General features: G+C 47.0%; 2 protein-coding genes and 1 pseudogene across 9 annotated transcripts; 1 reads left to right on the top strand and 2 right to left on the bottom strand.

The window, feature by feature from the left end:
- The first annotated feature begins 75,920 nt into the window (after positions 1–75,920).
- Positions 75,921–118,787, top strand: ARHGAP22 (Rho GTPase activating protein 22). Of its 3 annotated transcripts, none has more exons than XM_079792913.1 (8): positions 75,921–76,034; positions 91,794–91,922; positions 109,398–109,605; positions 112,210–112,342; positions 113,114–113,187; positions 113,735–113,856; positions 114,296–115,136; positions 118,279–118,787. In XM_079792913.1, the coding sequence occupies exons 1-8, from the start codon at positions 75,983–75,985 to the stop codon at positions 118,499–118,501; spliced, it is 1,782 nt and encodes a 593-aa protein (XP_079649039.1). In that variant the 5' UTR covers positions 75,921–75,982; the 3' UTR covers positions 118,502–118,787. The 3 variants fall into 3 exon arrangements, with proteins under 3 accessions (XP_079649039.1, XP_079649038.1, XP_079649040.1); XM_079792912.1 differs by having other exon boundaries at positions 91,794–91,970; XM_079792914.1 differs by lacking the exons at positions 75,921–76,034; positions 91,794–91,922 and adding an exon at positions 104,219–104,320.
- A 4,675-nt stretch (positions 118,788–123,462) lies between these two features.
- On the bottom strand, positions 123,463–263,461 carry MAPK8 (mitogen-activated protein kinase 8). Of its 5 annotated transcripts, none has more exons than XM_079793825.1 (12): positions 263,323–263,461; positions 185,399–185,572; positions 180,020–180,149; positions 174,645–174,703; positions 174,417–174,555; positions 154,878–155,043; positions 151,318–151,389; positions 148,679–148,861; positions 148,274–148,398; positions 147,346–147,409; positions 140,750–140,827; positions 123,464–127,742 (listed from the first exon to the last, which is right to left on the bottom strand). In XM_079793825.1, the coding sequence occupies exons 2-12, from the start codon at positions 185,518–185,520 to the stop codon at positions 127,597–127,599; spliced, it is 1,284 nt and encodes a 427-aa protein (XP_079649951.1). In that variant the 5' UTR covers positions 185,521–185,572; positions 263,323–263,461; the 3' UTR covers positions 123,464–127,596. The 5 variants fall into 5 exon arrangements, with proteins under 5 accessions (XP_079649952.1, XP_079649951.1, XP_079649953.1 ...); XM_079793827.1 differs by having other exon boundaries at positions 127,590–127,747; XM_079793828.1 differs by lacking the exon at positions 123,464–127,742 and adding an exon at positions 135,247–136,727.
- Positions 140,870–147,339, bottom strand: LOC307112812 (glyceraldehyde-3-phosphate dehydrogenase-like; annotated as a pseudogene). The gene has a single exon. The product of its transcript is annotated as a glyceraldehyde-3-phosphate dehydrogenase-like (transcript).
- Positions 263,462–288,358: the final 24,897 nt, after the last annotated feature.

Genomic DNA, 288,358 nt, shown 5'->3' with positions numbered 1-288,358 from the left:
AGTACGTGTCCCTGGCAGTTTCCACAGACAGACTCAGTGTCGTTCACAGAGATTCCAGACTTTTTCATCTCAGTGGTTTTAGCTTCTGCTTGGAATGTCTCCCGGGCCATGAAAACCCCGGCCACATTCTGGTTAATTGGCCAGGTCCACTTCCCCGGACGCGGACTCACAAGTGCGTGCAGTTACCCTAGTTCTCTGTGAGTGGCTTTCTCAGCTTTGAGTAGAAACGGAAAGTTTAACTTCTAAAACATAACATGGAAAAAAGTAACAAATTAAATGTGACCAGTTCAACAATGGGCAGAAATAGAGGAAAGAAACATAAAAAGAGGGAACAGTAAATAGAAAATGAAAAATAAATAAATTAGATAGCACGGACTAGGTATAAACATTTCAGTTTTCATAATAAATGTGATTAGGTCAGATTCATCTATTTCTTAAAAGATTGAAAGTGGAAAAAGAGCAATCCCTGGCTGGTAGGTAGCTCAGTTAGTTACAGCGTTGTCCCGATACACCAAGGTGGCAGGTTTAATCCCCAGTCAGGGCACATGCAAGAATCAACCAATCCTATAAAATAAAAGGCTAATATGCAAATTGACCGAACGGCGGAATGACCGGTCACTATGATGTGCACTGACCACCAGGGGGCAGACGCTCAATGCAGGAGCTGCCCACTGGTGGTCAATGCAGAGCGCCGCTCAGCCAGAAGGCCTGAGCCAGGCTCATGGCTGGCAAGCATAGCAGCCTTGGTGGGAGCCTCTCCCACCTCCGCAACAGTGCTAAGGATGCCCGACTGACAGTTTAGGCCTGATCTACACAGAGAGTGGGCCTAATCCGCCAGTCAGACATTCCCTGAGGGCTCCCAGACTGCAAGAGGGTGCAGGCCGGGCTGAGTGCCTCCCCCCCAGTGCACAAATTTTGTGCACCAGGCCTCTAGCGGATACATAAATAAGTTGAACAGGTGGAGCTCTCTCTCTCTCTCTCTCTCTCTCTCTCTCTCTCTCTCTCACCTTCCTTCTCTCCCTTCCTTTCTCTCTAAAAATCAATAAATTTTTTTTAAAAAGAGAGACCAATAAACAAAAAGGTTTAAAAACAAAACAATGGGAAAAAGATAAGCCAGAAATTTAAGCAAAAAGAAAGTAGATTTAGCAACATCGAAATCAAATAAAAATAGAGTTCAAAGTGGTAAGAACAAAAGGGAACCATGAGAAATATTTCAAAATTAGATAAGTAACAAGCTACCAAGGAAATAGAGCAGCTGTGAACTTGTACACTCTTAATATATCGCTTTAAAGGATTTACAAACAAAGCAAAACAATAGCCAAAGTTCTCCATCTTTTTCAAAATACTTTTTTTCGAAAAATGAAATCATGGAGACACATTCACTGACAATAGTGCAAAAGAAAGAAAGGCTTTGAAATCAAAAACAAAATGGTAGTGAACGAGGGTGTGTGTGCCAGAGAGAGGGAGAAATCTATTCAAGTGAATAGAACACACACCGTCAGTGCTTCCTTCATTTATAAGAAAATCAAAACTTAAATTCAAACTTCTGGTGGAGAATGACAGGTTTAAAACCCCGACCCTCCAGTGAAGAGACATGCTTGACGGGCAGCACCCCTGGTGGGAGGGACGGGAGGGCAACGCTGAGCAGCGGGGAGCTGAAAACAGGTGCACAGAGGACACTGATCATCAGACCCCACAGAAGTTCCCAGCCAGCACCGGAGAGCACCCCTCTGACTGCTCTGCGAACAGCACCCCCAGCAAAGACTCGGCCATGGCAGGACCAGGCATCTCTGGAAATGAGGGCAAAAGAGGACCTACACACAGGAGAACTGGTTGGAAGTCCGTTTAAAAAGCAATTCGAGGAAACCCACTGTTTTCCATAGTGGAGCAGCCATTATGGAAACTGTGGAGTCTCCTCAAGAAATTAAAGATGGAACTGCCACTTGACCCAGCGATCCCATTTCTAGGAAGATATCCTCCTAAGAAACCCGAAACACCAACCAGAAAGAATGTGTGCACCCTTATGTTCATAGCAGTACAGTTTACAATAGCTAAGATCTGGAAGCAGCCCAAGTGCCCATCAGTAGATGAGTGGATAAAAAGCTGTGGTACATTCACACCATGGAAAACTACGCAGCAGTAAAGAAGAAGGATCTCTTACCCTTTGAGACAGCATGGAGGACCTGGAGAGTATTATGCTAGGTGAAATAAGTCAGTCAGAGAAAGACAAGTATCACATGATCTCACTCACAGGTGGAATCTAATGAACAAAATAAACTGAGGAACAAAATAGAACCAGAGACATAGAAGAGGGAACAGACTGTGGAATCTCAGGGAAGGCGGGGATGGAGGACAGGTGGAGAGGGATTAACCAGGGAATTACGTATGCATATATGCATCGCCCTTGGACACAGACAATAGTGTGGTGAAGGCTTGGGAGGGGTGGGTGCGGGGTGGAGAGGGTCAGTGGGGGAAAAAGGCTGGGACATCTGTAATACTTTCTACAATAAAGATAATTTTTTTTAAAAAAAGCAATTCAATCCCAGATGTTCTGAACAACCTAATACAAAGCTGTGACCGCCACCCCCCTCCCCGGGCGTGACACGGGGGTTGTTCCCTGGGAGACAGGAGAGGCACTCCAGCGAGGGCGCTGGCCCAGCTGCTGGGCCTGGGACTGCCCTGCCAGCAGCAGGTGAGGCAGTCGACTTCCTTCCCAGCCTCCATCCCACGTTCGCTCCAGGCCCCAGCGTCTGAACCACCCTCAGGAAGGAAACGAAGGATTTTCACTGGAGAATCTAACAGGCCAAGAAGAAAAAACAAACTATACGGGCAGCAGGGTCCCCAGTGAAACAGCCAGGCCTGCGTGTGCCGCCTCTGTGCACGCAGCGTGCGCTCCGCGGCTGGAGAGCCGTTCCCTGGAGCAGCTCCAGGTCACCAGACATTTAAGAAATGAATCTCAGAGAAAGACGACAAACGCAGGGGAGAGAAAAAGCAAGTTGGAGGCAACGGAAACTATGCAGGGCGAGAAAGCGAACTTGAACATCTCCAGGGCGAGACCATGAAAGTGGACACTCAGAACACAAGCAGCTCGGGGCCCTCAGAAGTTAGACGCTGTCAGGGTCGCCGAAGGAGGAGCGCGTGAAAGGGTGAAGAATTAGGAACGTATCAGGTCGTCTGGATCCCAGATGGCTGAGCCCCACAGTGGCAGTCGGAGGTTTGGAAGGACTAGGCGGGCTTTTTCTGGGCAGAGAACTCTCTGTGCAGAGGTGGATTCTGGGAAACTCCGGAGGGGAGAGGAAATGGTCTTAGCGGGTGGAATGTGGTCTGAGTGCCTGAAGGTCAGTGCCCAGGAGAGGGGTGTCGATTAAATTCTTTGATCGGACCTAACAGATACCCACTCAGAAACAAAAACTCCAGGGCGTGGGTGAGAAGCGTGACAGGACCCCCCGGACAGAGGAGAGCTCAGAGGGAAGGAGGACCAGGGTGTGACCAGAGGGAGTCCCAGGAAGAGAAGAGAGGAGCTGAGTGATCGGCTCCCGTAGGTTAAGCCCCCCGGACGGGATGGCAGAGCAGGGGCCACGGTCACCAACTCCAGGAGGTTCAGGAAGTCGGGAAGGGGTTGGGGCGGCGGCAGGGCAGGGGTAAACAAAACAGATTCCAGCCTTCCCTTCTGGGAGTTCCATAGAAATGCCTGGAATTTTAAATCAAGACACAGTAATGCAAGTACGTTATTTAGAAATAAGCATAAGAAAAGGAGGAAAAGAGCACCTGAAGAGCTGAAAGTGGTGGGGGAGGAGCCGCTGCCTAGAGCAGGCCTCCGGCAGCCGCCTCAGTCCTCAGCCTGCGTTTAGGATATAACTTAAACTACAAATGTGTAATAAAACGAAACCATTTATTTTTTGAATTTCCAGAGTACTCCTACGACAAACCAAAGTCTTAGGTAGGGCTGAGGGGAGGCCATGGAGAGGGAGGGGGTCAAAACCTGAGCTGTGTCTGTATTATTTTATTCTCACACCAAGACTATATTCATTGAAGTCCATATTTTAAAATAGTTTTAATTTAAATAAGAAAACCTAAATCCAAATAAAGGAATGCAACAGGTACACAGCCCTAGAGAGTTCTTCAGGTACCAGCCAGGGGGTGGGGCCGGAGACTGGAGCGCGGCCACCTTCGCCAGGCAGGGCGCCAGGTGCTGGGAACTGGGGCCTTGAGAGTGCCAAGATGGGAGTCCTGCCCCAGCAGCCTGGGGCGGTGGAGAGGGCCAGGCTGGAGGAAGAAAGACCGTTCAGGCGGGACTGTTGTCCTGACCACCAGCGCCTGCTGGAGGCAGGGAGGGAACCTTGGGAGCCACAGGAGAGAAAAGCCTGGGAGGTGACAGCTGCAACCTGCAGGCCGAGTCTCCCCTCTGTGCCCGCCAAGGCGAGGGCAGCAGGGGTGGTTAGCAGCCACCAGGAAGGCAGGCTCTGTTCTGATTTTCTGATTTTTCCGGGAGAACAGGGATGGTAAGCGCAGCCGTGGGAAGGAAGATTGATTTAAAGTTTGATTTAATTTAGACTAAAAGCTTGGAATTGGGAGGAGGAAAGACAAGATGGATGGGGAAGCAGATGCACTTCCAGGAGGGGACATTAATACTGGACAATCACAAACAGGAGAGGCCGTCTGACCCTGGAGCCGGAGGTCACGCAGAATGTGCCGAGCGGCCAGGCCCTTTCCTGGGGCTGCCGTTCACCAGATGTGCTGTCCTGAGTGCTCCGTGGGCCCTGGCCCCGGGGGACTGCCCGGATGGTCTCCACTGTTCCGGGGAGGGAACTGGGGCTGGAATCAGGCCTAGGGTAACGGGCGGCTGCCAGAGCGCTGGAGTGTGACGTAAGTGGTGGGACTGCCGGCAAGCAGCCCTGGCTCTGCTGCGGAAGGCCCACCGCAGGGCACACGTGGCGGTGTGAGACTGCCCGCCATGGCCCCGGGCAGCACTACCTGGGGCAGAGTTGAATGCTGCCAGGGGTCAGGATCCACCCCGCACCTCAGATGCCCTTTGACATCTAGACCTCATACATGCCACTCAGCTGGAACTGACTTAGCAAATATCAAATTGTAAACTGTCACTCAAACCAGCCAGAAAGTCATCATTAATTATTATTGTTGTTGTTGCTTCTGTAGATAATGCCACTAGTATTTTCTAACACTTAGTTTAATGTCTGCTCTCCGTTCCAAACAGTAAACTTCATTCAGGTGGGCCCTCATCTACCTTCCCCCACTTCCTGGCAGGGCCTGACACATATTTGATGCTTACATGAATGAATGAATGAATGAATGAATGAATGAATGAATGAAAAAATTAAGTGAATTAAAAGTGAACACTGACTCAGCCTGTGTTAGATCCTCGGGGGGAAAGTATTTCATTGTTCGTGTGAAGTGCCTGATGGTTGGCAAGGAGCTCACTAGACCGCCTTCCTCTGTGAACGTGAGTTCATCGGGCCAGGATTTCATCGGTTTTGTGTGCCTCTGTCCTCAGGCCTGACATGTAGGAGAAGCTCAGTAGATACCTGTTGAATACTCACACGTGCACGGTTTCCTTTGAGCCTGGCGGAAGCTTCCGAGGGCAGATGCAACAAACTCCCGTTGTGCAGATGGGAAAGCGACACCCAGGAAGGTGGAGTGGAAGCTTGCAACTCTAAGGAAAGAAAGCACTTGGAACCAGAGAACCTGGGTTCAAATCCCGTGCGTCCTGCCCGTTAGCTGTGGGTTTGGGCAGGTGGCTGAAGCCTGCCTGCTCCCACTCAGGCCAGCGTTCTGGGCTCCGCGGTGCTGAGGGCTGGGCATGGAATGTGGTGGTGGTGTCAGTGCTGCTGGGCTCTCAGAGACAAGATCCCTGTGGTCCTAGAGTGGGGTCCACGCAGAGGCCTCTGAGCAGCAGAAGAAGGCTTCTAAAGGAAAGCGAGAGAAGCGGGTGACACTCCCAGGCCGGGGTCACCCACACCGCGGGGCCTGTGGGAGCAGCCTGCAGATGGCCCGCACCAACCTTTCAGGGGGAGTCCAGGCCCGTGGTCGGAACGTCCTGGACAGCCCGAGTCTGATCAGCAAGCCACCTCACAGACTCGCACACAATAGAGAAAAATGCCAGCTTTCTGGATATTGGCTTCCCCGCTCACTAGCTAGTAACAGAAGGTGTTTCCCTCTCGGAGCCTCAGTTTCCTGTCTGTGAGCCGAGAACAACCACACCCACTGTGTAGGACTGCCTCGAGGGTAAGACTAACCCACGGGAAATACCTCCCAAGTGGAACTGTACCCAGCAGAGGTTCAGCAGAGCAGTCGCCCAGTCCAGCAAGAGGAGCCCGGCGGCATGCAGCGTGGCCCTGACCTTGGCTCTGCCTCCCTTCAAGCCTTTGAACCGAAAGACTAACACATATGCATTATGAACCAGGCAGGCATGGTTTTAAGTGCTTTGCATGCATTAACTTGCTTTAATTCTCACAGCAACACTACAGGGTGTGTATTATCTCCCAGGATGGCCATCACCCAACTCTCCCCTCCCTACACACACACACACACACACACACACACACACACACCTCTTTTCAACAATGGCAGTGCACTTCCCCTCCTCTGCTCCTGAGCTGCCCTCGTTTCTAATGAGACAGGTCCAGGCCGGCCCTGAGATGCCCACAAGTTTCTGCGTCTGCCCTGGGAATCCACAGTTATGCAGTGGGGACGCTTGAGTGGATCACAGAAGGATGAGGCAACGTGGGAGAGGGACCGCCTGGCCCAGACAGACGGGGGAGGCCCTCTTTCACCGGCTAGCCTGTTCCGGCCACCAGCCAGGCACGTGTTGCTGGACCTGACGGGCAGAGAAGAACTGCCTGGTTGTTAAGCCACTAAATCTTGGGGTGGTTTGTTACACAGCAATAGGTGACTGGAACAACTTGGAAATGATTGTTATCCCCACTTTCTAGATGAGGACATTGAGGCACAGAGAGGTTAAGTGACTTGTCTGAGGTCACATAAAGCTGGTAAGCACTGCGGCCAAGATCCAAAACTAAGCACCTGACTGCAGTCTCCTCTCCTAATCCTACCGCCGCTGGGTGCTGTTCTGATGACGACACATGTAATACCTTAATCAATAAAATAAATAAATAAATAAATAAATAAATAAATAAATAAATATAAATAAATAAATAAAATGAAAAAAGAAAGAAAGAAAGAAAGACAAAGCATGCTGAGTGGATTTACAGACCTGGAGGTGCCAAAGGAGGAGAACAGCATTGACATTCAAAGCAGTCTTGGCAGGCTGGTTTCCTGGGAAAGAAGATAAAACATAAAGTTGTACCTTTGGTTTCACAGAATGGCGAGGCCTAGATTTAAGAGTAGGTGGAGGAGGGAGAGGTAAGTGTTTTAATTAGTTGGAAGCTCAGTGGGGCTAGCCGTGAGCTGTGGGTGCCAGACAGCCACTGAGGGCCACGTGATGCACAGGAATGAGAACAAGCGAGGGGACCACTGAGCTCCGCCTTTGTATGTCCCTCATTCTGATAGGAATGTACGAGAAATGTTAACCACGCCCTTATTGAAGGACAAGTTGGTTGCTTCCCATGTTTTCCTGGTGGAGGAAAATGCTGCAGTGAACATCGTTAGACATACATCATGCATTTGTCTTTCCTTGGAACAAACTTTCAAAATTCAACCCTAGGTTAAATGGTTATTTCATTTTCAAATTTTAAACATTGCAAAACTGCTTACAAAAGGTTTTATCAAACTACCATCCCATCAAAAGTTTCTGAGAATGCTCATCTGCTTTCTCTGCCAATATTAGATATTGGCAGCCCTTTTAAATTAAGAATCCTATGACAGGCTTATTGACCATTTGTATTTCTTCTATTTATTTTTTTATTAATACTTTTTATCCATTTTTTTCTATTGGGTTATCTGTCTTTTATTTTAATAATACATTTTACTTAACCCAACATATCCAAAAATTATCATTTCAATATGTAAGCAATATAAAATTACTAGAGGCCCAGTGCATGATTTAATCATGCACCTGGTGCACCAGCAGGCTGGCTGTCCGCCGGTGCACCAGGCCTTCCGAAAGCCTCCGGCGCGGCGGAGGCTTTTGAAAGGCCTTGTGCCGGAGCAGACAGCCGGCCAGCTCCCCCGCTTTCGCTTTTGATCGCGGGGGAGCTGGCCGGCTGTCCGCCGGTGCACCAGGCCTTCCGAAAGCCTCCAGCGCAGCCATGACACAGACGCTGAGCTCGCGGCGCCAGTGGTGCCGTGAGCTCAGCGTCCTGCTGGCCCAATCAGCTACCCCGGCCACCCTGAGTCCCGCCCCCTGCGCCTCCTGCTGGCCCAATCGTGGGCGTAGTGGAGTGATGGTAATTTACATATTACCATTTTATTATGTAGGATTGAGATACTTCTTTAAAAATATTGAGTCTTTGGAATCCACTACAGCATATCTCAATTTGGACATTAAATTTTCATCAAAAATACTTGGTTTGTATTTGTATCTCATAAAATATACATTGGAAGAAGTAGATTCACATATCCAAATTGTTCAGTTATACTGTGATAGGCAGAATAATGGTCCCCAAAGATGCCCATGTTCTGGGAACCTGGGAATGCTGCTATTCAAGAAGGAATTAAGGTTGCAGATAGGATCAAGTCGCCTAATCAGCTGACCTTATCTAAATAAATATCCTGGATTACCCAGGTGGGCCCAGTGTGATCACAAGGGTACTTAATAGTGGAAAAGAGAGACAGGAGAGGAAGTCAGAGTCAGAGAGCAATTTCAAATGCAATGCTGCTGGCGTTGAAGATGGAGGATGGGGCCAGGAGCCAAAGAATGTGGGAAGCCTGCAGAAGTTGGGACAGGCAGGGAACCATATCTCCCCTGAGCCTCTAGGAGGAACACAGCCCTGCCAGCTCTTGATTGCAGCCCAGTAAGGCTCATTTCAGATTTACATACCCTGTATCGGAAGCTATGCTTTAAAAATATTTATATATCCTGTACTTATGTATCCTGTATATCCTATATAATAAAGAGGTAATATGCAATTGACCCTCATGCCATCACACAAGATGGCCACCCCAATGTGGTCAAAGATGGCTGCCACAAGATGGCTGGCAGGGGAGGGTAGTTGGGGGCAACCAGTCCAGCAGGGGAGGGCAGTTGGGGGTGACTGGGCTGGCAGGGGAGGGCAGTTGAGGGTGACTGGGCCTGCAGGGGAGGAAGGGCAATTAGGGGCAACCAGGCCGGCAGGGGAGGGCAATTAGGGGTGACTAGGCCTGCAAGGGAGGTTTTCTACAAAAGTGTTACAGTCTTTGATTTTATATTTAGGTATCTGATTCATCTTGAGTATATTTTTGTATATGATGTGAGGCATGTATCAAAATTTGTTTTTTGCACATGAATGTGGAATGGTTCCACCAGAATTTGGTGAAAACACTATTCTTCCTCCCCTGAATTGCCTTCTGCACTTTCTGTCAAAAACCTCAAACATTTGTACATCTATGAGATTTAAAATTTTTTTTTTATTTTTTCCATCACCATTTATCCCCCTTTATGCCCTCTCCCACCTCCACTGATCATACATGGGATTTTTGACATGTATATGTCTATTATGAACTATACTCTGTTTCTGTAATCTATCTTGATTACTGTGGCTTTACCATAAGTCTTGACATCTAGCAGCATTAGATCTCCAACTCTGTTACTCTGTTTCAAAGTTGTCTTGCTATTGTAGGTCCTTTACATTTATTTCTACATGAATTTTAGAACTGCTGGTCAAGTTCTTCAAAACCTACTGGGATTTTGATTGGGATTGCATTTAATCTATAGACCAATTTGGAAAGAATGGACATCTTACAAGTAGTAAGTCTTCTGACCAATGAACATAGTACATCTCTCCATAACACCTTTCATTTCTCCCAGCAATTATTTATAACTAGAGGCCTGGTGCACAAATTCGTGCACAGGTGGGGTCCCTCAGCCTGGCTGGGGATCAGAGCCGATTTGGGCCGGCCATTTGGGGTGGGGGGGGAGGGGAGCGGGGACGGACCATGGGAGGTGGGCCGGCTGGGGGAGGTTGGCTGTGGGAGTGCACTAGCCACCAGGGGGCATCTCCTGCATTGAGCATCTGCCCCCTGGTGGTCAGTGTGCGTCATAGCTATCTGCCAGTCATCAGGTAGTAACGGTCACTTAGGCTTTTATATATATAGATTTTCAGAACATCTTTTGTCATATTTATCCCGAAGTATTTTATATTTTGCTGCAATTAAAAATGGTTTTGATTTTCTAGTTCCAATTGTTCATTGCTAGTATATAAAGATATGTTTTAGTTTTGTGCATTTATCTTATAGCCTGCAAACTCATTTTTTACTTCTAGTAGCTTTTTTTCATTTGGTAGGATTTCACCAAGTTTTTTTATGTAGACAACATAATTATGTTGTCTATAACAACAGTTTTACTTAATCTTTTCCAATCTGGACAAATTATTGTTCTTTTTCTTGCCTTATTACAGCAGCTAGGACTCTAGGACAATGTCTAATAGAAGTGGTGCTAATAAACATTATTGTCTTGATCCTAGTCTTAGGAAAAAAGCTTTTAGCAAGATGTTAGCTTTGTAAAATATATATACACTGAGTGGCCAGATTATTATGATCTCTGAACGCATAATAATCTGGCCACTCAGTATATCTATAACATATCTATCTATATATCTATCTATATATCTATCTATATATCTATATCTCTATATATACATATATATAGATATATATATTTTAGAGGCCCGGTGCATGAATTCATGCATGGGTGGGTTCCAGCCAGCCTGGCCAGGGGGAGGGGACATGGGCAGTTGGCTGGCCTGCCTGCTGGTCAAAATCCTGGTCAAGGGGACAATTTGCATATTAGCCTTTTATTATATAGGATATACACTGAGTGGCCAGATTATTATGCATTCAGAGATCATAATAATCTGGCCACTCAGTGTATATACCCTTTATCAGGTTGAAGTCCTCTTCTATCCCTAGTTTGTTAAGAATTTTTATCAGGAATTGATGTTGAAGCTTTGTCAAATGCTTTTTCTACATATTTTGAGATGATCTTAACTTTTATCTTTTTCAGTTTATTAACATGATGAATTACATTGATTGATTTTGGAATGTTAAACTAACGTTGTATAATTGAGATAAACCCTAGTTGGTAATTAAGTATTTTCCTTTTTATATTTTGTTGAATTTTATTTGCTAAAATTTCACCAAGAATTGTTGCATCTATGTTCCTGAAGGATATTGGTCTGTAGAGTCCTTTACTTGTAAGATCTTTTGCTGTTTTTATATCTGCGTAATACCAGCCTCATAACATGCATTGCAAAGGATACCCTCTTTTTCAATTTTTAAGAAGCGTTTGTGTAGTGTTGGTATTATTTCTTCCTTAAATGTTTGGTGGAATTCACCAGTGGAGCCATTTGAGCCTGGAGTTTCTTTGTGGAAAGTTTTTTGTCTACTAAATCTATCTCTTTACCAGATACAGGGCTATTTAGCTATTTCTTCTTGAGTGAGCTTCAATAGTTTGTGTCTTTTTTGGTCCATTTCATCTAAGTTTTCAAATTTACTAGCATATTGTTCTTCTTAACATTACTTTATTAACTTTGTATGATCTGGAGAATCTGTAGTGATGTCACCTCTCTCATTCCTGGTGTTGGTGATTTATCTTCTCTCTTTTTTTCCAATTAGTCTTGCTGAACCCTTATCAATTGCATTGATCTCTTCAAAGAACCAGCTTTTGGTTTCATTGGTTTTCTCTATTATTTTTATACTAGAGGCCTGGGGCACAGATATACACTTCAAAGGCCAGGGTTTCGTACAGAAGCCATTGTCAGATTGGGGAATAGCCTACAGCTGTTCGGGTGTTTGGCCAGTAGGAGGCAATAACATGTAGATTAAGATGCCCTGAGCTGTCTGGCAGTAAACAGTCACCCTATTCAGGTTTGGGGGAAATGCCTTTAGCCATTCCAACAGGCAATAACGTATGTGACTCAGCCCTCAAGTTCCATCAACCTTTTGATGAAACTCTTGCAATTATGACACGCTGGAACTGGCTTCCAGCACTCTGGTTGCTTTACTTCGTTTACCTGTGCTCTGGAGGTTACCGTACCTGTGTGGTAGAAGCACTGGTGTGCAGCTCGTCACAGCACCGTATTCAGTTGTGTCATGGAACCTGTCTCGTGGGGGTGGGCACTTAGAGCACAGGAGTTGGCCAGCACTACACATCAGGAAGCTTCTTTTTCTCGGAGGGCCTGTTTCTCCTTTACCACCAACCACCAGGCTCGGTGCTCCGTGTTTCAGCAAGCCCTGGGGGATCCTGATGCCCATTCAAGGTGGAGACCTGCCCCGAGTGTTTCAGTTGGGTGCTTCAGACTGACTCCTTACACGTCTTTTCATCACAGTCTTAACAGATGTCAGCCTACCCATTCCGACGCCCTGCCCTTCCCGGGCACCTTTCAGCCTGGCTACCAGATTTCAGGGTTAGAGGGTGGGTGGGCCTCCTTCTCCCCCTCCTGTTAGTGACTGATCTGTGAGGTCTTGCTCCTTTTCATTCATGCTCAGATGTGCCCAACTCAGACTGCGTGTGGCTTTGACTACACATTCTTGGTTCTCTTCATGGCAAACCCATTTTCAACTCCATCCCTATAGCCTAACTGGGTTCAAGTCCTGGCTCAGCTACTTACTGACCCCAGTAATGTACACCCACAGGTATACCGGGCACTTGGCACCAGGTGTGCTGGGTCCCTGTGTGTCAGCCGACTGCCGTTACACAGTGAAATGGTCACCCTGGCCAGGAGGGCAGGCTAGAGTTGCACAGATCTGCTGCTCCTTTACCCGCGTCGCCCAGTTCAGTGCGCCAACCTTTCCCTCCCTGACCCTCTTCAACCAGAAAGGGGACATTGGAACAGGGAGCCCTCCGCTTGAGGGGAGCCTGCCCCACCCCCACTCCACCACCAGACATGGGTTTCCCTCCCTCACCAGGGGACTAACAGCTCTGGGCAGTGCAGGCGGTGCCTGTGGGCGGAGCCCCTGTGTGCTGCCCACCCCACTGGGGACCGTGCAGGGCCTCTGCGGAGCCTGACACCTGCTTGGAGGAGCCCTGCACTCCGCCTGGCACCCAGGCCTACCAGCACCCCGCACCCCGCCCCCCAGACCTGGCCACACAAGCCCTTCCCAGTCCTCTCATGCCGCTGTGTCTGTGTTTGTCTCTCTACTTCAGGGACATATTTCTCTGCAAGGGACGCAGGTGGCCCAGCGTCTTCCTGGCCCTGAGGATGTGGGGAAGCACCTCTTTGAGATCAGCCCAGGTAGGTGGGCCGGGGGCCCCCGTGGGGGTGTTGCCATGCCTTGAGCCTGGGAAGGCGGAGCTCCTTCATGAAACTCCAGCACCATCTCTTTTCACGACTCGGAAATTTGGGTCAAATCTAGAGGATATGGTGAATTTGGGGGAAATTAGAAAATCCGATCAATCGTGTGGGTGATTAGCTTTTGATGGGTTTTTAAATTCACAGTAAACCAAGGGAAGAAACCCATCACTGGGGCGTCCTAGGGTGAAGGTCCAAACCCCAAGTGCGGGTGACCTGCACACAGGCCGCGGCAGCAGTCAGAGCATCAGCAAAGCTGCAGCATGAGTTCCATATGGAACCGCGGTTCGGCTGTTACGGAATTCACCGGGCGACCGGAAAACACACACAGGAGTGCTCAGAGATACAGGGAAACCCTTTATTTCCAGATGCGCTAGGACCGTGACTCCGGGGAGCCTGTTTCCAAATCCTGAGCAAGCCAATAAGGAGGAGGCTTTCTCTTTATCCCCTTTGGTTTCTTTGTCCCCCAAATATGGATCAGACTTCCGGACCTTTCGCGGGCTTTGCAAGAAGCCCCGTGTGTTGGGATGGGGACCGTGAGACCACACCTAAAGGCCTGGCCTGGCGCCAGCGCTGACAACCCCTCCGGCGGTTGTGTATGGTTCATGGTTTAAGGCCTCTGCAAAATGGGAGCATTTAGGTAAACAGGTCTTGCAAGACCAGATAATGAAGGAAGGGGCAGTGACCAGACTATAGGCCAACAGGAATGTGCGTTAGGGACACTGATTAACTAGGTACAGAGTCAGGCTGCTAGTCGCCTACATTCTTTCACAAATGGAGTTAATTATCAGCTAGCAAGAGTGTGCGGTGGAAGGCAGGTTAGTGGTGCAGATTCAAATTGCTAGCCCCCCAAAAATGTCTTATGTTCCCCATCATTGTGAAAGAATAATTAACCAGAGAATTGCTATCACAATAGAGTCACAAAACCATTCTTTGAAGCTCCCTGTTCTGAAATGTTACTGTTACTGAGCCCGTAGGTGCCTGAGCCCATCTGCTCAGAGGGACGGGCGGTGCAGGCGGGCGTGTGGCGTTCCGCCCGACACCCCTTCTGGCATGGGGAGCAGAGCCTGAGCCGCATCTGAGTCCTTTATAGGAGGCACTGAAGCCGGACAACCAAAGGGTCCGGACTGCTGTCATACTTGAGCCAATTCAGCAGAGACAGGGTTGAATCACATATGGGCATTAATTTCAATCCTGCCGGCAGCATGGGAGAGCAGCAGGTCACCCACAAACATCTGCTCTCCGTCCCTCTATAAGCCAGATGCTCATGTGGGGTCCATGACAAAGATCACATGAGGAAGTAGGCAAAGAATCAGAATGGGCATGAAAAATGGGTGTGATGGTTGCAGTTTACAGGCGATGCGGCTGGGGGTTTGCAAGGGGCTGAGGGTTTGCAAAGGGCTGGCCCCTCTGGTTTCTGCCACAAGGTTGTTAGTCTTCCCATGACAATAGGCAGCTCCTGGATGTGGGGGATGAGCATCTCCAGGTCCCACATGCGACTCCCAGCAGGTTAGCAAGTGCCTTCTCTAATCAGAACAAAACAATCCCGGCTAACAGCATGGTCAGTATTTCTTACAATGATAGCTGGTCCCATACTCTATTTCTGCCCCTAACGCACCGCCCGCAGCGCATGGAGAAGGGAGCAGTCAGGGTTGCTGTGAGCGGGCTGCTGCTGGGCACCGGGACTCAGTTCCAGCGACACTGATGGTGGGGAGCAGGCCTCAGAGATGTCTCGCTCGCCCGAGGAGTGAGGAGGCAGGGTATACAGCAGCCATGCCTGCAAGCTGCTCCCTGGGGAGCTGATGTGGCGCATCTGGCCTGCTCTGCAGGGACCGGCTCCCTAGGGCCAGGGAAGGCCTTCGGGGAGGGCGGCAGGCTTGAGGAGGCCGCCCACGTGCATGGGAATGTGTGCCTGAGGTCTGGAGTCCCATCAGTGTGTCCATGGGAGACGTTCCTCTGGGGAGTGGTGGCTGTGAACTGGCTGTGCCAGGCCTCCCTGGGGTCTCAGAGCAGACTGGGCACCCAACCATCGGACAAGGTGACCCGCATGGCGTGGATCATCCCAGGTTCAGGCCGGCCAGCAGCAAGCCGCCCGCTGGGAGCCCAGGAGCGAATGCAAGCCGGGCAGGCAGCGTTCGCCTCTGCTCTGTCCATCCTGGGACCCCAGGAGGCACCGGCTGGAGCTGAAGGGCAGGGAGGTCCAGCGGCCGGTTCCATTAGGCATCTCACCCACTGCCAGTGCCCGAGAAGGTGGCAGCAGAGCCATCCCAGCGGGGGGCGGGGGTACTGAGGCTCGGTTGACTGCAGACCCTTAGTGAAGGCTTCTGCAGAGAAGACAGAGGAGAAGGAGGGCAGTGCGGTGGGCAGGGCCCTGCTGCGAGGGTCGCCGAAGGAGGACGCACGAGGCCAATGTGGGGAGGGATTATAAATTGATCAGGTCATCTGGATCCCAGATGGGCTGAGCCCCAAATGGCGCCAGCACCCAAAGACAGGCAGTCAGAGGTTTGAAAGGACTAGGCGGGCTTTTTCTGGGCGGAGAATTCTCTGTGCGGGTCTGGATTCTGGGAAACTCCGGAGGGGAGAGGGAATGGTCTTAGCGGGTGGAAAGTGGTCTGAGTGCCTGAAGGTCAGTGCCCAGGGGAGGGGTATCGATTCAATTATTTGATCAAAGCTAACACCTCCCAGGGGGAGCTGGGCACAGGGAAGGAGGGGCTGGGCGAGGGGCCCTGAGCCTGGAGAAGGAAAAGGTGGAAGTCAACACACCCCCGCCATAAATTCAGAAAGGCACTGAGCATGTGCCCAAGGACCAGACACGGAAAGTCACCACGGTGCCTGCTCTTCAGCTGGGTCAGAGCCATTTGCAAGGATTTCCAACTGGCGGGGGGTGGGGGGACAGACCATAAGGTAACAGTCCCAGGTCCCAGGAATTAGGATGGGACCTCTCTGTGGGCCTTTACTTTGCCTCCCACAGTACTTCCATCCAAGGCAGTGGCACTGTAGGAAGAAAGGCGCTGGAGGTTAGAAAGGGCACAGAGCCAGGTAGTGGTAGGTTCAGGGCTTGTACCCAGGCCGTCTGGCTTCCAAAGCTGCCCTCCAACACAGGCACCTGGCACGGTGTCAGCGTCTTAACCACCTGGGCCGGGAGGCCAGGGTGCGGCTGTAGGAAGGAGAGCAGCCCCAGGCTCTGACAGGCTCTCCACCGGCTTCCCCTTTGCAAGGCCTAAAGGCCTGGGCGGGCGGGGGCGGGGGGGGGGGGGGGGTCGAAGCCGCAGCAGCTGGGAGGCTGCCCAGGGAAAGTGCCCGGTGTGGGCAGTGAGGGGGGGCGGGGGTACAGTCAGCGTCGGGGAGCCCTAAGGGAGGAAGACTCCATCACCTCCCTGGACTCATCCTGGCTGGGAAGGTCAGATGGGGCACGTTTGCCACACCCGATACCCGGGGCGGGGAAGCTTGGAAATGAGACAGAAACCCAAGTATGACAACGCGTAAATCAGCTAGGCGAATTTTAAGTCAGAGTCCTATTTGTGCTTTTCAACGTATAAAAATATTGCAATTTTTCATCAGGAGAGAATAAAAATGTGAGGGAAAGTTAGGTTGTGAGTGCCATCTAGTGGAGAGACCTGCCAATTCCAGGCCAGGCCTGCCTCACCATTCCCGCCAAGCCTCACCTCTGACTGGCCGCCCACAGTCCTTAAGCCAGCTCCCGCTCCTGCCCAGAACCCCGCCACCCACACTCTGCGGCGGGCTCTGGGGCGGCCCGGCCGCGGCTGGGATTCCAGCCCCGAGTCAGTTCCCACCTGGGCCTCCTCTGGCGGGCCGTCAGCTGCCTGCGGAGCGTTTGCGATTTATAAGAAGAAATGTGTACTGGGTCTTCGTCCGGTTCCTGACGGAGCTCCTAAAAGCCTGGGCATTCCCACCTGAGGAGAGTGATCAGGTCCTTTGTCTTGTTAATGAGGTGACCTTTGGAAGCACCTAGGGATGGGCTGCTGGCCCGGGGAGCCACCCTTGTGATGAGAGGTGGGAGCTCTGTCCCTGGCCTAACAAAGCCCCGTGAACACCCAGCGGAGAAGCTTGTGGGGGCTCCCGGGTTGGGAACGTCGTGGAGACTGGGGAGAGTGGCAGGCTCAGGGTCAGACAGTTCTGTGGCCCCTCCCACACCCCTTACCCTACGCACTCCCCCCTGGGGCTGTTCCTGAGGTATGTCCTTGCATAGTAAACCCACAGCCTAGAGCAGTGATGGCGAACCTCTGACACGCGTGTCGGTGCCATTTCTGATGACACACGGCCGCTGAGGCGGCCGCATGCCGAGGATGAAACATTTATGTTATTTAAACTATAAATATCGCGAAATAATGTTTTTTCCTCAAAGTGACACACTACCCGAGTTATGCTCGGTTTTTTGGCGAAGTTTGACACACCAAGCTCAAAAGGTTGCCCAGAGAGTGAAGTGTTCCCTGAGCTCCGTGAGCCACTCTAGCAAATGCATCCATCCCAGGGGCTCCCTGGAGGCTTCGGTCCACAGCAAGTTGGTCAGAAGCTCAGGTGACAACCTGGACTTGTGATTGGCATGCGGGGGGGGGGGGGGGGGGGGGGGTAGGACAGTCTTCTAGGACTGAACCCTTAACCTGGGGATCTGACGCTATCTTCATGTACAGTGACTCTTTAAAATGTCTCTTTATTAATTTACATGCATGTCTGCCCAGCCCATGGACACAGACAGGGAGTGGTGAAGGCCCGGGGGTGGGGGGGGGGGGCAGGTGCCAGGTGGAGCGAGTCAGTGGGAAAAAACAAGCAAACAAACCAAGGGGACGTCTGTAATGCTTCCAACAGCAAAGATACATTTTAGGAAAGAATGTGAAAAAAATAAAGTGCACAATTTTTAAAACTTTTTCTTTATTATTGAAAGTATTACAGATGTCCCCTTTCCCTCCATTAGCCTCCTCCTCCCCGCTCCCACCCCCTCCCCAGGCCTTCACCCACTATTGTCTGTCCGTGGACCACGCATATATGCATATAAATTGTTTGGTTAATCTCTTCCCGCTTTTCCCCCCCACCCCATCCGCCCCACTTCCCTCTGAGATTCCACAGTCTGTTCCATGCTTCTATGCCTCTGGTTCTATTTTGTTTGTCAGTTTGTTTTGTTCATTAGATTCCACTTGTGAGTGAGATCATGTGATACTTGTCTTCCTCACATTGACTTATTTCACTCAGCATAATACTCTCCAGGTCCCTCCATGCTGTTTCAAAGGGTAAGAGATCCTTCTTTACTGCTGCATAGTGTTCCATGGTGTAAACGTACCACAGCTTTTTATCCACTCATCTACTGGTGGGCACTTGGGCTGTGTCCAGATCTTAGCTATTGTAAACAATGCTGCTATGAACATGAGGGTGCATATATTCTTTCTGATTGATGTTTCAGGCTTCGTAGGATATATTCCTAGAAGCGGGATCACTGGGTCATAAGGCAGTTCCATTTTTCATTTTTTGAGGAAACTCCATACTGTTCTCCACAGTGGCTGCACCAGTCTGCATTCCCACCAGCAGTGCACTAGGGTTCCCTTCTCTACAGTGATTTTCTGCTGCAAGACTTTTTAAAACACGCAGTACCTGACCTCTCTTCCCTTAGACCGGGGTGGGAACCTTTTCTCTAACACGGGCCATTTGAATGTCCATAACATCATTCCCGGGCCACAAAAAATATCAACTTAAAAACGAGCCTGCTCTGTTTGGTCACACATTTCATTACTCACCCCAGTGCCCTGGCAGGGCCAGACCCAATGACTCCACCGGCCCTCGGGGCAGACGTTCCCCACCCCGACCGAGAATGTCAAATTAAAAAATGGCAACAGCCAACACAATAGCCGCCCAGTGTGAATGGATCAAAATTATACCTATCATGTTTGTCAGATCGGCAAAAAAATGTACTTTTGGTGTCTGCAGAATTTTAGCAATTAGCTTATGTGCCGTGAGATGAAAAAGGGTGGAAATCGCGGTTCATGCAGATAGAACTGAGTTAAACTGCCGGGAGCCGGTGTCTGAGAGCTGCTTGGTGGTGTGGGAGAAATCAGCCAGCCTGGCGCTTGGTGAGCAGTTTCACCTGGCAGACACCGCCCACTCCCCGCCCTCGAAAGCTCTTTTCCTTGCAGACTTGATCCTCCCGGCCTCCCAGGCACTCACTTCTTGGCAGTGCCAGCATTTGGCCACAGGCCCGGCTCAGGCCTCCCTCTGAACCCCGGGACGGGCAGGGCGTGGACAGGCCTGCGCTGCACTCTGGACAGAAAGCGCTGCTAACCCCGGAGGTGCTTGCGTCTGAAGGGAAGAAGCAGGAATCACACAGCAGAGTTAAGTCTCTGCTGGCATCCCGTGTGCAGTGTCCGGCCCGTGCCCCCACGGGAAGCAGGCAGCTCACCACCGGGAGTCGGGGCCGCAGTCTTTCTGGGGAGCAGCCTCCTCCGTTGCTGGGCATCTTTCAAGGTCCCCGCGCAGGTAGCAGAAGCCCCTCTGGCTAACTCGGGGGGAGGGGCACGGCCAGCGGCTGGGCCCCCGCGGAATCCTGGAAGCTGGAGAGCTGAGTGCGGCAGGGGCAGGTGCCAGGGTTGAGTCCTGCCTGACCGGCGTCCCCAGTCTCATGGCGTGTTCAGGCCACGTGTTCGCCCCTGACAACAGCGGGCCACTGAGGGCAGGCCCTGCCACCAAGGCGTGTGACAGGGGAAGCAAGGAGCCCAGAGAGCTGGGTGCCTTCGGGGAGGGAGGGAGGCCACAGGCGGGGTCTCATCCCTGTGCACGCACCGGACGCAGTCTGTGGTCCTGTTTCTGCCGGGCCCAGTGCCAGGTTGCTGGCCTTCCCACGGCCACAGCCGCCCCGGCTGGCACCTTCCCGGGAGCCTCCTCCAGGGAAGCGCCCAGCTCGGAGGCCCCTGCTGTCCACCCAGCTCCGGGCTGACTCCCTCCCTGAGCTGCTGGGCCCCCACCTGCTCCCCAGCACCTGGTGGGCACCCGCCACAGTGGGCGGTGAGGATGGCTTTGAGGCCTCGAGGGAGTTGGGGGCGAGGCACAGCAACGCGAGCAGTGGCACCCCAGGGAGACAGGGAGACGGGCGACTGTACCCCAGGGAGCGGGGATGCGGATGCTCCCGGGGCAGGACGGGTCTGCATGCCGAAGGGAGGCTCCAGGGAGGAAGTCAGAGCAAGCGCAGGCACGGCTCCCTGTTCGCCCTGTTTTCTGTCAGAGTCCGAGGAACCGGACAGAAGCTGGGCGCTGCCCGGGACAGGTCACTGACCGCCGAGCCGCCTCAGCGTGTGTAAACTGGGGTGAGGACAGAGCCAGCTGCCTGGAGTGGCGAGGGTGCGGGAGACCCATGGCCTGGCTCATGCTGTGTACCCCCTCTCTGCAGTCTGTTTATCGTTATTCTGGGTAATAACAGTGACTGCTTAGCGGTTAGCTGTAAGCAAACAATCCCAATACCCCGTGGTAAGTGCTCACACAGAGCTGTCGCTAGGGCGAGGGCCTGGGGGGACGGGGCGGGGAGGGGGGAAGCTTGCCTGGGTGGTCAGGGAGGGTTTCACTAATCCTTAACAGGAAATTAAAAATTACCCAGATGGGCCAGCAGGAGAGGGCACGCCCAGGTGCTCCAGAGAGGGGACAGAGTCCATGGGGCAGAGCCCTCGGGAGGCAGGGGGCAGGAGATGCGGGAGATGGGAGCAGAGGGCGGGGGCTGGATGTGGGCAGAGGCTTGGGCTTCTGCTGCTAGAAACCTTCAGCTGGCAGGAGGGATGGTTGAAACCAAAACCGATTGTTGGGAGCCCCGGGCAGTGATGCGATTGCACGGACGGACGGGCAGGAGGCAGGAGGCGTGCTCAGCTCTGCCACCCTCGGCTGTGCCCCACCCTCGCCCCAGGGAGTGTCCACCCAAGAAACTTGTCTGCCCCTTAGACAGAGTTTGTTCTGCATTTGGCCAGAATCCCCTGCTCTCCCGATTGTCCCATTCCACCCAACTCTCTGTCCCAGGTTATCTCACTCAGCTGATCCCCTGTAGGGGTTTGAGTCTGTGAGCCCTAATGTTGTAGACAATAAAAACTCAAATCAAAGACGGCTGGAAAATGATAGGTATTGTGTTTGGGCCGAACCGGTGATGCCCCAGTTAGCTGTCACCTGGGGTTGGGCTTGAGGGCGAGGTGTCACACTGTCTTCCCTGGCTGGGTCCCCAGCTTTCACCTAAAACGGCCGCAACCTGAGCAATGAGCAGGCACGTGCTTGGCACATGGTTCGCATTAGTAACTGCAGTTGCCACAGCAAACCAGCCCACAGGAATGCAGGTATTGATTCCCTGGATTTTTAAAATATCGACGTTATCAATACTTTCCTTTAAAAGATATGCAGAAAAACAAAAATGTTAAACTCCGTGAGCTAAGTATTTATACATTTAAAATAAAACTGTATACATATTAAAAGCATGAAGTGAAAACATAGCCTATGTCATAGAAACATTAAAAATATTACCTTCTGTGCCCGCACACGCACTAACATCAGAACGACACAGAGGCTGGCGCGGCCCTGCGCGAGGACGCCGTGGCGCGGTGGCGCGTTCCGTGTGGTGCGGGGACCTCACGCCCTCACCAGCTCGGGAGGACAGTGAGCCAGAGCCCAGGTGTGGCACCCAGGAGCAAAATGGTGACTACTTCACCACGAAGTTGTGTAATTCCCCTTCACGTGGGATTACTAGCGGTGATAGTAATAAAATAGTACTTAAAATAAAAGCCAACCCCTATAAAATAAAGAAAAAATTAATAATAATGAGCACTTGAAATAATAGTTTTTTAATACTGAGTGTATTTTTGTGCTCATATTTTCTAGATGCTATAAAAATTTACCTACACTGGTGAAAAGATTCTTCTAAGCTGAATTTCAAGCTACATCCAAATATTACCCTAAGCCAGTGATGGCAAACCTATGACACGCGTGTCAGCACTGACACGCGTAGCCATTTCTGATGACACGCGGCCGTATGCCGAGGATGAAACATTTGCGACTAGAGTCTTGGAGTTAGTTTTTTCCTCAAAGTGACACACTACCCGAGTTATGCTCAGTTTTTTGGCGAAGTTTGACACACCAAGCTCAAAAGGTTGCCCATCACTGGCCTAAGCTCTTCATCTTCAGAAAGCCCCAGTTCTTGTTTGGGCTTTGGGTGTTTCCTATACTCCTCTTCTGCTGTTGGCGGGGACTCCCTCTTGGGGGCAGGAAGACACATCTTCTAATTAGTCCTGAGCTCTGGGTTGATTTGAAGGAGTTTCCAGCTCCTCCCCCTCCGCTCCCCGGCAGGGGGCGTCCAGGCAGGTCCCCTGGAACACTTCCCTGGCCATTGGGTTTGATTCCCTGGTTTGAAAAGTCTCTGAACCACAGAAAGGATTCAGGTTAAGACAGAGGCCCCTGGGCTCACTGCCCTGGGCTCCGAGGAGTAGAAACCACTTTCCAACCAGTCCTCCTCCACGGGATCCTCCCATCTACTCTAGCGGATCCTTGAGTGTAAATAATTCACATTTAAAAATATATATCACCAAAATACCTGAAATTCCGCATTTTTAAAAAACACATTATTCTGCCCTGGCTGGTGTGGCTCAGTTGGTTGAGCGCCATTCCGTGCACCAGAAAGTCTCTGGTTCGATTCCTGGTCAGGGCACATACCCAGGTTGTGGGCTCGATTCCTGGTGTTGGTGGTGGTGGTGTGTGTGGGGCAGGGGGTGGGGAGGGGCAGGAGGCAACCGATCTCACATTGATATTTTTGTCTCTCTCTCACTCTGCTTTCCTCTGTCTCTAAAAATCAATAAAACGATTCTTTACAAGTAAATAAATAAGTAAAAGCACATTATTCTGGGACAGAGAATGTCAAAAACTGGCGTTCCCATTGGTCAAGTGCACCAGATGTGGACATTCTCCTGAAGGTCAGAGACACCTCTGGGTCAGGCCACAGGTCTCCCTGCGGCGGGCGCGTCCGCTGAGCTGCTGGGAGGAAACAGCTGAGGAGCTGGCTGGGAAGGAGGGAGGTCTGGTCTGCGCTGAAGAATGTTCCCCCACCATCGATGCGCACTGGGAGCCTCAGGTGCGACCTCATTTGGAAGCGAGGCCTTTGCCTGTGCGGCTGTTAAGGCGAGGTCTGGGGTGGGGTGGACCTGCCTTCAGTGACGGGTGTCATTGTGAGAGGAGGGAAACGTGGACACAGAGGAGAGACCATGTGGAGTGGAGACAGAGATTGGAGTGAGGTGGGTACCAGGGAGAGAATGCCCGGGTTTCCCGCTCCACGCGAGCCTGCGGAGAGGCCTGGAGGGGTGCCCGGAGGCTCCGCGGGAGCAGCCTGCGACAGCCTGCGCTCGGGCTCCTGGCCGCCACAACTCCGGAGGACAAGCCGCTGCTGTTCCCAGCCCCAGTCTGTGGCGGTTCGGTATGGCGGCCGAGGAAGGATGCGTCTGGGAAGTGGGACGCAAGCTCAGGCCTCTGGCCCTTCACAGCAGGGTGCCACTTGCGTTGACCTCGGAGTCCAGCCCACAGGGGCTGAAACCAGAAGACCTGGCTCATCTCCCTCCCCTTCTCCCCTGGAGGGCCCCCTCTTCCTGCACCCTTCTCTGCCCAGCCCCTCCGTGCACGCGGGCAGGCGGTGCTGCTCCTGTGGCCCGGCATCCCCGGCCGCCATCGCCGGGCGACGCCCAGGTGCCGCCTGTGGTGCCGTGGGAGGAACAGAGTGCCGGCGGCTGAGAGACGCAGGAGTCCTGGCTTTTCCTGGCTGAGAACTCGGCCTTGGAGGTCACCTCATCTCCCTGAGCCTCAGTGGGGGTGACAAGAATGGCCTTGATGGGCCTTGGAGGGACGGCGAGATACAGCAGTGCCTGGTACGTAGCAGGTGCCCCGTACATGTGAGAACGAACAGATGGAGAACAGAGGCATGATGGAGAACACCCGCATTCTGGAGGGCCCGCCTTTTCTGACCCGCCTGGGGCCAGGCAGGAGTGGGGGGACCAGGTTGGAGCGGGGGGGCTCGGCTGGAGTGGGGGGGCCAGGCTGGCACCCGCCCACAGTGGGCAGCGCCTTCCCCTGGGAGGAAGAGGCCCCCAGTCCGCACCACTCCTCACCGGCCGGGCTGAGAGGGGTGTCCGGCAGGGGGCTCCTCTCTGTGGCACCGAGTGGCACCCCAAAAATAACTGTTGAAGGAATCGTGTTGGAGCAGGGAAGAACTGTCTGCCAGGTGTGGACCTGCTGCCCGCCCAGCCCCGGAGAGCGCACAGAGGCACGTGCAGAGCCGCTGCTCCTCCCTGTTCTTCTCGAATTGAGAGACGCTGACCTCTGCTCTGAGAAGGGTCCTCGTGGCCATGCAAATGCCAGCCCATCCGCAGCGCACCCTGGGATCCGTGCCGCAGGACCTGTGGCGGCAGGTGGCGGTGGGCTCTGTTTTGCGCATCTGAGTGGCTTGGCAGACTGTGCCCTTCGTTGGCAGCCACAGACGGGGGGATGTCAGGTGAGTTGAGGAAGGAGGAGACGTCGGTGGGCTGACTGTCACATGGAGCCCGAGTGCCCTGGAAGCTGCGAGGTGGGCACACCAGCACGTGTCCTCACACCTTTGGACAAGAGATCAGCATCACGCCGCACCCCGGACACAGCACGCACTGAAGCAGGGGTTACACTGAAGCAGGGGTTCTGACGTGCTCCTGCTTCTACAAGAGGACCCTCTTTTTTCAGTCTGTGATCCTACCTCATGTTTAAGAACACTGGTGAAGACCCCTAGTGGGTTGGAGTCACGTCTGAACAATGCACCTTGGCATCTGGTGTTCGGATGCCCGTTGGGCGGCTGCAGGGAGTGCGAGGGCGGCCCTGGAAGCAGAGTTTCGGGGGTTAATGAGCCGCCTGGTCCTGAGGAACGAGGGGTGAGGAGCGGTGGTCCTAGGGAGTTATCAGACATGAGACCGGGGTCTGGCCAGGCCAACTGAAGCCAACTCACCCCTGCAATCGTGTATGTCTGTGTATGTGTGTGCGCAAACCTGTGTGTGATCTGACGGGTGGGGCACCCAGAGCGTGTGGGCCCTCTCCCCAAGCAGGAAGCCATGCGCTGTGGGTGCTGTCCCTGGGAGACTTGGGGCCCTCTCCGTTCCCATGGGGCTATTGCCATGGTACCCAGCAGCCCCTTCCCACGGAGCTGCAATCTCGTTGCCACTACCAAGGCCAGCGCCCAGCATCCAGGGCAGCCAGCACCCTGTGGGAGCGGCCGGTGAGGGAATCCACAGCCCTACCCAGCCCTGCAGGGTGCCCTCCCCACAGCAGAGGGCTGAGGCCTGGGCACAACTCCCTGGAGCGGCTGCTGCTTCCACAGCAAAGCCCTGGGAGCAGGACGTCGCCCACCCTGGCTTCTGCGCTTTGTCACGGCCAAGGCCAGCCTCTGTTCAGCAGGCTGCTGGCCTGAGGATGGGAGAGAAGGCGCCTGGGCACTTGCCCACGAGAAGCGGAAGCGGGGGCGGGTGTTCTGCAGTTTCTCCCTCCACCACTAGGTGGCAGCACGCGCTCCTGCCCTCCTCCGCAGGCTGGAATCTCGGCCCACACTGCCAGAGGGGAGGAGGGCACCACGCTTCCATGTGAAGGTCGGTGGTGGGCACGGCTGGCCCTCCCCAGCGGGCCTGGGGAGTGGCGATGAGATCACAGCTCTGTGGGAATGGGCCCGCCGCCCATCACCGCACCCCTGGCCCCAGCTCCACCAGGGAAGGGAAGGCTGTGGGAACTGTGTCGAGCTCTTTCTAGCTGTTTGTCCCACCTACCCTCACAGCGCTCAGGACCCCCAGCCCGTCATGGCCCCATGAGGACAGGATCTGTCAAGATGGAGGAAACTGGGATTCAGTTCAAACAGCTTTGGCGCTGGTTTCAGTCAAGGCAGTATGGTGGCACACCACGCGCTTGGGCATCAAAGCCCCGCCACCCCTCATGGCAGCTCATTCCTCTGAGCCCAGGGTGGCAGCCAAACTGGTTCCTTTCCCTGTGGCTGGACAGACTGACTCCATTCCCCAGCCTCCCCGCAGTCGGACAGGCCATGGGGACAAGCTGTGGGCCGTGGAGTGTGGTGGTGTGGAGTTGGCACGGAAGGAGGAACAGCTGAACACTCTGAGGTATCAGGAAAGAAAACCTTTATTCAAAGCAGCGCTGCTGGCTCAGGGGGTTCAAACATCCAAAGCCTGAACAACCTATACAATGAGATTGCTCCTTATATATATTCCTGAGTTTCTTTGTTTCCTAACCACCGGGCTTCTGTGGTGGTCGTTCACAGCCCCTCCCGCGTCAGTCAGAAGGGGATTTAGATTGTATCTAAAAGCCTGACTGGCGCCAGGGACCTCCCTCTAGCTAGGCTGTTCCATTCTTGTTTTAAGGCTCTTGTAAACGGGGAGCATTTAGGTACAGAGGTCTTGCAAGACCAGATAATGAAGGAAGGGGCAGTGACTTGATTATAGGCCAACAAGAATGTGCACTAGGATACTGATTAACTAGGGACAGAGTCAGGCTGCTAGCCCCTACATTCTTTCACAGTGGGAGAGCTGATGGAGGCAGTCAGAGCCCCTAAAACTCACAGAGGTCCCCTGAGCCCTCTCCCCTCTGACAAAGCAGATGGTGAGGACTCAGAGGAAGACACGGAGGTCCTCGGAGCAGCCTGAGTCCTTGCGTGACCTTGTGGAGCAGAGCCCTCTCCCTCCTCCTCCTCGTTCAGACTGACCTACGTGAGACGGTGACAAGAGCAAGAAAGAGTCTTTATAGGGTTAAGCCCTGAGCTTTTGCAGTTTGCTACAGCAGCAAGCATTCACTGCTGATTGATGTGCCTGTTTCCTTACCTGTGACATGGGGGTATCAGCACTCAGTCTGTGAGATACATGTATGGAAGTGTATGTACGTAAACACCAAACCTGGGTGCTGGCACATTGCAAATCACACACTCACTGAGTAACTGGTCCCTGGTGCTGTCAGCAGCTGCAGCAACAATGGCGACAATAGGAAGGACTGGGTAACCCCCTGTTCACAGTGCTGAGTCCCCAGCCGAGTGGGTCTTGTCTTCTGTGGCACACGGGGATGCTGGGCGCCTTCAAAGGGGTGCAGGTCCGAGCTATGCACATGCTTTGCCCCCTGGATTTTTGCTGTGACTGCTGGGACATGCCACTGGGGCAGTATTTGTAGGTGGACTGCTGAGCTGTGGGGATCACATGCTGATATGAGAGGTCAGAGTTCCACTGCGGCCACACACCTCAGCTCAAACCCCGTCTCTCCCGCTTCCTAGCTGTGGGACCCAGGCGAGTCCCTTAGCAGCTCTGTGCCTCACTTTCCCCATCAGGCTCCCCTCCTCCCCGCTGACGGATCTCTCTTGTGGGGGTTGGTGAGTTAATGCATGTAGAATTCTCAGAATAGTGCTTGGCACGCAGTAGGTGCTCTTATTACTGGAGCAAGTTTCCCGCTTGGTCAAGCAGCCGAGACCTCTCCTGCCCCTGTGGTGCCTGGAAGGCCTGATGCCACCACAGCCGCTGGGAAGTGCCCGCCACCCTTCAGAAGCCACTGCTGCAGCCACCCAGTCCCTGCTGGGCAGGGAGCAAAAGTCCTCAGGGCCAGGGCCGTGGCGCCTGCTCTTTCCCAGGCCGCAGGTCTCCTGGGGCGAGTCGGGAAAGGAGGGCCAGCGGAAAGGGCAGGTGGGGGCCAGCGAGGGGAGCCTTTGGGGAAGGACAATGGATGTGTAAAATCCCTCTCTGGGCAGGCTAGCCAAGTTCAATGGCTTCAGGCCACATGAACAGCAAGAAAAATGTGGCCCAGGAATTTCTCCCCAACGATGCCCCTTGTCTTTCTCTGTGGGAATTTGGAGCTGCAGACACATTCCTTCCATGAATAACGTCCACAGCAGCCGGAGGCCGTTGGCCCGCACTGGGGAACCGGCTGGCCCTGCCCGCAAGGGCTCAGCCCCGGTGCCTCCTCCCTGAGGAGTGGGCAGGCAGAGGTGGGGAGAAGGGCTCTCGGCAGACCTCAGGGCCTGTGCTGCCGGCCTGTCCCCTGCACTGCAGGCCTCACTCCAGAGCCAACGGTGCAGACTGTGGGGGGCTGCTTCTCCCCGTCTGTCACCAGAAGTGGAAACCAGGCGTCTCAGAGATGGGAACTCACTCTTTCCTGAGCCAAGTACTTCCAAACGCTCTACAATTCCTCCCAGTCAGAGGGCTGCCAACCACGTAAAGCCCACAGGCCAAATCTGGCTAACTACCTGCTTTGGGAACTAAAGTTTCGTGAAATGCAGCCCAACCCATTGTACTGTTTGAGGCTAATTTCACGGTACAGGGGCCGAGTGGGGTAGCTGACTGTACGGCTATCTGCCCCTTAGGAAAAGGTAACCAGCTCCTGTTTTAGAATAGAATTTATTACATCCACTTATTTATTTAGACCTCATACTCCTATGTTACTCCACCAAATATTTGAAATGGCGTCTAGTGAGAACACTTAGAATGAAATAAAGATAATACAATGGTAGTTAAAAATTTAAGGAATTGGCCCTAGCCCTTTTGGCTCAGTGGATAGAGCAGGCGTCCTCAAACTACAGCCCACGGACCACATGCGGGTGTTTTTGCCATTTTGTTTTTTTACTTCAAAATAAGATATGTGCAGTGTGCATAGGAATTTGTTCATAGTTTCTTTTAAACTATAGTCCGGCCCTCCAACGGTCTGAGGGACAGTGAACTGGCCTCCTGTTTAAAAAGTTTGAGGATCCCTGGGATAGAGCATCGGCCTGCAGACGGAAAGGTCCTGAGTTTGATTCCGGTCAAGGGCATGTACCTTGGTTGCAGGCTCCTCCCCGGCACAGGCTCTGGTGGGGCTTGTGCAGAAGGCAACCAATTGATGTGTCTCTCTCACGTCAATGTTTCTCTCTGTCTTTCTCTCTCCCTTCCACTTTCTCTAAAAATCAATGGAAAAATATCCTCCAGTGAGGATTAAAAAATAAAATAAAGTAAAATAAAAGAAAGTAAAATAATAATAAAAATTGAGGACCTGAGACAAATGCAAATAAAAGTAGAAAAGCAAAATCAGGAAGCAAAGCACAAATATGAAGGCATACTTTAGGACCTTCACACTTGCCAGAGTCAAACTTTAAATTTGCCTTGAGCTTCCTGGTAGCCAATGGAAAAAGGAAAATGTGCCTTAATCTCATTAAGAGAAGGGGAAAGTCTTTATGGGATTCATAGCCTTTTCCAGAGCAAGCAGTGTGGGCTTATTTCAGACTACCTTTCCCAGTGTCATATACTTCATTAAAAAAAAATCAAACAATGAGTGTGTAAAGTGAATAACAACTACAATGCTGTTGATGAGGCAGAGGGGTGCTGATTAACCAGAAATCAATCGGTTTTCAACGTGGTAAAAGTGCACAAAACATTTGGAGAGATGGCTGAGAGGCCTCTTTTTTGTTTATCGTTTCTGTAGGCCTACTTGTTTCAGAGTGAAAACTGAAGTTGACTGGACGTAGCCCCAACTTGTCACTAACTACCTTTCAGTGCCTATCACATAGCAGGCCCTCAAGAAATACTCGATATGGAGTTGATCTAGCCCCTCTGGACCCCAGATTTGCCATGAACAAGGAAGAGGTGTGTTAAAATGTAGAGTCTATGGTGCTGTTCATTGGTGTGTGTCCTTGGGACTTTGGTCAAACTCCTAACACAGAGCAGAACTATGAGGGGAGGAGTGGATGAGGGAGGGGCAGGCCCAGGTGGAGAGCCGCTTCCAGGAGGCAGGGGCTGGTCAGTAGGAAGGAGACCTGTGTAGGTCGTACTGCCCAGATTCAGGTGCAGGCTCTTACCGGCCAGCTGTGTGCCTTTGAGAGCGCACATAACCAGGGTGGGTGTGCACATTCTTAACTGAAAAGTGAGTGTGATGACAGCACCACACGGGCTGTGGGGCGGCCTCTCAGCCGTCATTAGATGAGAGGATGCCGTGAGGTACTGGTGCTCATATGAGGCAGGCTGGCAATTAGGGGTCGACCGACTTCCTTTATCACTCCCATCTGCAAGAAGCTCCCTCCGCCAGGTGCCAGGGCCAACAGGAAGCAGACATCAGTCTGAAAAGCTAACAAAGCAATGAACCTCATGTGTCCTTAGACCCATGGGGCATTGAATTCATCATCAGGTGCTCTCCCTTCTGCCTCCAACATCATGTTGTTAAGAGCACCGCTCTGAAGCAAAATGGGCTGGCTCCACTCTGATCTCAGCCGTTAATGCTGTGTCACCTTGTGAAAATTACCTCACCTCTCTGTGCCTCAGTGTCTTCCTCTTTAAAGTGGAAATAATATGACGCCGAATGCATAGGGTTGCTCTCAACTCTAATGGGTGCCCAGCTCTGAGCCTGGCTCGCCATCAGGGCCAGGTAGTGTTAGCTGTTAGTGTATGCATGACTCCCGCATTGCTGCACACAATCCGCCCCAAAGCTTTGGGACTGAAACATTGCATTTGCTCACTGTTCTGCCGTGGGCGGGTTCGGCACGGGGGGGGGGGGGGGGGGTTGGGGGGGGGGCTCAGCAGGGACGGCTGGCTCTGCTCCGCAGGTATCAGCTGGAGGATCCGCTGCTGCGGTGGCCTCAGTCACACGGCTGGAGAAGCAGCTGCCAGCCTGGCCCTCCGTTCTCCGTGTGGCCTCTCCACACTGCCAGGCCGGCTTCCGGGCGCAGTGGTCTCAGGATGGTTCCGCTGCTCGCAAGGCAGTGGCTTTCCTTGGAAGGCAGCCACAGGGCTGCCACGCTTCTTAGGATATGGCCCGACGGGCCAGCACCCCTTCTTTCACCTTCGTTGGCTGCAGCCTGTCATAGGGCAGCCCAGATTCCAGGACTCAGAGCCTCATGGGAGTGAGAAGTGGGGAGTGTGGGTCACCAGGGCCGCCCCGCTAGCACACAACTCCGCCTGGTCTCCGTCGCCTCTGACCTCTCACCTGGCTCAGGCCTTTGCTTCTTAGCTTTCTGCCCTGAGGTCTGGAGGATGCAGCCCCTCCCAGTCCCCACTCCACTTGGGGCCAGGCCAACCAGTCAGGATCACAGGCAGCAGCGTGTCCCTTACCCTAAGAGCACTGGGCTCGGCCGACCCCAAACCAAGTTCCTAGACATAATACTGCCCATTGGAGGACCATTCCTCCGCCATCCTCCGAGGTGCTAGACTCTCGCGACTCCGTCTCAACTCTCATCTCAGTGACCTCTCCTCTGTCACGGGGTCACGGTCCCTGGAGCTCCCAGGGTGACCTCCAGGCCTCCCCAGTGCAGGCCCTGGGCTTTCTCAGGTGTTCAGTGTGTTGAGTCATTATGTGGTACCTGGATGAATACACAAATGAAAGAATGAATGAATGATCATCATATCCTCCAAAGCTACACACCTGTGACTAAGAGGCCATGTCCCCATCTCTACCCGCCCTCTGAGCTTCCCGGGGCTGAGCGCACACCGTGAGATGATGCCATGAAGGGACCTTAGCTCTGTGTGAGGAGGAGCAGCCAGGCTCCTGCAGGCAGGTGGCAAGGCCAGGTCCCGAGGCTCCTAAGCAAATCCCTAAATGGCCTGGGACGGATCTGGAAGGGCAGGGGTCCCAGCAGCAGCAGTGGCCGCCCTAGAAACAACCCCCTAAACTTGGGGTCTCCCAGAGAAATAGGATAAAGCAGCAGGAGGTAGAGCTCTGTGTGGCTGTGGGTAGCCCCTGCCCCACACAGCCTTTGTCCTCCAAAGCTGGCACTCAGCCCTCCTCCTGAGCCCATTCCACTCCAGGATGCCCACGCCCCTGGCCCTGCTCCGCTCCCCTGTGGTCTGGAGGATGCCAGCCTTCCAGCTCAGGAAGATGCCCAGAGGCCCTCCCTGGTCACTCTTCTGGAGTCGAGTGGCTGGAGCTCGGCGAGAGCCTTGCAGCACCAACTGATCCTGACATTGTGGCTCAATTCAAGATGGTTTGGGATCGTGATCCATTCCGGGAGTTTGATTTTTAGGCAAATCCCATGCTCAATAGGTCCTTTTCCAATTGCAGCTCATGACTCCACCTAACTGTGGAAATGCCACCCATCCATTCATCCATCTACACATTCACCCACCATCCACACATCCACCATCCATCCATTCATCCACCATCCATCCACTACCCATTCATCCACCCACAATTCATCTACTACCCTTCATCCAAATATCCACCATCCATCCTTCCATCCATCCATCCACCATCCATCTGTCCACCATCCATCCATCCATTCATCCTTCCATCCATCCATCCATCCACCATCCATCTGTCCACCATCCATCCATCCATCCATCCTTCCATCCATCCATCCATCTGGCCATCATCCATCCATCCATCCATCCTTCCACCCATCCATCCATCATCCATCTGTCCACCATCCATCCATCCATTCATCCTTCCATCCATCCATCCATCCATCCATCCATCCATCCATCCACCATCCATCTTGGCTCTGACACTTATCACTTAATTCATCTTCAACAAGTCTCTTTATCCCCGTGAACTTGAGTTTCTTCCTCTATAAATCAAATCTAATGGCATCTACCTCATGGGGTCATCCTGTGGTAACTGAGATAAACAGCATTTGTGAATTGCCTGGTGGGAAGCATATAGCAAATGTTATTTTCCTTCCCTCTTGAGAAACAGACACACAACTGGAAAACTATGAAAAGACAATGTACAAGCAGGAAGTAAACTGTGTGAAACCAAAAGCAACAATAACAGAAGCTCTTGCCTTGCTTTCTAACTCCTAAACTGCCCTGGGAGTTGGTATTTAAAGCCACTTTGAAAAGTTAAGTATCCCAAAATACGTTTGAACAGTTCAGTGAAGGTGCTGACCCTCTGCAATAGGCTCGTTTGAAATGATCCCGCTTTTCTGCTTCCTTCTGGAAGATAAACAAGAGCCCACAGTGGCCGCTGTGATGTTTTATTTTAAATCTTCCTTTCCAAATGTGGGACTTGGCCGTTGGACAGTCACTGGGGGCTGGCTCCCACACATGCTCTCCCTGAATGCAAACTCTAGCTTGGAATTCGTGGGGCCTCATTAAGCCGCTGTGACTAAGCCGTCTTGCCGGTGCTGACACTGTTTAAAATGACTTGGCAGCGATCAGAAGTCAGGTCTCTCTTTTGTCTGTTACTCCCTCTCTGTAAGCCCCGCCTACATGTCCTGAAGTGAAAACATCTTTCTTTCCGGATCCCGGGCAGAACCATCTCCTGTCTCCCCAAAGAAGCCCCGGCCTGGTGTTTCTGGAGAGTTAAAGGGAAGGGAGGCAGACATCTGCCTGCCTGCTGTTAATCTCTTCTTTGAATAAGATTTAACTCCTGGGAAAACCTCTCTCCTGCTCCTAGTCATTCTTCCCTCCGTCCCTCCACACAGGCCATTGAGTTCTTCTGCTCCAGGCCTTGGCAGCCTGGCCCTGACACCCTGTCCCCCTGGCCCACCCGGTTTTCCCAACATGGGTTGGGGGTGGGGTAGAAGGGAGAAAACCCCAGCCTAGCCAAAAAGCCATCAGAGGTTGACCACAGCCCTGCTTCAGGGGCAGGAAGAGATGCCAGGAACTGGAGGAGTGGGAAGGAACCTGGTATTAAGAACCCTACTCAGAGCCATACACTGGTAGTAATCTCTCTCATCTGATTGTTTAATTACAATAATACATAAACATACCTCCTTTTAAGAAACAGAGCACTGTAAGAACAGCGAAGTCCCTTGACACTCTCGTACCATCCATCCTCGCCACTCGCCTCTCCCCAGACTCTGCAGCCCAGAGGGAACCACCCTGGGTTCTCTGGTTTCCTCCTGAGTGTTTTCCGAGGCCTGGCGCCTAGAGCGGTGCCCGGCATGGAGGACACTAGAGGGAGAGTTCGTGGAGGTGCTTCCCACAGTGCTGAGACCCACAGACCTCAGACACCGGCTCCAGTGCCCTCCTTCGAGACGGTATTGAATTTTCTGAAAGTGCCAGTGTACTCGATCTTACCTTCACTTGGGAATACCTGTCCAGGTTTCCCGGGGCACGTGGGCAAGCGTTTTGGGGAGTACACACTGATAAATGGAAGTGTTGGTCCGAGCGGATTGGTATTGTCAGTTTCAATAAGTAGCTCCCATGTTACCTTCCAGAGTGATTGCACCCAAAACACACCTTCATGACAAAAGCACCCGAATCCTCACCAACTCTTGATCATGATAGCGCACACCTTACAAAGCACTCAGCAAGTGCCACTTGTGTTCTAGTTTTACATATCTATTCAATTAAACATATATATGACCTGAATAGGTGGGGCTTAGGGATACCCACCCCCCGTCCAAAATCCACCTTTAACGTGTGACTCCCCAAAAATTTAACTACTAAAGGTCTGTTGACGGAAGCCTCACTGATAACATAAACTGTGATGAACACATGTTTGTATTTATATATGTACTAGAGGCCCAGTGCACAAAATTTGTGCACGGGGGTGAGGGGGGGTCCCCTCAGCCCAGCCTGCACCCTCTCCAATCTGGGACCCCTTGAGGGATGTCCGACTGCCGGGATCGGGCCTAAACCGGCAGTCGGACATCCCTCTCACAATCCTGGACCGCTGGCTCCTAACCGCTCACCTGCCTGGTTTTCCCTAACTGCCCCCCACCACCACCACCAGCCTGATCACCCCTCACTGCCTCTGTGTGCCGGCCTGATCTGCCCCCTAACTTCTCCCTTCCACCCCACCCTCAACCCATCTTGGGAAAACCGGGTGGGCCAGGGGGAAAGGGTGTCAGGGCAAGGCCTGAGGCCAGGCTGCCAAGGCCTGGATCCCCAACTGCCCCCGCCAGTCTGGTCGCCCTTCACAGCCCACCCGCCGGCCTGGTCGCCCCACGCAGCGCAAGCAGTCGTTTGGTTGTCCCTCACTAACCCCCCTGCCAGCCTGGTCGTAGGCAGCCATCTTGTGAGGGTGTGAGGGTTGCATATTACCTCTTTATTATATAGGATTCTATACTGTATTCTCACATAAAAGGAACCTAGAGAAAATAAAATGTTGCTAAAAAATCATAGGGAAGAGAACATACATTCACTACACTGCATGTATTTATTAAAAGAACTCCAGCTATAAGTGGATGCACGCAGTTCAAGGGTCAGCTGTCTATCCCAGCTCCTGTCATAGAAGGTCCTGCGAAGCCGTCCCACCATTCTCTCCGTCCTATAGATGGGGAGACTAAGCACAAGGCGGTTAAATAACTTGGTACCCTCAGACCTTTAATTTGTGCTAAATGACATCCGAAAGGGTGTTGATTCCCTCACTTTTCAGGTGAAGCAACAGCCTCAGAGGGGAAGTCACACAGCCAGGGTGGGGTTGCCTGGGAAACCCTTTCTTTTTCCTCTACTACGTGGTTGTAGAGTGCAGGTGAGCCACAGCCAGTCACTCTGGAGGTCAGAGGATGGGGCGGGAGGCGCCGCTCGAGCAGAGCGCGGACACCTTTCTTTTCAGTCTGCGCGCTTGGGCGAGGTCAGCTTCGCCCCCGGCTCTTTGCTGGCTCCCCGGACCCGGGTGTGTGTGTAGGGGCGGGGGTGGGAGGGGGGGGGGGGTGACCGCGGCGCTCCCACAGCGCCCCCTGGCCTTCCCTCGGGAGCGCGCAGCTCGGCGTCCCCGGAGAGTAACGGGTCGCGGGGCGGGCGCTCGGCGCGGAGAGGCCGGAGGCTGGCGGCGGGACTGGCGCGTTCTCCTGCTGTTCAGCCGAGTCCGCCCGGAGCGGGATGCCCGCGGCTCGGGGCCTGGACGGAGCGTGAGGGCCAGGGAGGCCGGGCTGGCGGTTCCGCGCGCAGCGCCGCTCGCGGCTGGGCACGGTCCGCGCCGCCCTGGCCGCCCGCCCGGGGCCATGGGGCTGTGCTGCTGCAAGGCCTGGAGCGGACACCTGCGGGCGCCCAAAGGTAACTCCCGGCGCGCACGTGCGCCGCGGGCTCGGGGCTTCTGCGCTCCGGGCGCCGCCTCCTCTGGCTGCGGCCGGGGCTGCGAGCCCCTCCTCGGGGACTTGCCTGCCGTTTCCCGGGGCCTCCCGACACCTGCCTCAGCTTGGGACGGGCTCAGGTGCGGCTGCAAGTCCCGAGACTGCGAACTTGGCTTGTGCGTCCAGGAGCTCCCCTGGCTCCGCCGCGCCGGCTGGGGCCGGGGGCTGGAGACGGGAGGGAGCGGGCCGTCGTGGGCTGCGGGTCCGCCAAGTTCACTGCTGGGGCGGCGTTGCCCCGGCTGGTCCTCTGCAGGGGGAGCCCGGCCAGCGCCTGCGTCTGCGCCGCCGCTGCGCTTAACCGCCGGGAGCGGGCCCATTCATTCCCCTCGCCCGCCTCTGTTCAGACTTGAACCCAGGGCCTCTGACTCAATTTCGAAAAGCCACGGCGGAACCTGCGAGGGGAGCGGCTTTCGGAACGCGGGGCTCCTCTCGGAGAGCTCGCCAAGGACCCGGTTGCTGGCGCCGCCTGAGGTCTGGCAGCCTCTCGCAGGGGCCCTTCTCACGTCACCGTGGACTGACAGACATGATGCCCGTGATTTTCGGAAAATTAATTGAGGCGTCCCTATACAGCAGGCTTTCCAAACTCTCCTGACCTCGAAACTCACCTGCCTGCTTATTAAACACTAGAGGCCTGGTGCACAAAATTCCGCAAGGTAGAGTCCCTAGGCCTGGCCTCCCTGCCTCCTCCTTCCCTCGCTCCCTCAGCGCCCCACCACAGCCGCTGGTCACCTGCCCTGCCCCCTGCTGGTCAGCGTATGTCATAGCGAGCAATTGAACTCCCAAGCGGGTAATTTGCATATTAGCCTTGCATATCCTATATAATAAAAGGTTAATATGCAAATAGACCAAACAGCACAACTAAACAACTGGACAATCGGTCGCTATGACATGCGCTGGCCACCAGGGGGCGTGTGCAGAATATGGCAGGCTTTGGCTGTGGCGGGATGGTGGAGCAGGTGAGCAGGGGACACCAGACCAAGGCGGGGTGTGGGTTGCTGCCATTGGGGCGAGCCTCTGATGGGTACTGAAAATTCTTTGCTCCCGCACATCGCGGTCTTGCCCAGCACTCGCACCTGCTGCCGGTGCCAGCCCTGCTTGCACCTGCTGCTGGTTCTGGAGCCGCTGCTTGCACCCACTGCCAGCGCCGGCCCCGCTCTCACCCGCTGCCAGTGCCCGGCGCCGGTCCCGATCACTGGCGCCATCAGCGGGTGTGAGCGGCGGCTGCCAGCCCTGATCGCCCCTGAGGGCTTCTCCATCTCCCCCTGCTCCTGAGGGGTAATCGGGGCAGCAGCTGCCGCTCGCACCCACTGACGGCACAGCCCCAATCGCTCTGCGCCTTCAGCAGGTGTGAGTGGGGCTGGCTCTGTCAGTGCATGGGAGTGGCAGCAGCAGGAGCGGGGCTGCTGGCAGACAGGGGACAGGGGGTGGAGGGGGCTCTGGTGGGAGGGGCCAGGCGGGGGTGTGGAGGATGGGCTGAGACCCCCCCCCCCCCCCCCCGTCCCTACCTCAGCCTCACAGCCACAGTTCCTTTCAAGGTGCACAAATTCATGCACTGGGCCCCTAGTGTAGATAGATAGATAGATAGATAGATAGATAGATAGATAGATAGATTGGTTGATTGATTGATTCAGCTCTCTGGGCGCCCCTGGACTGGGGAGGGCCCCAAAGCTGAGTGTTTCAGGGCTTTCCCACGTGACTGCTGGGACCGGTGAGTTGGAAGCCTTGCGGGTAAGCTATAGGGTCAGTGAGGGCTTTATCAGATGGGCGCCAGGTCCCTGCTCCCTGAAAAGCGTAGTTTGAATCCAGGTAAAGAAAAGGCATGTGAAAGTGTCCAGTGGCTTGAAGGACTCCGTCCATGGGATAGCAATGATGCCATGTGTGCAGGCTTGCTTCCCAAAGGGTTTGGGGTAGCTCATCACGTGTGTAATACATAGATATGAAAAGCTAGGCAGGACCCTGAAAGTAAACTGAACATGTGAGCAAAGAGAAGTTCATCCTGCCTTCAGGAAGGTACTGTCTGTGGTTTTGAGCCACTTTGCAGCCAAAACCAAATAGGAAATGTGAATAGTCACGTGGTTCTCATTGCCCCAGAGCAACAATTATCTTAACATTTGATTTTAAAAAGAAAAAAAAATGTGTGGGACTTCTTGTTTGGAGGGTCTGAGAGCAGGCCTGCCTGGCTGTCCCTGTGGGGCTGAGAGCAAGGCCTCTCTACGTGCGGGCTGCAGGCTGGCGGGCGGCCGGGCTGTGGGCTGCGGGCAGGCAGGGACCAGAGCCCTGGCAGGATTTCCCTGGGGCCTGGCTGGGCTGGAGCAGCCCAGGTCTGTCCTGACTCTCCCTCAGTAAACAAACAAGCAGGGGGTGGAGCCTGAGTCCCAGAAGCGAGGGCGGATTTGCCAGGCTTGGCTTAGGAAGGGTACTTACTCTGCTGGCAGCCCCAGAGGGGAGCCAGGGCAACCCCTGCTAGGTTTGTCATCTGGGCTGTGCCCAGGCCTGGTGCGGGAGCGTTTCCCAGCTTGCCCCCACCCTCCCACCGGCCTCAAGGCACTGCTGGCCCCAGCAGCCTGGGGACAGGGACCAGTCTGAAGGGCCCACATGGTTCCAGGGCCCCTGTAAATTAGCGAGACTGGCCCTAACCGGTTTGGCTCAGTGGATAGAGCGTCGGCCTGCGGACTCAAGGGTCCCAGGTTTGGTTCCAGACAAGGGCATGTACTTTGGTTGCGGGCACATACCCAGTAGGGAGTGTGCAGGAGGCAGCTGATCGATGTTTCTCTCTCATGGATGTGTCTAACTCCCTATCCCTCTCCCTTCCTCTCTGTAAAAAATCAATAAAATATATATATATTTTTAAATTAGCGAGGCTGCCAACAGGGGGCTGGGGCACCGGGGTGAGAGGGCACCTGCCCAGTCCAGGCGCAGCCAGCCACTGCCAGGCAGGAAGGAAGGCAGCCATTTGGTTTTTTAACATAAAATCTCTAAGTGTTTTAGGTGTTGCCTCATTTAACCAAGCTGGCCGATCTGGCCAGGTAAGTGGACAGTTTGGACCATTGTTCAAAATGAGTTCTGCCATAAACAGGGGAAGGGACTCCTTGGTCAAATAGCCCTGGAAACCATGAGTTATCCAAGTTGGGAAGGTTTTTCACGGCATGCCTTCTCAGAGTGTTTAACTCACGTCTGTGATTGTGTGTCTCCAGGTCTGGTGGGTTGTAGGTACGATCTCCCAACCTTTGTCCCCTGGGAACTGGCTTTTCGTAGAGCAGCTTGGGGCACCTGCATCCGGGACACCTTTGAGAAATGCCACTTTAGACGCTAACCGATTCAGTTGCCATAGCAGTGATGCAGTCCGACTGTTCCCAAGGGGTGGCGCATGTTTGTGTGTGTCACGCGTTTGGCTTTCTGACTTTTCAGACTAGAAATGTGTGTATATGTTTTACTTAAGAAAAGGTCAAAAGAGAGTGCATTAGTCGTTGATAGAATTTACATTTTCCCAAGACAACAGCAGCTGTTGTATTGACTTCATCCTGGGATATTTCAGAATCAGAACTTTTACAACAGAATATTTGACTGTGTTGCCCCCATGTAAAAATGTACTCGTTAAAGTACAAAAACTCAAATAATAACTCATAAATTCCATGAAGACAGCAGCAAAAATACATCACATGCCAGAGTCACCATAGTGGATCTAGTCATCATGCTCTTATTTTATTTATTTATTTATTTATTTATTATTTTAAATATATATTTGCATTGATTTCAGAGAGGAAGGGAGAGGGAGAGAGAGAGAAACATCAGTGATGAGAGAGAATCATCGATCGACTGCCTCCTGCACACGCCCTGCTGGGGATCTAGCTCGCAATCCTGGCATGTGCCCGTCACCAGAATCGAACCCTGGGACCCTTCAGTCCGCAGGCTGAAGCTCTATCCACTAAGCCAAACCAGCTGGGCGCTCTTATTTTACTTATTTTATTTTTTAAATCCTCACTCGAGGATATGTTTTTATTGAATTGAGAGAGAGAGGGAGGGAGAGAGATAGAGAGCGAGCCACATCTATGTGAGAGAGAAACATCCATTGCTTGCCTCCCACACACGCCCTGACCGGGATGGAACCCATGACCCAGGCATGTGCCTTGACTGGGAGTCAAACCTGCACCCTTTCTGGTGTGCGGATGATGCTCCAATCAGCTGAGCCGCCCAGCCAGGGGTGGGCATCATCCTTCAAAATCCACAGCGTGGCCCGGCCAGTGTGGCTCAGTGCTTGAGCGCGGACCCGTGAACCAGGTCTCAGTTCAATTCCCAGTCAGGGCACAGGCCCGGGCTGTGGGCTCCATCCCCAGTAGGGGGCGTGCAGGAGGCAGCCGATCAATGGTTTTCTCTCATCACTGATGTTTCTATCTCTCTTCCCTCTCCCTTCCTCTCTGAAATCAATAAAAATATCTATTAAAAAAGTAAAATCCAACGTCTAGCACGGTGCCTAGGAGACACCGGCTCTCCCGGGAGTTGCAGAGCTGCACCTGGGCAGCATGTACCTGGGAGGGCCACAGGCACTTTTCAGGCTGTGAGGTGCTGTGATACTAGTCACACCATCACATGCAAGACATGGTTGCAAAGGGAGCAGGCCTGGGTGCGGGGCTTCTGAGGCAGGTCAGTGAGCAGGACCTGCTGTGTGAAGTGTGAGGCCCTCCTCAAAGCAGAGGGCAGGCGTGCTTGCTCTGAACTCTGCGGACACTGCCCGAGTCCAGTGTCTCTGGGCGGTGATTCTGGATGCTCCTGCGGTGGGTCTAGAGCTCTGTGGTGGTCTGTTCAGTGGCAAATCTCATTTTCTCCAGCTTTTTACTGTGGCCCAAGGCTGAGACTTGGAGGAAGTAGTTCAGAGTGTAGCACCGAGGCAGCTTTTGTTCAAGGCAGGGAGGCTGCCTGGCAGACTGGTGGGCCCCTAAGACCTTTGGGGAGCACTGGCCTCCTGCTGCCACTTCATCCCCAAATTCACCCATAACACCTCCTGCTGGTTTCAGCACTGAGAGCCTTCTCTGGCTTCTGGGATCTTGTTCCCTGCCATGTCCTGTCTCCCCAAAGCCTCATCCTCCCTTCCACTGGCTCCGCATTAGCCCACAAGCCTGCCTGAGTCATTCATCAGAACCTTTTTTATTTGTATTTATTTATTTATTTTCTTTGGAGAGCCAATTTTTATTTTATTTTATTTTTTTATTTAATAAGTCTTTATTGTTCAGATTATTACAATTGTTTCTCCTTTCCCCCCCCCATATCTCCCCACCACCCAGTTCCCACCCTCCCTTCTGCCCTTACCTCCCCACCCCCGCTGTCCTTATCCATAGGTGTATGATTTTGTCCAGTCTCTTCCCGTACCCCTGACATAGACACCCCTTTCCTCCTGAGAATTATCAATCCTCTCTGATTCTTGGCCCCTGATTCTATTATGTTCACCAGTTTATTCTGTTCCTCAGATTTTTAATTCACTTGTTGATAGGTATATATTTGTTGTTCATAATTTTTATCTTTACTTTTTTCTTCTTTTTCCTCTTTAAATAATACCTTTCAGCATTTCATATAATACTGGTTTGGTGGTGATGAATTCCTTTAGCGTTTTCTTATCTGTGAAGCTCTTTATCTGCCCTTCAATTCTGAATGATAACTTTGCTGGGTAGAGTAGTCTTGGTTGTAGGTTCTTGCTATTCATCACTTTGAATATTTCTTGCCACTCCCGTCTGGCCTGCATAGTTTCTGTTGAGAAATCAGCTGATAATCGTATGGGTGCTTCCTTGTAAGTAACTAACTGTTTTTCTCTTGCTGCTTGTAAGATTCTCTCTTTGTCTTTTGCCCTTGGCATTTTAATTATGATGTGTCTTGGTGTGGTCCTCTTTGGATTCCTTTTGTTTGGGGTTCTGTGCGCTTCCTGGACTTGTAAGTCTATTTCTTTCACCAGGTGGGGGAAGTTTTCGGTCATTATTTCTTCAAATAGGTTTTCAGCGTCTTGCTCTCTCTCTTCTTCTGGCACCCCAAAAATTCGGATGCTGGTATGCTTGAAGTTGTCCCAGAGGCTTCTTACACTATCTTCAACTTTCTGAATTCTCTTCTCTTCTTGCTTCTTTGGAGGAGTGTCCTTTGCCTCTTTGTATTCCAAATCTTTAACTTGATTCTTGCGTTCCTCTAGTCTGCTGTTGGGTCTCTGTATAATATTTTTTTGTTTCAGTCAGTGTATGTTTAATTTCTAGTTGGTCCTTTTTCATATCCTCGAGGGTCTCATTAAATTTATCGGCCTTTTCCATGAAATTTTTGAAAAACCTTATAACCGTGGTTTTGAACTTTATGTCCATTCGTTTGTTCTCCTCCATTTCTTTTGTTTGTGATCTGTTTCGTTGCCTCCTCATTTTTGCTGCTTCCCTGAGTTGGTAGGGTAGCTTTGTGTACTAGTTGTCCTATTGGTTCAACGGGTCAGCCTCCCAGTTACCTGAGGTGGACACTCTTGGTGCACCCCTTTGTGGACTGTGTGTACAGCCTTGTTGTAGTTAAGTCTTGATTGTTGTTGGTGTCCCTGGGAGGTATTGACCTCCAGGCCAATTGGCTGTGAGGACCCGCTGTGTCTTTAAAGGAAGAATTGCTGTGCTGGAGACACGTTTATGGGGCGGGACTTGTTCCAGTAGGGCTTTGGCACTCACTGAGTCTGCCTCTTGAATGTGTCCCTTATGAGAGTGGTTGAAATCTGGTGTCGTTTCACACAGACCACTAGATACCCTAGTTTCTGGATCTCCAATGGGGTGCAGGTCAGCTACTGTCTGAAGCCACCCAGCAGGAGCTACAGCAAGAACTACAGTTTTCTCCTTTTTGCTTGGGCTTTGGCGGTTTTGGAGCAGTCTGACTGGAGTTGCGTTTATTTGGTTAAGCTTCCACAGAACAGACCATTTATATGCAAAAGCCGCTGTGTGGAGCCTGGGCGGGTTTGTAGAATGTACAGGGCGGGGTCTCAGGGCATCACTAGGCTGGCAAACAGCGATGGCTGCCATCAGCCGTCTCTGCCTTTCCATGTTTCCAAGTCCCTGTGTCCCAGCGCAGTAAACAATGATGGCTGGGCGCACCTCTGCAAGAAAGTCACTCTCACTTTCCGACCCGATGGCCGAGAGTCCAGCTTCTCCCTATAGGTGTCTGGGTCCCCCGCGTGTCCCCAGAAACTGGAGTTCAGAGTGATCGGGAGCTTGTCTCCCTTCAGGTTGAAAAAAGCCGCGCGCCCAGTCGCCCACCACCAGCCCAATTCGCGCGCCTCTGTACCTCAGCTTTTCCGTGTTTGTGCTCCTTTCTTTTTCCTTCTTAGTTGTAAATCTACCACTCAGCCAGCTTTCCCGTGGTTCTGGGTGGTAGACGTTTTGTCTTTTAGTTGTATTTTTGAAATTGTTGTGCGCGGTGGCAGTTTAGTTGTTTAACTTTGCCGCCATCTTGGTTCCTCCTCATCAGAACCTTTTTTAAAAAGCCAGTCTTTTTCCCTGTGTGCACACAGGCCTGCACATCCCTGCGGCTCTCCATCCTCAGCTCCCCAGGAAGCTGCCTGCCCTGCTTTCCCCTTGTCTTCCTTCTGCACTTAGCCCTGTCCCCATGCTGGACCTGGTGATCAGTCCTGGCTCGCTGAACACCTGAGAGACCCCCACCTTCTCCTACCTCTCCTTGGCCTGCCCCTCTCCGCCCCCGCCCCCTTTAATACACTGCAGTCAGCTGTGAATTCTCTTTGTTTCACCTTCTGAGCTCTGTCTGTAAGTCCTCCCAGGCCCCTGATGACTGTGGTTACCTCTAAGGCACAGCCTCCCAAATCCTCTGCAATGCCCATCTCCAGCTTGCCCATCATCTCCAGCTTTCCCATCATCTCCAGCTTGCCCATCATCTCCATCCATCATCTCCATCTCGCCCATCATCTCCATCTCGCCCATCATCTCCATCTCGCCCATCATCTCCGTCTCACCCATCATCTCCATCTCGCCCATCATCTCCATCTCGCCCATCATCTCCGTCTCGCCCATCATCTCCGTCTCGCCCATCATCTCCATCTCACCCATCATCTCCATCTCACCCATCATCTCCATCTCGCCCATCATCTCCATCTCACCCATCATCTCCATCTCGCCCATCATTTCCATCTCACCTATCATCTCCATCTCGCCCATCATCTCCATCTCACCCATCATCTCCATCTCACCCATCATCTCCATCTCACCCATCATTTCCATCTCGCCCATCATCTCCATCTCACCCATCATCTCCATCTCGCCCATCATTTCCATCTCGCCCATCATCTCCATCTCTCCCATCATCTCCATCTCGCCCATCATCTCCATCTCGCCCATCATTTCCATCTCACCCATCATCTCCATCTCTGGCTCGCCCATCATCTCCATCTCACCCATCATCTCCATCTCTGCCTCGCCCATCATCTCCATCTCACCCATCATCTCCATCTCGCCCATCATCTCCGTCTCGCCCATCATTTCCATCTCACCCATCATCTCCATCTCACCCATCATCTCCGTCTCGCCCATCATTTCCATCTCACCCATCATCTCCATCTCGCCCATCATCTCCATCTCACCCATCATCTCCATCTCTGCCTCGCCCATCATCTCCGTCTCGCCCATCATCTCCATCTCGCCCATCATCTCCATCTCACCCATCATCTCCATCTCACCCATCATCTCCATCTCACCCATCATCTCCATCTCGCCCATCATTTCCATCTCACCCATCATCTCCATCTCTGGCTCGCCCATCATCTCCATCTCACCCATCATCTCCATCTCGCCCATCATCTCCATCTCTGCCTCGCCCATCATCTCCATCTCACCCATCATCTCCATCTCGCCCATCATCTCCATCTCACCCATCATCTCCGTCTCGCCCATCATTTCCATCTCACCCATCATCTCCATCTCGCCCATCATCTCCATCTCACCCATCATCTCCATCTCTGCCTCGCCCATCATCTCCGTCTCGCCCATCATCTCCATCTCGCCCATCATCTCCGTCTCGCCCATCGTCTCCGTCTCGCCCATCGTCTCCGTCTCGCCCATCATCTCCGTCTCACCCATCATCTCCGTCTCGCCCATCATCTCCATCTCACCCATCATCTCCATCTCACCCATCATCTCCATCTCGCCCATCATTTCCATCTCACCCATCATCTCCATCTCTGCCTCGCCCATCATCTCCGTCTCGCCCATCATCTCCATCTCGCCCATCATCTCCGTCTCGCCCATCGTCTCCGTCTCGCCCATCGTCTCCGTCTCGCCCATCATCTCCGTCTCACCCATCATCTCCGTCTCGCCCATCATCTCCATCTCACCCATCATCTCCATCTCACCCATCATCTCCATCTCGCCCATCATCTCCATCTCCGTCTCGCCCATCATCTCCGTCTCACCCATCATCTCCGTCTCGCCCATCATCTCCATCTCACCCATCATCTCCATCTCACCCATCATCTCCGTCTCGCCCATCGTCTCCGTCTCGCCCATCATCTCCGTCTCACCCATCATCTCCGTCTCGCCCATCATCTCCATCTCACCCATCATCTCCATCTCACCCATCATCTCCATCTCGCCCATCATCTCCATCTCCGTCTCGCCCATCATCTCCATCTCCGTCTCGCCCATCATCTCCGTCTCGCCCATCATCTCCATCTCACCCATCATCTCCATCTCGCCCATCATCTCCATCTCGCCCATCATCTCCATCTCGCCCATCATCTCCATCTCGCCCATCATCTCCATCTCGCCCATCATCTCCATCTCACCCATCATCTCCGTCTCGCCCATCATCTCCATCTCCGTCTCGCCCATCATCTCCGTCTCACCCATCATCTCCGTCTCACCCATCATCTCCATCTCGCCCATCATCTCCATCTCGCCCATCATCTCCATCTCCGTCTCGCCCATCATCTCCATCTCCGTCTCGCCCATCATCTCCGTCTCGCCCATCATCTCCATCTCACCCATCATCTCCATCTCGCCCATCATCTCCATCTCGCCCATCATCTCCATCTCGCCCATCATCTCCATCTCGCCCATCATCTCCATCTCGCCCATCATCTCCATCTCACCCATCATCTCCGTCTCGCCCATCATCTCCATCTCCGTCTCGCCCATCATCTCCGTCTCACCCATCATCTCCGTCTCACCCATCATCTCCATCTCGCCCATCATCTCCATCTCGCCCATCATCTCCATCTCACCCATCATCTCCGTCTCGCCCATCATCTCCATCTCCGTCTCGCCCATCATCTCCGTCTCACCCATCATCTCCGTCTCGCCCATCATCTCCATCTCACCCATCATCTCCATCTCACCCATCATCTCCATCTCGCCCATCATCTCCATCTCGCCCATCATCTCCATCTCACCCATCATCTCCATCTCGCCCATCATCTCCATCTCGCCCATCATCTCCATCTCGCCCATCATCTCCATCTCCGTCTCGCCCATCATCTCCGTCTCACCCATCATCTCCGTCTCGCCCATCATCTCCATCTCACCCATCATCTCCATCTCACCCATCATCTCCATCTCGCCCATCATCTCCATCTCACCCATCATCTCCATCTCGCCCATCATCTCCATCTCGCCCATCATCTCCATCTCGCCCATCATCTCCATCTCCGTCTCGCCCATCATCTCCGTCTCACCCATCATCTCCGTCTCGCCCATCATCTCCATCTCACCCATCATCTCCATCTCTGGCTCGCCCATCATCTCCATCTCACCCATCATCTCCATCTCTGCCTCGCCCATCATCTCCATCTCACCCATCATCTCCATCTCGCCCATCATCTCCGTCTCGCCCATCATTTCCATCTCACCCATCATCTCCATCTCACCCATCATCTCCGTCTCGCCCATCATCTCCATCTCGCCCATCATCTCCATCTCGCCCATCATCTCCATCTCGCCCATCATCTCCATCTCCGTCTCGCCCATCATCTCCGTCTCACCCATCATCTCCGTCTCGCCCATCATCTCCATCTCACCCATCATCTCCATCTCGCCCATCATCTCCATCTCGCCCATCATCTCCATCTCGCCCATCATCTCCATCTCCGTCTCGCCCATCATCTCCGTCTCACCCATCATCTCCGTCTCGCCCATCATCTCCATCTCACCCATCATCTCCATCTCGCCCATCATCTCCATCTCGCCCATCATCTCCATCTCGCCCATCATCTCCATCTCCGTCTCGCCCATCATCTCCGTCTCACCCATCATCTCCATCTCACCCATCATCTCCATCTCACCCATCATCTCCGTCTCGCCCATCATCTCCATCTCACCCATCATCTCCATCTCACCCATCATCTCCATCTCGCCCATCATTTCCATCTCACCCATCATCTCCATCTCGCCCATCATTTCCATCTCACCCATCATCTCCATCTCTGCCTCGCCCATCATCTCCGTCTCGCCCATCATCTCCATCTCGCCCATCATCTCCGTCTCGCCCATCGTCTCCGTCTCGCCCATCGTCTCCGTCTCGCCCATCATCTCCGTCTCACCCATCATCTCCGTCTCGCCCATCATCTCCATCTCACCCATCATCTCCGTCTCACCCATCATCTCCGTCTCACCCATCATCTCCATCTCACCCATCATCTCCATCTCACCCATCATCTCCATCTCGCCCATCATCTCCATCTCTGCCTCGCCCATCATCTCCGTCTCGCCCATCATCTCCATCTCGCCCATCATCTCCGTCTCGCCCATCGTCTCCGTCTCGCCCATCGTCTCCGTCTCGCCCATCATCTCCGTCTCACCCATCATCTCCGTCTCGCCCATCATCTCCGTCTCGCCCATCATCTCCGTCTTGTCCATCATCTCTGGCTCGCCCATCATCTCCATCTCGCCCATCATCTCCATCTCGCCCATCATCTCCATCTCGCCCATCATCTCCGTCTTGTCCATCATCTCTGGCTCGCCCAGCTCCAGCTTGCAAACCCAGGACCCAGGCTGAAGTCCTGCAGTCCTGCTTGTCCTTCCCCAGGTTCCTGGTTCTCAGCACTGCCCTCTGCTTCATTTCCCACAACCAAAGGCTGACGGCTCCTGTGCTCCTGCCCAGGGCCATGCCCCATTCCTGCCCCCAAGGCTGCTGTGGCACCTGTGGACACTCAGCATCTTGACTGTGCTGGCTTCCTGACCGGTCATCCTGATTCACCCTTGCCTCTTCTAGTCCACTGCCCAGCAGCGTCCCATGCTGAGCTCCTGTCACATCTGGTCCTTCCTCAAACTACCCCCTTGGTCCCACAGTGCCTCTAGGAAAAAGCCCAGCCTCTAGCCCTCCTGGTGGTGGGTGTCGGCCTCCCATTCCCCTCTCCACATCTCCCACCACAGACTGGACCTCTCTGGTCCCTGTACACACCAGACCCTCTCAGGGCACCTTCAATTTGACCTGAGGAGGTCAAGTCCCGGGAAAGGTGGCCCGCACCTGGAACCTTCTGATACCCTGGCCCAGTTCATTTCACTCTCCAGTACCTGGTTGGTCTGGGACTGTCATCCTAGCTGACAGTCATCCTGTCACCCTTCTGATCAGGCACCATGCTCCGCAGAGAATCCGCTCAGTGAACATTGGCAACAGAGCGGAGATGGGAGACAATCCTGCTCACATCCATCTGTCCATGTCACCTGGCACCCAACGCATCCCATAGGGAGCCCAGCTGGGAGAGTGGCCCCACTTGGTGTAGCTCTCTGCTGTGATTCCATAAGGTGCTGGGCAAGGACTCCATGCCACTTTCTGATGGACACAGGCTTGTCGGGCACCTGGCAGCCAGTTGCAGGGCCCGTGGCCGGGCAGGAACACTGCTGCTGCTGCTGCTGCTGCTGTGCCGCTTGCTGCCCAGAGCGGTGGAGAGGGGGTGGCCGTCCCTGAGGAGGGATGATAGAAAGGGCTCTCCTCGTAAACCCCTGGACAGCCTCTGGGCCCACCTGCTTGCGAAAGTTCCATTTCCATGGAGTCCTCCAGGATTACTAGTGGGAAGCTGCCATCCCGGCTTCTGTCGTGCATTTAACAATCATTCCTTGGGCACCTGCTCCCAGGCAGGCCTCACTTCTGGTATGAGGATAAAGAGTTGGGGAGGGCCCTAGCCAGTTTGGCTCAGTGGATAGAGCGTCGGCCTGCAGACTGAAGGGTCCCGGTTCGATTCCGGTCAAGGGCACATGCCTGGGTTGTGGGCTCAATCCCCAGTAGGGGGCGTGCAGGAGGCAGCTGATCAATGATTCTCTCACATCATTGATGTTTCTATCTCTCTCTCCCTCTTTCTTCCTCTCTGAAATCAATTAAAATATATATGTATTTTTAAAAAACAACAGTTGTGGAGGTGTGGCCTCTGCCCCACCAGGCTCATAGCCTGGCCAAGAGGAGACCCAGAAAACGGTCAGTGACACTGCAGGCCAAGAGAAAGGCATGAGACAGCAAGCCTGGGTGCTCCGCGCACAGCGCAGCCAGGTCTTCAGGGAGGAACAGCCAGGCCAGCAGAGACACTGAGCCGCAGGGGCACCGGGCCCACTCGGCTCCTCCGTTCGGTGTCTCCTGGGCTAGCGATGGCCAAGCTAATCAGACTAACTCTGAACGCTTGGTTTTGTCCTTTTGCTCCAATTTGCCATCACAAGTCCTGCCATTTCTAATTCCAGAATGCATCTGAATCCCACTGCTTGTCTGTCTCCCATGCCAAGCAGCTTTGCCCAGCCATCAGCATGCTGCCCCACAGTGCCAATGGCCTCCTGGTGGGTCTTCAACTTGGACCCTGCTCCAGCCCATTCTCCAGCAGCAGCCAGTGACCGTTCGGGTTGCCTACAGGATCTCGTTGCTTCTTGCGCACAAGTGCTCAGACTGGGCCGCATTCACAGCGGGCTCCGCCTCGGGCTGCAGGGACTGTCCCCGTGGGCTGAGTGCTAAGGCCTCCCCTTCGTAGCTCAGGGTTTGCAAGTGTCCCGAGCAGCCAGCAGCCCTGTGGGTGTTTCAACAAAGGAACCAGCCTCAGGCAGAGGATTTGGTCCCAGGCCCAGAGGCACCCCCGTTACCTCTGCGAGCCTGTGTCCCCACGTGTAACCCAGACAGGCATGCCGACCTCAGGAGCTGTCCGAAGGCCCAGCCATGGTCCTGGCTCTGCCCCTTCCTAGCTGTTTCCAAGGTTCATCCATGTCGTAGCATGTATTGCTGCTTCATTCCCTTTTATGGCTGAATATAGTCAGCATGAGCACACGGCCTTCTGTCCATTCATCAGTTGACGAGGCGTGGATTGCATTTGCCAGTGTTTTGTTGAGGATATTTGTGTGTTCATAGGGATGCTTCTTGCAATGTCTTTGCTTTGTTATCAGAGGAACCCTGGCTGCACAGGAGTTGGGAGCTGTTGCCTCCTCTTCTGTTTTTTGGAGGGTGTTGTGAACAGTTGATATTCACTCTTCTAATTCTTGGTAGAATTCACCAGTGAAACTGTCTGCTATTAGTTCTTCTTAAATGATTGGTAGAATTCTTCAGTGAAACATTTTTGGGCATGTTGAAATTATTCAGTCTCTTGTTAAAGATTTATTTAGATTTTTCTATTCTTGAGTTGGTTTTGGTAATTTATGTCTTTCTAGGAATCTGTCTGCTTCATTTAAGTTGTCTAATTTGTTGGCATACATTTTAAAAAATATTTTATTTCATTAGAGCCATGGCTAGTGTGGCTCAGTTGGTTGGGCGTCGCCCATGCATTGAAGGGTTGCCAGTTTAATCCCAGTCAGGGTACAGGGCTCGATCCCTGGTGAGGGCGTGCAGGAGGCAACTGATCCATATTTCACTCTCGAATCAATGTTTCTCTCTCTCTTTCCCTCTCCCTTCCTCTGTCGCTAAAATCAATAAAAATCTTTAAAATGTGTATTATTCCATTACAATCCTTTTTATTTTTGTAAGGTTGGCAGTGATGTCTGCTCTTGCATTCCTGATTTTAGTAAGTCTTCTTTTTTTCCTTGGTCAGTCTAGCTAAAGTTAGTCAAATGTGATCATTTTAAAGAATGAACTTCTGTTTTTACTGACTTTTCTCTATTCCTTTTTAGTGTTCATAGGATTTATTTTCACTTTAATCTTAACTATTTCCTTCCATGTGTTTGGTTTGGCCTGTCCTTTTTCTAGTTTTTTAAAGTGTAACATTAGATTATTGACTTATTTTTTTTTATAATGTAGTCATTTATAGCTATAAGTTTCCCTTTAAGCACACGATATCCCATAAGTTTTGGTATACTGTGTTTTCATTTTCATTCACCTCAAAGTGTTTTTTAAATTTCTCTTGTGACTTCTTCTTTGCTTATTTAGGACTGAGTTGCTTAGTTTTCACATATTTATGAATTCTCCAAATTTTTATTTTCTTTTTGATTTCTAATTCCATTCCTCTGTAGTTGGTGAATATACTTTCATATTTTGTTTTAGTCAATCCTTTTAAGTGTTAAATGCTTGCTTTATGATCTAGCCTATGGTCTATCCTGGAGAATGTTCCATGTGCACTTGAGAAGAATGTGTATTCTGCTGTTATTGGGTGGAGTGTCCTACAGATGTGTGTTAGGCCTAATTGGTTTCTTGTGTTGTTCAAGTCTTCCATTTCCCTATTAATTTTCTGCCTAGTTGTACTATCTATTATCGAAAGTGGAATACTGAAGTCTCCAGTTATTATTAGAGAATCTGAATTCAATTCTATTTTTTACTTCATGATTTATTATACTCTGTTGCCAGGGGCATATCCTATCTAATAAAACAGTAATATGCAAATTGACCGCACCTTCGCTACACCCATAAGCCATGCCCACCGGCCACGCCCACCGGCCACGCCCACCGGCCAACCAGGAGCAAATATACACGTTAAACCAGCAAAGATGGCGGGGGGAAAGGGCAGCACCCATGTCAGTGAGATCCAAGCCATGATGGTGGACCAGGGCAGGCGGCGTGGGTTCACGCCCGCTGCCGCCTGCCCAGGTCCGCCATCCCCGATCGCGGACCTGGGCAGGCGGCGTGGGTTAAGGCCGGCAGCCGCCTGCCCAGGTCCGCCATCCCCGATCGCGGACCTGGGCAGGCGGCGTGGGTTAAGGCCGGCAGGCGGCTGCCCAGGTCCACGATCACAGATCACGGACCAGGACAGCTGCCTGCCCAGGTCCATCACTGATCTCAGAGCTGGGCAGGCAGCGTGGGTTAAGGCCTGCAGCCGCCTGCCCAGGTCCATGATGAGGGATCACGGACCAGGGAAGGCGGCGAGGGTTAGCGCCCGTAGCTGCCTGCCCAGGTCCGCCATCACCGATCTCGGACGAGGGCAGGCAGCTTGGGTTAGCGCCCACAGCCGCCTGACCAGGTCCTGGATAAGGGCTTCGAGTCAGCCATTGCCAGTGGCAGCTGACTTAAAGCCCCTATCAGGGATCATGGACCAGGTCAGGCAGCGTGGGTTAAAGCCCACAGCCGGCTGCCCAGGTCCGTGATCACCGATCTCAGAGCAGGGCAGGCAGCGTGGGTTAAAGCCTGCAGCAGGCTGCCCAGGTCCACGATCATGGATCACAGACCATGGCAGGCGTCATGGGTTAGCACCCGCAGAGGCCTGCCCAGGTACCGGATCACGGATCCAGGTGGCGTGGGTTAGCACCCACAGCCGCCTGACCAAGTCCCTGATAGGGACTTGGAGTCTAGCATAAGGAAAAGAATAGTCAGCAAAAGCAGGAGACAAGGTTTCATAAGTTCTCCCCCAGGTCACCACTGTTCTCTTATACATTTTAAGTATCCCAGACTTTGCATGATGGGATTTGATTTGAATTATGCCTGATAGAGATTTCATGACATGAATTGTAGGCTCATTCTTTCTTTTTGTGGTTGCCTGACTGAGAAAGGCCTTGGAATGAGAGAAGGCACTTTTATTTTCCTTTTTCATTCTTTAGAGGCTGAGGAATTACAGTTATATGAAGAAGTTAGTGAGAGAATGAAAGTCTCATGCTGTATTATTCTGTAAGTTTTATCATGTGGACTATCAAAAACTTGGTGGGATCCTTTTCAAGAGGTGTTACAAAAATTATGTTGAAATTAACATTCAAGAGTAAAAGGAGAGAAGTGAGTGGTGGGTAAAGGAAAGAACTTTGTCCTAGAAACCAAATAGAAGCCACATAAACCTTCAGATTCTTACTCATTGTGCTTTGGAGGTATCCTATCTAATGAAAGAGTAATATACAGATTGATCATCACTGCAACACACAATATAGCTGCCCCCATGTGGTCAAAGATCCTGCCCCCATGTGGACACAAGATGGCCACCACAAGATGGCCAGCAGGAGAGGGCAGTTGGGAGGCACCCAGCCTGCAAGGGAGGGCAGTTGAGAAGGACTAGGCCTGCAAGGGAGGGCAGTTGGAGGTGATCAACCCTGCAGGAGAGGGCAGTTAGGGGTGACCAGGCCGGCAGAGGAGGGAAGTTGGGGGCAAACAGGCTGGCAGCAGAGTGGTTAGGGGCAATCAGGAAGGCAGGCAGGCAAGCAGTTGGGAGCCAGCAGTCCTGGATTGTGAGAGGGATGTTCGACTGCCCGTTTAGGCCCGATCCCATCGGGCCTAAACGGGCAGTCGGACATCCCTTGAGGGGTCCCATATTGGAGAGGGTACAGGCTGGGCTGAGGGACAACCCCCCTCCGTGCACGAGTTTCGTGCACCGGGCCTCTAGTCCTATATAATAAAAGGCTAATATGCAAATAGACCAAACAGCAAACAACAGAACAACTAAAAACCAAACAACCAGTTGCTATGACGTGTGCTGACCACCAGGGGGCACACGTGGAACATAGTGGACGTTGGCTGCAGCGAGATGGTGGAGCAGGTGAGTAGGGGTGCCAGACCAAGGCGGGGCGCCGGTTGCTGTCATCGGGGCGAGCCTCTGGTGGTTACTAAAAATTCTTTGCTCCTGCGCCACAGTTCCGCCCGGTGCTTGCACCTGCTGCCGGCGCCGGCCCTGCTCACACCCATTGTCAGTGCTAGAGCCGCTTCTCGCACCCGCTGCTGGTGCCTGGCACCGGCCCTGATATCTCAGTGCCATCAGTGGGTGCGAGCGGCGACTGCTAGCCCTGATCACCCCTCAGGACTTCTCCACCTTCCCCTGCTCCTGAGGGGCGATCGGGTCAGCAGCCGCCACTTGCACTTGCTGATGGCACCGGCCCTGCTCACACCTGCTGCTGACACCAGCCCCAATCGCTCTGCGCCATCGGGTGCGAGGGGGGCCGGCACCATCAGTGCTTGGGAACAGCGGTAGTGGGAGCGGGGCTGCCGGCAGACAGGGTACCAGGGTTCGCGGCAGGAGGGGCTGGGTGGGGGCACGGAGGATGGCCAAGACCCGTCCCTGTGCCCACCGCAGCCTCATGGCCCACAGTTCCTTTCAAGGTGCACAAATTTGTGCACTGGGTCCCTAGTATGTTTATAATTGTTATATCTTCCTGCTAGATCAAACCTTTTATCATTACAAGATTTTCCTCTTTGTCTCCAACAACATTTCTGTCTTAAAGTCTAATTTGTTTGATATTTGTGTAGCTACTCTAGCTCTTTTTTGGGTATGGTTTGCATGGTATATCTTTTTCTATCATTTTACTTTGAACCTATTTGAGTTTTTAAATTTAAATGTGTCTCTTATAACAAGGATTTACCGTAGTTTGTTTTTCAAATATATTATGTCAATTCTGGCCTTTTTATTGGAGTGTTCAGTGCATTTACACTTCATGTAATTACTGTAAGGTGGTGCTATGTCAGACACTTTGCTATTTGTTTTCTGTAAGCCTGTCTTTTCTTCTTTCTGTGTTAAATAGATATTTTCTATTGTAACATTTTAATTTCCTTACTGTTTCTTAACAGTATTTTCTTGTTTAGTTATTTTTTTAGTGGTCATTCTTAGGATTACAGTTAACTTCTTAATTGAACACAATCTAGTCAAATTAATACTACATTAACTTCAATAGTATACCTTTTATCTCCACAATTGCTCTGTCCCCTCACCCTCCTTTGTGTCATTATTTATATACTAATTATTTCTTTATGCATGATAAGTCCATCAACACAATTTTATAAGTATTGCTTTATGCAATGTCTTTTAAATCAGATAGAAGAGTTAAAAAATACATTTATGCTGTCTTTTATATTTAATTATATAGTTACCTTTAGTATGTCCTTTATTTTTTCACGTAGATTTGAGTGACTATCTAATGTCCTTTCATTTCACCTGAAGGACTTTCTTTAGAACTTTAAAAAATATATTTTTTATTTATTGATTTTTTTTTTTTGAGAGAGGAACATTGATTTGTTGTTCCACTTATTTATTCACTCATTGATAGATTCTTGTATGTGTCCTGACCTGGGATCGAACCCACAACCTAGTTTACTGGGATGATGCTCTAACCAACTAGCTACCTGGCCAGGGCTCCCTTTAGGATTCTTTGTAGTATAGGTATAATAGGATAGAGAACTGAGTGCTCTCCTTTTGTTTATCTGGGAATGTATACATTACTCCCTTGTTTTTAAAGGATGGTTTTTCAGGATATAGAATTTTTGGTTGATAGTTTTTTTGCCCCAGCATTTGGAAAATGTTATCCCACTGTCTTTTAACTTCCATTGTTTCTGATGAAAGTCAACTATTAATTTTATTGAGAATGCCTTGTATGTGATGAATCCTTTTTTTCTTTTTCTTCTTTTACAATGTTTTGTCTTTGGACAATTTACAATAGTATGTCTAGGTGTGAATTTCTTTGAGTTCATTATATTTGGAGTTCATTAAAATTCTTGGATGTATACTGTTTTCAACAAATTTGAGAAGTTTTCACCAATTATTTCTTCAGATATTCTTTCCATTCCTTTTTCTCTCTCTCCTTCTTCCGAAACTTCCATGATGTGTTGGTACACTTGGTGGTGTCTCACTGGGCTCTGAGACTCTATTCATTTTTCTTCATTCTTTTTTTATTTTTGTTCCTCTTTTGTTCTTTTTGTTCCTTAGTTGATGTATCTTAAGTTTTCCGGTTCTTTCTTATGCCAGTTCAAATCTGCTATTGAGTCTCTATGGTGAATTTTTCATTTCAGTTATTGTACTTTTAAATTCTATAATTTTTTGTTTCTTATAATTTCTACCCCTTTCTTCATATTCTTTATTTGTTGAGATATTTTTGTCATATTTACCTTTCATTTTTTAGACATGGTTTTCTTTAGTTCTTTGAACATCTTTATAATACCTGATTTGAAGTCTTTGTCCAGTAAGTCTAACATCTGGATCAATAGTTTCTATTGACTGCTTTTTTTCTTGTATATGAACCATACTTTCTTTTTTTCTTTGTGTGTCTTGTAATCTTTTGTCAAAAAGTGGACATTGTAGATAATACAATGTGGCAACTCTGAAAATTGTCTTCCCTTTTCTCCCTAGGTGTTGTTGTAGTTGTTTAGTGACTTTCCTGGCCTAAATCTACAAAATCTGTAGTATGCATCTGAAGTCTCTCCTTAATTGGTTTAGCAGTCAGCTAATGATTTGTTAGAGATATAATTAAATGCCTTGAACCAATGTTTTCTACCCTTTGCTGAGTGTGTGTGTGTGTGTGTGTGTGTGTGTGTGTGTGTGTGTTAGGAGACATCTTTAGTGCTTAGGTAGTTGATGACTCTGCCTTAGTCTTCACTTCCTGCTTGTACAGGGACTCAAAATCAGCCAGAGGTGAGAAAATGGGCTCAGCTCAGGTCTTTTCTGCTCGTGGACATAGCTATGCATATGTACATGACCATGTAGAGCTCTAGAAATATGTCAGAGCTTTTCAAATCCCCCAATAGGCTTCTCATTCCCCAGATTTTTCTTTTGGCCAGCTCATGTTCCCTCCAATTAGTCACGTAGCTTTAGCTATCTGTAATATTAAAGAATGACCCTGATGGTTTTTGACCAATGCCCTGGAGCTAGGCTTTTCCACAGAATGAGTCAGGTGAATTAATGACAATGCTCTATAAATGGGGCTTTTTCAGTGAGTGGCAAGACAGGTCAAACTGTGACAGTGCTCTGGGGATGGGACTTTCTGAGATGCTAATTCATATAAGGTCTGTGGTCAGGTCTTCTCACCCAGGCAGTGTGAAATGTTGGAAGCTCATGAAGCTGGGAGTTCACATCTTGTTCTGAATTCTGGTTCTGTCACAAGCTGTCAGTGCAGCCTCGGGGGCAAGTTACTTCTGAGCCAAAGAGGGATGCCTTCGTCTGGACATTGGGCTACCTCACCAGGTATGTCCATGGAAGAATTAAATTGGCCTCTCTCTATGGCACACACAAAAGTGTCCATTAATGGGGATAATTATTATTTGGCTTGAGACTTAGGGTGAGAGTCTAAAAGATGATGAGGCCAGCGTTGTTTGGTTGCAGTAAAAGCACTCACAACACATACACACTCACTGTGTGCCAAGCCCCGTTCCAAGCACTTTACACACAGGAATTCACTTACTCTTCACAGTAACCCTCCAGTGGGTTTTGTTATTAGTTTCATTTTAGAGATGAGGACTCGCTAAATGGAGTTTCCTGCCCAGGCCCCTGAGAGCTGGGATTTCAATTCAGGCTGCCTGGTGCCAGAACATGCACTTATAAACTGCTCTCCATGCTTAGTTTATTTTAATGCCACACAACGCAAAGCCAGGTTTTCACTTTTACAACGGGCAGTAGAGGGCACTAAAGTGAGAGTAGAACGGAAATCAGTTCTGCCCTTTAATAATGAAACTTGGAACAAAAGGACTGGACACTCCCTAGTCAACATCCAATTTGGAAAGAGTCAGAGGTCAGTCGCAAGCCAGCAGCTTCTCCTTTGTGGCTGTGGCCAGGCTCAGTTCCTCTCTGAGGATCAGTCACACACGGGACCTGCCACCCATCCAGTCAGAGTTCCTCTTGGGGCAGGGGTGCAGCCTGTCCCTGGAGCTGGGAGCTCCCTGAACCCCAGCTTTTCCTGAGTCTGCTCAGACGCACACAGACTACAGGCAAGTAGGAGCCCCTCCCAGCAGCTCCTGGTGCAGAGCCCAGCGCCAGGCGCCGCAGCGGAGAGTGGATGTGTGATCACTTGGTGCTCACCGTGACTCACCAGGGCTGTGCGGGAACAGGCACTCCTATGAGTTCAGCGCAGTCTTTTATGACTCGCCCACGTCCTGCTTCCCAGTGGCCACTGCCCACCACGAGACTGTCCCTGCGAGTGCACAGCATACAGTGTGGATCAGAGCAGGCGTGAGGTCCCTGCGCCTGCCCTCCAGCCTCCTTCCACAGCCACCCAGGGAGAAGCCCACCTGGCAGACCTGCCCAGAAGGTCTGAGGCTATGGCGGATGTTCAGATGGCACCCACCTGGATGACTAGGATGTTTGTAAAAGCCACTGCCCCAGCCTTCCTGGAGCCCCTCAGCATCCTCACTGTCAGGCACCAGAAGCTTGTTGCCTGGCCCAGCAGGGCCACCCGGGCCTGGTCCGGGCCTCGGTCCTTTCTGCTCTGATTGGTGTTCGTCTCTGCAGAGCCATTCTTAGGCTTTCGGACACCGCCCAGGCTGCTGCAGCGGCTCCTGGAGGCTGAGAGCCCGCACTCGGGAGCAGAGGGATCTTGGGTAGGTAGTTTCCACTCCCTCAGTTTACTGACGGGAAGAGTGGGATGGAGAGAGCCTGTGTCACTCTCCAGGAGCACAGAGCTCATTTGGACAGTGTGAGCCTCTTGTAAGTTGGGGGTCAGAGAGTGGGGACAGCATGAGTGACGTTAGAGTCAGGTCACCCGAGTGTTAAATTCTGACCATCCCACTTTGACCTGCTGTGCCTCTGTGGGCGCAGGCCAGGAGAGCCCGCCCCACGCCCCACCAGCTGCCTTGATGCCGGAGGGCCTGGAGGGAGAGGATGTCGGATCTGTGCCACCAACAGTCTCCCCGAGAGAGCCAGGGCCGCTGAGGTCCTCTGGGAGGCCCAGCACCTGCTCGCTCAGTGAGGCTCGGCAGCCATGTCCAAGGTCTCCTGCTGCGAACAGGCCACTCTCCAGTTTGGGAAACGGCTCTTCTCCAGCGAAGGTCTCTCAGGAGCGGGTGAAGGAGAGCAGCCACCACTCAAACTCTGAATCCCATCTTGCTAATGAGCAAACTCGGCGTCTATCCATATAACAGGCAGGCTCCGAGGGGGTGAGCTGAGAGTCCTCAGAGATCCCTTGGCCCTCCTTCTCATTTCCTGATGAGTTTTCAAAGAGGAAGTGACTTGCCTTAGGCCTAGCAGCATGCCAGGGGCCCAGCTGGGAGGGCTCACCCATGGTCCCTCCAGTCTGGGGGCCTGTGCTTTTGACTTTGAACAAGAGTGCCAGACTTTGTTCTGGTTCATCCATGTGCCCTGCGGGCAAGTTCTGTGCACGGTGCTGGGAGGCCTGCAGAGCGGGTATCACACCTTCCTTTCTCCAGGGCAGCCAATGGGGGAAGGAGCAGGACACACAGGAGTTATTCAAGGCGAGGGTGCGGACTGGGGGGCAGGGTGGGGGGGAGCTGATGGATGTGAGGGAAGCACTCTTTCATGCCCCTCTAGCAGCTGGGTGGGCACGGCCAGCCTCTTGGACATGGCCCTGCTCTGAACGTGCTCCATCACAAGTGACCCTTCTCTGTTGTCTCCACATTGTCCAAGTACCAGGAGAGACCAATGGGCTTAGACTTAAGCCTCTCTACAGGCCGTGGCCCTCTCCATTGCCCTGCCTTGCTCATTTGCTTTGATCCACGGTCCTGCTGTCTTTGTATACTCACAGGGTCAATAGGGGTTCCCCTTATGTCTGCCTGGCTCCTCAGCCTTCATTCAGAAGCACTTTATGCGCGGAATGCACTCACCCATTGAATAGCTGGTCGTGGTTTGGGGAGGGAGAGAGGCTAATGTTGCCGAGTGCTGACTGTGCCAAGCCCAGCACTGCTGTGTTTCAGGTTCTCAGCTGCCTGCCGGGGAGTGCAATCGTGTTGGTCTGAGACGTCAGACATTGAGGCTGTGAGGGGTAAGTCACTTGCCCCAGGCCACCCAGATGTGCTGGTGAAGCTGTTTGAACCGGCTCTGAATGACCCGGGATGTGGGATCTTTCTCTTCCTCAGTTGTCTTTCCAGTCTCAAGAACGAATTCTTTCGGAAAGATTCCAGTTCATAGTCCTTGGCCGCTGGGACTGTGGGTCTTTGAGGTTTCTCTGGCTACCTAATGAGGAGACTTCTGATGACACCCTAATAAGAACACCCCTCCTCCAGTGCCTCTCTCCCCACAACCCCCAGGACTGGGCAGAGCCTGGGAATCCCTGGAGGCCCGGGCAGCAGAGCCCAAAGAAGGTCTGGGCCCCTCCCTTTATTCAGCGCTGGGAGCTGCTCCTTCCCAGGAAACTCTGGGGGAGGGGGAGAGAGAGCCTGGAGCCCCGGAAAAGGCGCGGGTCACCCGACTTCCTGCCCTGTGAGGCCCCATTGTCCTGGACTCGGCTCCCAGGCTGGCCGCCCTCGCCTCTGCGCATTCATGAGCAGGCTTCAGGCCCCTTCTGAGAAGTGCTATTTGTAGACTCTTCCTAAAATACCACAAGGGCGCCATTCACGGAGCCTGCACGGAGCGCGGCGGAAGTGGGAACTAGCCGCTGTGCTCAGCATCTGCTTGGCCGCTGCAGGACGCGTCCCCACCCCGTGTCCCAGGCTCTGCGCTCCAGCAAGGACAGGGTCCCCACGCTGGCCCGAAGGCACTCAGCCCTCTGTGGGCAAGTTGGGGCCCTCCTGTGGTCCAGCCCATCAGGCCCTGGTCTCCACCCTCCACCCTCCGTCACCAGGCCGCTGCAGGCTGTCAATTCCAGTTGGATGGAGGGTCCAGAGCAAAGAACCAGAAAGGTGTCGCTTAGGGGGGGTCCCAAGAATAAAGCTTTCTCCTCCGGAACCAAACACTCATTTCAGGTGCCCAGTGGCACCAGGGCCCTCGCCCACCCCAGCAGTGCACACAGAGCCTTTCCAAAGCCCTTGCTCGTGGGGTGTTAATGGTGTCACACCACCCGCGAGTCTGGGGTGCCTGCGGGGAGCAGAGCAGAGCGGCGTGCCAGGCCTGCGCAGCGGCTCATCCAGCCAATGCGTTTGATGGTTTCCCAGTTTTTGTCTTCTAACCGCGTGTTGCGTAGAAGAACCATGCCCTGGCTGTGGGGGCTCAGGTGGTCGGAGTGTCATCCCATACACCGAAAGGTGGCGGCTCCATTCCTGGTCAGGGCACGTGCCCAGGCTGTGGTTCGATTCCAGGTCAGGGTTCAAGCAGGAGGCGGCCAATTGATGTTTCGCTCTTCTCTCTCTCTCTCTCTCTCTCTCTCTCTCTCTCTCTCTCTCTCTCTCTCCGCCCCCTTTCTTCTTTCTAAAAATCAATAAAATTAGCTCTAACTGGTTTGGCTCAGTGGACAGAGCATCGGCCTGTGGACTGAAGAGTCCCAGGTTCGATTCTAGTCAAGGGCATATGACTGGGTTGTGGGCCCGATCCCCAGTAGGGGGCATGCAGGAGGCAGTGATCAATGATTCTCTGTCATCATTGATGTTTCTATCTCTCTCTCTCTCCCTCACCCTTCCTCTCTGAATTCAATAAAAATATATTAAAAAAATAAAAATCAATAAAATTAAAAAATATATATTAAAGAAAAATCAGACGTCCCTCCAAAAGGAGGCAGCTTCGCCGTCCTGGCCTTGCCGGGGCTGAGAACCCGCAGTGGGCCTTGCTTTGTGTCTGGCAGTGCCTGGCAGACACCCCTCACTGCCTGCAAAGCTTGGCAGTCAAGATCCGACGCTCCCTGGTGGAGCCAGTGCACCCGCGGGGACTGATGTCCAGGCCTCCGGGGTTTTTAAACTGCAGATCTCCGGCAGACCAGTCCCTGGTCACGGCTGGGCATGGAGGATGCTGGGCCATCCCTGGACCAGTAGGGGGTCATTGCGTACAACCAGCACAAAGTGCACCCCTCGCCAGGGCCTGGCCAGGTGGCCGCCCCAAAGATGGCCTGGGGTCCTAGAAGCGCCACCGTGGTAAGAACAATGCTGCCTCCGTCTGAGCCCCGGCGATGGAGCTGGACTCTGCCATCCTGGTGGCCGCAGCCCCCGAGACAGCAGGCCCAGGTCACTCACCAGCTGTAGAACTTCAGGTGGCTCTTGGCATTTCTGTGCCTCGGTTTCCCCCTCAGTAAGGTGGGATTTATAGGCCTAGTTTACAAGTTGCCATGGGGATAAGGAATGATGTAAAAGCCACTCCTGGCACGGTGCAATAAACAGATCTTGTAACATAGAAACCCACACGTTGGTTCATGTTGACCAATGTCACCCAATCAACTTAATATATAAACATTTTTAAAAATAGCCACGCCTGCCCGAGCAGACCTCCGTTAGGGGCGGCAGCCTATCCCTAAGTCAGTGATGGCGAACCTATGACATGCGTGTCAGCACTGACATGCGTAGCCATTTCTGATGACATGTGGCCGCTGAGGCGGCCACATGCCGAGGATGAAACATTTGCTGCTCCTGAGGATGAAACATTTGCGAAATAATGTTTTTTCCTCAAAGTGACACACTACCCGAGTTATGCTCAGTTTTTTGGTGATGTTTGACACACCAAGCTCCAAAGGTTGCCCATCACTGCCCTAAGTGAATCAGCACAGAATGGGGGGTGTGGCAGAGTCTGTGCCTGTCTCACCTCCCCTTGGGGCGGTGTGCTCCCTGCAGACAGGAATGTTGCCGGGGTCCTGGCGTCCTCAGCCCCCCACATGCATGGAAGGCCCTCCTGAGGAGGTGTAAGCAGATGGTCAGAGCGGCTGCTCCGAGGAGGGTCTGGCCCCAGAGCACTGGGAAGGGGCTGACTTGGGTCTGTTTGAGCAGTTGATTCGGTTGATATTGTTCACCCTTTGCCCCCAAAGGCTAATCTCTCTGAATTTCAGAATTTTCATGTCTTCTGTTTCTTCTCTTGCCACCCCCTGTCGCTTCCTGCCTGTAGTAGCTCTCTCAGTCTCGCCTTACTATCTGTTCTAATCCCCTGGGTTCCATGGAGCCAGGGAGACGTGTGGGTTGGAAATGTGTGTAAAGAAGGAAGGCCCTGAGGCTCAGTTATTTGGCTCCTAGTGTTTTGAAGCCTGTTTCGGCGTCTGTCCCTGGACCTAGGTGGACGGGCTGTCGGATAAGGGATTTCTGGGTAAACAAGGTGCTTCTGTGAGGCCCCGTGTGCGGGAGGAACAGGGTCCGGCGGTTTCCTGGCTGTGCAAGTACTCTTCAAACGAGTGAGGCTAAGCTGCTGAAGACCGCAGCAAACCAGGTATTTTCCGAGATCCCTCTTGCAGGTGGGACTGGGGGCAGCGGTCCCGAGAGGCTGGAGGAGTGGGGGTTTGCTCCCCAGCCCTGCTAAGGGGGACGGCAGGGAGTGTCAGAATGACAAGGTGTGAAATCTCAGCTCTGGCCCTCTGGCTGAGAGTCCTTGGATGGTTTTGTTCTGTAGAAAGTGGGGAGATAGGACCTTTGTTGTGGTTGTCTGGAGGCTTAACTATGAGAACAGATAGGCACCTCGTCACCTAACTCCAGGAAGAGGGGTTCACATAGGCTATAAGGTGAAGCGGTGCCTGAGAGGGTGCCATTTTTTTAAAAATATATTTTATTGAATTTCTACAGAGAGAAAGAGAGAGGGATAGAGAGTTAGAAACATCGATGAGAGAGAAACATCGATCAGCTGCCTCTTGCACACCCCCTACTGGGGATGTGCCCGCAACCAAGGTACATGCCCTTGACCGGAATCGAACCCGGGACCTTTGAGTCCGCAGGCCGATGCTCTATCCACTGAGCCAAACCGGTTTCGGCGAGGGTGCCATTTTTAAGACTACAGTGAGCCCTCGCTGGTGTGGCTCGGTGGATAGAGCATTGGCCTGCGGACCGAAGGGTCCCGGGTTTGATTCCAGTCAAGGGCATGTATCTCAGTTGCGGGCTTCTCCCCAGTTCATGCAGGAGGCAGCCTATGGATGTGTTTCTCTCACATTGATATTTCTTCCTCTTTCCCTCTCTCTCCCACCTCTCTAAAAATTAATGGAAAAATATCCTTGGGTGGGAATTTAAAAAAAAAAAAAGACTACAATGAGCATGGCTGCCTTGGTGGGAAGGAGTGCCAGTCACTTAGACTACAGTGTGAATGGCTGCCTCCTGGAGTTGTGCTAGGAAGTGGTGCTGGTTAACAGTGAAGTCTGCTTCCCTCCTGACCCTAGCAAGACTTCCAACTTCTCTGCTTGTTTATACCTGGCCTCCAGGACAGAGGCAGCTTATAAAAATAGAGCTTTTTTTAGGACCTGAAGAATTAAGAGTTTGGGTGAAAAAGAGTGTAGTGAGGGCATTTGCTAGAGCCCTGAGGTCCCACACACCTGCTGGAGGTGGGCCCACTTTGGGCTTGCCCTTGCCGCGACCCGTGCTAAGAGAAAGTATCGATTAGAGCTCCATGGTGCCCATATCAAGTTAAGGGGATTTCTTAGGTGCCGGCATAGATTCTGTGGCTCAACAGATGTCCACACGAGGAGGCAGAACCTGGCGAGATGGGGTGAGTGTGCAGCTAGAGCATGGGCGTGGCTCCCACCGCCCGTCTCCACACTCTGCCCTTCTCTCCCGTCAGCCGAACTCCTTACAGGCCTCTGGCTGCATCTGCTGCCTGCACCTCCCTGCAGTCCTCCCCACCACCCCTCTGTCCACCCAGGCCTGGGGGAGGGGGCTGAACTTGCCTCTTGGGGAGGCAGACATCGAAATTGGTTATTTTAGGCATGTGTCCCACCCCCCCAGCCCCCAGGAGTTCCTGTGAGGCAGAGGTTTTGTGATGCAGAACTGGGCCAGGGTGATAGATCCTCCCTTCCCCCAACTGATGGATGGAGTATGATGTAAACTCCACCTGCAGCCGGACATTCCTGAACACCTTATAGACTGTACATTGAACCACCAATCAGCACCTGCCAAATACCCTAAACCCCCGATTCCTAAGTCCCTAGGCCCCTAATCATGTGCCTGACATGAAACCACCAATCAGCGTGTGCTGAGTGCCCTAAGCCCCGTCCCCTCCTTACCTCCCCTTAATAGGCACTCTCACCCCGGCACGCTCTCTCTCTCTAACTCTCTCACTCTCAAGCCCTCTCTCTCTCTCTCTCTCTCTCTCTCTCTCTCTCTCTCTCTCTCTCTCTCTCCCTCTCTCCCCCTCTCCTCTCTCTCTCTCTTTCCCCTCTGGAAGGCGGCCGGCAGGGTGATCGCCAATAAAGCCTGTGTCCTGGTATCCCATGGTCTCCGGCCCTCTGTTTCATCTTTCACAGGGGTTCACCTTCATCTCCACAGTAAAGAGCAGGCGGGAAGGAGCCCACTGGCTTCCTCCCAGGCGCTGCCCTGACGGCCAGGCCTTGGTTGTGGCCAATGTGGCTTCTTGGAGGCTTTCCGTCTGCAGTGACCCCACTCACCCTCGGCTCCCTGAGCCTAGGGCACAGCGGCTTCATTTTCGTGCCCCCAGCTCCTAGCCTGGTGCCTGGCAGAGGTCTCTGGATAGAATCAGGATATCCTTCCGGGCACCTGCCCTGGGGGCTGTGGCCAACCACCAGGGCGGGGGGAGGAGGGTGGGGGGGGGCGAAAAGAACTCCCCCTGATAAAGGGGGATGGAGATGTGGGGCCTAGGCTGGCTGTCCTTACTGGTGTCAGGGAGAGTCTAGTGGAGTCCTTGGGTGATGGCCAACCCGCCCCCCATAATGCCAGGCTGGGGTGGTGCCGGCCTCGGAGTCAGGGCAGGCATCCTGGCATCTGTGCTTCCTAAGCAGCTGGCCTGGATGGAGCCCAGGATGGGGGTCACGTGGGAGGGGCGTGAGGAACCGCCACCAGCATTTTAAATTGACACGATTACAAAGTGATTTTTATTTATTAGACTTAGTCTAAAATATGCAGTTTTTGGAGTCAGAGTGAGCAGGGTGTGGTGGAACGTGGGACACCCCTCCTTTCGCCAGTGGGCCCCGCGACTGCCCAGGCTCTGCTCCTGTGGGGGGGGGGGGGGGAGGCCTGGAGGCTCTTGCACTTCCTCTGGACCGCACCCAGGCCCTTCCTACACACCCCCAACCTCACCCCATCCCCACCCCACCCCCACCCCCACCCCCACCCCCACCACAGAATTTAGGAGCAAGCTCTGTTGGGTCCCAGATCAAGACCCATCCTGAACCCAGATGCTTGTCCCTCCCACAGCCCCTCCCTATGGCTACGCGCTGCTCCCCCCACGCACCTGCAGAACCTGCCTGCTCCTGCCCCCCCCCATGCCCTTTCAGGTCACTGAGCCCCACCTCCGGCCCCTGCAATCAATCGCTGCCCTTCCTCCCCGCCAGCCCTCTGTGCCAGCCCCTCTGGTCACTTAGTCCGCAGACCAAGGGTCCAGCCGGACTTCTCCGACCCCTGCCGCCGTCACCCTGTCTGAGCTCACCTCCCGCTTCGTCCATTGCTCCCCAGGAGGAGCCCTAGGAGGGTGGGGCCTTGCCTGTCCTGTTCACGCATGCACTCCACCCCACCCCACCCCTTTGCCAAGCATGGTGCTGGCACACAGTAGGTCTTGAGGCCTATCAGCTGCCTCATTGAGAGGGCTCCCTACACAGGCAGAGAGGCCAGGCCCAGTCTGCGCCAGCCAGGCCCCCGGAGCAGGTGGGGAAGCGGGCGTTAAGAGCTCCTGGGACCACCCTTGCCAGGGGGCCTGAGCTGATGGACACCTGCTCCGGCTCAGCCCTGGGCGGCGGTTCTGGTGCGCATTTCTTGAGGCTGCACCCACCAGCCAGCAGGACGGAGCCCCCAGGCTCCCGAAGCAGCCACGGGCTCCGTCCCCTCACCCCCCAGTTCATTCCTGTCCTGCACACCTCCCGGCATAGCCTCCCCAATCCACAGCCTGCACCGAGCCTTGGTTTGGGGGGGCCCAGGCTCAGACACCCCTGGGGGGGAGCCCTCAGGAGCAGCCTGGAGCTGGGAGAGGACGGCTTCCTGCGTTCCCACACTCCAGGTGAGCCCCGGGCTTTGTCATTCATTTCACAGGTGGTGAGGAGACACCCCCGGATTCTTCCCCCCCCAGAAGCCTAGGAGGGGAGAGGGGAGGCGGGGTTTGGGAGGGACGGTGTGGGGGCTGGACTGGGATGTGCATGGAGCTCCAAGCTAGGTCACCTACCCCCTGGCCCCGCTTCTCCTGTGCACAGTGGGGACAGTCACGCGTCACAGCACCCCCTTCTGGGATTGGCCAGGGAGAGTGCAGCTCGTGGCAGGGCCCTAGGGGTTCGCGCGGGGACCGTACAGGCCCGGCTGTGGAGCCTGCGACCTCTCCGCGGAAACCCAGGCCCCTGCTCAGCCCCGGGAGGTCGGATCTGACCGCTTGTGGGGAAGCCGGCGCTGAGTAGGCGCTTCATAGCTGGGAGGCTCCTTGCCGCCCTTAGAAAGATGAAGTAAGCCATTATTCCTTCCAGGTCGGTCAGCATACATCGCATTTTTTCCATTCCAAGTGCCAGGCCCACCCCTCCTCCTCCTCAACCCCCACCCGGGAACATGGCAGGCGCAGGTCTTCATCTGACAGTTGGCATATTCCCTTTCCTGTGTTGCTACGTTTACTTTTTTTTAAAAAAACACAAAGGTTATATTTAAGTGGGGGGTTCAGGGGGACGCTGGCCTTCAGCCTGGTGTGGCCTCGGTCCTGGCTTCCTGGCCCCCCTGGGAGGCCAGGAGACAGCCTGGCTGTGGCCAGACCCCAGCTGGGCGCTGTGGGTGGGAGGCGGCCTTGCAGGCAGTTCTCATTGTGGCCCGAGCCCCGCCTCCCGGTCGCAGGCTCCTGCGGAGCCCCTGCCCTTTTGCATTTGTTTGTGATAATGTTAGGCCTGTCTTCCCAAGCTGGCCAGTTCTCCCAGAGGCCTGGACTCCTGGTTTTCTCACTTTTGAGAGCCCTGGCACCGTGTCTGGGGTGTCGACCTTCAATGAGTATTTGTGGAAGGGAGAATGGGATAAGGGGAACGGGGTGCGTGAGGGGGAACAGGTAAGGAAGGTGAAAGAGAGGGGGCTATTTGAGCTGGGTCTTGATGAGTGGGTAGGAGTTCACTATGTGTACCAAGTGGAAAGGCATGTCAGGAAGAGGGAACAGCATGTGCAAAGACGGGGTGTGAAGGGCCCCGTGAATCCCAGGAAGAGAGTCGGGCAGAGTGCCTGGAGTGTGCAGTGAGATGGGCAGGAGCTGGCTGGCTCCGAAGGTGCTCGCAGCCATCCCAGGGCAGCCCCAGCGGGAGTGGTGAACTGGGGTGTCTCCTGAAGGCAGAGGGTGGGATCCTCACGGGGGTGGGGAAGGTAGGTGGGGGGACCTCTGGCAGCGCCCAGACCCCCTCCAGCTTGCCGCACTCTCCCTTCACCTCTGCCATCGTCCCTGTAAGGAAAACCACAGCCCAGTGCTCCCAGGGGCTGCCCGGGGCAAGGTCAGCGTGGATTCCCAGAAAACCCAGAACCACGAAGGATTTCCCACGGAGATGCTGGTTTCAAGAACTGAAACTGCTGTGGGGATGGGCAGGCAGAGGGGAATTCGGAGGCTATGGGGACGCTTTCCTGAATCAAAAGCAACCAAAGGTCAGGGCAGCCTGACTTCTCCAGGGCACACTCAGGAGCTGCCCCCTCTTAACAGCGAAAGGAAAGTCTGTTTTCAAGAAAGTAATTGTGCTGTGGTAACACACACGCAGACATGCCGGGGTCTGTGGGGAGGAGGAGGCCTCTGGTGTCCTGAGCCCCGCCGGCCCTCCTGCAGCAGGCAGACACCCCGACCCCGGCCCCCCGCCCCCACACAGCCACACCCCTGGGCCTGGATGTCACTCAGACACAAATGGCAGCATATTCTTCACGCTGTATCTTGCTTTTCCCACATAATAGTGTACTGTCCTGTATCACATGGTCCCATCACCTTCTGGGGCATGTACATAATTTGTATAACTAGTACATTATTCCTCATTTAACCTGATGGATGCTTAAGTTGTTCTCCATTTGTTCTTCCTGCTCCTTAAGCATGAGTAAATTGATCGGAAGAGTGAATTCCTTAGGAGTGGATAGTCATTTACAATTTAACACTTTGATAGATATTGTCAACTATCTACCACATGAAGAGGTTGTGCGAAATCTACTCCTACTGCCCCCTGCCCCGCTTCCCCACCCAGTGCAGCCCACCCTCACGCCCCCCCCCCCCCGCCCCCCGAGATGCGAGGTTTCTCTCACTTGTTACTGTAGATTAAATTCTGTGTTTATTTAGTTCTTCAAATAGGTAGCATGGTTCAACTACCAAAAGGCAAAGACTCAGTCCCCGGCACCTCTTCTCCTCGGCCACCACTTCTCTCTGAGATCGCTGCTCCACCGCCATCGCTCTCCTTCCACAGGTGTTTGCACATTTTCAAACAAATACGCACATCCCTCCCTCCCACGCCCTCTGCAAAACGTGACCGCACGGCAATGCTTTCCACTTCCCCAGCAGAGACCATTCCAAATCTGAGTATAATTCCCTCCTCTTTTCTCTTTCGTGCAGATGTTTTTCACTTTTCTGCACTGGAGTTCCTTTTGTGGCCGGTGGCTTTGTGTCATATTTAGACAGGCCTTTCCTACGTTAAGATGATACGAAATCCTCCCACAGTTGATCCTGGTTCTCGCCATTTCATTTTTCATCTTTAAGTCCTTGATCCATCATTATGTGTTACGGTGTGATGTAAGGATTCAACTTGGTAATTTTTCATGCAGTTCCCCGGATCCCATTTGATCCACAGTCTGTGCTTGCCCATTTGAAATCACCTCTTAACTTGATCGCGACCTCCCGTGTGGGAGCCCGCCTGTCCGTGGGGTGCGGGGCCAGCTGCGTTTGTTATTGCCGCTGAGTCCTCTGCGTGGACTGTCATAGGGCTGCTCTGCCCTCCTTACTCTTTTCTACAAAAATGCATTTGCTATTTTTGCATATGAATGTTGGAATCAATTTGTCTATTTTTTAAAGATGCTATTAGTATTTTATGTGTTAAATTTACAGACTCAATGCGGGGGAACTGGCACCTGTTTGCTGTTTTCCTGTTTATATGATGGTATGCACTTCGGTTTCTTCTACTCTATGAATCGGCTGTACCTTCTGTGGATTAATTTTGTATCTGGCTCTTATTGCGTGTAGTTTTCGGTTCCTTGACTTAGGTTTGCGCCTGTGTAAGCAGGGAGCCGGAAAGTGCAGCAGCAGCAGTGACCCGCGCCCTGCCCCGCAGCTTTGAGGCTTGTCTGCTCTTCCTCTGGCCGGCTGCGCTGGCGGCACGTCCAGGAGGATGTTGGGTACAGAGGAGAGGGGCGTGCGGCCTGGACCTGGCCCTGCGGGCAAGGCTGCGTCCCCGCTGAGCACAGCGCTGGCTTTGGGCTGTCCATGCTGAGGAAGGGTCCTGGGCTCCTATCAACAGAGACGTCTCATCACAGTGAGTGTCAGTGTTGTCCATGCCTTTCAAGGCGTCCCTTCCTCCGGGCTGCAGGGCGCCAGTGTGCCCTCGCCCCTTGGGACCGCCCCTCCCTGGCGACTCCTGGGACCCAGGCGGGAGCTCAGCCAATCAGGGAGGTCTCAGGCCTGCCAGACCCCCTCGGCGCTGCTCAGCCTGCGGCTTCACTCCATGGCTGCTCAGTGTGGTCACCGCCGGACCCCAGGCCTCGGGCCAGCAGGCAGGACACGCCCGGTGACGAGAGTCAGGCAGCCTTTCTCAGAAGCCCCTTGGGGCCTCCCCTGCCTCTCAGGGCTCTGCCTCCGCCTTAGGCTGGCCTGTAGTGTCACTGTGTTTCATGTCTTCAAAAATGGGATCAGTGCTCATTTTTGACGGCTCCGTATGACTGCACCACATTGCATCCCCACTCCCGTGGCCCCTGCGGCCACCCGGGGCTTTGCGGCTGTTGGTTTGGGTGGCTGGTTGTTCTGGAACCCTCTGCGCCCCTGCCTGTCTCAAGCCAACAAGTATTTCGCTTTTGGTTCCAGCTCATCAAGAGGTGCAATGGAGCCCAGCTGGCGTGGCCGGTGTGGCTCAGTGGTTGAGTGTCGGCCTATGGACCAGGAGGTCAAGGTTAGATTCCCAGTCAGGGCACAAGCCTGGGTTGCAGATACGATCCCCAGTAGGAGGCGTGCAGGAGGCAGTCAATCAATGATTCTCTTTTATCATTGATGTTTCTCTCTCTGTCCCCCTCTCCTTCCTCTCTGAAATCAAGAAAAAAGTACCTATACTAATAAAAGGGTAATATGCTAATTAGGGCAGACGTCTTCTGGACGTCCATCCGGACAAAGCCACAGCAGCTGCGAGGCCTGGGGTTCAGGCAGCTGCGAGGCCCGGGGCTCAGGCAGCCTTGAGCCCCAGGGGCTGTGCGGCCCAGCCCTCGCAGCTGCCTGAGCCCACGGCTGCCAGTAGCAGCAGCAGCGGGGTGATGGGGATGGTGCCTTCCCCTGATGAGCCCGGTCTAAGCCATCAGTAGGACATCCTCTGAGGGCTCCTGGACTGTGAGAGGGGGCAGGCCGGGCTGAGGGACCTCCCCTCCCAGTGCACGGATTTTCGTGCACCGGGCCTCTAGTAGAATATAAAGAGGTGCAATAGAAAGCCCAGAGTAGGTGTGCAAACCCCACAGAGGACAGGTGCTGGGCAGTGACGGCCGCAGTGGGGGCACTGGGTACTGAGGGCTTGAGCCGGGGCTCTAACTCTGCCCGGGACTGGGGACGCTTTGTCAGTGTGTCTGATTTCCGTTGCTGTCTTGGCCCTAAAGGAAAGGTGGCCAGTGAGGGCCTGTGGGTGAACTCCCTCCGGGCCCCGAAGACACGTGGGGCCGGGCACTCTACTCTGCTCAGGCCTGGAGAGAGTCTTCCCGTCAGCACGTGCAGGAGGAGAGGGCAGCAGGGCACGCGTGCCCAGGCAGGATGCTGGCAGGCGCCGTCCGTGCTGGCGGGCGGCTCTCTGGTGGTCCCCATCCTGCTCAGGCCAGCGTTCTCCTTCCTTCACAGGATTCCTCTCCCTTCTCAGCAGAGAGCGTGCGCCCAGGTAGATGTTGCCCGTGTGAGGGTTTGTGAAAGCTGTGGACCTGCCCGGATTGCGTCCTCTTTCCTCTGGGGCCCAGGCCTTTGCAGCAACATAGGGACAGATTCAAGAGGGCCCTAAAGGAGCCAGGGGACCCACCACCTCTGCTCCTCTCAGCCCAGCCCCCCCCACACACACACACACCCCTTTTCTCCCCTGCTCCCAGCACCCTGGGGCAGCGTCTCCTCCCAGCGTCTCCACCCAGATGCTGGCAGACCAGGCTGATGTGGCCCACGGCAGTGCTGGGCCGGAGCAGGGTGGGAGGAGCAGGGTGCATGGCGGCCCTGGGCCTGCAGGTGAGCGGCAGGGACGGCACCTGTGGCTTAATTCCTTTGCTGGAGGATCTGACGGGCGGGCAGGTGGACCGCGGTGCCTTTCATTCCTGTGCCTCCGGCAGGCCTCTGCCTCTTCCTCCCGTGGCCGGTCCCCTGGGGTTCTTAATCCCCCCACCCCCCACCCCCGTTCAGACGTATTTTGTGCACAGACTGAGGCCACAAGGCAGCGCTCCCTGCTTCCTTAGAGTCCCCGGCCAGGCGCCCGCCCAGCACGCTCCGCTTGCAGTAGCCCCTTCGCTGCTCGCTTCCCGCCTCCTCTCTCCCCGCACTGGGCAGCACAAGGCTTTCTGGAAACGCAGCGGCCGGTGTCCTCCCCACGCCCGGCTGAGCTGCTGCGGTGCCGGGGACGCCAGGCGTAGCCACCGTCTCGGCGGCCTGGCCTCAGGATTGACAGCCGGTCAGGGTTTGCTGTGTCGTCTATTCATTGAAGCAAGTGACCAGGCCCCGCCGTCTTTAGGGGTAACTGACCGGGTGGGAATGTGGGAAGCAGGGTTCAGTGGGGGCCGTCTCAGCGGTCGCCCTCCACAGGGAGCAGCCAGGAGGTCAGACGCCTCCGGACGGCCTGGCTCAGAGCCTCAGCCCTCCACGTGGGTTTGTGAGTGGCTGGCACTTGGGAGGCCAGTTGACAAGTAATTTTCCTCACTCTGCTTAGTCATGTGGCCTCGGGCAGGGTCCTCCCCAGCCTCTGTTTGCTGGTCTGCAGAATGGGTGCCGCCGCTGTACCACCTTAGAGGCTTGCTGTCAGGATATGGAGCAAAGCTCTGAGGGTGCTGCCCAGCGTGTGTGAACACCCAGCGACGCTGTGTGTTTTATAAGAGGTTGCCTGTCGCCTCTGCAGAGCCCTCCAAGTGTCCCACAGTGACCACCGCTACTCGGTGAGCCCCTCCCTTGTCCAGGCACTGGACTAGTTCCCGGGGACCAGGAGACCACGGAAGGCAAGGTCTGCTGCCCCGAAACTTGCATTCCTCTCGCAGACATGGTAAACAAGGACACAAATTAGTGAGCCCATTTCTGACAGGGCTGCCTTCTGTAGACAAAGGATGGCGGTCACTGGGCGGGAGGGACCGTGGCTTGAAGAGGGTCTCGCCTGGGAAGCGTTCTGTAATGGCTGTGTGAGTGAGGTCAAGGCTGAAGGGACCGCCCGCAGGGGCTGGGGGAGGAGCACGCAGAGCCCCTGAAAGTGCAGAGGTTCGCGTGAAAGAGGGAGTTTGAGGAAGAGGAAGGGGCAAGAAAGGCTGATGGCAGGAAGGGTGGGCAAGTGGGAGATGGGTCACGGACCGAGGGCACGTTAGAGGTGGATTTTATTCTGAGAACAATAGGCCCTCTGAAGAGTGTTAAGCAGATTTGGTTTGCTCTTAGTTGGATGATTTCCTCTGATGAAGGGACAGATGGATGAATGGAGGGACAGACAGATGGGTGAATGGACGGACGGACAGATGGGAGATGGGCAACTGAATGGATAGCATCAACACAACACAGTTTGGTTCCTGTTGCCTGCCCCTTTAAGAAGCATCTTCAGAGCAGCCTGTGGCCCAGGGTCCTGACACTGTGTCCCAGGAGGAGCGGATGATGCCAGAGGAGCGGCTGCCAGGCTGGGCAGGGGCTGGCTCAGGCTCAGTCTCAGGGGGGGTGGAAGAGTTGGTGGCAGGAATGCCACCAGGTGTCAGACCGGTGGGGCAGACTGTACCTTCATTCAGCAACCTGGGAACTTGAGTTCTGACTAGGAAAGAATTCAGAGCCAAGACTCAAACTATGTATACACCATTTAGCCAGTCCCAGAGGTAGAAGAGGTGAGCTTAGAAGAAATGGGCTCAGGGAACCAGTTTCAGAGGCAGAAGGGCCTTGGGGCTGAGGGAAAAGAGAGGCCAGGAAAACGGCCCCTGGAGGCGTGCTCCCTAGACAGAGCCCCACTGGGTCCTTGTCTTAAGGGTATTTACCTTGGGGTCTCAGGGAGGATCCCAATAGAATATTCTTCAGCCTTCCAGGTGTGGTCTTTCTGGTCACGGTCTCTACTGATTGGTCGAGGCAGGGTCACTGGTCACTGCGGCTGGTCCCGAGGCAGCCGTGGCTTCGTCTGTCTGGTTTTGCTGCTTTTCTGGGCCTGGGGCTGACGCACAACTGAGGCCTGGATGTATCTGATGCGGGTCAGGACCTCGTTGTCCCGGGGCTTCATGCTGAAGGGCTGCTCTCCGGCCCCTAGTTCGTCCCCCTCTAAGGGGATCTAACCCGCAGGACTAGCAACACGCCAAGGGAGGGAAGGTCAGGGGAGGTCCGAAGCGCAGGACCAGCGATGTGCTGGGAGGAGAGGTCACCCTGGGGACGAGTCCTTGTTTTCCCAGTTTGCCCATTGCTAGGCTGGGCTTTCCGCCCTGGGGACTGTCCCTGGCCCATGGGCCCTGCTCTGCTTCTGTCTGTCTAACTGCCTCCTGCGGAAGCACCAGGGTGGCGGCTGATTTCATGGACAGAATCTAGAACTGCGAAGTTCAAATGCCGGCTGTGCCGTTTCTCAGCTGGTGGTCCCGGGCCCCTGGAAGCTCTGGGGGCCCTGGCTGCCCTGTCAGTAACACAGGGTGACAGTGACCTTGGAGGGTGTGACTGCGTGAGAAAGCATTGGCATGCCACAGGCCAGGCTTCCTGGTCTCATTCAGTCCTCACCAGAACCGCGCGAGGCAGGTCCCATTATGGCTTCTTGTTGATGAAGAAATGGAAACAGAGAAATAGAAACATGTTTCCAGTTAGCACTTGCATTTGCCAGGCTTCCTGCATGGGAGGAGGACCGGGAGGCGCAGAGCTGGTGGGCTGGGTCCGCCTGTGCTCTCAGCCCCTGGCCTGCTGGGGGACGGGATGGACCGGCCAGGCCTCCTGCCCGTGCTCTGGCCCAAGAGTGCAGGGGAGGGAGCGCGCCAGGCGGACGGGCCTGGGACCTGCAGGGGATTTCCACGGCAGGAAGCCCGGCAGCCCCGCACTAGCAGGGGATTGCTTCCCCCTTGCTCCACCCCGGACAGTCCCAGCCCCGGGGCACTGAGAAGTGCACAAGTTCCAGGAGAGACAAAAAGGGCCTCAGGGCCCAGCAGAGCAGAGCGCTCGCCCTGCACTGCTCCTGCCTCGAGTTCCCGGAGCCTCATCCTGGGCCTGGCAGTGCCCGGCGACTGCTCCTCCTACCACAGCCTCACCACTTCCCGCACCATGCCCTTCTGCCCTGCCAGGCACCTGAAGAGGAGCAACCGTCTGCCCCGGGGTAAGTGGTGGCCAGGGTCAAGCAGGCTTCGGGAGCACCAGCCGAGGATGATTAAGCCTCGAAGGGCCAGTGGCTTTTGGTGGCTCCAAGCAGCTTAAGAGAAATGAGTGGACGGGAGGACACAGGGGCAGCTTGGAGTCCTGCTTAGGTGCAGCCTGTGCAGCCAGGGACGACCAGAAAAGCCCAGCTGGCGCATAGGCATTGCCGGAGCTGGCACCACTCACACACACACACACACACACACACACTCACTCACACACTCACACACTCACACACACACACTCACACACACACACACACTCACACACACACACACACACACACACACGCACGGCAGTCTTGGGATATCTGAAGATGGTCTTCTCTCCTTTCACTGCAGCCAGTCTAGGCCGGCTTACAGCTGCCCACAATGTGGCCCCCAGCCAAGAGTGGCCGCTGAGCACCTGAAAGGTGTGTGGGCCCAATTCTGATGTGCTGTTGGCACAAAACGCACACCCGGTTTTGAAGACTTAGTTATAAGTACTTATATGTAACTAAGATACATTTATCAATATATTTATATCAGTAATTGAGTTTTGTTTATCCATAATTTTTTAAATTTTATTTTATTGCTTAAAGTATTACATATGTCTCCTTTTTTTCCCCATTGACCTTCCCCCGGCCACCCCTATCCCCCAGTATCTTGTGTCCATTCGTTAAGCTTATATGCATGCATACAAGGCCTTCGGTTGATCTCTTACTTCCCCCGCTCCCCAACTTTCCCCATCTGTCCCACTGTAGTTTGACAGTCTGTTCTATGCTGCTCTGCCTCTGTATCTATTTTTGTTCATCAGTTTATAATGTTCTTTATTATCCATAAATGAGTGAGATCATGTGGTATTTTTCTTTCATTGACTGGCTTATTTCACTTACCATAATGCTCTCCAGTTCCATCCATGCTATTGCAAATGGTAAGAATTCCTTCTTTTTTACAGCAGCATAGTATTCCATTGTGTAGATGTACCACTGTTTTCTAATCCACTCATCTGCTGATGGGCACTTAGGCTGTTTCCAAATCTTAGCTATGGTGAATTGTGCTGCTATGAACATAGGGGTGCATATATCCTTTCTGATTCCTGTTTCTAGTTTCTTGGGATATATTCCTAGAAGTGGGATCACTGGGTCAAATGGCAGTTCCATTTTTAATTTTTTGAGGAAACGCCATACTGTTCTCCACAGTGGCTGCACCAGTCTGCATTCCCACCAGCAGTGCAGGAGGGTTCCTTTTTCTCTGCATCCTCTCCAGCACTTGTCGTTGATTGATCTGTTGATGATAGTCATTCTGACAGGTGTGAGATGGTACCTCATTGTTTTGATTTGCATCTCTCAGATGATTAGTGACTTTGAGCATGTTTTCATATGTCTCTTGGCTTTCTGAATGTCCTCTTTCGAAAAGTGTCTATTTAGGTCCTTTGCCCATTTTTGGATTGGATTGTTTATTTTCCTTTTGTTAAATTGTATGAGTTCCCTGTAAATGTTGGAGATTAAACCCTTATCAGAGATAACATTGACAAATATGTTCTCCCATGCAGTGGGCTTTCTTGTTGTTTTGTGGATGGTTTCTTTTGCTGTGCAGAAGCTTTTTATTTTGATGTAGTCCCATTTGTTTATTTTCTCGTTAGTTTCCATTGCCCTAGGAGCTGTATCAGTAAAGATATTGCTACAACAAATGTCTGCTATTTTGCTGCCTATGGCTTCTTCTAAGATTTTTATGGTTTCTCATCTTACATTTAAGTCCTTTATCCATTTTGAGTTTATTTTTGTGTATGGTGTAAGTTGGTGGTCTAATTGTATTTTTTTACAAGTATCTGTCCAGTTTTTCCAACACCATTTATTGAAAAGACTGTCTTGTCTTCATTGTATGCTCTTGCCTGCTTTGTCAAATATTCATTGCACATACTGGCTTGTGTCGATTTCTGGGTTCTCTGTTCTGTCCCATTGGTCTATATATCTGTTCTGGTGCCAGTACCAGGCAGTTTTGAGAACAGTGGCTTTGTAGTATAGCTTGATATCTGGTATTGTGATCCCTCCTACATTGTTCTTCTTTCTCAAGATTGCTGCAGCTATTCGGGGTCTTTTTTTAATTCCAGATGAATTCTTGGAGAATTTGTTCTAGGTCTTTGAAGTATGCCATTGGTATTTTAATGGGGATTGGGTTGAATTTATAGATTGCTTTGGGTAGTATGGACATTTTAATGATGTTGATTCTACCAATCCATGAACATGGTATATTCTTCCATTTGTTCATGTCTTCCTCTATCTCTTTTTTCAATGTCCTGTCGTTTTTTGAATATAGGTCTTTTACGTCCTTGGTTAAGTTTATTCCTAGGTATCTTAATTTTTTTGGTGCAGTGGTAAATGGGATTGTTTTTTTTCAACTTCTCTTTCTGTGAGTTCATTATTAGTGTATAAAAAGGCCATAGATTTCTGGGTGTTAATTTTGTATCTTGCTACATTGCCAAATTCACTTATTAGGTCCAGTAGTTTTTTGATGGAGTCTTTGGGGGCTTTCCATGTATAGTATTATGTTACCTTCGAATAAGGACAGTTTTACTTCTTCTTTTCCAATTTGGATGCCTTTTATTTCTTCTTGTCTGATTGCTATGGCTAGCACTTCCAGTACTATACTGAATAGGAGTGATGAAAGTGGGCATCCCTGTCTTGTTCCTGTTCTTAGGGGAAATGAGTTTAGTTTTTGCCCATTGAGTATGATGTTGGCTGTAGGTTTGTCGTATAAGGCTTTTATTATGTTGAGGTATGATCCCTCTATTCCCACTTTGCTGAGAGTTTTTATCAAGAAAGGGTGTTGGATTTTGTCAAATGCTTTTCCTGCATCGATTGATATGATTATGTGATTTTTGTTCTCAGTTTGTTTATGAGATGTATCACATTTATTGATTTGCGGATATTGTACCATCCTTGCATCCCTGGAATAAACCCCACTTGGTCATGGTGTATGATCTTTCTAATGTATTGCTGAATCTGATTTGCTAGAATTTTGTTGAGGATTTTAGCATCTATGTTCATCAAGGATATTGGCCTGTAGTTCTCTTTTTTTGCGTTGTCTTTATCTTGTTTTGGAATTAGGGTAATGCTGGCTTCATAGAAAGAGCTTGGCCGTGTGCCTTCCTCTTTAATTTTTTTGAATAGTCTGAGGAGGATAGGTTTTAGTTCTTCTTTGAATGCTTGGTACAACTCCCCTGTAAAGCTGTCCAGACCAGGGCTTTTGTTTGCTGGAAGATTTTTGATCGCTGCTTCAATTTCTTCGGTAGTTATAGGCCTATTCAGGTATTTGATTCTTTTTGATTGAGTTTTGGGAGCTTGTATTTTTCTAAGAATATGTCCATTTCATCTAGGTTGTCCATTTTGTTGGGATAGAGTTTTTCATAGTATTTTTTCATAATTCTTTGTATTTCTGTGGGATTGGTTGTTACTTTGCCTCTTTCATTTCTGATTTTGTTTATTTGGGTCCTCTCTCTTTGCTTCTTGGTGAGCCTGGCTAGAGGTTCATCAATATTGTTTATCCTTTCAAAGAACCAGCTCTTGGTGTTGTTGATCTTTTGTATTGTTTTTTTGGTCTCTATGTCATTTATCTCTGCTCTGATCTTTATTACTTCCTTACTTCTGCTTACTCTGGGCTTTTCTTGTTGCTCTCTTTCTATTTCTTTGAGTTGTAGGGTTAGATAATTTATTACCATCTTTTCTTGTTTTTTGAGATAGTCCTGCAGAGCTATGAACTTCCCTCTCAAGACTGCTTTCGCTGTGTCCCATAGATTTTGGATTGTTGTGTTTTCATTGTCATTTGTTTCCATGATGCTTTTTATTTCTTCTTTGATCTCTTTGGTAACCCAATCATTATTTAAAAGCATGCTATTTAACCTCCAAGTGTTTGATTTTTTTATTGTTTTTATTGTAGTTGATTTCTAGTTTTATGCCATTGAGATCTGAGAAGATGCTTGATATGATTTCTATCTTCTTGAATTTGAAGAGACTTTGCCTGTGCCACAATATGTGGTCTATCTTTGAAAATGACCCATGTGCACTTGAGAAGAATGTATATTCTGTGGCTTTGGGGTGGAATGTTCTGAGGATGTCAATTAATTCCATCTGATCTAGTGAGTCATTTAGGATTGATGTTTGTTTGCTGACTTTTTTGTTTAGAGGATTTGTCCAGTGGTGTTAGGAGTATTAAAGTCCTCTACTATGACTGTATTGCTGTCAAGCTCTCCCTTGATATCCTCCAGAAGTTTTTTTATGTATTTGGGTGCTCCTGTATTGGGTGCATATATGTTTACCAGAGTTATATCTTTTTGTTAAATTGCTCCCTTTAGTATTATGAAGTGGCCTTCCTTATCTCTTATTATCTCTTCCTTATCTTCTTCACTTTGAGGTCTAATTTGTCGGATATAAGTATTGCTACCCCAGCTTTTTTATTATTATTATTATTATTTCCATTTGCCTGAAAAACCTTTTTCCATCCCTTCACCATCAGTTTGTGTGAGTCCTTTGTTCTAAGGTGGGTTTCCTGTAGACAGCAGATATATGGGTCATGTTTTCTTATCCACTCAGCTACCCTATGTCTTTTGATTGGGGCATTTAATCCATTTACATTTAAAGTTATTATTGATAGGTACTTGTTTGTCACCATTTTTATTCTTTATGCCTGTGTTCCTTTATCCCTTCCTATTTCTTCTTTTAATAGCAGACCCTTTAGCATTTCTTGTATTGCTAGTTTGGTGGTAATAAACTTCCTTAGTCCTTTTTTGTCTGTGAAGCTCCTGATTTCACCCTCAATTTTTATTGATAGCCTTGCTGGGTACCTTATTCTTGGATTCAAACACTTGCTTTGCATGACTTTGTATATTTCATTCCATTCCCTTCTTGCCTGATGTGTTTCTGTTGAGAAATCAGTCGATAATCTGATGGGAGATCCTTTGTAGGTAACTTTCTGTCTCTCTCTGGCAGCCGTTAAGATTCTTGCTTTGTCGTTGGTGTTTGCCAATTTAATTATAATGTGTCTTGGCATCGATCTTTTGGGGGTTCATCTTGTTTGGGACTCTGTGAGCTTCTTGGACTTGTATGAGTTTTTTTCCTTCCCTGTATCAGGGAAGTTTTCTGTCATTATTTCTTCATACAGGTTTTCTGTTCCTTGCTCAGTTTCCTCTCCTTCTGGCACCCCTATTATGTGGATGTTGTTTTGTTTTGTGTTGTCCCAAAGTTCCCTTAGGCTCTCCTCCTGTTTTTTAAGTTTTCTTTCTAGATGCTGCTCTGCTTGGATATTTTTTCCTACCTTGTCTTCTAGCTCACTGATGCTGTCCTCCATTTCTTCTAGTCTACTGTTGATGCTTTCTATTGAGTTCTTTATTGCAGCGATGTCATTTTTCATTTCTTCTTGCTTCTTCTTCATTTCCTCTTGGTTCTTACACATATTGTTGAATTAGCTTCCATCCTTTTCAGTGACCATATGACCATTGCTCTGAATTCTTTATCTGTCATATTGCTTGCCTCCATTTCATTTACTTCCTTTTCTGGTTATGCCTCCTTTTCTTTCGAATGTGGGCTGTTTCTTTGTCTCCCCGTGATCGCTCCTCTCAGGGTTTCTGGTTATGGAGTTCTCTCTCTCCTGTGTTGACTTAAAGGCACAAAATACAACACAACAAGACACAATGCACAGGGCACCAAACACAAATGTCTTCACAATACTAATACCCCTAAATAAAGGTGACCACCTGAGAAAAGAGAATTAGGAAATAGAGAAGAGTGCAAAAATGATATTGAGAAAAGGAAAAAATGTAAGAGGGAAAAGAAAGAAAAGAAACAAAGAAGGGGAAAAATATGTATATGGGGAGAAAACTCCAATAAAACAACAATTAACTCAAAAACCGCAAACAACAAACACCCAGAGATGAATGCAAACTACATAGAACAACTAATCCAAAAAAATGCAAACAACAAACATCCAAACAACAAACACCCAGATGAATCTGAGGAGGCAGAGCTTATTTTCAGGAGGTAAGGTCAAGGAATTGAATGAATGGGGAAATAGCCACAATTCAGTATGGAGGAAGTAGAAAGAGAATGGGTGTATAAGAAGAAAAGTAAAAAACTAAATACAAAAAAAGAAAAAATATATATAGAGAAATATATATAAAAAAATTTATATATCTATATATCTATATAGATATGTAGATATATATATATATATATATATATATATATATATATATATATATATATATATAAATTTTCTTCCTTCTTTAATCTATCTATGTATTTGTTTACTATTGGAAAAGGAGGATAAAGAGTAGATAGGCCTGAGTTGGTGATTGGAATTAGTTAAGCTATTAGTAGAAGAAGAGAACAAGTGAGGAGAGGAAAAACAGAAGCAAAAAACAAACAAACAAACAAAACTAACCAACAATCAAACAAACAACAACAAGACAGAAAGAAAGAAAAGGCAAAAAAAAAAGAGAAAAAGAAAAAGAATTTGGATAGTGAAGAAAGAGAAGAGAGAAATGTGCATGGGTTTGGAGCAGGGGACAGGAAATTAGATATATGAGTAAGATCAATTTTTAACAGGGAGTAAAAAGAAAGGGTAGAGAAAAACTAAAGCAGGAACAGGGTAAGAGAAACAGGACAAAAGGGGGGAAAAGTGATGAAGAGAGTGTTGGCATAAAGGAAAAATTTAGATAGAGTAAAATAATGCTAAAGGGAAAATCAAAATAGAATGCATAACACTAATCCCAAAATAAAATAAAATAAAGAAAAAATAACATAAAATAAAACTTTTTTTAAAAGGGTAAAATAATAGTATTAATACTAATAGTTAAAAATAAAAATATAATAAAAAACAAGGTAAAATATAGTGAGAGGAAAAAAATTAGTTTCTTAAGTAAAAGATAAAAAATAAAAATGTGAAGCAGTGAAGGTCGTTCACTTCCTCCACTGTTATGCTTGGCACATCTGTTTCCTTGCAGGTAGTCAGCACAGTATTGAAGTTCCCTGCATTCCACTGTTTCTCTGTGTCATAAGCCACAATCCTATTTTCAAGCAGACGGGCTCTCTCTGCTCTCTGGTTCTCAGTCTGTGTTTAGTTGTATTTACACACAAGAGTCAATTTCTGCTACAGCCCCTGGGTGATAGTGTTTCTGTCTTAATATCCGGGGCTAAAAGTCCTCTCTACTCTGGGTCTGTGCGCGTCTCTGTGCGGCCGGTACAGTACTTCAGGCTGCCTTTCTGGGTCCAGTCCAGCTGTGGGTTGATATCTAGAATCCCCTTCTGCCAGCAGCCCTGTGGACCCCCTTCCACATTCGAGGACTACACTGACCCCAACAGCTGTGAATTTTGTGGGGGGCAGTCTTTCTCTGAGGTTCTAGTTCCCTCTGCGTGCGTTTCCCCCTCCAGCCAGGATCCCAAATCTCACCTTTCGTCAGGCAATGCCAGCTGTGTCTAATTCACCAGTTCTGGGTGGTGCTCTTTGATTCAGCTGTTCCTCTGCTCTGTGAGAAGGCGCAGGGCCCGTCTGTGAGTTTGTCTCCCCCTGAGCGGGCCTCCCAGGCGCCCGTGGTTGGGGAGGTTGGAATTCCGGCATTCCTGGATTCGCAGCTGAGGTAACTGGTCCCGGGCGTTGTAGTTGTAAGGTCCCAGGAGGTATCCGAGATCTCCCTGGTTGAAGGTAAGGCTGGGGTTTCAATCACAGTCAGTCTCAGATCACAAGGAGATCCCCTTGAAGATGGCGCAGCCTCTGCGGCAGAGCCGGCCGCTCCGGGAGAGATTTCAGCCGCAGTAGAAGCTGTCCCATCACGGGGGTCGGTCCGCCAGTCCCCAACACCCCCTTGGAGTATAGCTGTCACTCACTCACAAATACTGGCACTCACCGCACGTCCACGCACTCTCTTTTCATTCCCTCACTCTCACGCTGTCTAGCAGCCTGCAGTCCCCTCGGCAGCCATCTTGGATCCTATCCATAATTTTTAAGTGTTGAAATGAACACTATTTTAGATGTATTGGGATAAATATAAGGTATTCAAAATGATTTCATCTATTTTTTCTTTTTAATGTAGCTACTTAAACATTTAAAATCAAATAGGGGCTCGAATTCAATTTTCATTGGGCTATACTACTCCAGAGAGCCCTGGCCCCACCCTTGGCCTTCATCTCTGGGGTCCTTTCTGGGGCTCCCTCCGAAGCCCCTCCCCTGGGCAGCAAGCAAAGTGACTCCTTTGCTGTTTGAGCATCTCTGTCCGCCCAGGCGGAGGAGCTAACTCAGACATCATTCAGTTAGTACCGGAGGCTGAGAGCTGGCTCGCTTGCCCGTCATTGAAAGCCCGCGGCTGCCGTGGTTTACAGATGCTTCCCCAGGTGTCATTGGCCCTTTTTTCGTTTACTGTGAAAACTTTTACATAGAGGAGCTGAAAGATAGGAGTTCTTGTCCCTCACCCCTGCTGGGACTGCTCTGTTTTGGAGTTCCCACCTCGCCCCCAGAGTCACTTGCGTGGGTGGAGGGAGACTCGCAAAAGGAAGTTCTTAAGTGCAGGAGCTCGGAGGGAACCAGGATGCTGGGCTGGCATGACCAGCCGACGCAGCCCAGTGGGGCTGGGCTGGGAGCCACTGCCTGGGTTGGAGTTCACTGGGTGGCTGCGTGGGTGTGTTTCTAACATCTTTGGGCCTCGGTTTTTTCCCCTTTATTTTTTATTGAGGTTTTATTGACACAAACATTATGTTAGTTTCACATGTCCAACATAACGATTTGATATTTGTATATATTGTGTAATGAGCACATCAAGTCTGCTAACATCTGTCGCCACACGTAATTACAGAACGTTTTTCCTTGTGACGAGGACTTCTAATGTCTACTTCCTTGGCTCCTTTCAAACACGCAGTGTGTTGTTAATAAGCAGAGTCCCATGCTGTTCATCACACCTCCATGGCTTACTTACTTTATAACTGGAAGTTTGTTCCTTTTGACCCCCACCCTTACCTGTGTCCACCACCGCTCTGTTCTCTGAGCTTCGTTGTTTTGTTTTGTTTTTAGATCCTACATGTAAGTGAGAACATAGAGTACTTGTCTTTCTCTGTCTGGCTGATTTCACTTGGCATAAGCCCTCAGGGTCCACCCATGTTGTTGCAGATGGCAAGATTTTATTCTTTCTTTACGGCTGTTATATAATACATATCACATTTTCTTTATCCATTAATCCATCAGTGGGCACTTAGTTTGTTTCCATATCTTGCCTATGGTGAATAGTTCTGCAATAAACATGGGGGTGCATATATATTTACACATATGTATATTTAAATTGATTTGAGGAAGAGGGGAGAGAGAAAGAAACATCTATCGGTTGCCTCACGCACACACTCTGGCCATGAATCAAACCCTGGGCACGCACCCTGACCCAGAATCCAACCCACCACGTTTTGATGCACAGGTCGATGCTCCAACCAACCGAGCCACCCAGTCAGGGTGCATGTATATTTTTGAGTTAGTGCTTTTACTTCGTTCAGATAAGTACCCGGAGTTTGAATTGATGGGTCATGTGGTAGTTCTATTTTTAATTTTTTGAGAAACCACATTTTTGTTCCATAATGGCTGCACCAACTTATACTCCCACTAATGGCGAACAAGGGTCCCTTCTTGCCACATGCTCACCAACCTGTTACCTCTGGCCTTTTGGATGGCAGCATCCTAACGGGTGAGGTGGCAGCTCGTGTTTTGATTTGCATTTCCTGATATTTAATGATATTGAACATCTTTTCATGTACCTGTTGTCTATCTGTATATCATCTTTGGAAAAATATCTCTTCAGATCCACTGCCATTTTTAAAAGTCATTGTTTGTTTCTTTTGCTATTGAGTTGTATAAGTTCTTTATATATTTTGGATATTAACCCCCCTCACTGGATATGATTTGCAAATATTTTCTCCATCTTTTTCTCAAAAATGAGGATAATGACACCACGTTCTGCTAAGGCTCATCAGTGGGTTCCCTTCGCCGGTGTTCGCGTGGGTGCGTGTGGGCGCCGGCCGGGCTCCGCCGCTGCTTCTCTCCTCCCACAGATCCCGTGCCCTCCCGTGCCGGGCCCGGTGCCCGGCGCTGCGGTTACTTATAAAATATATGCGACTGGATTGTGATAAGTGCTGAGGAAATATAAGGTCAGGAAGGGGCCTGGGCTGTGGTGGGTGCTGTGGAGTGAGGTTTAAATAGAGCGGCCCAGGTTCCCAGGAAGGCGGCCTGTGAGGACAGACCCGCGGAGGTAAGGGAGCAAGTCGTGCCAGTGTCGGGATAACAGCCTTTTCGGCAACAGCAGGGCAGGGGGACTCCGGTGCAAAGGCCCCAACTGGTGAGCCTGGTTGTTCAGAAATGGCGAAGAGCAGGAGGCGAGCAGCTAGAGGCCAGAGGAGCCGCAGGGAGAGGAGAGAGGAGGGCTGAGGGATTTGTGAGAGGCCTTTGCAGGGTTTGGAGCAGATGGTATGAGCTGGTTTGGATCTTAACTGATTTAGTCTCCTATCTACAACAACCCAGAAAAAGACAAAATGTGAGCAACATGTTTCTCAAAATACTGGACATGGGCAGTGACGGACTGTGACCTCCCTGCCCCCAGAGACAAGTGACGGAGCCCTGCACATGCTCAGCTACTGCCCCTAGGGTGCTTCCGGCTGTGACGGGGAGAGGAACCCCAGGGGTGGGGAGGGCACAGGACTCCACGAGTCAAGGAGACAGAGCTGGGAGACCAATGTATCCGGATTTTCAGGAGAGAGTACGGAGGAGGAAAGAGCTGCTCAGGAGAAAAACTCCTGTGAGAACTCATCACGTGCATGTCAGGAGATTTCCGATTTTATTAATCTCAAAAAAGCAGCTTTTTGTTTTAGTGACTTTGTTGTCTATGTCTTTGTCTTCGTTTTTCTGCTTAATAAACTTTTTAATAAAAGGGCTAGATAGAAATATTTTAGATTTTAAGTTCATATGGTCTGTGCCACAACTATCCACCCTGCTGTTGTAAAATTAACACTCTAGCAAGACTGATAGAGGAAAAAGAGAGAACACACATTACCGATACCAGAAATGAGAGGGTTGACGTCACTAGAGTCTTCAAATATTAAAATATAATAAGGGAATATTATGAACAACTTTACACCAATAAACTCACCAATTTAGATGAAACAAATTCCTTGAAAGATACAAAGTACCAACGCTCACCAAGAAGAAATAGATGCATATGTTAAATTAAACTTATTATTAACACACCTTCCCCAAAAGAAGAGTCCAGGTCTAGGTGGCCTCACTGGTGAATTCTACCAACATTAACAAATACGTAATAGTAACAAATAAGTAACACAGACTCTTCCAAAAATATTGAAAAGGAAGGATACTCACCAGCTTGTTCTGTGAGGCATGCATTATCCTGATACCAAAACTGACAAAGACTTTATAAGAAAAGAAAACGTCAGGCCAATATCCATTATGAATATAAATGAAAAATTCTCAACAAAATTTTAGCAAATTGAATTCAACAATATATAAAAAGGATAATACATCATGACCAATTGGGATTCCAGGAATGCAAGGTTGGTTTAAGATTTGAAAATTCATCAATCTAATTTATCATATTAAAAAACTAAAAAATAAAATCATGTGATGTCTCAATAGATACATAAAAACATCTGACAAAATCCAAACATCCATTTCTGATTTAAAAAAACAAAACAAACTCTCAGCAAGCTGGAAATAGAAGAGAACTTCCTCAACCTGAGAAAGGACATTGACAAAAAACCTACAGCAGATATACTTATTGGAATGCTTTTTGCCATAAGATGAACAAGACAAGGACGTCTATTCTCACCACTTCTATTTAACATTGTGTAATTGAGGCTATAGTAAGTGCAATGAATGACAAGCGAAAGAAATAAAGGCACCCAGATTGGAAGGTAAGAACTAAAACTCTATTTATTTGCAGATGGTACAATTGCCTCTATAGGTGCTCTCCCAAGTCAATAGAGAAATTCAACAAATGGTGCCAGAACAGCTGGACAATCAGGTACAAAAGGATGAACTCATACTTTGTACGATATACTAAAACTAACTCATAGACCTAGATGTAAGCCCTAAAACTATGAAACTTTTACAAAAAAACTTTTATGACCTTGGCTTACGGAAATATTTCTTAGGTACAAAACCAGAAGCACACTCCATAAAAGAAAAAGGTTAATAAATTGGGCTTGATCAAAATTAAAAACTTCTCTTCTTAAAAATCTACTGTGAATAGAATGAAAAGAAAAGGCACCGACTGGGAGAAGTATTTGCAAAGCACATACCTGATAAAGGACGTGTACCCAGAATATGTGAAGAACTCAAATCTCAATAATAATGAAAATGAACAACGTATCTAAAAAATGGACAAAGGATATTTCACCAAAGCAGATACATGGATGGCACCTAAGTACATAACAGGATGTCCGACATCTTTAGTCATTGGGAAATGCAGACGCAGACACACGGGGTACAGCTGCGCATCTGTTAGAATGGCAGGAAGTCCAAAGGCCGGCCAGACCAGGTGTCGGCGAGGAAGGAGGGCCGGGAGCTCCGCCCTTCTGGGGGGTGTACTGGGAAAGGTGCAGTCACTTCGGAAAACAGTTTGTGGCGATTTCTTAGAAAGCCAAACATATGTATATAACATATGTACATACATAAACATACATACATACATGGAAATACATTGACAACTTAAATACACAGGCTTAGAGCACCATGCGAGCGAGACCATGGATAGGGGCACAGCTGGGCATGGGAACAGCTGTCAACATCTGGGCAGGGCAGGGCCAAGTCCTATAGGTGATGTTCATATAAAGCCTACATGACGTGGGTGGCCCTCTTTGGGAAAAAGAATTGAAAAATGAGACATTCCAATTTAGCATAAACTTGAGTATTCATTTAGGACAAACAAGTACCCCCAACAAGTTCTTGGAGCCGCTTTCTTCTGAGCCATGTTGAGACTCTTCCAGAGAAGCCCCTCGTGGCAACCAGCTGCCCCTCCCCACTTGGAACCCTCAGCCATCTCAGTCCTCAAGGCCACGGGCGTGGGGTCCCACCGGTGTCGAGCCTATACCCCCATGGGTGCCGCCCGCAGCCGGCTGAGCTGTGGGTGTCCTCTGTGCCTTCAGCAGGTCCACTGCTTCTGGCGTCAGGCTCCGTGTCTCTGCCTGAGCCGTCCCCTCGCCACCCCTGCTTGCTGCTGTTCAGTAGCTGTGTGAACCCAGGGAGCAGGCTGTGTGTGTAGTGAGGGCCCCAGAGGCACCGTGGGGCCTGGGCTGTCTTGTCTCCTTGCTCACCAGCCTCCTCAGCTTTGGGCCCCACTGGCCTCTCCTGCTTCCCACCTGGCCTCAGGCCTTGCTCCCAGCGCCCCGCCCCCTGCTCCAGCTTCCCCAGCCGTCTGGTGGCATTGCTGTGACCACGACACCAGACCCCAGCAGGTCCATGAGCTGGGTCCAGAGCTGAGGACTTGGAATCCCTGACTCTGCTGTGCATTGGCGGTGTGAGTTCAGGCAGGTTCCTTAATCCCGTGTGCTTCAGTGTCCTCACGTGTAAAAAGCAGGTGGTAAACGTCTTCCCTCAGAGGCGCTGTGAAGCCTAAAGGGTCTAGGAGGGCACATGTGTCTGTCGCTTTGCTCATTTGAGTGTCTGCAGCTCCCGGAAGAGTCCCAGGCACGTGCTAGGTGCTCAGTGAGCACTTGCTTCTGCCTGGTCTGCCCCTGGGGCTGCGGCCTCCAGCGAGGACCGAGTGTCCCAATTCTCCCAACCCCATCCCATCCCCTTGGGAACACAGGTCTGCGGCCTCACCCCACGGTCCTGGTTAGGGTCTGAGGCTCTGGGACCAGGGGCAAGTATATAGGCAAGTTACATATTATGTGATGTTGGCGGGGGGAGGGGAGAGGGCTGCATAAAGACAAGATTATTCTTGAAAATCCCTTAAATTGCCTATGAAGTTTAGTATAAATGGTTTATATACATCCCAAATACTAGTTCATTTACATATGAAAGAGTAATTCATGAACACATGAGACCCTCTGGATTTACTGCAGGGAAAAACTCAGATTACCAATAGCTGTCTGAGCTTTTCCTCCTTGTGCCTTTATTTTATTTTATTTTATTTTATTTTAAAAATATTTATTGTTGAAAGTATGACAGATGTTTTCTTTTTTCGCCCATTGACCCCTTCTAGCCCACTGCCACCCCTCTCCCCCTCCCCGTTCCCACCATGCCTTCACCACACTATTGTCTATGTCCATGGGTCATGCATAAATGAATACAAATTCCTTGGTTGATCACTTCCCTCCAACCCACCCTCCCCCGCCTTCCCTCTGAGATTCAACAGTCTGTTCCTTGCTTCCCTGTCTCTGGACCCGCTCCGTTCATCAGTTTATTTTGTTCATTAGATTCCACATATGAGTGCAATCACATGATACTTGTCTTTCTCTGACTGACTTATTTCACTTAGCATAATACTCTCCAGGTCCCTCCATGCTGTCTCAAAGGGTAAGAGATCCGTCTTTTTTACAGCTGCATAGTATTCCATGGTACAAATGTACCACAGTTTTTTATCCACTCATCTACTAATGGGCACTAAGGCTGTTTACAGATCTTAGCTATTATAAATTGTGCTGCTATGAACATAGGGGTGCATATATCCTTTCTGATTGGTGTTTCTGATTTCTTAGGATATATTCCTAGAAGTGGGATCACTGGGTCAAATGGGAGTTCCATTTTTAGTTTTTTGAGGAAACTCCATACTGTTCTCCACAGTGGCTGCACCTGTCTGCATTCCCACCAGCAGTGCACAAGGGTTCCTTTTCTCCGCATCCTCACCAGCACTTGTCATTAGTTGATTTGTTGATGGAAGCCATTCTCACAGGTGTGAGGTGGTACCTTATTGTCATTTTAATTTGCATCTTTCTGATGATGCGCAATTAATATTTGACAAAGGAGGCAAGAGCATACAATGAAGTAAAGACAGTCTCTTCAGTAAATGGTGCTGGGAAAATTGGACAGATACATGCAAAAAAATGAAACTAGACCACCAACTTACACCATACACTAGAACAAACTCAAAATGGATAAAAGACTTAAAAGTAAGCTGTGAAACCATAAAAATCCTAGAGGAAACCACAGGCAGCCAAATCTCAGACATCTCCTGTAGTAATACGTTTAGGGATTCAGCTCCGAGGGCAAAGGAAACCAAGGAGAAAGTGAACAAATGGGACGACATCAAAATAAAAGGTTCCGCACAGAGAAAGAAACCATCCACAAAACAACAACAAAGCCCCCGTCTGCCTTAGGTTGGAGTCCGTGTGTGGCTGGGAGCGGGGACAGTGCAGAAATTTGGAATTTCACCCTGGGCTCTGACCTCCAGGCGGGCCTCCAACCTGTATGCTTTGTGAAATAGTGCCCCAGGAGGTTTGATGATCCCGATTCGATACAGGAAAATAACCAGACTAAAGGAGAAATCCCCCGAAAGTGCCCCACGGCAGGTATGAGGATTGAAAGGTTGGGCTGCGGAAGTAGAACCCAGAGCAGGGCTGTTGCTGAAGTTTGCGGAGAGACGCCCTTCACGGCCCACGGCCGGCAATGACACGATGACGGTGTGAGGCTGGAGAGGGCCAGGGGAGGGCGCCGTGTCGGCACAGGGTCCCGTCCCGGGGGTAAGCCTGTGTCTCCCTGTCTTGCAGGTGGTGCCGGGGAGCGGGAGAAGGTGCCGGCCAGCCCGGAGGGGCTCCTGCTCATGGCCAGTTCTCAGCGTGACATGGAGGACTGGGTGCAGGCCATCCGCCGGGTCATCTGGGCCCCGTTTGGTGGAGGTACTGCCCGTAGCCTGCATGCTCGCCCTCTAGAACCCTTGCGTCCAGGTAATCGCGCCCCTCCCCCCGCTCGGGCCGGCAGAGCCCTCTTGCCCAGGACCCCTGGCTGGGTCCAGGCTTCTCAGGCAGGCAGTGCCGTCCTCTGCGGCCGGCCCTCGAGAGCTGGCCCCAGGTGCACAGGCAGCCCCGGCAGGAGAGCCAGGGCCACTTTCCAGACGTGCCCTCCTCCGGCACACCGCACACCGCACACCGTGGGCTTTGCCTGCTGGCCTCTGCACCAGACCCTGCTGTGCTTCGGTGCGTGAGGTCTGTGCCTGGCCGCGGTGAGCGCTCGGAGTCAGAGCAGGTGCCTAGCACAGTGTCCCCCCCTCTGCGGTGCCTGTGCAGACACCGAGGCCCTGTCCCTCCCGGACAGGACAGCGGCAGCTCCACTCACTCACGTCCTCCTGTGTTCACGCCTGTGTTGGCGCCTAGAAGGTGGTGAGTTTTGCTCTAGGTACTGCAGTTCGGGGGTGGTGAACAAAGCTGGTGGTGACCCCGCCCCCTCCCTGCGCTTTCCTGGGGGGCAGGGAGACAAGCCCGCAGTTCCACAGTTCCTGTGAGAGGCAGTGAGGGCCACAGCCGGTGGGAGGACAGTGGGACCTGGAGGCCAGCTCAGAGCAGTCGCCAGGAGAGCGCAGGGAAGCGCACGCAGCAGGGGGACTAGTGAGTGCGTGGGCCCTGCGGTGGGATCGGGTGGGCGGTGGGAACACAGGGAATCTCAGGAAGCAGGTGCCTCTGAGGAGCGAGGGCGCTGGAGGGGAGCCCTGAGGCAAGAGAGGGCACCAGGGCCTGGGAACATGGGATTTCAGATTTTGTTCTAAATCGATGGGGCGTCAGGGAGGCTCTGAGCAGGAGACAGACATGACCTGGTTGAGATGTATGAAAGGAGCCGGGGCTGCCCTGCGGGGGTGGGCCGCGGACAGGAGCGGACACGGCAGTCTGGGGCAGTGGCTGGGTGGGCGTGAAGACCGAAGAGTGGTCGCCGCAGCTGCTCTGCAGGCGGGTTTGCGATGGTCTGGACGTGGGCACAGGAGAGAGCAAAGGTGACGCCAGCGGGGCAGTGGCTGTGTCCAGGGGTCCGTGTCCCCAGGAATCATCACGAAAAGAACTTTCGGGGGGATCTCCCCGCCGGCTGGACTGGGCCAGCGGCTTCCTGCTGAGCGTGTAGACCAGGGGCCTTCGGCCGCCAGGCTCTGGCACAGGAGGCACGGGAGTCCCTGCTCTCCCACTCGGTGTTTAATTGGTGCCCAGTCCAGGCAGAGGCCAAAGGTCACCTTTGGGGGCTGGCAGCACATCTCCAGGTCCTGCACCCCTCGTGGCGGGGCGCCTTCCCGCCTCCCCTCCCCGCCCTCCTCTCCGTTCCTGGCTACAGAACGCCTGACCACCTTTCAGAGAGCACAGAGCTCTTATGCAGTGGAGTCTCTATAACTTTGAAAGTTACAGTTTTCCTCCTGGGCTTCATACGTGGCCTCACACTGTTAGCCATAGCCTTCTGGCCCTGATGGTCGCAGCGGGCATGACCCACAGCCCCAATTTAATGGCTGGGAGAACTCACGCCTGCCGAGGTTTTGGCAGCCTCCACCGGCGTCCTTTGGTGCAAGGTGATTGATAGTGAGCCGACAGAACATACTAGGCTTCCATGTGGCTGGAGTTTGCTTTATGATAAGTGGCACCTTTGAACACCGGAAATAGGAGAACATAGCCATGATCTTGGGGTAGAGAAAGATTTGTAAAATGAATGACAGAAAGCGTTACTCTTGTAGGAAAAGATTGACAAATTGTACTATATAAAATGAAGAGCATCAATTCTTTAAAGGCAGATTGAAAAAGTGAAAAGCAGCTATAGATTAAAGAAGGTATTTGCTACCTCTACAACCACCAAATGACTCACTCTTCAGACTCCTACAAACCAGGGAGGCCAAGACAGACAAGCGGTGAAACTTAGGCAGGACACTGGAACCGCTTCGCAGGAGAAGAAACCCCCTGAGCAGTGAGCATAGTCAGGTGCCCAGCCTCAGCAGTACCCAGGGAAGTGCCCATTAAACCACAGCGCGATCCTTCTCACCCACCGCGTGGCTGAAAGGACCGTCGGTCCCACGCGGTGCTGAGGGCAGCGTGCCACTGACACCTGCCGATGTCGCTAGGGAAGTCGTCGGTGGTCCCTGCAGAAGTCGGTGCTGGGCACACCTATGTTTTAGTGCAGTGGTCGGCAAACTCATTAGTCAACAGAGCCAAATACCAACAGTACAACGATTGAAATTTCTTTTGAGAGCCAAATTTTTTAAACTTAAACTTCTTCTAACGCCACTTCTTCAAAATAGACTTGCCCAGGCCGTGGTATTTTGTGGAAGAGCCACACTCAAGGGGCCAAAGAGCCGCATGTGGCTCGCGAGCCGCAGTTTGCCGACCACGGTTTTAGTGGATCTACTGCTAGGCATGTTCCAAACAGAAATATGTGCCCAGGTGTGCCAGGAGACTGTACACGCCAGATGTTCACAGCAGCCTTATCGATGATGACCTGACACCAACCAAGTGTGTAACAGCAATACAGTGGGTAAATAAATAGGATTCGTTCTGAGAACAGAAAACACAACAGTGAGAAGGATTAACTATAGCTCTACCCAACATACCTGAGTCCTAAAAACCCGGTGGGACTAGGGAAGCCTAATAATGTGCTTTAGGATTCCGTTTATGTAAGGTTGAAAAACGGCAGCAGTAAACTGTTATTCATGGATAGATAGTTAGGCAGCAAAAACATAAAGAAGAGCGAAGAAATGACGCCATGGAAGGATGGTGGTCACAGTTACACAGGACTTCATCTTGCAATGTCTTTTCTGGACGTGTGCATATATCATTATATAAAAAATAAACAACAAATAAAACGAAGATGGAAACGGCAAGTCAAAGAATCTGTCTGAGCTCATGACACAGCTAGTCAGGGATCAGAGCTGAGAATGAAGGCTGATGTTCTGAGCCCAAAGCTGTGCTTCGTCCCCCGACACAGGCTGTCACACAGTGTGCGCGCCTGCTCAAGCCTTTCCTCACTTCTCTTTCCTCCCTGTCTGTCTGTCCTCTCCCTCCCCGCCTCCCAGCCGCTTGCTCGCAATGAGGGCCCTGTACAGAATCCACATAGAAGCCCGATCTGCCCCTCCTTCAAACCCCCTCCCCACCCCGCAGTGTTTATCAGACTTCTCAGGCTGCATGCTGAAGAACTTGCGAGAATTAAAACAGGAACCGTCATCAAAGGTGCTTTATCTCTTTTCTACCAGAAATCTAGAGGAAACACAGAAACCCCAGGGGTTGGTGATGGCAGACATGTCTGGGCAAGCATGGGCGCTCCCAGGTGGGCTGTCAGCCTCGGGAGGTTTCCTGGCAAAGCTGTTATTAGCCTGGGTTCCACTGGAAAGGAGGCTTAGAGGATCAGTCCTTCTTTCACTGTTTAATAACGGAGCCCAAGAGCCCTTTCAAGCGTGTTTGTTCTGGCAGAGGGCGGCCACCTCTGACAGAGCTGAGTGGGCAGCGTGCCCGCTGCGGTTAGAGCCTGGGCGTCCCCACAGAGAAAACAGGCAGGCCAGTGGGTCGGGGCGCCTGGTACTGCTGGTGGCCTGCCCAGGGCGAATTCATTGATTCATTCCTTCACTCAGCCAGTCAGTCATTCGCTCAAGAATGTGTGCTAGGGGCTGGAGATACAGGAGTGAGCAGGAAAGACAAGGTTCCTAGCCTCCTGGAGACAGATAAACAAGGTAAGGAAGCCCATTGTAGGTTGGATGTGATGAGGGAGGGCAAGCAGGAGGGATGGGCGGGGTGGGGGGGCAGAGGTTAGTGACAGTTGAATAAAGGAGAGGAAAGGGTGAATTAAACCTACTCCTGGGCAGAGAGTTTTGGTGGCAGAGGATGGAGTTTCCATGATGGAAGAGCAGCAGGAGGCCAGTGTGGCAGGAACAGAGTCTGTGAGGGGGGAGAGGAGGAGACAGGTCAGGGAAGTAATGGGTGGTAAATTGGTGGGGCCTTGTGATCATGGTGATGACTGTGGCTTTTCCTTGGAGTGAGGCAGTGCTAGTGACAGGTTTTGGACAAGAGAGGTCAGAGTCTGACTCAGGTTCCAACAGGATCCCTCTGACTGCCGTGTTGAGAATGGATAAAAGAATGCAAGGACGAAACAGGGAGACCAGTTAGATGCTAATTATACAATTATACAGGTGAGAGATGGTGGCATGGCCCAGGATGGTATTGGTGATGAGAAGTAATTGAATTTTTGGTGCATGTTGAAGGTAGAGCCTATAGTATTTCCCTGTTAGAATGGAAGAAAGGTGTAGGAGAATGAGTCATTAAGGTAATTCCAAGGTGTTTTGATCCGAGCAGCTGGAAGGATGGATTAGCTATTAACTGAGGTGAGAAAGACCACAGGAAGTATATTTGTTTGGCAGGAAAATTGAGAGTTTACTTTGGGGCTTAGTCTGAGATACCTGTGGGAGACTCAAGTTTAGAAGTCAAGCAGGCAGTTAGACATTTAAGTCTAGAGATTAGGAGAGAGGACTGGGTTGGAGAGAGAAACACAAACACATAGATGGGGTTTGAAGCCATGAGACACCACCAAGCAAGTATAAGAACAACAGAGAGTCAGAGCTGAGTTTTGAGCTGCTCCCCAGTAAGAAGTCAGGAGCAGAGGAGGAGCCAGCAGAAGCAGCTGGGAAAGAGAGCCAATGAAGGAGGGGAGCCAGGAGCCAGGGGGGGTCCCTGAGTTGAGTGAAGAGAGTATCTAAGGAAGAGGAGCAGTGATCAGCTAGCTGTGTGATGCACTGAAAATACATCAATCAGTAGAGAACGGACATTGAGCACCACTCATCAGTAACTTGAACATGGGTGGGTTTGGTGGAGAGCTAGAGATAAGCCTGAAAATAGTAGGTAGGAGAAAGAATAAGAGGTGGGGAATTGGAGTGTGAGCATAGTCAACTCTCTCAAGAAGTTTTCTGGAAAGGGAAGAGAAATGGGACAGTACCTGGAGCGGGGAGTCAGGTAGAGGGTTTTGTTTATTACTTTTCTTTAGTTGGGAGACAAACAGCAATGCAAAAGATTGATGGTGCAGGAGAGAGAGAAATTGCTGCAGCACCAATATTTCTTGTGGCTATAAATGCAAAAGTGTTCAACAAAATATTAACAAATGGAATCCAGCAATATACAAAAGCATTATGCACCATGACCAAATGAGATTTACCCCAGGAATGCAAGGATGGTTTAACGTCTGAAAACCAATTACTGTAATACATCAATAGAATAAAGAACAATTTTGACACATGATTGTCTCAATAGACTCATAAAAAGCATTAATAAAGTGCTTTTTTCATGGATAAAAACACTCAGTCTTTCAGGGGTAGAAAGGAATGTCCTCAGCCTGCTAAGAAGAACCCTGCAGATAACATACTTAATGGAGAAAGATTGGATGTTTTTCCTGTTCCTGGGAACAGTGGGAGTCTTGCTTTTACCATTTCTGTTCAGCATTGTACATAGTCAGAGCAACTAGTCAAGAAATTGAAATAATGTGCATCCAGATTGGAAAGAAAGAATTTCTGTTTGTAGATAACATGCTCTTGTATATAGAAAATCTTAAGAAATCTACTAGAAAGCTATAAAAATTTCAGCAAGATTGCAGGATATAAGGTCAATATACATAAATCAGTTGTATTCCTATATAGTAGCAATGAGCAACTAAAAATAAGGTCAAGAAAACTTCATTTACTAAAGCATCCAAAAGAATAAAATACTTAGGATTAAAGCTAACAGATACAAAACTTCATGCTCTTAAAATGACAAAACATTGTTGAAAGAAATTAAAGAAGACCTAACTAAATAGAAGGACATCCATGTTCATGGACCAGAAGATGATGTGTGAGAAGGGCAATATTCCCCACTGGGTCTCTGGGCGTCTGTGCCCAGTTCCGGAGCTCCATCAGGCAGCTCTCCTAGCCAGCTCTCTGGGAGAGGGGAAAGAAGGGAGTCACAGGGCACCCCGGCGTGCCTCCTTATCTGGAGAGAGGCTGCAAGCCTTCGAACGTGTCTATGTACACAGGACGGTGCTTAGCCCTCCGCATTGCGGTGTGAGAGGAGGCGAGTGCGCACAGTTCCAGCATCAGGCTGTGGTCTGGGTGCATAACCTGGCTCTTCCCTTGCTTGCTGTGTGACCCGGCCATGCCACGTATCCCCTCTGTGTCCTTGTTTGCAAGGTGGGAATGAAAATATTGTCTTTGCAGGATTGTCATGAGACTTAAAAAGAAAGTGGGTGCAAAATACTCAGCACTCTGTTAATACCAAATAATCCTCATTTATTCAGTAAACACAGAGCATCACCTTGTGCAGGCAGGGGGCGTGGCAGGGGAAAGAGATCAGACAGCTTCCATCCTGCTCCCCGAGGCGTACATCATGGCATAGAGCAGTGGTTCTCAAACCCAGCTCAGAAGAAAGTGGTAAAAATAGACTGCTAACCCCACCCACAGCTTCCAACTCACTTGGGTGTGGCCCTCGAATTTGTATTTCCAGGTACTGCTGGTCCGGGGCCCAGATTTTGACAACTGAAGGTAGTGAGTGCTATTGAAAGAAAAAAAGGAGAGTAGTTTTAAACACAGTGGTGAGGGCAGGCTGGGAGAGTGGCACTGAAACAGTGTGCCAGACCGGGCAACAGCTCCAGCAAAAGCAGACAACATCGGCTGTGGTCTGAGCCAGCGCCCAGCCGGTGGGCGGGCGGGCGGGAGGCAGAGGGCTAGCGTTTACTCGTAAGTGAAATGGGGAAGGGGTGCTGGGGGCTTGGAGCGGAGGAATGGCGTGATCCGCTGTATAGTTTAGAAGGACCATCTGCTGACCAGAGAGGGACAAGGGGAACCCGGAGACATGTGTCCAGTAATCCAAGGAAGAGACAGCTGCCTTCACCTCGGTGGTGGCGGTGACAATGGTCAGATTCCAAATCTCTTTGGAAAGCAGGACCGCAAAGCTCGGCATGTGGTGTGAGGGAGAGGGAGCGTGAGGTGGACTCCAAGGGGTCTGGCGGAGCGCCGAGGGACAGAGTTGTCATCAACCGAGAGGGCACGGCTCAGCACAGAGCAGATTTGGGAGGTCGGAGATGCCCATTAGTCCCTGCCCCGGCGGAGATGCTGAGTGGGCGTCGTGTGCAGGAGTCGAGGCCAACATTAGTGTCAGTAACTAGGAGCATGGTGACTTCCCGCCTGAGGGCTCGTGGGCACTGCCAAGCAAAGCCCAGCCTTGTAGGCAGCAGCATGAGTGCCAGTCTGTGCTGAGGAGGGGCCGAGGGGCCGGGCAGCGGGCCTGCAGCGGCCAGCAGAGCCTCGTGGCCCAAGCCCGGCTGTGTGGCTCCTCCAGGCCTCTGGGGACTTTCCTCTGACCTGCCAGGAGCCGATCCTCCTGCCCTCAAGTTCCTCAGAAATGACGGGCAGGGGGAGGCTGGAGAGGGATAAAGGCAGCTCCCAGAGGCACGGCAGGATGCTTGGCCTGGAGAAAGTCCCACCTCAGGACAGCACAAAGCCACCTCCTCGGTGTAGCGGGCACTGGTCATCTGTGCTGGAGTGACAGCTCCACATGGAAGCCCTCAGGCACGGTCAGGGTCAGAGCGCTAGGTCCCTGGCTCCAGCCCAGGCCGGCAGTGGCAGAGCCTGAGGTCCTAGGGGACCACCTCCCCCATCGCTGCTTGTACCACATCCCAGCTCCTTCGGGGGGTTCCAGAAGAGCGTCTTGTTTCCAGGTCCCCTGAATGTGCACCCGCAGGCCGGGCCTGGCCGCTCCTGCAGCCCTTCTGAAGGGGAGAGAGGACTGCTCTGACCTGGGCGGGGCTTTGGGTCACAGAGGCCACAGAGGGGCACTGAGCCTGTCCTGTACCCTCAGCCCATCCCCGTCCGCCTGAGGGCCCACCATTGGTGCAGGAGGAGATATCTGTCCAACTCCCAGGCTCAGAAAGGCAAACCGCCTCTTCTGGGCACTGCCCCAGGGCCGTGAGCTTGGTCTGCCTCAGAGCCACCGCCAGGGGCTGCTCACCAGGCCACCCGAGGCGGAGGCGGAGAGCCTGGCGGCAGTGCGTGGTTTGCGGGCCGCCACAGGGCTTCCTGGCAGCTCAGGAGGTGACTGCTCAGCTCCTTTTACCCTCCTTGCTGGGCCCCTGGGTCCTCTTCCCGCCCAGCAGCCGAGGGGCGTGCCAGGAGCTCGGCCGGCCTGGCTTCCGTGTGAGCCCAGGAAAGAGCCCACACGGTCACTGCTAAGATGAGGGCAGTGCAGGGGGCACCCACGACGACGCTGCGCAGCCCCTGGTGACCCAGCCGCAGGGAAGCCGGGCAGGGGTGGCCGCTCCCGGGACGGGTACTCGGTAAGCTAAAGGTTGCTCAGCTCGCCCCCTTGCCAGGCGCTGGCTCTAGAAGCAGTCCTGGTGCCGCCCCGCCCCGGCGAGGAGGCTGAGCAGCAGGAGGCTCAGGTGAGCTGTCTAGGTCACTAGGAAGCAGCCGGGAAGCTGGCTTTCTAACCCGGCCCGGTGGCGCTCGGAGCCGGGGGGCTGGATGCCCTCTGAGGAGTAGGATGCCAGGAGCCCTCCCGGCCCTGTCTCCGCCCTCAGCTTCTTTCAGGCAGCCTCGGATGGCACATCGGTCTGAGGGAAGAATCTCATCCTGCCATGGATACTGTTGCCCAGGGCTGTTGTATCAAAACCATATCGCAGAGGAGGCAGCGAGGCCCCGAGAGGCTCAGCAACCTGCCGCCCGCACACTGCAGGGCCAGCCTCTCCGGGGATTCTCTGTGGCCAGGCAAGCTTCAGAGCGCCTGGCCCTCGGGATCTGAGCTGTCTTGATGGGGAGCAATCAGGATTGACTGGGGACAGGGGCGGTCCCCGAGGCCTCGGACCCAGGGCCTGTAGTACACACAGCTCAGAAACAAGGGCCACCCAGCTGGAGAGGTCACCTGTCACAGGTGCTGTGTGAGAGGGCAGATCCCCTGCCCCAAGGGGACAATTTCATTGCTACCTCCGCACCCCCACCCCAACAGGCCGCATGGCTAAAGATGAGCCCCAAGATGGGGTGGGTGCCGTAGAGCTCCGTACGGCAATGTCTGTCTATCCAGAGCCTTCTAGATGGGAGGCAGCTGCAGACTTTCCTCATCGGGGATTGAGGCAGAGGGATTCCCTAGAGACCAGCAGCAGGTCTACCTCAGTGAGGCTGGGGTGGAGAAAGCAACTCAGCACCAGTGCCCCTGAGAGAGCCCCGCCTACCCCCGGAGCAGGTGCCACTACGAGCCCGAGGAGCCTTCTCTTTAATGTAGACAAGTGCTCAGACCCAGCAGCCGTGGGTCCCTGCCATGGGACCCCAGTCTTTCCTGGCAGGTTTAGGGCAGGGCAATCCTGGGCTTGTGCTCCTGGCACTATGAACCGTCCTTCCAATCTTTGTGTTTACCTGAACTCTGGGAAGGGAGGACCCAGAGTTCCACCCCCCCCCACCCCACCCCCCCCTACACACCCACACACCCAGGGCCTGGGAACACTGCAGCCCCACCTACACCAGTATCAGGGCCAGGACAAGAGAGCCTCATTGGCCGGGGCAACAAAAAACTCTGCAATTGTTTTTAAAATGCAAATGAATGCCCCCAAACTCCATTGTGTTAGTTTCTTATTGCTGCTCCAGCAAACGGCCACCAATGCAGCTTAAAGCAGCACAACTGACTCTCACGGTCTGGAGGTCAGTTCTCGGGAGCCCGAGGTCAGGTGGCCGCAGGCTGCTTCCTTCTCAGGCCGCGGGGAGCCTTGTCTCTTCCTCCTCCTAGAGCAGGGGTGGGGAACGTCCGCCCGCAGGTCGCATGAGGCCCGAGAAATCACTGGGTCTGGCCCTGCCAAGGCATTAGGAGTGAGTAATTAGATGTGTGACCAGATAGAGCAGGCTAATGTTTAAGTTGATAATTGTGTATGGTCCGCAAATGATGTTATAGATACCCAAGTGGCCCTGGGCAGAAAAAGGCTCCCACCCGGCTCTGGAGCAGGGTTTCCAGAGAGGACTGCTCTGACCTGGGCGGGGCGGGGCTTTGGGTCACAGAGGCCACAGAGGGGCACTGAGCCTGTCCTGTACCCTCAGCCCATCCCCGTCCACTGAGGGCCCACCATTGGTGCAGGAGGAGATGCAGTCCTCTCTCCCCTTCGGAAGGGCTGCAGGAAAGGCCAGGGGGCCAATATGATTTTTAAGGGGGCAATTCGAGAATGAGTTATTAACAGTGAATTTTTTGCATTTCTTATGTTCTAGAGGCCAAATATACAGTATGTAAATATATATGGTGACATATTTATGCATTTCAGTTCTCTATTATGTTCTGAAACTGTATTTGCTATTTTTCATATCGCTTCATATTATTATTTAACAATTTCTTAGTGATTTCTTCCTCAGTACAACTGTCCTTTTGTTCTTTTATTTTCCTCTTTCGTGGATGCCATGTTTTTGGAGGCTAATTTGGACCAAGTTAACGGCCTTTTAGGCTTCCTCCATGAGAATGGGAGTTCACTTTTTGAATAATAATAATTATATGTCACGGGGGGGGGGGGGCGTAGATCAGGATTTTAGAGATGCTGAGGTGGGGCGTGGCCACAAAAAGGTTGGGAACCACGGCTCTAGAGGCTGCTCACACTCCATGGCTTCCTCACTCCAGCCCTGCTTCCCTCCTTCCATTGTCTCGTCTTCTACAGTTGACCCTTGAACTCCATGGGGGTTAGGGAACTGACCCCCACGCAGTCAAACACCCACATATAACTTCTGACTTGCCCCAAACTTAACTACTAATAGCCTGCTGTTGACTAGAAGCCTTACTGATAACATACAGTTGATTAACACATATTTTGTATGTACATGGTTACATCTATTATATACTGTATTCTTACAATAAAGTAAGCTAGAGAAAGAACATGTTATTAAGAAAACCATAAGGAAGAGAACATACATGTATAGCATTTATTGAAAAAGTCCACGTATCAGTGGACTGTTGTAGTTCAGACCATGTTGTTGAAGGGTCAACTGCAGAGTCGAATTTCACTCTGCCTTCCCCTTAGAAAGTCCACCTGATAACCCAGTGCGCTCTCCACCTTTGATGTAACCACTTCTACAAAGCCCCTTCTACTAGGTAAGGTAACTTAGTTGCAAGTTCCAGGGATTAGGACCTGGCCATTTTGGGAAGCCTTCCCTCCGCCTAACATCCGTGATAAACAAACTGTGACAATGAAGACCAGGTCCGCGGTGGGCTAGGGCGAGGCGCCACAGAGAGCAGGGTCAGACCCGGTCTTTACTGAAAATGTTGATATTTTGTTCATCACTGTTTTTGCACTAATTTACATTTTAAAAAGTATTTACCTTGATTAATGCAGTATTTGGTACTCCCTTAAATGTTGCCCGTGTGCGAGTGCCTCACTTGCCCCACCCAGTCCAGGCCCTGCACACTCAGCTTTCAGATGGGCCCCCACCGTCCTCCCAGGACTCCCTTGAACTCCTCCCCTTGCAGAATTCTGCCCTCGGCCCCTGGGACCCCTCCTTCCTGCCCGGGGTGGCACCGCTGGCCCCCAGCTTTGCTTCTCTTTCCCACCCGCCCTTCCTGGTGCAGGCCTGGGGCTGTGTACCACCCGGGTCCTCACACTTTGGAAGTAGGGACTGTGGGCTCTTTTCCCCGGGACAAGATCCTGCCTGGGAGGATCAGAAACTTTGCAGAAAGATCACTTAGGCTTGATGACTTGCCGCTATCCGCCTGCGCCTAGGAAAGCGCATAACCTTTCCGAGCTTCAGCTGGTGATCTGCAAAACGGGGCCGTCAGTGCCTCCCAGGACTGCACAGGACCCTGTGCTAAGTCCCAAGCACCGGCCCTGGCTCCGAAGCTGCAGCCAGCTTTAGGTCTGGGCCAGCACTCTGGTGCAGGGTGACCAGACCCGGTTACCTGACCCTCCTGAGCCGCCATCGCTGCACCTGGAGCACCTGCTTCCCAGTCTGGGGGATCAGGAGCTCCTAACGCCAGCCCTTGGCAAGGAGTTGCTAGTATTCCTAGGGTGCGTCATGACCCGGGGTATTAGGAAAAGGGGGAGCAGATGTTCGGGATCGCAGATCTTGCACGGGTTTCAGCCTCAGGCTTGGGAGCTCAGGCATTCGCAAGTCCCGGGCCCTTCCTCCCTCCCTCCGGGGTCCGGGCCCGGGGCCGGCGGCGGGCAAGCCGCTACCTGCGCGCGTGCCGGGCATTCCTGCCGCCGCGCCCGGGCGCCATGGGCCTGATGCCGGCCGCGCGGGCCTTCTCCGGGTGCCGCGCCTGCCCGCGGCCGCCCTGCCGCCTGCCAGCCTGCTGCGCGCCCGCCGCCCCAGGTAGGGCGGCCCGGCCCGGGATGCGGGCGTCCGCGGGAGGAGGCGGGGAGGGAGCGCTCTGGGCCCCGGCGGCGCGGGGAGCCTACGCATGCGCGGCGGGCGCTGCGGGAGGGCCGGGTGCCCGCGGGACCCCGAGCCGAACCGAGCCGGGGGAGTCGCAGAGGCAGAGGCCGAGGCTGGGCGCCTCCTCCCCGGCGTGGTCCCGCGTGCAGAGTGGAGCAGGCAGAGCGCAGGGTTTGCAAAGGACGCCCCTGCCCCGCCGCCCGGACAAGGGACCCAGACCCAGCGGGACGGCGCCTGGGCTCCCGACCCCGCGCCCAGGGCTCGCCCACGTTTGCTCCAGGGCCTCGGACAGGCCGTTGGCCCGGGCATGGAGCTGGCCCCACCTCTGGGGCTAGCTCTGGGCAGGACCCCCCAAGATGATGTTTGCCTCTGGGATTCTCTCTCCTGCACTGACTTCAGCCTGTTGGTTGGCGAGGCCTGGATGGGCAGGAAGAGGCAGGGAAGGGTTTTCACGGGGAGGAAGGGTCAGCCCTGAGGGCCGCTCTGAGCGCGCCAGCACCTGGCACAGGCCTGGCACTGGCCCTGCTGTGAGGGATGGAAGGTGGGCTTCCGATGGTGGTGGATGCAGGGAGAAGGGCGCTGCCTGGGGGAAGGCAGGAGAGAGAGAGAAGGGATTGCCCAAACTTCGGGGATCTTTGGAGAGAATTTTAGCATTATTTTTCTCATTGTGTCTTCCGCGACTGAACTTCCACAACTGGAGTGAGCAGGGCTGAGGTCTCTGCTCAGGATCAGCTCCAAGAGGGACTCCAGCTGTCTCCCTCTCCTGGGGGGCCGGGGGTTGGCGTGGGGGCAGGCAGAGCCAGCCCCACTCAGAAGAACATGCTTATCAAGCACCTGCCTGGGGCTGCGAGGTGTGGAAGGCCCCACAAAGTGACAGTGATGAGGCTCAGAGAGCTGGAGGTCACTCGGGACAGATCTGAGCCAGGCGGCCTTGGCTTGCAGGCGCCCGCTCCTGATGGGGTGCCGGGGAGAGGGCAGTGGGGGCCAGGCTTTGTCAGAGAGCAGCGGGCATGCAAGGAGCCCAGCCCGCTCGGAGCCCTTCAGCAGGTTCACCCAGAGGAGAGCAGCCTCTGCCGGGTTCTCTCCAGGGGCTGAGCCAGCGCTCTGTGAAGAGCGTGGGCTGGGACCTCGAGGAACCTGCATGCTGGCTTGGTTTCCAGGGATCTGACAAACCTTCTGGAGCTGGTTCTTGGCAATACTACCCCTCCAAGCTGTGCCAAGAGGGCTGAGGGAATTCAGTGCAGCCGCTCCAGGCCCTACCAGGCTCTGCCAAAGAGACACTGACAGGGGGAAAGGCAGGCCAGGCCTCTGGGCGAGGGAGGCCGGGCCTGTAGCCTGAGCCCAGGGCCTCCCGGAGGAGCGTCGTTGGGAAGGACGCCCGGAAGGCTGAGCTGGAATGAGGCTTTCCCCTGGGGCTCCCCAAGGCAGCTCCCTCCAAGGGTGGCAGGCGGGGCAGCCACGTGGAAGCGTGCACAAGGTCTCGTGCGAGGCTCCTGTGGCTCTGCTGGGGATGTGGGCGCCATCCCAAGGACGGGCGGTGCCAGGGTCTGGTCCTGGGCAGCTCCCAAAGATGGGTATGATCATCCCCATTTTCTGGGTGGAAACACTGAGGCCCAGTGAAGGGGGGCACTCTGCTCCTCAACTGCTTAGCCAGGATCTGCACCTAGACCAATGCAGATGGAGGCTTGGAATCTTTGTCTTTATGGCTTTGGCCTTGACTATCATCTTAGCACTTGGAGGGTCTCTGGGCGAGGCACCTCATTCCCGAGAGCCCCTGAGCTACATGTGGGGTCAGTGCTCATCATGGCCATGGTCCTGGCAGGGCAGGGCTGCTGTTCTCCCCGCCCCTTCAAGCACCATCCCTCAGGCCCACTCGCCAACTCTGAGGTCCTCATCAGACCCTTCCATGTCTGCCTTTGGGCCTCTGCTCAAGTGCCATTTCCCTTCCCGCCAGGGCCTGTGGCGTCCCTTTCCTGGCTCAAAGCCTGTTCAGGGGGCACGAAGAGGGCTCAGGAGGCCTCCTGGGGCAGGTGTTGGCTGTGCTGAGGGGGGGAGGGCCTTCGGAAAGCGGGTACCATGCACAGGGGGGCTGGCTCAGAGGCAGTGCCTTCTGCCTGGCCCGGCTGTGCACCCAGAGGCTGGTGGAGGGGGTGAGGCAGGGCCTGGCCTGCCAGTCAAGTTTGAACTTTATCCTGGGGGGTGGTTGTAGGGGAGGCGGGAGGCAGCAAAGGGTTTCCAGCAGAGGCCTGGTAGGATTCCCATGTTCCGAGCCCCCTGGGCAGCTCTGAGGCTCTCTAACACCGAGCAGGGCTGGGGCCCACGTGTGAGGGTAACGGGAGTGTGGAGGGAGAGGGACAGGCAGAGGACACGTCTGGGGATAGGAGACAGAGCAGGATGGCTGGCTCAAGCAGAAGCTGGGTGTAATTACCCAAGGTTTGTGGAACTCCGGAGGGAACTGTAGAACTTTCTTTCTGTCTCCTTCCCCTGACGGTGGCCTCAGTCAGCTCAGGGCTGAGGGAGTGGAGCTGAGTACATGTCCATTCTTCCCTCGGCGCCCTTGACCTCTGCTCTGAGCCCAGCAGCTCCGACTAGGCAGAGGGAGGGCCCCTGTGAGGAACTAGGCAGAGGTGAGTGTCTTCGCGTCAGCTGTGATGGGCGGGGACAGGGAGAGACGGTTGTGTGAAGGAGCTTTGGGACAGCTCACCTGGGAGGGGCGTCTGAACTGTTCCCAAGGCTAATAAGAAATTCGCAGGGAGAGAGGAAAGAGCTGGACTGGAGAGGAGCCTGGGCTCTGCGTGGGCCCGGCAGCAGGAAAGCAGGCGGCAGGACAGGACACTCCAGTGGTGGGGAGAGCCCAGGTGAAGGGACCTGGGCTGAGCAGACAGCAGGCATGGAGGGTGCAATGCCAGGCTCGTGTCCTCTCCTCTCGGGACCCTGTGCTCATGGCAGTTCCCCCTGTATGTCCTCTGACTGTTCATTTAAGGTCCTGACCCCAGTGCCCTTGGGAGAGCAGAAGAGGTGAATACCCAGCAAAACCACACGAGGACGGTGTGGGCTGGGTGTGGCAGGGACCGTGGGGAGGGAGCAAGTGCCCAGCCTCTCAAAGGGCACAGGTGCCACTGAACTCCACCAGTGCAGCCGTTAGGGAATCGCACGCACACACAAATCCACATGCACATGCACACACACACACACACACAAATCCACATGCACATGCACACACACACACACACAAATCCACATGCACACACACACACACAAATCCACATGCACATGCACACACACACACACAAATCCACATGCACACACACACACAAATCCACATGCACATGCACACACGCACACACAAATCCACATGCACATGCACACACACACAAGTCCACATGCACATGCACACACGCACACAAGTCCACATGCACATACATGCACAAACAAGTCCATGTGCCCACACACACAAGTCCACATACACACACACACCACATGCACATGCATGCACACACAAGTCCACACATGTGTACACACAAGCCCACATATATGCCCACACAGTCCACACACACATGCACACACAGCCCACATGCACAGGCACAAGTCCGCATGCACGCACAAGTCCACGTGCACATGCACACACACACAAGTCCACATGCACAAACATGCATGCACAGTAGTCCATGTGCACATACATGTACATATACACACTTCTTCCCAAAACTTTGGTGGCATTGTCAGGCACACTCCATGTGAGCATGTTATCTCGAAGGGCATGTCGTCACCCCGCAGGTTCTGTGTGCTGTGTCTTAGGCTGGAGCGGGGTGAGAAGGAACATTTACTGGGCCCTGCTCGAACTGATGTATCTTATTTCAGAATACCCATGGTGTGGGGGAGACAAATAGGCTCACTGAGTCCGGCCACTGCTTAGTGCCAGGGGAGGCATTGAACCTCTTACCTGCTGGCTCGCCATCCAGGTCTGGGGAAGCGCCCGGCCTGGGCTGTATCTCTTGGTGACCAGAGAACTGCGTGGACAGAGCGGAGCTGTGACAGCGTGCCCGGGCACACCGCTAGACCTGCCCTCGGGGAAGGCTGGACAATATTCCATTATAAGCACAGACCACATTTTGTTTCTCCATCATCTGCTGGCAGACGCTTGGGTTGCTTCTACCCTTGGGCCATTGTGAACGATGCTTCTGTGAACATGGGTGTAATAATATTTGGTCAAGTTCACTTTCGGTTATGTTGTGTACATACCTAGAAGTGGTGTTGCTGGGTCATATGGTAATTCTGTTTTAAACTTTCTGAGGAACCTCCAAAATGTTCTGCAGAGTAGCTGCACCATTTTACATTCTCACCAACAGTGCTCAAGGGCTCGTTTCTCTGCGTCCTTGCCGACATTTGTAATTTTCTGTTTTTTAAACAGTGGCCATCGTGGTGGGTGTGGTGGCACCTCGTGTGGTTTTGATTGTGTTTCCTTGACGCCCGGGATGGTGCCATGGTTTTGTTTCCACATGAACGCGCTGTCTGTCTTGTCGCGTGAGCTCTGCCCACGTGTCCGCTTTGCTCCCTGGTGTCCGGGCAACGTGAGCGGACTGAGGTCTCTGCTCATTCTGTTGCCGATGTTGGGTGGCTTCCCATTTGGAGGGAGTGCAAGGTGTGCTGCTAAGAACGTTCTAGAGCAGGACTTTTGGTGACCATAGCCTCTTCCTTTTTAATGTAAGCCACTCCTCTTTGGACGTTAGTGTTGCATAAATAAAACAATCAATAAAATGCATAATGCATCTTCCCTGAGGGCCCTTCAGAGCTTCCTGAGGCTGGTCCGAGCCCCACAGGACAGGGCAGGCCACCTGTCCATGTGCCCCCCCGCTCCCTGTCCCGGTGGCCGGATGCGCCATCAGTTTCTAACCTGCTGCCTCAGAGCAGCCGCCTCCGGCCCAGACGGCGCCCTGCCTCCCGCTGTCCCGAGAGCCCGCTCTCACCACTACCTGGGCCGCTGGGCGTGTGACCGGGTCCTCCCTGTGCCCAGGGATCTTCGGGCAGCGCCTGGAGGACACGGTGCACCAGGAGCGCAAGTTTGGCCCGCGCCTGGCGCCCCTGCTGGTGGAGCAGTGCGTGGACTTCATCCGGGCGCGCGGGCTCGGCGAGGAGGGGCTCTTCCGCCTGCCGGGCCAGGCCACCCTGGTGCGGGACCTGCAGGACGCCTTTGACTGTGGGGAGAAGCCGCTGTTTGACAGGTGAGCTCCTGGGGAGGTACGGAGATGGGGCCCCTCCCCTTCCCCTGTGCAGGGTGGGCTGGTGGGCAGAATGGTTCCGCGTGTGGTTGCATGTGCGGTGGACCAGCCCCCCACCGGGCAGAGCACAGCCCCAACCCCCGCAGCAGCCCCTGGCCTCCTCTCAGGGGCCGTCCTGCCACAGACCAGGCCGCTCACACCTGGCAGAAGGGAGGGCCTCCTGCTGCCTCGGGACCGAGGCCCGTGGTGGTCTGTCCCTGGCTCCGCTTCCCCGGGACCCCGCAGAGCCCCGTCAGGGCCAAGACGCTGTGGCCCCTCCTCCTCTCAGGTTTCTGGATGGAGAGCGATCTGCCCCACCTGTCCAGGCCAACGCCCAGCCTACCCCCTCGCTGGGGCTCACCAGGGCCTGGGCTGCACCCTCTGGGCGGGGTCAGCCTCACTCAGCCAGGGGCTGAGAACAGGGCCGACGGGCTGTGTGGGCGTCTCCCATCGGGACAGTTGTTGGTGGGGTTCCTCCTGCCCTGGCCGCCAGGAGCCCCTGCCCTTTCTCCGTGGATCTGCCTTCACGATGCGGCCCCTCGGCCCCAGGGTGGGTCCAGGGGCTTCTGCCGGCAACCGGGGCCTCCCTGGCCTCCTTTTGGGCAGAACACCCCCGCCCTCCAGCTTCTGCCCAGACCCGTCGCCGAGCCAGGAGGGTCTGTCAGCTCCTTTCTTCAGATGTGGAGCCTGAGACTGGCCACCGTTCCCCAGAGGGGTCTGCCCAGGAGGCACAGGGGTCCTCCCACCAGGAGCCTCACCTTTATTTTGTTAATCCATTTTCCCATGATTTTTAGAGAGAGTGGAAGGGAGGGGGAGAGACAGAGAGAGACATCGATGTGAGAGAGACACATTGATTGGTTGCCGCCTGCACATGCCCCAACTGGGGCCGGGGATCAAGCCTGCAACCAGGGTAAGTGCCCTTGACTGGCATCGAACCCACGACCCTTCAGTCCATGGGCCAACGCTCTAATCATCGAGCCAAACCGGCTAGGGCTGGAGCTGCATCCTGATACTCTGAACTTGTGGTCCATTCTGAACCTCTGCCTGCCAGGCCTCTTCCATCCTGTGCCTGTGTGGTCCAGGGGATGGGTGGAGATGGCTTTAAATACTGCCCCTTCTGTGATTCCTGGAGACTCACCCTGGACCTGGGCTCTGGCTGCTTTCCCTTCTAGAAACTGCATCTGCACCCACTGCCACCATTCTCCCACTTCTCACCCCCCCGTGGGCACTCTGGCCCTGCATCTGTACCCACCCCCTGTCTAGGTCCCGAGGCTCCTCCCCTGGGCCTCGCTCCCTCGGCACAAACCACACTCATTGTCTGCATGACCGCGACTCAGCCCCAGGTCCTGGGCTCCCTGCTCTACAAAGAGCCCAGCAGCCTGGAGCCTCCGTCACCAGAGCTGGCTCATACCCAGCCCTCCCCCACCTGGGCCTGGGCGGGGCAGCTCTCCCAGACCTGCCCCCTGCTGCCCAGTCTGCTTTGAGCCACACCTGCCGGCTCCACTGACTCTTGCCTCAGCCCTTTCTGACTTCACTCCGTTTCTTTCCTCACCCGCTGAGTGAGCGCCTGCGGCATAGGGTGTGGCCAGAACTAGACAGACCAGGTCCTGCCCTCCAGGGGCCAGGACAGATGGCCAGCAAGTAAACGCAGCAAACGCTTTGCTTGCCGAGACTAGGACCAGGACGGGATCCCAGAGCCCAGGGCCGCTGCCCTCCACGGGGCCTCCTCAGCCTGGGCAGCTCTGAGCTGGAAGCCGGAGACTGAGGACTGGGAGCGGACACGTGGGGTGCTGGGGTGCTGGGGTGCTGGAGATAGGGTGAGGAGCACAGAAGCCCAGGCGTCCATTGTGTGAGCGGAGCTCAGAGGTCAGGGTCAAGGGTCTGACCTGTGACGTGCATGCCCTGGTGGCCAGTGCCCTGGGCCTTGGCTCTGTGACATGGCCCTCCTCCTCCATTGATGTTTCTCTCTGTCTCTCCCCCTCCCTTCCACGCTCTCTAATGGAGGGCAAGTGGGGGATGGGCACTCTCAGGCTTGGCCCCTGGAGGGCAGGACCTTGTGTGTCTAGTTCGTGGCCACACCCTATGCCTCCTCCCCTCCCCTCCCCACCCTGCCCTCCCGGGAGCAGGGCAGCTCCCAGGTCACCCTGCAGAGGACCCAAAGCAGGGGACTCTTCGTGCCCCCGGGTCCTGTGTGGCTCCTCCCACCCAGAGCAGCCACTGTGGGAGCAGCTGCTGCAGGGCCTGTGTCTTTGAGGGCTGGGAGTCCCACTGCCGTCCTGAGGACAGACCCAGACCTGTGCCAGGGGTTGGGAGCAGGGGCCCGGGCCTTGGGTGTCTGAGCTGGACCCCAGTCCCCAGCCCCCCAGGCCCCGGACACGGCTCCTGGCAGCAGCTGGGCCTTTCCTTGACCAGGGCCAGTGGTGCAGATGCAGTCCCCCGCACCCCCCTTCTCTGGTTGTGCACATGCGCACACGCAAGTGCCAGGGCGTGGAGCGGAGTTGCTCCGGGGGCGTGTGCTGGCCTCCTGCAGTGCCCCGCCCCATGCCTCTCGCGTGTCCCCTCTGGCAGCACCACAGATGTGCACACGGTGGCCTCCCTGCTGAAGCTCTACCTGCGGGAGCTGCCCGAGCCCGTGGTCCCTTTCGCCAGGTACGAGGACTTCCTCAGCTGCGCCCAGCTGCTCACCAAGGACGAGGGGGAGGTTAGTGGCTCCCGAGGACTCGCCCTGGGAGGTGGGCCTGCGCGGGGGGGGGGGGGGGGCGGGGGGTGGATCAGGGCACAGAACTCTGACCTTCATCATTTTCTGTGGCACAGAGATGCTGCCTGCAGTTCGCTCTGTGTGTGTGTGGGGGGGTGAGCAGGAGAACCCTCTGGGGGAGGCAGGCTCCTCTGTCCTGTGTGGGGCAGTCTGCAGGATCCTGCTGGGGCGGGGCTGGAGCATCCCCTCTGGGAGGCCTGGGTCCGGGGTGGGGCGTGGGGCCATCTCTGGTCATGCCCAGGACACCGCACAGTAGGTACAGATCCTGCACTACCCAGGCGGCCCCAGCGTTCAGAAACAAGCAGACCTCCCCTGTTCGCACCTGCCTCTTTCCTAAAGGATTCGCCAGGACAGAGGCTCCCACGCCCTCCGCAGGTGCCTGCCTGGGGAAGGGCCGTTTGCCCTCCCTGTGGCCGTGGGGGAGTGAGGGGTCTTTATCTGGCAAATATTTGTGTCCCGATAAGGACTGGCCCTGACATTCCTCCAGGAGGTCACAGGCCTGGCCGCCCCTCGCGCCTGCTCCTGGGAGGGCGGTGGAGGTGGTGGTGCCCTCCGGTCACCCAGGGGCCAAATGGCTGGCTGGGGGTCTGGCCTCTGGTGCCTGCCACCCCCTGCCCACCTCCCTCCTCTTTGCCCACCTCCCTGTCCCTGCCTCGGTGAGAGAAGGGCCAGTTGCTGGTCTCAGAAATGCTGTTTTTCTCTCCCAATACCAAGGGGACTCTGGAGTTGGCTAAACAAGTGAGCAGCCTTCCCCTGGCCAATTACAACCTGCTCAGTTATATCTGCAAGTAAGTGGCTGGGGCAGGCAGGGGCTGGGCATTCTCCCACCCGACACGCTCCCTGAATGTCAGCCAGCCAAATAGGGACATTGGAGCACTCAGGCCCGGGCACACCCAGCGGACAGTCTCCGCGGGGCAGGCAGCGTTCAAGTCCCCTGCGAGCCGCACGAGAGATCCATTGGAAAGAACGGGACGTGCCCGTTCTGTCTGCCTCCTCTCATGCCTCTCTCAGTCCCTGCCCCAGGAGTCTGCCTCCTGACCATGACCCCAGCTCAGGTGCTGGGAGAGGGTGTGCAGGGGGGCCCTCCCAGACCTCTGCCCCCACTGTAGGCGGGACAGTCGTGTGTCCCTTCCAGGCTGACAACCACTGGCTTTTGCTTCTGCTGCCCCACCCCGGGCCCCAGGGGACGCTCTGCCCTCTCTGCCGGGCAGGGGCAGCTGGCTGTGCCGGTGGCCCTGGGACGTGTGGGCGTGGCTGGGTGTGGGCGCCAGGCAGCTCCTGCAGAGCTGGTGGCAGGGTTTGCTTCTCCACCCACAGCTTCCTCCTCATTGGCAGGTTTCTGCATGAAGTTCAGTCCCACTCAGATGTCAACAAGATGAGCGTCCAGAACCTGGCAACCGTTTTCGGACCTAACATACTTCGGCCACAGATAGAAGACCCAGTGACCATCATGGAAGGTAACGGTGTGAGTGTGTGGGGAGGTGCCCACGTCACCGGAGACATCCCCGGCCCGTGCCCGAGCCTGTGCCCGAGAGCGCGGATGGTCAGGCCCTGCATCCTCGGCAGCACAGGTGACAGGGGCCGCTCTGATGCAGGTTCTGGCTGCCAGCCCCGCCCCCCCCCAACCCCCCCCCCCCCCCCGCCAGGAGCTCACCGCGCCGTCTTCCTGGGCACCGTGCCCGCTCTGCCTCCTCCCCACACCTGCCGATGGAGCGGGCTGGGCGGCTGTCCCAGGAGGGCATTCTGGGCAGGACCCTCTGTCTGGGCCTGCATTTGGAGGGTGGCCGATGGCAAGCTCTTGTTGGGCCCCCTGGGTCCCAGCCGCAGCGCCCTGACTGGCCCGGGAGCCCGGCCCGGAGACGCCCACAGCCCGCCTCTGTCCCGTCTTCCTGGCAGGCACGTCCCTTGTCCAGCACCTGATGACCGTCCTGATCCGCGGACACAGCCAGCTCTTCAGGGGGAGGGCCCCAGAGGGGCCGGCCGCGCCCCACGGGGGCCCCCCCTGCACAGTGGGCTGGGGCTCGGAGGAGATTCCGGGGGACAGCCAGGCAGAGCCCGGTGGCCCCCACCCACCCTCACTCAGGACCTCGTCCCTGGACGGGGCGGCTGTGGCCGCGCTCTCCAGAAACTCCCCCCGGGGCCGCGGGAAGAGGCTGCAGACTCTGCCCGGCTGGAAGGCCTCCTTTCGGCAGTCGGGGTCTCGGTCCAGCAGCTCGTCCCCGGAGGTGCCCACAGCCTCCTCCGGCGGGAACTGGCTGGTGAACGGGCTGTCCTCCCTGCGCGGCCACCGCCGGGCCTCCTCGGGGGACCGGCTCAAGGACAGCGCCTCCCAGAGACTCTCCACCTACGACAATGTGCCGGCGCCCAGCCCCGGCCCCAGCGCGCCCAGCGTGTCCAGCTTGGCCTGGTCGGGGGCCTCTTCCTGCGAGGCCTCCCCGGGGGGCTCCGTCAGCAGCTGCTCCGCCTGCCGGGCCAGCGACTCTGCCTGCAGCTCCCTGCACCCCGAGGGCACCCCTGAGCCCTCCCTGGTCCCCAGCAGCAGCGAGGAGCTCAGGTCCCCGGATCCGGGGCGCAGCCTGGAGGAGGCGGCCGTCTGCCTCAGCAGCAGTGAGCCCAGCGAGCCCGGCAGCCCGGCCCGGGACCCCGCGCCCCACTCCACAGCTCTCCAGGGCCTGGTGGCGGAGCTGCGGGCCGAGCTGTGCCGGCAGAGGACCGCGCACGAGCTGAGTGTGAGAAGGTGAGGGCTGCGCTGAGGGGGTGGGCCTGGGCCCCGGAGCCCCGGCCTCCGCCTCCTCGCCCCGCTCTGAAGGAAAGCCTCCGGGCCTGGAAATCACCTTTCTGGGGGAAGCCCGGGACAGGTCTGTCTCGGGGAGCTCCATGGATACTTGCTGAAGGAAGGAGCCCCCCAGGCGCCTTTGATGGAGGGGCTGGGCAGGAGGCGGCCCCAGGTGTGCTTGCTCACCGGGATGTCCCCACCTGTCATGCAGGCCCCAGGCCAGCCTGGCCGAGGGCTTGGGCCTGTAGCCGCTGATCAGATGGGATCGGAAGGGGATTCCCGGAGGGAGCTGGTGGTGCTGAGCCAAGCCCTGCCCCGCCTGGCCCCGGGGGAGTGCTTAGTGCCGGATTCTTAATCCCAGCCAGCCCCCCTCCGCCCTCCTGTCCCGGTGAGGAGGGTGTTGCCAGCTCTGAGCCAGGTGGTCCAGCCAGGGCAGCAGCAGAGCCCGTGCTGGGCAGCACGCGGCGGGTGCTCCCCACAGCGTCTCCAATCCCCAGTCCAGCTGTCGGGCCTGCAGGCCCTTCCCACCCACTGCCAAGTGGTTCTGGGCTTCCCTCCCCACCGGGGATGGGGGCGGGGCGGGGGGAGGGAGGGACGGGCGGGGTGGGGGGGGCGGTTTCCACCGGGAGCTGCAGTGGCAGCGTGGCCCTGTGCCTGGGGAAGCCAGGTCCGGACACCTGGGAGAGTCAGGCGTAAGGGGTGTGTCCTTGAGGGTAGATGACAGGAGAAGGGCTTCAGGACAGAGGCCCTGAGGACGGCCAGAGAGGTCACGTCTGAGCAGGACTGAGGCCGAGAGGGCGCAGTTGAGCGAGGAGAAGGCACACAGCAGGAGAAAGGCCGGGCACACGCTTGGTGGAAACCCTAGAGGGAAGCGGGTTTCCAGCGAGTGACAGTGGCAGCACGGAGGGCAGATGTGCGGCTGCGGGCGGCATGCCGGGAAGCCGGTACAGGCCGGTCGCCCCGCCGCCTCAGGGGTCTGATCAGCTCCTCTCGGGCCGGTTTCTCGGGAAACGGCATTGCGTCCTGGTGGGCTCTGCTCAGACCCTGGCCGTCCCTGCCGGCCGCAGACGGACGGCGTCCAGGGAGGCTCTCAGCGCTCCGGCGACCCCATGCATTGGTTATGAGACTGAGTGCCACACGGGACAGTGGTCAGTGCAGAGCTGCCACGTCCGGCGCTGAGACCCGCTCCTGCCACCCCTGCTTGGTGGGCTGGAGGTGAGAGCAGGCCCGCAGGCCCGGGCAGCAGCGCCGCCCCGCCACGCCCGGTTGCAGGTGGGTGAGTGAGCAGGGTCTCTGGGTGCCGGAAGGAGTGGGGCGCCATCAGTGGGCCTTTGCAGAGAGTCTGTAACTCCGGACCTGCGGAGTTAGAGCCAGGTCTGGGTTGGGGGACATGGATTCAGCTTTCTGCCCGCCCCCCCCCCCCCCCGCCCCCGTGCCCTGATCCCTGAACCCCCGGAAGCGTGTCTGATGTGCTACGGTGCTAGGTGCTTTTGCTTCTGCTGCCATCAGTGGGCCTCCTGGTGGCACAGAGCTGTGACCAACACAGATCTCCATCTCTGTCCTCATTCTTCTCGCGCAGCTGTGGGGGCACAGAGACTGTACACAGATAGATTGTAAAACTCGTGGACTGTTAGAACGGGGGAGGGAGGAGGCGTGGGGAGAGAGTTGGGGAGGAGCTCCCCGTGAGGGCAGCTGCAGAAGCCCGGGCGCGGGAAGGGTGGGAGCTGGGTGGGCAGCAGCGGCCAGAGTGGGCGGCTTGTTGGAGTGAGAAGGGGTGGGGCAGAGGGCAGGACCTTGTGGTCGGAGCATGCGCTGGACTTGACACAATTCGGTCCTGAGTGACCGGAGGGCCTGGAGCACTGGGATCACTCGGAGGGGTGCCCTGACTGCTCTCCTGAGGACTCACCCAGGTAGGAGGCGCTGGCGTCCACGGCCTAAGGGGCAAGCAGTGAGGGGGGGAGAAGAGCCAGATGCTGAACACACTGGGGAGGTTTTGCTAATCAATCCACTGTGGAGTGAGAAAAGCAACTGATTTCAGGACATATTGTTTGGCCAAGTAGTCGGAGGAGGTGCTCACTGAGGAGGAGCGGGTGCAGGAACAGCGGGAGCAGTCCGGCTCAGCTGCAGGCCTGGAAGTCGGGGATACTTATTTAGTTGGAGTGGAGTCGAGGGATAGAGAGGCTGAGAGCCTGGAGACTGGACAGGTCGCTGGTCAAGTGTCATGGGGGCGGGGGGAGGGGGGTAGGTCGAGCTTGAGGGCCCCGCTGGGTGGGAGGCATTGGTGATGAGGGGCCTGGGCCTGGAGGAGAAGTGGTGCGGGTCGTGGGCTGTGCCGCCTCCTGGGGGCCTTCTTCCCGACAGCATGTCCTGTGCTCCCCGTGGGGGGCTGGGCGGAGGAGGTTTCCTCCCTTCCCTGTGCGTCGAGTTTGCTGGCTGAGCTGGAGGCACGGGAGCTGCAGTGCTGGGAGGTGTCCCCTGCGTTTTCCAGAGAGGACACCAGGGCTCAGGGCACCGTGTGTCCTGCCCATAGTCATACGCCTGTGCACAGCCAGGCCAGGCCCCGGGTCCGGCTCAGAGCACCCCTCAGGCCTTGCAGGAGCTGCTGGCATGTGGCTGAGGAGACGGTGTGCCACCTTTGCACAGTGCGTGCCAGCCGTTAGGAGTGCAGGGCCGCTCTCTGGTGGCATAAAGGGGCCATGTGTGGCTGCTGGGAGGATGGAGGTGCGGTGTCGGCCTGGGGCCTGGGGTGGGGCAGCAGGAGGGAGCGGAGGGGACTGAGGGCCTGCTCTCCACCACGGACCGCCCATCCCACCGAGGACAGCTGGTCGGCCCAGAGGGTAAGTGGTCTTCACCTGAGTGAGGATTCAGGGGGACCCCTGGCCTCGGGTACCCAGGGCCAAGTGCTCCCACAGTGTTTCTGGATCGTGGCTGAGGGCGGTGCTTGGGGTGGGCCTCGTGAGCCGCCCAGCCGCCCGTGTGCCCGCAGGCCCTGCCTGAGCAGCCCTTCCCCACCGGGCAGGGCAGGGCAGGTCCGCGACAGCGCGCTCTGGGCAAAGCCAGCAGGGCGGAGTCTGAAAGAGGGTCTTTCTTCTTGATTTTTAAGACTCGAAGACGGTACCACCGACCTAAGGAAACGAATGTTGCGGCTGGAGGAGGAGCTGGACCAGGAGAAGAAGAAGTACACGATGCTGCAGATCAGGCTGCGGAACTCGGAGCGGGCGCGGGAGGACGCCGAGAGGAGGAACCAGCTGCTGCAGGAGGAAATGGAGGAGTTTTTCTCCACCCTGGGCAACCTGACTGTGGGGGCCAGAGGGGCCCCACAGTGAAGGAGCTCTCTGCTCGCCTCCCTCCGCAGCAGGGGGGGAGGCGGGGGGTGGGGGTGGCTGTGAGGAGGCCCGAGCCCCTGCCTCATTACCTCGGCAGTGCCTGGCGCTCCGCAGCCAGCGGAGAGGGAGTGTCGCCTCGCGGCCATGGCAGCCTGAGCCCCTCAGGCGATCTGGCTGCTGCTGCTGCTGTGACTGGCAGGTGCCAGAGGCGACAGGCCCATGGCCACCAAGACAGATGGCACCTGGGACCCAAGGAGCACACCAGGGACACTGCCTTCTTTATTAAACCCGCTCTGCAAGTGGGATGCCTGACTCCTTCTTTAAGGTCAAGCACAGTGGGGCTACCGAGTGATCTCTGCTTTATCGGGAGGGTTGGGGTCCTCACGGTGTCTGTGGGTGGAATGCCAGAGTGGGGTGTGAAGCTCCCCGGGGAGCCCAGAGTTGCCACAGCTCTGAAGCTGGAGTTCTGCAAATCTGTGTCCTCAGCTGCACCATCCCTGAGCTCAGGCAGGACCACTTCCTCCCTCCTCCGCTGAGGGCTGGAGCCTGCACAGCTGGTCCTGGGCCCAGGAGCCTGCTTTCGTCTGCCTGGCCAGCTCTGCCAGGGGCCCATGCCTCAGGCTGTGCCCATCCCCCATGCAGACTTCTGTCCAGCTGATGCTAATCCTCCCCAGTGCCTATTCACCCTCCTCCAGTTCCTCCTCCGTTCAAAGCTCCAATTAGGGCCCTGGCTCGTGTGTTTAGTGGTTAGAGCGCTGGTCCAGGCACCGAAAGATCAAGGGTTCGATTCCCGGTCAAGGGCACGTACGTGGGTTACAGGTTTGATCCCTGGCCCTGGTCAGGGCGTGTACGGGAGGCAACCAATTGATGTGTCTCTCTCACATCAATGTTTCTCTCTCCCTCTCTCCCTCCCTTCCACTTTCTCTAAAAACAAGCAATAGAAAAAAATATCCTCTATTGAGGATTAAAAAAAAAAAAGCTCCAATTAGGACAAATCTTCAAGGAAAGCCTTTCCTCGGTGCCACATGCAGCCTGAGCCTGGCCCGAGCTCCACGGCACGGGCCGCAGGCGGCACCAAAGAAGCCCCTCCGAGAGGAGAGCCCTGGCTGCTGGGCCCTGGCAAGGCCAGCACCAGTGTCCCTTCGGCTGCCAGTGTCCTCACACAGCACCTCTCATTACCTGGAGCAGTCACTGCAGTGGGTTTTTTGGGGGGTGGTGAGGAGTGGGGTCACCAAAGTGCCCCCGTTTCTGACCACTATCTCTGGAGAAGCTTGAGGCCCAGAGCCCACCCACCTCAAACCAGGTCCAAATGGTACCGTGTGGTGAACCAGCAGCCAGAGCTCTGCTGGAGAGCTCTGCCCAGGCCCCTGCCATCCCAATCAGATTCCCCGGAAGGTGGAACCACTGCCCTCCTCTCTATTTCAAGGAGAAAGGAAATGTGAGGTGACTGATTCCTCACCGCCGCCCAGGAAGGTAGGAATTGGCCCGCACGCCCCTTTCAGAGGAGGAAGCGGAGTTAAGTGGGGAACCCGTGCGTTCCCGAGTTCCACTGTCCTGGAATTCTGCCAACTTTGACCTGGAGAGAAAATGCCACCAGGCTCTTGAAGGAACAGAAAATACCAAAGAGGGTTCGTGAATGGAAAGAGAGGCCATGGGCCCTTAGCCGCTAACATTGGCAAGGGCAATGGGCTCAGCTGCCCTCCAAGTCCTTTGTCAAAACCAGCTCATAAGCCGCATCTGCCACCTGCTGGCAGAAGTAGGATCTGCAAATGAATCCCATTACTCCTTATTAAAAAAATCCCATTTACATTGCAACAAAAAAAATTACTTAGGAAAAACTTAACTAAGGAGGTAAAAGACCTTCACTCAGAAAATTATAGGACGTTGAAAAAAGAGATAGAGGAAGATATAAACAAGTGGAAGAATATGCTGTGTTCATGGATTGGTAGAATTACATCATTAAAATATCCATACTACCCAAGGCAATCTATAGATTCAATGCAATCCCTATTAAAACACCAATGGCATATTTCATAGACCTAGAACAAACTCTCCAAAAATTCACATGGAATAAAAAAAGACCCTGAATAGCCTCAGCTATCTTGAGAAAGAACCAAGTTGGAGGGACCATAATACCAGATATAAAGTTATACTACAAAGCCCCTGTAATTAAAATAACCTGGTACTGGCACAAGAACAGGAATATAGATCAATGGAACACAACAAAGACCCCAGAAATCAACACAAGCCATTATACTCAATATTTGACAAAGGAGGCAAGAGCATACCATAGAGTCAAGGCAATCTTTTCAATAAATGGTGTTGGGAAAATTGGACAGATACATGCAAAAAATGAAACTAGACCACCAGCTTACACCATACACAAGAATAAACTCAAAATGGACAAAAGACTCAAATGTAAGTCGTGAAACCATAAAAATCCTCGAAGAAAACATGGGCAACACAATATCAGATACCTCATGCAGCAGAGTTTTCACAGATATATCTCCTAAAGCAAGAGAAACAAAATAAAATAATGGGACTACATCAAACTAAAAAGCTTCCGCACAGCAAAAGAAACCAGCATCAAAATGAAAAAGAACCCACTGTATGGGAGAACATATTTGCCAATGATACATCTGATAAGTGGTTAATTTCCAAAATATATGAAGTACTCATATAACTCAACAAAAGGAAAATAATTCAATTAAAAAATGGGCAGAGGACCTGAATAAACACTTCTCCAAAGAGGACATACAGATGGCCAAGAGACATATGAAAAGATGCTCAATAGCACTAATTATCAGAGAGGTGCAAATTAAAATGATAGTGAGACATCACCTCACACCTGTCAGAATGGCTACCACCAATAAATCAACCAATGACAAGTGCTGGTGAGGATGTGGATAAAAGGGAACCCTAGTGCACGGCTGGTGGGAATGCAGACTGGTGCAGCCATTATGGAAAACAGTATGAAGTTTCCTCAAAATATTAAAAGTGGAACTGCCTTATGACCCAGGAATATATCCTAAGAAGCCTGATGCACCAATCAGAAAGAATGTATGCACCCCTATGTTCATAGCAGCACAATTTACAATAGTTAAGATCTGGAAACAGCCCAGGTGCCCATCAGCAGATGAGTGGATAAAAAGCTGTGGTACATTTACACCATGGAACACTATGCAGCAGTAAAAAATAAAAAAAAAAGAAAGAAAGAACATCTTACCCTTTGAGACAGCATGGAGGGACCTGGAGAGTATTAGTGTTAAGCGAAATAAACCAGTCAGAGAGAGACACGTATTACATGATCTCACTCACAGGTGGAATCTAATGAACAAAATAAACTGATGAACAAAATAGATCCAGAGACATAGAAGCACAGACCACACTGTGGGATCTCAGAGGGAAGGAGGGTGGGGTGAGCAGGAAGAGATTAACCAAAGAACTTGGGTGGAGGGGGTCAATGGGAGGGGGGGAAACAGGGGCTATGTGTAATGCTTTCAACAATAAAGATAAATTAAAAAAATAAAATTCACGAAGTCAGCCCTTTCAGTAGCCCTGGGAGAGACTATCGCCCACCCTCCTCACCCGACCGGAAGCAGCCCTGGCTCTGTGAGGCGGACTTGCCCCCGATTACCCAAACTCGCCTGAGCTCGGGCTGACCTGGGTCTGCAGGCCTCAGCAGATCCCACCCTCTAGGACCTGTCTGGCCAGGGCTTTTAGTTCTTTTACTCTGCTCTGACCCCTCAGCCTCCCCCAGCTTTCTCTCAGGACATGGTGATTCTTTATACTGCATTTCCTGCCAATGTGTCAAAGCACTTTCACCCTGCCTCACAGCCACCCAATCCTTAGCAATCCGAGCTTTGCCCCACTGTGCAGGGAGCGCCAAGTCTCACAGGTGTGACACCCAACAGGAGTCCCCTTCCTTCCCATTTCCTCTGTCAGCAAACTGACACTGAAGGGGCCGGACCTCACGAGGGAGGAGCCGAGAGGCAGTAGGCTCTGAGCCAGGACTGCTCTCCCCTGCCCGCCCGAGATGTGCAGTGTGCCTGCAGGCTTCACACTGGTCCGTAATCCGAGATTGCAGTGTGCCTGCAGGCTTCACAATGGTCCGTAATCCGAGATTGCAGTGTGCCTGCAGGCTTCACACTGGTCCGTAATCCGAGATTGCAGTGTGCCTGCAGGCTTCACACTGGTCTGTAATCCGAAAGGACGTTGGAAGCATTCTTCCCGCACAAGCTCTCCTTGCGGCCCAGTCACCAGGGCCGCACCTCCCTCAGCCTGCTAACTGGTGAGTGTGCTGACGGAAGGCACCTGAGCCCCTTCCCATTCCCATGGGAGAAGGACCTGCTGTCAACTGGGCCCTGAGGCTTCTGTCACCACCTTCCCCGCCTCAGGTCCAGCCCACCTGGCTTCCCCTGCCAGGACCCTCCCAACCAGAGGTCTGCGCAGAGCACTCCTCATTCTCTCGAACTACAAGCTCCTATACCTTTAAATGAAGACAATGCCTCCAAAACTGGTGACCCGCCAAGCAGCCTGCCCGATGTCTGTCGGCAGTGGGAATGTACGGGTCAAGCTGAAGCCCCGGTTTGTCTGGAAAGAGATGCTTTTTAAGTACTTATTTTCGCTAAGTGGCCACAATGGCTGTTCTCTCGCATGCTTACCAAGAACTAGGTGAAGGGTGTTGAAGCAAATTCCCTTAAAGAAAAAGTTTCTGCAGTGATTTCCAACACCAGAAAAGTAAGACTAGATAAACCAGGAAACCAGGGCATGGATTAGGCTCCTCAGTCTACATAGAACCCGAACCTAGGAAACCTGCCCCAGTGTTACCCTTCATCCCAACCTACAGGGTATCTTAAAATTGCCCGGAAAAACTTTTTAGCAAAAATTCAGATAATTTTCAATGAAAACACTTAATTTCATCATGTTCATACCACTTTTTCTTTTTTATTTAAAATATTATAACCAATGAACATACTAGATAACATTGTCTACATCCAGTGGTGCATGTTTAATGACTAGGGCATGAATGATTAAAAACCACACAATGATCTCAGCATTCCCTACAAAGTGCCCCGTTTTGTTTGTCTAGAGGAGGGAACGGAACAGGGGGAGGAACGAGGAGTGGCGTCGTCCAGGGAGAACGCAAACGGCAGTTACCATATCTGGGTTTCAGGTGGTAACACCTGCTTAACAGGATAAACTGTAATGAGAAAATAGATGTCACAGTCCAGGTAGACAGCTAGTTCAATTTAAATTCATCATTCGGCTAAAAGTTTAAGAGCTTCTCAAAAATATACCAAATATCGGGCCTACAAAAGTAATTTATTTCTTCGTAAAGTTTAGACTTAGTCCTTTTGTAAAATGTAAAGGATGGACTGATGTCACGAGCAGGTTTCTACTTGCAAAAACAGACAACAATAACGTCCAACAAGCACACCTAACAATTTCGAAGCTACACAGCAGGAGGGTTGACATGGAGTCTCTCTTACTGATGCTGGTATGTAGTTCACATACTTACTGGTACTGTGTCAACACTGACTATGAAGTGTTTAACACACACTTATACTCACACCCAGTAAAGAGCTAACAGCAAGGGCTACGGCTTACTTGGGAAAGCATAGAAAATTAGTGTGAGGTAGTTCAATACAAACCTAATTTGTACGTTATTGTGAGAATAAAACATTGTGCAAAACTAATCCACAGGTAATAGTTCTTAAGTTTCAGTAATGAAGAGAACTAAACCAGAAATGACCAGAAAGTGTTACTCTTACTAGACTCTCCTAAGAGCACTTAACTAAGAGCAGTTAGTTTGAAATTAAGACTTGTGTTCCTTATGAGTTTTCTAATCATACCCCAAACTATACATTTCTGCTTCAATGCCCTTTACCCCTTCATCTTTCTTGCTATTAGGAAAATTAGTTTTCCCTGATTCAGAAAAAGCCTAAGAGAGAGGAGTAGAAACACACTCTATAGTAACACGTAAAGGACAGAGCTGACATTGAAGAGGCTGCTAATGACAGGATGGTGGTTTGTCTTCTACCCGTGAGCGTTTACTGGAACCTGGGGCTTCGTGCGGTCATTCTACAGCTAATGCGACCAACGGACACTCACAAACTACAGCCGTATTTCTGAAAACAGACTATGCTTTCACCTCAGTACGCGCAGGCTTTGGTTGGTGTGACCCATGCTACCTGTACCCGGAGCAACTCCCTGGCCTGCCGCCTACTTCACTCTGACACCTTCATCTTCTCGGACAGCACGGCAGGATGAGCATGGAGGGAAGCTGGCTGCCTTACACACAACTGCTTCTCTGGACGGTCAGGGGCTGTGTGGCGGCTTCATTTCTCTGGGGAAGTCTGGTGTGATGCGTGTGCCTCTACCCCCCTGGGAGAGTGCGTGCCAGGAACCACAGGCACCGAGGGTGCGCGGCAAAGTGAGAACCGTTCAGCTAACAGTAGGAACGGGCTGAGATGCTCGATGTATGTATAGTGTAAGCAAGCAATCCCAACAATTACTTTACAAATGATCAATACACATTAGAGGGTAACAGAATAGTAAGCCGGAAGAAATATGTAGAGAGAATTAGAATTAGTGTCTCTTTTCTAACCTATAAAGTTGAGTAATAGATCTTGGTCAAAATAACTCTCTGACAGTAAGAAGATGGTACATTAAGTGTATAAAATTGAAAAACCAAAGTTTAAATAAGCAAGGTGGCTTTACATTAAGCATTGCCGGAAAGAAATCTTATTTGTAATTTCTGTTAAAAAACAAACAAACACAAATGTTTAAGATATTTTAAAGGTTCAAAAAGTTTTAAAAATAAAGTGAACATGTATATCTTTACCTTAACAAATTTAAGGGGAACGCTGTATTTAGACACTGCATTTTAAAAACCTAGGCACACACATTTAACAGACAGACATTGTTTTCAAGATAGAATTTAAGCATTTTTGTCTCCATTAACTAATGAGTTCATTTTCTCTGGATCAACTGAAACATGCTGGTTGGCAAGTGGGAGCTGGCATTTACAACAAATGATACAGTAACAACACCTGGTTTTCTTGCTTAACCAACATCTGTATCAATAGAGATGGCTTGTTAGCAATCAAACCTAAACTATGGGAGCTTCTGAAAGCATGTCAGTTGTTAAAGTGCAAAGTGAAATGGTCTACCCTAGAAAATAGAGCTAGTTTACTGTCAAACTCATAGACAAAGGACACACTCACGCTTAAACATCTCCGCACATCCAATCCTGTTTCTACAAGTCAAGGTGTTACAGTCTCAAAACTCTAAGTTGCTAAATGAAATTAATGCACCATGTTGTATGAGTAGAAAAGGGACTGATAAAAGGTTGACAACTTCTAAAGAGACCGGAAATCATGACTTTAAACCATCAAAAACAAACTTGCTATTTCAAAGTATATAAAAAGGCTAATGTATTTTAATCCTAAATATTGCACAGTAACAATGATCACTCAAAGGAATTTTGCACTAAATATACAAATAACATGCCAGGCGAGCTTTGAGACCTGCGTTGAGCTGCACCAGTGCTTGCTCCTGTTGGTCACTAACTCCAATGAGCTTTCTGCTAGAACCTTGCCACGTATCTAAGTGTGCACCTCCTAGTTCATGACATGAAACCCCTCTGCTCCAAACATAACAAAAGGTCCTGGGGCATCACAGACAATGCATTCAGAGATGAGACTTCAATGACATTTTACTTAAGAAAAATCCCGCCGTAGAGAAATAATTCTGCAGGTATAAAATGTAAACAGTTACATCACTTGTCAGGAGCAGCACCATTCTTACACTACTCAACATCCACATTGCGGTTTTACTGAAAATCAGATATAAAAAATGAAAGTCTCAGACTAAATAATCACCATTTATGCCTGCTCTGCTCAGTGTGGAGAAACAGTCCTTGGGAAATGATACCTTATATATGGCTGTGTGCTACTATTTTCAGATGAACGGTATATTGCTCCTTGGATACATCACCTACAGAAATCTCAGTAGGCTTTGGAACCTCCCGACAGCTAGTATAGACATGATTTTGCTACAGGTAGAATCAAATGGCCAGAAGCACCCTGGCTGGTGCTCAACTGACTGCCACTCCAGCAGGAAACCGGAAGGTCCAAGGCCCCGCTGCGAGAGGAAGGACCAGCTCCAGACCATCCATCACTGGGCCTGCAACCTGAGGAGCTCAGCTCAGTGTGTACAAGAGCAGGCTCACAGCTGGGAGAGGTGAACCATCTGCTCACCTGCAGTGAAATGTATTCCTCATGAAGTATCCTTTTGGCTTTATGTGGTGAGGTCTGAGCATGCCACAGACTTGCAGGAAACACCATATTCTTTTCACTTGACTTTTGCTGGGTGGGGGGAGGGGAGAGTAGAAGGGTGGTGGTGGACGCCCAGCATCTTCAAAACATGCTCCGAGTTATTCTGCCATTTAGATGATGGGGCTTTTGCCAAAATTCATGTAGGGTTACTATCAATAGTTGTCACTAAATTAGGATTGGCAAGTAGCAATATTGGAGGTTTTTTTTTAAAACACGTTCATCATTTACAGTAGTTATTCCTGAATATAACTGGCTACAGGTTACTTTCCCTCACTCCTCTGTGGTTATTTCATTGATAAGCACATAACCCTGAAGGATAGCATCATGAACAAAACATTTGAAATAATTTCTAATTAAAAAAAAACTATAAAAATCTTAAATAATTCATGATATAGGCAAGTCACCACATAATAGTTGCTTTGATAAACAAAATCTTACAAATTCAGTAAAAAAATCAGCAGCATAAGATAAAGCAAATATGCAAAAAATTTAAACCATGATAAAATAATTAGGTTTACATTATACAGTTAATTACAGCAAAAATACAATACAGTTTTGTTGCTGTTTTAAAACAACTTAAGTTTTAAATTACATCACTTGAAATTAAAAAAAATAAACTACTTTACTACAAAATGAATTCTACATTTTTGAAAAATCACTCAAAATAAGACCACTGACTTAGTTCTCAAAGTAGTTCTATCAATGACTAAACAACTCCCCATCCCTCCCTTCCCACCCCCCAGGCCCAAGTAGTCATCTACAGCAGCCCAGAGGTCCAGCTGATGCTTCTAGACTGCTGTCGGTATCCGAGGCCAAAGTTGGATCTGTTGACATTGAAGATACATCGTTGACAGACGGCGATGACGATGGATGCTGAGAGCCATTGATCACTGCTGCACCTGTGCTATGAGAAACAAAACAGCAAATCAGTTGCAGACAGAGTTGCAGACCCAGTCACTTGTACTATATTGGCCACCTCCAGTGGTCAATGACTTTTCTCTTGGCTTTAAAAGGCCCACTAAAAATAATCACAAGTGAAATTCAGAACAACACTAATTTATGAACTCTTTTCATTACAATTTATGAGGTGAGAACTGAACATGTCTTGAAACCCAGTGTCCTGTCCTTTCCACAAATTTGTTTTCAGTTCAAGATAAGAATTGCTAAGTCCAAGGCACACTTAGAAATGGTCCTATTGCAAGATTCATAAATGGGCTCAGGCTGTGTGAGAACACTGATAATGCTATCGTGGACAGTAAGGGAGCACCAGGGAGTCTCCCCCACTGCCCAAGATGGTGCAGGGGGAGATTCTTACACTGAGCACGCCAAAAGACAGAAGTACGAATGGAGAAGGCCTGAAGGTGCCAAAAGCTAGGAAGATGAATGGACAGGGCCCGAGCCGCCAAAAGCTGGAAATATGAATAGACAGGATCCAAGCAGCCGAAAGGCTGGGAAGATAAATGGATAGGGCACCAAAAGATAACAAGGTAATTTAATAGAAAAAAAAAATCCCTCCCCTTCCTATCCCTAAAAGAACCACAGGCTTGAGTAGGAAGAGAGATGGTCTCTGAGATGGGAGTTCGCCGTTCTCTCAGGCAGTGCGGCTCCTGAATAAAACCTCTTTTCTTTTGCACCAGTTCCTGTCTCCTGAGTTTGGCTTTCATTGCAGTAGGCAGCCGAACCTCTGCTTTTTTGTTCGGTTAGTTTTTGGCAACTCTGGTGGGACAGCATGGACCTTCACAAGTCCTGGAGGGCCTGGGTAGGGGCCCCAGCTGCCTGTGGCAGGCTGACCCCAACCCCTGTGGGGATTTCCCAGCAGCTGCCAAGAGATTTTCTGCTTTTTAAAAAATATATATATATATATATATATATTATTGACTTTTTTACAGAGAGGAAGGGAGAGGGATAGAGAGTTAGAAACATCGATAAGAGAGAAACATCAATCAGCTGCCTCCTGCACACCCCCAACTGGGGATGTGCCTGCAACCAAGGTACATGCCCTTGATCAGAATCGAACCTGGGACCCTTCAGTCTGCAGGCCGACGCTCTATCCACTGAGCCAAACCTGAGCCAACTGAGGAGTTGGTTTTCTACTGTAATACTGCTTGGCCTATATATACTTTAGACTATGGGGAAAAAAATGGCCCCTAAATAGTTCCCTAAATTACTACACCATCATACAGTTGTAATTGTTCTGCCAAAGTCAAGAGGTTTTCTTGGAGAATTTCCCTGCACTTCCTCTCAATGCATCAGTCACCTAAAATGCAGGCTGGTGAAAGGAAACTGGTTTTGGGGGAGCAGATGAATTCCAAGACTGGGTAAGTCACACTGGCCTGCACATTGGGGGGGTTCTTTTCTTCCTGCCACTTGGGCTTTATGCCATCTGGGTTCAGTTAGGACTGGTTGTGGTATCATTTGGCAGAGTATACTAGTAAGACCTTAGGACTTGCTTTTGTTTGTTTGGATTAATGGAATTATGGGCCCAAGTTTTGTTTATATGTTCCCATTTTGTCTGGAGTCTTGCTATAATTACAGTTTTGGCTTTGTACTTTCGTGCCATCAGGGGTCGTTCTGTTTCAACTCCTGAATGAAGCCAACTGGGCCAAATTTTAGACATTAATTCATGTACAGCTATGATCCAATGACTAAGGAGGAGTTGGTTTTCTACTGTAATACTGCTTGGCCTATATATACTTTAGACTATGGGAAAAAAAATGGCCCCTAAATAGTTCCCTAAATTACTACACCATCATACAGTTGCAATTGTTCTGCCAAAGTCAGAGAAATGGGATGAAAACCCTTACCTCCAGATGTTTATGTCTTTACACAATAATAATTTGGCAACAAAAAAAAGCGCGGGTTGGGGGCAGGGGGGGGGGGGGAACCTAATGACTCAGAGAAGGGAATTGGCTTCAAAATAGTAAGACACAGGAAAAAAAGAGAAATTAGGAGCTAAGTTTCTTTAATGCCCTGAACCCAGGGGACCCAGGATTAGCAGCAGGAGAATTCCCCCACCACTATCCCAGTTGCTGGATGCCCTTGAGATAGGTGCACATCCGGGGGATGACATCCCCACCCCTGTATGATGAAGGGATGGTCTCCCCCTTGAAGACCTGGCAGGGAACCCAATTTGGCCAGGGAGCACCCCCATCCAGAGAATGACAATTCCCTTTGAGGCAACACCCTATAGACGGAATAAGCCAGGAAGGCCAGCCTGCTAGTCACTATTGGGCCCACACTCCATTTTCAACCTCAGATTTACTGAATTGGAAAATTTTCAGCCCCTCATATGGGGAGAATCCTCAGAAAATGGCAGATCTTATTACCTCCATTTTTTGTCACTCACCATCCAAACTGGGCAGATGTACAGGCTCTCCTTAACATCCTGCTAACGACCGATGAAAGGCAGCTAGTTATAGATAGAGCTAATGAAAAGGTTCATCGTCTGCATTAAGAGAATCCCAATGGGACCCCCAACCCAGCTGGGATGATTCCCTTGACAGAGCCCAACTGGGAAGCACACAGGGGGGACCTAGCATCCCTGGAACATTACAGAAGGTGCATATCAGAAGGGCTTAAGAAAGGATTTGTTAGGCCTACCAAAAGCACACTGAGATGACCCACAGGCACCAGAAAATGTCCGGAGGGTAAACATGACTTTGGGCGGGGAGGGGGGGGGGGGGGGGCGGGCAAAGTGCTCCAGATAGCAGAAGGAAGCGCGAACGTTTAGATGGGGTATTGGGAATGAATCCCTCCCAGACAGTGGACATAGCCTTTAAAGTTTACCATGCCTGGAAACAAGGAAATTAAAGCAGGGCAATGTTTTCTTAGAAACAGTGTGGGAAATCAGAAGGAGAGGCGGGACACAAAAGGAAAAGGGCAAGATCCACTAGGCGTCCATCAACGTGCCTGCTGCAAAGAGGAAGGCCATTGAAGAAAGGACTGCCCAGAACTCAAAAAGAAAGAGGATAGAAAGCCTTACCAGGAAATGTTAGAAAGGAATGACGAATCTGATGATGAATGAGGAGGCCCAGAGGCTCCCCTTGACACCTCCCGACCTATTACTACTAGTATTTCCCTGCAGGAGCCTTGGCTAATATTAACTGTGGGGAACAAGCTAACTCAGTGGTCCGCAAACTCATTAGTCAACAGAGCCAAATGTCAAGAGTACAACGATTAAAATTTCTTTTGAGAGCCGAAAACCGACTTCTGCGCATGGGCCACGAAGTTTCAATCGCACTGTACGTGCGCGCCCGCACGTGGTATTTTGTGGAAGAGCCACACTCAAGGGGCCAAAGAGCCGCATGTGGCTCACGAGCTGCAGTTTGCCGACCACTGAGCTAACTGAATCACTGTAGATACAGGAGTTACATACTGTATTTTCCGGCGTATAAGACGACTGGGCGTATAGAAGATTTTCCTTGGTTAAAAAGTCGTCTTATACGCCGGAAAATATGGTACTCAGCACTAAGTACAAAACTAACCAAGGAAAGTCCAGCTGCGGTGATGGTTACTTGAGTGACCAACTACAAAAACAGGTGTTCCTTCAACCTCTAGAATGAATGCCAGCTTGAGAATCAAAAACTTACGCATAGTTATCTCTACATGCCAGACTGCCTGGTTCCATGGTGGGCCAACTTTTACTTTGCAAACTGCACGCACCAATAACTTGCCCCGAGAAGCAGCAGTTCTGTATAAAAGTTCTGCTGGAACGTGCTCTCCAGTTCCAGGTGCTCCTGACTTGCCCAGCAGGAGCCGGAGGTGAAGTCTTCCCACCCGAGATCTACTAGCAGGTTGATCGAGCTGTTTGGGCTGATGGAACCCCAGGGTAGAGCAGTTAACATCCAACCCATAGAAATTAACCCTAAAGAAGGGGCACGGATCCCATGGAAGAAGCAATACCCCCTGAAAACGGAAGCTTTAGAGGGAATTCAACCAGTATTGCAGAAATTGTTAAAATCAGGATTAATCCAGCCATGCCAGACCCCCTGTAACAGCTGTGGTGATGGCTACTTGAGTGACCAATTACAAAAACAGGTGCTCCCCATTCTGTCAGTGAAAAAGCCTCACTCTGATGAATATCGATTTGTACAGGACCGTAGGACCATAAATGAAGTTGTCCAGGACATTCATCCTACGGTGCCCAACCTTATACTTTGATGACCACAGGGCCCACGGACAGCAAATGATTTTCAGTCCTAGACTCAAAGGCTGCTTTTTTCTGCATCCCAACAGATGAACAGGCTCAACTATTAATTGCCTTTGGATAGCAATACCCAGAAACTAAAGCCATGCTCTAATACTGTTGGACTGTGTGGCCACAGGGATTTAAGAATATTTCATATTGGGAAATATTATGAAAAGGTTGAAGAGATGTTCAATTTAAATAGGGAATTCTTCTACAATATGTAGATGCCTTACTACTAGCTAGTAATACTTACAAAGACTGTTTGCTCAACACCATCACAGTCTTGAACCATTTGGCAAAAAGAGAATATAAAGTATCGCCTCATAAGGCCCAGTTTCACAAGCAGGAGGTGGCATAACTGGGATTCAAATTGAAACAGGGCACTCAGAGCTTGATGGCTGATGGAAAACCAGCCATTGCTACAATAAAAATCCCGGAGAACCGGGGCAGCTTCGTGGATTCTTGGGGATTATGAGGTTTTGCCGAATTTGGATCCTAAACTTTGGCCTTAAAGCAAAACCACTGTCTAATTCTTTGAAAGGACTGGACTCTGAACCTCCTGAGTGGACAAGAGACTGTCAGGCAGCACTGACACCTGAAAGGAAAAACTAGTTTTGGCTCCTGCATTAGGACTGCCCAATTTACAGAAAACTTACAAATTTTACATTCATGAAAGCAAGGAATTGAACTTGGGGTACTAACCCAGACCCTGGGAAATACCCCTCAAGCCATAGCCTATTTCTCAAAGAAGCTAGATCACAAGACAAAGGGATGCTACCATGCCTCCTGGCAATAGCAGCTACCTGTGACATCTTACAGGAAGCAGAGAAATTCACTCTGGGGCACCTACTATGGTATTTGTACCATACCAGGTCCTAAAAGGGATGCTTTCATGAACCTAATTAGACCACATTTGAAGGCTCCTCATTTATAAAGAACCAAGCCTGTAAATACCACGCACTCCCCACTGCCTTGCTCCAGATGAGAGTAGCACTCCGAAGTGGGCTTAAATTAAACTTTTGAAATATGGGACCCTTCCAAGTTTCTGTTTTAGAACCTTCTCCTTTAGATTTAGAACATGAATCAGAAATCAAACAGTATGTACAACATTCAGGGCAAACATCAACAACTTTGCACAACTTTGCTCATTGCAGGTCTATCTACCCCTCTGATGAGCTTTACACCCATTCCAGCTGGGAGGCCCAGTCTTACTAACGACCCGGGAGGCTCAAGATCCTGAAGAGCAGTTAGCTGAGCAATGAACCAGTCCCTACGATGTCTGCTGACAACACACGCCTCCCTAAAGCTCACGGAATCCAGCCTTGGCTCTACCACACGCAGATAAAGCAGGCACCACCTGAGGAGGACTCGGATCCGGCTGTGCTGCTGCTGATACTGCAATGGCAAGCTGGACCTGCACTGCTGAAGGAGATTTAAAGTTCCTCTTTCGGAAAGGAACAGCACCGCCCATGGCTAAGTGACAAGGTTACTTTTTATTTTCTCATTATTTTTTGACAATTGCTGTACTATTCGCTCATGCTTGGACTGAGAACATCTCTGTCCACATTTCCCAGACAGTGGCTTCCTCTGCAAACTTACTGGTATTGTGTTGTTGGGTGTGCCACCCCAAACCCCACTCAGGATTAGATCATGGGAATACGTTAGCCTCTCCAGTTTCTGATTTAACTGCAATTCCCACTGCATACTAGGCACACCCCTCACTGAGCACGTGACTGTCTGTCTGCACAACAGGTCTCCCTCTGGAAGCCCCTGGCAGCACTGCCTCTTGAAATCTGAAGCCGTCTCCCAGCTCCGCCTGCTCAGCAGTGCCATCCTCTAGACACCACACACTCTGCCTCTGAAGACAGCAATCCTCCTCCCTCGTGTAAAGGCTTCTCTCCGTCCTGACCTCCTTCTTCCCTTGGTGGACAACAAGAATCTCCGGACCCGGCGATAGGTAAGACTACATACACCCTTTGACAGCAGGAAGAAACGACAGATGAGCCCTCCATCCATTTACCCTGTAAGATTACACGGCTCCAGAGTTTTGAAGCGGGGACTTGTTACTGTAGACAGGGAGCGCTGGAGCGTCTGTCTCCACCATTGGCCAAATGGCTCAGGGGGAGATTCTTACACTGAGAGCACCAAAAGCAGGTACTATGAATGGACAGTGCCCGAGCCGTCAAAAGCTAGTAATATGAATGGAGACAGGGCTCCTGAGCACACAAAAGCTAGGAAGATGAATAGACAGGAAAATGCCTTCCCCTCCCTATCCCTGCTAAGAATAGTGGGCTTGAGCAGGAAGAGAGATTGTCCCTGAGAAGAGGGGGATGGTCTTTGAGACATGAGTGCACCGTTCTCCCAGGTCTTGTGAGTCTTAAATAAAACCTCTCCTTTTGTACCAGCACCTACCTTACAAGTTCAGCTGTCATTGCTATAGGCAGCTGAACTTCTGTTTCTTTGTTCAGTTACAATACTACATGCAAAACTGTCGGTCTTGCATTTTGTTGGAATGATGATCTCAAAGTGAAGTATGACTCAAAAAGGTAAAAACTACTGCCCTAAAAATAGTGATTTATGATTATCTTCTCACTGTAAAGTCCAGACAATACTTTTGGTACATCTTGTTTTAAGCAAAAGCCAAGACAAAGACTGAAATCATTTCAATTGAAAGGGTCTTTAGCTTGCTCCTATTTACTTGAGGTTATATGACTTGTAAACTAAGGTCTTGTAATTTCTATTCTAATAAATACTTGATAAAAGCAAATATGGATTTATTAAACAGATAAAGTTGGGGAAGACTATTTCCTTTACCAAAAGTATAGCCTACCAAGCATTTCCTGAATTTTAAAAACAATAGGAATGCAGGCACGTCTCATGTTATTGCACACTACTTTATTGCACTCCATGGACGTTACTTTTTTTTACTTTATTTTAACAAATTGAAGGCAGGACCCTCAATTGGCACAAAGATTACAACTTGTTTTATTGCAATACTCCCTTTGTTACAGTGGTCTGGAACCAAACCCGCAATATTTCTGAGGGCTGTCTGTACTTAACCTACAGAAAAAATCCTCTTAAGGCCAGGAGTGGAGACAATGACACTGGGGGTAGGGAATGTGTTTCAGGTGATTCATTTCATACACTTGGTAAGTACTTACTGCCCTTCATGATCACTAAATAAGGGTCATTCCAAATTTAAGTATACCAAACCATGCAAGCTGTACAAAAATTCTTAAGAATACATTTATAGATAAAAGCAATGGTTTCCAAAATTTCTAGGAGTCAGTTCCAGGCACCCAAAGATGCTAAAAACTAAGTAGGTTTAAAACTGCTGCTCCAGAACACAGAATCTCTGTCTGAAATTATCCCTCCATTCTAATGATGAACAATAAAAACTTAAAATATAAAAGGTCCTCTGAGAGCTTGTCTTCAAATGCAACAAGGCAGTAGCCAGGAGGGTAGGAGTAGGCAAATCTTTAGGGTGCTGGGGCGGGGACTGGGAGACAGGAAGGAAAGGAACCACAGAGATAGCAGGTGACTAGAGGTGCAACAGGAAAAAGGAAAGCAGACTGAGTACTGCAGGCCTTGACAGGAGAGAAGGAGAACTGCAATAACCTTTTAGACCCAAAAAAGGTCCATGAGAATCCCAGCCAGAGTGAAATGAAGATACGAGGTGTCCGGTTAATAATGCGGATTTTGTCATCAAAGAAAACACAGTAATTTCAAGAGAAACATCAAAAGTGCTTTATTCAAAGTAATGCCCATCACTAGCTATACATTTCCCCATTTTGCAGGTAATTTGTGGATACCGTCCCAATAGAACTTTCCTTGTTTTGAGGCAAACCATTCAGAGACCCAATTTTCCACTTCTTCGTACGTTTTGAAGTGCTGCTCAGAAAGTGCATGTGCCATCGATCGGTGCAAGTGGTAATCTGAAGGAGCGAGGTCTGGTGAATACAGCGGGTGGGTTCATACTTCCCAGGCAAGATCTTTTAACGTGTCTTTACCTGGTTTTGAAGTGTGTGATGGTGCGTTATCATGAAGCAAAATTACTTCGTTGTTTCTTCGGGCCCATTCTGGTGGTTTCATGACCAAAGCGTGGTTCAAATTTATTATTTGTTGTTGGTCACGATCAGTATTAACAGTTTCACCTGTTTTTAGAAGCTCATAATACACCACACCTTCCTGATCCCACCAAATGCAGAGCATTGTCTTCTTTCCGAAGCGATTTGGCCTTGCAGTCGATGTTGATGGTTGACCTGGATCAACCCATGATTTTGTGCATTTGGGATTCTCAAAATAAAATCCACTTTTTATCGCCAGTCACAATTCGATGCAAAAAGGACTTTCTTTCGTGCCGTTGAAGCAACATTTTACTGATGACTTTTAGGTTTTGTCTTTCGTTCAGTTGATGTGGCACCCATTTCCTCCCTTTAAAATCTTTCCCTTTGCTTGTAAACGAAATTGTTTGCTGAGCAACGTTTAATCTTTCTGCAAGTTGTTTTTTAGTTTGACAAGCATCTTCATCCAATAATGCTTGTAATTGTTGGTCTTCAAACTTTTTCGGTTGACCTGAACGTCTTTGTCTTTCACATCGAAATCATCACTTTTAAAGCGTTTAAACCAGCGTTCACAAGTATCTTGAGATGGAGCATGTCACCATAAGCTTCTGGAAGTATTCAGCAGCACTTTTCTTCAAAATAAAGTAATAAATTAAAACTTCCCGCAAATGCTCTTTTTTTTGGCAAGAAATTTGACATTTTTAAATGTAAAAATATCTATGATGTTAACACCTTCAGCAAATTTGACATATGAAGTTTTGAAGCTTATTGTCAATACAACGAAACAGTATACATATCAAATCGCATATATATCAACATATGTGTAACTCCGACTATTGAAAAAAATCCACATTATTAACCGGTACACCTAGTACTATACTTTTAAAAAAGTTCAATCCATACGACACTATTGGATTTGCTGGTTGTGACTGAAGAGTATACAAATACAATGGTTAGCTTCGAAGACTTGTACTGAAACATCCTACCTAATAATAGACAAATATGCAAATTGACCATACCTCCAACACACCCACAAGCCACGCCCACCATCCAATTAGAGCGAGTATGCAAATTAACCCAAACAAGATGGCTACAGCCACAGAGAGCAAGGTTTCCTAGGTAACAGAGGAAGCCAAGCCTTCCGCCTGCCCTTGCCAGGCCTAAGCCTCCACTCAAGCTACAAAGTTTCAATTACAGAAGGTAAACAAATCGAAACAGAAATGGCGGCAGAACAGAGCTTGAGAGAGCAGGCCAGGGTTGCCGGTGGCAACAGGGGAAGCAAAGCTTTCCGCACACCCTGGCTGGGCCCACCCGCTTAAGCTACAAAGTTTCAATTATAACCCCAACAGAAATGGCTGCCGGCCGAGGAGGGAGCACCAGGCTTGGCTCCACTCCAGGCTACAAAGTTTCAATTGTAGAAGGAAAATAAATTCCAGATACCAGGACCTCCTCTTGGGTTGCCAGGGGGTATGGCCAGCCTGCAAACCACCACAGGCCCCTTGCTCAGGCTGCCCCATGCCCCAAGGGAACCCCACCCTTCAGGGCAAACCAGCTGGCCCCCACCCTTGTACCAGGCTTCTATCCTATCTAATAAAAGAGTAATATGCAGATTGATCATCACTGCAACACACAATATAGCTGCCTCCATGTGGACACAAGATGGCCACCACAAGATGGCCAGCAGGAGAGGGCAGTTGGGAGGCACCAGGCCTGCAAGGGAGGGCAGTTGAGAGGGACCAGGCCTGTAAGAGAGGGCAGTTGGAGGTGATCAACCCTGCAGGAGAGGGCAGTTAGGGATGACCAGGCCGGCAGAGGAGGGAAGTTGGGGGCAAACAGGCTGGCAGCAGAGTGGTTAGGGGGTGATCAGGCTGGCAGGCAGAAGCGGTTAGGGGCAATCAGGAAGGCAGGCAGGCAAGCAGTTGGGAGCCAGCAGTCCTGGATTGTGAGAGGGATGTCCGACTGCCCGTTTAGGCCTGGGGATCGGGCCTAAACGGGCAGTCGGACATCCCTCCAGGAGTCCCAGATTGGATAGGGTACAGGCTGAGCTGAGGGACAACGCCCCTCCGTGCACGAATTTCGTGCACCAGGCCTCTAGTTCAGTTCATAAAAGGGTTCCACCATATATGTTTTTTCTTGCTTCTATTTTTGATTCAAATTTCCTTTGTCCAAATTTCTTAATTTGATAATGATTGATTCATTTTTTAAAATCAAATAGAAATGATATTGTAATCATCTGATATTTTTACGTCAAAGACTGTTCCTTTTTTCTCTGTATATAACCAAGAATAGAGTATTTTAATAACAGCTTACTAAGGCTCTTCTATGCAAGCAATGAGAATCCAGAACACGTCCAGAAACCTGACATCCTGTCCTTTCCACTGACTTCTCTTGTAACCACAGTTAAGTCATCGAGGATCCAAGTTTTCCACTTAACAATTAAGAACAAATACAACTGCTCTGTCTAATGAGCTTACTAAGCTTACTCAAACACCCAGCACACCGAGCATGTGCCACTCCCCAGGACAGTGTGCTGCCTGTGGAACACCCAAATCATGGACTTTCCAATCCCACCTGAGCACTAAGTTACACTACTACTGTTTATCAATACAAGCCAATTAGCTGTGCTATTAAAGCATTTACAACATAGCTTTGCTACAAGTAAATTCTAAATAAAAGCTGTTGAAACCAATTTATATTTTCAACAGGATCTATATTATAATTTGGAAAATTGCATTTGTAATCAAGGATTTAACAAAACAAAACATTTAAAAAATAACCAAAATGTCATAGGAAGCTACGAAAATGATTTAAACAAATATATGTTTACAGCAAAACAAAATGGGCATCTGAAACTGTAGTTAAAATTTTTACCCATAAACAGATATAATATACAATTTTTTCTTAGAATGTGGGAGAGTTTTCCAGGGACAACTAAAATGGCATCGCTTTAGTCAGGTTTAAGACCCATCTATTAAAACACTACTCAGTCTTCAAGGCTCAGCTCAAATGTCACCTCTTCTACAAAACTGCCCTGACCTCTGTAGCCAGAAAAGTCCCTGTTCCTGGCCAAAGGGCATATAGGATGCTGGGGAAACCATGCCCTCCAGTTATTGATAAATGTGGCTTCAAGTATTACCTTTTTAATACAATAGATTTATAACCTTGTATCATTTAATTTTTCTGAATTTTAGTTCCCTCATTTGTAAAGTGTACATAAAATCCCTCCTTTGGGGTCTTGAAGGCTGAATGAAATAAAGTACATAAACCAACAGTATTTGTAATGTAGATGTGTACTTAATATGTATATGCTGCCTGTCATTTAAATGTTCTCTCAATTCTTTATGCTTTTACAAGTACTAAAATGAAATGAGATTATCCTATATAATAAAAGCCTAATATGTTAAGTGTCCGGCCGTTTAACAAGTCACTATGACGCGCACTGACCACCAGAGGGCAGATGCTCCAACCGGTAGGTTAGCTTGCTGCTGGGGTCTGGCCGATTGGAACTGGGCAAGACGCCTTGGAGCCCTCCCGCGGTCCCTTCCCAGCCCTGATCGTACATCGGTGGAGTCCCTCGGCCTGGCTTGGGGGATCGGGCCGAAACCAGCTCTCTGATATCCCCCGAGGGATCCCAGATTACGCAGGCCAGAATGAGGGACTCCACTGGTGCAGAAATCTGTGCACCAGGCCTCTAGTGATAAAATAAAATGCTTAACTCCTGCAAATCAGGTTCCTTCTTAGAAACAGAACACTTATATTTTTCCACTGATTTTTTTTTAAGAGAAAGTGGAAGGGAGGGTGAGAGAGAGGGCCAGGGATTGAACCTGCAACCGAGATATATTCCCTTGAGCAGGAATCAAACCTGGGACCCTTCAGTCTTCAGGCGCATGCTCTAATCCCTGAGCAAAAATGGCCAGGGCAAAACAGAACACTTTCTAATGGTAGTTTTAATGTTCCTGCCTTCAATCAACAAATCAAAAATACCAAAAGGACAAAGAAAGACAGTAACTTGGTATCACATGTACCAAATTTTGCAATGAAGCTTTAGCTTACTTATACAAAGTAAAGACTGTTAAAATCATAAAAAAGTAAGTATACTGCATTGTGAGAAATTTCTTCTCTGAAGACAAGACAATAATGCCAACAAAAAACTTTGTTCTTCAGTGGAATGTCAGCACCATAGAAAACAATGTGCATTTGATTAAGTCATTCACTCATGTTAGTATAGTGTTATTATAGTATAGTATCAGTATAGTGCATTTAACATAGTTTAGTGCATTACAGTATAGTGCATTGTAGTATAGTGCATTGCAGCATAGTATAGTGAAGTATAGTATAGTGTACTATAATATAGTATAGTATAGTATAGTATAGTATAGTGCAGTATAGTATGGTATAGTGCAGTATAATATACTGTAGTGCACTGTAATATAGTATAGTATAGTGCACTGTAGTATAGTACAGTGCATAGTATAGTGCACTGGTACAAAATACCAATGCTTCCAACTTAACCACCCCAACTGTACTCCTTATACTTATTAAACTTTGAATAATAATGGTAGTAAATACGCAAAGAATTGCAGGTTTCAGGCCACTGAAGATTACAACACAAGAAGTAAACTGTAATTTTAACCAAGCTTATATTGTAACCAACCTAAAGGAGAGGGCTGCCCCCGTATAACTCCATTCTTGGTTCTCTCTTCCAAGTCCATAACTTCTTTGTATATCAATTCTGAAAAAGAGGTGAACAAAACAAACTTTACAAAGTCTGAAAGCCAACTGCACAAGATGTCTGTTTTAAATAAATATTTTTTACACACATTAAGTACTTCAAATAGTATCCTCCAATGGTAGAGGGTTCGTGTCAGCCTAAGATTCAAAGATATTAAAAACAATTCTTTGATCCTCAGCCATGAATTATGTTGAAACAAAATCTCTGACTTAACTGATGTTCCTAGAGGTGGATTAACCCTTTGCACTCGCTTGCTTTTTTCTCGATTCCTTTATTCTAATGCTAACCGTGTCGAGTCACACTCGACATCCAAGTGCAAAAGGTTAAGGATAGAGCTGTGATTAGAAACCTTGTCTTTCCAACTCCACCAGCACCCTGTACTACACCATGTGAGACCACATTTCACGCTGTACTGTACACACTTGTTTAATGATGTGTCAGTGAGGGCTCGAATCACCTGTCTTATTAGTGTCTATTTCTTGATAGGGTCTGGGACTTGTAGGCGCTAACCCAGATCTGTTAAAGGATTTAAATGGGAGTGTGTGGAAGAATGGTATAAAAATACATTGTTATTAAAAGAAGAGGCAGATGGCCACACCTGAAAACCTTAAATCTGCAGCCTGACACGCTATCACTGTCACACTTTCTCCAGGGGACCCCACCCTTTGCCTGCTGTGGGCAGCAGGCTGTGAGGACGCCCACCCAAGCAGTTGCACCAGATGCTGCCCTGCATTCTCCTCCGTGGCCCGATGCTGAGTGTGATGGGCCTGTGACTGAACATCTACTGAAGAAGAACCTTCTGGTAGAAGCTACAGAGCCATTGTTCCTCATTGTTTTGGGGTCCTGGAATAATTTAAGAACTGCATAAAAGCAATGTACCTCTTCTGAGAAAATGTGCAAGCAAAATTGTAGCAAAGAATTTTAAGGAGTTTGTAGTTCTTTAAACTTCTGATAAAGAATCTGTGATTATAGGGTATGACAATGTTTCTGCTGGTAACAAGGTAAAACAAGTGGATATGTTGAAATGAACAAGCGCTAGAGACACCTAAATTCGCTTGCTATGGTGAACTTCTTGGACTTGGAAGTAGAAAAATAGGAAATCTTGATAGAGGAAAGAATGGGGAAAGCTTTACTGCAAACAAACAAAAAGGAATGATAAGCATTCCAGGTAGGAGGATTTTTTAAAAAATGAGAAAACAGCACCCCTTTATGAAAAGGGATTAGGTAGACGAACAAGAGCTAATTAGCAGTACTAACTAGGCAAAGTGATTTGCAGTTAATGGCTTTGGCAATGGATTTCTTTGCGTTATGATGCTAAAACTTGTCAGCAGATCTTGAAAGAGGCAGTGAGCAGGTAATCACGGAAAAGCATGTGAGGCTAAGAGGAAACGATGCAAAATAAAGGCGAACCTGTCTAGAATCCTCAAAAATCCCAGGTATGTCCTTATACAAACAAAACCCCTATGTTCCAATGATTTTAAGATGCACTTTTTCTTACAATGTCTCTGAAATTGGGTTATATAACCAGTGGCACATTATGGTGAGTTTATAATTGGTGGTCTACTAAGATTCCATGAGATATGAGAATATCAGTTTAGATTATTTCCATACTACACACTCTGGCCCACAGTTAGATCCTTGCATATTATCTATTACAAGTAAAAATGTACTCGGTTCTACCCAATTACATCATTCTGGTAGACTCTACGGAGTCTAACTACATGTCTCCCAGAGTCAACTCAGAGAAAACTAATCTATGCTTATATTCCTAAGAAGAAAGAATCAAATTCATTCCTCCCAAATAAATTTATAGCTGGATTACCTGTCTGTTTTATTTTTAATTATTATTATTACTTTTTTGGCTGGGTACAGTGAACTTTATTGATGGTGCACGACAAAGTAGGGCTCCCTATGCCCCTCCCCTTCTTTAGGGGGTCTGGGATGGAACGGTGGTCAGGAGATTCTCAGTGTGTCGGGGATCGATCTGGGGCCAGGACTCCCCAGCAGCTGAGGGCCTCTTTTCCTCTCACTGGGGCTGGTGGCCCAGGGGGCTCTTACTCCTTGGAGGCCATGGGGACCATGCGGTGCACCACCCTGTTGCTGTAGCCAAATTCATTGTCAGACCAGGAAACGAGCTTAACAAAGTTGTCATTGAGGGCAATGCCAGCCCCAGCATCAAAGGTGGAGGAGTGGGTGTCACGTTAAAGTCGCAGGAGACAACCTGGTCCTCAGTGTAGCCCAGGATGCCCTTGAGAGGGCCCTCTTTCGACGCCTGCTTCACTACCTTCTTGATATTGTCGTATTTGGCAGCTTTGTCCAGGCTTCAGGTCAGATCCATGACCGACACATTGGGGGTGGGGACACGGAAGGCCATGCCAGTGAGCTTCCCATTCAACTCAGGGATGACCTTGCCCACAGCCTTGCAGCGCCAGTAGAAGCAGGGATGATGTTCTGGGCAGCCCCTCGGCCGTCCGGCCACAGCTTCCCAGAGTGGCCATCACGATCTTCTGGGTGGCAGTGACGGCATGGACTGTGGTCATAAGTCCCTCCATGATGCCAAAGTTGTCATGGATGGCCTTGGCCAGGGGGCCAAGCAGTTGGTGGTGCAGGAGGCATTGCTGACAACCTTGAGGGAGTTGTCATACTTGTCATGGTTCACACCCATCACAAACATGGGGGCATCCGCAGAAGGGGCAGAGGTGATGACCTCTTGGCTCCGCCCTTCAAGTGAGCCCGGCCTTCTCCAGGGAGTGAAGACACCGGTGGACTCCACAGCACACTCAGCATCAGCATCACCCCATTTGATGTTGGTGGGATCTCGCTCCTGGAAGATGGAGATGGACTTTCCACTGATGACAAGCATCCCGTTCTCAGCCGACTGTGCCTTTGAACTTGCCATGAGTAGAATCATACTGGAACATGTAGACCATGTAGTTGAGGTCAATGAAGCGGTCATTGATAGAGACAATATCCACTTTGCCAGAATTAAAAGCAGCCCTGGTGACCAGGCACCCAATGTGGCCAAATCCGTTCACTCCGACCTTCACTCTCGTGTCTCAGGGTTGTGGCTGGCGCAGTGCGAGGCTGTCTGATGAACAGGAGGAGCAGAGAGCCTACCTTTCTTTTTTATACCTCTATAGTCCCTTTCGCTTTCCCAATATGTAGGCACGTAGTTCTTAATAGCGAGTCTTCTGTACCCAATTATTTAAGTTCAGGTAAAATGTGGATCAAGTGACTTGCCCAAAGTCATGTAGCTACAAAAGTGGTCCAAACACCACAGAACAACAACACAAATGAGGTAAACAGGATCTAAAAATTACCTAACCTAACTATCCCAGGGAATCTTTTTTTTTTTAATTTGTTAATTCTCATCCGAGGATATTTTTTTCTTTTGATTTTGAGAGAGAGAGAGCAACATCGATGTGAGATACATCAATTGGTTACCTCCTGAATGTGCCCCGACCAGGTTTGGGGACTGAACCTGCAACAACCCAGGTGCATGCCCTTGACCCGGAATCCAACCTGAGACTTTCGGTGCACAGGCCGATGCTTTAACCACTGAGAGCAATACAGGCCAGGCCATCCCCGGGAATCTTTTAAAGAAAGAAGTATTTCCATGACCATCAAAGCATTATTTATGTTCAACTACATTCATAAAATAAAACTACTATATTAGATTTGCAAAGATTAAAAATGAACTCTCTGTTGGTGAACTTCCTCATAGACATTCCTATACAGTGCTGACGGAAATATAAACCACTACAATTTATTTGAGGGTAATCTGGAAATAATTGAAAAATATCCTTTGGCCCAGCAAATCTTATAGGACTTTTTTTATTGGCATGTTCTCACATGTGCACAAGAGAATTGCAGTTGTAATAACAACAGACTGGGCACAACTTAAGTGCTCTGCAAGTGCTCTGTGTATAGAAACTGACACAGCTGGACAGCTGGGTATCTATGTGCCAGGCATGTGGAGCAGGAGAGGGTGATCTCTAATATGGGATTACACCAACAAAGCACACTACCATTGGGGATCAAAACAGGTGGGAGAGTAGGAAAAGAGATCTACTTTCTATTTTTTGCAAAAAATACTACTAATAATATTACCTTATATGAATTATCTGATCTAATAAAGAAGGAATATGCTAATTGACCATCACTCCATCACAAAGATGGCTGCACCCACAGCTGAAGCCAAGTTCCCATAAGGAGCCTTACCGAGCAATCAGCAGGGACCTGAGGCTACGCCCTCCCCCACCCCCGTTGGGCTTGACAGGGGACCTCAGGCCGCACCCCCACCTGGCAGGGCTTGACAGGGGAACCTCAGGCTGCGCCCCCCACCCCGATGCCAGGCCAGGGGACCTGAGGCCATGCCCCCTGCCCAGCAGGGCTTGATGGGGGACCTCAAGGTGCGCTTCCCGTCCTGGTGCTGGGCTAGGGGACCTCAGGCTGTTCCCCCCGCCCCAGTGCCAGGCTGGGGTACCTCAGGCCGCGCCCCCCACCAGGTGGGGCTTGACAGGAGACCTCAGGCCACGCCCCCTGCCCAGCAGGGCTTGACAGGGGACCTCAAGGTGCACCCCCAGTGCTGGATCAGGGGAACTCAGGCTGCGCCCCCCCACCCCAGCACCAGGCCGGGGGACCTCAAGACTGCACCCTCCTCCCGGCGGGGCTTGACGGGGGACCTCAGGCCACGCCCCCCTGCCCCAGCACTGGGCCAGGGGACCTGAGGCTGCACCCCCATGCCTGGCTGGGCTTGACAGGGGACCTCAGGCCATGCCCCCCACCCAGCGGGGCTTGACAGGGGACCTCAGGCCGCACCTCCCACCTTGGCACCAGGCTGGGGGACCTCAGGCTGCGCCCCCCACCAGGTGGGGCTTGACAGGGGACTTCAGGCTGCCCCCCCACCCAGCACCAGGCCGGGGGACCTCAGGCTGCACCCCCCGCCCCAGCACCAGGCCAGGGGACCTGAGGCTGTGCCCCCCTGCCTGGTGGACCTCAGGCCGTGCTCCCCACCCAGCAGGGCTTGACGGGGACCTCAAGGTGCATCACCAGTGCTGGGTTGGGGGAACTCAGGCCATGCCCCCTGCCCAGCAGGGCTTGACGGGGGACCTGAGGCTGCACCCCCATGCTGGTGGGGCTTGATGGGGGACCTCAGGCCATGCCCCCCACCCAGCGGGGCTTGAGAGGGGACCTCAAGGCACGACCCCACCCCGGTCTGGGCTGGGAGACCTCAGGCCACGCCCCCCGTTCTGGCGCCGGGCCAGAGGACCTGAGGCTACGTCCCCTGCCCGGCAGTGCTTGACAATGGTGGGACTGGCCAGGTCTGGATCTAGCCCAATGGGGGTGGGGGCCGGCCGTGTCTGGGTCTCATGTGATTTTGAGGTGCATGTGGGTGGGCGGGGACTTGACTCTGGGTCCGGTGGTGTGCCCCAGACTCTGACAGGAGGAAGGTTTTCATATACATTTTACTAATTTTCTTTCATCTCTGACACTTCTATTATAGAGAAAGGGCAAATAGCAATATTAAATTATTTCCTCTAATTAATCCTCTTTTAATGTGCATGAATTTTGTGCACCGAGCCACTAGTCCTATATAATAAAAGGCTAATATGCAAATAGCAAATTCTTTGCTAATATGCAAATAGACCAAATAGACTATATGCAAATAGACCAAACGGTGGAACAACCAAACAACTGGTCGCTATAACGTGTGCTGACCACCAGGGGACATGCGCAAAACATGGGGGTGCCAGTGAGCGGGGGCTCCAGACCAAGGCAGGGCGCTGGTCGCTGTCATCAGGGTGAGCCTCTGGTGGTTACTGAAAATTCTTTGCTCCCGCACGCTGCGGTCCTGCCTGGCGCTTGCACCTGCTGCTGGCCCCAATCACCCCTTAGGGCTTTTCCACCTCCCCCTGCTCCTGAAGGGCGATTGGGGCCAGCAACCGCCTCTCGCACCCACTACCAGCAACAGCCCCACTCGCACTTGCTGCCAGTGCCCGGCGCCAGTCCTGATCACTCGGCGCCATCAGTGGGTGCAAGTGGCAGATGCCAGCCCTGATCGCCCCTGAGGGCTTCTCCATATCCCCCTGCTCCTGAGGGGTGATCGGGGCAGCAGCTGTTGCTTGCACCCGCTGACGGCGCCAGCTCCGCCTGCACCTGCTTGCTGGCACCAGCCCTAATCGTTTCCCGCCTTCAGCGGGTGGGAGCGGGGCTGGCGCTGTCAGCGTGTGGGAGAGACAGTGGTAGGAGCGGGGTTGCAGGTAGACAGAGGACAGGGGGGAATGGAGAGGGTAGAGAGAGGGGCCATGGTGGGAGGGGCCAGGCGGGGACGTGGAGGATGGGCCGAGACCCATCCCTGTGCCCACTGCAGCCTCACAGCCCACAGTTCCTTTCAAGTGTAGGAATTCATGCACTGGGCCCCTAGTGAATAATATAAAGTATCTCTAGTTTCCTCAAAATGATGAATAAATCAACACAATAAGCCAGAAGCTCTCTCAGGATCTGGTGAATATTACCTTTCCACTCTTCTATTGTGTGTTCCCGTTCATCTAACTGCTTGTCAGGTATTTTTGGTGGTGGCTGAAAAACAAAAGGCAGCAATAATTGAGTCAGTTTACTAGGAGTATGCAAATCGTCATAATTATTTGAAATGTCAATCTAAACAGCAAGGGCTTGTAAAAATACATTATTAGACCAGAGTGATGAATCATCTTTGATGCAGAGACTAGTTTTGGAAGAATCCTTCCTGACAGGAAAAAGATGTTTAACTATCTTTTTCTTTCCTTCCAGCTTTTGAAATGGTCAGTTTATTTACATCACAGAACTGGGCTATGCTTTGGACACAATAATTTGTTTTATAACTGAGTTAGGATGTCCTCCCAAAGCATTCAGTGTTCTAGCTCATCAGATCAGGTATCAAGATAAGAAGGCAAGAAGCTGAGAGAGGGAACTTTATTTTGTGTAGGAAGTGCTTGGATAAGCTCATTAACTTAAGGTACTTTAAATGCAAAACAGAAAAACAGCATCATCATTTACCTGTATTTTTATTTAAAACTAGAGGCCCAGTGCACGAATTCATGCACAGATGGGATCCGGCCAGCCCGCCCTGATGGTGGCAGATTGGGCAAGGCGGGCAGGGGAGAAGGGACGCAGGAGATGGGCCGGCTGGCCCCACCCCCCTATCGGGGTTGGGAGGGCCAACTGGGGCCAGGCCAGCTGGGGGGAGGGGCCGAGGGTGGTTGTGGGGGGTAGGAGGCCCATCGGGGCCCCAATCGGGCCAATTGGCCGCTGCAGTGTGCATCATAGCGACCAGTCGTTCTGCCGTTCTGGTCATTTGGCTTTTATATATATATAGATAGATAGATTAAAATGTCTCCTCCAAACCCAACTTTAATTCTAACTGTAAGGGGTATGACTTCTTCAAACATGAAGAGAAGAACTTACAGCCTCCGCCTCGGAAGGGTCATACCAGACGTTGATGTATGGGTGCTGGAGAGCTTCATCCACGGAGATCCTTTTGGATGCGTCAATCACCAGCATTTTGGATAACAAATCCCTCGCCTGACTGGCTGCAAAAATAATGATGTGAATGTACACGTACCTCATAAAGACTTTTAAAAATAGCAATACATTTCAGAAACTTGAAATGTTCATTTTTTTTTAAAAATATGTGCTTTTAAAAAATATTTTACTATGAAATCAGGTCATACATAGGATGAAAAATTATAGTTAGAGAAAAAAATGACTAAAACCTTACTCTGTTCCACTACCCAGAAATAAACTTAGTGTATGCTCCATAATAACACACACACACACACACACAGGATTAAATATGTTTATTAAAAGTACCTTTAAGTTTGTTGTGTTCTGAGTCAGCAGGGAAAAGCACATCAGGGAAGAGTTTCTCAAAGCTATATCCAGCATATTTAGGTCTGTTTTCAACGTAAGTCCTTACTGTTGGTTGTAGTTTCTTCATGAATTCAGGACATGGTGTTCCAAGCTGTTCAATGACTTTATTCCACTGATCAATATCTAATATCAAGTAGCTAAGAAAAATACTCCGTATCTAATGTTCAACACATAGTCTTAGCCATATTAAAATAACAAGAAAACAACAATTATAAAATTCTAAGAAAGAATGTGGCAGTTACAAATCTTTTATCTTATAGCCACCTTGCAAAAGGTGGACAGAAAGGGTCAACAAACAAGCACCGTTAATCTTATTTAGAGAGAGAGAGAGAGAGAGAGAGGGAATATTAATTTTATCACATAAATAAAAGCTTGGCCCAACTGGTGCGGCTCAGTGGTTGAGCGCCATCCCATGTACCAAGATGTCACCAGTTCTATTCCTAGTCAGGGCACATGCTCAGATTGTGGGCTTGATCCCCAACAGGGGGTGTGCAGGAGGCAGCAGATCGATGTTTCTCTCTCATTAATGTTTCTATCTCTCCCTTCCTCCTCTCTTCTCTTTCTAAAAAATCAACAAAAACATATTTTAAAAAAATGAAAGCTTAAACCAACAAATTCCAAATACAAATGATTAGTGACTCAAAGAATAATGATAATTACTACCCACAGGGACTCTAAATGTAAACTGTACACAATTCTGGAATACAAAAAAAATTTTTTTTCTGGCTCATCTGAAAATGTGAATGCATATCCTAGAGCAGTGGTTCTCAGCCTTTCTAATGCCGTGACCCTTTAATACAGTTCCTCATGTTGTGGTGACCCCCAACCAAAAATTATTTTCGTTGCTACTTCATAACTGTAATTTTGCTACTGTTAATGAATCGTAATGTAAATATCTGTGTTTTCTGATGGTCTTAGGCGACCCTGCTAGCGGTTCTCAGCCTGTGGGTCGTGACCCTCAGGTTGAGGACCGCTGCTGTAGAGCCGGTTCTCAGGCGACGCTGATTCATGTTCACAGGTTTCAGAGCTTTCGGAGTTTATTACCTAAGTTAAACAAAGCATGGCAAAAGAAAATGCCACTTGTATCAAAGCTGTCATTTTTATAAGTTTTCTGTTAGTGTAGAAAATTCTCAAAAAAAAGGACAGATTGTAAGAAATATTTCTTAGCCTCTAGGACAGTGGTTCTCAACTACTATGGTCTTAGGCAACCCTGCTAGCAGTTCTCAACCTGCAACCCACAGGTTGAGAACCGCTGCTGTAGAGCCTAAGACCATCAGAAAATACAGATATTTACATTACGATTCATAACAGTAGCAAAATTACAGTTATGAAGTAGCAACGAAAATAATTTTATGGTTGGGGGTCACAACATGAGGAACTGTATTAAAGGGTCGTGGCATTAGAAAGGTTGAGAACTACTGTCCTAGAGGCTAAGAAATATCTTATAATCAGTCCTTTTTTTTTTTTTTTGAGAATTTTCTACACTAACAGAAAACTTATAAAAATGACAGCTTTGATACAAGTGGCATTTTCTTTTGCCATGCTTTGTTTAACTTAGGTAATAAACTCTGAAAGCTCTGAAACCTGTGAACATGAATCAGTGTTTGGTAAGTTGTGAGGTTAGAACTCCCTGTCTCCTTCCTCCTAAGTCTTCACACTGCCAGTCCTCCCTGAGACTAGAACCAAAGCCCTCTGATTAACCTAGTGCTGTGGTTGGCAAACTGGGCTCGCAAGCCACATGCGGCTCTTTGGCCCCTTGAGTGTAGCTCTTCCACAAAATACCATGGCCTGGGCGAGTCTATTTTGAAGAAGTGGCGTTAGAAGAAGTTTAAGTTTAAAAAATTTAGCTCTCCAAAGAAATTTCAATCGTTGTACTGTTGATATTTGGCTCTGTTGACTAATGAGTTTGCCGACCACTGGCCTAGTGCATATGGTTTTCCCATGCCTCCTCCTAAAGTAAGTCTCAAGGTTGCTAGCTGATAAACACATCACACATCACTTGCTGGTAATGTAAATATTAAAATAGTCAGATGAACGAAAAGCATGACTCCAAATCTACTTACACCATAATAAAACTATTACTGCTGAAATTCTCAGATGAAAAGATCAGTATGTTATGTTGAGAAATGAGACAACAACCCAAAGACACAAAACACAAAGAACATTAACACAAAGGGAGGTGGGGTGGGGGGAGGGGGGTAAAACAAAAGGATGGCCAGAAGCAACAGACAACTCCAAAATTCATATTAAAGTCCTAAGTGCTTCTAGACTTAATCAAGTGCATAAGTATTAGAAATTTTTAATGCCTGCCATGATTTTTGATTTAGGTTAAGTAAATCAACTCGAAGCCAGCAAGTAATTGTGGATAATTAACTTGGGCAGTTCTCAGAAATGACATGACACAATCAATACGTGGGGGAAGGGAAGTCTATGTCAACTAGCAGGTGGCATTTTGAAAGAGTAGAATAATTTAACAATATTATTAGGGGGAGACAAAATACATTATACTTGACCTAGCTGAAGTGCTGTCATACATTTTGACCTTTAGAAACTACATTTTAGGCCAAAGATAAGGATACGATCTGTACCTGGGAACAAAACACCACCTTTGATCATTTCTCCCATGATGCACCCAACTGACCAAATGTCAACTGAAAACAAAATGCAATGACATTAACATAAAGAATTTGGTTAAAATAAAAAAAATATAAACATTAAAAAAAATCACGCACACCATGTATACTTTAAAATTATAGAAAGCAGTACAAAATAAAAATGAGTGACAGTGAATGTGCTCTAACTACCAGCAGAGACTGTATTTCCTGCTGCCAGACGCAGCCTACGAACATTTCAGCTTCTCATCTCAGCAGTTTTTGAACTATAATAGCCACAAACTATCTGTTTAAAACCCCCCTGTATGAATAAACCATCTTCATCCCCATTAGCGAACATAAGGAAGTCATCACTAACTAATTTCACTGCTGCAGCAGCACAAGGATACAGTCCCTTCCTGGAAAGAGGATTTTGTGGCAAACCATTTCTCCCATAATGCACCCCACAGACCATAAATCCACTATATGTTTGCAGCACAAAAGAAGGAAAAGCAAAGCAAAAAGTCATTAAAATCAAAGAAGCATAATATGACTGCATTATATAACAACTACAAAACATCACAAAAAGAAAAGTGATTTTAATTTTAGCTAATGGAATAATTTAAAACACAAAATATTTTTCAAAAGGCTTTGAATTACAAAAGCAAATGGTGAAGTGTGGCCTTTTAACTATATATCTAATTTTAAAGTGAGAGCCATGCACAGAAATAATGTAGTTAAAAATCCTATACATTTTGTCACTGAAAATTTGTTTATAAAATACAAAATAGCAGCAAACATAAACTTTGTAAATAAGGTTGAAAAAGTACACAAGGTAGCAAATTTTAAAAAATGAAATCTTGACAATATTTTGAGGTTCAACTATGCATTATGCTCTCTCTTTAAGTCAACAAAAAAGCATGAGCAGAAATAATTTAGCATGTTAAATATTTAACAGAAAACATGCATTTCTATGAATAATTACAGTTAAGAATTAATCTAAAGCCCTTTATCAATTTTCAAACTGGATTTCATAAATGTATTTGAGTAGTGCTATGTCTATTTTGAATTGAAAGTCATTGTTTCCCCAGCAATGCTGTGCTATATCTACCCTACTATCCCAACAGGAACAAGTGCATAGACAGTGAATAAATGATCAAGTCAGAAAACTCAGTAAAAAAGTATATATCGTGTTTTCTACCTAAAGTCTTTAAACCCATAAAACTAAATTGCTTTTGATTGAAGACGTTTGGTTTTGGCTGAATACAGTCTGAAAGTTCCCACTTCAACGGGACTTCTAATCAATGCTGAAAACATCTGCTAGACATAGAAACGGGCAATTTGAGGATCTCCACCTGCTTCATCAAAACTGACCGTGCACCCTGATGTGTGTATCTCTGGGTGTGAAAATCAGACAAAAAGAGGAGAGCAGGTGCTTGCAGTTTACTAGGAGAAGAGGGGAAGACAGCAATTTAAAAGGAAAGCCTTAGAAACTTTAATTTGTTTTTGAAGCTAGAAGGTCTAAATTCTTTAAGGGCAAAAAAGGAAAAGGGTAGAAATTGATGTTAGAGAGAGAGACACACCTGTACCCACATTGGAGGACTTAGGAAAAGTAAGTGTACTTTCTAGTACACACCCTTACAAGGAGACTGCCAGTTCACCACAGACTCAGAGGAGCGAAACTGGAAAGAAATTTTGGAAAACCTTCGGAATTCAAGTTTCTCTAAAATTTAATATTAAAATAAAGGCAAATATTTTTATATTTATGGTACGATTCAACTTTCAAAGACAAAAATTTAGAATAAAGTTAATATTCATAAATCAGTTCAGAGGAAAAAAATTCCAGGATTTTCATTTCTGGTAAAAATCTATTACAATAAAATTTCCTATAGATTATAGAGAATGGTAAACTTTACTTAAATACCCAGGACACAAGTTATGTAGAAAACTTTAAGAAATCACATAAACCCATTTTTAAACAGATTATGTAAGTGGCAAGCGTGCAAGCAGTTCTTGTCTGGGTCAGTGGAGACTTTCTCAACATGACAAGCCTGGTTCACGCATAAAACTTCCTTTAATGGGTCTACGGCCAATTAGCAGCTTAAATATATTCCATTATATTATCCTTTCTACAAAGCTTTGAGGTAGATTGCAATAAAAGGCAAAATTAAAGTTATTAAAACAGGTGAAGGTGGGTGGAGGAAGTTCTTATGTTTGCCCTTGATGGCTAATGCGTTATTGTCATTAAGCATTACATTTGACTCAGTTTCCTGAGACCAAGAAAGAAAAGAAAGAAAAGGTGATAAGGTCATCTACATAACTTATCTACGAGGAAAGCAAGTCAATTTTTAATATGGTATTTTTTTTTAGTGCTAATTCCTGGCAGGGAGCTATCTCCCCAAATCACATTTATAGGACACAGAGTGACACATTACACAGTAGCTGAGACAGTCAATGGTTTTATAGCAAATGCAAAAGCAATCTTCATGTTGGTTACTTGTATCAATTCTAAAAAAAACCAAAAACAAAACAAAACAAAAAAAACCTAAAAAACAACAATAACAAAACCTCAATGAGTCTAATATTAAATCTAACTCACTAGATCCACAGGGTATAAGACAATTTTAGATAGTAAGAAAACAAAACAGCCTGTTTATTTAAGAACAAAAGAATAATAGTAAATGTTTAAAACATTTGTTTTTAATTAGCTCAGAAAATAAAAGGAAGTTAAGTTAAAATCCTCAGTTTAATGTTAACTTTTCTAAAAATGAATCAAGAAGATTGACTTAATACAGTTTCTTAATTCAAAGCAAACTGCTAGGAAAAAGTCCAGGCCCTATTCCAAGCAGTGCTTTGGATGAAGTTACCACAAGTCAATAAAGGCCTGTGCACTCATTCACCCCCCGTCTGAGAGTCAACAACATTTCTTCTTAAATATATGTGTATGTTTAATTTTTTAATAATTCATGAACTACATATGCCTGACAATTTTCTTCAACCTTGATTCTAATGCTGATATATGTAACTGAATATACCGACACATAATATGCCATTTCTTTAAGGCTGGACACAGGGCGTGGATGAAAGAGTTTCCTACAAGAGGTCGCCTTTATTATCCTTCAGCTTTGCAGATGGCTTTATCCTGGCTCTTCAAGTTTACACTAAGTGCTATTGCTAGTAACTCTAGTCTCAGGGGGTTGGAAACAGGTGCAAATGTCACTAACAGCAAACTAGGATTCATACAAAAGATAAACTGTCCGTCTACTATATATATTCCTTGAGCCCATGTTAGAAATATTCACTGTAAAGTTACAGGAAAGTAAATTTCAGGGGCCATGGCAACAAAGTCTTTATCCAAAGGTAGTGTTGATAGTTATGTATTTGTAATTAAATAAACAGGTGCCCTAAGTTTTTCCAAACATTTATGACAAAATTTAGAGTTACTTTCAAACTCTTGATAATATATTTAACTATGCACTTCAGCTTAAATATTTACATAAGAAATCTCATAAAACAGAACAGCATTTCAAGTAAATGTGTTTTCTGACCGTTTTCTTTGTAGCCCATCCCTAGGATGACTTCAGGTGCTCTGTAGTAGCGAGTCACTACGTAAGGAGTCATCATGAAACTCGTTCCTGCAGTCCTGGCCAGTCCAAAGTCAAGAATCTTCAAAGTGCAGTCTGATTTTACTACAATATTACTGGGCTTCAAGTCCTTTAAGAAATAAAGAATAAAAGACTCCTATGACATATACAAATATTTTGCAGTTCACAAGTTATCAGATCACTGATAAAACAATTCATGCAAACTGTTTATTTCTCTCACCATAATCGATATCATGGCATAAATTCATTATAATAGGCACATTTGAGTAATTCACTTGATGGCATTTTAATTTATGAATACATACAATTATTAGAGAATTTAGTAATATTTTATTTGCTAGAAATTATGATTAGCTAGTAATTTTTGATCAAGTGGAGTAAAGGAACTACATCTAAAAGCTCACATAAGCCCTAGCTGGTTTGGCTCAGAGGATAGAGCGTAGGCCTGCAGACTGAAGGGTCCCAGGTTCAATTCCAGTCAAGGGTTGCAGGCTCAATCCCCAGTGTGGGGCATGCAGGAGGCAGCCTATCAATAATTCTCTCTGATTATTGATTTTGTTTCTACCTCTCTCTCCCTTCTGCTCTGAAATCAATAAAAAAACTATAATAATAAAAGTATAATATGCTAATTAGACCAGACATCCTTCCGGACAACCTTCCGGACGAAGCTGGGGTTTGTGAGGGAAGCCCGGGTCCCAGGCACCAGAGGGAAGCCAGTGCCGGCAGCTGGGGGAAGGAAGGCCTACTCTTGCACAAATTTCGTGCCTCAGGCCTCTAGTATTTAAAAATAAAAAAGCTCACATAAAACAAATATGGTAAAAGAAAGACAGAATCATAAGGTAGCATTTATATTCACTTGTATACTAAATTACCAGCATTAAAAAAACTAATTTTAAAGACACAATGAAGTTTGTGTAGATATTGCAAATCCACAATTGGCCATTCTATGTCAATCCAAGCCAAGTGTCATTTGACCTCTCACATTGGCAGATGGCCAAGTCTAATGAAGGAAACAGTCCTCAGCAGTCTTTCCAACACTGACTGCTCGTCCCAAATCACACAAATTTGTCTGTAAAATCTCTGTCTGCTCATAGAGGTAGGATAGCATTGTCTTGGTGCCACTAATCTATATAATTACTTGCTGTTAATGCTACTAAATAATGTCTTTGTGAAGGATTTTCCACCTGACCCCAGCTTCAAGCAATTCCATGCTGTGGTCATTAAGAGGAATGCAGCAGCGTAAACACAGATGGCTTCAAGTTCAACACATTTTGCCTGTTAGCTCCCATGAAACCTATTGTGAACCAAGAGACCACAGAAAGCAAACATATATCCACAGCACAAACACACTCCATTACGGGTACTGATGGCCTGAAAGGCAATGACTGCTTTTTCAACGTCTCTATCCAGGAAAAACTAACTGTATGTTGTCTTTAGCATTTTTTCATAGGCAATCATGGATGGTTTTAGAAGATATGTAACCCCAAAGGCTTTATCAAATTAAAAACAGAGATCAATAGGCTTAGTGAAACAGAAGATGAAAATTTTCATTACTGTTGTTCCATAAATATGATGTTGGCACTATTTGCAAAATACAATACTCAGCAAAGTAACTCTGCATGTTCAAGAAAAACCTTACAAGCTTTGATACCATTTCAATGTCTACTGTGATGGGTAAAGATCAATGGCTCTTTACACTACTGCATTCTCATCTAGAAATACAATTCTAATTTTAAACATTTTACTTTGGAAAATTAAGAGTAAAATACACTTTAAAATATTTTTAAAGAAAAAACTGTCCAAAAATGCCTCAAAGAATATTACCTGAAATCTATCCTTATCTATCAACTAGCTTTCCCGTTGCTGGAAAAATCCTGCAATAGGGTTTCCTGCTGCACTCTTCCCGACCCTGCCCCGCCTTCTCCGCCAGCCCGCCTGCTTTTCTCCCTTCTCCCCTGGCCCAGCCTGCTCTCCTCCCTTCTCCCCTGGCCCCACCTGCTCTCCTCCCTTCTCCCCCACCCCGCCTTCTCCGCCAGCCCGCCTGCTCTCCTTCCTTCTCCCCCGGCCCCGCCTCTGCTCCTCCCTTCTCCTCTCCCCGGCTTGCTTGCTTCTCTGCAGCTTTGCTCCCTTCTGCAGCTCTTGGCTTCTTTCTATGCTGTCTTGATATGCAAATTAGCCACCATCTTGGTTGGGGTAATTTGCATACTCATCCTGATTGGCTGGTGGGCGTGGCTTGGCTGGTGGGCGTGGCTTGGACATAGCAAAGGTGCGGTCAATTTGCATATTTGTCTATTATTAGGTAGGATATGTACCTTTCTATAGATGCTAGAACCATATGAGAACAACTGAATTTGTGTGAATTTGTAGCAGAGTGGAACTAAGCTAACATTATTCCATCTTCTCTCACAGTTTCTAGCCTCCTCACAATTAGGTAGGTAGTCAGGCAAGCCTAACTGTGATAAGTTCTGGGAAGTGGGATATGAGTGAGAACATACAGAAGGGCATCCTGTTGTCCCTGCCCTGCTTTGGTGACTATAACATTCCAGATGGTGGACCCTCTGTCAGTGTGGGTTGCTGAGCATCGAGGTAAAGCAGAGTCCTCACCCATCATGACCTGCACTGGACATGCAATGTAGGAAATAAACCTTAGTTGGTAACCACTGAGAATTCAGGGCTTGTTACCTAGCATAGCCCAGTTGTGACACTGATTTATAATTACTATATATTTGGTTTTTGTCTCAATTACTGAGACAGAGCTCCTAAAAACCTTAGAATTTCTTTCTTTCTTTAAAAAAAATAGTTTTTATTGGTATGGGTTTTTTTTTTTTTGAAAGTGGAAGAGGAAGGGAGAGGGAGAGAGAAACATTGATCAGCTCTCTCTTGCACATACTCTGACCTGGGATCGGACCAAAACCTGGGTTTGTGCCCTGACCTAGAATCAAACTTAACCCTTCGGTGCACAGGACAACACTCAACCAACTAGCCACACCAACCAGGGCAAGAATTCCTTAATTGATAAGAGCAAAAAAAGGTGATTGTTATTTTTAAAGCCCTTTTCACTGACCCTGAGTTTATGTTAATGGGGTGGCTTGCAAAGTCTAAAGGGATGGGGGCTAGTTGCCAAAGGAACCAACATTGTGATTTGAGCTTCACCTTTCAGCCCCATCAGCTAGCGTTCAATTACCAATGGTCAATGATTCACTCAACATGCCTAGGAAGGAAATGAAGACTCCATAAAAACCACAAAAGACAAGATTTGGTGCTGAACATGTGAAGATCTGAGGAGTGGCACACCCAGGAAGGGCATGGAGCTCTACATCTCTTCCCATACCTTGCCCTATGCATCTCTCCATTTGGCTTTCCCTGAGGAATGTCCTTTGTAATAAACTGGTAGTCTGCTAAGTAAAATGTTTTCCTGAGTTCTGTGAGCAGCTCTGGCAAATACATTGAACCTGAGAAGAAAGATGTGGGAACCTCTGAATGACAGCCAGGAGGTCAGAATCACAGTAACAACCAGGGTTTGTGATCGGCATCTGAAGTGGGGGCAGTCTGATGAGGCTGAGCTTTGAACCTGTGCGATCTGATGCTGTGTCCAGGTAAAGTGTCAGAACTGAATTAAATGGTAGGACACCAGCTGAAGTACAGAAAACCTGAGAACTGTTTGGTGAGAAAAACTGACACACATGGTGTCACAAGTGGTACTGGAGTGCAGTAACACAGAGCCTGCTCTTCCTTCTCGCCGGTCTATTCTGATATCACTGAAACCGGTGCCAGGCAGGGTGCTACTCTTCCACACACACATGATCACAGCTTAGCAGTCAAGTAGCAGGCAGCAGGGAAACTAATACCACAGTTGGAAAAAGCGATCCAGGTTATGTAGTAGCAACGCCTTTGAAGACACTGTCACCTGAAAGAACTCGGCAGGCACAGCCCTGCATAATGAAGTTGAGGCTCTAGAATAGGGTTGGCAAAGGCAGGCCTACCTGTGAAGAAACAGCCACACTCATTCAGTTGCTTATTGTCTATGGCTGTTTTTGTGTTACACCAGCAAAGCTATAACAGAGCTTGTATCCTATGTAAAGCCTAAAACACTTACTATCTGGCCTTGCCTTTACAAAGTCAGTTTGGGGAAGAAGTGATTGGAAAGTAACATTTTAGTAGTGTGTGTTGGTGGCTACTGGATAGATGTGAAAGAACTGTAGTGCAGTAAACATAACACAGAGCACTGTTGTGCAGTAAACACAATTTACTGCCACGTGACAAGCAGAAATGAAAGGGAACAGAGTTTCGAATTTCAGGGCCTTGCCATTCTGGAAAAATGAAAAGTTACTAAACACTTACAAAAAAAAAGCAGTGTATACAGCAGATATCTCCTCCTCCCAACCCAGTATACCTCTATACCTTCTCACCTTCAGACGACTTGTTTCAATCAACAGAATGTGAGAGAATGTGATGTCCACCAAATCTGAAGAGAAGTTTTAAATGAGCTTGCTTGATTTAGCTTGGTTCTCCTCTCCTATCTTTCACCGTGAGAAAAGGATGAGCCCAATGAAGGCACTCCTTCAGCCCAGACCAGCGATTTAAAAACTTTTTCACCTCATGACACATATAACGTAGTTGCTAAAATTCTGCAGCACACCAAAAAAATTTATTTTTTGCTGATATGACAAAAAAACTACGACAGTCTACGGGAAAAGAGGTCAGTGTCCCTGACTAAGTAGTCAGATGCTGCATGTTTTAAACATTCTTCCTGCACACCAGATGAAAACTGCTGGCCTAGACAATGACACCAGACCATGGAATAAGCCCTGGACCTGCCCCCAGGATCTGGGGCAGTGCCACACAGCTGACCTGTAGACCTGAGCAAGCAGGAAATGCTGTTTAAGCCACTGATACCTTGGATTTGTTTCTGAAGCATCATCCTATATAATGAAAGGCTAATATGCAAATCGACCGAAAGGCGGAGCGACCAGTCACTATGAAGCACACTGACCACCAGGGGGCAGATACTCAATGCAGGAGCTGCCCCCTGGTGGTCAGTGCGTTCCCACAGGGGGAGTACTGCTCAGCCAGAAGCTGGGCTCATGGCTGGTGAGTGAAGTGGCGGTGGCGGTAGCCTCTCTCACCTCTGCAGCAGCACTAAGGATGTCCCATGGGAAGTGGGCCTAAGCCATCAGTAGGACATCCCCCGAGGGCTCCGGACTGCGAGAGGGCACAGGCTGGGCTGAGGGACCCCCCGACTGCATGAATTTCGTGCACTGGGCCTCTAGTTTTCACATAATTCTAAAAGCCCTTGACAGAAAATCTTTTAATTGATGAAACTGCTTCAGACTTGCTAATAGAGGCCGAAAGCTTAAAGTTAGACATCAAGTCCAGAGAGCTAACAAATGTGCTTAGAAAAGGACTCTCATTAAAATGATAAAAAGCCTCCTAAGTTTCTGAGAGGAAAAAAAAGCCCTCCATAATTCTGTGGCTATTCTAGCCTTAAAACAGTGGGTCTCAATTCAGGGAAATGGTGCCCCAGGGTATCTGGCACTACTGCCTGGTGACATTTTAGGTTGTCACAATTGGGAAGCACTTGTAACTGCCATCTAGTGGGTCAAGGCCAGAAATACTGCTAACCATTCTACAATACACAGGACAGTTCCTCAAAAGAATTTACTTATCCAAAATGTCAATAGTAGCCAGGTTGAGAAAGACTGCCTTAAAATGGGACTTGACCCCCAATCTTTTATAGATAGAAAGCTGAGCAGCTCCCAGAGAGGGCACATTTTCTAATACCCACCTCAGATATATCCAAGGAGGAAAGTGGAGCCAAGGAGGAGAAAGCGAGCAGCGGGCAAGGTGCTCCTGGCAGAGATCAGATTCAGGGCAGAATCAAGGAACATTCCTCACCTCAGGGCAAGAGACACTCACAATGTCTGACCAAGAGATTTCAAATGACAAATAAGCAATAACTGCCTTTTTCAGTTTCCCAGATGTGGTTACCCTGGTCCTGCATGACACCACGTTAGGGAATAGGGGAAGGGGGGAGGGATGAGGAAGGTGGGATAATTTGCTCATTTCAGTTCCAATGTTTCTGGACCAAAGGAACAATGTCTGGATCTGATGTAGAGATGACAGGTGTCACTTGGAGTGAAATGCCTTGATAGACTAGGACTTTGGGTTATCTCACCTGAGGGGGTAACAATGGAATAAAGGGGGCACAGGAATTTTTGATAATCAAGAGGGCAGACTGTGACAGAGATGGTGCTCACCACCATTCTGAAGCCTGCCTCCCCACATTTCCCAGTTCCCTTACGACTAGGCAGGTCCTTAACTAGTTCTGACAATGGGCTTAGAGCAGAAGTGATGTGGCATTTCCAGGCCAAAGCACAGAAGAGCTAGTACACAGCACCGACTTCCTCTTCTCATACACGGTGAGCACCAACTGCCAAACAGTGGAGCCTCACTCAGCCTGGGTCTCTGAGCGACTCTGTGGAAGCCCCACCCCCACCTTGAGTTTCACTGAACCCCGACAGGAGGAAAGTTCAGGTTATTTTAGCAAGTGAGCAATCTCAACCCAGCAGAAGCATTAGCTTACGCTGAGGGGAATCTGAATTAGTAGTAGAGCAGAGAGAGGAGTAAATTGTGGCCTCAAGACGAGCTGCAGAAGTGAGTGCAGTAGTTTATCCCATTACACTTCTAGTAAGATACTCAAGAAAAGGAACAGACATCAAATAAAACCATGGAAGAACAGTTTCCAGAACGTACTATATGAAGAAAGTGGGAACAAGTAGCACCAGGGGTGGCCTACAGTGGGTGCTGTGCTGCAGGCTCTGACTCCTGGTGCAGCACTGGGCACTCATTCTTCCAGCTGCTGGCAGTGTTGGCTGCCAACAGCTTCAGCAAGTCTCTCCTCAGGAATTGCCCTCAGCGGGGGTACCTCATTTTCCAAGGTCCTGCTGCCCCCCAGGGCAAAGGCCCAGTTGAGTTACCAGCTGAGGCCTCTGGAGTGATTGCATCCAATTCAATTTCTCCCTTTGTGCACTTTTACTAGTACTTCCTTTACTCCCATCAGAGACCCCCATATGAATTTTATTAGTTCAAATTTATTATATAAATTTTCTATAGTTGTACTGTATTATTAATACTTTATCGCCAATATACTAAAGGAGTACGTATAGTATTCCAATACGTACTATTGTATTTGTGCAGTTATTCTATTTTTTACAATTTAAGATTTGTACATTGCAACTCTACTCCATGTCAAGTTTCTTGACAGTTATTTATCCAAATACGAGTAAGTGTATTATATCCTTCATCCTTATAAGTAACTCTTTTTCCCACTATAATCAACTTCATTTGATTAAACAGTTATTCTTGTTTTTTGTTTTTTTATTGATGTTTAGAAAGAGAGAGAGAAAGGGAGAAAGAGGGAGAGAAACACCAATTTGTTGTTCCACTTATTTATGCATTCATTGGTTGATTTTCTGTATGTGCCCTGACCAGGGATCAAACCTTGGCATGTCGGGATGACACTCTGATCAACTGAGCTACCTGGCCAGGGCTCTTTTTTTCAATTTTAATTTTTATATCAATTGTATTAGGTGACATTAGTCAATAAAACCATACAGGTTTCAAGTGTATGACTCTATAACACACCATATGCATACTTGCATCATGCACATACCACCCAATGCACATACCACCCAAAGTAAAGTCTCCTTCCACCACCATTTATCCCCCCTTTGCCCTTTTCAATCTCTCGCCACCCCCCTTTCCCTCTGGCTAGCACCCATATTGTTGTCAGGTCTATGGTTTTCTTCTTATTATTAATCCCTTCCCCTTTCTCCTAGCCCCCAACCCGGCTCCCCTCTGACAGCTGTCAGTCTCTTCCATGCTGTTTGCATTCTCCCAGAACATCTCTGCTAACACCTGTGCTTTCAGACTTTGGAAATTAGCTACAAATGTTTTTGTTATAGAAACATGTACCTGTTGGTTTTGTGTGTGTGTCATAACCCTTTTTCATTAAGATGTTAATGTTATATATTGGTCTTCTGTAACTTAATGTTTCCTTTTTATGCTTCTTGCTGTTTCTTTCTTTCTTTTCTTTTTAATCTCCTGTCATTTGGTCTGTGATTTATGTACTGATCACTTGCTACTACCTCCATTAATCTGGAAATTTTCTACTTCGAAGTTTTTACTTTACTAAAATCAAATTAACTTTCCTGATGGTGGATTACTGTCCTGATCCAAAGGACAAAGGAAACAAACAAAAACAACATCCAGAAGCTTAACTCATTTGCTCTATCTCATGTAACACATGAGTATGAGTTGAGGACAATATACTCCTCCATTTAAAAGAGTTTATCTTATGTTGCTTAAAGAAGGCATTAGATATAATATTATAGTAGTTGCATATCCTATCTAATAATAGACAAATATGCAAATTGACCATACCTCCGACACACCCACAAGCCATGCCCACCATCCAATCAGAGCAAGTATGCAAATTAACCCAAACCAAGATGGCTACAGCCACAGAGACCAAGGTTTCCTAGGTAACAGAGGAAGCCAAGCTTTCCACCTGCCATTGCCAGGCCTAAGCCTCCACTCAAGCTACAAAGTTTCAATTATAGAAGGTAAACAAATTCAAACAAATGGCGGCAGAATGGAGCTTGAGAGAGCAGGCCAGGGTTGCCGGTGGCAACAGGGGAAGCAAAGCTTTCTGCACACCCTGGCCGGGCTCACCCGCTTAAGGCAACAAAGTTTCAATTATAACCCCAACACAAATGGCTACCAGCCTCAGAGGGAGCCCCAGGCTTGGCTCCGCTCCAGGCTACAAAGTTTCAATTGTAGGAGGAAAATAAATTCCAGATACCAGGGCCTCCGCTTGCGTTGGCAGGGGGCGTGGCCAGCCTGCAAACCACCACAGGCCCCTCGCTCAGGCCGCCCCACACCCCAAGGGAACCCCCACCTGATCCGGGACGCCCTTCAGGGCAAACCAGCTGGCCCCCACCCCTGTACCAGGCCTCTGTCCTATCTAATAAAAGAGTACTATGCAGATTGATCATCACTGCAACACACAATGTAGCTGCCCCCATGTGGTCAAAGATCCTGCCCCCATGTGGACACAAGATGGCCACCACAAGATGGCCAGCAGGAGAGGGCAGTTGGGAGGCACCAGGCCTGCAAGAGAGGGCAGTTGAGAAGGACCAGGCCTGCAAGGGAGGGCAGTTGGAGGTGATCAACCCTGCAGGAGAGGGCAGTTAGGGGTAACCAGGCCGGCAGAGGAGGGAAGTTGGGGGAAAACAGGCTGGCAGCAGAGTGGTTAGGGGGTGATCAGGTTGGCAGGCAGAAGCAGTTAGGGGCAATCAGGAAGGCAGGCAGGCAAGCAGTTGGGAGCCAGCAGTCCTGGATTGTGAGAGGGATGTCCGACTGCCCGTTTAGGCCGGATCCCACCGGGATCGGGCCTAAACGGGCAGTCGGACATCCCTCGAGGGGTCCCAGATTGGAGAGGGTACAGGCTGGGCTGAGGGACAACCCCCCTTTGTGCACGAATTTCGTGCACCGGGCCTCTAGTGTAATATACAAGGCAATCAGAATGATAACTAAGGATAAGCATGAATATCTCAGATGCATAATTGTCTTAAAATAGTTAATTTGAGCACACATATACATGTTTATTTTATTACTAGAGGCCCCTCCAGTAGGATCGGGCCTAAACGGGCAGTTGAACATCCCTCTCACAATCCAGGACTGCTGGTTCCCAACTGCTTGCCTGCCTACCTTCCTGATTGCCCCTAACCACTTCTTCCTACCAGCCTGATCACCCCCTAACCACTCCCATGCCAGCCTGATTGATGCCTTACTGCTCCCCTGCCAGCCTGATTGATGCCTTACTGCTCCCCTGCCAGCCTGATTGCCCCTAACTGCCCTCCCCTGCAGGCTGGTCACCCATAACTGCCCTCCCCTGCAGGCCTGGTCCCCCCCCAACTGCCCTCCCCTGCAGGCCTGGTTTTTCCAACTGCTCTCCCCTGCAGGCCTGGGTCCCCCCCCAACCTACTGCCCTTCCCTGCAGGCCCGGTCACCCCAACTTCCCTCCTCTGCAGGCCTGGTCCCTCCCAACTGCCCTCCCCTGCAGGCATGATCGCCCCCAACTGCTCTCCCTTGTAGGCCTGGTCCCTCCCAACTGCCCTCCTCTGCTGGCCATCTTGTGGTGGCCATCTTGTATCCATATGGGGGCAGCCATCTTGGGTATTGGAGTGACGGTCAATTTGCATATTACTCTTTTATTAGATAGTATAGAGGCCTGGTGCATGGGTGGGGGCTGGCTGGTTTGCCCTGAAGGGTGTCCCGGATCAGGGTGGGGGTTCCCTTGGGGCATGGGGTGGCCTGAGCGAGGGGCCTGTGGTGGTTTGCAATTGGAGGCCCTGGTATCTGGGATTTATTTATCTTCTATAATTGAAACTTTGTAGCCTTGAGTGGAGGCCAGGGCCGGCCAGGGTATGCTGGAAGCTTGGCTTCCTCCATTGCCAGGGAAACCCAAGCCTCCCGCTCGCTCCGTGGCTGCAGCCATCTTGGTTGGGTTAATTTGCATACCCGCTCCTGATTGGCTTGTGGGCATGGCTTGTGGGCATAGCAAAGGTACGGTCAATTTGCATGTTTCTCTTTTATTAGTGTAGATATAAGTTAGGGTATTTGTTACAAGGTAGCTCAGAAGGAAAATATACTTCCATTGAATTAAGTACATTTTCAAAAATTCCTCCCAAATTAGATGCAATTCTTTTCAAAGAATAAGCTAGAATTAAAACTAAAATACAAAAACATATGTCCACACAAAAACTTGTATACGAATGTTCATGTCAACATTACTTATAAAGAGGCAAAAAAAAAAAAATGGTAACAGATTACTGTCCATCAAGTAGTGAAATGATTAAAACACATGTGGTATATCCATATAGTGAAATATTATTTGGCAATAAAAATAAATGAAATAATGATACGTGATATGTACATGGATGAATCATATATTATATAATTACATTTACAACTGAACCTTGAACTACATTGGTTGGACATGGAGAGGTCCACTTATATGCGAACTTTTTTCAATAAATACAGTAAATGTATTTTTCTTATGATTTTCTTAATATTTTCATTTTTTTAGCTTACTTATTGTATCAATGCAGCACATAATACATATAACATACAAAATATATGTTAAATGACTTTATGTTATTGGTAAGGCTTCTGGTCAACAGGAGGCTATTTGTAATTAAATTTAGGGAGAGTCAAAAGTTATATGCAGATGGTGGGCACACAATACAATATACAGATGAGGTATCATAGAATTGTACTCTTAAAGCCTATATAATTTTGTTAACCAATGTCATCCAATAAATTTAATTAAAGCTGTCAAAAAAAGAAGTTATATGCACTTTTTTTACTGCATTGGAGGGGTCTGTCTCTAACCCCCATGTTGTTCAAGGGTCAACTATGTATGAAATGTCCAGAATAAGCAAATACATGGAGACAGAAAGGAGATTAGTGTTTGCTTAGGGCTGGGGGTGAAGGTGACAGGGAAGAATGAGAACTGAAGGCTAATGAGTGAAGCTTCTTTAAGGAGGGCAAAAATGTTCTACTAGTAGATGATGGTGATGTTTGCACACCTTTGAATATAATAAAAATGCTGAATTATACACTTAAGGTGGTAAATTGTATGGCATGTGAATTATAGCTCAGTAAATCAGTTAAAAACAGGCTACAAAAATATAAAATGCCGAGGGGTCACGGGTTCGATTCCTGGTCAAGGGCACATACCTGGGTTGCAGGTATGATACCCACCCCCGGTTGGGGCATGTGTGGGAGGCAACCAATCAATGTATCTCTTTCACATTGATGTTTCACTCTCTCCCTCCCCGCTCTCTTCCCTTTCTGTTAGAATAAATGGAAAAAATATCCTCATTCCTTGAGTGGGGATTAAAAAAAAAAGTAGTACTAAAGAGTCCTTCAGGTAGAAACAAAAGAACAACAAACAGTTACTTGAAGTCAAATGAAGAGATAAAGAATACTGGTTAAGGTAATTATATCCTACTAGAGGCCCGGTGCACAAAATTTGTGCACATGTGTGTCCCTAAGCCCAGCCTGCTCCCTCTCCAATCTGGGACCCCTCGATGGATGTCCGACTGCCCGGTGGGATCGGGCCTAAATGGGCAGTCGGACATCCCTCTCAAAATCCAGGACTGCTGGCTCCCAACTGCTGTCTGCCTGCCTGCCTGATTTTCCCTAACTGCTTCTGCCTGCCAGCCTGATCACCCCCTAACCATTCCCCTGCCAACCTGGTCGACACCTAACTGCTCTCCTGCCAACCCAACTGCCCCTAACTGCCCTCCCATGCAGGCCCGATTGCCCCTAACTGCCCTCCCCTGCTGGCCTGGTCGCCCCCAACTGCCCCACCCTGCCGGCCCGGTTGTCCCTAACTGCCCGTCCCTGCTGGCCTGGTCGCCCCCAACTGCCCTCCCCTGCAGGCCTGGTTTCCCCCAACTGCCCTCCCCTGCAGGCCTGGTTCCCCCCAACTGCCACCCCCTGCTAGCCATCTTGTGGCAGCCATCTTGTATGTTGGAGTGATGGTCAATTTGCATATTACCTCTTTATTATATAGGCTATTATAAAAGGCCTGTGGTGTCACGACTCCGCGTGGTGAGGCCTGGGGTCCCGCAGCTCCGCTGCGTGGCCTGGGGTCCTGCCTGCACAGCGGGTCTGGGACTCGCACGATTTCGCGTGCTGGGCCTCTAGTAGATACATAAAAAGGCCAGGTGTACTTCCCCCGCAATATGATTTAAAAGACAAATGCAGTAAACAGTATGTACAAATCTAACTTAATGGGCACACAGTCTATAAATATGTAATTTGTGACAACAACAATAAAAAGGGAAAAGGAAGACTGCATCAGAGCAGAGTTTTTGTATACTACTGAAGTTACAGTGGTAATATTTCAAAATAAATTGTTCTAAATTGAAGAGGTTAAATTGTAATGCCCATGGTAACCTATAAGACTGAAAATATAAGGAAAAGGAACAGAGAAAAAAAAAAGATACACAGCAAAAAAAGTACTTAAACACACAAAAAGGCAGTAATAAAAAAATCTGAGGAACAAAAAGATATGACTTATGACAACAAATAGTACAGTGGCCAAAGTAACTTCTTCCTTATCAGCAATTACTTTAGATGTAGATACAGTAAACTCTCCAACTAAAAGCCAGAGAAGGGCAGAAGGCATAAAAGAAAGATGTGCCTCCTGCAGGCTATCTACAGAGATTCCCTTTAGCTTCAAAGGCACAAACAGATTGAAAGTGAAAGGATGGAAAAATACTATATTTCATTCAAATAGAAATCAAAAGATAGCTATTCTAAAATCAAACAAAACAGACTATAAGTCGAAAATGTTAAATGTTGCAAAAGAGGACAATACTCTGATAAAAGGATCAATCCATCAATAATATATGTATACATACCTAACAAAGCCCCCAAATACATGAAGCAAAATTGACATGATTGGCCCTGGCTGTTTTTTTTTAAAATATATTTTATTGATTTTTTTACAGAGTGGAAGGGAGAGGAATAGAGAGTTAGAAACATCGATGAGAGAGAAACATGGATCAGCTGCCTCCTGCACACCTCCTACTGGGGATGTGCTCGCAACCCAGGTACATGCCCTTGACCGGAATTGAACCTGGGACCTTTCATTCCGCAGGCCGACGCTCTATCCACTGAGCCAAACCGGTCAGGGCAAGGCCCCGGCTGGTTTGGCTCAGTGGATAGAGCATCGGCCTGCAGACTGAAGGGTCCCGGGTTTGATTCCGGTCAAGGGCATGTACCTGGGTTGCGAGCACATCCCCAGTAGGAGGTGTGCAGGAGGCAGCTGATCCATGTTTCTCTCTCATCGATGTTTCTAACTCTCTATTCCTCTCCCTTCCACTCTGTAAAAAAATCAATAAAATATATTTTAAAAAATTGACATGATTGAAGGGAAAAATAGACAGTTATCTAGTAACAGGTGTCGAGTTCTATGCCTTACACTCATTAATGGACAAAACAATTAGAAGATCAATAAGAAAATAAGGGTGAGAACAACACTATAAGCCAACTAGACATAACATACATATATAAAATACTCTCTTCATTTTTATACATTATTTTTTTCAAGTGCACATGCAACAAGATATTCTTCAGGATAGACTATATGTTAGGTCACAGAACAAACCTCAATAAATTTAAAAAACACACACACTGAAATCATACAGTGTGTCTTCTCTGATCACAATGGAATGAAGCTAGAAATCAAGAAAAACTGTAAAATTCGCACATTTGTGGAAATTAAACAACAGTTTGTGGAAATTAAAGAACAGTTTACAAGGAAAATTAGTTATACTTTGAGATGAATGAAAATGAAAATACAACATACCAAAATTTAGGGAATATCTAATAAGTAGAGCGCAGGGGCAATTTCACAGCTGTTAACACTCACATTAAAAAAAATAATTAATGGAGCTCACCTCATGGCCATGCCACAACACAGTCAAATTGGACCCGAGAGCAGGGCTGCTTTGGCAAGCTCTCAGGTCCAGCTTGGCTGTGTTGTGACATGACCGTGAGGTGAGCTCCACAGAAAATGGCACTGCAGCCGAAACCGGTTTGGCTCAGTGGACAGAGCGTCAGCCTGCGGACTGAAGGGTCCCGGGTTCAATTCCGGTCAAGGGCATGTACCTTGTTTGCGGGCACATCCCCAGGATAGGGGGTGTGCAGGAGGCAGCTGATCGGTGTTTCTCTCTCATCGATGTTTCTAACTCTCTATCTCTTTCTCTTCCTCTCTGTAAAAAATCAATAAAATATATTTTAAAAAAATAATAAAAAATAAAAATAAAATGGCACTGCATTTGGTATTGTGTTCTGTACACAATGAGTGCTCAATAAATACTGTTCACTTCTACATAAAAAATAAACTTCAAATGAATAACCTAATATTCCACCTTAAGAAAGCAGAAGAGCAAATTAATCTGAAAGCAAGAACATGACAGAAAATAATGAATAAAAAAGTAGAGATTAACAAAATAGAGACCAATAAAACAATAAAGAAAATCAACAAAACTAGAAGTTGGTTCTTTAAATTTTTAAAAAATTTATTGATTTGAGAGACAGTGAGAAAGCAAGAGAGAGAGAGAAACATCAATTTTTGTCATTACACTTGGTTACTTCTATTTTTTTAAAATCCTTACCTGAGGATATTTTTTCCATTGAGTTTTTTAGAGAGCGTGGAGGGGAAGAAGAAAGGGGGTTAAGAGAGTGATAGAGAAACAATGATGTGAGAGAGACACATCGATTAGTTGCCTCTTGCACATGACCCCACTGTGGCTGGGGATTGATCCTGCAACTGTGGTATGTATCTTTGATCGGGAATTGAACCCAAGATCCTTTGGTCTGTGGGCCAAAGCTCTAACCACTTAACAGCCCGGCCAGGACTTGGTTGCTTTTTATGTGTGCCCTGACCTATGATCAAACCCACAACCTTGGTGTATTGGGATGACATTCTAACCAACCAAGCTACCAGCCAGGGCTCAGAAGTCGGTTCTTTAAAAAGAGCAACAAAATTGACAAACCTTTACCTAGACTAAGAAAAGAAAAAAAAGATGCAATTAACTAAAATTATAAATTAAAATGGGGACATTACTACCAACTTTACAAAAACAAAAGGATTATTAAAAAAAAACTATGAACAAGTGTACACCAACAAATTAGATCACTTAGATGAAAAAAGAAGTTCCTAAAAATACACAATATTACTAAAACTGACTCAAAAAACACAAAACCTGAACATACCCATAACAAGTAGAGCAAATCAGTAAGGAAAATCTCAAAAAAAAGGGGGGGGGGGGGAGAAAGGAATTCTACCAATCATTTAATTAAGAATTAACATAAATCCTTCTTAATCTCTTTCAAAAAACAGATGAGGGAAGAACAGTTTCTAACTCATTCTGAGGCCAGCATTACCTTGATACCAAATTCTAACAAAGACATTATTTAAAAAAAATCTACACAGCAATATCACTTATGAACACAGATGTAAAAATTCTCAGCAAAATACTAGCAAAATAATCCCAAGAGCATATTAAAAGGATTATACATTATGACTAAAATGGGATTTGATCCCAGGAATGCAAGTGTTCAATATACAAAATGAGTCAATTTAATATATCACATTGATTCAAGGAAAACCAAACATGATCACTTCAATTGATGCAGAAATGCATTTAACAAAATCCAACATCTTTTCATAATAAAAGCACTTAAACTTGGAGTAAAAGGTATGTGGTAAAAAATTAATCTTAATGTGAAGAGAGGTCTGGCTTTTGCCCTCAGTTATTGGTAACCTCCAGGCCCCTGAATATCCTGTCTGATAGCAGAGTCTTTGTTTGCCTGGGGTTTTGGCCACAGGAAATCTAACAATGTGAGAGACTAAAGGTATTAGGGTAATTCTTAGGAAGGGTTGGAGACGAAAGGTCAGCCACGAGGCAGGCAGTTTTCCTGAGCAGCAAGGAAAACTCTGGATACCAAAGACTTGGGTGAGCTTTCCTGTCTAGCAAATACTCTGTACTTTTAAACTTTGAGGATAGAATGATTGGCTGAAATCTCCACGTTTGGACCTCTCTCAGATTATGCCCAAGGCATCACCTCCTTTCGTTGGTTCAAATTTATATTATTTTGCTATAATAACACCATAATCATAAGTACAGTGCTGTTTGGAGCTGAGTCATTCTAGTGAATTATTAAAATTGAGAGTAGTTTTGGGGACCCCAAGTTTGTAGCCAGTTGACCTGAAGTGAGGGTAGTCTTGTGGATCTGTATACCTTCTGACCATATGTGACTAACTCCAATGCAAATGGAACTACCTCAAACAAGATCCAGGGCATTTATGAAGACTCCACAGCTAATATCAAACTCCTAAGATCAAGACAGGACACAGATTCCCACCTTTGCCACTTCTATTCAACGTTTTGCTGGACGTTTTAGCCAGAGCAACTAGGCAAAAACAAAACAAACAAACAAAACCAACAAAAAACCCCAACCAAAACAAATTGGAAAGAAAGAAGTCAACAATTGTGCAAATAAGATGATCTTACAAAGAGAAAATTGTAAAAAACAAACAAAAAAACAACAACACACAACTCCCCAACTACATTTGAATGAATTAAGCAAAGTTGCATGGTGTAACATGAATACACAAAGATCAGCTGTGTTTCTATACACTAGCAATGAACAAAACTAAAAGGAAAACTAAGAAAATAATTTCATTTATACTAGCTTCCAAAATAAAAAAATACCTAGAGAAAAATTTAACTAATGAGGTGAAAGACTTGCACACTAAAAAGTGTAAAACATTGCTGAGATTTAAGAAGAATTATGTTATGGACTGAACTGTATCTCCCCAACCCCAAATTCACATGTGGAAGCCCTAACCCCTTGTGTGGCTATATCTGGATATAGGTCCCTTATGGAGGTAATGAAGTTTTTAAATGAGATCATAAAGATGGGGCCCTAATCCAAAATAACTGGTGTCTTTGTAAGAGAAAAAGATACCAGAGCTTGTGCACATGCCCCTCAACACCCCCCTCTCTGGCACAAGCCAGGAGAGGTATCACCAAAAATTGAATTTGCTGGTCATGCATGGCCTTCTAACCTCCAAAACTGTGAGAAAACAAATTTCTGTTGTTTAAGCCATCCAGTCTATAGTATTTTATAATGGAGCCCAACCAAGACTAATATAATCTAAGTAAATGGAAAGATACCCTGTGTTCATGAGCTGTAATATTAAATATAGTCAAGATGGCAAAAGTACCCAATCTATAGATTCAATGAAATCCTTATTAAAATTCCAATAGTCTTTTCTGCAGAAATGGAAAAGCTGATACTCAAATTCATACAAAATCACAAGGGGCTCTGAATAGTCAAAATGATGTTGAAAATAAAAAGAATAAAGTTAAAGGATTTACACTTTCCCATTTTGAAACTTACTACAAAGTTACAGTGATCAAAATAATGTGGTACTGGTATAAGGACAGATACACAGATCAATGGAATAGCACTAAGAGTCCAGATAAAAGAATATATGGTAAATTTTCAACAAGGGGGCCAAAACCATTCAACTGGGAAATAATAATCCCTTAAATCAAGTGCTGGAACAACTGGATTTCCACAAGCAAAAGAATGAAGTTGGACCCTTACCTCCCATTACCGTATACATTTAATATATAAAAATCAACTCAAAATGGGTCAAAGACCTAAACATAAGAGTTAAAACTATACAACTCTGAGAAGAAAACCTAAGTGTAAATCTTAATGGTTTTGCATTTGACAATGGATTCCTATATATGACACCAAAAGAACAAGCAACCAAAGATAAAATAAACTAAATTTCATGAAAATTAAAAACTTTTGTGCAAAGGATATCAAGAAAGTAAAAAGACAACATATAAAATGGGAGAAAATATTTACAAATCACATATCTGATAAGGGTCCAGTATCTGAAATATATAAAGAACCCCTACAACTCAATAATAAAAAGCAAATCAACCTAATTAAAAAATGGGCCAAGGACTTGAATAGAAATTTCTCCCACAAAAGTATGCACATGGCCAACAAGCACATAGAAAGATGCTCAACATCATTAGTTATTAGGGAAATGCAAATAAAAACAACAAAATACCAGTTCATATGCACTAGGAGGGTTAGAATAAAAAAGTCAGTAAGCATTGGCAAAGACTTAGAGAAATTGGATTCTCAGCCATAAATTGTTACTAGGAATGTAAAATGGTGTGGCCACTATGGAAAACAGTTTGGTGGTTCCTTAGAAAGTAAAATATAGGTTTACTATATGACTCAGCAATTCCACTCCTAGGTAGATAGCCCAAAGAATTGAAAACAAGAACTCAGATATATACTTGAACATGAATGTTCATAGCAGTGTTATCCACACAAAGCTAAAACTTAGAAATGACCCAAACGTTTATCAATGAACAAAATGTGGTAAATACATAAAACAGAGTATTAGTCATAAGAAAGAACGAACTATTGATACATGCTACAACATGGATAAACTTGAAAACATTATGCTAAGTCAAAGAAGTTGGACACAAAGGTCACATAACTGTATGATTCCAAGTATATAAAATCCAGAAGAGGTAAGTCTATAGACACAGAAAGCAGACTGGTAAGATGCCTGGGGGCTGGGAGAGAGGGAACGAGGAGTGACTCCTTAATGGGTATGAGGTTTTCTTTTGGAGCAATGAAAACATTTTAAAATTTGATATTGGTGGTGGCTTCACGTTTTGTGAATGTACTAAATGTCACTGAATTGTACACTTTAAAATGATTAATCTTATGTTACATGAATTTCACCTCAATGAATAAAAATAGATTATGATGATAGTTGTTTCTACTAACCCGATGAATAATTCCAGCAGAGTGAAGGTGCTTGATTCCACACAGCATCTGATAGAGAAGGTAGGACATTCTTTCATGATCTAGTTCCATCTGAATCACTTGGCAAAGATTTGCATCCATGAGCTCCATGACTATGTAACTTCATGGGTGAAAAAAGATGACAGCTAAAGTGTACAGCAACGATCTAAGAATAAGGCACTAACATAAAATTTTAATTATCACACTTACACATCTTGAAATTCTTCTAGGGATTTCTGTGGTGTGAAAACATTCAAAAGGCCAATTATCTGCGGCAAAAGCAGAGAGATTAGAAAATTAGAAACTGCTACATGGGTTAAAAAAATCCACAAATAGTTTAAAATTTTTCAAATCTTATTTTCTAAGCTCAAGTAATCTCTTTTCTTTTAATTAAAACTTTATGGTCTGGGGCTGGGGATAGAGAGGGAGCCAGAGCACAGAGGAGCTTCAGGGCAGGGAAAATACTGTGGGATACAATACAGGTGGACACGTGTCATTATACATCTGTCCAAACCCACAGAATGTATAACACCAAGAGCGAACCCCAATGTGAGCTATGGGCTTTTTTGGGTGATATGGATGTGTCGGTGTAGGTTCACTGCTTGTAACAACTGTACCACTCTGGTGGCAATGCTGATAATGGGGGAGGCTGCGCGTGGGTGGGGGAGAGGGCAGGAGCTATAGAGACAATTTTTGTATCTTCCACTCAATTTTGCTGTGAGCTGAAAACTTGCTCGAAAAAACAAGTCTTTAATAAATTATAACAGAAGAGCTCCACATAATCCATTCCACTAATGAACACTGTTATACAATCCTCGGCATGATTTGAAGGCAAATTTGAAATCTCTTATGCTCGTTTATAGCCAACTCAGAACCTCTATATAATCTAGCCTTTGCCCAGTTTTTCAGAATTCTGCACCTTCCCAGCTGCACTCAGTCCAGCATATTCCACCGGCCTGTCCGCCGGCAGGCCCTCTGTCCCACTATTCCTCCATCCGCCGCTTTTTGTCTGTACCTTTCCCAGAGTGACATTACCTATGGCATTTTCTCCAAACATCTCTACGTGGGTAATTTCCAAATATGAATTAGGAGTCCTTGCTTAGCTCATGAGTCTCAGATATACATTGCAACTTCACAAGGAAGTCTCACAAATAATATAAAACTGAACTCATTATTTGTACTCGAACTCCTTACTGTTCCAGAGTGCGTTCTCTTTTACAATAGAAGACTCAGGGTGATTTTGTTTTACTCCTTTTTCAGTATTTGCACTGTAATAAATATTTTAAACAATGTTATCCATTGCATTGTCAGTCTGAACTTCAACCTCCTCTTTTCATTCTTTGTGCTACTACACAGGCCGAGGATTCTAATATCATAATTCATATAATGACCAACACTAGGTTCCCTAACTTGATACTTGGGCCATACTAAATTAACAATTTTAAAAACTTAAAATGCCTTTAAACATACTGCTTCATATGTTTGTCATTGACCTACTGAACTTAGTTACCTTCAAGATAGACCTCTTTTTGTAGAGTCTGAAAACCCCTTGTCCTTGAGAGAGCTGGATTTTCTCTCTACTTTGTCCCCACAGTGTCTTACATGTTATTATGGCACTTAACACACTGTTGTACAATCTTATTTTCACAACAGCCTGTCCCAGCCACACCAGGATCCTTGTTAGGAAGAGCTGTGTCTTATTCCCTTTATAGGCCTGGCACACATTTTAAAAATGTTTGCTGACAATTATCCTTAGGGGCAAGAATGTTCTTCTAGGCATAAACTTCATTAGGGCAGAATCTATGTTATTCATCTAAGCATAAAGCTTTGCTTAATGAAGACGTTAAAATATTTGTTCAGTAAAATAAATTCAGAAAATTTTCAGACCAGAAAGGGTAAAACGTATTTATGATAGGAGGGAGGTGCTAATAGGAAACATTTAGCTGCTCTAAATGAACTCAAGTCTCCTAACAAGTTGAACTGCTCACTTGGAGACTTGGACAAATACTAACACTGTTCTTACTAATATCTGGGAAATCCTAGAGTGGAAGAGAGGTGTTGAAGATGAAAGGAATACAGAGACAGAAAGGAGACCAGTGTTTGTTCAGAGCCGAGGGGGAGGAAATGGGGAAATGAGAGCGATAAGACATAGGGTTTCTTTTTGAGGTAATGAAAAGTCACACACATCAGTGAATAAACTAAAAACCACTGACTTATTCAGATTAAATGGATGAGTAGTATGCTATGTAAACTGTATCTCAGTAAAGCGGTTACAAAAGAAGACTGAAACAGCTGTCTGATTTTTCAAAAGGGAAATTATATCAATCATAAACTAGATAGCCAAACAAAAGTCAAGGACTAATGAAGTGTGTGGCATATGACTACTGTGAGAGAAGTAACGGGAGCAGGAGTAGGTCAAATTCATTGAGAAACTTTATCTTCTTTTGTGAATAAAACCACAGTAACAAAGGACAACAGTAGTAAATCAGAGAAATGCATCTTGATATATTATATGAAGATTTAAAAAAGGCATTTAAAAAAAAATGTCCCCGATAATAATCCCCATATAAATAAGATAAAGAACTGGGGAGAGCCAGGTGATTTTTACTTAGGTAATTTTCTCAGCAGACCCAAGGCTGCTAATGCAGTAACCAGGGACCAGGAAGGCCTCCTGAGCAGAACGGGGACACGAAGTCAAGTGAAAGTCCGAACAAAGAAAGCAAGCCCGCAGTCCAGGCAGGAGCCAGATTTCACAGGGGAAATTTAATAGGGACAAACAGAAACTACTAGACTTATTCTCCAAAACAACAACAACAAAAAGGGAAAGTAAAAAACAGGAGATGTGATGTGTTAGCAGGCCTGCAACAAAGAGTAACTTGCTCAGCCAATGTAAGTTACATGGTGACCTGGCTTCACACAGGGGTACAATGTCCACAGTGAAGAGAAAATGACATGCCCAGTTCCTCTCCGAGGGATCACCCAGGCATGCAGTGCTGTGCTCTAGGTAACATAGTAAAGTGTGCTCAAAGATAAGTGAAAAAGAAACTCAATTCTAAAAAAAAAAAAAAAAAAAAAAAGAAACTCAAAACCATCTATGAAAAGAGTGGGAAATGCACAATCACACGAATGTACTTAATACCACTTAAAAATGGGTAAGATGTGAGGTTTTATGTTATGTATATTTTACCACACTTAAAAACAAACAAAAAAACCCAAAGAAGTGACTGGGAAAAGCCAGAGGTGTTTAGACCAATAAAGAGATGATTTGTGTAGAACATGAAAATGTTGAAAAGGCAAAAAATTATGTAAACATCCACTCATCACGGAATAAAATAATTCCATTACCATTCCTGTTTCCTTTTATTTACTTTTTTAAAATCCTCACCTGGGGATATGTTTTTATTGCCTGTTTTTTTTTTTTGTTTTTTTTTCTTGAGTGAGAGAGGAAGGGGAGAGAAAGAGAGAAACATCTATGTGAGAAAAAACAGATTAGTTGCCTCCTGTTCGTGCCCTGACTGGGAATTGAACCTGCAACCTTACAGTGTAGGGGACAACACTCTAACCCAAGAACCTGGCCAGGACTCCTTATCTTTACTTAATATTTGTTCAATGAACAAACACGTTTGAGCACCTCCTCTGTGGCAGCACTGCTCTAGGTGGCAAGGTTAATGCTTGGATGGACCTGCGCCACCCCCACTACAGGATTAACCACGTGCAACGAACTTTCCATGCCCTTCCTTTAGTTGATGGAGCCATCTTTCTGTGCAGTTGCCCAGGCTCAAGAGGTAGGAGTCATTGGCCATCTCTTTAATACAAACTAAGGCAATGACACCACCACTGTCAGGAAACAGGCTACCAGGGGCACAAGCAGCTCTGAGTGTGGAGGCACCAGCAAAAGGCCACAAGCAACAGGCCTGGCTCCCACCAAAACAAGACTGGCTGACACAACTTCCCTATCACTGACCTTAATCTTCATTTATGTGTCTTTTTTTAAATGCTATTTTTCCTCTCGGGGAGGTCCACTTCCTCCAACAATCCCATTTTTACCCATTACTTAAGAACTAGAGGCCTGGTACATGAATTCGTGCTTGGGTAGGGTCCCTAGACCTGGCCAGCGATCAGGGCCGATTGGGGCCTTCCTTCCGGCTGCCGACCAGGGCCTTCGTTCTGGCTGTCGGCTGGGGCCTCCCTTTCTCAGCTGCCAGTTGCCCCGGCTGCTGGCTGGGGCCTTCCTTCATTCTGCGCTGCCCCCTGGTGATCAGCACATGTCATAGCGAGTGATTGGTCTCCCAGTTGAACTCCCACAGAGACAATTTGCATATTAGGCTTTTATATATATAGATAATATAGGTCCACCCTTCCCCAAAGCCTTTCCATTTCCTTAAGGCTCAGCAATCTTCTCTCCTGAAATCTCAGCATTTGTTTATTGTTCAGCCACATGCTTTCACAATTAAACTTGTATTAAACTTTGACAGTTAAAATTTATCATTTGGTCTTTAATTCCTTATGCATTTGTTTTGTCTTCAAATTAACACTGTAAACCCCCAAATAAGGAGCCTAAATTTTAACTTCCATAAAACTTCCCCTTGGTGACACAGAGGCTTGCACACCGTTAACTCTTAAAATGGAGTAAACGGTGTTGTCTGCAACCAAAATGTGCTGAACTGACTACATTTTGTAAACTCCTTCGGAGAAACACCACAAAACATCTCCAGTCAGGTACTTTAGGTTTAATCATTCATAAAAATGTTCCTTGCACAATTCAATCCCAATTTATTTCCTCTCAACATGGAGACATCACTCTATTAAAATAATTATAAAGTATCAGTATGCTTAATGTAAGCTTTAACTTATTCTCAACATGAGTGAAAGTTATATGTTTAAGTCCTTATAATCATTAGGAAATAGAATCGGAATGTTTTTCTACTCATTGGCTATCCTCACCATGAGGTGACCAGTGAGAAGTGGGTGGGGAAATGGTCTGAGGCTATACCCAGTGTCAGGAAACAAAGCTCCAGTGTCCATGTGCAACAGAACGTTTCCTGACATGTCAGCCAACAAACTAAAGCGGAAGAGGAGATGAAGCCTAAATAGAGTCCTTTGGAAACACCTGCCTCTTTCAAAGGACTTGTGCTCATGTCAGAAAAGTACACAATCTGAATTTCAAAAGCTGTTTTTCTTTTAATATAATAAAGTTGAGAAAAAATTCACACTACAGATATATACACCTTCTATTTTTTTAAATATATTTATTTATAAATTTATTTATTTATTTATTTGTTTGTTTGTTTATTATTGATTTTAGAGCTAGAAAAGGAGAAAGAGAAACATTGATCGTCTGCCTCTTCTAACATGTGCCTGACCAGGTATCGAACCTGCAACGTGGGTATGTGCCCTGATTGGGATGACGCTCCAACCAACTGAGCCACACCAGCCAGGGCGATATATAAACCTTTTAAACAATGCTTCAATCCAGAAGAACAATTTAAAACATCTACTATTTTTAACGTTTTTGATATTCATGTATTCATGAACAAATCTTTATTTCATCTACACTTAAGAAACTTTCTAAAATGTCCACTTACATTTTTGTGATTAACACATTTCATAAGAACCAGCTCTCTGTAAGCCCGCTTAGCATGGGTTTGATTCTGAAATGGCCGGCTTAGCTTCTTGATTGCAACATTTCTTTCAAGAATGGCATCATAAGCTGCACTGTAATAGAAATTAAAAAACAAAAATGTAAGAAAAAATCTGCAAAACTGAATTTCTAAAACATGCATTCAGATTCCTCACATTCTCCAAAGACAAATGCAATTGGACCAGTTTCCAGTCCCTGATGATCACCATGTTTCTTCTATTTGTACAGCAGCACATTCCAATGTACAGCACTAACTGCTTCTTACAATGCAAATGGACTCAAGAGACAACTGACTGTGACTGTGAAGACACTCTGCTTGTTCACTGGGCTCCTCCGAGATTCACCTATAATACAAATGGGCACTCAGTGCACAAATGTTTACTAAGTGTTCAGGTCCAAAAGATAGCTTAAAGCCTAAATGAACACTCATCCTGCACCTCCACCAGGGAAAGAAAACAAAGAATACATGTGGTCATAAATTCTACTCAAAATATTTTCTGAAGAATTCTACGTAAGTGCATCGCTTCCATCCTCTTTGGATACAACATAAATACAGGAAGAGGAAGGGACATACAGAGGTATCTATACAAAAGATTATATGAAAAGTAAGCCTTAAAATTTGTTTTAGAGGGGGAATTAAAAATCAAGGTGTTAGAATGATGAGTGCCAGATTTCAGGCCATCAGAAGCTGCTTCATAATTGTTAATGAAACACCTAAAATGCTGGGAACTATAACATCATACTCATTACTCTTCATAACTTCCTCTCCCGTGACACTGACCAAATGGCATCTGACGCATATCACAGGTAAGAGAAACTCAAGCACAAATAAAGGAAAGCATCTTAAAATTACAGAATATTATAACTAAAAGAAACTTTAAAGCCATCTGGATTTACCACTGCCTGCTATAAGGCCAGAAGTTTGCCCAAGTTAAGCCAGAAAGTTAAAAAGTTAAGATATGACTAGAAGACTAAGACATGAAGTTATATCCTTCGCATTGGACCACCTAATAAACTAAAAAAGATTATTTCTGCTTATGCGATATTTAAAAGTCAGCACACTCCTGATTACAATGGCTCTCACCTAACTGGAAACCTGAATTTGTTTTACAGCTCTCATACCCTATCAAATATATTGCAGAAATATATATATTAAGAAATTGGTACCACATAAAGAAACACATCTGTACATTCTATATATACCATAACTATTGCCTACATATATATAAACCTTCTTTTGCCCTACCCTGTATATATAAATATGTATATATATACATACATACACATGTATATATGTATGTATGTGTGTGTATATATATATATATATACACACACACACACACACACACACATACAGGGTAGGGCAAAAGAAGGTTTACAGTTGTTTTTAGGGAAAATAATAACAGTAATTAATAAATAATAATGTACACATCTGTACATTCTATATATACCATAACTATTGCCTATATATATATAAACATTCTTTTGCCCTACCCTGTATATATAAATATGTATATGTATATATATACACACACACACATATATATATACAGGGTAGGGCAAAAGAAGGTTTACAGTTGTTTCTAGGGAAAATAATAACAGTAATTAATAAATAATAATATAAGAGTAAACTCCATGTTTTGTGTACTCACAATTGTAAACCTATTTTTGCACCACCCTGTATATACATGCACATACCAAAACATACATAAGTATTACTATCTTTACCTAGAAAGTGTCATATTTACAGATATATATCCCTCCTAAAGTAGAAAAAAACCAAACATTAGAGGTCATGCAAAATGTTTAGAAATTTTGACTACTTCAGAAAAGGAATCTTCTGAGAAGGAGGCAATGTCTGTAAACCTAAATCAGATTGTAACACAGTTATAACAGTAGCTTCAGGCAGCACACCAACAGCTCACAAAGGAGAAAGAACACTCCCCAGTAGCAGAGTAAAGTAATTGGGAAACTGTTCGTTCAAGGCTAACACTGCACTGTATTTTGCCAAATTAAAGCCTCATTTATGTTTGCACTCTTTCTACTTCATCAGAAACAATGAACAGAGTTTATCTTTTCTAGTCCTCTTAGACTGCTTATTTAAAGAGAGGAAAAAAGCCAACTCTGTAGACACCTTCAGAGTTTAGTTTCATAATAAAAACTGTTTGGCTAATTAGACCTTCACATTTCTGAAGATAAAATAAACATGTAATCTTTTATTTTGCTCAGGAAAAAAACTTAACCACTAAATGCATTCTTATTAATTTTTATCTGCTAAATCAAATTAATATTTCAAGCTCAAAAGTTCAAATATACCTGAGTAGGTTATACTATTTTATATCCAAGGAAATTAGATTTCTAATTGCTGATGAGTAAATGTGCACAAATCAGAAACACCTGAGATTCCGGGGTCCCAATTCAGACCCAATTGGGACCCAAAATAATGCCTTTAAAAAAATTAAGTTCTTCAGTTGATTCTGATAGTAACACAACAGTGAGTTAAAGTTTATTTAATGTTTGTTTGTTTCATAGTAATATTTTATTAAAGAAGAAGCAAAAATTTGAAGATATTTATTGCTAGGACAGGGGCTAAGTTGGCCTAAGGTCCCTTCCAAGGCAATTTTTTCTAAACAGTGGTCCACAAATTTCAAAATACACCCACCTAAGAATAAGTGAAGGTACAGAAACATTACTATATTTTCAAACAATATTAAGTAATTTATAAAGAATACAATCCTCACAACTCTAATTTAATAAATTAGGAGAGAAAACAGGCTTAGAAGTATTTGCCATGAATCGCAAAGTTATTAAATCACAGAGCTAGAATCTGAACCAAGGGCTGCCTTTCAGCATACTTCCCATGTTGACTTTATCACACTATTTTATCTTTAATTTGTAGTTGGTTAAATGTAGTTGGTTAGAATGACAACCAGCCAGCCATAAATGCTTTATAAAATGACCCAACTTCTATAGTTTTTGATATTATACTAGAGGCCCGGTGCACAAAATTTGTGCACAGGTGCAGTCCCGAGGCTTGGCTGGCAATTAAAGGGCAAGTCCCAGCTGATCTCTGGGCCCTTGGCAGCACCTGGGCCACTGGCCTCCCACGCGCCCCCCTCCGCCTGAGTCACTGGACCCCTGCCCAGCTCGCTCAGCACTTAGGAACCCGGCTGCGACCCTGCCCCTCGCTGCCACCATCTGTGGTCGATTGGTGGGGCAATTGGGCCCCACTCACACCCGCCTTGGCCTGGCGCCACACGCTCTGCGGCTCCACCATCCTGCCACAGTCCCGCTCCTGTCGGAGCCCATCGGGGCTGGCAGCGCCTCCACTGCTGCCCACTGCCAGCGCCATGTCGCCGACGCCAGCCATGTTCCACGCCGCCCCCTAGTGGTCAGCACATGTCATAGCGAGTAGTCAAACATGTCATAGTGAGTGGTCGAACTCCTGGTCAACCTCCCAGTCAAGGGGACAATTTGCATATTAGACTTTTATTATATAGGATATTACTTCAAGAATACAGAAGAGAATAAATGTTAGTGTTCCCATTATATAAACTTGTTAGATTTTAACATCTTCTATATATATAAAAGCCTAAGCGACCGCTGGACCGTTTGCTATGATGCGCACTGACCACTAGAAGGCAGACGCTCAACGCACAGGCATGGAAACATGGAACAGACTGATGAATCTCAGAGGGAAAGGGGGAGAGGGGAGGGTGGGAAGAGATTAACCAAAGATCTTATATGCATACTAGAAGCCTGGTGCTTAGATTCGTGCACTTGTGGGATCCCTCAGCCTGGCCTGCAGTGACTGGGCCGAAACTGGCCAGCACCAGTGGGGTCCCTCAGCCTACCCTGCAGGGATTGGGCCGAAACCAGCTCTCCAGCATCCCTCAAGAGGTCCCGAATTGCAAGAGGGTGCAGGCCAGGCCGAGGGATGCCCTCCGGTGCACAGGGCCTCTAGTCTTACTATAATTGCTCTGATTTAAAAATACATATATATTTTTATTGATTTCATAGAGAAAGGGAGAGGGAAAGAGAAATAGAAACATCAATGATCAGCTGCCTCCTTCATGCCCTATACTGGGGATCGAGCCTGCAACCCTGGCAGGTGCCCCAACAGGGAATCGAATTGGGAATCAAACTGTGACCTCCTGGTTCACAGGTTGATGCTCAACCACTGAGCCATGCTGGCCAGGCTGATTTTTAAAAAAATATATTATTATAGGTAAAGCCCCCTTCTTTCTCTGTATTCTTACAGGTAAGCACTATCCTAAGTTTGTTGTTTATGAATGTTTTTATATTTTTCTACATACATATGCACAATAAACATATGGTATTGTTTGCCTATTTTAAACTATATAAAAACTATATATAATGTAAGTATAGTCTGTATCTTTCTTTTAAATTCAATACTACATTTCTGAGATTATCCTTATTGATGCATATAGCTCTAGTTCATTTAAAATGTTGTATGTAGTTCACTGTATGAATATATCACGCTTTTCCATTTGTCTACTGATTGATGCTGTTTTATAAACGGTGCTCCAGAGAACAGCCCTAGGCATTTCTCTTCATGTACACATGCAGGAGTTTTTCTAGAACCGGGAGAATCGCAGGGTCATAAACACATGATTTTTTTAATAGATTCTAAAACAAATCTGGTTCAAGAAGAGGTAATAAAGATATAACTGTGCTTGAGTGAGGCTTAGAAAATTTCCCCAAACACTAGTTATGTGCTAACTTAGTGATCTAAAATCATAAGTAGGACTGCCTTAGTTTATAAGGAATGATGCTGATATATAAAGTCTAGGCCTTTTGTAGAAATTAGCTTGTAAATTAAATTTTAAAAATACATAAGAGTTTTGAAACACAGTTAGATGATATAGCTGACTTCATTCCCCAGTGTAAAATAAGATTTCTGAACTTCCAGTTTCATTATAGTGTGAAAGTGATGATTAAGTGAAGCTTCTTATTAAACAATTAACTCTAGGAATAGATGTACACATGAAATCAACCAGCACCCACTTATTCTCTCCTGTTACAAATATTTGTCTCTGCATGGCTTATAACCAAGCATTTAATCATAATTTATCCTTGAAGATGGTGGTGCTGACTTATGGATATGTTTTCTGAACAATAAAAAGAACATTAATCCCTGAACAAAACAACTTACTGCATCATAGCCTTAATTTAAATTTTATAGTTTTAATTAAATTTTTTGAGGCAAATTAAATATTTACACCAAGGTATCTACATTATGAGATGAGAAAGTAATAGCAGTTATTGATTCTTTGCCTAATTTTTGGAAGTAAAAACTTACCATACTATTCCTTGAGCTCCTGAGCCTATAGGTTTTAAATTCTGATATCGTTTCAGGACTGTGAATGTAGAATCTCCAATCTCTACACTATAAAAATTGCTGTCACGCTTACTTCTGCTCATGATGGCAAGCAATTAATTTAATGGCTTCATCCAAAATTCACCGAGTGAGAAGCTGCAAAATGGAACAAAATAAATTGTTAACAAAATGAATTCATGCAATCTTAAAATTCAAGTTCTCACTCATTCACTTAAGGGTAACATTAAATGCCAGATCATGTTAAAAGGGCTGCTTCTTTTAAAAAAACATTTAGGAAGAAAAAATATCACAGAGCCTGGTTAGCATCTGCTATACTGAAGGAAATGACTGGTAATTGAAAAAACAAAACAAAATTTTTACTAATTTGAAACCAGTCCTTTTTTTTTTTTAAAATATATCTTTATTGATTTCGGAGAGGAAAGGAAAGGGAAAGAGAGATAGAAACATCAATGATGAGAGAGAATCATTGATTGGCTGCCTCCTGAATGTCACCTACTGGGAATCAAGCCCGCAACTCAGGCATGTGTTCTTGACCAGAATCAAACCTGGGACCTTTCAGTCTGGAGGCTGACGCTATATCCACTGAGCCAAACCAGTTAGGGCTGAAACCAGTCCTTTTTACGTGCTTATTATAGAGTACTGAAACCTTATTTTTTGTGAGAAATCGAGAAACTTTCATTCGAAAATAAGTCACAATCTCATTTAGTGTCACCTGGGAGGATGACAGACGCCCATGCTAGTAAGCTCGTTAGCACGTCTCACCCTAACACAGAGCACACAGCGCTGTCGCCACAAGAGCCTGTCCCCGCAACATCCGGTGGTGACACATACGAAGTTGTAATGGTTGAAAGAACGGTTGAAAGAGGTAGAAAAATAAGAACATATAAGATAGCATTATTTTTAAAATGAGAAAATATGAGAGAGAGAGAAGCATTTAGTATACACTGAGTGGCCAGATTATTATGACCACCCCATCAGTACTTCGTTGGGCCACCTTTTGCCTTCAATACTGCGGTGATTCTTCTAGGCATTGACTCCACGAGATGTTGAAAGGTGATGCGAGGAATCTGACACCATGCCTGATGAATAGCACTGTCCAGTTCTGTGAGATATGATGGTTGTGGAACCAGCTGCCTGATGGCTCTTTTAACTTCGTCCCACAAATGCTCAATTGGATTGAGATCTGGGGATTGTGGGGCCACCTAAGCAAGGTAAAGTCTCCCTCATGTTCTTGAAACCACTCCTGCACAATACGAGCACTGTGGCATGGCGCATTGCCTTGTTGGAAGAAGCCATCTCCATTGGGATACGCCATCAACATGATAGGATGAACTTGATCAGCAATGATACTTAGGTATGTTGTGCTATTCAGACGTTGTTCCACATGAATTAAAGGGCCCAAATCATGCCAGGAAAACATGCCCCAAACCATAACACTGCCCCCAACAGCTTGAAGGGTTGTACTCATGCATGTGGGGTGCATGCTTTCATGCTGTTTCCGCCAAATTCTCACTCTGCCATCTGCATGATGCAACTGGAAACGTGATTCATCGGACCACATGGCTTTTTTCCAATGCTCGACTGTCCAATCCTTGTGTTCCTGTGCGAATTGGATACGTTTTATCTTGGTAACTGCAGACAGCAAAGGTGTTCGAACAGGCCTTCGGCTTCCATATCCCATACGATGCAGTGTACGGCTAATTTGCCTACAAACGTCAGGTGGTCATAATAATCTGGCCACTATATTAGGGTACAAAACAATACTGTTCTGAATAGTTTGGGGCATCAAAAGCATGACCTAAGTTCTGACCACAGCTCTTTCATTACTACCTGATTAAAAGCCAAGGCAGTCCCTCTCTACCCATTTGAATACTGGTTATTAATAAGCCTATTTTCCATCCTTACTGGATGAAAGTGGCCTAAAACAAAAGGCATGCCGCAAGCCAGCTCCAACCTATTCCCCACGTACCATCATAAACCAAGAAATCAGTTAGGTCTACAGAACCATTGTGTGTGTGTGTGTGTGTGTGTGTGTGTGTGTGTGTGTGTGTGTAGGGGCGGCGGAGGCGGTGGGAGGAGGAGTTGTAAAAATGCTAACAAAAGAAAAATAACGTCCTGATAAGACTTACAAGACAAAGAATTAATTCAACAAATATGAAGTGCCCACCATATGCTAGGTACTTAGCACTGTGCTGTGCCTACCATGTGGAGGTTCATGAGTGAACTGGATTCTAACAGCTGAATACTGAGAGAAGGGGGAAGCCACTGGAAGCTGGAGTAAGAGAGTTGGAAGAGGAAAACTAGTGAGCTATTACAATAATCCAGAGGAAAGAGAGTATTACGATTAGCGAGGATTCTTAGATGTGATGAAATTAAAAAAAAAAACTAAACAAAAAAGTCCAAAAAATATAAGTTTTAAAAAAGAAGATAAATTGCAAGCAACTGAGGAGTTGGGTAAATTATTTGGATAAATTAAAAAAAAAAAAAAAGACCCAGAGAAACATTTCCATAATCAATAACTAGTCAGGTAATACTCGAGAGGACTGTCTGGAATGGCAACGCACATAAATTCTGCCTAAGTAGGCAGACCAGAGGCTTCAAGGAAAGAGTTGGTAATGATTTAAACACTCAACTATGTTCACAGATGATCAAATATGGGTACTGATCATCCAGACCAACTTCCCACCTAAACTTGGATTCCCTCCTTACCTGCCAGCGTAGGGAGACAGGGAGGAAGACAGAAGTGAGAAGAGGAATGCAGGGAAGTGTTAAGTGTCAGGCCCTTCACCAAATATTATACATATTTATCCTGGAAACTGAGTCTGCCCTTGGCCCGGAGACAACAACAATGGTCTCCATGATCTACACATGTGCTCCAAGGCTGAGCCCAGAGCAGCTGATGATGTGTGAACCTCAAGTAGCCAGACTGTGTGCAGATCAGATTTTCTAAGCTCGCATGGAAGACATGCCCCCCTCTCCTTAGGGAGAGAAGATCGGAGAGAAGGAGGCACTCTTGGTGCCTCACCAGAGTTTACTGACTGTTACCAAAGCAGGGAATCAAAAGGCTGTGTTTCAGTTTCCCAACTTGCTGGAAATCAAAGAAAAAGCATAGATCCAGGACAGGTCTCCCTTTCTGTTAAAAGAGTAACAATAGCGAGGAGAGGCTTCTTTCTCAGAAGAAGGTTCTCAGAAAAGGGTGGTCCGACATCAGAAGTGGGGTCCATAGTGCTCACCGTAGTCTGGACAGACCTGTGACAGCAGCAGAGCAGTGATAGCCACCAAACCCTCCAGGCACAGTGCAGAGGCAACAGATGGAGGACCGGGTTAGGTGAGCAGCCTGCCCAGGAGCCAGAGCTGCCACTCTTAGGACAGGAGACATAGCACGTGACTCACTCAAGCCCAGGTGTAGGATGCTTGCTGGGTACCTGAGTGAAGCTCTGTGCTGGCACTTGGACACAGCAGCCATCCGCATCTGCCCTCCAGAGCTGGCAGTTCAGACAAAAAGAGACATTCGGTTGTGTGCTAACTGGCTGGCTGAAACCAGGGTGTGAAAAGAGCCATGAGGCAAGGGAAACAAGCCCACACTAGTGTGTGCTCAGTAAGTTTCTCTCCCCTAACGAGGTCATGTTTGAGCAAGACCTGAACACTGAGTATGAGGTAACCAGGCAGGGAGAGAAGGGAGCTTTCTAGGCAGAAGAAAAAGCACATGCAAAGGCTCTAAAAATTCACCCACTTTAACAGTGCAATGGATGAGTTTTGATAAATATGCACAACCATGTAACCACCACCAAAATCGTGACAGAATATTTCTATTATTGCAAAGCTTCCCTGTATGGTCAATCCTGTCCTCTATTCCTACCCCGTCCCTGGCAACCAATAAATGGCTTAGCTGTGCCTTTTCCAGATCTTGATACAAGTGAACATCACAGAGAATAGGATTTTTTTGTCTGGCTTCCCACTTGCCCAGATGTGTTTAACGTTTAAGAGACACCTATGCTACGCTTCTTTGTATTACTGAGTGGCATTCCATTGTGAGTCATACCATTTAGACACGTGGACTGTTTCCAGTTTTGTGGTTATTATAAACTAGAGGCCCGATGCACGAAGATTCGTGCAAGAATGGGTCTTCCTTCCCCTGGCTGCCGACACTGCCTTTGCTCAGGCTGGAGCCGCCTTTCCGCCTTCCCACGCTGCCCAGAGGCCTGGAGAGGCTGGGGCGGTGCGGAACGCCTGTGCCATCGCCATGGCAATGACGCAAGTGTCCCACCCTGCCCCCTCATGCCTGTGTATGCAAATTAACCCGCCATCTTTGTTGGGTTAATTTGCATACTCACTCCTGATTGGCTGGTGGGCATTGCGAAGGTATGGTCAATTTGCATCTTACTCTTTTATTAGTGTAGATGCTGCCAGCATAAACATTCACACATTTTGCCGAAACCGGTTTGGCTCAGTGGATAGAGCGTCAGCCTGCGGACTGAAAGGTCCCAGGTTCGATTCCGGTCAAGGGCATGTACCTTGGTTGCGGGCGCATCCCTGGTGGGGGGTGTGCAGGAGGCAGCTGATTGATGTTTCTAACTCTCTATCTCTCTCCCTTCCTCTCTGTAAGAAATCAATAAAAATATATTTTAAAAAAAAACATTCACACATTTCCCCCCTTTCATTTTGGGTAAATATATAGGAGTGGATATCTGAGTTCTATATTTTACTTTGTAAGAAACTGTCAAACTATTTTCCAAAGTCCCTACCCATTTTCAATCCTATAGTAGTGTATGAGAGCTCCAGCTATTCCACACCCCATGACTGCCACTTAATTTTACCTACACTAGCAGTGTACATTAGTGTTTTATGTGGCTCACATTTGTATTTGCTGGTACCTAATAATGCTGAGCATCTTTTGTGGGGGTATGTGCTATTCATATATACGTATGCATGTGTGTGTGTGTGTGTGTGTGTGTATATATATATATATATATATATATATATATATATATGACACAGCTAATTCTCTTGCCCATATTGTCTTATTGTTCAATTATAACATTTATATATCCTGAATATACATCCTTTACCAGATGTTTTGAAAGTATTTTCTTCCAGTCTATGTGGCCTGCCTTTCCATTTTGTTAACAGTGTAGCTTTTAAAACTTTTTAGGTGAAATAATTTTAGGCTCATGTACAGGTTGCAAAGGTAGTTCTGGGCATTCTTCACCCAATGACAGCATTTGACATAACAATAGTACCATTATCAATATGAGAAAGTCTGCACTGGTACAATACTATAAGCAAACTTTATTCAGATTTTATGCATACATTGATTTTGTGTAAATTTATCACATACACATATTAATGGAAACTAAATCTCAGCCAGGATACAGAAGTGTTTCATCACTCCAAAGAGAGTCCTTCATGCTACCTCTCTCTATAATCATATACTGCTGCCAATTATGTTTTCATCACTATAACTTGTTTCAATTAAAATTTTATATAAACAGAATCACATAATATGTAATCTTTTGAGACTGCCTTTTTCACTCAATATAATGCCGCTGAGATTCTCCAGATTGGTGAAATATCAATAGTTTGTTCTTTTTCTTACAGAATATTATTCTGTTGTATGAATGTAGCTTTGTTATTCATTCACCCTTTGTTTTGGCCACTGCAAATAAAGCTATTTACTATGAACCTGCCTACAGATTTTTGTGTGAAAATAAGCTTTCATTTCTTTAGGGTAAATGTCCAGGAGAAGAATATGGCAGCTGCATGTTTAACATTATAAGAAACTGGCAAACTTTCCTAGAGTGGCTGTTACAACTTTGCATTCCCACTAGAAATGCATGAAAGATCTAGTTCCTCCACATCATATCAACTCTTATTTAAGACAGTGTAGTTTATTTTAGCCATTCTAGCAGGATATGTATATGTAATGTATATGTGTATAACTATCTCGTCAGGGCTTTTGTTTTTTTATTTCTCTAATGGGTAATAACATTAAACATCTCCTTATGTACCTTTGCCAGCTGTATGTATATTTTTTGGTGAAGTGTCTGTTCAAGTGTTTTGCCCATTTTCTAACTGGGTTGCTTGATTTCCTATTGTTAAGTTTAGAGAGTTTTTTTTTATATGTTCTGAATATATTCCTTTGTCAGACACACAATTTGCAAATAACATTTGGCCCCTAAACAACATGGGTTTGGAATGTGCAAGTCCACTTACATGTGGATTTATTTTCAATAAATACCTATACTGTTTTGGATCGGAGGTTAGATGGTCCTGGATACCAAAACAAAGACGTTTTCGGGGAGTCAAAAGTTATATGCACCAGCCCTGGCCAGGTGGCTCAGTTGGTTGGAGTGTTGTCCCATACACCAAAAGGTTGCAGATTAGAGTCCTGGTCAGGGAATATATGGGCAAGGATTAAAAAATGTTATATGCTCCCAACCCCCACGTTATTCAAGGTCAACTGTATTTTCTCCCTGTTTGTGGTTTCTCTTTTCTTTAAAAAAATTTTTTTTCAATTAGTTTACATTCAATATTAGTTTTATATTAGTTTTGGACATACAGCATTATGGTTAGTTAGTTATGTAATTTACAAAGTGATCCCCCAATATGTCTAGTACCTACCTGGCACCATACATTACATTATTAACTATATTTCCTGTGTTGCAATTTATTTACATTCTCGTAACTATTTTGTAACTACCAGTTTGTACTTCTTAATACCTTCACCATTTCACCGTCCCCCAACATTCCTCTTATCTGGCAACCAGTTAGTATCTATGAGTCTGTTTCTATTTTACTTGTTAGTTTATTTTGTTGTCTAGATTCCACATCTAAGTGAAATCATATGGTATTTGTTTTTCTCTGACTGGCTTATTTCACCTCTAGGTCCATTCATGCTGTCACAAATGGTAAGGTTTCATTCTTTTTTTATGGAAGAGTAATATTTCATTTTACATATGCACCACATCTTTATCTAACCATCTACTGATGGACACTTGGGTTGCTTCCATATCTTAGCTATAGTAAATGAGGTGCATGTATCTTTTCAAATTAGTATTTTGGATTTTTTCAGAAATATACTCAGAAGTGGAACTGATAACCCCATAAGATGGGTCTATTTAAAATTTTTGAGGAATCTCCATACTGTTTTCCATAGTGGCAGCACAAATTTTCAGTCCCACCAATAGTGCACAAGGGTTCCCTTTTCCTACATCCTCACCTATGTGTATTGTTTGTTGATTTATTGTGAGGCAATAACTCATTATAAATTTAATTTGCATTTCTCTGATTAATGATATTGAGGATCTTTTAATATGGCTACTGGCAATCTGTATTTCCTCTTTGGAGGACTGTTAAGGTCCTCTGCCCATTTTTTAATGGGATTGTTTTTCTGTTATTAAGTTGCATAAATTCTTTATAAATTTTGGATATTAACCCCTATTGAATGTATCATTGACAAAAATCTTCTCCCAATGGGGAGGTTGTTTTTTCATTTTGTTGATGATTGCCTATACAGGCAAAAAAACTTTTAGTATGATATAATTCCATTTGTTTACTTATTCATTTACTAGAGGCCTGGTGCACGAATTCTTGCACGGGTGGGGTCCAGCCGGCCACCCCAATTGGGGCCAATCGGGCCTGGCCAGCCAGGGGTGAGGGGCCACGGGTGGTTGGCCAGATGGCCCCACCCCCTGGCTGAACTCCCGGTGGACGGGACAATTTGCATATTAGCCTTTTATTATATAGGATTTCCCTTTCCCAAGAGATATATCAGAAAAAAATATTACTAGCTGAAACCAAATCCACCCACCAGCACAGGCCCAACTCTTCACCGCTCCTCCACCTTCACTAGTCTACACCGCCTTCGCTAGCCTACACACCTCCAGCCAAGGGTGACAGTATCCTGTGCTCATGGTTGACAGTGATTCTGGCATGTGCTAGGCTGGCTTTGCATGTGATGATGCCCCCAGGGCTGTCTTCCACTCTGTTGTGGGGCAACCCCGGCATCAGGGTGTGATGGTGGGCATAGGCCAGAAGGATTCCTACATGGGTGATGAGGCTCAGAGCAAGAGGGGTATCCTGCCCTGAAGTACCCCATTAAGCACAGCTTCGTCACCAACTGGGATGTCATGGAGAAGATATGACATCACACCTTTAACAATCAGCTGCATATGGCCGCCATGGAGTACCCCGTCCTGCTCACTGAGGCCCCCCGAACCCCAAGGCCAACCGTGAGAAGACCCAGATCATATTCCAGACCTTCAACACGCCAGCCATGTACATGGCCATCCAGGCCATGCTGTCCCTCTACGCCTCTAGCTGTACCACTGGCATTACGATGGACTCCGGTTACAGGGTCACCACACTGTGCCCCTCTATGTACACCCTCCACATGCCATCCTTCCCCATGCATTTTTTTTTTTTTTTTGGCACTTGACTCAGGATTTAAAAACTGGAACTGGGAAGGTGACAGCAATCTATTGGAGTTCTACAGTGTGGCCAAGGGCTTTGTATTATTAAAATAGTCATTTCAAATATCACGAGATGCATTATTACAGGGAATCCCTTACTGGACCCAAAGCTGCCAACTTCTCCCTAAGGAGGGCCAGTACTTGCCCAAGTCCACAAAGGGGAAAGTGATAGGATTGCTTTTGTGTAAATTATATAATCCAAATTTTCCTTAATATTAGTTATTTTTGTTTTATTTTGAATGGTCAAGCATCTTGGCCCCCGTTTTGTCCCTAACTTGAAATGTATGAAGGCTTTTGGTCCCCCTGAGAGTAGGCTGAGGTATGGAGGAGCAAACCCAGGGATTACCTGTACACCGACTTGAGACTAGCTCAATAAAACGTACATCTTAAACAAACAAAATATTACAAGAGCAATGTTAGAGTTCATTATTTTTTTTCTTGTAGGAGTTTTATAGTTTCAGGTCTTACATTCAAGTATTTAATCCATTCTGAGTTTATTCTCGTGTATAGTATAAGAAGGTGGTCTAGTTTCATTTTTTTGTATCATCTGCAAATAATGTGTCTGTTTAGTTTTCCCATCACCACTTATTAGACTGTCATGACCCCATTGTTTATTCCTGCCTCCTTTGTCATAGATTAATTGGCCATACAGTTGTGTTTATTTCCAGGCTTTCTATTCTGCTCCACTGATCTATGTGTCCGTTTTTATGCCAATACCATGTCCTTTTTATTACTATGGCCTTGTAGTAATTTAATATCAGATAGCATGATACCTCCAACTTTGTTCTTCTATCTCAAGATTGCGGTGGTTATTTGAGGTCATTTGTGGTTTCATATAAATTTTAGGATTATCTGTTCCACTTCTGTGAAAAATGCCATTGGTATTTTGATAGGAATTGCATTGAATCTATAGAATGCTTTGGGTAGTATGGACATTTTGATGATGTTCATTCTTCCCACCCATGAGCATAGTATATGCTTTCATGTATTTGTATCTTCTTCAATATCTTATCACTTTTCAAATATGGGTCTTTTACTTCCTTGGTTAAATTTATTGCTGGTATTTATTTTTTGATGCAGTTATTAATGGGAACATTTTCTTCGTTTCCCTTTCTGATAATTTGTCATTGGTGTATAAAAATGTAACCAATTCCTGAACATTAATTTTGTATCCTGCCACTTCACTGAATTCATTTATCAGTTCTAATACTGATAAAATTTTGGTGGATTCTTTAGAGTTCTCTCCATATAATACTATATAATATCATATCATCTGCAAATAATGACAGATTTACTTCTTCCTTTCAATTTGGAAACTTTTTTTTCTTTTTGTCTGATTGCTGTGGCTAACGCTTCCAATACTATGTTGTTTAAAATGGACATCCACACCTTGTTCCTGATCTTAACCCTACCAGACCCGAGGCCCTGAACCTAACTGTCCCCTATACCTGGGCTCCTAAGCATTAAAGAGAAAAAACCAACATGATATAGAAAAATGTTAGTTACATGCAAACAACTGGTTAGAATAAGATGGAACTTGGAGACATTGTAGAAAATAGGTCTGCCTTTCATCTAGCGCCAATATTCCACCTCTGTGTGCCAATCCACCCAGCAGGATGAGCCTTGTTTCACACAGAGGTACTTCTTGCAAAGTGAGCACCAGACGTGACTCTTCACCTTCTTGCATGGATTGTCTTTGTAAGACACTCCAGGATTTTGCTTGTTGTACCTGGAGTGCTTTTCCCTGCACACAGCACACATATGATTAGACGATGTCCCAGGGGGAATCTCTGGAAAATGATTGCCTGGGGTCATCCGTTGAGGGCAGGGTTCCTTTTGTGGGTGGCGGTTGGCTGATGGCCTGTATCCACCAATAAGTTGCAGGCACAGTTTCTGAATATATCTGGTGAAATAAACTGGCTTTTTTGAAGCAGCTTGCTGCTTTGAAGCATACAAGATATAAGAATTATAACTGGCCCACATAAAAAATTTTATGAAAAGCTGCCGGGGCCAGTGGTAATGACAATGAGACTGGTGAAGGCGGGTCATCTGGTCATTTTTGTCACAGCCACCCATATATTTATTATAGTCCTTCACCAGCTGTGGCATCTGTATTTCTTGCACACTGCCATCTTTATTTCTTCTGTTTATTACTACACTAGAAGCCCGGTGCACGAAATTCATGCACGGCAGGGGGTTGTCCCTCAGCCCAGCCTGTACCCTCTCCAATCTGGGACTCCTGGAGGGATGTCCGACTGCCCGTTTAGGCCCGATCCAACCAGGATCGGGCCTAAATGGGCAGTCGGACATCCCTCTCACAATCCAGGACTGCTGGCTCCCAACTGCTTGCCTGCCTGCCTTCCTGATTGCCCCTAACCGCTTCTGCCTGCCAGCCTGATCACCCCCTAACCACTCCACTGCCAGCCTGATTGATGCCTAACTGCTCCCCTGCCAGCCTGTTTGCCCCCAACTTCCCTCCTCTGCCAGCCTGGTCACCCCTAACTGCCCTCTCCTGCAGGGTTGATCACCTCCAACTGCCCTCCCTTGCAAGCCTGGTCCCTCTGAACTGCCCTCTCTTGCAGGCCTGGTCCCTCCCAACTGCCCTCCCTTGCAGGCCGGGTGCCTCCCAACTGCCCTCTCCTGCTGGCCATCTTGTAGTGGCCATCTTGTGTCCACATGGGGGCAGGATCTTTGACCACATGGGGGCAGCTATATTGTGTGTTGCAGTGATGATCAATCTGTATATTACTCTTTTATTAGATAGGATAGAGGCCTGGTGCACGGTTGGGGGCCAGCTGGTTTGCCCTGAAGGGTGTCACAGATAAGGGTGGGGGTTCCCTTGGGGTGTGGGGCAGCCTGAGCAAGGGGCCTGTGGTGGTTTTCAGGCCGGCCACGCCTCCTGGCAACCCAAGGGGAGGCCCTGGTATCTGGAATTTATTTTCCTTCTACAATTGAAACTTTGTAGCCTGGGGCGGCAGCCATTTCTGGGGCGGCAGCCATTTCTGTGGCAGTTAATTCACCTTCTACATTTGAAACTTTGTAGCCTTAAGCGGGAGAGCCCCGCCAGGGTGTGCGGAAAGCTTTGCTTCCCCTGTTGCTGCCGGCAACCCTGGCCTGCTCTCTCAAGCTCCATTCTGCCGCCATTTGTTTGAATTTGTTTACCTTCTATAATTGAAACTTTGTAGCTTGAGTGGAGGCTTAGGCCTGCAACGGCTATGGAAAGCTTGGCTTGCTCTGTTACCTGGGAAACCTTGTTTTCTGTGGCTGTAGCCATCTTGGATTGGGGTTAATTTGCATACTCGCCCTGATTGGCGGGTGGGCGTGGCTTATGTAGCGGAGTGATGGTTAATTTGCATATTACCATTTTATTAGAGAGGATTTTGGGCTGGATCGTGGTAGTTTGAAATAAATGTGATGGGCTTTCTATCCTGACAAACTAAACATGTTACACTTTCTTGACATAGATAGTGACTGTCACCCCTAGCAAGTTTTTTTACACTTTTCAGCGACTTAGGAAACTGCTTCCTGTTTTGCTGCAGGGTTCCCACAATTCCTGTGTGTAATTCTGACAGTGCATATTTAGCAAGGGTTACAGAGTTGTAGAACCGGTCCATGACAAGCACATGAGATTTATTTTCCATTGCATATGAGGTCAGGAGACGAACGACTGTATTTCCTACGGCGCCCAAGTCTTTTATAGGCATTGGTGCAGCACCAGTGTAGATTTCTGCATTCAAACTGTAGCCAGTCTCCCCTTCACAGAGAAGGAAAGACGTGATGCCCCACTTTGTGGGCTTATCCTTGATATACTGCTTGATGGCCAAGCGGTTTTTTGTCGGGATCATCCCCTCATCTAGGCTCCAATGTTGCTTTGGCAGATAGAAGTGGAGAAACTTGGGGAGCAGACTTTCCAAGAAAGGCCTAACTTTATATATTCTATCTGTCTTATCAATATCTGTGTCTTCCTCATCAATTATGTGTAAAAAACTCCAAAGGGCCAAGAATCTGTCTCGAGTCATAACATTTCAAAATCCGGGAGTAAACCCAACAAAGTCAGAGCCCTCATTTGTCCAATAATCCCGATAGCTGGGCTTTATACATAAGTATTCCATATAGATCCTCAGTCCAAGAAAAGCCTTCATTTCTTCCACTGTGGCATCCTTGACATTTTTGGCATTGTAGGAGTTGGGCTTTGTTATATGCAATTGGTGGGCATGGAGGTTAGTTTTCTCTGTCAAATTTTGCCAGAAAGTATCATCCAAAAACAAGGATAAAAAGTCAATCGGTTCACTCTCTTCTGTGATAGATCCAGGAATGTTCACTGGGCCTTTTCCATCCTCATTGAAATTCAGATCTGTATTTGGTGATACAAAATTCCTTGTCCAACCTTCATCACCACCTAGATCTCCCCCATCAGCTGTTTGAGGGACACCCCCCTCTTCTCTTATTATCGATCTAGCTCTAGATCTACAAGGTTCAAGATTCTCCTCATCACTCGAGCTCTCACTGTCTGTGTCACTTGAACTGGAAACGTATTCTTGATGAAATTCTGACTCCTCAGAGTCTGAATCAACCAAAGTATCGATCACCTGTTGGACTGTGATAAGCCTAGACCTACTTCGCTTTCCTGTTGAAGTGCTTGGTTCATCAGCCGCTCGTTTCATTGTGAATTTTCAGAATTTTTTCACGTGAAACCACAAAAAGTCAATTCAAACACATGGGGGCAGACATTTGCAATGGCTAACTGTGAGGTTTGACCACGATTGGTTGGTTATTTTTAGTTTGTGACACATTTTTTTTTCACGTACTAGGCAAAGTACAGAATATTAGGTATAGCGGCAGATTCGGAAATTACCGAAAAATCGGTACAGCGGTCTGGTAGGGTTAAGAAAAAATTTTCCTCCACTGAGTAGAATGTTAGCTGCGGGTTTGTCATATATGGCCATTATTTTTTAAATATATTTTTATTGATTTTTAGAGAGACGAAGGGAGAGGCAGAAAGAGAAACTTCAATGTGAGAGCAGAACATCGATTAGCTACTTCCTGCATGCCTTCCACTGGGGATCGAGACCCCAACCCAGGCATGTGCCCTGATGCCCTGATGGGGAATCAAACCAGCAACCCTTTGGTGCATGGGACAATGCCCAAAAATCTGAGCCACACCAGCCAGGGATATGTGCGTTATTTTTTTAAAATATACTTTTATTTATTTCAGAGTGAAAGGCAGAGGGAGAGCAATAGAAACAGCCTATATAATAAAGAGGTAATATGCAAATTGACCATCACTCCAACATACAAGATGGCCACCCCCATGTGGACACAAGATGGCCATCACAAGATGGCCAGCAGGGGAGGGCAGCTGTGGGCAATCAGGCCTGCAGGGGAGGGCAGTTGTGGGCAATCAGGCCTGCAGGGGAGGGCAGTTAGGGGTGACTGGGCCAGCAGAGGAGGGCAGTTGGGGGCAACTAGGCCTGCAGGGGAGGACAGTTGGAGAGGACCAGGCCTGCAGGGGGGAGGGCAGTTGGGGGCGACCAGGACTGCAGGTGAGGACAGTTAGGGGTGACCAGGCCAGAAGGGGAGGGCAGTTAAGGGCAATCGAGCCAGCAGGGGAGCAGTTAGGCGTCGATCAAGCTGGCAGGGCAGTGGTTAAGGGGTGCTCAGGCTGGCAAGCAGAAGAGGATAGGGGCAATTAGGCAGGCAGGCAGGTGAGCAGTTGGGAGCCAGCAGTGGATCGGGCCTAAACAGGCAGTTGGACATCCCTCGAGGGGTCCCAGATTGCTGAGGGTGCAGGCTGGGCTGAGCGACACACACACACAACCATCCCCATGCATGAATTTCGTGCATCAGGCCTCTAGTCAATAAGAGACAATTGTCGATTGGCTGCCTCCTGCATGTCCCACACTAGGGATTGAGCCCGCAACCGGGGCATATACCCTGACCAAGAACTGAAAAGTGACCTCCTGGTTCATAGGTCAACATTCAACCACTGAGAATGCCAGCCTGGCTTTGTAGCCATTATTATGTTGAGGTATGTTCCATCTAATCTTTACTGTGAAATTTTATCAGAAATGGATGCTGAATTGTCTCAAATGCTTTTTCTGCATTTATTGACATGATCATGTGATTTTATCTTTCATTTCCTTTATGGGGTGTTATCACATTGATTGCGGATATTGAACCAAATTTGCATCCCAGGAATAAATTCCACTTGATCAGGGTGTATGATCTTTTTTATGTATTGCTAAATTTGGTTTGCTAATATTTTTTGAGGATTTTTGCATCTATGTTCATCAGGGATATTGTCTGGTTTTGGAATCAGGGTAATGCTGGCCTTGTAAAATAAGCGTGGGGGCCTTCCCTCTTCCTGAATGTTCTGGAATAGTTTGAGAAGGATAAGCGTTAATTCATTAAATGTCTGGTAAAATCCACCTGTGAGGCCATCAAATCTAGGACTGTTGTTTATTGAAAGTTTTTGATTACTGCTTCAATTTAATTAGGAGTGATAGGTCTGTTTAGATTTTGTTTCTACTTGACTCAGCCTTAGAAGACTGTATGTTTCTAGAAATTTATCCACTTCTCCCAGGTTGTCCAGTTTTCAACGTGTTATTGTTCTTTTGGGTATATAATTTTCTTATAATCTTTGTATTTATTTGGATCTTCTATTTTTCTTGATGAGTCTGGTTAAATGTTTATCAATTTTGCTTATTTTTTCAAGAAACCAGCTCATGGTTTCACCGATCTCTTGTATTGTTTACTTAGACTCTGTATTGTTATTTCTGCTGTGATATTTATTATATCCTTCCTTCTACTCACTTTAAACTTTGGTTGTTGTTTTCTTTCTAGTTCCTTTAGGTGTAAGCTTAGATTGTTTATTTATGATTTTTCTTGTTTTTCGATGTAGGCCGATATTGCTATAAATTTCCATTTTAGAACTGCTTTCCCATAGATTTTGGGTCATTGGGTGTCCATTTTCATTTGTCTCCAGGTTATTTTTTGATGTCTTCGTTGATCTCACAGTTAATCCTTTCATTGTTTAGTTGCATGTGTTTCTGTGTCTCAGTTTTCTTCTTTAACAGATTTCTAGTTTTATACCATTGTGGTAGAAAAAGACACTTGATATGATTTCAATCTCAAATTTATTGAAACTTTTTTTGTGGCCTATCATGTGCTCTATTCTAAAAATGTTTCATGCGTACTTGATTGTCTCTGTTTTAAAATCTATTTTGTCTGATATAAGTACCGTACTTTCCGGCGTATAAGACGACTGGGTGTATAAGATTTTCCTGGGTTAAAAAGTCATTTTATATGCCGGAAAATACGGTATATTGGACTATATTGATGGGATTATATATAATGGATTAGATATATTGGACTACCGTATTTTCCGGCATATAAGACGACTTTTTAACCCAGGAAAATCTTATACGCCCAGTCGTCTTATATGCCAGAAAATACGGTAGTTACTCCAGCCTTTTTACTCTTTCCATTTGCACCATCCTTTTACTATCAGTTTTTGTGTGTCTTCAGATCTGAAGTGTGCCTTTTGTAGAAAGTATATGTATGGGTTTTGTTATCTTCTTCATTTAGCTATCCTATGTCTTTTAATTGGAGCATTCAACCCATTTACATTTAAAGTGATATTTTATAGATACATAGTTATTGCCAATTTATCATTCATATTTATGATCTTTTTATTCCTGTTTTTTTCTTATTAACCTTTTGCACTCGGATGTCGAGTGTGACTTGACATGGTTAGCATTAGAATAAAGGAATCGAGAAAAAAGCAAGCGAGTGCAAAGGGTTAAAGCAGTTTCTTTAACACTTCTTGTAATACTGCTCTGGTGGTGATGGGCTACTTTAGCCTTTTCTTGTCTGGAAAGATCCTTATCTCTCCTTAAATTTTAAATAATAGCCTTGCTGGGTTGATTAATTTGAGGTTCCTTGCTATTCATCACTCTGAATATTTCCTACCAATCACTTTTGGCCTGTAATGTTTCTGTTGAGAAATAAGCTGATGGTCTTATGGGAGCTCACTTGTAGGTAACTAACCGTCTTTCTCTTGCTGCTTTTATTGTAATTATGCTGTGTCTTGGTGTGGGCCTCTCTGGGTTCATCTTATTTTGGACCCTATGCATTCTGAACTTGTATATTTATTCCCCCCCCCCACCTCCCTCTCTTTTTCTCTTTCTCCATCTCCTTCCCTTCCTTCCTCCTCCTTCTGGTACTTCTATAATGCAAGTCTTATTATGCTTGATGTTGTTCCAGGATAGTTTGTAAACTATCCTCATTTTTAAAAATTAGTTTTTGTTGTTCTGATTGGGCATTTTCTGCTACCTTGTCTTCCAAATCGCTGATTTGATTCTCTGCTTCATCTCATATGCTACTGATTCCTTCTAATGTATTCTTCATTTCAGTTAGCTAGTCTTCATTTCTGACTGGTTCTTTTTATCGTTTCTATATCCCCTTTTATGCTTACTATCTCTTCGTTGAAGTTCTCACTAAGTTCCTTGAGCATATTTACAACCAGTGTTTTGAACTCTGTAGTTTGCTTTCCTCCATTTTGTTTAATTCTTTTTCTAGAGATTTCTCTTGTTCTTTCATTTGGGCCATGTTTGTTTGTCTCCTGATATTGGCTGCCTCTTTGTATTTGTTTCTATGTATTATTAGGCAGATCTGATACATCCCCCAGTCTTGGCCTTATGAATTAGGTGTCCTATGGGGCACAGTAGCACAGTCTCCCTGATCACCTGAGCCGGGTGCTCCAGGAGTGCCTCTTGTGTAGGCTGTATGCCCTCCTGTAGTAGTTGAGCCTTAATTGCTGTTGTCACATCAGTGGGTGGGATTGACCTTCAGGCTGAGTGGTTGTAAAAACTGACCATGACAATAGTGTACAAGCTGCTGTAGGGGGGTTGGCCCTTTGGAGTGTGATTTATCCTAGTGGGCTTTGGTGCCTGCCAAGACCACCTTTTGGATATGCCACTTGTGGAGTTAATCTGATGGTGCTTGCTTTGGTATGAAGTGGTCACCAGGTACGTGGGTTCTGGGCCCTCTTGGGAGGGCCTCTGTGCAAGCCCAGGTCAGCTGCTGCCTGTGACCAGCCTAGTGTTAGCTGGTATAAGCTACAAAGTGAGCCGCAGTTGGTAGCTGCCTGTGCTGAACCTGGAGATCTGTGGGAGAGGCCCTGCTTTAAACTGAGGCCGGGTGCCACCAGTACTGAGCCTGGGCAGTTTATCAAAATATACAGGGCACCTTGAGGCCAGCCTCCACCTGTCATCTGCCTGTAAGGCTCAGCAGATGAAAGAGCCTCGGGCGGTATGTGGGTTGGGTGAAGCTGAGTCTCAGGGAACCACCAGGGTGGCACGAGTGGTGTTCACCAGGTTTGTGCAGATTCAGATTTTGTGTCACTGGTGAGCCTGGGATCAATCAGCAAAAGGCACAGGGAACACTGAGGCCAGCCACCACCCACCTGGGCCTGTGGACCTTCAAGAGCTTTTTATAGAATCACTAGAAGCCCGTTGCACGAAGTTTCGTGCAATAGACTTTCACCTGGCTGCCGGCACCAGTTATCCGCCAGCAGCAGTTTTCCTCTGGCCACCCGCCGATCAGAGCGCCTCCCGCCAGCACGATCGGCCACCCCGAGAGGAACTCCGATCGGGAGGTGCTCCAATCGATCGGCGGGTGGCCAGAGGAAAACTGCTGCTGGCGGAAAACTGGTGCCGGCAGCCACGCAATCGGCCACCCCAAGTTCCGCCACCAGCGTCTTCCGCTGGCCCCATGGGTCCTTCCGAAGCGTCGGCCGTTTAGGCCGGTGGGAGGAGCAGGGGTCGGGGACTCGCGAATCGGCCACCCTGAGTCCCGCCCCCCGCGCCTCCAGCCGGCCCAATCGTGGGCGTAGCTGAGTGATACAATTTGCATATTACCTTTTTATTATGTAGGATGGCCCACTGGCTGGACCAGAAAGAATCTCTGGTGGTGCACAAGTTGGGTGGGGCTGGATCTCAGGGAGTCATCAGGATGGAATGAGTAGACCTCACCAGGCTAACACAGATTCAGAATTATGCATGTGGGGGGAGGATTCAACATGGGAAAGATGGTGCCACCTGCCAGTTGTGTGGGAGGGCTCAACAAAGGAACAATGGTGGCTCTCCTTCTAGCAGTCACACTGAAGCCACACAATTGAGTATCACCCTGTATGTCTCTGGCAACAACCCAGCTACTGTCCCTCCTCTGGAGCCTAGGTGAGTGCCTGCAAAAGAGTAAATCTGTGTGCGGGCCCTGTAAGAGGATGCCTGGGTTGTAAGCAGCCTTTAGTTTTACCTGGATGGATAAATCCCCATTGATTTTCATAGCCAGATATTGTGGGATCCTTCTTACTAGCACTGGTGCTCCAGGCTGGGAACCCTCTCTCTTCAGGGGGTAACCTCTACAGATGAGATATCCTTCCCAATTTTCAACCTCCATACATGGGGAAGGCGGGGGGAGGCAGCTTGCATTGAGTTTCTGCTCCTTCTAAAAGTCTCAATGTGGCTTCTTCCTTTTATCCTTATAGGACTTCTGTTCAGCTAGTCTTCAGGTGAGATGAAATACAACTAATCTTTTTTTCTTTTATAGTTTGGCTTTGCATTTCTTATATCTAAGACATGCCTTGCCTACTCCAAGATTTTCCTATGCTTTCTTATAGAAGTTTTATGGTTTTAGTTCTTATATTTAATTTAAATCTATACTCAATTTCAAGTTAACTTATGTGAATGATGTAAGGTAAATGTTATTATTTGCTGTGTTTGTATATGCAAGTCCAACTGTCCAAGAACCATATGTCAAAAACACTATAGTTTTCCCCATTGAATTACTTTAGCATCATTGCCAAAAACCAGTGAATATATGTGCGTGTCTATTTCTGGACTGTATTTTATTCTATTAATCTGTCTATCCTTATGTCGATGTCACACTGTATTGATGAATATATGTATACTAGAGGCCTGATACACGAAATTGGTTCACGGGAGGGCGTGGGGGGGGGGGAATCCCTCAGCCCGATCTGCGCCCTCTCGCAACCGGGGACCCCTCAATCCTAACCAAATGCCTGCTTCAATCCTTACTGTCTGTCAATTTGTACAAAATACCCTGTAGAGATACTGACTGGCATTGCACCCAATAGTATATGTCAATTTGGGGGGGAGAAATAACATTATAATGATTGAGTTTTCTGATCCATGAACATGGTATCTGTTTCTATTTATTTGGTTCTCTTCTAAGTTCTTTCAGCAATGTTTTATAGTTTACTGGTGTACCAGTAAATAATGCGTATTTTTTTCAATAGATGGAGTTACACATATGTTGATATACTGTATATGCGACTTGATATGTATGCTATTTTGTTGTATTGACAGCAAGCTTCAAAACTTACTGAAGGTGTTAACATCATAGATATTTTTATGCTTAACCTTTTGCACTCGGATGTCGAGTGTGACTCGACACGGTTAGCATCGGTAGCAGCTCGTATGTCGAAATGTATTAAATGTATCAATAATTTGAAATATAAAAAAATCCAAATAAATAAGTTTGTATGAAAAGAAACTCCAGTTTTTTATTCTACTGCCGCGCTTTGTAAAATCTGGGGTATTTAAAAAATTAACCTTTTGCACTCGGATGTCGAGTGTGACTCGACATGGTTAGCATCGGTAGCAGGAATCGAGAAAAAAGCAAGCGAGTGCAAAGGGTTAAATCCCAAGTAGAATAAAGGAATCGAGAAAAAAGCAAGCGAGTGCAAAGGGTTAAAAATGTTACATTTCGTGCCAAAAAAAGAGCATTTGTGGGACGTTTTAATTCATTACTTTATTTTGAAGAAAAGTGCTGCTGAATACTTCCAGAAGCTTATGGTGAACATGCTCCATCTCAAGATACTTGTGAACACTGGTTTAAACGCTTTTAAAAGTGATGATTTCGATGTGAAAGACAAAGAACATCCAAGGTCAACCGAGAAAGTTTGAAGACCAACAATTACAAGCATTATTGGATGAAGATGCATGTCAAACTCAAAAACAACTTGAAGATTAACCCTTTGCACTCGCTTGCTTTTTTCTCGATTCCTTTATTCTAATGCTAACCATGTCGAGTCACACTCGACATCTGAGTGCAAAAGGTTAAACGTTGCTGAGCAAACAATTTCCGATCATTTACAAGCAATGGGAAAGATTTTCAAGGAAGGAAAATGGGTGCCACATCAACTGAACAAAAGACAAATGGAAAACCAAAAAGTCATCAGTAAAATGTTGCTTCAACGGCACGAAAGAAAGTCTTTTTTGCATTGAATTGTGACTGGCGATGAAAAGTGGATTTGAGAATCCCAAATGCACAAAATCAGGGGTTGATCCAGGTCAACCATCAATATCGACTGCAAGGCCAAATCACTTCAGAAAGAAGACAATGCTCTGCGTTTGGTGGGATCAAGAAGGTGTGGTGTATTATGAGCTTCTAAAACCAGGTGAAACCATTAATACTGATCGTTACCGACAACAAATAATCAATTTGAACCACGCTTTGATCGTGAAAAGACCAGAATGTGCCAGAAGACACAGCAAAGTAATTTTGCTTCATGGTGACCCACCATCACACACTTCAAAACCAGTTAAATATACCACGTTAAAAGATCTTGCCTGGGAAGTATTAACCCACCCGCTGTATTCACCAGACCTTGCTCCTTCAGATTACCACTTGTTCTGATCGATGGCACATGCACTTTCTGAGCAGCACTTCAAAACATACGAAGAAGTAGAAAATTGGGTCTCTGAATAGTTTGCCTCAAAACAAGAAAAGTTCTATTGGGATGGTATCCACAAATTACCTGAAAGTTGGGGAAAATGTGTAGCTAGCAATGGACATTACTTTGAATAAAGCACTTTTGATGTTTCTCTTGAAATTATTGTGTTTTCTTTGATTACAAAATCCGCGTTATTAACCGATACACCTAGTACAGGCCTTGCAGAATTTTGTTCAACTTCTCTAAGTACTGATATTCTAGGTGCTTTTGTAAATGTTTTCATGTTAATTTATTTTTATTTAAATTTGCATTTGTTCATTGCTGGTACAAAATAATGCAATTATTTTTTTGTGTAGTAACTTAGTACTAGCTCATTTATTAGCCTCAGTAGCCTTTTTTGTGGATTCCTTAAGATTTATACATACCAATTTGGGTGCCTTTGAATTCCTTTTCTTGCCTCACTGCACTAGCTATAATTTCCATAAAATTCTTCTTAGAAGTGTAAAGAGCAAACATCATTCCTTTGTTCCTGATCTTAGGAGGAAAGCATTCAATCTTTCCCCTCTAATTATAAGGTAATTACAAGATTTTACTAGTTGCCCTTTAACAAGTTGAGAAAGTTCCCTCAAGTCTAGTTTACTGATAGTTTTTATCATTTCTGAGTATTAAATTTTGTCAAATGAATTTCCTGATTCTATCAATCATATTTTTTCTTACTTAATTGGTTCATACGATAAATTACGCTTATTTATTTGCAACCTTGCATTCACTCCTGTAATAAATCCCACTTAGTTAAAAGTATTATGGTTTTTATATACTATTGACTCAGCTAAAATTTTGAAACTGGTCTGAGTTTTCTTTCATGTTAGAGTAATACTGACTTCATAAAATAAGTTGGAAAGTGTTCCCTACTGTTTATTTTCGGAAAGACTATGTAGAACTGATAATATTTCATCGTAAGTATTTAATAGAATGCCTCGATGAAGCCTTTTAGGACAAGAGTTTTTCTGAAGGAAGGTTTTAATAGCAAATTTTAAAAAAAATTATGTGCAGGGCTATTTAGGTTATCTATTTTGTCTTAAACAAGCTTAGGCATTTTTTTTGTCTTCAAGATATTTGCTCATTTCATTTAAGTTGTTTAATTTCTACAGTATCTCTAGCCAAATGTCTTCTTTCAAACTGGTTATTGTAACCTGTCTTTTTTTTCCTAATCAGTCTGGCTAGAATTTTATTATTATTGATCTTGTTAAAAAGCCAGACTTTAATTTCTGATTTTCTCTACTGTTTTACACTTTTCTATTTCATGGGTTTCTGCACTTGTCCTCATTTTTTTCTTTCTCCTTGTTTTGGGATTGCTCTTCTCTTCCATTTTCTTAACCTTTTGCACTCGGATGTCGAGTGTGACTCGACACAGCATTAGAATAAAGGAATCGAGAAAAAAGCAAGCGAGTCAAAAGGTTAAAATGGAAGCTTAAGAATACTGATTTGAGAACTGCTTTTTTATAATATAAGCACTTAAAATTATAATTTACCCTTTAAGCACTTTAGCTTCATACCACACATTTGATCATTACATCCATACCTATAATAATTTATAATAATAAAAGCATAATATGCTAATTAGACTGGATGTCCTTCTGGATGAAGCCGTAGCTGAGAGGGAAAAGTCTGGGTCCCAGGTGCCTGCCAGCGGCCGGAGGGAAGCTGGTGTCGGCAGCTGGGGGAAGGAAGGCCTACTCTTGCACAAATTTCATGCATCAGGCCTCTATTTTAATAATAAAAGCAAACACTTATATAGAGTTTACTTTATGGCAGGTCCTGTTTCAAGTGGGTGGGATCAAGAAGGTGTGGTGTATTAGAGGATAAATATTCTTCATCCTCAAAGCAGTCCTATGAGCGATTTCTAGTTGTTTGTGGCTAGAGGGTAAATTCGATCCATGTTACTATATCTTGGCTGGAACCAGACGTCCAATATACTCATTATGTCTGATGTTTCCTTATGTTAAGATAGGAACTACTGTTTCCTCATCTTACAGATGATAAAATTGAGTGTTAGAAAGGTTGACTGTCTATGGTAACAAAGTTAATAAGGAGCAAGAGTAAAGATTTGAGTCTTTCACCTATCTATATACTATATTGAGTCCAAAATAAAACAAATCTTGGTGGTGAAGAGAATATGGAGGAGGAGGAAAATTTACAAATATGTTAAATCTTAAGCATGCTGAGCCTGAGATATCTCTGAGACGTCCAAATGGAAATAACAAGGTGGTAGCCTGATGCAGAATTGGACTTCAGAGAAGTTTGGGCAAAATATATAAATTCCGAGTTGTTGTAATTGAATCAATGAGAATGATAATACACAAAAAGAAGTGTAGTAGTAAAAAAAAGAGAGGCCCTAAGAGTCAGCTTTGTGAATACCCTCATTTAATGAGCAATTAGAGAGCGAGAAACCAACAAAGAAGTCAGAGAAGATGTAGCCAAAGACATAGATAGAAAACGAGGGGAAAACAAGGAGAAGCCAAGGGATCAGTGTTTTAAAAGAGTAGAGTGGTCAATAGTATTGAATGCTACAGAAATATCAAATAAGCCATTTATTTAAGAAGAGTGAATGCCGGAAACTGATCATTGTCTCACTAATAGATGTAAAAGGCTGGTCAACCTTGAAGCTCTGAAAAGTCAGAGCCAACCACTCCCTATCTAATTGAGACAATGGTAACTGAGGCAACTTTCCCATCAAATAATCATGTAAATCCTTACTGATATAATAATCCATTTATTACCTGCCTAAGGGCTATGGGTGTATCCCATAGTCTCAATAAAAAGGATAGCAAGGCCAGAGCCTAGCAGTAGTCCTCCCACTAGAGGTGGGCTCCCGCCTGGCCCCCCATATTGCCAAATTAATACTTTTCTAGTCTCTTTTCATTTGTGTGCGGCCCTTCTCCAGAACCTGAACCCTGAACCGGAACCCTGAACCACTTGGGACGTGAAAGGGGCTCCCACAAGTGAAGGTAGTGGAAGCTAGATTGAAATAAGCTCAGGTGTGAGTAGGATACGATTTTAGAAATAGGGTAAATGGGTGTAGTTACTTCTGTAGAGAAGTTTAGCAAAGGCGAAAGAAAATTGGTGAAGAAAGATATATAGTCAAGGGAGGATGACTAGAATATATGTGATATATAACATCTTATAGCATAGCACATCCTATAAAATAAAGAGGTAATATGCAAATTGACCATCAATCCAACACACAAGATGGCCTGCAGAAGAGGGCAGTTGTGGGCGATAAGGCCAGCAGGGGAGGGCAGTTGTGAGGGACCAGGCCTGCAAGGGAGGGCAGTTGTGGGCGATCAGGCCTGCAGGAGAGGGCAGTTGGGGGTGACCGGGACAGCAGGGGAGGGAAGTTGGGGGTGACCAGGCCTGCAGGGGAGAGCAGTTGGGGGGGACCAGGCCTGCAGGAAAGGACAGTTAGGGGCGACCAGGCCTGCAGGGGAGGGCAGTTAGGGGCGAACAGGCTGGCATGGGAGGGCAGTTAGGGGTAACCAGGCCAGCAGGGGAGGGCAGTTGGGGGCGACCAGGCCTGCAGGGGAGGACAGTTAGGGGCCACCAGGTGGGCAGGGGAGGGCAGTTAGGGGTGACCAGGCTGGCAGGGGAGGTCAGTTAGGTGCAATCGGGCTGGCCAGGGAGCAGTTAGGCATCGATCAGGCTGGCAGGGGAGTGGTTAGGGGGTGGTCAGGCTGACAGAAGCGGTTAGGGGCAATCAGGCAGACAGGCGAGTGGTTGGAAGCCAGCAGTTCTGGATTGTGAGAGGGATGTCCGACTGCTCGTTTAGGCCCGATTCCAGTGGGATTGGCCCTAAACGGGCAGTCAAACATCCCTCGAGGGTTCCCAGATTGGAGAGGGTGCAGGATGGGCTGAGGGACACCCCCTCCCCGTACACGAATTTCGTGCACCGGGCCTCTAGTTTAACATACACTGGGTGGCCAGATTATTATGATCTCTGAACGCATAATAATCTGGCCACTCAGTATATATATTGAGTGGCCGGATTATTATAACCACCTGACGTTTGTAGGCAAATTAGCCGTACACTGCATCGTATGGGATATGGAAGCTGAAGGCCTGTTCAAACACCTTTGCTGTCTGCAGTTACCAAGATAAAACGTATCCAATTCGCACAGGAACACAAGGATTGGACAGTCGAGCATTGGAAAAAAGCCATGTGGTCCGATGAATCACGTTTCCAGTTGCATCATGCAGATGGCAGAGTGAGAATTTCAATGAAACATCTTGAAAGCATGCACCCCACATGCATGAGTACAACCCTTCAAGCTGTTGGGGGCAGTGTTATGGTTTGGGGCATGTTTTCCTGGCATGATTTGGGCCCTTTAATTCGTGTGGAACAACGTCTGAATAGCACAACATACCTAAGTATCGTTGCTGATCAAGTTCATCCTATCATGTTGATGGTGTATCCCAATGGAGATGGCTTCTTCCAACAAGACAATGCGCCATGCCACAGTGCTCGTATTGTGCAGGAGTGGTTTCAAGAACATGAGGGAGACTTTACCTTGCTTAGGTGGCCCCACAATCCCCAGATCTCAATCCAATTGAGCATTTGTGGGACAAAGTTAAAAGAGTCATCAGGCAGCTGGTTCCACAACCATCAAATCTCACAGAACTGTACTGTGCTATTCATCAGGCATGGTGTCAGATTCTTCGCATCACCTTTCAACATCAATGCCAAAAAGAATCGCCTCAGTATTGAAGGCAAAAGGTGGCCCAACGAATTACTGATTGGGTGGTCATAATAATCTGGCCACTCAGTGTGTGTGTGTGTGTGTGTGTGTGTGTGTGTGTGTGTGTGTGTTTTAGAGGCCCGGTGCATGAATTCAGGCATGGGTGGGCTCCAGCCAGCCTGGCCAGGGGGAGGGGACATGGGTGGTTGGCTGGCCTGCCTGCTGGTCAAACTCCTGGTCGAGGGGACAATTTGCATATTAGCCTTTTATTATATAGGATATACACTGAGTGGCCAGATTATTATGCGTTCAGAGATCATAATAATCTGGCCACTCAGGGTATACAACATAGAGACAAAATGATCATATTTACAATAAAAAGGATCCAATAAAGAGGAAAAGGGTAGAAATAGGGGAGGGGAAAAAAGAAAAGGCAACCACATGAGGTTTCAGATAACCTAATTTTCTCAAAAAAGGTAGAAAGAAATGGAATCCAGAGCACATGTGTGCCATACAGGCGGAGTCAATGGTGTAGCACTGCATCAGAAAATACCATGAAGAGACTGAAACAGAGCAATTTCTAAGATAAGGTCATTAAGGACACTGGTAAGATTTATGCAGGGCACATTTGGTGCACTGTTCTTTCAATGATGAAGCCAGAACAGCATAGTGTGAGGAAAAAGGTATGGAGTCTGATAATTCATTCCTCTACTCTGGAAGGATTCTCTTGGATTAAAAATAAAGAAACTGTAATAAAGAACTTCAACAACTCAACACCAGGAAGACAAACAATCCAATTAAAAAATGGGCAAAGGACCTGAATAGACAGACTTCCCCAAAGAGGACATACAGATGGCCATAGACATATGAAAAAATGCTTAACATCATTAACCATCACAGAGATGCAAGTTAAAACCATAATGAGTTATCACGTCACACCTGCCAGAATGGTTACCATCAATCAATAAACAACAAGTGCTTGGGAGGATATGGTCAAAAGGGAACCCTAATCCACTGCTGGTGGGAATGCAGACTGGTGCAACCACTATAGAAAATAGTGTGGAGTTTCCTCAAAAATGAAAAATGGAACTGCCATTTTTAATTTCCCCACTTCTTGGGATATATTCCAAGAAGCATGAAACACCAATCAGAAAGAACATATGTATCCCTAGCAGCATTATTTACAAGAGCCAAGATATGGAAACAGTCCAAGTGCTGCCCATCAAAAGATGAGTGGATAAAAAAGCTGTGATACATTTACACCATGGAATAGTAACATGGCCATAAAAAAGAAGGAAAGCTTACCTTCTGTGACAGCATGGAGGGACCTGGAGATTATTATGCTACTAGAGGGCCGGTGCACGAAATTCATGCACGGGGGGAGGGTGTCCCTCAACCCGGCCTGCACCCTCTTCAATATGGGATCCCTCGGGGGATGTCCGACTGCTGGTTTAGGCCCAATCCCACAGGGATCCCTCTCACAATCTGGGACTGCTAGCTCCTAACCGCTCGCCTGCCTGCTTGCCTGATTGCCCCTAACCGCTTCTGCCTGCCAACGTGATTGCCCCCTAACCGCTCCCCTGCCGGCCTGATTGACACCCAATTGCCCCCAACTGCCCTCCCATGGCGGCCTGATTGCCCCCAACTGCCCTCCCTGCCTGCCCAATGCTCCCAACTGCCCTCCCCTGCCGGCCCAATCGCCCCCAACTGTCCTCCCTTGCCAGCCCGATTGCCCACAACTGCCCTCCCCTGCCAGCCCGATTGCCCACAATTGCCCTCCTCTGCTGCGACCCGCCTCTTCTGCCAGGACCCGCCTCCTCCACGTGAGCCAGCAGAGACGCCAGGACCAGCCTCCTCCATTCCGCACAGAGCCACAGGACCCCAAGGCCTCACGGTGCAGAGCAGCTGCCAGGTCCCACCTCAGCTGTGCACGCAGCCATCTTGTGGCAGCCATCTTGTGACAACGTTGCGCGTGGGCGTCGCACGAGGGTGTGACGCCACCTAGGCTTTTATTATATAGGATGTGAAATAAGCCAATCAGAGAAAGATATATACCATATGATCTCACTTATATGTGAAATGTAACTAACAAACTGACAAAATAGAAACAGAGGAATGGATACATGGAGCAGACTGACAGCTGTCAGAGGGCTGCAGGGAGCCAGGAACTGAATGAAAGACAGTGAAGGGATTAGCCAAAAAACATATATGCATAACCCATAGGCACAGACAACAGTGTGGTGATAGCCAGAGGGAAGGGGGCTGGGTAGAGGTGGACAAAGGGGGTGGGGAGAATGGGGACATATGTGATAGTGTCAACAATAAAAAAAAAAGTATAAAACAAACAAGGAAACCATAGTAGTTATAGAATTCAGATGTGATTGGTTATGGGGCTCACAGGAATAAGAGAAAAGACAGGCATTATTACCTCATTTAATAGAGAGTAAGAGACTCAAAGAGGTTAACAAGCAAAACTGAATGTTATGGAAATATTGAGGTTCAGCTTTAGCTTTTAAGTTTCACCTATCACTATTCCTTTGGCAAGAATACTATACTCATGTCAACATGGCTAAACGATCATACCCCCAACTGTACCTCATTTGCTCATTTCCCTTCCCTTTTCATAAAATATTTTAATCTTTTCTTTGTATCTATCTAAATTCTACCAAATACTAGCTTAAATATGATCTTCATGAAACTCTTTACATTCAAAACAGCTTGAACTTAACTTTTCATCTAAACTAACCTTGCTGAACATTTAAATATTCAGATTTTACTACCAGACTGTGATCTCTTCTCACTCAGGGTATATTGCCAAAGGGAAATTCTTCTGTAACCTTGCAATTGAGATTGCACATTGAACAGACAGATAATGGGTAAGAGCACTGGTTATCTTCCTAAAACTGAGGCGGGAGAGTGGGGAGGGGGGGGCATATTAGAAAACAAAAGAGCTCCCAAAAGAAAATGTCTAACTGGGAAATTCCCCTATTTTTACACTCTGACTGGGATTTTTCTCACCGATTCCTATTGCAACCATAAAGCTAGAGGGCCATGTTACTTCCCTTTCTTCCCATTCAAGTTCAATAAAAGGACCTATTACCAAATCTCTTCCTTTGCTCCATTTAACACAGATGAGAAGCAGGACTTCTCAAAAGAGATGCTATTAAAATACCAAAGGGAAAGAAAGGAAAACTACAACATAACAAGGTTGTATCACAAATCTATACAATGGCTAACCTTAGAATTTAACCAACTGACCTCAGAAGCTATCTTACTATAAACCTCACAACAAATAAACTATTAATAAGTATTAAGATTTAAGAAGCTGATTATTAAAACAAAATGAAGTAAAACCAACAGGCAAGAAGAAACAAAATTCTCTACTTATACACCATCTTTAAAGTCAAGTAGGGTGAACTTACTGCCACCAGTATACTTTTCTTAATGCCGTGTTTTCTAGTTTAGTAATTCTCTAATTTAAATTTGCATAAGCATTAATGTTCTTGAGTGTGTGTGTGTGTTTGTGTACACAAAAGATTTCATAGTGTCTTTTATGAGTTAAGGAACTCTCAAGGGTGATTCTGGCTTTTGTTTTACATACTGTCTTTAACTCTAGTAAACACAAGATCCCATTCTTCTAAACAATTCACAAAACTTGCATAGTCAAAACCATCCCTGAAAATTCCTTAAATCATAACATATGATCACATTCAGTACAATAACATTTAAGGCTGCCCCAAATATTAAATGCTCACCCTATGGGAGACATGTAGCAACTAATACGGTAGAGTGAATAGTAGGTTCCTGTCTCCAGGGACCTAAACTCACTGTGATGGTGGGCAGATTTGTCAGTACCACTATTGCCATCTGTCTGCAAAACCTGCATAGCTGGACACTAAAACTAAACTTTTACATGAAAAAAAATGTTACTGCCATAAGCATTCAAACAATGAAGCTTCAAGGAAGTGGTTAGAATCTTATAAAAATTAACTCATCTGACTCAATCTTTATTAAAGTAAGAGCCTACGTGAGGGCTGAATAATGGCCCTCTACATTTGAGACTCCTCCTGCTCCACTTTCCTTCTTTGCACTAATCTCTTTTGAAGAGGTTAGGATCTACTCCCACAGATCCTTTATAATAAAAAGTAGAGAACAAATCCTTTAAGTATCAGTAAAATTAGCCTGTTTCTTTAGTTTCTCATGAGAGCAGAAAATAAATTATTCCAGCCAACAGATTACCTCGATGTCCAGGCCACTGCCGGTTCTTTCTGCTATATCACCAATCATACCTAATCTGCCCTCTCTTCTAGAGGAAGCTGTCCCCCACAAAAGGGGTGGGGAGGAGACGGCCTGGTTTGTACTTCTGCAATTGGGCTTTGTAAGATCTATCCATAAACAGGTTTAATTCTTAGTTGAGCTTACTTGAGTAAAATAAGCCTGCTTACTTATTACATTCCAACCATATAAGACAGGTGTCCCTTCATAATTTCTATATTTTGAGCAGGATGCATTCAGTTAAAACAGTGGCAGCCACAGAAAATCACTAAGCCTTAGAACTGGTTTCCAAGGCTTCAGACATTCGCTTTATAGCAGAGTCCTCAACAATACAGTAACATGCCTCGGACACCTTTTAAACAACAATGATAACAAACTTTAAGTAATAGAACCCAATATGGGTATGATATTATCATTAACATCTCAGTTCATATCCAAGATTCTAAAATACTTTGTACTCAAAATGGAAAAAATCTCAAGATGTTAGAAAGCTGGCTCTGGGCTTCTCAGCGGGAGCTAGATTATTCATGGTAGTGGCTAAAATGCAATGCCAATTTTCTCCATGACACTCTATTCAATAAAAACAGGGAACCTAATTTGTAAGAATACTAGTGGCCCAGTGCATGGATTCATTCACACTGAAAGGAAATTAATTAGAAGAAATATTTTAGTATCTCTATTCGCCTTTTCTCTATAATAGAAGTGTCAGAGATGAAAGAAAATTAGTAAAATATATGAAAATAACATATAAATTAATAAGTAAACAATAACATAACAGACATGATATAAAGACAATAAAAACATGATATGAAAACAAAAACATGATATAAAAACAACACTGATACAAACAATGACTAATAAATTGATTAAACTTATTCTAATATCTCCCTGTATACCACATTAAGAGTAAACACTTTCAGAGTGCTTGACTTATTTCCCTTGTGATGAAGTATTTACAACTTTAACTTTAATGTCACAAGCTCTTCGAGCTCAGGAGAAAGCAACACACAACTGACCATGTCCGAAAACGGGTTCAGATACGAATATTCTACTCTGTCTAGAGTTTGTCCTTGTGATTTATTAACAGTCATGGCAAATGCTGGCATCACGGGAAACTGTCTTCGAATTAATTTAAATGGGGGGCCAGTGTCAGACGGGGACAAATCAACTCTTGGAATCAGAACAATTTCTCCTTCCGCAGATCCTGTTAATACTTCAGCTTCAATTATGTTAGGTTGCAATCTTTTGATAATAAATCTAGTACCATTACAAAGACCCCATTTACCATTAAGATTTGTCAGTAGCATGATGATTGCGCCTACTTTCAATTTTAATTTATGACACAGCATTCCCAAAGGAGTAATGATATTAAGAAATTCAATGGGAAATTTTCCTTTTCAGCATCATCCATTGAATCGATGGATTCATCACTCAAATGGTACAGCATTCCCAAAGGAGTAATGATATTAAGAAATTCAATGGGAAAGTTTCCTTTTCGGCATCATCCATTGAATCGATGGATTCATCACTCAAATGGTACAGCATTCCCAAAGGAGTAATGATATTAGAAATTCAATGGGAAATGTTCTTTTTCGGCATCATCCATTGATCGATGGATTCATCACTCAAATGGTACATTGTGACAATAGTTGGTCTTCAGATACATTCTGTCAACGACACCGGCTTCTTTCGGCTTCAGAGGTACGTTGTGCCAATAGTTGGTCTTCAGACATATTCTGTCGATGATGCCGCTTTCTTTCAGCTTCTCAATGTCAACAAAAACAACCAAATTCACAATAGACACTGACAGATTGAAACACATGTGTGCAACTGGCGCCAGCGAGAGCTTTATCTGTATCACACATGCGTGAGTCAACATTTATTTTTAAATTGCCAGTGTGGTCAGTCAGTCATATGTACAGTTGGTCACTTAGCCTTTTATATATATAGATACTATTTCCCAAGGTACTCAAAAGATATTTTCATTTTAAAGCTAAGAAAAATTCTTACTTGTAAATTCCTACAAGTTTTTAATGAGTTCTTATGTAAGGAATACCTAGTAGCTTTAAGGGCAAGTACCTTTGATTAACTCTTACGCTATCCAAAAAATTGATCATATAATCTTTCTTCCTCTGGAATGACCTTTTCTAATAATAACTTTTGCCAAGTCTTTTAGTAATAAGATTCTCAGGCTCACAAGAGAAGAAAATGTTGATAACATTCAACCACCAGCAGAGATACTTCCTAAAACCACAAATTATGAATAGCAAATGAGAAGTGTCCCAGATTCATCTCACAGGGAATTTTATCTGTATTAGTTAATTCTACATATAATTACCACAGTTTATCTTGCTGGCACTGTATTTACGATCAGAATTTTTTAAAAGTGCTAGGTAGGTATTAGAAGAAAATGTTTCCATGACAAACAGCTTTCTGTAATTAAATGTGCCTGCTCCGAGCAGGAAAAAAAACCAAAAAACCCCACCACATTTCAGAGTAAATTATACCATGTTTCAGAATCTGAAAGCTCAGCAGGATGGAAGACAGCAGTTCCATTTGATTGTGGTACCTAGCTGTGACAAATCTGAGTTGAAGACATGCAAGAGTAGAAAAAAGGTGTAGCTGTCCAGCTACAGAACCAGACCCATCACCCAGGAGCAGCTTCGGTTTGAAGCTCTAGCTCACCTTCATCACCTTCACTGAAGAAGATCTGTGCTAGGACCATTCAAATCTGTTTTCACTACCAACACAGGAGCAGCAATGAGGGCCAGAGACTAAAAATATTTTCCCCTGCAAAGTCCACAGAAGATATTAAGTGCTTCTCCTCTAATCCTCTGTCCCCTCACCTCAACTCCCATGGCCTCCTCCCCCCACCAAAAAAAATGAATATGAATTTCTGGAAAAGTTTAATAACCTCCATACAGAAAAGCTCATGAAATCACTTAGAAGACGATTTAACCATAACATGGGTATCCAACATGCCAACTGGCTGAAGTAAATAAGGCTTCCTCTCCAGTTTGGATTTTTTAATTCATGAATGTCAATAGTACTAACTCCCTTAAGTGTATTTATTTGTTTCTCAAGGGGCTTCTATCAATTTTAAACTATAGCAGAGTGAGTAGTGTGAAGGGGGGGAAAATCCATGGATTAATATCACATGACTTAATGCAACAAATGACACAGAGAAAGGCGGCCTCAAATATACGCTGGAACCACATAGAACAAGGACAAATGTCCCAACTGCAGTGTTAAGCGCCCCGAGAAACAACCAATGATTATGATACCCCTGAGGCATGAAGAAATTAAACAACAGTGCACTCCATGTTAGAAAGCCAGAACCTGGCTAAGACATTTTTGTAAAGAAGCTAATCAAAGTTATGTTTTTTAAATGTTAGTATATTGTGGAGATAAAATAACTTATAAGGTGATGTGAGAGGAATAAATTTACTCGTGGTCATGGAAAGACGACATTGTAATTAAAATGACAGCAATGGGTTCAAGTCAGTAAGCAGTACTAATTATTTGTTTCAATAGTTGGGAAGGTACAACAGCAAGTTTGAAAACTGAAGGACTGTACCCATCAACAGTGAAAAAGGAAAAAGACTACAGAGCCAAGAAAGTAATACCACCGCCATGGAGAAATTAACTACCCCTTTTAATAAGTTTTTAAATTGTTTCTTTTACTTTATTTCCGTTTGTTTCCTTAAGAAACGTAGATAATGACCACAATTTTCTTTTACACCTTAGCTACCAGATCCTTAAACAAAAAAATACAAGGGATTTTATGAAAAGAAACTGTTATCTAGTTCATACTATTAATATCTGTGTATATTTTATATCAGTAACATGCCTCTTTTCTTTAAATCATATACTATATTTTCAAACTGATGGAAGTAATTCATAGCTATTACTATGTGTACTGAATATATACATATACAAATACAAATACATATACAGACACAATGCCTGAATAATTAAGGTTAGGTGCAGTTTCTCTGGATAAATCAATTTTTACACAAAGTTGAAGGTTATTGTTCTAAGACTAGAGGTCCGGTACACGAATCTGTGCACAGGTGGGGTCCCTCAGCCTGGCTGGCAATCAGGGCGATTGGGACCACTGGAGGTTGGCCAGGGAGAGGGGCTGCAGGAGGTTGGCCGGCTGCCCTAATTGGGGCCGATGGGGCCGGCCAGCCGGGGGGAGGGACCGTGGGAGGTTTGGCTGGCTTGGGGAAAGGACCACGGGAGGTTGGCTGTGAGAGCGCACTGACCACCAGGGTACAGCTCCTGCAGAGTACAGCTCCTGCAACCGGTCATTTTGTTGTTCGTTCGCTTAGCCTTTTATATATATAGACTAGAGGCCTGGTACACGAATTTGTGCACGGGTAGAGTCCCTCTGGGTGGCCTGCAGAGATCAGGCTGAAACCCGCAGTCCAACGCCACCTGCAGCTCCCACCTGACGCTCCCACTCATCCCGGCCCCAGTCCCAATCGGGAGAGGCTCGCTCTGCCACAGCAGCGCTCGCCAGCCATGAGCCCTGCATCTGGCACCCTCCTAAAGGGAGTGGCCTGCAGGATCAGGCTGAAACCAGCTCTCCAACATCCTCCAAGAGGTCCTGGATTGTGAGAGGGCGCAGGCCAGGCTGAGGGACCCCACCAGTGCACAATCAGGCTGGGGAGGGAACGAGGGAGGGCTCCAGTGTGTGTCCGGCCCATCTCGCTCAGTCCTGATCGGCCGGACCCCAGCAGCAAGCTAACCTACCGAAGCATCTGCCCCCTGGTGGTCAGTGCATGTCATAGCAAGTGGTTGAGCACTTTAGTATATCATTAGCATATTACGCTTTGATTGTTCGGTTGTTCTGCCATTCGACCTATTTGCATATTCCCCTTTTATTATATAGGATTATCTGTTAAAGAGTTAAAATGACTGATTGCTCTAGTTTGCCCAAACACTTCTTTATATCAAAGGTCTTTTAAAAAGCAATTGTCATAGACAATCACTGTTTGGAGTTTTCTGCCTTTAGGATATGAAAGTATCCAACCAGTTAAAATCATTATTAAAAATGGTTCTGACATTACAGGAAATTACGGTTTTTCTCTTGGTCAAAAGAACAAAGCAACCCTTGATATCCCAAAAAGACCAGATTCCCTCTGCGGAAGCAGACACCATCTTCCCAGGAGATGCCGTGGGCTAGAGAAAAAGGAGCTTTGAAGCAAGTCTGAGCAAGCCCTACATTTTGCCCTCCACTTACTAGTTGTTTAATCCTGCAAAGCTTACTCAACACATTTGATCCTTCAGTTTCTTCATCTGTAAAATGGAGATATTTGTATTTGTCTTCTAAGATCTTGTGGGAATAAACAACTGTATATTAAGTGAGAAACTGGCACAAAATGAGCCTTCAACCAATCTCAGTCCCCCTTCCCTTCTACATACGAAGTCAAAACAACTAACAACGAGCACAAAATATTTCTAAAGAACACAGTTGTAAAAACTTATATTTTCACATAGTATCAACAAAGACAATGTGAAAAAGAGGTAAGATTCTCCTGAACACATGATTGATTACAACATAACCTCCATCAGCCAGTTCAGTTTACCCATCACTCAAGGAAAAATATTAATGCAGTGGGTTCTCTACTGATCAGTATGTCCTGTTTCTTCATCTGGTATCTCATCCCTCTTCCTAATACAGTGCCAAACACATGAACACTCAATAAATATTACTACCGAGATGAAGCAAACAGCCCTAAAGTGTCATAGAAAACTCCCAAAGTGCTACCATATTTTGCAAAATGACTCAAAATGACTGAGTCGGAAGAAAAAAACGATTTACTAACTATATGCCCAGTTTGAGGGAATCTATATACAGATTACTCTTGAAAGCAAAACAAAACAAAACAAAACAAACAAACAAACAAAAAAACCCAAAATATTCTAAGCATTGTAAAAAAATGTCTTTCCTTTTATATGAAGAATACTTTAGCTGGTTTTTACATTTGTAAATAATCACAAAATGCAGGGACACTTGCCCTCTCATATATGAAGGAACTGAAGAGCTGGTTCAGGGAGAGCTGGCTCATCCAGACACCTGAGATGCACACAATATTCAGAAAGCAGAAACCCCAGGCAGAGCAGGCAAACAGCAACAAGGCTGTCAAAGTGGTGCACTTGAGCCATCTAGTGGATATGAGAAAAAAGTTTAATTCTGTAAGGAAAATGTCATATTGTCTCCTCTATGAAAACAAATAAGGTGTGTGTTTTGGGAATTGTAAATTGCAATCTATAAAAGATAGTAGAGAACTAAGAAGTGGGTATTGGGGAAAGATGAAGGATAGAGTGGTGGATGGAATTAAGGATTTTATGGACAACTAAAGATAAACACTAAAGACAAACTCTCCTTATATTTCTCTTAACCATGAATTTTTCATAACCATCACACTAATACAGTGCCAAATATGTAAGTTTGTAAGACATTACAGGAAATAAGATTTCACACTTGCTACAAAGGTCTGAGGAAGGGCTATCGGCAGTAAAAAAAAGGAGGCAGCCTCTGATTAGAAAGCAGAAAAAGGGAACTGAGAATAAAGTGAATTTCTATAGGACCAAATAAAGAAAATGATGATGCCACCTCTCTGACTGAGGAGTCCCAACCAGTTAGGACTGTGACAACCCCAGCTCACTTAGGATGTAGCCAGTGACGGGCAACCTTTTGAGCTTGGTGTGTCAAACTTCGCCAAAAAAACTGAGCATAACTCGGGTAGTGTGTCACTTTGAGGAAAAAACTAACTCCAAGACTCTAGTCGCAAATGTTTCATCCTCAGGAGCAGCAAATGTTTCATCCTCGGCATGCGGCCGCGTGTCATCAGAAATGGCTACGTGTGTCAGTGCTGACACGCCTGTCACAGGTTCGCCATCACTGATAGTCCCTCCCACTGCCATCTCACTGTCCAGCAAAGCAGGAGGCCCTGGGAGAAGGCAGCAGAAGAGTTTTAAACTCTTGGAAATACTCTTATCAACAGCATGGCTTCTGAAGGTCAGAATGTGAAATTTAAAAATTTCAGAAGCCACAAAGTACTTGCACAGTGTAGTATTGGTCAATTTCATTTAAATTTTGGAGGCATATTTTTCTCATCCATAAAATTATGGTCTTGGAATAAATTAGTGGCAAGACCACTTCATTCTAAAATTTAATAATTTTTAAAATACAAAAAAAGTTACAGGAATCACACTTTCTGACTTTAACACTTACTATAAAATTACAGTAACCAAACACTATGGTACTGGTATATAGATCAAAGTCAGAAATAAACCCATACATCAATGATCAATTGATTTTCAACAAGAGTACCAAATAATTAAATGGGTAAAAATGGTCCCTCCAAAGACTGGTGCTGTGTAAGTAGATATCCACATGGAAAAAAAATTTTACTGAACCCTTAACTATACCATACTAAAAAATTAACTCAAAATGGGTCAAAAAACAAAATAAAAGTCAAAACACTTAAAATAAAAGAGAGGAATAAATCTTCTTGAATCTATACTTGGCAATGTCTTTTTAGATATGATACCAAAAGCACAAACAACAACAACAAAAAATGGATGACTTGAACTTCATTACAATTAAAAACTCTTTCTACATCAAAGGACATTATTAAGAAGGTAAGGACAGCCCACAGAATAGAAGAAAATATCTGCAACTCATATATCTGACAAAGTATAGAATTCAGGATATATAAAGAACTCTTACAATTCAACAAAAAGACAAAGAACCTAATTTAAAAACGGGCAAAAATATTTCTCCTAAGATATACAAACAATCAATAAGCACAAGAAAAGATAATCAACATCATTAGCTATCAGGCAAGTGCAAATCAAAGCCATGAGATACCATTTCAGATCCACTTGGATGACTCTATAAAAAAGACCACAAGCATTGGTGAGGATGTGGAAAAATTAGAATCATTGCATATTGTTGTTAAGAATGTAAAATGGTGAAACTGCTGTGAAAAACGTTTGATGGGTATCTCAGTAAGTTAACCACAGAATTAACATATAACCCATCAATTTCAGTCCTGGGCTTATATCCAAAATAGGTACTTAAAAACTGTACACGATGCTCATAGCAACACTATTCACATAGCCAAAAGGTGGAAACAACCCAAATGTCCAAATGTTGATAAATGAATAAACAAAATGCGGTACATACATATAATGGAATAGTATTCTATATAATAAAAATGTAATATGCAAATTATCCCTATGACTGGGAGTTCAACCGCTAGCTATGATGTGTGCTGACCACCAGGGGGTGGAGCGGAACATGGCGGGTGGAGCGGAACATGGCGGGTGTCGGAACATGGCTGGCGGCAGTGGAGATGCTGCTGGCCCCGATGGACCCTGACAAGAGCGGGACCGTGGCGGGATGGTGGGTGTGAGTGGGGGCCCAATTGCCCCGCCGATGGCAACCAGCGGCGGTGGCAGGGGGCCCAGCCCTGATTGATAGCGCCGCAGGCAGGATGGTGGAGCAGGTGAGGGGGCAGTGCCTGGCCACCCCGCAGGCCACCCCGAGGGACCACACCCATGCACAAATTCATGCACCGGGCCTCTAATTCTGACATAAAAAGGAAGCCTAACACTCAAGATTAATGGCTTAGTTCATTTTATATTTAATGTATTACTGATGATATATTTGGATTTATGTCCACCTTTTTATGATTTGTACACATTCTGTGGACTGCTTTTGTTTGTTTTTCTTTTGGATTTCATACTTTTCCTTATATCACTGTTTACACTATTTAAGAAGTTACTCTTTCTGTTTCTTTATAGTTGCTAGTCTTTATTATAACATACATGCTGTTTAATTTATACTCTGAAAAGTTACAAATCTTTATTCTCCTCACCAACTACCTGAGAATACTAAAGCCATTCATCCCTCTTTGAGTTATATGTTATTATTGTCATATACGTATATTAATTCTACTTAAAAAAGCCCATGAGCCCTGGCCGATGTGGCTCAGTTGGTTGGGCATTGTCCAGTGTACTAAAAGGTTGCGGGTTCAATTCCAGGTCAAGGACACATGCCCGGGTGGGGATCCTGGTAGGGGCTGTGCAAAAGGCAACTGATCAATGTATCACTCTCACATTGATGTTTCTCTCTCTCTCTCCCCCTTCCTCTTTAAAAATCAATTATATATACCCATGAGACATGATCACTGATTTATACAAATCACTGTTTAGATTTACTGATCTATTTACTACTTTTTGTGCTTTTCATTCTTTCTTACATTTCAGGCTTTTCATCTGAGAATCCCTTTCCTTCTTCCTAGAGCACATCCTTCAAAATTTCCTTTGGTGAAGAAATTTCCTTTGCAAACACTGAGTTTTTTGTCTGCTTGAAGTGTCTGAATTTCCCCTTTTTTCGGTGTAGAATTTAAATTGTTTTCTTTTTACTTAACACATTGCAACCCAGTAGTTTTATTGCTAGTTTTACCCAGTGGCCAGATAAGCTTCTACTGAACGAGTACAAAAAACGTTTTACAAAGTATCATACATTAAAAAGATATTAGCTTGTAAAAACATGTAACAAAAAACTTCAAAATGCAATGGGTATTTAATTTTAAGGTGTGCCTTTAACATTTATGTAAAACACTGTGTAATATGAAAATACGAGAATGCCCGCAATGTGTTAAGTTCCAATGTCTTCTGGGTGTGACACCATGAAAGGTGATTCTCTCCCTCCCTCTAGATAATTCTATGCTGTTTCACTGTAACAAAGCTAAGTGCAAATTTCCTTTTATTTAACCAAGATGAGTTCCTATGATTCTTGAATCCATAGGTTAGTGTTGCTCCTGAGTTGTAAAAAAAATCTTAGTCCTTATCTCTCAAATGTTATCTATTCACCAGTCTCTTATGAAAGGCCATTCAAGTAAATGTTTAGATATAGTTAGCTAAGTCTCAACTTTTCTTTCACAATTTTCACCTTGTTTCTCTTGAATACATGCCAAATTCTTCAGATGTGGTTTTTAGGTCATTATTCCTCTCTTCAGGTTTACATAATCTGTAGTTAAATCAATCCATTGAAGACTTTTTAAAGTTTCAATTAGAATAATTTTCAATTCTACAAGTTCTAGGGATTTTGGGATATTCTTCATACAGTTGACGCTGGAACAATGTTGGAGTTAGGGGTACAAACCCCATGCACAGTCAAAAATCTGTGTATAACTTTTGACTCCCCCAAAACTTAACTATTACTACTGGCCAGAAATCTACTGTTACCAATAGTATAAACAGTCAATTAACACATTTTGTATGGTATTCTTATAATAAAATAAGCTAGAAAAAAAGATGTTAAGAAAACCATAAGGAAAATACATTTACAGTACTGCACTGCATTTATTGACATTGTAAGTTACACTGTTTACAAGGTGAAAAAAGCCTACATATAATAAGTGGACTGGTGCAGTTCAAACCCATGTTGTTCAAAGGTCAACTCTAGTATCTTAACCTTAGAACATAATTCCAACATGTCTTTTGTTTAATCTTAATAAGCAGTTATTTTACATTCTATGTCTGATTATTCCGATTTTCTAGCTGACTCCTGCTCACAGTTCTTAGTTTTCTTATTTACTGTCAGTTGCTCTACTTACTTGGAATATGAATTTGTCTTTTGCTTCTAATAAGAACCTGGAGATACTCATGGCCAGTATAGTATTAACTACTATTGTAAGGATAAATCCAAATTAGATTATTTTAGGGAAAAAATGTTTAGACCACCTAGATGGTATTAAATTCAAATCACAAACCACATGAGCATCAGCAGGTAGTTCAAAATTCTTAGCAATGATCTTGCTCCCACGTATCCACATAAATGGTTCTTTAAGTGTGGTCTCCAACTGCAAAATTAGCATCTCTGGAAACTTGTTAGATATGTAAATTATCAGGTCTTATGCTACACCTTCTGAATCATAACCTCTGGGACTGTCACCTAGCAATCTGTGCTTGTTATTCGGATGCATATTAAACATTGAGAAGCACAGGGAAAATTCATTTCCCTTGCAATCTTGAAGGATGGTGGGGCTGGTAGGGCTCCCAGGTTAGCCTTCTGAGGCACAGCTTTAAGAGGAAGAGGATGACTTATTAGGTTCATCACCTCAGAAACAGCTGATTATTTTATCAAGTTCCTCAACGCTTCCTGAGGCTGAGGAAAGGAAACTCAAATTTACCAGATTGTACAAATATTCTCAGGACAAAAGCTAGGTGGTCCCTTACTTAACTTTCAGAGATCCTGTGATTTCACTTAGGTATTTTTCCTCTGAGAATTTTTTAACTTGATGCTTTCGCTAGAATTTTCTTTTAATATTTTATTTTGAAACTAGAGGCCCGATGCATGAAATTCGTGCAAGGGGCTCAGCCCTCGCAGCCCTGACTTCATCTGGAAGGTCGTCTGGAAGGATGTCCGGAAGGTCGTTCGGCTGTCTGGTCTAATTAGCATGTTACGCTTTTATTATTATATATAATTATAGATTTATAGAAAGTTACAAAGGTAGTCCCATGTACCCTGTACCATACTTCTCCAAAAGTTACATCTTACTGAACTTTAAAATCAAAACTAGAAAACTGATATTGGCACAATGCGTGTATAGTTCTCAACCACTTTATCATTTGTAGATTTGTGTAACTATCATCACAATTAGAATATAGAACTATTCCATCAACACAAAAACTACCGACTCCCTCTCCCCTCCCCATACTCTTAGTCTCTGCCAACAACTGACCTGTTATCTGTACTCCAGTTCTATAATTTTGTCATTTCAAAAATATTATATAAATGGACTCATAAAGTTATTTTCTAAGATTGGCTTTTTTCATTCAGCATAAATGCCTTTAAAATATATCCGAGTTGATGCATATGTCCCATTCCTTTTTTATTGCTGAGTAGATTCCACAATATGGATGCACTATGGATTAATTTAATCACTCACCTACTGCAGGGCATTTTAGTGAACAGGTTTTGGCGATTACAAGTAAAATCATGCATATGTTTTTGTGTGGAAAATGTTTTTGTGTGGATAAATGCGCAGGAGTATGGTTACTGGGTCATATGATGAGTTTGTTTAGCTTTTTAAAAAACTGCCAAACTGTTTTCCAGAGTGCCTATCCCATTTTACATTCCTACCAGCAGTGAATGAATTCAGTTTCTCTGCATCCTTGCATTTGGTACCATCACATTTTTACTTTAATGACTCTCACAGGTGTGTGGAAATACCTATATCTATACCTATAAAAGCCTAAGCAACCGAACGACCAAACAACCAATCGCTATGGCACACACAGTGAGAGCACCGCTCAGCTGACCGATGGGCGCCAGACGCCAGGCTCATGCCTGGCGAGTGCAGCTGTGGCGGTATGAGCCTCTCCCACCTCCTCAGCAGCGCTACAGAGCAGTGGTGGCAGCAGGTGCAAAGAGAGGGAGCAGCAGCAGGAGTGGCAGGTGGCGTTCGGCAGATGACCACAGGCCACACCAAGGGACCCCACCGGTGCACGAATTAGTGCACTGGGCCTCTAGTAGCACTATAATCTTAATTTGCATTTCCCTGATGGCCAGTGATGCTTAATGTCTTTTCATGTGCTTATTTGCCATCTATACAACTTCTTCAATAAAATGTTTTTTCATGCCTTTTGCCCATTTTCTAATTAGACTGTTATTTTCTTTTCCTGAGCTTAAAGAGTTCTTTAGTTTTGAGTTCATCAGCTATGCGTTTCTAATACTTTCTGCCAGCATGTAGCTAATCTTTTCATTCTTTTCACAGGGTCTTTGAAGAGAGCAAATGTCTTTAATTTTGCTGAAGGACGAGTTATTGATTATACTCTTCACCTAGCTGTAGGTCCCAAAGATTTTCCTCTATGTGTTCTTTCCTTCATCAGCATTTGAGAGTTCTCAGCATAAAAGTCCTATATATGCTTTGTTAGGTTCATAGCTAAATATTTCACTTTTCTGAGCAACTGCAAATGGTATTGTATTTTTAATTTCCATTTCCATATGTTCATTGCTAGAGTATAAAATTAAGTTTTGTAATTGGAGGCAAAGAAATGTGAAATTGGAGAAGTCTGGAGCCAGCTTGCTCCCTGCAGGCTCAAGATCAACCATCCCACATAGGAAAAATAAAAATAAAAAAATTAATTTTTGTATGTTGAATTTGTATCAGGTGATTTTGCTGAGCTCACTTATTAGTTCCTGTTTTTTGTTTGTTTGCAGATTACTTGGAATTTTCTACACATATGATCATGTCATAGGCAAACAGTACAGCTTTATTTCTCCCATTCCAAACTGAATGCCTTCCCCCCAAGACTGCTTGTGTTGGCTGGAACTTCTAACACTGTGAGAATAATAGTGATGAGAATGAACATCCTTGCCACCTTGTTCCCAGTCACAGGAGGAAAGTATTCATTCTTTCACAAAGTATGATGCTAACTGTATGTTTTCTGTACATGTTCCTTATCAAGTTGAAGAAGTTCTCTATTCCTAGCTTTCAGAGAGTTTTAGTCATAAACAGTGCTCAACTTTGTCAAGTGCTTTTTTTGCAGCAACTGACATAATTATGATTTTTCTTCATTGTCCTGTTAATATGGGCAATAACACTAACTTATTTTCAAATATTGCATCCCTGGAGTAAAGTCCACTTGGTCACTGTACAATTTTTTATATGTTGTTGAGTTATAATCACTTATATTTTGTTAAGGAACTTCCTTATCTATATTTATGAAAGATACTGGTCTGTAGTTTTCTTTTTTGCACTTTGTCTGGTCTTAGCAGCAGGTTTCATAAAATGCATTAGGAAGGGCTCCTTCATCTTGTATTTCCTGGCAGAGATTGTATAGAAATTTTGTGGATTCTTCAAGCATTTGGTAGGACGCACCAGCGAAACCATCTAGGTCTTTCATTTTAAAATTACAAATGCAGTTTCTTTAATGGTTACAGGGCTATGCAAGTGATTTATATCAGACTTGGTGAGTTATGGTAGCTTCTGCTTTCTAAGCAATTGGTGCATTTCATTCAGATTGCTGAAACTTACTCTTTGTTGAGAATTTCTAATTTTTCATTTGTTTCAAGTATGTTTGTAATTGCTTGTTCAAACATTGTCTTTTTTTTTTAATTAAAATTCTTTATTGTTTAAAGTATTACATAAGTCTTCTTTTCCCCCCATTGACCTCTCCCTGGCAGCTCCTACCCCCTAGCACATGCCCTCACTCCCCTACTATCTGTGTCCATTGGTTATGCTAATATGCATGCTTACAAGTCCTTTGGATCTCTGACCCTCCCTCCCCTGCCTTCTCTCTGAGGTTGGACGGTCTGTTCAGTGCTACCTTGTCTCTGGATCTATTTTTGTTCATCAATTTATGTTGATCATTATATCCCACATATGAGTGAGATCATGTGACATTTATCTCTCTCTGACTGGCTTATTTCGCTTAGCATAATGCTCTCCAGTTCCATCCATGCTGTTGCAAATGGTAAAAGTTCCTTCTTTTTTTATAGCAGCATAGTATTCCACTGTGTAGATGTGCCACAGTTTTTTAATCCACTCATCTGTTGATGGGCACTTAGGCTGTTTCCAAATCTTAGCTATTGTAAACTGTGCTGCTATGAACATAGGGGTGCATATATCCTTTCTGATTGGTGTTTCTGGTTTCTTGGGATATATTCCTTTAAGTGGGATTACTGGGTCAAATGGGAATTCCATTTTTAACTTTTTGAGGAAACTCCATACTGTTTTCCACAGTGGCTGCACCAGTCTGCATTTCCACCAGCAGTGCATGGAGGGTTCTTTTTTCTCCACATGCTCACCAGCACTTGTTGTTTATTGATGATAGCCATTCTGACAGGTGTGAGATGGTACCTCATTGTTGTTTTGATTTGCATATCTTGGATGATTAGTGACTTTGAGCATGTTTTCTATGTCTCTTGGCCTTCTGTATGTCCTCTTTCAAAAAGTGTCTACCTAGGTCCTTTGTCCATTTTTTGACTGGATTGTTTATCTTCCATTTGTTAAGTTGTATGAGTTCCCTATAGATTTTGGAGATTAAACCCTTATCAGATATAACATTGCAAATATGTTCTCCCATACTGTGGGGCTTTCTTGTTGTTTTGTTGGTGATTTTTTTTGCTGTGCAGAAGCTTTTTATTGTGATGTAGTCCCATTTGTTTATTTTCTCCTTAGTTTCCATTATCCTAGGAGCTATATTAGTAAAGATATTGCTACAACATATGTCTAATATTGAAACATTTTCTTGATGGCTATTTTAAAATCCTTGTCAGTTTATTCTAACATCTGTACTATCTTGGTTTTGGCATGTTTTTTTTTTTTTTTTTTCTAATTTGAGTTGAGACATTTCTGGCTCTTGATATAAGGTATTTTCCATTGAAACCTGGATACTTGAGGTATGATGTTATGAGACTAGACCTTATTTAAACAATCAGTTAAAGCAGGCTTCCTCTGACACTGCTCTGGTCGGTAAGAAGGACAAAGCCTCATTACTGCCTGGCAGAGTCCCGGTTCCTCATTAGGTTTTTACTGACCATAGGTGAGGGGGAAGGGAAAGCAGGACTCATATACCGAGTGAAGGTGAGAGCTCAGGATCCTCACTAATAGCATGCTGGCTGGGAGGAGTGTATCTTCACTGTTCCCCACATCACCTCCAGAGATACCTATTACACCTGAGGAGGTAAAGTCTAGAACCCCATTTGGCTTTGGTAATCAGGGTGATTATTTCTGTGTATTTGGCTACAGTGGAGTGCTTACTGTTTAAAAGTTTTCTGTCTCATTAAGCTATCCTTTTTCCTGTCGTTGGCTAGAGGACATAGACTTTTCTTGGGGCTTTGTCTGCACCCAACATTTCTCGGTTGCCAGCTTCTCCACATCCATTCTATTATATATGAAGCAGTAAGAAAATCCAAGATTTCTGACATCATGTTATTTGGGTCTTTAGGTACCTTCTACTCTCCACTTTTTAGAGCTTACATTTGTTTTATACATAATGTTGAGGGGGTTTTGCTGTACTTTGCAGGAAGAATAGAGAAAAGTACATCTATCCCATTTTTCTGGAAGCAGAAGTCTATATTGCCATCACTTTTAAGTTTACTTTTATATTTTCTTCAGAGTTAGGCTTGGCAGGGAGGGAGAGTGTGAGTGTGAGTGTGTGTGTGTATTGGAGTGTGGAGGGTTGTGTGCGTGTTTAAAAAAATATGATCTTGAACGCAACTAAATGTTTCTAATTCATTTCACTCACATGCCTTCCAATAACTCTCCAAATACTTAGTTGTTTTACTTCACAAAATATTTAGGATTGGCTTTCTACCAGAAACTAACAAAGAACCCAAGGCTTGTATACTGGCTGACTCACAAGCCAAACTGAGACAGCATACAGTAATTGAGAGAGAGTTAACCATAAGGAAATAAAGAGGGGAATTCAGCCCAGCTGGCATGGCTCAGTGGTTAAGCATCGACCTATTAACCAGGAGGTCTTGGTTCGATTTCCAGTCAGGGAACATGCCTGGGTTGCAGGCTCAACCAACAGTAGGGGGCGTGCAGGGGGCAGCCAATCAATGATTCCCTCTCATCATTGATGTTTCTTTCTCTCTCTCCCTTCTCTGAAATCAATAAAAAATATATTAAAGAAAAAAAGGGGGATTTCACGGAAACACTGACTCAGCCATGAACTGGAAGTTTCTGATAAGTTTATCTAGGTCTCTAATATTTCTTATTGTCTTATTTATTCCCTGCATACTTACTCTCAAAGATAAGTATGTTAAAGTCTCCCACTATGATCTATCAATTAAAAAAGACCCTTTCTGTTCTGTTTACTGTTTTATGCCTTGAATTCTACTACACCTGATATCATTCTTATTTTTTGTAAACATTCATGAATTTGTTCTAACTTTTCACTTTTCTGAATCACTTTGTTTTAGATTATTTTCTCTTATAAAGCATCTACCTAGATTCTTTCTGACTATCTGGATGTCAGTGGGCAGAGAGGAAGAGGAGACATGCAGGATTATGTCACAACCTGGCTGGGAATTCCTTAACTTCTACAGCATTTTTAACTTTACTTGTCTCAGCAATTACTACTACAAGATTTTGGCATATTTACATACATGCTATCTTCTCATGGACTGTAGGCATTTGGAGGACAGACAAGTTTTTATTACTTTTTTTTTTAAAGTTTCTCAAAGTAGTTAGCACATTGCCTTGTCTATAACAGATATTTAATAAATACATTTTGAATTTAAATTAATCATGAAGATAAATCTAACAGCACTGTGAGGCTAGAGAATATATCAACAATGAGACCCTAGCTACCAAGCCTGTCAGTTTAGATATGTATGCTGACAAGGGCTGCCAACAAGATATTCACTCAGTTTCTGACAAGTTTATCTACACTGATGTGAAACTCACCAAATCAGGAATGAACAGTTTGGTTAAGTACATAATGAAAAACTAGTAACTAGTTTTGAAACAACAGCAGATGGTCAATTTGGCAATGATTTTAAACAGGGTGTACCTCTTTAGGAATAAAGACAAAATCTGTAAACTCAAAACTAGCTCACAAAATCTGTGCTTTAAAAATGTATATAGAGAAGCAAATCTGTTAGCCTAAACTTTCTAAGCTTCATCTGAATCATATTTTACTTACAATAATTTTCAAAGGTGACAAATGTAGTTATCTCTAATTTATCTGTTGTCACTGAGGAACCCATATCATGTGAACTTGCTTTACTCTTATGTTGCTCTGTTTACCATTTAATTTGAATTCCTTAAATATACCCTGGGAGAACAACACAGATGTGCTATGTTCAATAGGTAACCCACCTAGTACTCACAAGACTACCAACCCACCCAGTGAATCATCCAGGTTTGTAATTGATAACTTGACCACACACATTTCCACAGGTGTTTAGGTATGGCACCACCTTCTTTTCTCCGCCTCCTTCCCTCTGGCTTCCTACTGCCTTTTCATGAAAACAGTAGGAAGGAAACCTCTGAAAGCTGCAGCCCTTGCCTCCTGAGGCAGGTAAAACTGCCACCACCTGAAGCCGTCACTTCAGGTCAAGTTAGTCAGTTATTTGGGGAACTGGGTCTACTGGCCATCACAAAGAAAAGAGCGAGACAAAATTAATCATGGCTCTCATTACTCATTCATTTAAAAAATGAATGATAAATAAATATTAATGACCAACCAAATGCCCACCACCAACTCATGGCATTTGACACCTCTGACCTTGACCAAGGTCTTCACTCCTCCTCAACCTCCTGAATCTTTATATGGAGCTACTAGAACTGCAGCTCCAAATCTCCCTACAGCCTCAATCATTTTTCTCAGTATTTGCTTTGCTTCTTTGTTTTGAGTTAAACCATCTCTTCACTTCACATGCTGCTCTCTCATGTGGTGGCACAGGTATCTTGCTTACTCTCCAATGCTACCATCCTTCCCAAACCCATGTAAGACATATACACAAAAACTTGCTCCTTTAAAGCTCATGTTATTCAGCTGTCCCACCCAGCTCCCCTCTTTGTTGCAATGAGCCTTGCAGTCATCCCCTCATTCGCTGAGGACTGTCACCCTAGTTAAAGTCTTCCCTTCACCCTAAGTCCTGCTATCATCCTGGGTGATATCAATATCCCTGAGACCAAACTTTCCCAAACTCTAGTTTTTCAGTTCCTTGACATACTCGTCTACAATACTCGACCTCTCTACCTAACCCTAGCCACCTAGTCTCCTGGACACAAACTGGATCTAGTCATCACTTGAGGTTGATTCACCGGTAGAAAACATATTTCAGGTATCTCACTCTAACCACAATCTCTTCTGGTAGCTTGCTTATAAACTACCCTCACTATAAGCACTCTACAACCTCAGATGGTCTTCTATACCTTAACTTTATACCTTCCCCATCTACCTTCCTTTTACTAGATGCATTTATTTTCTTAGGCAACTTAAATTGCACATTCCAATCTGTTGAAAACACTCATAAGTAGAGATTCTTGTCTTGCAAAATTCCAAGCCCAGATCAATCCAGATATTTGCTTTCTCCATACCTATGCCCAAGTGCAAATTAAAAAAAAAATGACACAGGACAAAAAAAACAACAACTATCATTTCATTATCAACTTCAATAATATCACAATGATGCCCTTTACCTTCCACTCTCTACAACATGTATTTCAAATGTTCTCCATTCTCTTCAAACATCTAATCCTTATCACTTCCTTCTCCTCACAGGAGAAGCTATCAAACAAGAAGTCTTGCAACTTCTAATTACCAAACACCCTATACATTCTTAACACCCTCCAATCTCGCTTCTGCCTCGAACAAACAGGTCTAAGACTACCAATGAGACATTTTTTTAAAAAAATAGGTCTTTATTGATTTAAGAGAGAAACATCAATGCGAGAGAGAAACATTGATCAGTCACCTCCTATGGACCCCAACCAGAGTCCAAGCTGTAACCCGGGTATGTGCCCTAAACAGGGACTGAACTGGAAACTTTTCGGTGCACGGGACAATGCTCAACCAACTGAGCCATACTGGCCAATGCCCAATGGGACATTTTTCAATCTATTTCACTAGATCTTTCAATGATCAATTAAATCCTTGAAACATTCTCTTCCATGTGTGGCAAATTGAAAAATGTTTCTCTGAAGACATCAGGCCATAATCCTTGGAATTTATAAATGACATAATAAGAAAAACATATTTGGTTTAGTCCCTGGTTTTTGAATATAGCTCCTGAAATCCCTAAAATCTCTGGAGTGGTAGAAAAGTATCTTTTCAATGCTAATGAGATGACTGGTGGCCCATAGGTAGCTTCAGGAGGTGTGCTGGTTGCTACAAAGACCAAGGCAATATTTGAGGATTAGAACTTTCAGCACTACCCCGGACCTGGAGATTGAGCTGATCACAAATGTCCGGTGATTTAATCAAATCTGTCTCCATAATGGAACCTCCATAAAACCCCTAAATGATGGGGTTCAGAGAACTTCGAGGCTAGTGAACACATCAAGGTCCTGGGAGGGTGAAGTGCCTGTAGAGGGCATGGAAGCTCTGCACCCTTCCTCACCATGCCTTGTCCTATGCATCTCTTCCACCTGGCTGTTCCTGAGTTGCAACCTTTACCAGTAATCTATATATATAAAAGGCTAATATGCTGTGTCCCTCCAACCGTCCACTATGATGCGCACTGACCACCAGGGGGCAGACACTCAACGGAGGAGCTGCCGTGATGCACACTGGCCATTTACGAAGAAACGGCACCACAGACCTGGTGCCGACAAAGCAACACTCGGCTTCCCCCAAGTGGGACACAGGCCCCGCCACCACCCCGGAGCAACCACCCACCAAATCGCAGCCAACGCTGCCAAGACACCATGGCGAGAAATGCGGCCCACAGCCCAGCCCAGCCCCGAAACTGTCGCTGTGGGCATCGGGTAATGACATCATGTAGTAACGCCCAGTTTCCTCTCCCTAGCGACTAGCCTCCTTGGAGTTTGTTCAGCCCCGGAACATGACTTGCTTTATAGCCAGGTGCAAACATTTTACACTTTATCCAAATGTCTGTGAAGCATTTTCCCATGCCTCATCTCATTGAATCCTCACAGAAGTCCTGGAGTAGGTAGATAGGAGACAAGGTAGAATCCTATTTTCTTTTCATTAGCCAGAAAACGGAGATTTTGAAAGTTTAGAAATTTGACCCGACTGAAAAGCAGTAAGAAATGGTGGACATTGAAAATGACTTCAGGTTTTCTCACTGCGCAGAATATAGTAAACACTGCTGCAGTTAAATATTTTACTCTTTGTTCTCCCTGCATGATCTACAATAATAATCTGCTTTGTGTTGATATATACTGCTGTGTTACTGACAATTACCTGAAAGAAAAGTTGGGGTGCTTCACTGGACTGGAAAAAGTTTAGCTAAATCAGAAAGCAGGTCTAATTAAGCAAGTTTATTCTATATCTATAAAAGGCTAAGTTGACTCATACATTCGTGATACATATAAAGCTCTTGCTGGCGCCAATTGCATGCGTGTGTTTCGATCTGTCATTGTCTATCATGAATTTGGTTGACACTTCCATTATAGAGAAAGGGCAAATAGCAACATTAAAATATTTCTTATAATTAATTTCCTTTCAATGTGCACGAATCTGTGCACCGGGCCACTAGTACTATATAAGGTGCTTTCTGAGGTTTGTGAGCTATTTCCAGTATTATCAAACCTGAGGGGAGGGGTTGTGGGGAATAGCCATTTGGCCAGAAGTACTAGTGGCCCAGACTTGCAACTGGCATCTGAAGTGGAGGTAATCTAGTGGGACTGAGACCTTAACCTCTGGAGTCTACACAGAATTAAATTGTAGGATACCCAGGTAGTATTCAGAGCTGGAGATTGGTTGTTATGAGGGGGAAAAACCCCCACATATTTGGTGTTAGAAATGTTGTGTAGAAAAAACAGCTCAGAGCAAAGTTTTGGCAGAAGTGATTAAATTAAGGATCTTGAGATTATCCAGGTGGATCCTAAATGCTATCACTAATGTCCTTATCAGGCAGAGGGAGATTAAACACAGAAAAAGAGAAGGCAATGTGACCACACAGACAGGACTGGATGGAGTGGTGTGGCCTTAGATCAAGGAATGCTGGCAACCACCGCAAGCTGAAAGAGGCGTGGAAAGAGCATGGCACTGTGGCACCTGGATTTGAACCCCCAGTACTGCTGGTTTCAGACTTCTGACTTCTCCATTTCTGTTGAGTCAAGCCACTACATTTGTGGTAATTTGTTAAAGCAGCTATAGGAAGCTAATTCTCTGTAGCTTCTTTAATAATTAATTGAACTGGTTTGCTGAAATCAGTTCTTCTTTGGCTTCTTTAATGATTCCTCATCCTTTCTACTTGGACACTAAAAAGGGGAACATCTTTTTCTATGTTCTTTTGCTCTGGCTAATTTCATCCACAGCAATTACTACCTCAACAAAAGAGATCAAAATGAGTATTTTCAACTCTGATCTCTCCTACATCTTATTTCCATTTGGATGTTCCAAAGGCGCCTCCAATTCAACATCTGCAAAACACATACCTGGTTCCTTCCAGGGTTCCTTCTCTCAGCAAATGGCACGCTGGCCTTCTCTCAGGTCCTTGGAACATGCAAGGCCCTCTCCTGATAGCTCCTGCATATGCTTCTCGCAGCCTAGAGATTGCTCTGCACATGTTCTACTCATCCTACTTCTTCTCCTTATTCCTAAGCTCCTGTTCATCCTTCAAATCTCAAGTTTCAGCTTAGCTGCCAACTCCTAAGGGGAACTTTGCCAGACTCTACAGTCTAAATTGTGTGTCCTTATACATTTTCATGACTCCATGTTCTTCTCCACTGTATTTATCAGAGTTCTAATTGTTGACTTATTTTTGTAATTAACGCTCTTCTCTACTAGACTATAAACTCTCCTAGAAGGCAGGAAATGCTTGTTTTATTCATTCTGTATCCTGAAAGCCTAAGCCTAGTGCCTGACCTACAGGAAGCACCAAATAATATATGCCACTTGAACAAATAAAAAATGAAATCTATAACTTCAAGAATGAATGTCCTGGAAGGACACTTCCTTTACTTTTTACATTTAATTACCGAAGCTATTAACATGTTTTAACCCAGATCCACAACAGTTAGCAAGTATTTGTTAATTTCATTGTCCATATTATACATTATATTCTAAATAGGATTCAGTGTTTCTAAAACAATAGTTCTTAAAGCAACTCTAAAAATAAAAATGGATAAAGCTGACTTCTGCTTCTGGTATGGTGGGTAAGGGGGATTAGATTTACCCTATTTCAGTGATTAGAAAGTGCAGAAAATATGATACTGTTATCAGACACTGGACAACAGAGATTAGGTCTCAACTCCTAAAAAAAGGAAACAAATTAGAAAAGCCCTATTACTGTCCTGCCATTCTGACTGGGGGCCCTTTCCAGACCACTGTTCAGAAAGGGCTCCACTAAACAGAGCATAAGCACTTCACCGAGTTAAGAAGGAGCCAGATGAGGAAGATGAAGGTGACTGGAATTCTGAGGGCAGAGTTGGGAGAAGAAAGATCCTTGGAGAAAGAGCTCCAGACAGGAGCATGGGGTCCTCTGAGGGCTGTGATGAAAACTAACTTCCATATATGCACGAGGCACAACTCCACAAGGCTGAAGCAAAGGACAACTGCAAGGAGCTATGAGATGCACAATTCCCAGAATTCATCCAGAAACAGGATAAAAATGACCAGATTTCTCTGAAACTGTGCACGTCAGAGACAAGGAAATGACAACTCTGAAATACTTAAAGACAAAACGTCAGTTCAGAAAGGCATGTCATTCGCCTTTCCGATGCACTCACCAATGTACAGTTTTCCAGAAGCTAAGACACCTGTGGTATCACAACAGGTTATATTATTGTCTCTTTTTGAAATAGTTGTTTTTCATTAAAAAGTTACTTATGTTAACTTGTAATTGATTTGTTACTTTGTAAATAAGCTGATACCTTTCAAAGTGTTTAATTTTAATTTCTAAGCAGGTAAATTTTGATGACTATAATAACCTAGAAAGATAAAATCTGTTTGCGACCCTCAGTCTATTTCAAGATTGTAGACACCAGGACTGGAGAAGCGCAGCTTGACCAGCAGTGGGCCTATCCAATTAGTGTTCCCTGTGAGGCCACAGAGCCTTGGGAACATTTTCCTTTACCAACTCAATTTCTCATTACCCTGATGAATACGCAGCTTTCTCGTTGTGTCAGTCTGGGTAACATATACCTTTAAAAAGAAACTGTCCATTTCATCTAAGTTGTTCAACTATTATGTATACTTGTTTATGATAATCCCTTAGGCTGCAGAGTCTGTTGTGATGTTCCTCTTCACTGGAGATACAGATAATTTGTAGTTTCTCTCTTTTTATACTGCTCAGTCTGGCTAAAGATAACGACTTTTCCCCCAAATGATTAATTGTCACATTTTGATTCTCGAATACTTGACACAGATGGGGTTTTGGTGATGGCCCTGTGAGTGCTCATGATACACTAGAGCAGGGGTCCTCAAACTTTTTTTTTTTTCTTTCCAATTTTTTTATTAAGGTATTATATGTGTACATATCTTACCATTGCCCCCCCCACCCCACTCCCATATATGCCCTCACCCCCCAGAGTTTTGCGTCCATTGGTTATGCTTATATGCATGCATACAAGTCCTTTGATTGATCTCTTATCTCCCCCACCTCTCCCTAACCTTCCCCCTGTAATTTGACAGTCTGTTTGATGTTTTACTGTCTCTGTATCTATCTTTTTGTTCAATTTTATAATGTTCTTTATTATCCATAAATGAGTGAGATCATGTGGTATTTCTCTTTCATTGACTGACTTATTTCACTTAACATAATGTTCTCCAATTCCATCCAGGTTGCTGCAAATGATGAGAATTCCTTCTTTTTTATGGCAGCATAGTATTCCATTGTGTAGATGTACCACAGTTTTCTGATCCAGTCATCTGCTGACGGGCACCTAGGCTGTTTCCAAATCTTAGCTATGGTGAATTGTGCTGCTATGAACATAGGGGTGCATATATCCTTTCTGATTGGTGTTTCTAGTTTCTTCGGATATATTCCCAGGAGTGGGATTACTGGGTCAAATGGGAGTTCCATTTTCAGTTTTTTGAGGAAACTCCATACTGTTCTCCACGTCCTCAAACTTTTTAAACAGGGGGCCAGTTCAGTCCCTCAGACCGCTGGAGGGCCGGACTATAGTTTAAAAAAAACTATGAACAAATTCCTATGCACACTGCACATACCTTATTTTGAAGTAAAAAAAACAAAACGGCAGAAACACCCGCATGTGGCCCGCGGGCCGTAGTTTGAGGACGCCTGCACTAGAGCAACAGTGGTTTAATGAACTATAACAACATTTTGATGATCTGCAGACCTCAGTGAACCAGTCTTTTCAAAGGATCAATGCATGGGCCTACAGCCCAGGATAGGGACAAGCCGCCCGCCCCATGGTCCCGGGCGCCAGCGGCTGGGGCTGCGGCCCGGGAGAGGAACAAGCTGCCTGCCCTGTGGTCCCAGGTGCCAGAGGCTGCATCTGCACCTGTGGCCCGGAAGAGGGACAAGCTGCCCTCCCCATGGTCCCGGGCGCCTGTGGCTGCGGCCCAGGTGAAGTTGCCTACCCACGGTCCCCTGTGGCTGCAGCCGACCCGGGCGAAGCCAGCCTGGGTCCTGGGTGCCTGTGGCCGGCCAGAGGGAGAGAAGCCCGGGTCCTGGATGCCTGTGACTGGCCAGAGGAGGGAATCCTGGGTACCGGGTGCGGGGCGAGGCAGAGGTGGTTAGGGGCGATCAGGCAGAGGGGTTAGAGGTGATCAGGCAGGCAGGCGAGCAGTTAGGAGCCAGCGGTCCCGGATTGTGAAAGGCAGTTGGACATCCCGCGAGGGGTCCCAGATTGGAGAGGGTGCAGGGCAGGCTGAGAGACACCCTCCCCCACCCCGTGCACAAATTTCGTGCTCCGGGCCTCTAGTCTATTATAAACATAGATGCAAAAATCTTCAAAAAATATTAGCAATCAAATCCAACAATGTGTAAAAGTAATTCTATACCACAACCAAGAGGGACATATATCAGGTATGCAAGGCTGGTTCTAAAGCCTATTAATGTAACCCACATTACATTATGATATCAATTGAAGAAGAAAAAGCATTTGACAAAATCTAAAAGCCATTCATTATAAAAACTCTTATTAAACTAGGAATAGAAGGGAACTTCCTCAATTTGATAAAGAACACCTACCAAAACAAAACGACAACCCCAAACTGTACAGCTAACATTATCCTAATGGTAAGAAAGTTGATACTTTCCTTCTAAGTTCAGGAACAAGACAAGAATTTAAACAACAACCCTCTCAGCACTCCTATTCAATATCATACTGGAAGTTCTAACTATAGCAGTAAGACAAGAAAAAATAAAAGGTATACAGATTGTGAAAGAAGAAACAAAACCTTTTTCATTTGCAAATGTCTTAATTTTGTCTTCACCTGAGGTTATGCTTTTTATTGATTTTACAGAGAGGGAGAACAGAGAGCGGGAGAGAGATTGGTTACCTCTCATATGTGCCCGGACTGGGGACCAAACCTGCAACCTTTTGATACAGGGGAAGATGCTTGGCCAGGGCTCTGTGGAACAAATTTTAAACAATTATTCAACACTAGAGGCCCACTGCACAGATTCATGAACAGGTGGGGTCCCGTGGCGTGGCCTGCGGGGATTTGGCCAAAACCGGCAGTCCAACACTGCCTGCCATTCCTGCCTGCCAGAGAGTTCCTGCTCATCCCAGCCCCGCTGCGCCTGCCGCAGGCTCGTGCCCAGTCAGTCCTGATCGGGAGAGGCTCGCACCGCCACAGTGGTGCTCACCAGCAGTGAGCCCTGCGTCTGGCACCCATCCCAAAGCGGGGAGTTGGGGTGGGGGGTGGGGACCAGGATGCAATTGGCCCACTGACGTTTGAGCCACCTGGCAGCTGCTTTTATATCATTTCTTCCTTGCGGAGCATCTAGGGAGGGGAAGCGGCCGCAGTGCCCAAGGCTGACTTCCAGGAGGCCAGTGGCAGTGCCAGGATCATGCCGGCGGTGCCGGTCTGTCAGTGCCTGGCCTGTTCTCCGGAGATTGGACTTGCCGGACTACTGAGGGAGTGAGTGGCTGCTGCCGGGCTGGTGGGCTGACAGGACGAGTTGGTCAGCTGAGCGGCACTCCCCTCTGTGGGAGCGCACTGACCACCAGGGGCAGCTCCTGAGTTGAGCGTCTACCCCCTGGTGGTCAGTGCATATCATAGCGACCGGTCGACCGGTCATTCGGTTGCTTAGGCTTTTATATATATAGATAACTGAGTGTATACTTCTCGATGTCTCCTTTACAATATCTAGGATTCTACAGCCTTATAAATAAGTCAGCTCCTTTTATGTGTGACTGCCCTTCCTCACTCCTGATAGACTTGAGAATGTTACTTTATCTCTGTCTCTCCCAAACTGCAAAAATATTTCTTACTCTGCCATTTGTTTCTTCATTTCAATTCCTAATCCTATTTTCCCTTCTCTAATAATTGCTATAATTTATATTAAATAAATACATAATGCTATATAAAGATAGTGGTACCAAAATTTCACCCTGAAAATAAACAAAAACCACATACATGAGAATTTCAAATAGGGAATCTAATGAGATATGCCTTCATTAAGCTAACAAATTCCTTCCCCTTATAATGGTGAATTAGGTAATTAGGAGCAACTCTCTGAGAGCAATGAGAAAGACAGACACCCCTTCACCCAGGCAAATTAGAAACAAACAAGACATCTTTTTGAAGGCAACAGAGTGCTAACAAGACAATATGAAAAAATGGAGGCTGATATCTTGCGAGAGCAAGGAAATCCTTCGAGGTGAGGGAGGCATCTGGGACCTTTTTTCCCAGGGGGCATTTGCCAGATTCATAAAGGTGGCTAAGAAGTTGAGTTGAACTTTTCACAGATCCATAAGGCTGGGGTGGTTGGGAGGAGGGATTGGGTTTTAAATATTGAGAGTAAGGCCCCAACAAAGTATGGGGATAGGGAAATGGGTGGGGTGCTGATAACACCCTGGTTTTATGTTGGCACTCCCAAGAGTAAATAAAACATAAAATAGACCAGTCTTTGCAGACTCTGGACCCAGCTTTGAAACATCTTTGTCTCTGACTAGATTAAGATAATCCGAGATTGCAAGTGTCACTAGCTAGCCTCCTTCCAACAGTAAACAAAATTCCTTTTTAGAAGGAGATGATATTCTTAAACCTTAAATTATCTCTATAATTTTTCATAATAAATACCTTAATAAAAATATACAGTATACAAGACCAATACAACATAATAAAAAAATTAAGTGACACAAAAGCCTGCAGGAAAACACAGAGGATCAAGAGAATGAGATTATTCAATACAAACATGCTTAATATATTTTTAAAAAATGTTTGAGAGTCATTGAAGACTGTCCCAGTAATTAGCCCTGCTAATTTCAAAATTTCAAATCATACTTAATTTCCTAATTCTTAAATTAATCTCTGATTGGTTCTTTAGGAATTTCCAAAGTTGTTCTAAACCCTCCTTACTCCCCTTAGGTATATACACTTCCAAAAATAACACTTCACCTACTAAACTAAGAAAAATCCAATCTGAAAGGAATTCAGTACACCCACAGACAGGTTCTCTAACCTGCCTATCGGTATTATTTCCCAAGAGGGAACACACATCATTAAATCACCACAAGAGAGTGAACCATGTTGCAGGGAACCACCCTAACTCAAATCAGAGGTCTTCAAGCATTTTACATCACAACCCATTATATACACACCTTAGTTTGTACTCTAATACATAAGTACACAATTTAAATGAAACACAATTTTTAAAAATCAATTCTTTGCTTCAGTAATTAAGACAAGATGAGTGGCAGCTAAATAAGAAAGAATTTGTTCAAGATGGAACCAAAATGGCGGCATAGGTAAACACTGGTACTCACTACCTCCCACAACCACATCAAAATTACAACTAAAATACAGAACAACCATCATTCAGAACAGCCTGAAATCTGGCTTCATGGAAGTCCTACAAGTAGAGAAGTAAAGAAGAAAGCACACTGAGACTGATAGGAGGAGTGGAGGTGGGAATCAGTCACATGTGGCATTTTTTTTTAATTGGGAGGATATCTCCACTGCAGAGGCCCTTCTTGAGAAGCAAAAGGTCCTTAGCCCCACACCAGACTCCCAGTCCAGGGCTCCAGAGCTGAGAAGAGAAGTCCCTATAACTTCGGACTATAAAAAACCAGGGACTGTGGCTTAGTGACATGGTGGCTGCTAAAAGACCCAGGAGTTCCTTTTAAAGTGCTAGCACATGAACTTAACATGGTCCCGGCTCCCTCTGAGCTCCAGTGTTGGGGCAGTGGCTTGGGGGGAGAGGGGATCCAGAGACACACAAGGAGGAACTAGACTGGCATCGGCGCAGGAACTCAGGAAGAGGCTTTCTCCCAGACTGGGCTACTTGCAGGGGTCATTGTTTCTGTGCTGGAACCTCCCCCATCGCAGGGCTGACTGGCAGCCATATCTGAGTTTTCATCAGTATGGCCCACAGTGTTCGCTCTACCTTAGTGATTCCCTGAGACCCTGCCCCATCCAATTCGCAGCCTCACCCAAGTTGTTCGCAGTGGCTTTTCCATATGAATAGCATATCCTGGCTTAGGTTTAAGACTTTGCTAAAATCTCTCAAACAAGCAACAGCTGGCATCAGCAAAAGGCCCAAGACCTGGCCTAGCACCAGCCTGCCTTGTTTCACAGCTGGGCCTCGCCCAGGCACTTCCAAGCCCAATACAAATAGCAGCCATCTACAGATCTTTCTGTAACTCCTGTCGGGTGTCCCCAGACCATGCCTGACTTTGCACCTCCCAGGAGACCACAGAGCCAGTGCATTTGATGGACAGCTTCAGACCATATCAGATTACAAAGCTACTAGTACAAATTCACAAGCGACACACTCAAGGGGCAGATTCAATGAGCAGCAAAGCCCCACTGAAACAATTCCTGCTCCATAGGGGTGTCTTCTGCACAGTAGATCTTCCACTGTAGTCACAACTTGTCCTCACAGCCACTTGGCTTGGAGGTCAATTCTTCCCAGCGATACCAACAGCAATCAAGACTCAACGACAAGACTGTGCACACAGCCCACACAGGGGTGCACTTAGATTGTCCAGCTCAGGTGACTGAGGAGGCTGAACCACTGACCATTACAGGACACCTACTACACAAGGCCAATCTACCAATTTCAAAGACATAGCAGCTCTACCTAATACATAGAAACAAGCACAGGGAAGCTGCCAAAATGAGGGGACAAAGAACATGTCACAAATGAAAGACATAGAAGACAGCAAACTACTGGATACAGAGTTCAGAACAACAGTTGCTTAAGGATCTTAATGAGAGCTTCAAGGGACTTAGTGAGACTTTCAAGATTCTTAGTGAGAATTTCAAATACATGAAAAAGGATCAGTCAGAAATTAAACATACACTAACTGAAATAAATAATAACTTACAAGGATTCAACAACAGAGTATAGGATTCCAATAATCAAATCAATGATTTGGAATATGAAGAAGCAAAAACACCCAATCAGAAGAGCAAAAAGAAAAAAAGAATAAAACAATATGAAGATAGTGTAAGGAGCCTCTGGGACAACTTCAAGCGTACCAACATTTGCATGATGGAGATGCCAGAGAAGAGAAAGAGCAAGATATTGAAAATCTATTTGAAGAAATAATGACAGAAAACTTCCCCTACCTGGTGAAAGAAAGACATACAAGTCCAGGAAGTGCACAGAGAGTTTCACACTAGAGAAACCCAAAGAGGCCCACACCAAGACACATCATAATTAAAATGCCAAGGGTTAAAGACAAAGAGAGAAACCTAAAAGCAGCAAGAGAAAAACTGTTACCTACAAGGGAGCACCCATACGACTATTAGCTGATTTCTCAATAGAAGGGAGTGGCAAGAAATATTCAAAGTGATGAATAGCAAGAACCTACAACCAAGATTACTCTACCCAGCAAGCTATCATTTAGGATAGAAGGTCAGATAAAGAGCTTCACAGATAAGAAAAAGCTAAAGGAGCTCATGATCACCAAACCAGTATTATATGAAATGCTGAAGGGTAATCTTTAAAAAGAGGAGGAGGAGGGGGAGGGAGGAGGAAGAGGAGGAGGAGGAGGAGGAGGAGGAGGAGGAGGAGGAGGAGGAGGACAACGACCACCAGGACGAGGAGGAGAACGAAGAAGAAGAAGGGGAAAAAAATTAACATTAAAATGGCAACAAATACATATCTATCAACAATTGTATCTATAAATCAAAATAAACGAACAAGAAATCCAATGAACAAAATAAACTGGTGAATAAAATAGAATCAGAGGCATGGAAACATGGAAGAGACCTACCAATCTCAGAGCGGAAAGGGGGAGGGGGAGCGGGAAGAAATTAACCAAAGATCTTATATGCTTATATGCATTACCTATGTATGGATATAGACAACAGAGTGGTGAAGGCCTGGAGCAGGGCAGAAACTGGGTATAGGGGGACAATGGGAGGAAAAAAGGGGGGACATCTGCAGTACTCTCAACAATAAAGATTTAATTAAAAATAAAAGAATAAAAGAGCAAATAAAGAAATTTCTAGGGGAAAAAAGGATAGGATGAGTGGCATAAGCACAAATGTATAGATTAATGGAATAAAATGGAGAGTCCAGAAAAAACAACAACACCTATTTCTTTAAAAAACAAGAATGACAAGACAGTTTGATAATAAAGCACAGTATTTAGTGCTAGGACAACTGGATATCCAGATGCAAAAGAATGATGTCAAATCTCTTTCCCACATCATACATACAAAAAATGAAGTCAAAATGAATCACAGACCTAAATGTAAGGGCTAAAACTATAAAACTCTTAGAAGAAAATACAAGAGTCATCTTCATATCCTTGTCAGACAATGCTTTCTTAGATAAAACACCAAAAAGCAACAAAGAAAAAATAAACTGGATTTCATTAAAGTTAAAATATTTTTTGTTGCAAATAATACAATCAAGGAAAGATGGGCTCTTTCTCCGCCATCAAGGTCTGTGCACTTGATTCTCCTTCTCCATGTCTTCCCACAAGACTTTCAGGATCAAGAGTCCTGGCCAAGAAACAAAAGCAGAATCTGCCTATTCCTCAATGGATTGGGTGAAATCTGGTAATAAAATCAGGTACAACTCCAAGAGGACACACTGCAGAAGAACTAACTGGGTCTATAAGGAATCACATGAGAGATGGCTCACATATTTATACTGTATCCAGGTTGCTTGCATCTTTAAATGATTGAAAAGATCACAACTGTCTGGACAGTTGGGCATTTTGAATTGGGAAATTATTGGTCACATGATTTTTCTCTGTAAATTTTTCCCCCTGTAGATTGGTTCAGTAATAAATGAGACCTTAAAAAAATAAAGATGGTATCTTTTCAAAGACAACTCCCAAAATAGGAGAAAATATTTGCAATAGGGACTTACATCAAGACTATGTAAAGAACACTTGCAACCTAATAAAAATATAAACCAATTTTTAAAATAGGCATAGAATCTGAATAAACATTTCTCCCAAGATATGCAAAGCACATGAAAAATATGATCAACATCAGAGAAATGTAAATCAAACTCACATCAAGACAGCACTTTATACTCATTAAAATAGCTATATCAAAAGACAGACAAAACAAAGGCAGAGATATGGAGAAATTGCAAATTTCGTACCTCGTTGGTGAGAATGTAAAATGGTGCAGCCACTCTGAAACACAGTTTGGCAGTTTCTCAAAATGTTAATGAATTACCCTTATGACCAGCAATTCCAATCCTGGTTATATACCCAAGATAACTGAAAATATTTACCACAAAAATTATGCACAATTGTTCATGACAGTATTACTTATTATAGCCAAATGCCCATCAACTGAAGAACAGATAAAGGAATGAAGTACTGATACATGCTACAAGATGAATGAGCCTTGAAAACATTACGCTAAGTGAATTAAAATCAGCCACAAACACCACATACATTATGATTGCTTTTATTTTATTATTATTTTTACTGATTTCAGAGAGGAAGGGAGAAGAAGGAGAGAGAGAGATAGAAACATCAATGATGAGAGAGAATCATTGATTGGCTGCCTCCTGCACGCCCTCTATTGGGGAGTGAGCCTGAGGCTGGGTATGTGCCCTTGACTGGAATTGAACCTGGAACCCTTTAGACTGCAGGCCGATGCTCTGTCCAATAAGCCAAACCAGCTAGGGCTATGACTGCTTTTATATGAAATGCTAAGACTAGACAAATCTATACAGACAGAAAGTAGTAGGCCGGGGCACATGTGTGCGCGCTTGTGTGCGTGTGTGTAGGAATGGGAGTGACTGCTAGTAAGGATAGAGTTTTTTTTCTGGAGTGATAAATGTTCTAAAATTAGTATGTGGTGATTGATGGTTGCATATTTACACCATGAAAATAAAACTCTGAATTGTATATTTCAAATAGGTAAATTGTAATGGTATGAAAATTAAATTTCACTAAAGCTATTAAAAAATTCTTAGCCCCCTATTATTTGTGATATACCCTGATATTTTCTATTTTGTTTCATTTAAAAACAAAACACTAGTTGGGAGCTCCTAAATTCATTCTACTACCATTAATGGGTCATGACTGGCAATTTGAAAAACTGCCCTAGAGTCCTCTAGTACAATCGATGCCCAGCATCTTCTATTATCAGGACCAATCATATCACACCTCACATCCCAGAAAAAGTCCAACTCTTCCTGGTAATCCATCATTCTCTCAGTTCTCATTGCTACACTGCTATGTATGCCCTTCATTTTACCCAAGGCCTCATCCCTCCCCTCCCGAGTCCTTTACTGGGCCTTCTGAAATTCCTAATTGTGATCAGCAAACTTAGCTGATTACATTACCTTTACTGTTCCTTATCATCTACCCTCCTGCCAGTTCTCCCTCACTGAGTGAAAATGTTAACGAATGGTCCACAGTAGTATGCACCCTTACTTTCCTCACCATTCATGCACACCGCCTGACTCCTTTAATGCTTAAGGCTCTTTCATTCACTGGCCTCCTCCTTTTCCTAGGCTTTCTCCTCAATTCCACCTCAGCAGCCCATTCCCAAGGCCATGCTGGGCATTACCAACACCGGAAACTATTATACCTGTCAAATCTCTATTTTAAGCATTCCACTCTGACCACCATCTTTAATTCTTACTTCACTTCATCCTACCCAATCCCCTACAATTTTAATTAAAATTCCCAATGCATTGATGTTAACACTTCTTTACTAGTCATCCTTACTTCACCTACTTTCTTGTCCATGTCACCACTCCTCAAAGCCTTCCCTTTAAAAAGCCCTCATTTCCCTGCCCCCTTTCCTTCTTTTATATTGACTTAGTTTTATGTGTCAACTTGGTTGGGCTGTAGTCCTGTTATTAAACCAAACACTAGTCTAGGTGTTGCCGTGAGTGTTGTGTAGATAGAGTTGACATCCACAATCAGCTGACTCTCAGGAAGATTATCCTCAACAATGTGGTGGGCCTCATCCATTCCGTTGAAAGGCCTCAAGAGCAAACCTGAGGTTTCCCTAAGAGAAAATTCTGCTTTAAGACTGCAGCATCAGCTCTTGCCCAAGTTCCTGCAAGTCTGCCTTACAGATTTCTGACTTGTTAGCCCCCATAACTGTGTACCCAAACTCCTTGAAATTTGTTTATATACACAATACATTACATATATACTTCCTATTGATGCTGTTTCTCTGGAGAACTTCAACTGATACACCTGGCAAAACTTCACACCAGAGGAATCCAACCATCTGCCTTATCTGTGCATATATCTAACCAGTTCAATAATGCTGGGAAAAAGAAAATCACAAAAGCAGGCTGACTGATACCACTTTAAATTCAAGATTTCAAATCCCAAATTAACAATCAATATTCTTAGCAAACTTCTTCAAACTTCCCATATTCCCAAGCCCTCTGCCCATACCAATATCAAACTTCACTGAGAAAACTGAAACCACAAGAAGACGAAAGCCAGAAGGACAAGCCTTCATGGTACCACCACCACACTTCCCTGAAGCGCACACACTCCTCTGCGTTCCCTCCTGCTCCATGGAAGACACCTCTCTAGCAAAGGCCTATCTCTCTACTTGAGCTCTCCATCCCCTTTCCCACATATTCTCCTTTTCACTGGCTGAACCCCACATGTTCCTTTATCTACCAACCCACTTCTCTGTTCCATTCACAGCTAATCTTTAAAGAGTTGTCTACATATATTGTCTCTGGATTTGCTCATTTCCCATTCCCTTAAAAAATTTTTTTTCATTCATTGTTTCTTACCTGACTTCAATTTGGCTCCTTTTACTTCACTTTAATAAAACTCATCAAGATCACCAACAATTTCCCACATAATCTCTCTGTACCTGCTTCCTTATCTATAAAAATTGGAGCAACAGTCCAATAGTACCTACCTCATAATGTTGTGTGATGTTTAAACAAGGTTAATATGTGAAGCACCACAGCAGTGCCTTAGTATATGATAAGCACTGAGTAAGCATTAGCTATTATATTATTAGGATATTCTGGATTCTTGTTTCCCCTTCATTCTGGTTTTTACTTCTAGCTTATTTGGCAATGTGTGAGTCCTTGAATAGTAAACTACCTCAGATTTTGGGGGGAGGGCAAAAATAAGCAGAAAAAGACAGAAAATTAACTATGATATATCCATTAAACAATGAGATCCCTATTAAATTTCGACCAAGTATCTTCAATCAGCTACCACATAATTTCACAAGGATGAGCTACCTCAAAACCCAAAACTCAAACCAAACTGCCCGCCTCCACTCCCTCACCCACCCTTATGCTTTATTGACTTGCAGATTTTTGCCAATATCATTTTTCTAAGCATAAGACTTTCCTGTCTAAATTCACTCACTTTTTACTTCTATACAGTTTGACCCTAATCTACCTTAATTACATACTTCTGGGAAACAGACTAAGTTATATTTCTGGGAACTGCCTCTGGGTGTTATGCACATAGAAAGCAATTTATATGCATTACTAAATAAAAGACAAGTAAGTCAATTACTAATTCTGCATTTGCTGTCAAAAGATCACTAAGTTGTCTATTTAACATTTTGAAAACTAAAATTCAAGTTTATTCACATCAATGTTGGAGAGAAAACTTCACACTACTCGAATTATTCCCATAATCCCTCCTCAATTTCACTTATTATTCAGATTCTTTAAATAGTCAGCAAGTACACAGATATTTTAGTTCTTGCTTTACATGCTGTGCAGGAAAGCGACAATGTTTTAAAAATCACTGCTGCTAGTGCAATATGAGAAAAAACTAAAAATTGGGAGAGGGAGGTAAAAACTAAAGTAACTTGGGCAAGGGAAATAAAAAATAAACAAAAGAAACCATATCAAACTAAAAAGTTTTTGCACAGCAAAGAAAACCATCAACAAGATGAAAAGACAACCCCACTGAATGGGAAAATATATTCGCCACAGATACAACTGATAAGGGGTTAATATCCGAAATTCATAAAAATCTCATACAACTCAACACCAAAATAACCCACAATCAATTAGAAATGGGCAAAGGACCTCAAAAGACACTTCTCCAAAGAGGACATAAAGATGATCAATAGACATATGAAAAGATGTCAAAGTCACTATTTGTCAGATATACGCCAATTAAAACCACAATGAGATATCACCTCACACCTGTCAGAATAAATCAACAAACAAATGTTGGTGAGGATGTGGAGAAAAGGGAACCCTTCTGTACTGTTGGTGGGAATGCAGACTGGTGCAGCCACTGTGGTGAACAGTATGGAGTTTCCTCAAAAATTAAAAATGGAACTGCCTTATGACCCAGTGACTCCACTTCTGGGTATATATCCAAAGAAACCCAAAACACTAATTAGAAAGAATATATACACCCCTATGTTTACTGCAGCATTATTTACAATAGCCAAGATTTGGAAGTAACCCAAGTGTCCATCATTAGATGAGTGGATAAAAAAGCTGTAGTACACTTACACAATGGAATACTACTCAGCCGTAAAAAAGAATGATATCTTACCATCTGCAACAGTATGGTTAGACCTAGGGGGTAGTATGCTAAGTGAAATAAGTCAGTCAGAGAAAGACAAATACCGTATTATTTCACTTATATGTGGAATCTAAAGAACAATATTAATGAACGAACAAAACAGAAACAGACTCATAGATACAGAGAACAGACTGACGGTTGTCAGAAGGGAGAGGGATTGGGGACTGGGTGAAAGGATTAGAAGTACAGATTAGTAGTTACAAAACAGTCATGGGATATAAAGCACAGCATAGAAAATACAGTCAATAATATTGTAATAACTATGTATGGTGTCAGATGGATACTGGAAATATCGGGGGAAAACTTTGTAAAGTATATGATGGTCTAACCACTATGCTGCACACTTGAAACTAACACAAAAAAATATTGAATGTAAACTGTAACTGAAAAAATATTTCAAAAATAAATAAAATATCTTAAGCAGGAAAAGAAATTAAAATAATAGGATGGCATGATTTATATCTGAAAAAATTCCATTACAGAGCTATTATATTAGTAAACCACAACAGAATTTAAAAAGTGGATTTAATATACTGGTACAAACGTTAATTAATATGTAAAATAAACAGATTTCTTAGCTACCACCAGGTAGAAAATAAATATACAACCATCAAGAAAAATAAGTAATAAAAACTCAAATATATAAAAAATTAATGGCAAAAACCTTAAAAATGCTATTAGGAACCCAAAAAGACACTTGAATAAATAAAAAGGTAAAGTTTTCCATACTCTTGGATAGAAAGACACAACACCATACGCTATCAATTCCCCTATAAATTCAAAGTAAATCCTAATGGCAAACTGAATCTATGTGATATAAGTTAATTAGGTGGGGGTGGGGGAGATATTAACTTGAAAAGGGCACAAGAAAACTTTCTGGGTGATGGTAATGTTCTAGATGTTATCTGGGTATTATACAAGTGTTACACAGGCAAACTTTCATTGGGCTGTAAATTTAAGGTTTGTGCATTTTACTGTATGTAAAATTTACCTCAAAAAATTAAATGATACTAGACTAGATGGACTGATCTAAAAGTTCATATAAATAAAAAAGTTAAAAGCCAGAAAAGATTCTGGAAAAGAAGAGAACTAGCCCTGATAGAAATACAGTATAAAATACAATAATTAAAACACGATGGTTTGGTTCCCAAGTGGACAGAGGAATCAGTGGACCAAAACTGGGGCCAAATAAACATGCAATTCACTAAAACAGAAAGGTGCATTTTCAATCTGTAAGACAAAAATGGATTATTCAGTAAATAATGTTGGGACAATTAGCTGGTCCTCTAGAGAAAAAAAATAAAGTTGGATTCATACTTTATATTTTACACCAGAATAAATTCCAAATAAGTAAAAGAATTAAAAATACAAAAAGATAGAAGAAACCATCAAAGTATTAGACGAATAACATTTGAGAATTCTTATATAATCTTGAATTAGGAAAAGACTTTCTGACCATGACATGTAACTTAGAAGTCAGTAAAGATTGGTAAGTTTGACTACTGAAAAAAAAAAAAAAAATTAGCATGACAAAACCATGATAAACAAAATTAAAAAGCAAACCGTCAACTGGGAAAAATATGTCCACAAATAGCATAGAGCTATTTTCCCTAATATAAAAATAAACCCTACAAATACAAGAAAGAAAGAATAACAAAGAGATAGAAAACCAGACAAGGATTCACAATAAAGACATAAAGAGCCCTTAAAAGACAAAAGATGTTTAATCTCATAATGCTGATGAGGAAGAAGCAGGCGAAAGTAAGCTGAACAGCCTCTACTTGTGGCACCTTGGCCATATCTATCAAAACTATCAATACGCATACATAGCAATTCTGTTTCTGGGAACGTATCCTATACATTTCCATACAACTGTGAAATGAAGTATGTGCAGCGACCACAGTTTTGACAGCAAAAGACTAAAAACAATCTAAATGTACATAAAAAGGGGCTAGTTAAATAAATGTCACACCTCTATAATGGTATTACAGGCTCAATTGTTGTGTCTTCTCAAAATTCATATGTTGAAGCCCTAAGGCCTGATAGTTGGAAGTGGGTTTTGGGAAATAATTAGATTACAAGATGGGGCCCATGATGAGATTAGTGTCATGAAAAGGGGAAGAGAGAGGAGAGCACTCTCTCCACAGAACACAGTAAGAACCTCCGCAAGCCAGGAAGAGTCTCACCAGGAACCAAATCTCTAGGCAGCTAGATCTTGGACTTCCCAGCCTCTTGAAGTGTGAGAAATAAATGTCTGTTGTTTAAAACCCAGCCTATGGTATTTTGTTTCAGCAGCACAAGCTTACTAAGACAAATGGTATGCCATGAAGGTGTTAAAAAAAATAAAGCATGCTATTTCTGTACTGATATGATTAATGTAAAATCATCTCTAAGCTATATTGTTAACCTAACAACAAAAGATAAAGGGTAATGTGCATAGTATACAACAAGGTGTTTAATCTCACTCATAACTTAAATAAAAAAGGCAGGGCAGCCTCCAGAGGACATACGCTATACACTATATACTATGTAAGACACACAATCCCTCACTGGCAATCTGAACTCCATAAACCTCTAAAAAGTAACTTAAAAAAAAAATAAGGTTAGTACAAACCTATTTGGTGTCAAAACCTGAGAAAAAAAAACTCCATATAACTGTTCATAATCTTTATTTTTAAAAAAATATATTTTATTGATTTTTTACAGAGAGGAAGAGAGAGGGATAGAGAGTTAGAAACATCGATGAGAGAGAAACATCGATCAGCTGCCTCTTGCACACCCCCTACTGGGGATGTGCCAGCAACCAAGGTACATGCCCTTGACCAGAATCGAACCTGGGACCCTTGAGTCCGCAGGCCGATGCTCTATCCACTGAGCCAAACCGGTTTTGGCCATAATCTTTATTTAGCCTACTTATTTACTACTTATGCTTTTAATACAGAAATATTAATGTGTTTGATTATGGGATGCTAACACACTTCCGGCTAGGGATTTTGGATAATATAGTAGATACACTTATATTACCTTTCTACAAGTCACCCGCCCCTCCCTCCCACAAAAAAAAACCCTTAATTCTGAAATACAACTGGACCAAGGGTCTGGACAAGTAATGATCTATTTACTTGCACAGACATAAACCATCTTTGGAAGGACTCACAGAAGCTTGGCATATTTCCATGCAGAGGAACTGGGTGGCTGCACAAAGTGGAAGGGAAACTTTTTAGTGTTTATCTTTTCAAATCTTTAACGTTTTGAATCAAAGTGAACACACTAGTCAAAGGATAAATAAAATGTAAATAAAATAGAATCACTAAAACTCTCTCTCTCTCTCAACAGTAACAGACAAACCCAGATGTTGTTTTGTTGTTTGTTGGGACCGTAAAGTGACCCTGTCTCAAGTAACAGGGCAATCTATACAAGGATGGCTTTCCTTTATCTCACCACTGACCTGAATGGTGTTTGAGCCAGTCAGGGAATTTCTCCACGCCCACTAACAGCTTTTAGGAAATAGCAATATCAATGTTTCTGATGCCTTGTGCCAAGCAAAGCAGGTGGGCTGGGCTGCTTCTCTTCCTCAGCATCCCCAGAAGTACACGGGGGCTTGGGCCGGTCAGCAACAGGAAGCAGTGAAGCCCACTCTTCTCAGTAAAAGAAAAAGGCTTAAAGTACTACCAGCATAGAGCTAGTCGTATGTGTTCAGAGCTTCAACACTGAAGTGTGAGGACTTGTTAGTACTTGAGCAGCATCTTTTCTACTATGTGCTTTTCATACACTTATTTTGATACCTTGTTGCGTTCCAAGATGGATTTGAGGTGACCATAAGGTTTGCCTTTTCTTACTATTTAGATTTTGAGTAATCTGTACCACACTCTCAACTTTAACTAGAAATTAGGAGAGAATACATCGTTTTTTTGTGGTTTATCTACTGAGTATATTTCAAAAGGAGGAGCTGTTTTTTTCCCCCTTAGTGCCCCCAGAAATACGTTCGGGCTTGGGCCTCTCAGCAATCAGAAATGCATAGTTTGATGTCCCCAAATGCCCCAAAGTCCAGCTATCAGTCCTGATGACTAAAGAAATTCCTAACGAAATAACCTCACAATATTTGGTTCCTTTTGTTAGAACATAAAGGCACTTATGTTTGTCCTTGCCTCTCATCAAGTTACACTCACTGAAAGTAGAGACTGACTGGCCCTCACATCACTTAATACCTGTTCATACTTATTCTCAATAAATATTTCCTGTGCAGAGCCAGCATCATTTCATAGTTGTTATCTCAAGGAGGAGCAAGAAATTTGATGTATCACTATAACAATAGAAACACCACACAGAAAACTTAAAAAAACAGAGACGATATTTCCAGATGTTACTTATAAATAACTTTCCTCATTTTTCTAGACCTCTGGAAAATGCTTAATTAACTGCTGGGGTTATAAGGTCTCTGAAAAATTTTCCATCTTCACATAGAATCAAAGATCCCAATAAGATTAATTTTAAAAGATGAGACAGCATTCCATTTTCTTCAAATGTGGGCACGTGACAAAGCTCCTGGATTCCCATTCCTTTAGATAGCTATCAAAATAAACTGAGGAAAGCTCAAGCAATTCTCTGCAGTAGGGAGAGGTAAAGTGGCAAAACAACTTTGTAACAGAGAATGTGGCAAAAAAAAATTCCCTTTTAATATATGCTTTTGGAACATTTCCAATTTTTCAGGCAGAGAGGATTACTGCCCCAAATGTTAAATCATTTCAGTCAATTTAAATAAGATAATTAAATTTAAATAAACTCAGAGATGCAGAGGGAAACAACTGTGAATGTATCCTGTACATAAAATTGGTTTTAAATTTACTTGGCATTCTGCATTTGTTCCAAGTTAAAAATAATAAGTGATAACAATAGTTAAATTTCCTGAATACTTACATCTAGTGTTCCAGGCATTGTACATGCAGTACCTTATTCAAACCTCACAGCCCTGTGAGATTATGTGCTATTATTATTCTCATCTGACAGATAATAAAACAGGTCAAAAGATGTTACATAACCTAAACTAGCTTATGTATGCTATGTAGTTATTCAGGGCTGATCCCAAAGCCCATCCTAGCAACCACTATTAAGTTTAGGCTCCTTAATTCTCTAAAGAATGGGCAGGTTTTAACCAAAGGTAACAGGGTACATAGACATACATTTGTGTCTATTTGCTATAGTGTGATACAATCCACCACTTTGAAAAAGAATGGCAGCTAATGATTTTTGGAAAAGGCCTTATCACACTCACCGATGATTTTAAAAACTGAATTTCAATGAAATTTGGCCTGCCCAGAGATGTGCAGTCGTTTGTTTGGGGGAAGACCTCTCATAAAGCTTTTCAAAGAACATGTATTCACTGTTTAGCCGTGCTTAAGTCCCATCCCTGATCAGAAGCTCCTTGAGACTACTAAATTCTTCATTTTCACATCTTCCATTAATAAGTCTCTGAGAACAATCTTGTTAGTGGAAGGCCTAAAATGTGTCCTTGAAAGAACTAGCTTACAGTGAAGCATTCGATTTGTTTTAGAAGTATGAATATTACAGAAAATATCTGACTCAACAATTTACTCTGCTTCTGAAAATTACAAAAAGTCCAACTTTCATTGCTGTTCTTGACAAGAGATTCTGATTATCACCTAAATAAGGCTCTTTTTGTCCCAGTATGTTTCTGAAGAACCACCTATCTGGGGAACAATCTTTCTATTAAAAAAAAAAAGTTCCAACAGCCTCAGTTAGAGTTCTAAATCCAAAAAGGCTAAACAACTTGTCTAAGGCTCTAGACTTGTTGATGACAAAGTCCTGATGACAGAACTGAGAAGTGAACCTAGATCTGATTCCACCTACTACCCTGAATGATAGAGGGGCTCTTATTTCAATACTAGAGGCCCAGTGCACAAAATTCGTGCAGGGGGATAGAGGGGGGTGTCTCTCAGCCCGTCCTGCACCCTCTCCAATCTGGGACCCCTCGGGGGATGTCTGACTGCCAGTTTACTGCCGGCAGTTGGACATCCCTCTCACAATCCAGGACTGCTGGCTTGGCTGCCAGCCTGATTGATGCCTAACTGCTCCCCTGCAGACCTGATCGCCCCCAACTACCCTCCCCTGCCGGCCAAATCACCAACAACTGCCCTCCCTTGCCGGCCCGATTGCCCCCAACTGCCCTCCCCTGCCCGCCTGATTGCCCCCAACTGCACTCCCCTGATGCGACCCACCTCCTCCGCTGGGACCTGCCTCCTCCCTGCCATGTGGAGCCAGGGGACCCCCAGGTCTCACTGCGCAGAGCGGCCACCGGGCCCCGCACTCGCTGTGAGCACCGCCATCTTGTGGTGGCCATCTTGTGACGCCGTTTCGAGGGCACAAAGACCACCTAGGCTTTTATTAGTATAGATTTCTGTAATCTTTTCAGTAGTCAAATCTGTTGACTCAGAACTCATTTCTGAAATCAAAGTTCAAATCAATCTGAATTAGAATAAGAAGACAAAGTTCAGGTAAAGAGACCATAACAGGCAATAAGCATCACAGCTCACTGAAATAGGCCAATCACTCATATCTAAAGCTGTGTGGCTACGACTCCCTTGCACTACATAAATCAGAAAGGCCACTATCCATACCACTGACTTGACCTGAGACCTCTAGAGAGCTGGCATGTTAATGTTAGATGTTAAACTTCTACAGGTGCCACTAAGCATTTCAACTTATCTACATGACTAAAATTTGTCAAAGCTCAATTTAATGACAAAGGAGACTAACAAGAATGACTATTAGGATAGTTTGACTAGTAACTTAAATTACTTCAAGTTGTTTCACTGAGCATTTAGTATCTTTCACAAGATTATTTCCATAACAGTGAAGATTCTAACCTTATTAATTCTACCTTTGTGGTAGAATTTATTCTTAAACTAATTTCCTTTTCAAGTGGCCCTTCTCCCAGGATCTAAGTCTGCCAGGACACTTAAAGGGAGCCCTTTTCAAGCACACTAATGGAATAAACTTACTAACAGAATCAGTGCTATCCTTTCCTAGAAACATAATTTAAAGAGGAATGGGCAGTGACTGACTGCTAGTGGGTATGGGCATTTCTTCTTGGAGTGATGACAATGTTGTGGAATTAGTGGTGATGCACACTCTAAAAGGGTAAATTTTATGGTACACAAAGTATATCTTAACAATGCTGTTATTTAAAAAAAGAAAAACAGAAAATAGAACCCGCCCCAAAATATGATTTGACCACTACCTGACAGTGAGCTACTGCCAAAGGCTTTGTATCAATAACCCTTACTGGAATCTGGCATACCTTAACTAAAGTTTAGTACCTCAAGATTTTCATCCATTATTTTAATAAAGTATCATTTTCTTACTTCTTTATTTGTACTCTACACCAGATAATAAGCTCACCCCAATTCTTTCACATCCAAAAACAAATGCTAAAATTTATTACACAGCGACTGCAAATAAAATGTAACTTGGATAAATTGATATTATTTTGACTTTAAGGCCCATGGGCTTCACCAACAGTATTAGTAAAAGAATTTAAAATTAAACGTTTCTAAAATATTGTTGGAAATTATACAGCTTGTTTCCTTTGTTCCAACTTTTCCACTTAAGGGAGTCATTGGAAACTTTTCACAAAAGGATAACAAATCACTTTAGACCCCTATTGAAATATCATTGTGTGTGTGTGTGTGTGTGTGTGTGTGTGTGTGTAAGAGACAGACGGAGAGAGAAAGAAAATACACAGATACACAAAGACATACATTTTAGACAAGGTTTTATTTTAGGTAGTAAATGGTTTAAAAGTAACAAAAACATAAGTGATAGTGAAGTAATTCAAAAGCCACTACTGCCATGACAGATAACATACGTGAACTGATCATTTACTCATTTGAAAGTGACAGGTTGCATGAGGCTTCTAAAACTTTACAGAGAACATTATTTTTTTAAGGCTTATTTTAAATATCATCAATTGTAAAGAGCTTTGCACCACTGACTTTTACTGGACACTTGCTACTATCCCAGGCCAGGTGCTGGAGTCACAAATGCAAGAAGCTGTCCTTAAAGAAGTCCCACTTTGCCTGCTTGCTTTGTCAGGCACAGAACCAAACTGTTCACTCACAGCATCTGACCTCCTAGGCTTAATTCACTGCAGGAAAACCTGAGGTAATCATTACAAATGACTGTAAGGCTATAACACTGAAAAATAAAATTTGGAGATAAGTAAAAGCTGTTGTATACTTAGACACAATCTAACTCAACTTTCTAATTACACTATAATTCCCAGATCTACTACTAAAAAAACAGTAAAATGACCCAGAGTGAAACTCTATCTTCTTTAACACACATCACTTATACGGTGTGGGCAAAAGTAGGTTTACAGTTGTGTCTATGGGAAATAATAAATAAGAATATAAGAATAAACTATGTTTCACATACTCACAACTGGGGTGACAGAAGTGGGTGGGAAGATCATTGAATTTCTGAGGTAAAAATAGTAACGACCCTGTAAAATCACCTTATTTAAAGGTACATCTATTGAGTAAATGTACCAGAACTTTTTATCCATTCATCTACTGATGGGTACTTGGGCTGTTTCCAAATCTTGGCTATTGTAAATAATGCTGCAATGAACACTGGGTGCTTATATTTGTTTGAGTTAAAAGGAATATTACTTGCCCATAAAAAAGAAGAAAATCTTACCTTTTGTGACAGCATGGATGAACCTGGAGAATATTATGCTAAGTGAAAAAAGCTAGTCAGAGAAAGACAAGTACCACATGATTTCATCATATGTGGAATCTAATGAACTAAATAAACTAATAAACAAACAGATCCAGAGACATAGATCCAGAGAACAGACTAACAACTGTCAGAGGGAGGGGATAGTGGGGTTGGATAAAAATGGTGAAAGGAATTAAGCAAAAAAAAAAACTCAGACACAGTCAACAGTATGGTGATTATCAGAGGGGAAAGGGGGTGGGGGAGGTGGGAGAGGATAAAGGGGAGATAAATGGTGATGTAAGGAAACTGGACTTGGTGACCATACAATAGAACACGCAGATGATATATTATAGAATTATTCACCTGAAACCTACATAGTTTTATTAACCAATCTCACGCTAATTCAAATTTTTAAAAAGGCACATCTGTTAAACTTTAAAACATCCTCTCCAATTAAAGGATATTTCTCTTTACCCTTGAACTCTGGTGAATCCTGAGAAAATAAAAGACACCTACTAAGAAGGGATCCTGGTGGCTAACTGGGCTCAAATAATAAAAGTAGAAGCCTCCCGCCAACTGCCCTTCAGGGAGAGGGCCACACTGAACTGCCTGCCTCCCTGTTTCTGCCATCTGAGCCAGCCCTTATAAAGGAGTTCCTGCAATCCTATTCCAACCAATGGTACTGAGACTTTCCCCACCCAATCAGAGCTTTGAGCAGTTCCATTTTGACCTATCAGGACATTGCCTTTTGGGCCAAACTTCAAAGGTTCTGAGCCCTAATTTGCATAAGGACAGACCAATCAGGGACTTCTATATGAGCTAGCTCCCCTCTGGCTCACCACAATCTAAGGTGAGCTGGGACGCTCAGTGGGGAGTAGAGCCCACCACGGTGTGGAGCAGCACAGGCCAGAGCAGAGCGGCACAGGGGCCCACCAGCACAGAGCAGACCAGCCGGACAGGGGCCTGGCCCCAGAGCTGCCCCACAGCTGCGTGTTTTCACAGCCTGCTGTAGCACAACTGAGCTGCTTGCACTGAATAAACTTTCCTTCTTCACTGCACCCCAAACTGAGGATTCCTTCCTGTTGGTGTTTAAATTGGTGCCACCAATCAAGGGTGACACTCTCCATCAGGGTCCAGTACTGAACAGTTGCTGAATGAATGAATGAATGAATGAATAGGCAGATGTTCTAATTGCCAAGAAGGTACTTGTTAAAACACAAGGGGCTGACAGATCAGAATTCTACTGGAAAGATCACTGAATTTCAAGGGTAAAAATAGTAACAACTGGACATTATCTGGAACGAGGCACTCAGCATGTAAACATCTGATGAGGAACTTTCAGAAATTAACATGAAAAGTGTGAATCAAAATACTTAAAAATGGACTTGGATTTACCACCTAAGGCTTGGAACACAAGTGCGAGACAAAGGGATGGGAGGCTGGGGTGAAAGAGTCAAAAGGTCACCAGTGAGTGACCTCAAGAGAAACGCGCGCCGTGCACGGAAGCTGCGCCGCGCTTGATGGACACCTCCGCCCAGCCAAGGCCGGCTCCCCGCGGCCGGAGCCGACGGCCCCCAGCCGCGCTCCGCGCCGCGCTCGCCAGATCGTTAACACAAAGAAACCGCCGAGAAACAAAACACGGTCCCTGAGGGGGCGGCGTTGGGACCGGGTGGCCCGAGCGCTCTCCGCGGGTGCCCACCGCGGGGGTGGCAGCCGGGGCGCGGCGGGGCCACCGAGGCGCCCCGGGCCCGACCTTCCTCAAAGTGTCCCAGAACTTGCCACCCCTCCCGCCCCCGCTCCATTTTCCCCTCTCGACGTGGACGTGGGACCCGCGCGAGGACGGGAGGGCGGAGCTGGGGCGGCAAAAGGAGGGCGCTGGCCGGGGAGCGCAGGGGTCCCACAGCCACAAGCCGCAGGCCAGCCCCCGCCTTCCGGGCCGCAATCGTTCCCGCACTGCCCCCGCCCGCCACGCGCCCCCCCTACCCCGCGCGCTCCCGCCCCCACTCGCGGGAGGGGGTCCCGGCGGAGGGGAAGGCGGCGGCGGCACAATAACATAAACACGGCGGGGCCGCCGGCCCGGCCCAGCGGCGTCCCCCGCGCTTACCGGGCAGCACAGCGAACGGCGACAGGGGAGCCCGCCGCAGGGACCGGCGCTGTCCGGGCGGTCGCCGCAGCCGTTACCCAGCGCTGCCCACGGCTCGGCTTCTGGGACCGCGTCGTCCGGCCTCGGTCGCTCCGCTGAGTAACAGGGACGAGGGCCGTCACCGCGCACGCCCGCTCACGTCATCGCGCAGGGCACCGCCCCTGCGCCTCACGAGCGGCCGGCGGGGCGGAGCGGGGCGGGGCAACCCCGGGGCCCGGATTGCGGGGGCGTGGCCCTGGCTGCGGGGCGGGGCCCTGGTGCGGGGCGGGGCCTGCAGTTCTGGAGCGGGGCTAATTAGGGGGCGGGAAGACGTGCGGGGTCTCCCGGGGGAGGGGCTGAAGGAGAACCTCTGGGAACCTCGGGGAGGGGCTTGGTGGGGAGAGGAGGGCGGGGCTCTGCTGCAGGCTAGTGGCGGCGCCTGGCCGCAAGCTCCAGCTCCTCGCCTGGCCAGGTGCGATCTGCGAGGCAGAGCCAAAGCCTCAGGTGCTCACTTGCCCGGGTGTGGAGCTAGGTGTGCTGAAGCCAAACCGCTCCGAGGAGCAGGTGGACACTTGAGAGACGAGAGCTTGTTACCTTGATTGACAATATGTTGCATTCTGAGGACACCTCCCCAGGCTCAGCAACCTGAAAGCAAATAAATGTTCTCTTCAGCCACTTGAAAAAGCTGCCCCCTGTTTTCCCAAAGTCCACCTCCTACCAGAGTCTCTGCATTACCCTATTTCTCTCTGGGCCCTCACAAAGCGTATACATAGAAATGACAAAGTGGCCAGCCCTTAAATATCCAACAGTGTGTGGAAAGATCTCTAAACGGGCAGTCGGGCATCCCTCTGACAATCCAGGACTGCTGGTTCCCAACTGCTTACCTGCCTGCCTTCCTGATTGCCCCTAACCGCTTCTGCCTGCCAGCCTGATCACCCCCTAACCACTCCCCTGCCAGCCTGATTGATGCCTAGCTGCTCCCCTGCCAGCCTGTTTGCCCCTTACTGCCCTCCCCCTGCAGGCCTGGTCACCCTTAACTTCCCTCCCCTGCAGGCTTGATCACCCCCAGCTGCCCTCCCTTGCAGGCCTGGTCCCTCCCAACTGCCCTCCCCTGCTGGCCATCTTGTGGTGGCCATCTTGTGTCCACATGGGGGCAGCCATCTTTGACCACATGGGGGCAGCCATCTTGTGTGTTGGAGTGATGGTCAATTTGCATATTACTCTTTTAATAGATAGGATGCACATAGAAAAAGCCTGTAAAGAAATATGCCAAATTATTGTAACAGTAGTTCATCATTAGACTGTGGAATGAAAGGTAAATTGGTTATTTCTCTTTTATATTTGGGGTATTTTTTTCATGGTTTCCAAATGGAACAGTTATGTTCATAATCAGAAAAAAAAAGTATGCTACTTTAATAATGAATAAATAACAAACAAATATTTGTTGAATGAATGAGTGAATTCAGGTAGACTATCTTCCCATGTCATGTTGGACTGGCCTGTTTTCAATGATTCTGAAGTAGAATATACATGTGAGCAGTCATTCATTTATTCTCTCCCCATTTCCTCACTCCCGCTCACGCTTCTTTATGTCTTTCCTTTATTTCTCCAATAAATATCTATTGCATGCCCATTCGTTGCCAGGCACTGTACTAGCACCTGCAACACAATGGACCTTACAGATTTAGCCATTGTAATATGGAAATATTAACAGTAAGCAAATGCAAAATGATCAATGCATATAATATAAATCGATATGGATACATAGTATTACAAAACGAGTTGATAGAATTCATAAAGACAAGAAATTAATAATTAAGGAACTGCTTCTTGAGCTGAGGATAAATTTAACTAGGGAGAAATATTTCAGTAAGAGGTAACTTGGTGTGCAGGGGTCCTGTGCAAAGAGGGAGCAGACTGAGTTGGAGAAACTGAGGAAAGGCCAGTGCTGCTGGAAGAACAAGGAAGAAGGAGTTATTAGAAGTTGGGAAGACTGCAAAAGGACCAAACCTAGTGCAGCCATCTACCCAGGATGAACATCTTGTCTTTGTCCCAAGCGCAAGGGGAAGCCTCTGGCATGCTTCTGCAAAGAGGTGGCCTGGTCAGAATGGCATCTTGAGCCGTCTACATGGCAGCTGGTAGAGGCTGGATGTGGGTGATGGTCATGGAATAGGAAGAAGAAGGATCTGAGGACCGTTTAGGAAATTCAGTGCACAGAACTTGCTGATAGACCCCGTGGACAGTGAAGCAGAGGGAGCCATCAAGAGAAAGCCATAGGTTCTTGCTTATGGGTAAGGATGGATGCTGGTGCCGGTTCACTGAGATGGAAAGAGGGCAGGGATTGAGGGGGAAAATCATGAGAGCAGGTAGTTTGAAGGCTTTTGATCTCCCCAAAAGAGATGTTGAGTTGGCAGTTGGGTAAACAAGAGCTGAGCTCAGATAGGTAAGAGATGAATCCGACAGTGATGACGTGAAGCCTTGGGTAAGGATGAGTTAGGCTAGGCCCGAGGGGACGAGGATAGTGAGCAAGAAGAGAAGAAGGCCGGGAGTCATCTTGAGGATTGGTGTTGAGTGCCATGGAGAGGGTGAGCTTGTGAAGGAGCTGCCAGGGAGGTAAATGGAAAGAGGAAACAAGAAGACCAGAGTGGCCGATAGTATCAAATACAAGAGGAGGTTTGAAATCCTGGAGTGGATCCGAGTGGTCAACCTCTTCCTGACCACCCCTCAGAGCTCCAGCAGAGCCTGGGTTCAAGGGGCCTGCAGCATCCCTTCTCTCCTCCCCCCCATCCCAGCCTCAGAAAGACCCAAGGACCAGCTGTGCCCAAGACAACTCCTCTGGGACAAGAGGCAAATTAATCTGAATGGGAGATGAGGAAATGGAGGGTGGATATCAATGAGTCAGGCAGTGAATCAAGACACAAGCATACCCCTGGCCCGGTGGCTCAATTGTTTGTAGTGTTCTCCAGGGCACCAAAAGGTTGCAGGTTTGATTTCCCATCAGGGCACATACCTAGGTTGGGGGTTTGATCCCCAGTTGGGGTGTGTATGGGAGGCAACCGATAAATGTTTCTCTCTCACATAGGTGTTTTTCTCTCTCTCTTTCTTCTAAAAATCAATAAAAACATACCCTTGGGTGAGGATTAAAGAAAAGACACAGCATGTTTTACATCTGATAGGAAGACTCCAATTAAAGGGAGAGGTAGAACAGAAGAAGCATGAGTGTAAGTTTCCTGGAAACTCAGGGATACACAGGAGGAAGTGTTGGCAGGTACCTTCTGCTTCCCACAAGGTAATGTAAAAAATGTGCAGGTAACAAAAGACCATATAATCTGAACATTTGTAAAGTGTGGCAGAACAGAGCTCCCAAGTTTTAATGCTATTGACAGCCTCTCATTCAACACGGAGAGCTTCCGATTTAGCCTCAGCCTACCACGTCAGCTTCCAATGATCTACATCTAGAAGGGACATCCTGCGTGTTCACGTGTGTATATGTGCATGTGTGTGATTTCAGAAAACATTCACTAATTGTGACTGAATGTAATCATCGGTGATATTCCGAAAATTGGAAATGCTTTCTGTAACCTAGAAGTGGCTCAGACCTCCTTCCTCCTCCTTAGGGCACAGTTCCTTGTTAACCTGTTATGGTTCTTGTGAACTTTTTGGGGGTGGACTCAGAAAAAGAGGAAGAGCTAAGGATTCAGGTTTATTTGATTCTTGTCCCAGGGAAGTTGTCTTGGGGTCCTTGGTCTTTCTGAGGCTGGGATGGGGGAAGGAGAGAAGGGGATGCTGCAGGCTCCTTAAACCCAGGCTCTGCTGGAGCCCTGAGGGGTGGTCAGGAAGAGGTTGACCACTCTGATCCACTCCAGGATTTCAAACTTCCTCTTTCTGTGTGTATGTGCACCGCAGGGCAGCCGCCCTCCCCCCCCCCCCCCCCCCCCACACACACACACAGAAACCCAATGTTGAAACTTTATCTTGCTTTCTGGTTTCCTGACCTCACTCCAGGGGTGGGGAGTCAGGGAGAGGGGACTTACTAATGCCTGCAGAAGGGCCCGATCCACCTCCACCACCTCCTTACCTCCTTCTCCTTTAGAATGGCTTCCAAGCTACCCATCTGGCTTCCCAACTATGCCCTTGGATCAAGTCTACCTCATAGGAGGAGCAGGGTCAGTTCCTCAATCAGTCACCTCTGACACTGGGATGCTCTTTGGGGCTTTTTCAAGGTAGAGCCTGCTGGCTCCAGAGGGACAGCCCAGTCTCTGGTGCACGAGTAGAGAAAACATGACTACTCATATTGCAAATTATCTTTCTATCTGCAAATAACTATGGCTTATTTTGTCAGGGGTAGGACAGGACCAAAAATGAACACAGTTCCTCAGTCACAGCTTGAACAAAACAAGTGGAGATAGAAGTGGGAGGTTCTCTGATTTGAACTTACACGTTGTACCCCCTCTTCGCTTGGGCTTATTCTTCCCTTCACCCCCACGTGCACGCGTGGCTTCCAGGTGCACACAAGAGAGAGACACACTGGCTAGTCAAGTCTATAGATTGAATATACATGCATGTTTTCATGGAAAAAGCAGACATTTATTCCCTTAAAATGTTGGTTCTCAAACCATGGTCCCTGAGCTCAGCAATATCATCACCACCAGGTAACATGTTGGAGATGCACATTTTCAGACCCACTACAGACATGCCTTAGGAGAGGGGCCAGCCCTCTGTGTTTTGTTTTCCACTTTTTAAAATACATATATTTATTGGTTTAAGAGAGGAAGGGAGAGGGAGAGAGAGAGATAGAAACATCAGTGATGAAAGAGAATCATTGATTGGTTGCCTTCTGCACGCCCTCCGCTGGGGATGGAGCCTGCAACCTGGGCATATGCCCTTGACCAGAATCGAAACTGGAATCCTTCAGTGCGCAGACCGATGCTCTATCCACTGAGCCAAACCAGCCCTCTGTGTTTTAAAGAGCCCCCCAAATATAGGCACACCTCACAGATATTGTGGGTTCATTCCAGATCACTGCAATACAGTGAGTTCTAATCTTTTTGCTGGTGGAGGGTCTTAACTTCAATTTGTAAAAACTGCAACATCTTAAGTCTCAATGAAGTGAAGGGCAATCAAAGGAGGCAGGCCTGTATTTCTACTGACCACTCAAAGTTTGAGAACCATGCTCTAGGATAGTGGTCAGCAAACTGTGGCTTGCGAGCCACATGCGGCTCTTTGGCCCCTTGAGTGTGGCTCTTCCACAAAATACCACAGCCTGGGCAAGTCTATTTTGAAGAAGTGGCGTTAGAAGAAGTTTAAGTTTAAAAAATTTGACTCTCAAAAGAAATTTCAATCGTTGTACTGTTGATATTTGACTGTTGACTAATGAGTTTGCCGACCACTGCTCTAGGACATAGCTCTCAAGTTGGCTTGCTCATTCAAATCACCTTGGAGCTTTTTCAACTACCCACGCCTGGACTCCACTTCTGGAGAGCCTTCCTCAGAGGTCTGAGAGCCAGGCGGCTGTGGCCTTCGCAAAAGCCCGCAGGCAATTTGGATGGGTAGCCAAGACTGAGAACCAGTGCCTTCAAAAGATTCAGCAGATTATCTGTTCTTTAAAACATCAGAACAAACAGGACAAGAAAACCGCCCCCACACTAGCTTTTACGTTCAAGTTCTCCCTCTTCTCTCTCTCTCTCCCCCTCCACTCTCTCTCTTTTAAAGATTTTTTATTGACATTTAGAGAGAGAGAGAAAGAGAGAGAGAGAGAGAGAGAGAGAGAGAGAGAGAGAAACATCTATGTGAGAGCAAAACATCTGTCGGCTGCCTCTTGCACACCCCCTACCAGGGATCAAGCCTGCAACCTGAGCATGTGCCCTGACCAGGATTTGAACCAGCAGCCTTTTGGTGCAGATGGCATCTAGCCAACTGACCCACACTGACCAGGGCTCAGGTTCTCTCTTAATCCTTACCCTCATTACTGGCTCTTTTTTCTAATATTCTGCACCCATCTCCCACAGCTTAGGTATACCTATGATAAATTGTCTATTCTCTACCCACACTCAGATATTGAACATATTCAATATTTATCTTCTGGAGAAAATGATTAAAGAGAATTAAATGGAAGAAAAAGAATAAGGTGCTGAAGTCCTGTAACTGATAAATAAAACCCTGGTTGTTGTTTTAAATAAATGTATTAGGAAGAAGGCTTTCCATTAGACCAGGGGTCCTCAAACTTTTTAAACAGGGGCCCAGTTCACTGTCCCTCAGATCGTTGGAGGGCCAGACTATAGTTTAAAAAAAACTATGAACAAATTCCTATGCACACAGAACATATCTTATTTTGAAGTAAAAAAACAAAACGGCAAAAACACCCGCATGTGGCCCGCAGGCCGTAGTTTGAGGACGCCTGCATTAGACCTCTCAGCATGGACCCTCTGCCCCATTTACAATTTCTTAGCTTAGATTGTAAATCTAAGCCCAGTGGATTTTGCCATTTGCAATTCATGTACTGTAGAAGATTAGTCCAGGCCCCATGGTGGAGAGAAGACAACACCCCCTTACTGGTCTCCTTCCCTTGGTAGCTTTAGGAAGAGTACATTTCTATTGCCATGTTCATCTTCACTTCTTTCTCCACCTCCATACCCACCTCCATCTCCACCTCCACCTCTACCTCCACCTCCACCTCTACCCCCACCCCCACCTCCACCTCCATCTCCACCCCCACCTCCACCTCTACCTCCATCCCCACCTCCACCTCTACCTCCACCTCCACCTCCACCTCCATCTCCACCCCCACCTCCACCTCTACCTCCACCTCCACCTCCACCTTCATCTCCACCTCCACCTTCATCTCTACCTCCACCTCCACCTCTACTTCCATCTCCATCTTCATTTCCACCTCCATCTCCACCTCTACCTCCACCCCCACCTCCACCTCTACCTCCACCTCCACCTTCATCTTCACCTCCACCTTCATCTCTACCTCCACCTCCACCTCTACTTCCATCTCCATCTTCATCTCCACCTCCATCTCTACCTCTACCTCCACCTCCACCTCCACCTTCATCTTCACCTCTACCTCCATCTCTACCTCTATCTCCACTTCCACCCCCACCTCCTCCTTCATCTCCATCTACCTCTAGGGCTTTGTTTCTCACCCTTCAGATGTAAAACTGGAGCTCCTGCTATGCCAGACAGCTGGCATTCCACTAATGAACCTCTGGCAGGGAAACCCCTATGAATTCCCAACCTCTGCAAAAGCTCTACCCATTCTCAGCGAAATTTTAAAAGGCTTCTCATGGTCTTATTAGGTAACAGAGGAGGTTCTGGTATCACCAGGGAGTGAAAAATCATTGTCTGTAGGGGGCAGGATCTGGACCCCTCAGGAGGCAAGAGTGCTGCTGGAGAGGTGTTTCCTTACCGCTGCCTCACCAAGGCAGGACTTGTCTCCGATCTGAGCCCCTCTAAAGGTCCTGAGAAGAGACTCTTGCTTCTAGAAAGCAGAGGTTAAGATACAATCTGGTGACCAAATTTTCAATAGCTCCTTTATCCTGCTCCTGAAAGCAGATGCCCAGACGAGGACAGATTTGCTTCTGAGGATAAGTTTCATTATCCTTCTTGCCCAAAGCCAGCAGGATTAATTCCCAGACGAGGGTTGACATGGCTGCATAAGCCTTTCCTGCCCGGGCCTTGCTGAAGGGCTGAGAAGAGGGCAGAGGGAGGTGCCACCACCCTTCAAGATGTGGCCCTCTGACGTGAAAGACTACACAGGGAAGACAGTGGGCATTCCTTCCTGAACCTGAGGCAGTCACTCTCTGACTGATGCTTGAGGGACAAGCAATCCAGGGTCAATAGGGAAGAAACTTATATCTGATGGAGCTAAGTCATAAAAACTGGATAAGATCTCAAATCCAGACCCAGGCCCCCCCGCTCTGTCCCCTGACAGAATTCCATTTCCTCAGAAAGCCAGGGTGTGGTTGGTGACTGTTAGCCTATGCAGAGCAGAGAGCAGGGCTTCCCTTGGAACCAGCAGGAACAATAAGGATGTCACAAACACTGTCTTCTTAAAGGCAGGGCCGTGGATGAGGTTCTATCACAAGCAATCAAGCAAGGTCTACCAAGCAAGGGTGTGACAGGAGAGATGGGGTCCCTCCCATTGTGATTCCCTTGTGAGGGCATATACCTACATACTTAGAGATGGAACCATGCAAACTGACATCGGCCTCAACACTTGGTGCACTCTGCACTCAGCAGGTTGGGGCATCAGGACCTGGGAGGCAGAATTTACCCATTGTTCCAGAGGTCTGCTGCCCTGGGAGGGAGACTGAACAGGGCTGAAAGAGGCAAGCCAAAGAGAAGACCAGACATGGAGAGCTGAGCTCAAGGACAGAGATTTTAACCATTAAGAAACAAAACAAAACAACTACACAGAGGAAACAGGAGACTGGCTAAGGCACTAGCCACCCCCCCCCACACACACAGAACCCCAAAATAGTTCTGCAGCTTATAGATCCAAGGGAAGATGTTTGAGAGTGCCAAGCACATGGGGAGTTCAAGGACTCTTGGCTGGTCCTCAGTTGAATTGAAAGGCATAGAATCAAAATGGCATAATTGTGGCCATTTCTCTAGAACCCCTGTCAACCACTGTCAAGTAGAGAAATAGAGACACTTGGAGGGTGTATCTGGGAGCTGGATGTCCCTGGGCTTGTTGAAGCTGAAGTGTTCCTGAGAGCATCAGGGTAGGAACTTCAGGGCCCAGGCTGGGCAGGAAGGACAGGGAAGCTGGCGGAGGACAAATAGATTGGGACAAAATTCACCCAGGTAGCAGGGCTTTCTGTTCTTTAGGACTGAGAAGGTTGTCAATGCACATGAAGGCATGCAGGATGGGTGTCGACAGGAGAAACTGGGTGGGAGATTGCAGTTTACATTTCCAACGTGTAGCAGCTCCTGGGTACATTTACAACTGTGGCTGGCTGGTTTGAAGGAGAAGCAAAGATCACTCAAAGAGAGCAGTCAAGGAACTGTGAGCCTTTTGTGTTTGACAGGTAGTTTGACCAGATGTCCAGGTTGTACAGGATGGGTCCAGTTTACACCTATTGCCTCAGTATAATTGCCAGCAGTGCTTCCTGCACTGTAAAAAGTACCCAGGTTTGAATGGCTAAATGTAGCAGTGGTGGCTTTAGAAGAAGCAGCAGTGTTGGCAAGAGTGGCCATGGCCCAGAAGAGAGAGGGCCTCTGCATGAAGAAGCTCTGGGACCCCCATGGGCGGCGCCTTCCCATTACCCAGCCCCCCATCCCTGAGGCATCTGCACAGATATGAACTCTCTGATCTAAACTCAAGGACAGAAACTGCCCACTGAGGAAGTAATGTTCTTAGCTACAAAATTGTACTCTTATTACAAAATAAAGATGAAACAGACATTGTAATAAAGCACATGAGCATTTAAAATATCTGATTTTGAAAACTGATGCAATATGACAAAGCAAATATCCACAGGCTTAGAAATGGAAATTAAGATGAAAGGTTGTCAATTCAACAAAAAGATCAGTATCTATACTAATAAAAGGGTAATATGCAAATTGGTCAGGACGCCCTCACAGTAATGACCAAACAGCAGGCTGCATGGGGCGACCAGGCAGGCAGGGGGGTTAGTGAGGGATGACCAGGCTGGCAGAGGGGGGCAGTGAGGAGCGACCAGGCCAGCAGGGGGGACAGTTAGGGGCGATCAGGCAGGCAGACAGATGAGCAGTTAGGAGCCAGCAGTCCCAGATTGTGAGAGGGATGTCCAAGGGGTCCAGGATTGGAGAGGGTGCAGGCTGGGCTGAGGTGACCCTCCCCCCCATGCACGAATTTTGTGCACCAGGCCTCTAGTTTCCATATAAAGCTTTAAGTGAACAATTATTAACAAGGAACACAATTTCAAAATTAATTTTTCCTTGTAATGCGTCAGTAGGTGTTCTGATTATACACAAATCACTTTCAGTTTTTAGTTCAACTTGCACAAGTTACAGAAAATGTTAGAGCAAATATTAAAATGACATTGCATAAATATACATTTAAAATGATAAGACATATACTAGTAAAACTGAATTGTATAAAGAGTTAAATCTTTTTAGAAAAATTGTTCCTTAGGAATGATTAGTTCTAGATGTACTAAAATTTATATCTTGAAATAATTTATGGGAAATTTATCTTTATGTTATCAGAACTGATGAAATAGTCTTAGCTCCAGTAACAGTTACATCACTAGAAAGATCCTTATCAACTTTTAAAATTACCAAAAATTACTTGTGATGTTGCAGTTGTAAGAGCAGCTGATGTCACTTTCAATATCAATTGAAAATAGATTTTTTAGAAGTTGTTAAAACTATAAATTTTGATGACCTGACAAATGAATTTGCAAAGTGAGCCAGAAAAATATTATAATAAATCAAGATACCACATCAATAAAATGTTAAATTTTATTATATGAAATTATGACACCAAATGTTAATAATATGAAATGATAGCACCAAAATACATATTTTGCTGTTACTCCTATTATGTTTTAGAAGAAAAATATTTTAAAGAAAAATGATCTATGTATTTTATTAATTATTATTTTTAATTTAATAAATCTTTATTGTTCAGATTATTACAATTGTTCCTCTTTCTTCCCCCATAGCTCCCCTCCACCCAGTTCCCACTTCACCCTCTACCCTTACACGCCCCCCACTGTCCTCATTCATAGGTGTACAATTTTTGCCCAGTCTCTTCCCGCACCCACCACACCCTTTCCCCCCGAGAATTGTCAGTCCACTCCCTTTCTATGCCCTTGATTTTATTATATTCACCAGTTTATTCTGTTCATCAGATTTTTTATTCACCTGATTTTTTAGATTCACTTGTTGATAGATATGTATTTGTTGTTTATAATTTTTATCTTTACCTTTTTCTTCTTCAAGAATACCTTTCCGCATTTCATATAATACTGGTTTGGTGGTGATGAACTCCTTTAGCTTTTTCTTATCTGTGAAGCTCTTTATCTGACCTTCAATTCTGAACGATAACTTTGCTGGGTAGAGTAATCTTGGTTGTAGGTTCTTGCTATTCATCACTTTGAATATTTCTTGCCACTCACATCTGGCCTGCATAGTTCCTGTTGAGAAATCAGCTGACAGTCATATGGGTGCTCCCTTGTAGGTAACTAACTGTTTTTCTCTTGCTGCTTTTAATATTCTCTCTTTGTCTTTTGCTCTTGGCATTTTAATTATGATGTGTCTTGGTGTGGTCCTCTTTGGATTCCTTTTGTTTGGGGTTCTGTGCGCTTCCTGGACTTATAAGTCTATTTCTTTCACCAGGTGGGGAAAGTTTTCGGTCATTATTTCTTCAAATAGGTTTTCAGTATCTTGCTCTTTCTCTTCTTCTGGCACCCCCATAATTCTGATGTTGGTATGCTTGAAGTTGTCCCAAAGGCTCTTTACACTATTTCATATTTTTTAATTCTTTTTTTTTTCTAGTTGGGTGTTTTTTGCTTCTTTGTATTTCAAATCTTTGACTTGATTCTTGCAATCCTCTAGTCTGCTGTTAGATCTCTGTATAATATTTTTTATTTCAGTCAGTGTATGCTTAATTTCTAGTTGATCCTTTTCCATATCCTCGAGGGTCTCGCTAAATTTATCGGCCTTTTCTAGGAAATTCTTGAAAAACCTTATAACCGTTGTTTTGAACTCTATATCCAGTTGTTTGCTTTCCTCCATTTTTTTCATTTGTGATCTGTTTCTTTGTCTCCGCATTTTCACTGCTTCCCTGAGTTGATAGAGTGTCTTTTTGTGCTAGGTGTCCTATAGGGCCCAGTGGCTCAGCCTCCCCAGTTACCTGAGGTGGACACTCTTGGTGCACCCCTTTGTGGACTGTGTGCTCAGCCTTGTTGTAGTTAAGTCTTGATTGTTGTTGGTATCACTGGGAGGAATTGACCTTCAGGCCAATTGGCTGTGAGGATCAGCTGTGTATACACTGGGAGAACTTTTGTGCTGGAGACACCCTTATGAGACAAGACTTGCAAAAGCCTCTGTGCTCAGCTTGGATGGGGCAGAGTCTCAGGGTGGAGCAGACAGCATTGGTTTCCTGTCAGCCCTGCCCTAATAGGCCCCTGTGTCTCAGTGTCCCATGGTAATTGCTGTAAGCACCTTTGAGAGAAAGCCGCCCTCGAGTTCCGCCCACTGCCAGACAGTCCAGTTTCTTCCTGAATGATTCTAGGTCCCCAGAGTCTCGCAGGAATTGGAGTTCAGTTCAGTCGGGAGCTTTTGTCTCCCACCCGCTTGAGAAAGCCAGCCACGTATTCAGTTGCCAGCCCTTTCTGCACTCGTGCGCCTCGGTACCTCTGCCTTCCGCAGTTCCTCTGAGTCTCAGTGTGCTTTTCTCTTTCCTGACAGTCCAGTTTCACCCCGTATGTGTCTGGGTCCCCAGATTCTCACCCAGAACTGGAGTTCAGCGCAGTCAGGAGCTTTTGTCTCCATCCCGCATGAGAAAGTCAGCTGCGCACTCAGTTGCCAGTTCTCTCCGCGCACACATCTCAGTACCTCTGTCTCTTGCAGCTCCTCTGAGTCTCAGTGTGCTTTTCTCTTTCCTTCTAGTTGTAGAATTTCCACTCAGCCAGCCTTCCTGTGGTTCTGGATGATGTCCGTTTTGTCTTTTAGTTGTAGTTTTGAAATTGTTGTGCAAGGCAGCAGTTTAGGTGTTTACCTATGCCGCCATCTTGGTTTCTCCCTCAGATCTATGTACCTTTAATACCTTTATACTTTTTCCTGCTTTTGAACAAAGGGCCTCCTGATTTGACACTGTTTGGAAGGAACCATTAAGTTTAGCAAGGGAAAATGTCATCAAATACACCTTCCCTCAGTTATGCAATGTGCTAGTGACTGGCTGCTTGTCAAGCTGGCACATCCAGAATTTCACACCCTCTTCATTTGCCTGTATGAGAAGGAGGATTGAGACTCCTGTTCTGTTGAGGGAATCTATTTTGAGGGGCGAAGTCACCCAGCTTCTCAATGGCAGAGTCTGGAGTTGAAACTCAGCTAGAGGTCTAATCGCTACTACATGGTGCCTCCTAAAGAATGTGTTGTTTTTATTTGATTCCTAAGAAATAGTCATCTTAATTAGACAATGTTGCTCACCAAATAGCCCTCAAGGTCACCCTGAACTGTGGCAATTGAGGAGGTTGGATGTAGTTCCAGTGATGACCAGCAGGTGTCACCATCATTGGTCAGATGCAGTGTGCTGGGTCTGCATTGTTGGACCTGGGACTGCCAGGCATTGTTCTTAGAAAGCCTTTATTTTCAACAATTTAAGGGCAAAAGAAAACATCCCAGACAATGAACACCACTCCTTTCATTATGGCTTCCTCCCCATGTTTCGTCCAGGGGGAGAAATTATATAGACATAGAGCTCATGACCCAAAGGAATATAAAGAATTCCTAGATTTCTATAAGAAGTGCTTTAATTAAACATATATTTTTATAGGTAATGGATATAGAGGGAGATACAGAGGGGCAGTGCTGCAGACCTCTTCAGCACTAAGCTGTTCAAACACAGATCTCCTTTACCCCTCGTCTTCGCACTCTGGGAAGCAGGCCTGCCAGAGCTGACTTCAGTAAATTTTGAGTAAATGGATAATGATTAGCTCATATCCATCTCTTGCCCTTTCAATTCTCACAGGCATTCCACTTTAACAGAGAGGTAAAGCAACTCATCTAAGTTCCTATGGCCCTTGAGGGGGGGCGGGGGATGAGTAAACCAGTGTTTGAGGATGGAGATAAGCGGCCTTGTCATGTTCTCCAGGCCAGGCCTCGTCTGTGAATGGAAAACTGAGGCAGAATGGAGGCCAAAGAGGGGCAGAGGAAAGGCCAGGAGAACAGAATTGATCTTCCCCAGGTGGGCAGGCCACTGGAGGCCTGGAAAGCGTCTGGGGTGCGTAGCTGTGTGCAGCAAGGTGAGGTGGCAAAGCACCACCTTCTCACCTAGTGACCAAGAGCAGCACTCTCAGTGGGAATGAGTGTGTCCCAAAGCCATCAGGGGCCATCAATAGACTTTTTAAAATTTCTTTATTAAGGTATCACATATTTGTCCTCATCCCCTGCCATCAATAGATTAAAGCTGTCTCATTAATCAAGGAACATACTTGGGTGAGAAGCGGTGGGGAGACAGCGTGTCGGCCTTTATTACTGAGCAAATCCTGGGTCTATGCTCCCTGTGGTGTGCAAGGAGCAACCACAAAGGGTCTGCCCTGGCAGATCCCCTGCCCAGTGCAGAGGGACCCTCAGATGGGCCCTTTCCTAAATTTGGCATTTCCCTTTTCAGTTAGGGACTCGGGAACTCATTTGTCTTTCCTTTTTTTTTTGATCCTCACCTGAGGATATGTTTATTGATTATTTTTAGAGAGAGATGAAGGGAAAGAGAGAGAGAGAAAAACATTGATGTGAGAGAGAAATATCCATCTGTTGCCTCCCATATGCACCCTGACCCGCATTGAACCAGCAACCTAGGTATGTGCCCTGCCCAGGAATCAAAACCACAACCTTTTGGTGTACAGGACCACCCTCCAACCAACTGAGCCACCCAGCCAGGGCCTTTTGTCTCGTTACAGCACCTGGCCAGCAACTAAAATATGTTGCCACGATGAGAAAGGACACAGCAGCACAGTGTCCGCAGGCTCGCCCTGCATCCACCTCCAGCTCTTCTGCATCCCGAGGCCCGTGTGCCGCTCCTCTGTCTGCACGGCTGGCTTCAATGGATTCCTGCCCCAATTCCTGGCTGCTTTGTCTCTGAACTCCAGACTGGTCTTTTTTTCCATCTGGGCCAGAGCTTACCATTGAGCTGGATGTACCTGAAGGGAGAGCCCCCAAAGGGACAGGTGTCTACATCACAGCATCTGACCCTGAGGTGGTGATCCCGCTCGGGCTGTGAGCACTGCCCTCAACGTCCTCCTCACGACTTCAGGGTGGGACTGTGCACCTGCCAGGGGGGCTTGGCAGGCGTTGGAATTGCACCCCTGAGGCTGGTAAGGAAAACAGCAAGCCCCAATCCGGCCCTGGCACTTCTGGCTGGTGTGCCAGTCTCAGCTGGCACTGCCCCTCCTCCCCAGGCGCCTCCCTCCCTGTCTTTTCTGGTCACTGGATCATTACAGATCCTGCTCAGCCCCGCCCTGCCCTGCTCAGCACTGTCTGGCCCTGGGACTGCCCCTTTCTTGATGTTTAGCAGAATCCGCCTTCCTTCGTGTATCAAGCCTCCTCTCTGCTCACTCTTCTCCATAAACAGACGCCATGGCTCCAGATATGAAACCTGGGTGTCTGGTCTTTAAAAATCCCTGTTGGCTCCACCAGCAGGAAATGCAGTACCGGGCACTGAGCCAGCCTTTGCATTTGTCCCTGCCTTGTCCCAGTCACTCTCTCCGTCACTGGGCCTCCACTGGCCTTCCTGATTCCCTGACCCTGTGCACGGCCTCAGCCCCCCACCACCCTACCCCACTGTCTTCATGATTGCTTTCAAATTGATCCCAGTCTCAGTCTTCCCATGTTCCCACCAAATGGTTTCCACTTTCAAGTCTGAACCTCACCATACAGGTGACCTTGAATGCTACTTTCCTGAGAAGATTGAAGTCATCTGACATGAGGTTTTTCAATTCCTCCCCATTGGCCTCACATTTTCTCTGCCTTTTCACACATCCTTTCTCCCTCTCTCCCACTTCAAAGAACCACCTCCCCAAGGCTTGCCTTTGCGCTGGCTCTCCAGGTGGAAGGGACACCGATTTTGAAGTTTGTTTGGGGTTCATAGTGGTTTTTAAGTTATTATTTTTTGAAAATCATTTCAGCACCTGAGACCTTTATTTTTTTTCTCTTGAATGGGTTCACAGGTTTTGAGGTCTGTTTTGGGTTCAAATCTTAACTCTACCATCTGTTATAATATTTGTCCTTAGGCAAATTATTTGACTTTTCTGGGCCTCAGTTTCCTAACCTGTAAAAGGGGGATGATAGTGTCCACTTCCTAATGTGTGTGCATAAAGAATCATACACTGTGTTTTAAAAGCCTTGACACATTGTAGGCCTTCACTCTCAGGAATGGTGTTGTGATTACTGCTTAAAGAAAGCCAGTGGTTAAGGCAGGGTCTCAGGCCATGTATAGTTGACTCCAGAAAACAATGGAAAAAATATCAACGATTCACCTAGTTTTATGCAAATGCTTAGAGGATAGAAAAAGCTCAGCTGAGTTTTTCAACAGTTTAAACAATTTTTTTAAGGAACAATTGAATTCAGAGATAAAATGTGTATGTATATCCTGCTAAATCCTGTGATTTGCTATCAGCTATAGCTGAAACCAATCAATTAGTTTACCCACTTAACAAGCACTTACTAAATATCTCCTGGGTACCAAGCCAGGTGCGAGGTACTGGGGCACCTCTCTCTGCTCATCTTCCAGGTGAGAGCCAGAGAGCCCTACCTGCCCAATTCATGGGGTGGCAAGTGCGAAAGTGGCCCAGGCTGCTGGAAGAGGTGATGTTTGAGAATGGTTTGAATGCAGGATGGGAACTAGCAGGAGGTGGCAGGGGAGGAGACAGGGAAAGGCATCCAGCCTGAGAAAAGCACAGAAGGCCCAGGGGCATGAATAAGTAAAGCATATTCTGGGAATAGCAGGCAGTTTGGCATCTGGTAAGAAAGGAGGCTGCAAGGGTGACCAGGACAAAACAAGGAAGGCCTATGGCTGCATTCAGAAGGCCCTGGGGACTCACTGCTAATTGCAATGGGGGGCATGCCAGGACTGAATTTAACTAGTAGAGACATTATTTTGGTAGTAATATGGGTATGGGATTGGAGGTTGTGAAGGCTGGAATGATGATGGACTTACTAACCTAAGGAATCAACAATGGGGATGTAGACAGCCACTAAGCAAGTACTGCCAGCACTGTGAAACCCCCAAATGTACATACATACATAAGTCCATTAACATTTCATTGCTATGAAGGATGTGCATTGCACAAGTTACAATAAAATCTACTTTTTATTGAAAATTCCATCTAGCCAGTTGATTCACACAGAATGCATTCATTGATATTTGCTGAACTCTTGTATTGTTAGTCAGCCTATGTCTGCAGTTGACCAATGAGTGTGGTTCCAGCATGAATGTTGGCTGATACTTTTGTTTACATTTATAAGAAGAAAGTTAAGCAATGAAGGTGAATGTGTTAACTTTACTCATCTGTCAATGACATGAGTGACTTCTTTGCTAAACTGGATATTTCTTTTTTTTTCTTTTTTTAGAAATTCCCATCTTGCTTTTCTTTAAATTCTTTATTGATTAAAGTATTACATATGTCTCTTTTTAATTCTGTAAGAATATTTCCTCAGTTTTTGTGCTATTCACAATGTAACAGCCACAGGCATGACACACTTCTAGGCCTAATCTACATTATTAATGTTTTCTTAAGTCTAAACAATCAACAAAATAACAAACCAAGCCCTGGTTTGTAGTTTTTGCCAATTTCTGTGGTGTAAATACTGCCACTATGGCCAATTCCAAGCTCCCAATGTGATATCACTGAATACGATGTTGGAAGAGATATGCTCTGGCAACATTACTATATAGCATTTCCACCACATACATGCAATTGATTTAATAAGCTCAAGAGCACAGGCAACAGTAAAATGTAATGAAATAATTAGAAAATGGTGAGTTTGGGGTATATTGTTACTATAATTTATTGAATTAGAAGTTTGTGTAACAGTTCTTTTTTTTTAATGGCTATGTTTAACTTTCAGCTTGCAAAACTCTGGAGATTTAATAATTGGCTCTCACTGGTTGGTAGGGGCATTCCTCAGTCCATCACAGGAGCCAGGAGGGTTTCAAACAGGAGACGGGAATGTAATTAGTGGGGATGGGAGAAGGGAGGACAAAGAAGGGAATTAAGTAGAATTCCCACTTCTCACTATGGACAAATATTATCACTCACCAAAACTGGGCATACAGGAGTGGATTCAGGGGTGCAAGTCCACAGTGGACTCTTTGAAAAGACCCCGGGAGGCAGGACAATCCCTTCCAATGCAGAGCGGGGAAGGATGAGGGCTGTTTTCAGGCTTGAGGACAAGTCACGGCCCTTCTTCAGATGCCTGCAGGCACGGTGCTCACTCCCTGGCCGCCAGACCCTGTGGAGTGGAGGTGGGTCCTACTTTCTGAATTTCTGGCACCTAAACCTCGAGCCCTGGCACACTGGTCCTCAATGGAACTTATTTTGGCTAAGTTATTGTGCATTAATTCTTTGATTTTTAAAGTAATGTTTACTTTGCCCTTCTATAAAGGGAATGGACTGCTACTCTCTACAACAAGCATGCCAAACTCAAAGGCGAACATGGGCCAAATAAACGAGGCATGCGGCCCGCGGGCCGTGGGTTTGACATGCTTGCTCTACAAAGCGTAGTTTGAGCCTAAAGGAATATCTGGAAAGCGATATAAACCCCGGAGAGACCCCGGGGGCAGCCCTGGCCCCTGCTGCCTCCCTCTCAGTCCTGCTCCCTGCCCGGATGCTCTGGAGGAGGCGGAGCGCTGCTCACAGGGGCCTGCTCACAGGGGCCTGCTCAGAGGGCCGTGCTGCCTGCGGGTCAGGGCGGTGTGGCCAAGCGCACAGCCTGTGGGGAACTCAAAGGAAAACAGCCCGCGGACCCTTTCCCTCCTCCCAGCCTCCGTGCTTCTGGCCCTGGGCCTGCCCTGCCCCTCACAGCAGCCCCTGTGGCCTGTGCTCTCCACTCACCTGTGTCGGCCACACAAGCCCGGGCATCGGGCCGCTGTTCTGGTTTACGGCCTCGGCGTATCTTGAGGTAAGTCCTCCTTCAAGTCCTTCCCTCTGAGCTGAGAGTGTAGTTACCCACGTTCCCTGGAGCCCTGACCAGCTTCAGGCAGGGGCTCCTTGGTTCACTAGCACAGCAATTCTGCCTCCAGAGCGAGTTGGCTGCAGCCATTGCCTGCCTTTCTTCCCAGCGAGCTGGTGGAGCTGGGCAGTGCCCCCTGTAGCTTTCCATGTGCCGGGGAACCAGCAGTGATCTCGTTGGAATGCAGATCTGACTCCCGAGGCCTGGGGTGCCTTGCTAACAAGTTTCCAGGTGGGGCCAGCACGGCCAGTGTGAGGGACCACACTTTGAGTGGCAAGGACTGGGGTACACAGCCTCGCCACGGCCACCAGCAGCCCCCCTGGTGAAGCCATTTCTGCTCTCAAACCTAGTTCTGCAGGTTTGTGCTGCCCTGTCCCCTGCCCTCACTGTCTCCTCAACATTGATCATGTGAGAAGCGTTTATTGAGACGCTGCGGAGCGTCAGTCACAACAGATGAGCAAAGAGAACAAATAACTCACCCACGGAGGACAGGGCGTCCAGCTGAGCTCAGAACCTGCCCTCTCACCCTGGGCTCTGCTATTCCTATTTCGTTCGGGTTTTGTGGGCCGAGGTGAGTGTGTCAGCTCTTTCCGCCCAGACCGCCCCTCCCTGAGGCTGTCTGCTCGGTCCCCTCCCCCAGGCTGGGTCTTCCTTTTCCTCTTGGCCCCTGGCAGCTCTATTGCTCATTGCCCCTTCCCCTTGCCGTGGCTGGAGATCTCCTTTTTCCTGCATTTCCTTGAGCTAAAATGGTTGTAATGGCCAATGTCCCTGGAAATAGCCGGTGGTGAAGGAGAGCGGGAAGGAGGTGGCAGACTGTGCAAAGGGCCTGCTGGTGGGGAGCTGGTGCCGGTCACGTGGTCGATTTTGAGCCTAGCCGGTCAGACTAACTTTTCCGTAGACGAAGAGGTGTAAAAATGTGTCTGGCTTGACAGGAAATGTGTTAGACATTTTGAACGAGTCACTAAAGTGTTTCATGCTTTCGTGTGGCAGTGTCACGTTGCATGATGGTGCAGGCAGCCTCTGATGTACGCACTTGTTGTTACCGATTCCAGGCATGTCGCCACGTGAGCCTGTGGGAAGGATGAGGTGAGAGGGGTGGTGCCCCCTGGAGCATGAGATCAGTCTGGAGGGGTGCAGGGGTGGACTAGCGGTCCCATAAGCTCTAAGCCTCATTCAGGAGTCGGGAACCTGAAATGACCCTATGGCGCGCAGAAAGCCACGGAAGGTTTTAACGTGGAGGGAATGACACGGTCAGTGTTGTGTCTTAGGAAGAGGGCTCTGCAGGATAGAGGAGGGACTGGGCCAGTGGCAAGGCTGGAAACCATTTGTTAGAAAATAGGGTCCTCCGGCTGGGAATGGTGGTTAGACCAGGCCGGTGGCAGTGCGGCTGGGAGGATGGATGGAGAGAGATTTTGGAGATGGTGATTAAGAAGATGGGAAGTTAAGAACAGGAGAAAAGGAAGACCTGAAGGTTTGGCTTCAGCAGCTGGGTGGATGGTCATGTCATTTATTTGGGTAGGGAGAAGGAGGAGGAGGAGGAGGAGGAGGAGGAAGAGGAGGAGGAGGAGGAGGAGGGGGAGGAGAAGGAGGAGGAAGAGGAGGAGGAGGAGGAGGAGGAGGAGGAGGAGGAGGAGGAGGACGGGGAGGAGGAGAGCAGCTGAGGGCTGGAGAACTGAAGGCATTTCCCCACGTGACATTCGACTGGTTGGAGGGAGAGAAATACAGTGTCAATATCCTTGCCTGGGCTTCAGTCACCAGATTCCCTTCCTAGGTTCCTGAGTTTGGAGGCTGCTTCCCATTGAGACAACCATGAGTGCAGTGCCACCGGCTGGGATGCCTGCAGGTGAAATGCAACCGGCTGGGACACCTACAGGTGCAGCACAACCGGCTGGGACGCCCGCAGGTGAAACGCAACCGGCTGGGACGCCTGCAGGTGCAGCACAACCGGCTGGGACGCCCACAGGTGCAGCGCCACCGGCTGAGGCGCCCGCAGGTGAAACGCAACCGGCTGGGACACCTACAGGTGCAGCACAACCGGCTGGGGCGCCCGCAGGTGCAGCACAACCGGCTGGGACACCTACAGGTGCAGCACAACCGGCTGGGACACCTACAGGTGCAGCCCAACCGGCTGGGACACCTACAGGTGCAGCACAACCGGCTGGGGCGCCCGCAGGTGAAACGCAACCGGCTGGGGCGCCCGCAGGTGCAGCACAACCGGCTGGGACACCTACAGGTGCAGCACAACCGGCTGGGGCGCCCGCAGGTGAAACGCAACCGGCTGGGGCGCCCGCAGGTGCAGCACAACCGGCTGGGACACCTACAGGTGCAGCACAACCGGCTGGGGCGCCCGCAGGTGCAGCACAACCAGCTGGGGCGCCCGCAGGTGCAGCACAACCGGCTGGGGCGCCCGCAGGTGCAGCACAACCAGCTGGGGCGCCCGCAGGTGCAGCACAACCGGCTGGGACACCTACAGGTGCAGCACAACCAGCTGGGGCGCCCGCAGGTGCAGCACAACCGGCTGGGACGCCCGCAGGTGCAGCACAACCGGCTGGGGCGCCCGCAGGTGAAACGCAACTGGCTGGGGCGCCCGCAGGTGCAGCACAACCGGCTGGGACACCTACAGGTGCAGCACAACCGGCTGGGATGCCCGCAGGTGCAGCGCCACCGGCTGGGGCGCCCGCAGGTGAAACGCAACCGGCTGGGACGCCCGCAGGTGCTCTCGCAGGTTTCCTTTCGTGCTAGAGTGAGGGCCCTTGAATTGGTTAAGCTCCATACAGAAGTGAAGGACCATCTCTTTTCTAGGCATCCTTTTTATTTTTTAAAATTTATTTTTATCGTTAAAAGTATTACAGATGTACCCCTCCCCCCTTTTTCCCATTGACCCCCTCCCCTCCCAGGCCTTCACCACACTATTGTCTTTGTCCATGGGCTATGCATGTATGCATACAAGTTCCCAGTTCCTCCCCCCCCCGCCCCCCCCGCCCCGCCTTCCCTCTGAAATGTGTCAGCCTGCTCCATGCTTCTGTGTCTCTGGATCTATGTTGTTCATCTGTTTATTTTGTTCATTAGATTCCACATCTGAGTGAGCCCCTGTGATACTTATCTTTAACTAGTAGCCCGGTGCACGAAATTCGTGCACATTGAAAGGGAATTAATTAGATGAAATATTTTAATATTGCTATTTGCCCTTTCTCTATAATAAAAGTGTGAGAGATAAAAGGAAATGAGTACAATGTATATGAAAATAATACATAAATTTATTAATAAGTAAACAATAACAAAATGATATAACAATAACAAACTGATATAACAATAACAAACTCGTAATATAAAAACAACATTGATGCAAATAATGATTGATAAAGTGATTAGACTTATTCTAATACTCCCTGTATACCACATTAAGAGTAAAAACACTTTCAGAGTGCTTGACTAATTTCCCTTGAGATAAAGTATTTACAACTTTAACTTTAACGTAACATGCTCTTTGAACTCAAGAGAAAGCAACAGCCGTAACTGGTTTGGCTCAGTGGATAGAGCGTCGCCCTGTGGACTGAAAGATTCCAGATTCGATTCGGGTCAAGGGCATGTACCTTGATTGCAGGCACATCCCCCACAGGAGGTGTGCAGGAGGCAGCTGATCGATATTTCTCTCTCATCGATGTTCCTAACTATCTATCCCTCTCCCTTCTTCTCTGTAAAAAAAATCAATAAAATATTTTTTTAAAATACTTTAAAAAAAAGAGAGAGAGAAAGCAACATATAACTGACCAATGCCAAAAATGGGTTCAGGTAGGAATATTCCTACTCTGTCTAGAGTTTGTCCTTGTGATTTATTAATAGTCATCACAAATGCTGGCATAACAGGAAAATATCTTCGAATTAATTTAAATGGGTGGCCAGTGTCAGATGGGGACAAATCAATTCTTGGAATCAGAACAATCTCTCCCTCTGCAGATCCTGTTAATATTTCAGCTTTGATAATGTTAGGTCTCAATCTTTTGATAATAAATCTGGTACCATTACAAAGACCCCATTTACTATTAAGATTTCTCAATAGCATGATGATTGCACCCACTTTCAATTTTAATTTATGACACGGCATTCCAGAAGGAGTAATACTATTAAGAAATTTGATGGGAAAATTTTCCTTTTCAGCATCATCTGTTGAGTCAATGGAATCATCACTCAAATAGGCGTGAAAATCTCCATCAAGTATATCCAAAATTTCTTCATTTAATTTTTGAACGTGCTCATTTTTTGAACAAAGAATTGCATGTTTATATATATTTTAATATTATCTATAGATATACTATTTCCAAAGGTGGCTTTAATAATAGATCCATTAAAAATCATTTCATGGGGAATTTCAATAATATCCATTCCTAAATGAAAACTGCTATCAAGTTTGCCATCTCCAAGTTTTACTAACCATTCACTATAAGCAGAATCCTCTGATCTCATATTTGTTTTAAGAGACAACTGTCTGAAACATCCCCAAACACTACAGTACTTTAAAACTTATTTGTACTATGGCCAATCGTATAGCATGGCAACACAAAAATCCCCTCTGAAAAGAACTTTCCCACCAAATGCAACATTCAAATTAGCGCCAGCGAGAGCTTTATATGTATGGCACGTGTGCGAGTCAAAGTTTATTTTTATATTTCCAGTGCGTCATATGTACCGGTTGGTCGGACGGATGGACAAATGTCGGTCACTTAGCCTTTTATCTATACAGATTATAAGTCATGATTTTAACTTTTTAAAAAATTATCCTTTAATACCTCCAAAGCACAATGAGTAAGAATCTGAAAGTTTATGTGGCTTCTATTTGGTTTCTAGGACAAAGTTCTTTCCTTTACCCACCACTCACTTCTCTCCTTTTACTCTTGAATGTTAATTTCAACATAATTTTTGTAACACCTCTTGAAAAGGATCCCACCAAGTTTTTGATAGTCCACATGATAAAACTTACAGAATAATACAGCATGAGACTTTCATTCTCTCACTAAGTTCTTCATATAACTGTAATTCCTCAGCCTCTAAAGAATGAAAAAGGAAAATAAAAGTGCCTTCTCTCATTCCAAGGCCTTTCTCAGTCAGGCAACCACAAAAAGAAAGAATGAGCCTACAATTCATGTCATATAATCTCTATCAGGCATAATTCAAATCAAATCCCATCATGCAAAGTCTGGGATAATTAAAATGTATAAGAGAACAGTGGTGACCTGGGGGAGAACTTATGAAACCTTGTCTCCTGCTTTTGCTGACTATTCTTTTCGTTATGCTAGACTCCAAGTCCCTATCGGGGACTTGGTCAGGCGGCTGTGGGTGCTAACCCACCCCACCTGGATCCGTGATCCGGGACCTGGGCAGGCGGCTGCGGGTGCTAACCCATGCCGCCTGCCATGGTCCGTGATCCATGATCGTGGACCTGGGCAGCCTGCTGCAGGCATTAACCCACGCTGCCTGCCCTGGTCCATGATCCCTGATAGGGGCTTCGAGTCAGCTGCCACTGGCGATGGCTGACTCGAAGCCCTTATCCGGGACCTGGTCAGGCGGCTGTGGGCGCTAACCCACGCTGCCTGCCCTCGTCCGAGATCGGTGATGGCGGACCTGGGCAGGAAGCTACGGGCGCTAACCCATGCCGCCTTCCCTGGTCCGTGATCCCTGATCGTGGACCTGGGCAGACGGCTGCAGGCCTTAACCCACACCGCCTGCCCTGGTCCATGATCGGTGATGGCGGACCTGGGCAGCCAGCTGTGGGTGTTAACCCACACCGCCTGCCCTGGTCCGCGATCGGTGATGGCGGATCTGGGCAGCCAGCTGCGGGCGTTAACCCACACCGCCTGCCCTGGTCCGAGATTGGTGATCGCGGACCTGGGCAGCCGGCTGCGGGCCTTAACCCACGCCGCCTGCCCTGGTCCATGATCCCTGATAGGGGCTTCGAGTCAGCCGCTGCCAGCGGCTGACTCGAAGCCCTTATCCGGGACCTGGTCAGGCGGCTGCAGGCGCTAACCCATGCCAACTGCCCTGGTCCATGATTGGTGATGGCGGACCTGGTCAGCCGGCTGCCGGCGCTAACCGCCTGCCCCAGTCCACCATCATGGCTTGGATCTCACTGGCATGG

This window comes from Cnephaeus nilssonii (genome assembly GCF_951640355.1).
Source record: "Cnephaeus nilssonii genome assembly, chromosome: 16".
Taxonomy (NCBI): domain Eukaryota; kingdom Metazoa; phylum Chordata; class Mammalia; order Chiroptera; family Vespertilionidae; genus Cnephaeus; species Cnephaeus nilssonii.
This window is presented reverse-complemented; position numbering and strand designations above follow the sequence as displayed.

Excerpts from the sequence above, each read along its gene's own strand:
- ARHGAP22 (XM_079792912.1), top strand. The coding sequence starts at position 75,983 with ATGCCCTTCTGCCCTGCCAGGCACCTGAAGAGGAGCAACCGTCTGCCC. Across the intron at positions 112,343-113,113 it reads TCACCAAGGACGAGGGGGAG|GGGACTCTGGAGTTGGCTAA; the intron begins GTTAGTGGCTCC and ends CCCAATACCAAG. Across the intron at positions 115,137-118,278 it reads CACGAGCTGAGTGTGAGAAG|ACTCGAAGACGGTACCACCG; the intron begins GTGAGGGCTGCG and ends TTGATTTTTAAG.
- MAPK8 (XM_079793825.1), bottom strand. The coding sequence starts at position 185,520 with ATGAGCAGAAGTAAGCGTGACAGCAATTTTTATAGTGTAGAGATTGGA. Across the intron at positions 174,556-174,644 it reads CTAGAAGAATTTCAAGATGT|TTACATAGTCATGGAGCTCA; the intron begins GTAAGTGTGATA and ends TCACCCATGAAG. Across the intron at positions 151,390-154,877 it reads GATGGGCTACAAAGAAAACG|TTGACATTTGGTCAGTTGGG; the intron begins GTCAGAAAACAC and ends TTTTGTTTTCAG.